The following is a 227,251-nucleotide window of genomic DNA, read 5'->3' on the forward strand; positions in this document are numbered from 1 at the left end:
GCATTCGGCTTATTGTTGTCATTAATTAATACACGTCTTAATACATTATGTTGTCAATAAATTACCTTCATTGGTAAGTTTTGGCCACTGCCTGACATCTACCCAATGTTCCCTTTCACCTGACATTTTTTCATGAGCAGGATCTCCTATTTGATATTCTCTGACAGGATGCTTTCATTGAAAAGCCATTAGAAGGCACTGGCAAGTGTCACACTGTCACACTCCGCAGGCATGCAGTAATGGCGGCAGGCAAGATGGCAGCGCCCATAAAGTTCGCAGCGGATTGGTGTATAGTTTTAGCTTTGGCACTAATTTTAGCTTTGGCAATACAGTATGTTTAGCATCATTTCATTCAGCTACAGCGAGACACTCTTCAGAGAAAGAACTCGTGGCTCGATGTTTCTATTATTAGTCTTAATCTACATTAATTTACATGCACTATATATCAGGCATGTCTCGGCCATTGAATAATACATTGCTCCAAGCTGTTTCGACCCAAGGCCTCCCCTCCTGTGCAATGAGGCCATGCTCCTCTGCCACTGGTGACAGTCAGTGGACGGTCACTAGACATCCCCCTGAGCTGCTCATACCTCAACTCTGACCCGCTGAACGACTATTCAGAAAAGTCCAGATGCGCGGCAGCTGAAAGGCCGTGTAACTGGCTCAGTGAGAATCTGTTTCTTTCCCAGGCCCTTATTGACATGTTTTATTGATATGCTCGGAAGAGCAGAGCTATACGTGGCTAAAATGAAGTTCCATGCACTGGCTGACTGACTGAGCTGACTTCAGATGAATAATGAACTTTTTGTTTTGCAGTGATTCTGTGATTAAGTAACACAGCTTTCACGTGTCATTGCGATTTGTCCATTTTTCTAAGCTAACACTTCGCGTCAATGTCATCAGCATTCTATTCACAGGGGTTTTTGAGTTTAACTGTATTGTTTCTTTTCTTCTGGAGGGAGATTAGTCAAAGTCATTTGTAATGTGCCATTTCAAACCCTAAAGCTCTAACCATGACGGAGGCCTTTTAAAAACAGATACATTATGTAGTATCTGCTGTTCTCATACATTTCCCATGCAGCCAACTTAGAATATCTCTCTCTCTTTTTAGACATAATGTTGAAGAAGCACTATATTCTCTCTCTAGCCATTGGTCTACCACATTCTAAAAGTGAGATTGACCCAACTAGTACAGACAAAATTAAATTTTAAAACATGCTTTATGTCCTTTGGAGTGATGGGTTGAATTGAAGGGTACGCTCATTGATCCATTGTACCAGTGCATGCTTTCCAAGTTACTGCAAAGTGACAGTAATTGTATATGTTATAGGAATTTAAATTACTTTGACTCACACTGTCAGTGAAGGCAAATGTCAGGTGGGATTTTGAAAAGTGGTGGTGTTTAGCACATAAGCACGATTCCTGTGTCTTGTTATAGTTGTTAACACAAAGGAGGCCCCATGATAGTGACTGGATTTTTCCTCTAGCTGGGGCTCCATCTAATTCATTATATTATATCTCAGGGGATTTCAGTGAAACATTAAGAGTAGCAGACATAAGCCTCTCATCACAATCTCAGTTTCTGTGAAATCATCTTCTGATCTCACATTTTTAAAATTAAAATGGTCTCCAAGGGAAAATCCTCGCTAAAGCTTGCCAGATGCTGAGAATACATGCACAGGCTGTATTAAATAATAACGTTTTCGATACATTTTCAATACATGCAGCTAATGAAATAAGGAAAGAAACATAAGATATAATCCTACAATATGTTGTCGGTTCTACATTTACTTCTACTACTTTGTCATTAATTTGTCCTCTCTATCTGTCACAGAATGTGTGTTGAGTCATTAGTCTTTCCGCAGTTTCTCAAGGTAAGTTACATGCAATAAAATACGCTTGTGTAACTTCATTCTATGCCAAAATCGCTCTTAATAATGCTTAGCCATCCAATAATGCTTAGCCATCCTCCCCTGATACCTTTGGTAACCCTGATAACTAAATCCCCTCTGGTATTATGGGTACTGCCACTAATCTTGGTATTCTCTGGACTTGTGGCAATCTAGGAGACTTTAACATGTGGTATTTTTTCATGCTTTTGTGCTCTTCACTGTGGTTTGTAGGATTTTAAAAGTTGTCAATTGAAAGGTGAGGTCATTTGAATTAGTTTGAGACTAGGGCACTGGACAAGACACAAGAATAACCAACCGTCTAATGATGTTTGACAGGCAATCACCATGGGCAAAATAACTAGTGGAAATACAATTATTTTTTCCAACGAACACAGAGGCCAGAAATAGTACATTTAAATTGGATGTTTTTCATAAAACAGTTCTATGTCTGTGAAGGCAAAGACATGAATGAACAAATAATTTTCCAAATTCAGGATTAAGGAATCAAGAATTAACAATAATAAATGCATACTTTGTCTTCATGTCCAAAATCCCAAAAGCAATTTCCTACATGGAGGGACGCTTCAAAACAACAAAGAGGCCATAATACAAAGGTATATCTATGCAGAGGTATTGCAATATTAGATGACAAAAAATGAATGCAGATTTGAATTATGTCTTAAAAATAATACTAATTGGTTGCATTATGTATAGTAAAACTTATTTGTATGTTTTGGGTATCAGAAACACTCCTCTATTTGGGGTGTGAGTGGGTGGTCTGTGATCAGAAGAGTGGCAATTGTTATCAGTTTTGAACAACAGAAATGGAAACTGAGTCTACACAGCAAAGAAGTGGTCAACACAGCTGGTCTGAACTCGGAAGTCATCAGAAAAAGAAGTACCTCCTTTTGTGTTGTCACAAGTAACCAACAGCAAGCTAGGTGATTATCAATGTGTCAGGCATGACATACGCAATCACCTGGGGCCCTTGTGCAGCCACATAACCAACACAAGTCTTGGCCTCGCTGAAGAACTCATGTTCAGTTGAAGGTCAATTTAATTAAAGCATCCATGTTGCTCTCTGTTTGCCATTGGTCTGCCTGCCATGCTGCTTTACAGAACATTTTTGTCATGAGTGAAGAAGAAAGAAAAGAAACCAAATCACAAGGAAAATCTAAGAACATCTTTAAAGGCCAAGAGTGTGGACTATTGTGCTCTTCTTTCTCAGAAACCCGAGGCTACTAGACAGGATAGAGAGGCAATCATCTCTGACCTTTGCCTTTCCTGCCCTCGATCTTTCCAAAAAAAGAGTCCAACAAAGAGAGAAATACAGGTCTTCTGTCCTGTCCTCCTTCAAACTGTTGTTTACAATGTAGAGTGATGCTTATTTTCGTAGACTTCTGCTGGGTGATTCACATGATTTGTGTTGACGTATCACAGTTTCCTACACGAGGCCTCCAGCACCCTGGGTTTCTGACTGAAGAGGATACATACTCTTGTGTCTGACACGTTCATTTTCCACAAATGGATTTACTCAGCACAACTCCATTTATATGAGTTTAGCTTCAAAGTCGTGATAAAGTCATAAAAGTCATAATAGCTCACATAATAGTCAGAACCTGAATGCAAATTTGAGAGGCACATGATTTATGCTTGTCTGCATCATTTGTGTTTTGTTTTTCTTCTGGAAGAAATGTGACTGAGAACCCCATTACAACTGAAAGGAGATAAACAGCATAATATTACACACTTTACTTTGATGATCCACCCAGATACTCAGATTATCAACAAACTACTCTATCTGTTGACACTATTAACTACAGTATGGTGGTTACGTTTAAGGTTAGGGGTTTTATTTGGCCAAGGTGATGTTCAGTAATTGTTCAACAAAACAATAGGGAACTTGACTGTTAACAGATCTGTTAAGTCTATGTTGGTGGACTTTTCAAGTAAAGTGTTACCTGTCTAGCCTGACGAGCCAGACCCACATTAAAATGTAGGGTCTGGGCACTCACCGTTCGCAGTACTCAGTCCGAGGGGCGGGATAATCGGTTGTCTTTCAAATTCCCTCTGCACGCAATAGGACAGCGCTGAGTCCCATGCGTTTTCCCACCAGCGGAGCTAGTTGGCTAGTTCAAACTTTTGCCAACTTAAAACAAGCTTAACTCGTGTCACACTGTTGGCCAACAGCAACATCCATCTTCTTTGTTTTCAAGTAGCAGGGAATTCAAGCCAAACCATTGCAACTCTGCCATCAATCATTATGTTAAGCCCGCCTAACGACTCTATACACGATTTGATTGGCCTGATAGAAGTTTAATTTTTCGAGCTCATAAGCCAACGGAGAGTTGCTAGACTAGCCCTGGAAGCAAATGTAATTTGCTGCCGCTAGGGTGCGTCTAGATTTCTAGGCTATTACCTGTCCCCATTCTCCCTTCTTCCCTGCAGTTTACATTGCTTACATGTGTGAACTCTTATTTCCCAAGTTGTGAACATGCACCGATACAGAATAATCACTATGCCACACACTAATGTCAATCCAGAGGATAGTCAGATCCTGAGGATTCACAGCCACATTCAGGTTGTGTGTAAATAACCTCCAGACAGTCTCTATGAAGAAAGCAAACAGCATTTCTCTTGGAAACATCTGAACATTGTGATGGTCCCCCAGGAGGACTGCACTATTTGTAAGGTCATGATATGTTCTTCAAATTTAGTTGCTATGCTGTCCAAAATGTCTTAGAGATTCCATGGAGGGCTACCTAAAGGTCAGATGGAGGGAAAATCAATCTGGGTTTAATTCAGCATCCAGTGCCCCAGAGGACTGATGCCAAGAGATGCATGATGTTAAACGCTCAGAGAAATCAGTATAAGTCAAGCATAATTTAACTGGAAACATTTTTCCACTTCATATTGTCTCATGTTTTTGACATGGTCAGTTTTTTTAATTTTTTTAATTTGATTTAATTCAAGTATGAGCCTTTCATAGATGTAGTTGCCTTAGTCACAGTTTTGAAAACTGTTCCCTGTTCTCTTTAACAATATCGCCTACATTCACACATGCTGAGAAGGCATTGTGACGGTTGTGGGAACCACAAACAGTACGGATAGAGACACATATTAATCTACAGCAGTATGTTCTTCACACAAACACCAGATAATTGTGTCTACATATGTGACCTTGAAAAACAATATAGGCATCCGGAAATCCTGTGGTTGATTGATGGTGATATGTAGGCAGAGAAAAAGAGACTTTGGCTTACACTTGAGCTACTGTACATGTAAACTGTGCGGTGTATTCTTCAAGATCGCTTTTATGTCCTGACTCTTGTTGTACAGAATAAGAAGTGGCAGAGATGGCAATAATTGCACCATCAGCATTAATATCACTGTCAAGAAATATATACATCACCAGCAGATGGAATCCAGGCCACACTACAAAGAAATCAAAACTACACTATGACATGCTGTCTTTTAATTCTCATTGAATACAGCATGATTTCCTAAATAAACAAACACCAAGAAGGTATTTACATGTGGAATATTTCAATTTATCAGAGACTCAGACAGTTTAACAGTTCATCCTTTACAGGACCTTTACCCTACCTCTCTGTAAAGCCACACGGAGCATTACGAATTCATCGCGTCTTTTTGAGCATTTGTGGTGACTGACCTTGTTACCCTTTTCAATATGTACAGTGTTAAGTACATGGAGAGAATCACAATACACTCTATTTATGCATTACATTCTTTTAAAACACCCTACTACAAAACCTGGCTCTCTAAAACCATAAAAAGCATGCAAACCATAAAAAGCATTTAATTAAAGATTCAGTAACAAGAAAGACCCAGAATGGTAATGTACAGCAAGTGAAATAGAACTGGACGTGTTTTGACTGCTTCACAACAACATCTTCATTAGGCTCTGTGACTCTGTGTGTGTGCCATAGTGTCCTAATTATAATACCCGGTTGCAGAGGTCCACACAGGCCACAGACAGCACCGGTGCATAGTTGTACTAATCAGGGAGCTGCACAGACATTTGGGGGGATATTTAAGTACCCTCACACTCAAATTTTTAATACTCAACAGATTCTTCTTCTTCTTACTGTTATACAATTCCCTACTTTCTTATTTGAAGGAGGATTTATTAGCATACAACAAACTAGTAGAATGAATAGGCCTAGTTATGATATAGCCTACAATCTACTAATGATGCAGTTTCTGTTTTACGACAGGCCACTACAGGCAAAAACATTTTTTCTCATGTAGGCTACTGGTCAATTTTGAGATTTCACTTACCTCGAAAACATTTCATTGAGTAAATAATATAAATCCTGAGGACAGTGCTCATCCAAGCACACTAGATAATAAACAGTCAATAGTCTTTCCATTGTGTCCTTAATGTACCATTAAAATAACAGTGAAATAGTGTGCCTTTATCCTCTGACCAGGTTTTATGTGGTCAGTCATGCAATTATTTTCACCTTCCACAAGATATTGATGTTCAAACCACACTTTATTTTTTCACAGACTGGCCCATGGGTGCTCATGTGACCACACCACTGATTTGCAGTTTAGACAACCAGGCATGGTATTAATAATAACTGCGGTGGTCATAAAATGAGGAGAGCAACCAGCAGAGAAACTGGTCTAATGCTGTGGTGCGCTGGTGAAAGATAGGGCCCAACACAGTTAAATGAGCAGAGACACTGGTCTAATGCTTTGGTGCGCTGGTGAAAGATAGGCCCCAACACAGTTAAATGAGCAGAGACACTGGTCTAATGCTGTGGTGCGCTGGTGAAAGATAGGGCCCAACACTAAATGAGGGAGGAGCTGCGGTGCATGTGGCTGCAGTGTCGGCGTCATATTCGGTTCCAAGTGCCCGCGGGGACCTGGGTTCGAATCCAACCCATGGGATTTTCCCCAAATTCACCCCATCCCTCTCTCCTACTAACTTTTTTGCCAATCTGAATGAAGGCAAAAATTAGAGGACTTCAAAAAATATAATAAAAAAGTTGCTTAATGTTCCACATTAACATCTGATCAATTCCACTTGTCTTGCTCTCAGTGACTGAACTGCCATGACTGTGTCACGCTATTAACCAAAGATATATCAACTGCTCAACTGTGCCTGTGCAATACAGCAATAATGCTGTTTTTGACAGCTGTTTTCACTCCTGTACTTTACCCCCATCCCCCAAATAATAAAGCCGTGGACAAAGAGAACACCTCACCGTCTCTCCGCAGTGCTCTCCTTGCCAAGGAGTCCCGGGCTTCACTCAGCCATGGCACCTTCAGAGCAAGTGCTGATTTGCTGTGCTGGATATGGTATCAAAGAGTGTGCCAAGCCTCAGGCTTCTGTCTGACGGGATCTGACTGCAGGTGACAGCCTGCTTGGTAGCGTGTGGGAAGGCGAGAGGGGTGTGTGTGTATGTGTGTGCGTGTCTCTCTCTCTCTGTCTGTGTGAAGGAGGAGAGGAGAGGAGGGGAGGGGGGCGGGGTGGGAAGGGGAGAGGGCTGACTGGGCAAGCACACACATAGATGAGCACAATGGAGGAAAAGATGATACTCGCCGACCAGATGCTCTCCTCTCTCCCACAACACACTGGGCCTGCACTGGTTTCCTTTGCTGCTTGTTGTCTTTTCTCCCTCCCTCCTTTCTCTTGCTCTTTGATCATGGCAGTTCCACAGCCTAGACACCCTCATCATCTCTGCACTGATGGTCCTCATTAGTCTTGCCATTTTAGCAAGAGAACACAGCAGAGTCTTTGACTCTTTAAGACATTATACAATTCAGTGGGTGCGAACACAAGGCAAACGCTCATTTTTAGAACTTGCCTACAGTAAGGATTTATGCTCTATTGTGTTCTTTTGTTGTTGTTGTTGTGAATGCTTTGAATGCTTTTAAAAAATAAATGATCAAATAACTTAATCAAAATGTGGTGAGATGGCTTTTGGTGTGCCTCATTTCATCCATTTCACATCTGAATGAATTAATGAGTTGTATAGATCCCTGAATTTATTTCATGAATTCAATCTCTAAGCAAAAATGTTGAGAGTTGGAAATTACTTTTTTTAATTTGATAAAAAAATATTGTTGACAGTTCTCTGTGATTTACAACCAACCTAATATGATTTGATGAAGCAATGTGTCACGCGCCACTGTGCAGTAGATCTATATGACCTAGAAGGAAACAAATCGACTGTGAGATCATTGGCTCATCTCCCATAGTATGAACAGGATGACAGGCAAGCTCTATGACAACACAAGCACAGATGCTCAGTGTCAATGCCAAGCCATAAACAGGGGGACCTGCCACAAGAACTTAGCATAATCATTAGATTCAGACATCCACTTTTCACCAAGCACAGCATCCAAAGCCTTTGTATACACAAAAGCTCTGTGAAACAGCTCCTCAAGATTTCCCCCTATCTTAGACTACAGAAAAATAGATGCTAGATGAATGTGTGATAATTAGCACACCACTCTGCCCCGCGCCATATCTTTTGTTTGACTAAAAAGTGGCAAATATCCTTATTTTCACCAGTTTTGTTGGACAATGAATCGTTCTGGGTGACTGATGTAAAACGCATCTATGCGTCTGTAAAGTGGTACGCGTCAGAAGTAACTGAGAAACTGTGGAGGATCTGCAGAGTTTGTCATTAGTGACACAGGGGCCTTGCACTGCCTCTGGGCAGCACGGATGCAGAAGCACACACTAAAAGTAAAGGATAATCACTGTGTGGATTTGTCATGGCTCAGTGGGTAGACTCACGCTGGCAGGCTTTTATACAGTCCCCAGTTCTAGCATGCAATGATGGAGTGTAGTCATGTACTCTGTCAACATAATGACTATTACCTGAATTGCAGTGCAAAAATTATCAATTCAAATAATCTAATAATGTTATCAAAATATAAACCGAAACAAGCTGGTCCAAAACTCATCATGCTTTTTTTGATAATATTTATTTTAAGAATGCATGCTAAAAAGTTTGTCCCTCAGAAGCAAAAGTTTCTAACCCATTTTTGGTAAAACCATTCATACCAATTATAGAACTTGTGCAGTGTCCGTTCAAACATGCTATTCCTGTAGAAAACCTGTAGCTCAATTACTGTACATGCCTGCGGGTAGGCCTGCTTTAAAAATATGATGATAGGGAAAAACATCATTCCAGCTAAGCATTCAATAATGAATACTGAATATATTATTATAATATAATAAATGTGCAGTGAGCAGAATTTAAGCATGGCTGCACGTGATTTTTTTACAGATCAAAATTACATACTGTATGCCTAACAGCTGTTATGAGTCAAAGCTATATGTTTAACCTATTGAATAACTTGATGATAGAGAAGATAAACCATTTTGTGGAATGATGCATCATCATATGAAATTTGAAACAATGTGACTTAAAAACTGTCTCTGGTGGCCTATAAGTGACATCACGCTCTGTCTGCCACTTGTTTGAATAGGCACTGCATACCTGTGTCTGTTGGCGTGTTGTTGCAACAGCTTCAATTCAGAATCAGAATCAGTTTCTATTGGCCAAGTATAGGCCTACTTAAATATACAAGAAATTTGACTTTGGTAGGTGTTAAACTCTCTATAATGTACATTCAACAAAAAAAACATTCAAGACATGTAGAGGTAAAACATTCAATAGACAATAGTAATAAAGAAACATGTACATTATCCCATTAAACTGTACATTATAGACAACAATATAGGCACAATTACACCCATATCTCCTTATATGGGCAAAGATGGCAGTTTTGGTTCTTTTTTGTAGGTGAACTTCAGAGGTCTATATAGATGAATAACAGCATGGGTCAGAGAACAACATCCTACTTACAGAATACCTAGAGAGGCTGAACCTTTCCTGTGCAGCTCAACACATTTCAGATAATTAGCTTAGACTCCCAATTTATCTAGTGGTTTCCTTTTAGATTGTCTACAGGGTTAGTCACAGTTGAAACAATGAATGGCGCGACCAGGCAAAGCACCTGGGTCCTTACTTCAGTGCAACCATGCAGAACACACTTACAGTTAAGCCCAAACTTAATCATACTCCTTACAAATGCTGATTTAATTTTACCAATAGGTTTATAGGAAATGACTGGATTGAAAATGACACAGGCACATGTTAAAATATAGACCATTCGCTAGCTAGAGATATGAATGAAGAACAATTTCTATATTTTTTAATGCCATGCCAAAAATTATTCATACCCTTTCCTGAAATTATCAGTGGCAAAGCCTTTAATTGCTATCATAGCAATCAAAATGCCTCTTGTAATTGTCTCCACAGTGATTTCAGACTGCTCTTTTTTGCACTGATCTCCAGATCTTTGAGGTCTCCTTACCAGCAATCTGGCACTTTAGCTCCCTCTTTAGCTGAATGGAATTCAGGTCTGGACTCTGGCTGGGCCACTCTAATATGTTGATATTGTTTCCTTTTCAGCATGTCTAGTCTAGTTTGAGTGTTTGTTTTGGATCATTGTCTTGTTTGAAGGTCCAGTGCTGCCAATTAGGCCAGGTTTCTCTAAAGACTGGCTGATATTTTCCTAATGAATCTTAATATATGATGGTATTATGATGTTGTTCACCTTAACAAGGATGTCTTGGTTGAAAAACACTCCAAAGTATTACATACACAAAATACTAATACAATTTGTTTTGCAGAGTTCTGATTTTTTAGGAGACCAAAAAGTGCATTGCAGTAGTCTTACCTACGAGAGATAAAGGCATGTTTCTCTCCATCTTGTTGAGTTAAAAAAGGCAGCTCTTTGCCAATGTTTCTTAGGTGGAAATAAGCTGCCTGGGTAACTTTGCTAACATGGGGCTTGAAGCTTAACTATGTGTCTAAGATGACACCTAGGCTTGTTCATCTGCAATAAGTGAGCAAAGGCCATCTGGGTTTGTTGGCTCCATAATGTAATAGATAGATAGATAATAGATAATTGGGTATCGTCTGCATAACTGTAGAAGTTAGTCAACATGAGAAATGACTATTGAAAACTAATCCAAGATTTTGCTATCACCATCAGATATGTATCAAATCTCAAATCTGTCACATTAACTTTTCTTATTTTTTCATGTCAGTATGTTCATATTTGTCGAAAAAGTGAAGGTGTAATGAGTCCACCTTCTTTTTCATTTTTCATGACATTTGGTCCCATGTGTCCAGAACAACAGAGCAAATGCTTACAATGTGCAGAACTATTTGAACATACTGCACTATACATGTTTTTGTCCATTGGGATTGTGTTTTGTTTGGAATAACGTGTTTCTACTGCCAACGCCCAAAACTGTTACTCTTACAATTTGCTCTGTCTGTGTCATAAAATGCTATCCTTATGAAAGCCATGACAGTATTGAGTGCCTCTTGCATGCAAAACATTGCTAATCTCCAAATTCATTGACTAGTCACACCATGACTTCAGTGAGTACAAAGGGATCAGCGGAATACTCAGTGTGGCATTGCTAAACAGTCCTTTTATTATCCCAATATACTTCTGGCAACATCAAAGGTGTCCAATAACGAAAGCTAAATGGCTTCCTAACGTGTAGCAGTCTTTATAAAAAAGGGGCCGGAATGAAAGTTTGTACCGATCAGATAGGTCTCTGGGCTGTAAAATGCATCATCTTAAATATAAGTGAGTAGATTACAGAGTTCTTAGCCCTAGATTCTTGCTTACTGAATCAGCCCCGCTGTTGTATTACAATGTAGACATCAGCAGAAAAACATCAGATGAAAGTGCATGTTCACATTCATTATTTCTTTTAGAGGACACAAACATAACTGTCCACTCTGACAATAGGATATGGAACACCATAAATATGATTCCTGGCTGTACCATTTAAGAGGCTGTATTTGATAAATGTGAATGGTCTTTTCAAGGTTTTTGAGGATTTCATGGTGGTCTACATTGGAAAATGTTTAATTAATGAAAGAGGTAATTCAAACAAACATGACCACAGACAGGGAAGGGTACAGGCAGGGATTAGAGATGAACCGTGATGGAGGAGAAATCCTAAGGGTGAGATACCCTGGAGCACGCTGGGTCCTCCTCATCAATTCCTGTTCAAACGTCCAAGAGCTAAAATGAAGAAACTAATGTGTTCCAGACCTTATTACAAAAAATTTAAAAATAAATTAGAATATGAAAATTTCAAAAGAAGCACTATGATGTTGGAATTGTAGCTTTTAGCCTTAGTATTTTCTCTCCTGATTATGTGACTGTATAGCTCATCATCTCCAACAGGCTGCTGTGAAGCTTTCTCAGTAGACATCTGTGCACAGCAAAGCCAAAAGACAAAGTGCACAAAAAAGGTCTGGAGAGAGCAGTCCACAAACACTGCATGGAGAAGTGGAAAAAAACACATGCTGGACTCAGAGAGCAATCTTTGGCAGACTGGCTTAAAACCAGCTGACCGACTCTGACCAGACTGTGAAACGAGAGGCTATCCTGAAGTAAATGGTCCTAAACTGAGGTTCAAAACTATTTTGCCATCACTGTTTATATAAATATTTTTTCTCCTCAAACGCCTAGGACATATGAGAAATGCATGCGGTCCTATTTCCAAAGGAAACATTGGGCTTGCTCTTGCTGAGATGGTGGATGTATTGGGCAGTTTGACTGAAGTTAATGAGCACAGCTGCTGCTGCTTTTGTTTTTCTTTGAGTTGACGTTTTCCTGTGACAGGCTGCGGACAGACATTTTTTTATTCATTTTGTGCCATCTTCTTAATAAACGGGGATATTCTTCAAAGCGTACTTGACAGATTTCACGAGCAATTTAAGGCAAGCTGGGAGGACTTTTCTGCCCTGTTTGGGAAAATGTGAGCCTTTTGAGAGCAAAGCCTAATTGGAGTCTGACCTGCGACAACACCACAATGAATATATCAAACATTCTGATGTGCCTTCTTCTTTTCCATGTAAGTAGATATCTGCACTATACATCATACATCTATGTGCTTATCTACATACAGAAAGTCAATATCTGTATTATATGTGTCTGTCTTGACAACTTCTGAGTCCTTACTCATATGCAGATAGAGAAGGAATTTTATCTGAGGTTACACAATTTGTCTGGTGTATGCTGATGAGGTTGAAACTTCAAAGGAGTATATTCTTGGTGTTTTCCCTCATCTGTTTTTGCAGTGCAATTATATTATGTATGCACATTAAACCACCAGTTAACTTCAGGAATATGCTAAATGGCTCACAGAATCATAATGGTAGTATAGAGTATATTCTTTACATAGCCTGGCCATGCTAAAGGCAGCATGCACACAGTAAAAGTCAGCGCACCTGCACGTCATGGAAAAGCAAGTGGAGAAATTCCCCAGGGACACGTGTGGGAATGATCTGCTCAGAAAACTTCTCTACAGGCTGCATCATGACATAGATTTTAGATAGGTGAAATAAATTGATGATGAGTATACATCCATATTGAGGTCTCATAATGTATATTTTTTTTTGTGTTTTTTTTTTTTACAATACCAAGATCGCTCACGTCACTAAGATGACACCAAACCCCCAAAGCTCTATGAATAGTTTCAGCATACCAGTACTGTTCATGCTTTTCAGCAGCTGCTATTGTTTACTCCCATAAGGCTCACATACACAAAGTGTTAACTGGTTCTATGATACCCACAGCAAGCCAACAGGAGTCTCTATCCACTCCCTGACTCACAAGAGCCCTTCACACCCCACGTCTTCCCCCAGCCCTCCAGCAGACAGGCTCTGCCCAGCCGCCCCATGTGCAACTCCTCTGTGTCTGGCCCATCCATGCCCTCATCCTCATGACAACTTCAATGGTGCTACAGCTGGTCTCTCTCTCTCTCTCTCACACACACACTATCTCTCTCTCTCACACACACATACACACACACGTACACACTATCTCTATCACTCTCTTTCTCTCTCTCTCTCCATCTCTATAATCTGGGGGTTGCCCTTGCCCAGTGAAATGTTGTATGAGATCGAGGCCTAATCCTCTTTTAGCTAGTTTGCGCTCCGGCTGTTCACTGCTGTAAGTTGCTATCGTCCACAATTACCCGTGGTGGGAAAGGCTAGGTCCATGGGGTGTCCAGTGACCCAGGGGATAATGTCAATGGACTGGACAAAGTTCTGAATCCCAGTAGACCAATTAGCCCACTGAGGGAGACCATATATAGTACAGAGTTTTTTTTCCTGAGGAGAGGACAAATAGTCCACTGCACTCATACACTGACATGCAAGCCAGGCCCCCGCCCATTCAAACCCTCAGTAGAGCAATTGGAGTGCTGCAAAAGACAAGATTTTGAGGATGCGCATAGTGTCATTTAACTGCTTTAAAATTGAGGTGAGCAGTCTGAAATTCGTCTCATTCTTGAGATAAGAGTTTGCTCATTTGAAACCTTGGAGTTTGTGATTGTTTTTTACTATTTCTTTCACCTACAGTAATGCTTTGTAAACTTCTTATACATTTGTTGAACTGCAACTAATTTCCCCAACATTTTTCCATATGAAATGTTCATGGTATGGAGGGTAGACTGAGTACAGTTGAGACACTTTTTGCCCACACAAAATCAAACAAAAAATAGATACTGAAAAGAAGTGATTTTCCACACAATATTCCACATGCCATTTCCTTAGCTTGTAGACTAAAATATTATAAATCAATAATACCCATAAGTAGTTTATATTTTCCACAATTAGCTCATAAACATAAGGTGCATTTTTTGTCTTGACTGTGTCTCAACTGTACCCTATAGAGTACAGTTGAGACACCTACCTGGTACAGTTGAGACACCAATCTTTAATGATGTATAGTTAACTAACCATTAGTTGGAAAGTTGAATAAATAACAACATAGCAATTGCAAAGTGTTTGTAGTTCAAATTCATTTATTTCATTTAAATTAGCGTTGGTTAAAAGGAATACATCATTAACAAAATGTGACACAGGAACAGATAGCGAACAGTAGCCTACAAATGGAATGTTCAAGTAGCCTAACACAATCCAATGTCTCAATTGTCCCCCACTGACCACCTCACACATTTCTCTAGATTTTGCAACGACCTTACATGGCACAATGCCATAAAATATGCCAGTGTTTAGGACACAGAATAATGTTTGTAATGATACCAGTTACGTTTAACAGTAACATAAGTGTAATGAGCTATTCATTGTCTGTAAGGGTCCTGTCGTGTTTTGTTTTCCCCGTTTAGTGTTCATGTCTTCATCTCTTGTTTACTTCCTGTGTCCTGTTCCATGTGTTTCTTTGTTTGTTTTGCCATGTGTTTCTGTTCCCTGTGCCCGTGTCTCCACCCCTCACCTGATCCGTGTTAGTCTGTTAATTATGGTTTCCACCTGTCTTGTTTTACCTTGTTCCTTGTCCACCTGAGCCTTGTTAAATCCCTGTGTATATAAACCCCTAGTTTCGTTATGTTCCTTCTGTGTCATTGTTGTAAGATTCCTGCGCTGCACGCTGTAACTAAAGTCAGTAAAGCTACTCTTGGTGTGTTGTCCTGCTTTTGGGTCAATTCAAGTAGCAGCCCGTAACAGTCCGTGACAGAATGACACAGCCAAACATAGACCCAGCGGGCATTTATCAGTTTTTGAAATTTGATTTCAATTCTAATGTTCCTTGGGAGCAGTTCTGGGTGGACGATGAGGACGTCTGGTCCACCGAAGACGACGACGACGACTGGTCCACTGAGGAGTGGTCAACAGACCATGAAGGTTTCCCTGAGCACCTCTCTGATCCTGATCCTGATACCGCAGAGGCCATTTCTACCTCTGGGTTTTCTGTCCCTGTTTCGGTGCCTTTCCAAGCCTTGTCTCCTCCAGTGGCCAGCCCTTTGTGTCCTTCAGTGCCAGCCCCACAGTACGCTCCTCCAGTGACACTTCCATGCTCTGTCCCGGCTCCTCGCCTCCCTCCAGTCCAGAGTTCAACTCACGCTCTGACTCCAGTCCCGATTCCAGCTCCAGCCCCGATTCCGGCTCCCGCTCCTGCTCCAGCTCTGACTCAGGCTTTTGACCCTGATCCTGATCCAGCTCCGACACAGGCTCGGGCTCTGACCGGTCGTCCATCGGGCCGCCCGCCTGAACCGCCGTCCCTGACCGGCCGCCCGCCTGAACCGCCGTCCCTGACCGGCCGCCCGCCTGAACCGCCGTCCCTGACCGGCCGCCCGCCTGACCCTCTGTCCCTGTCCGGCCGTCCACCCGGCCGTCCGCCTGACCCGCCGTCTCTGAGCAGCCGTCCGCCTGACCCTCCGTCGCCGACCGGCCGTCCACCGGGCCGTCTGCCTGATCCTCCGTCTCTGACCGGCCGTCTGCCTGATCCTCCGTCTCTGACCGGCCGTCTGCCTGATCCTCCGTCTCTGACCGGCCGTCTGCCTGATCCTCCGTCTCTGACCGGCCGTCCGCCTGATCCTCCGTCTCTGACCGGCCGTCCGCCTGACCCTCTGTCCCTGTCCGGCCGTCCACCCGGCCGCCCGCCTGACCCTCCTGCCGTTAGCCCCCTCCGCCCACCCTGTTTGGACCTTTTTTTGTTTGGGCTGTCTGGAATCCGGCCCTTTGAGGTGGGGGGGGGGGGGGGGGGGGGGGTAGTAATGTAAGGGTCCTGTCGTGTTTTGTTTTCCCCGTTTAGTGTTCATGTCTTCATCTCTTGTTTACTTCCTGTGTCCTGTTCCATGTGTTTGTTTGTTTTGCCATGTGTTTCTGTTCCCTGTGCCCGTGTCTCCACCCCTCACCTGATCCGTGTTAGTCTGTTAATTATGGTTTCCACCTGTCTTGTTTTACCTTGTTCCTTGTCCACCTGAGCCTTGTTAAATCCCTCTGTATATAAACCCCTAGTTTCGTTATGTTCCTTCTGTGTCATTGTTGTAAGATTCCTGCGCTGCACTCTGTAACTAAAGTCAGTAAATCTACTCTTGGTGTGTTGTCCTGCTTCTGCATGGTGAAGTGAAATTCTTACTTTGGGAAAAAAACACTTGCCGATATCCTTAAATGGGAGATACTTGTGTCGTTCAAATTTTCCATGATCAAAGAGGGCACAAATATGCATGTGCATTACAAAAATCACAACTTGGGCTTGCTGTGCAAGCAAGATATTTAAGGTGTCTCAACTGTACTCAGTCTACCCGATATGTGCAGTACACCCATCAAAAATGGGGAAATCAAGTGAAAAATGTTAGTCTTAAACCTTTCCCAAACTTTACTATTTTTAAAATCTTTTATAATGCTTCATCCTTACCAATGCAAGGACCCAAACTGTCCACTCATTTCTCTGTGATCTCAGTCATGTTTTCTTTCCTTTGATTTCATGGCATCCACCACTCTCAATTCCTCTAACGCCAGTGACGTATAACTGGCAAATACAGTTATTATGACCGCCGCTAGCGAAGCTAGTGAAGCGGTCATATAGGGATTGTCAAAGGACCTAGGTAATGTTACCGTTAGCGTTGGTTGAGTGATGGAGGCCAATTTGATTGATTGCATTTGTAGAAAACTATAAATGCGGTTATACCAAGCAAATTGATAGCAGCACTGTAATTGTATCTTTCGACTGTCATTTATTGCACGTGCTACAAAATCATTCTGTGCAATGGAAGATTTACCAACGTTACACCGGTCTGATACAGTTTTGCCTATACATGCGTGAGTGAGACGCCTGTTTATTTTGTTTTAAGTGCGTGCAGTGTGAGAGGGGAATCGATGTGTTTTGATTCCAGTTTTGGTAGTTGTAGTCTGTGAAATTAAAAAGCACGTTTGTGTGAAGTATCCTAACAATGACACCTTCATTTCATTATGGCTGCTTTAGCAACACACCTTAAGCTACTGTGTAGTGCAGAGGTCTCTAACACCCGGCCCGCGGGCCAAATCCGGCCCGCGTCCTGCCCAATTCCGGCCCGCGACGTATGACTAAATAATAATGTAATCCGGCCCTTGAGGCTATTAATTGCGACAAACAACGATACTGATTAAAATAGACGATAGATCCAGGTACGGTGACAAATCTCATTTGTAGGCCTACTCTGCGCCACTATGTGCAAGACATCCAGAGCTTGATTCAAACCCAAAATCGCTGCGCAAAGTTTTCAGGAAATACTTGTATTACACGCGAGAAACACAAAGACGTGCATTTGTAATGACGCGGAAGCGATGCAGGCCATAGTGTTGCAGAAATTAAGCAGAAATAGCCAGGCCTACACCAAATGTTGAAAAACGTTCACGTGTGTTGAAGTCTTAGGTAAGCTATGTTATTCACCTATTCTAATTCTAATTCTGAAGGAGAATATCCTTTTGGAGATTATGATCGATCGTCTATGATAGGGCTCTAAAGAACTACAAAGTCACCCGCAATATGATGCGAACTTCTGGGTAGGCTACTGCAGATTACCCGCGATAGGAACTGTTTGACCAGAAAACTTTATTGTAGGCCTATATTGTAGTAATCTATTACTAAACCACAACATCTTAGGTGTTGGTATACATCTTAGGTGTTTTTCTGTTAATTGTGCTTGTTGCTTGTGCTTCTGTTAATTGTAAATGTTATGTGGGTAGTATGAAAAAAGGAAAGTAAACCTGCTTAAATATGTTCATCCAGTATTTACTGAAAGGTACATAATTTGAGGTGCTTGCCATCCAGTGACAAATTAGATGGGTACATTTACCCCCTTCATAAACTTTTGTTTTACTCAAAGATTTTTACATTTACAGTATAACTTTATCTCTGACCACTTTCAAGCCATGGCCTTTTACATTTTGATATAAAAATCCAATGGTGTTGCTTTCTTAACCCTGATGCCTAGTTTACCAGGTTTAAAAAAGTTATGAGAGGAAATATTTTTATTTGGTGTGAAACATACACACATACCTGTTTTTTATGTTTTTCATTTATTTTATAATTTGTATTAATATTTATTTTATCATTATTTTATTTATAAGCTAAGGTTGCTAGCACAGGTGTCTAAAACTAGATAAAAACACTTGCACTTTCTGTTTGCAGTTTTGTGTGGTATTTGAAAAAAAGAACATTGCATTTTCAGAAATAGCCGGCCCTCCAATCAGATGACGTTGGCAGAATTGGCCCCCAGCTCATTTGAGACCCCTGGTGTAGTGGGTCCCATTTAGAAGTGGCTACTTCATTCGCGCTTTCCTTGACTCATGGAGCTGCGTGAATTTTATTACAACTTTTCGCCACGATATGGCAGTTTAAGTCCGCTTGATACTGTAAGGCGTAAGCCATTGGTTTCCAAAGGAGATTTTATTTGTGTCGCCAGCATAGCCTATTGACAATTTATGTTGTAAATAGGCCTACCTTATAAGCCTACCTGTAGCTTAGGGAAGCTAACAGCTTTCTATTAGGATCTAGTTTGTTAGTTACAGTTTTGTCATAACTCCCTGATGCATTTTTGCATTTAGAATAGCCAGAGCGTGGATATCTCAATCGGAAAATTAAACAATATCGGGTGCCTATGGACTAGGCTGGGTGAAGCCTGATCTCCCCGCTAATTATTTTTTGATTTCTTAAAAGATTGAGCTTGGTCTGATGAAAGCCAGACTAGCCATGGACCTCAGTTACACAATGCAAGGGAACATGAATCAGCCTATATTTGCACGAACAATAACGGACAACAGCTCTTCAACTTTGGCCCGTTAAAATGTGTATGAACAGTCTAGCGATGCATTTCATCAAGGCCCATTTGGACATGTCAGTTATTTGCACCACTGGTTAGATGTAAAACAGCATTTCGTTTCAGACTACTGCTACTTAATTTGTGCATTAACAATTACGTTTCAGACTACTATTACTTAATTTGTGCATTGACAATAAAGTATTACATGAACTAAAGATGACTAAAATCTTATGTAGAAGAAGAAACATTCACAAAAAATCCATCCATCCAAAAATGACCTTTGTTTTTGATAGCTGTTGAAAACGGCATGGAACTGACAGAGATGTTTTTGTTTATAAATACATAAAAAATAAATAAATAAATAAATAACATTATGCTGATACCTTTTGCTTTCCCCAAATACAATGTAGCCTACAGGTGTAAGTGACCTTTCATCAATCCAGTTGCAATGGATGAACTGTGATGAACTGCCCTACTTGTGATTGTTTAGAGATTTTAAAGGTTTTATAACAATGCTACATCTTCTTTGGCTATTCTACAATCTATTCACCTTTTCAGCACCAATTGGCTACTTTCTGTGCAGCCGCACACACACACTCAGGCATGCCAAACAAGCATACACAACAGTTTCAAGAGTGGGGGATGGAGTAAAATATGGAGACAAATTGAAGTGTGATTTATTTTCGCGGAACGGATGTACAGGACTGAGCGGCGGTCATATTTTGTACCGCTATGCGGTACATCTAGTTTCTATAGCTTTTTTAAAAAAAACTAGCCCCACCACTTCTACTATTCTATAGTTTTACTGTGTTTGTTGCCTCATCCAATTACTGTATACGGTATACATATACAGTCATTGCTTTTATCATTTTGCCCCTAGTGGCATAATTCCTTTTCAGTCATACTTATAATTTAAGTAAAATTAAGATGTACTAGATATACCAGTATCAAGTTAATATTCCTGTGCAGATTTTGCAGATACATGGTACTGCTTCCTTTGTCCTTGAATTTTGTTGTTTTGCAATGAAAATATCACCTAATAACGGTATGCTTCCTTCCTTCCACACACAGAGAAACTGTCTCGGTGAGCTGTCTCTTGCAGTGTTACTTCAACAGTACTGCGAAGCTCTTTCAGCTCGCTACAATGTAACAGGTAAAAACACAGATTTCCCATAGCTTGACTAATACAGCATAACATGTTTTGGTGATTAACAGAGGTTAAACATTTTATAAGGTCTTTCTTTGTAGACCCATATTGATGGAGAGTTTTATTTAGGCCTTCTCTGCACCTGGAGACGTGAAAATGAAAATGATCAATTGAAAAATTATTCATAGTAAAATGTGGTTGTTTGGATGTGGATGTTGACAAAAATATATGATTTCAACTACTATGTTTACTTATCAAGTAGGGCTGTAACGATAAACCAACCTCACGATTCGATTTGTATCACGATTTTTGACCCACGGTTCAATACGAACCTCGATTTTTTAATTAATTTATTTAGTTTTTATTTTTATTTTTTTTTTGGGGGGGGGGATACCTTACACCAGAGGATTAGAATATAATATATAGTATGATATATATGCAGGGCTTGAAAACGAAATTATTTTTCAAACGTTCCGTTCCGAACGGTTCAGATAGGCCTATGTTTAACGTTTTCGTTCTTGCATGCGTTCCGCCACCAACATATCGGTCCTGAACCGGTTCGGAACGCAAAATATCGTTCGTTCTTAAAGTTCCGGCAGTGTTTGGCGGGCCTATCAAGTCTATTTTTGTGGACTTTACCTTAGAATAGACGTAGGCTACTCATTATTTCCCCTTGATTTAGCCTATACCGTAGCTATGGCCAAAAATAATAAATCACAGGCGGCATCCAAAAACATTCAGATGGGCTATCCATCCCATAGCCTACAGACTTACTGTAGGCCTAACCTATGCCTATAAATAATTTCTTATCAAAAATATTTCTGGGTACGTGCTAAACTCCTTACCTGGTTGTAGCCTTTTGGAGTTTTATCGATATGGAGATCTTCAAAGGCTTGCGCTATAATTCCAACCCTGTTTATAAACGAACCTGTCTGTTGCTGACAAGGCCTAACTCTTCTAGACTACATAGAATAGGCTATAATTGCGCAAACATTTCCAATCCCGACTTTAAAACGACACGGCGTGGACAGGCAAAATAGGCTATTACGCATAGGCTACAAACAATTTCCAAATCAGTTTCAGTAGCCTACGCCAGTGTTTCTCAAACTTTTACAGACCAAGGACCACTTATCCATTAGAAAAAACCTCACGGACCACATAGCTAATAGACACAATAGGCCTACTCACTGAACCCACCTTGCTTATTGTCTTTGCACCTTGCTTATTGTGTCAGAGGATTCATATGATTTAAATTGGCATAGCTTACATAGGCAGTATTGCAGAACTTTGGATTTACATACAAGTTGGTTCAATATTGCAAACAACGCATCTATATTATTTTTTACAACAGCTCGCGGACCAGTTGGGATAGCTTGCGGACCACACTTTCAGAAACACTGGCCTACGCTACGAGCTGGCCTAAGATCCGAAGTGGCAGACGGATAGGTTACACTACAACAGCAAGACAAAATATACCCATTTGGACCAAAGGTCCATTTATTCGTTTTTTTTTTTTTTTGTTTTTTCAAACTGCAGAAATCAAATTATTAAGCTGTTATATAGAGAACGAAAAAAAACCCGTTATTAACCGGTTTTGTGGATTTCAGAATATCGTTTCTGTTCCGGAACAGTTGAAGACCATTTTGTTTTCGTTTCCGTTTCCGCTCCTCGTAAAATTCCGTAAAATTCCGTTCGTTTTCGATTTTCGTTTTCGTTCCTTGAACCGGTTCGGAGCCCTGTATATATGTATTATTTTATATCCTGATATAAAAATATTTTACTGAATGTCTGATATTTAGACAGCACACTGTATGCAGATTAACCTATAGCCTAGGCCTACTATTTTTTATCACAACTCTACCTCTTTAATTCAGCTGTCTGGTTGAAGCCTGGAAATATTGTAAACAAAGTAGCATAGTTGGCTAGCTTATCATAGTCTACCGATTGGACTGTTCAGTTTCCCCATGTGTGTTTAGTTTCAAGGTAATACTTGTTCTCCTTGGGACAGGCCCTTTTTGGAAACGTTTTGGTATTGAGATGATCAGTCAACTTGAATGCAAGAGTTTTACAAATATGTGCAGCATGCTAAAGATGCTAAGCTGATTTAATAGTAATTTAGCTAGTCGTCTTCTATGCATCCTTGCTTTCGAATGTGAATATTTTATTTGGATTGTGTTGGCGGAGCCGTGCGTGTTCATTGAGCAGGAGAGAGAGGGAGAGTGAGAGGGCGAGCGAGAGAGCGAGGGGGTTCACTTCTATACTGTTTGGTAAAGTTGAACACATAGTCTACAATGAAAGCAACGAGAGGTATGGAATTATTATTTATTTATCTTTGGACAACGTAGGCTACCAGTAAGTAAAGCGGGAGTGTGTTGCTTACTGTATACAGCCGCGTAAGCTGCAAGCACTGCTTGAAACACTAGAAAGGGTGTGTCACGGTTCTGCCTTTTCACACCGCGACACAGTATCGTGGAGTGTCGCGATTTCGGTTTCGAATCGCATATCGTTACAGCCCTATTATCAAGCAAGCCAACTGTTCAGTAACCACAATCATAGATATCTTTTGCATATTGCATGGGCGGGGTGGAGCTTAACATCACCAAATGCCAATTGGTTTGCCCGGGTTTGATTCCCCAACCTGCCATTGTGAGTTGTCAATGGAGAAATTGTATTGTATTTTTACTTACGGAATCGGCTGTGGGCGGTACTGTTGCGGTCTATATCCTTTAGATGTTTATTTTTCATTTTTCCCATTTCACTAATATACCTAATCATCAATTAGCACCACACCACATAGCCCCACCTAGCTTACAAGATTGCATGTCATCTGGATGTGACCTGAATGGATCTAAGTAAGAAAAAAACATTCTCTTAAATAAAATAAAATAATCCCTAACAAAATGTCCAGTGTTTATGATATACTTAGTAAGGAATTTACTAGGGATAGACTACCTTCTATTGCAGCTCTAGCTTTTATACATGTCATGAAGGGTTTGTGAGACTTTGGTTGATTGGACAACAGATAGTTGTAGCCATGTAATGGGAAGCCAACTCTAATTCATTTATTCATTAACCCCCTCCTCACTCACTAATTCACTCACTCATTTGTTAATGTATCCATTCATTCATTCAGCCTCAGTTTTGCCCTTTTACCCAAGCTGCCAGTTGTTTTCAGGTTCCCTATTCTTTGTGTAAAAACATCGGCTTCATCACATTACTAAGCAGTAATTAACGAACGGGAGCATCAGCACAACAGGACAGGTCAAGGCCATGGCGTGATGGCTTTATCAACTCATTAAAATGCTTAGGCAGACGTGTTGCCTAATGACACCAGCCTGCCGGTCATCTGTGCAAAAGTAATTGAGCAAAAGGAATCAATACATTTCAATTAACATTTGAAGCATTATAGAAAATGCAAAAAAAAAGCTCCACACCAGAAATGGCTTGACTATGTGGTTTAACCGAAGCACTGATCAAAGCAACACATACTGAACAAAAATATAAACGGAACACCTTCTCAAACCTGTTTTCCCCATCAGAATTAAACAATCTAAGTATTCTTTTTTACATACGAATGGTTCACACATGTTGAGAGAAGAGGTAAGAGTTAAGAGAGATTTGGTATGAGAGAACACTTCCCCTTTGCATTCACTTCACAGGCATCCGCTCTGGGGGATATCCTTGCATTCAGCATGCCTGTTGCACGCTCCCTCAAAACTACATCAGTGGCACTGTGTTATACAGTACGTTCCAGATGCAACTTCTCCCTGTCTGGCCCCTCCATGTCCTCGTCCTCATGACAATGTCTGTCTATGATTGTGGTCATTGAACAGATAGTTGGTTTGCTTGACAAGTAAATATAATTGTTGCAACCATGTATATTTGTCAAATAGCTCACCAACATGATAAAATGGCACATGCTAGAGTGGCATTTTATTGTGACCACTATTTTATTGTGACCACAAGGGACCTCTGTGCAAAACAACATACTTTTAAATCGGCATTTTTTCATGTGACACATGTGTTGCTTGAATGGATTATCATGATGAAGTGCTCACCAACACAGTTTTTAAGACATGTGAATAAAAAAGGGAGAGAAACAAGCCTTGTGTAAGTAAAAAACATCACATTTTACTTCCATTTATGAAAATGGGCTTTACAAGTGAAGGGGAAAATGAAGTTACCTTCACCAATGTGTAGCACCCACCCGGGTGATGCACGGCAGCCATTATACACCAGAATGCTAACCGCACCAGCTTGAGGTAGAAAGTGAGGGAATGAATGAATGAATGAGCCAATTACACTGGGGGGTGATTAGGGTGCCAGATTGAATGAATCAGGTTGGGAACTTAGCCAGGATATCAAGAGCTCTTGCTCTTTGCGATAAGTGCCATGGGATCATTTATGACCACAGTGAGTTAGGACCTCAATTTGACTTGCCGTGTGAAGGATGGCATCTCCTACAACACAGTGTCACTGTCACTGCACTGGAGCATTGGGACTGATGTTTGTCAAGAGGGAGGATTGCCACCTATAGCCAAACACCTCTTCCAAAAGGAACTTTCTCCAGGTCTCACATCCAGTGCTAAACAAGGCCATACCTGCCTAGCTTCCGTAATTCAGCAGATTACTAATTTATCTGTTGGTTTGGCTGCTTTAAATTTCAATGAGAATTTTGTTTTCAAAATTTCAATTTCAGATTTACATCCTGTTAATAAATCCAAATCTGATTACACACACACTTTGCCTGCATACGAAAACATGTTTTAAGAATAAAATGCAGTTGGTATCCAAAAATAATTCCGTGGAAATGCATGGATTCCAGTTGCTTCCAGTAGCAGCAACTGGAATCCATGCATTTCCACAGAATTATCTTTGGAATCTGATCCCTTATCATACCTGTTCATTCGTACTCGTCGCTCGACTTATCGTGACTAAATTAAAGATGGCGGCGGACGGTAAACTTCCTGAAGGTACTGTCTGTATAAATCGTCTTGTAAATAAACTACCAGTGCTTTTTCAAAGTTCTCAATGTCTCATTTTAAATGTCAGGGCCCTCGGGAGACTACCAATGAAGCGTGGAGCTACCTTGAGCCTCGTAAATGGTGTAAAACTGTGATTTATTTGCATGGCTAGGCCGATGCCCAAGGCACCCCCTTTGAAAACCTGTTGGTAGCATTGGCTAACTAGCGCCAGATTTCTGAGTGCAGGGGACAAGCCGAGATGAGCTATGAGACAAAAGTTCACACTCGGTATCATGTTTCAACACACTTTAGGTCAATATCACACTGAACTTCTCCTTTAAAGGCAGCCTGTCCTTGGTGTCCCGTGTACCTTTCAGGGCCCTTTTCATTAATATTTTTGGTAACACTTTACTTGACGGGTGAGTTCAGCTGCTGAACTCACCCGTTAAGTAAAGTGTTACCATATTTTAAAGTGTCATAACTTGTGCATGTTCTTACCTTGAATAAAGATGCCAAAACAAAACAGAGCTAAAGATGATGTGTTGTGACTGTGAGCCTACTGATGTCAGGAGTCAGGACACGTTAGGTGTTTTAGAGGACATGGAGGCCATGGCTATAGAAAGTCAGTCAGGCTGTTCAGTTGTTAGATTTTAAGACCATCCTGAAAGCTTTGATGGGTGTTTGATATCTGCACCTTGGAATAAGATTGAAATGTATGAATTGTATACCATTAAGTTAGCATTGTTTTTGTGTCATGTGAGGTCATGTGTTCAGCCTTTTAGTTCTGGGCCTACACTCTAATTTGCATGTTACTGAAGGAATTGATCGATTTATGTTATGGAATCAAATGGATCAGTCACCCATTTTTAAACATGTGTAGAATGGATTATGGCTATATATTTATCTTATTTATACACCAATGTATTATTATTTCCATCCTGTATATCCTATTCTACATGGACTTTGCTGTAGTGCATACTGTTAATTTATTATTTCAGTGCAACTGAATGGCTTTGTTTATGTTGTCCTAAACCTTAGAGTATGTGGATATAATAGAATAGATAATTTGGTGCTCATCAAAGACAATTAAGGAAGTGGTTAAACAGAATAAAACACTGAATAAACTACAAAGAGAAAATACAGAGTACTGTTTTCCATTCTAATTAATTGGGCATTCTCTGTTCGTCATCTAGTTTGCTTTTAGAGGACAATGAGGACATTGTTAATTATCAACACTGGCTTGCTGCCTTCTAATTTTCATGTAGCACTTGCTCCCAAATTGCCCTGTTTTAAGACACCTGTGTTTGATGACTTTCATTCAAAAGAACAGTCCAATCAGGTAATCTGCCTGACGCTTGTATTGGCATCCACTTCTGCCGAAGTACATGTGCAACCTGAGACGTGCGGTTGCTTTTGCCTTTTACATATGACCCAGTACCTCTGAGAAAAATCCTATCTTGTGAAAGCTTTGCAGACTCTAGTTCACAGCCGTAGGGTCTCAGGACTGCTCTGTGATCAGTCATATATTTGCAAGCTTTTGATCTTCTAAACCGTGCAACTCTGATGTAACATTCTTTTTTTCTGTAATTCAAGACCCTAGCGGCCCAGACTGGATTTTGCAGTTGTGGTCTCTGAATAGTCAGCCTATTGAAGTGAAAGTATAGTCACAGCATTTAAGTGACAGTGGAATGATGACTATGGATTGCGCTAGGCCTATAATTTTGCTTATTCTACAAATGCGCCAAAAGAGGGCAGGTGTAGTGTCATGTCATAAAATGCAACATTCAAAGCAGTTGAAGCAGTTCAAATCTATAATTATAATAAAATATATGTGCTCTTTATCTTACCTGACATTTGAATGTTAACACGTCACATGATGACATTCCAGGTACCTGTACTGTATACTACTGAATTGTTATTGGCATTGTAACTGGCATTGCCATAACTTATAGAGACTTTACTTAAAAGAGTTCTTCATATAGCCCTATGCTGGGATATAATATTGAAGCTTTCTGAAATGTGCTGAATTTGCAATACTAAGCAGTAATATCAGTGAATAGACAGTGATTTGGCAGTTGATAATAAGCACTGATCTCATTGAGACACAATCCAGACACTCTGCTAAGCTTTTTAGAGCTCTTCCATAAACACAACTCAGCTGAATGCATTAACATTTAGCTATATGCTAATAATAGTTTTAGGTAGGCAGTTAAAGCATCCAGAATTATTATAAAACATTCTCATAGCCCAATGTTTACTGACATTTCTGTCTAGTTGCAAGCCAATTCACAGTGCAATGACTACATATTTTTTCAATTGGAATAATTACAGATATCATTCCATAACTATAATCGTAATAGTTTTTTACATGTAAGAATTTTCTTGTTTTTTTCCCCTATTGTTTTCTAATAGTTGTCTGAACTGAAACTAAACTGAACGGTGTGCTTGTGTTCAAGTCGATTTGGTTATAGGCTTAGTGGACTGCTATGGGTAAGTTTCCTATCCTTTGGCCAGCAGTTTCACAAAGGGAAAATAACAACAATTTCGAGACGTCTGATATATTCCCTGGAGGTGGCTGGCTTGCTCTGATGGTTTGAACGTGAAAATGCGAAACTATGCCTATGCTACTACATAGCCCTTTACACAACCGAATCGGCTTTCTTCCCTAAACCATAAAATTGGTTCTTATGTAGCCTATGGATCCAGTGTGTGAAACGAAACATTCCGTCATTCTAGTGCTCCGCTGTCAGCCTTTCAATTGGACGAATGGATAACCCCCGCGCGCGCTGAGAGCGACTGCCATCAGTGCGTGGATTAAACTGATTCAAATGCTTCACTGAGTGAGAAGACCGCAGAGCACTACTTAAGATAGCACTTTGTTCACCTTAATTTTCCGAAACATGGATGCGACGATTTTTCAAATCTTCATTGGGGAGTTTGGTGATCCCAACTGTAGTCTCATGGATGCTTTTCAGGACACCTTTTACGAGAATGCATCTTTCTCATTAATGAATTTTGACGGTACGGTGCCGGGTTAGCCTCTATCACCAGCATATCCACATGAGGACATTACTTCTACTGGTGTTTCATTTCTTTTTGTGTATTATAGGTATTTATTGTAATGCCACAACAGATGAGATCGGAACTTGCTGGCCAAGGAGCAACTCGGGTCGAATTGTGGAGCGACCATGTCCGGAGTACATCAACGGAGTTAAATACAACACCACAAGTAAGTGAATAATTTTTAGTCAAAATACTTCTTGTTATTGTCTATTAAATAATGGCAACAAGATCACATAAGCTATTCAGACAGCGGTATAATATATTATTACATGACATGAGTGACGTTAGGTGTCCACTAAATTCAAGTAGCTCACCTTTTAGAAGACGAGTAGGCTTTTGGAAACAGGGGTAGGCTACAACAGAGTTTCGGACTTGGCATGTATTTCTACATGTCTAACGCTATGCAGTTCATCTACATTCAGCAACGGCATGTTCAGTTATGTCGGTTAACATTTGGTTGTAGGACAGTAACCTACTTAGCCGAGACGACAAAAAAAAACTTCCCTGAATGTGTCTCTATCACTATTTAAATGACATATGACATTCAGTCATAACACATATATTTCAGTTAGCAGTAATTTTTAAACACATGGTCGAGAGTGTATCATACGGAGCCCCTAAGGGGACATGAGCAAAAAAAATCTAAAGTTTAGTTTCATGTGCTCACGTAAGGTAAGGTAAGGTAAGGTAACTTTATTGTACCCAAGGGTAGATTTGGTTGCAGGTCAAAAGAGTGGGTTTCTTACACACACACATAGATGACATTAAACAACATTGACAGAAAACAGTGACATAACAGTGACAACAGTGCTCTAGACCTAGGAATATAGATACAAAATGTACATGAATATTATTAGTATCAAAATCAACGTGAAACTTACATGTGCGCACATGAAAGTTTCATGTGCTTAGTGTTGTGTGTAACGCGTTAGTTACAGTAACGTAACTACTTTTTCGAGTAAAAAGTAGTGTAACACGCTACTACTGAAAATTTGGTAACGTAACGTAGTTCCTTTTTCATATCGGCGCAACGTTACTTTTCCCAGGGACAGATGCTGCTTTCTCAGCTGTGCGCTTGCGCAATAGGCACACGCTCCACACGGCAGCCTACATGACAGAGGCTAGTAGCATGAAGTGCAATCATAGCTCCACACGGTACGTGACAGAAGCTGGTGGCAATGAAGAGCAATCATAGCAAGCGAGACGCAGCCAACACTAACTCCTGAGGGATGGAGGTATTCACATTACTCGAAACTAAGGGGAGGAATGTAAGTGTTAGTTGTAGCCTACAATGTGCCCTGATTTTGTCCACTGCCATTAACTCAACTGCCAGCCTATTGATACGATTTGCACTAGCTTTGCACCAAATTTCGGAGGAGCGCCTGTTTAATGAAAGAGTATAAGGCTATAAAATAACCCCTCATATATTTTGTGTTCAATATGCTTACGATGTATCGAGGCTATGTTATTTGATATTGTTTCATAGGGCTTTAGTGGTGGTGTTGAGGCCTATAAGCCCAATGTTTTCTTGTCAAGTGCTCTGTTTGTGGCATTTTTTATAATAAAGAGCACAAAAGAAATACCTATTATGTCCTCCATAGTAGAACTTTATGTAGGCCTACACATTTAGGAACAGATATTGGGTTCTGCCCAAAGACGAGCAACATAAAAGTAACATAAAAAGTTACTTTCCATAGAGGGTAACTAAGTAAAGTAACGGGTTACTTTTTTGAGAAGTAACGAGTAACGAGCAAACACTACTTTTTAAAAGTAACTTCCCCAACACTGCAAAAGTTTCATGTGTAAAGGTTTTGCGTGCGCCCACAAAACTTTCATGTGCTCACCTGAAACTTTCATGTGCGCACATTCATGTGTGCACATGAAAGTTTCACGTGAAAACATGAAAGTTTCACGTGAGCACATGAAACTAAACTTTAGATTTTGCTCATTTGCTAGACGTTTTTGCTAGAAACTTTACTCCATTTGACATGCTTTGATGAGTCTGTCAATTGTCCATTTATAGAGATCAACAAACTAAATTACTCTTTAGATACAAGGCAGCCTCAGTTCCCTCATTTCAGGGAATATTCACTCACTCAGTCCATCAGTCTGTGGTACCGCCAACAACACGTGGGGTGCACACACTGCAGGAGCTCACTCACCGGCGAACCACAGTTGCTAGCCGTCCAGTGCGGGCGTGCTAGCAACCACGTGGTTGTCGCTGCTCGTCCCCAGCTCCCTCTCAGCAGCCGCTCTCAGGCTGCACTTTTCGCGGCTGTCACCGCGGCACTCCTCCTCTCTAGGCGGGGCCCTAGGTGGCCTTCACTACCGTAGACTGTGGCACCAAGCACCGGAACTCACGGGTCAACTGTCGCTGCACCTCCGTCGCTCCACTCCACAGTCACACACGCTGAGCTCTCAGGCTGTCAGCTACCGGTTTCAGCGTCCCTCCTCGCGCTGCCTCCTCGCAGAGCTGTCCTCCGCTGCTCCCAGCCCGCTCCACTCCGTCATGGTCGCAACGAAGGCTTGACCCCCCTCTTCTGACTCGTCGCTTCAACCCAACACAGCGGACCTTTTTTTTTTTTTTCTCTGGCGTGGCCAACAGGCCAACTAGAATGGGCGCCCACATAGCACGGTGCCTCTTACATGCACCCAAATGTTAAAGTTCAGATTTTCCACTGAAGCTGCCCAACCGTCATGAGTTCGCTGCCCCCAGCGGTTCCGCCAACCGTCCGTCGTCCAGGAACCTCTTCCTCGCCGCTCTCACTCGGCTCTGCTCACGCGTCGCGGTCAGGGCCACCGCCAACTCCAGCCTCAAGCCGCCCGGCGGGGGCAGGGGCTCCTGGTCTTCTCGCGGCAGAGTCAGCGCCCAGGCCAGCGTCATCCGTGACCGCTTCTTCTGGCCCCTTTTCCGGCAAGATCTCCTCCCATGGCAGCAGGCAGGTCCAGACGACAGCTCCTCTCCTCCGGCGGCAGTAACGACAGAAGGCCTCAAAAAGCTTTTTAGTAGCCCTTACAAGGGCTCTCTTCGGATCCTCTTGCGTGGGCCTCCACCCAGTGGTGAGGTCTCCCGCTCCCAGCTTCTCTCGCTGGGCGGAGGCCATGTTTGAAAGTCACTTCTGACACCAATGTAACGATTGATGCGACACACACAGTTGTCCAATCAAAGGTTTAATAGCGGAAGCGGGAAACACACACATACCAAGACACCATTACATAGGAAACACAAGGGAAGTCAATAAAACAAGCACGATACACGAACAGGGTAGTCACATACAATACACCGGGTAAAACACATGGGGTACAACCTAAAGAAAGACTACACAAGCTAACACATACATGACACGATAAATGCAATTACACTCACTAAAACCGACATTACACAAACCAGCATTCACACACATTGCATTCTGGGAGGCTAGCACTCAGTCCGGAAGACAGCGACGTTACAATATATATATGTGAGTATAAGTAAATAGCATTACAGGTAACCTCTTCCAGACAGCCATCACAGTGATCTGATTGTACCGCAGCAAAATGTAGTGCACATGCCAGTTAATTGGTTGACAAGCAGATATATTCCGAACTTTGAAAGTCTACTGAATTTAGTAGAAGTAAAAATCTACACGGTCCGCTCTTCGTCTGATGCACCAGATGTAATGCTGCAGAAGTGCGGTGGATCCACTCTTTTGTGAAATCTACTAAATTTAGCTTGGATTTTCTCCGTTGCAGGAGCCAGGAGAGTTCTGGAGAGATTTTTGTCTCAGTGCATGCTAGTTTTGATACATAAAATCACCTATCATTCCTATTAAATGTATCACTATCTGAATTTAAACTAGAAATTTAATGCCAGAGGAATTACAATAGTGGATGGAAAGCTGCTGGTTTAATGTTGGTGGAGAGATTCCTGGAAAAAAAAAAACATTGAATCACTTAATCTTTGAGTTCATACAAACCCTTGTACCAAAAAACCTTGTGTGTCAGGCATTCTTGAGATCACACTCAAGGTGGGTTTGACCTTGACATTTGACTTCATCATTGAGTCCATACAAATGTTCACACCAAATTTGAAGCATGTGCGTCAAGCCATTCTGAAGTTGTGACACAAGCACGAAAGCTGGCCTTTGGAAAATGTACCGTATTTTCCGGACTATAAGTCGCACCGGAGTATAAGTCGCACCAGTCAAAAAATGTGTCATGAAGAGGAAAAAAACACAAGAGTCGCAGGACCAGCCAAACTATGAAAAAAAGTGTGACTCATAGTCCGGAAAATACGGTAGTTCAGAGAAAGCCTGCAAGTATGCAATGCAAGACTACCTGCAAAACGGGGCTTTCAGTTAGTGTTAATGACTGCTCATTCTGCACCCAGATAACAGTTAGTCATTGAATCCATGTTAAAATCAACATTACTTTGTCAACGTAAAAATCATTGAATCAACGTCGCACTGCAACATTTATTATTATTATTTATCACTTTTGCACCCTTCATTAATATTGAAGCAACGTTGAAATTCTAACTACAGATCAACTGGATTTCAATGGTATTTCCACTAAAATGAATATTGAAACAATGTTGAAATTACAACCAAACTAAAGATCAACGTGATTTCAATGGTATTTCAATTGATATTAAACCTCAGTAAACCACTATTAGCCTAATCAGGCAAAATATTGGGAAATTCATATCCTGCTTTATCTACAGCCAAGATAAATTTGGCTAGGCCTAGGTATGTCTTGTTTAGGCTACACAAGCTTGCATAAATAACCATTTACAACTTGTTATCAGTTAAGCATTTATTCACTCTTCATCTAGAAATTCATGTGTACTGTGTTTTCCTGCCATCCATAGCATCCATAGCAGTTGCAGTCAGCCTGATCCTCCAGTAGCAGAGTAAAGCGGCACCTAACAGAAATAAAAGGGGGGGGGGGGGGGGAGAGACACCTGTTAGATAAATATGTTCAACTGAACAACAAACTAACAGCTAAACCTACAATCAAGTCATTTTACGCCACAACCTACCACTCATACAAACGTAGTTCAAAACGGAGGCTAAGTTTCAGCCAGTGATTGTTTGCTATAGAAGGCCATTTCCCTCGTCAGGCCAGCTTCTATCGCTAGGAAGTGCTTAGCTACCGCCTCAACTGCACACAACCTCAAACCTAGACACATTCCCGAGGTCTAGCTAACGTAATATAACTTACCTACTGAATCCTCGGTTATCGCTTAATTAAGTTATCGGAACTCCCCCTATTACTTGCCGGTCCCGTATTTCCGCCGTCTTGCGTATGTGTCATTTAATATCCATTTCTATACAAACCAAGACGGCGGATTCTAAAGAAACGCAAGTACCCACACCATAGGTGTATCTAAATTAGCTATGTACCAAAAATTACATTTTACCGTGACTCGAAGAGCTGTTAACAGTGTTGTAAGGCTGCGTGTACAAATCCGCTTGGAGCTCCAGTGGAATTTTAATTTCATGACGAGAATTCTCGGTCTAACCGTTCATGTGCCATTGAAATGGCGTAAATGGGAGACCCATTAGGCCAGCACTAACCTCCGAGCGTGGTAAACAAAATCGGATATTTCAGGCAGTAAAAGCCCCTGTAAGAACCAAGCCAGATTTGGTTCAAATCTACACACCTATGGCTACTGAAAAATGTAAGGTTCATTTATCAAATGTTATTTTTAAGTATGAAAAAACATCATTGTTTTAGAATTTTCGAACGAAAGTGGTGGTAATTGGAGGCGTTACCATATGAACTTACTCGGCGTAATACCAAAATTATCAAACTAGCTAGAGTTAAACTTAATGTCCTCTCTAGACGTAGCATCTACGAGTATGTTGCTAAGCTACAAGTTTGAAGCTAATGCCAGCTTGCTTGCTTACTTGATTAGCCGAGTCGTTTTAAACAGACTTCACACACTCCATTCAAATAAAAAACACAAATTAATTGTTACTTACATTGGGTGTGGTAGGAAAACGTCTGTTTCGTTGTGGTTCGTTGGACGAACCAGACAACAAGAACGTAAACTTTCTTCAAGAGGATGGTTGAAAGCAATGATGCCGTGAAGTGGCCATGGAGGTGGCCTGTAGGAATCAATGACGCAAGGAGAACGCTACTGCGCTTGCGCACAAGTTAATTATGGGATGTGTAATTTTAGGGAGCGGCAGATTGTTTGCATTAGAAGCGGATTCACAGGTGACACCTGTGCCAGTGTTCTGATTAGCCCGGGAACTACTCTGGGAGCTTAACGAGCACAGCTGGCTTTAGGCCATTATAACATCACAGCCATTCAAGTCTATGGGGGAATAGCTTTTTAACATTTTTAATCCCCTATTTCTCAAAAAGTATAAACTTTTTTAAAAATAAGAAATAATAACTCTGCCTCACTCCAGATTTTCAGAACGGTTATTTCAACATGTCTGTACGTTAAGTGGTTAGAGTCGCATTCATTCTTGAAAAAGTAAAAAGAAAAGGTTATAATAAGAAGAAGCCAGGAGATTTCAAGATAGTGGATTCCATCCACTATAAATAGCAGAATATGGTGATGGACATGTCTTTGAAGACAAGGAGTAGTCAGTGGGTTACTTGATTTTAGATTTTAGATATGTATAGCCTAGACCATATAGATTGAAACAACTCCCCATTATTTGAATGTTTCACATCCTGGCAGACTGGTGTAGAGTTTGAATCCTTGAAATTCCTCAGAAAGGTCGGGGATGACAAAAGTCATTGTAATAGTTATTGTAGTAATGGCACAAGAGTCAGGGTTTTCTGTGGCTTTCTCGTCATGTATTACTGTATCACATTCAGTCAGACTGGTACAGAATGGCAAGCAGACAGGGACCTTTTACAGAGACACAACACAGTGGATAACGACAGGCAAAGACGAAAGATAATACTTGAGAGGAACTACAGGGAATAACACATATCCTAATCATCATCTGATATTAACATGAGCAAGGGGAACATTTAACACAAATTCTAAAATTAAACTTTCACACTCACACTCGCATTGCATTATGGGCGATTGTTTCAGGCAAAACTATGTGTGACTTAATTGTTATGTTGTTGCTTATGTGTAGTGTGTGAATTGAACTACATGCCTTGAATTTCCTGAGACGGAGGGTGAAATGGCGCTTTAGACATGGTTTTTTACCATGCTGTTGTTACCCAGCAATGTAACAGTTTCCAAACGTGACTGGGACTTTGCCCCACACACTATGTGAAACAGTGTTAAGATACTATAGCAACCACCTAAATGAACAGGAACAGGAACTGCTTTCAAGTTTTTAATAGGATGAAAAAATATATCAATAACTTTTAGCCTGTTAAGAGTAGTATTATCAATGAAAACTTGTCAGCATTTTGAACTAGGCTTGTGCTTGAAGTACATTCTCAATGCCTCTGTCTGGGTCCTGTCATTCCCGATCTCAGTGCATCCTCAGCATCTTGCTGATCAATAACACACAGACACATGATCTTTGGTTAACAAACAGTTTGATATAGTCTGTTGGAAAATGATTTCCAGACAAGATAATTCCAAAATCACACAATCACAGAGGTGTTTGAGTCGAGGTCTTTGGGTTTGCATTAGCAAAGTATAAACTCCTTCACCTAGCTGCTATTTTAGAATAGAGGCACTATTACATACAATATTGTATATTGTGATGATGCATGATGCGAACCACAAACAAATGCAAGAGTAGCACTGTCAGATATCTCGATGTGTTGTAAATTAGATAGATAGATAGATAGATAGATACTTTATTGATCCCCAAGGGGAAATTCAAGGTCTCAGTAGCATACAGACATCACACACAACATGCACTTACAGCAGAAAGAGTAAATATAAGTATATACATATAACAAAACTCCACTGTAGAAGATAAGAAAACTAAAAAACGAAATACTAAATATACTATATAAATTAAATTAAAAAAATCCACAGTGTGCTTAAGGATGATCAAGCATGAGACGCTTGCAGTGACAGGGCCAGGACTGGGCCTGTAATTCTGTGTGCATGGTAAGGTGCTCTAAGAGAGTGAGTGTCATGGTGAAGGTGCAAAAAGTAGTCCAACAGTAGTCCAACAGTGTTTAAGGTCTAGAGACCAGCATACGAGAGTAATGTATAATGTAGACAAGGCCATATAAAGACTATATCAGTGCAATAATAGGTTGCTGTAATAGGGTTACAGCCATTCAGTATTGTAGCAGAGGCCATTGGTCATGTGTGCTAATATAGCATGAAAAACAGTGTAGCAGTAAAACAGTAGTAAAACATTAGGCTGTGGACAGTAGTAAAACAGTAGTAGACAGTCAGTACTTAAACATGGAGAGGGACATAAATTCATATCTTCGCATAGGCTTTTGTACTAAGTAACTAATGGGTCGATAACACGCTCCAGGATATTTAAACATTTCATAGTCAATAGGTGGCATCACTCATAATAGCCATGTCTTGTTTCCAGCAGGCTTGTGTTTAAGGCCATCAGTCATATGGAAGTGTTTTTCTAAATCAGGCTTTGGGAGATTATCCATTTCTGTTTGACTGTGTGTATTATTCCCATAATGATATTCGGGAAGTGGTTGAGGTGGGTGCTAGTGGGAGGGCTGAGGATATTTATAACTGAAGCGTGTGAATAATTCATTCATTGCTATTTGATTCATCATCTTTATATAAGGCATCAGTTTTCTAAATCCACATTATTCAATTTAGATCTTCAGTAAGTGTTCTCTCAGGATATATGTCTTATTCTTCTTCTGATCCCGCCGTTGGTTGGGTGTTGGAGAAATGTTTGTGTGTCAAATAGAACATTTTTACTCTCCAATGGCTGAATGCATGATGAATCAATTCATGTATCTGCATATATGACAATATATCAGTCTCACAAACACATAGTGTAATGATAGTGAAAGAGTTTTTTGGAAGCGAAGAGTTACCTGCCAGGTCTACATTTCCAAAGGTTTGGTGTCATTTTGATTAATGCAGTTTGTTCTAGACCTTAAATAATTCAAACAGCTTCTCAGACCTGCAAGTTGATTCACTTGTTAAAGTACCAAATATATCTCACTTGGTTGTGAGTAGTCTGTGATTGTGAGTCTGTCCAGGCTCAGTATTCATGGTTGTGAAGCACTTGCGGATGCCCTTATCGAGTGGTCATAGCCCCACCTCCGTCCTAGAAGGCATTAATCACTCAGCCGTCCTCAATTACTCAATCCTAATCTTCAGCCTTCAGTGGGAGAGCAGGGTCTCAAAGGACCAGACAGGACAGCACACTTGTAATCTGTTATGCATGGGAAGAGACTGACAGCTAACCTCTATGTACAGCTTTCGACGTTCGTTTTTCTCTTTATAGTCTTTTAGTGTGTGTGTTTTAGTGTGTGTGTTCATTAATACACCATGTAATGATACTGAATTTTGACCTAGACTGTTTTTCTTTTCAAAACGTTGTTTATACTAAGTTATTATGACCGCCGCGCAGCGAAGCGGCGGTCATATAGGTTTAGTCAGATTTTTTTTTTTTTTCTTTTTTTTTTTTTTTTCTTTTTCTTTTTTTTCTTTTTCTTTTTTTTTTTTTTTTTCTTTTTCGCATGCCCAAATTTCCGTCAATGATTCCCGGGACACTGAAAGACCGGGGTACACGAAACTTGGTGGACATGTAACCCCACATGGATAGCATGGAACCATCGTTTTTCGTTTTGATCTGTAGCCCCCCCGCTGAATTGGACCCCCCGAAAGGAGGGTAGGGCAGACACAGTTTTCTGTGAATATCTTGAGAACCGTAGGGCCTAGGATGACCATTTTTTTTTTGTATGTTGATCTCAAGGGGCCATGTCAACCCATTCCATAACCACTCATTTCATGTATAGCGCCACCTAGTTAAACACAAAAAAGTAAAAATGAGGTGGTGTAATTGAAGGTATCTGTGACCTAACATAGTCAAAACTGCACGAAATTGGAAGTGTAGGATCATTATGACACCATCTGTATACACGCCAAGTTTTGTGGAATTCCGTTCATGGGGGGCCACACAATAAATTAATTTATGTTACTATACACCAACTGGCCTGTAGGTGGCCGGAGACAGTTTTCTGTGAATATCTCGAGAACCGTAGGGCCTAGGAGGTCCACCTTTTTTTTGTATGTTGGTCTTAAGGGGGCATGTCAACCCATCCCATTACCACTTATTTCATGTATAGCGCCACCTAGTTAAAAATTAAAAAGCAAAAAATTAGGTGTTTTCATCTCAATATCTCTGGCTGACAAGGTCAAAACTGCACGAAATTAAAAGTGTAGGATCATTATGACACCCTCTGAATGCATGCCAAGTTTTGTGTACTTTCGTTCATGGGGGGCCTTACAATAAAATAATTTATGTGTACATTTAGTGACAAACACCAACAAGGATTCCCGGGACACTGAAAGACCGGGGTACACAAAACTTGGTGGGCATGTACCCCCACATGGATAGCATGGAACCGTCATTTTTCGTTTTCATCTGCAGCCCCCCCGCTGAACTGGACCCCCCGAAAGGAGGGTAGGGCAGACACAGTTCTCTGTGAATCTTTTATGGTATGTTGGTCTCAAGGGCCCACATCAACCTGGCTCATAATCACTCATTTGTGATTTGCCCCCCCCCCCGGTAAAAAATGAAAATCAGTAGGATTAAAAGAAAGCAAAAATAAGTATTCATCATCATCACCATGGCTGCATTTTCAGTATTGGCGAGAAGTAGTCGTTTGTCCACTAGATGGCGCATCGTTGCAGTGAGACGTAATTTTGTTGGAAGTTAAAAGTGGGTTGGAAAAAACAATGGACGCTTCATACAAGGACTGTAATTTACCGCAGCGAACATCTAATAAGGATAGGACGATGTTCACATGAAGTGTAATTCCCATTTCTTCTTGAAGCCGAAATAAATCTGAGGATGTTTATCGGACATGCTTGGTTTTTACTGCAGGTACGTTAATCTTGTAATATCAATAAGGACCTAGGTAATGTTACCGTTAGCGTTGGTTGAGTGATGGAGGCATTTGATTTATTGCATTTGTAGAAAACGATAAATGCGGTTATACCAAGCAAATGTATAGCAGCACTGTTTGTATCTTTCGACTGTCATTTATTGCACGTGCTACAAAATCATTCTGTGCAATGGAAGATTTACCAACGTTACACCGGTCTGATACAGTTTTGCCTATACATGCGTGAGACTGAGACGCCTGTTTATTTTGTTTTAAGTGCTTGCAGGGTGTGAGAGGGGAATCGATGTGCTTTGATTACAGCTTGGTAGTTGTAGTCTGTGAAATTAAAAAGCACGTGTGTGTGAAGTATCCAAACAATGACACCTTCATTTCATTATGGCTGCTTTAGCAAAACACCTTAAGCTACTGTGTAGTGGGTCCCATTTAGAAGTGGCTACTTCATTCGCGCTTTCCTTGACTCATGGAGCTACGTGAATGTTATTACAACTTTTCGCCACGATATGATAGTTTAAGTCCGCTTGATACTGTAAGGCGTAAGCCATTGGTTTCCAAAGGAGATTTTATTTGTGTCGCCAGCATAGCCTATTGACAGTGTATGTTGTCAATAGGCCTACCTTATAATCCTACCTGTAGCTTAGGGAAGCTAACAGCTTTCTATTAGGATCTAGTTTGTTAGTCACCGTTTTGTCATAACTCCCTGATGCATTTTTGCATTTAGAATAGCCAGAGCGTGTATATCTCAATCGGAAAATTAAACAATATCGGGTGCCTATGGACTAGGCTGGGTGAACCCAGCCTGATCTGCCCGCTATTTATTTTTTGATTTCTTAAAAGATTGAGCTTGGTCTGATGAAAGCCAGACTAGCCATGGACCTCAGTTAAACAATGCAAGGGAACATGAATCAGCCTATATTTGCACGAACAATAACGGACAAAAGCTCTTCAACTTTGGCCCGTTAAAATGTGTATGAACAGTCTAGCGACGCATTTCATCAAGGCCCATTTGGACATGTCAGTTATTTGCACCACTGGTTAGATGTAAAACAGCATTTCGTTTCAGACTAGGCTACTGTTACTTAATTTGTGCATTAACAATAATGTTTCAGACTACTGTTACTTAATTTGTGCATTGACAATAAAGTATTACATGAACTAAAGATGACTAAAATCTTATGTAGAAGAAGAAACATTCACAAAAAATCCATCCATCCAAAAATGACCTTTGTTTTTGATAGCTGTTGAAAACGGCATGGAACTGACAGAGATGTTTTTGTTTAAAAATACATAAAAAATAAATAAATAAATAAATAACATTATGCTGATACCTTTTGCTTTTCCCAAATACAATGTAGCCTACAGGTGTAAGTGACCTTTCATCAATCCAGTTGCAATGGATGAACTGTGATGAACTGCCCTACTTGTGATTGTTTAGAGATTTTAAAGGTTTCATAACAATTCTACATCTTCTTTGGCTATTCTACAATCTATTCACCTTTTCAGCACCAGTAGGGTACTTTCTGTGCAGCCGCACACACACACTCAGGCATGCCAAACAAGCATACACAAAAGTTTCAAGAGTGGGGGATGGAGTAAAATATGGAGACAAATTGAAGTGTGATTTATTTTCGCGGAACGGATGTACAGGACTGAGCGGTGGTCATATTTTGTACCGCTATGCGGTACATCTAGTTTATTTGTTGTTTAATTCACCACAGTTCCCAAATTGACTCTGTCTCTTTCTTGTTATCATTGTCTCACTCTCACTCTCTGTGTGTGTGCGTGTGTGTGCACACATTGGATAAATCATTAAGAATGTGTTGTGGGAAAATCACTGTTCCCATTTTTCTGTTGTGACCACCCACTGGCCGCCCATCATTGCTGTTTGTCTGTCAACACATCCAGCAGAAGAAGGATTTAAGGTTGTTGAAAATAATTGTGCTCAGAATGGTCTGTAATTCTGGTTGGACCCAGCAGGGTGGAACATGGTGGGGTTACCCAGGTCAGCGGCTTGTCGTGTGTGTGTGTGTGTGTGTGTGCGTGTGGGTGGGGGGGGGGGGGGGGGGGTTGGGGCGTGTAACCCTCCGTGAACTGTTGCTGTCATCCCCAGTGGACTCGTGGCTGGGCAGAGGCAGCTGAGCTTCACTCCACTATCTGTGTGCCGTCACGCTCAGTGGTCGTGTGCTTCACATCGGTTTGGCGTGAGGTACATTACACATTCCCTGAGGCTTTTGCAGCCACCTAACTATTTCTCTCGTTCCAGTTCCTAAAATGGCAGTGCGGTATAAATTTGGAACGTCTTCATTTATGAGGTGTGAAACTCATGAGGTTTATAAAATTAGCATCCAGCCCCCATCTGCTGCTGAGAAAGTGCTCTGACATCACTTTCACAGACCAAGGAGCTATATTCATTTAAACACCCCTTCTTAAAGCAGATTTTTTTTTAACAAACCATTTTGTAGCCGTTGTGTCTTCATTCAGTTATGTAATCTCTTTGAGAGGTCACTGGGGATGCCCCTCACATTGGGAAATGCCAGATATTAGATAACCTCTGACACTTGTGCAGGTTTTAGACAGATTTAAACAATCTAGCTTATTTAAACTGATTACTGTTTCTTTTAGCAGAGGACATCATCCCCTTTGCATTCAGGTGAGGGATGTCCAACAAGTAATTGACAGAGCTCTTCTCATAGTTATCTTTTTGTAAACGGAAAAATTCTCTTTGGAATGATTACATCATTAAGCTGTTGAGAGTTCTGCCTCAAATACGTAATCTTTAGGGTAAGCCATTGTATACAGCCACTTGCCATCACTCCTCAAAACATCAATATTACAAAGACCTCAAAGAGGTTCCTTAAGAGCTGCATGCATTTTTAAAGACACGGTCCATCCTTTTTTCGACTTCTGTTTATCCTCTCCTATGCTTTATTCAGAGTCTGTTTTACTCTTGTATGGAATTGTATTGGATGTGGCCCAATGTCCTTCATTGTTTGTCCCTAGCTATGTCAGTCAGCAACTCTGTAGCCTCTGGGGAGGCAGGCATGCCCAGTCCTGCTCAGGCCAAAATATTAACACCTCTCTGTGGACCACCCCCACTGTTTGTCGACGCAAATACCACACAGTTATGGTTCAATATCTCCCTAGGTCTTCTTGTGTCCTCTGCTGTAATTCATTGGGCTGATGAAAGCATTGCCAAAAGGGCTTCTATTGGATTGATCGTTGTAAATTGTCAGCACTCCCATCCACCTCTTGGGAGGTTGTCGATTGGATCTGTCACTTGTGTTTCTCGTTATGTAGGCTACAAGGCCAAAAGAAAAGAAAGCCAAACAGAACACTGATTTGTCATTTGTCATGCAAACTTCAGGCAATACTGGCAGCATTTTAGCTATTCATAGTCAAGTAAGGAAGAATGTAGTTGAGAAAAGCTAAATGTATTCAGATGTATTTTTCTAGTTATATTATACCTTTAATTTGTGATATTGTTAATCAGTTTCTGGAATATACATTTATATTTTGAAGTTTTTTTTTGACAGCATGCTTCAGGAAGGTTATAACAAGTCTTATTTGTGATGGGATCTGCTAAAACCCATAACATGGTGAAATTTCACCAATTTAACATTCTGATACTATGCTAGGATGGTATCAAAATTTTAAGTTGGTGAAATTTCACCACAGAGGGTTGAAACGGAGCAGTAATCAAGGATTTTTGACTTCACCATGTGATGTGTTTTCATATTTGACAACACTTTTTTTTGACATGTTGACATTAGTCATGGCTTTTCCACAATCATCACGCTAATTGCCACTAATGAGGTACAGACGATAATGTGTGGTGATGGTTCTCCATTGTCACATTGTCACATGCTCTATTGCATGAATGGAAAGCTACTCCTGCGGCTATAACTATAATGAAACAATTTGCCACAGGCTTAGGACAGTGTGTTTCAACAGCTTGAAAGCTCAGGCCACACTATGCAGGCAACACTATGCAGATGTTCTGCTTCCCCATGTTTCAGGGACCACACATCCACTTACCGACTGGAACCGACTCATTCTGCCCCTTCAGAACATTAATTGAGCCCACTACATCCTTTTGTAACGAAGGACACAGTGAGGAGGTGTTGGTCATTAAAGCATGGTTTCCAGACCACAGCACTTGACATGAGAACCTCCTTTCATCACACTCAGCGGTCCAAGAAATATTATGCAAGTTACATTATGAGGAGTTCATAGGAGAGGCCAAGGAGAGGTCTCTACATCACGACTCAATTAAAAAGTAGAATTTTGTAGATAAAATCTCCCGGAATCTAGAGCGAGACTATGCTTCAAATTAAAGCTGCAGTTGGCAAGATGTTTTTGATCATATTCACTGAAACCGACACTATTGTCCGACAAAACAATATAAATCAGCTAGTTTTAGAAAAAAAGAAAACGCACTTCTACCTCCACCTTATTTGTTTTCAAAAATCCACAGCTCCTGGTTCTTCTGGTCCAATCAGAGCAGGGCTGTGTGAGATATGACTGTCAGTTACAGTCTGGTGCGCATTGACGAGCACAAACTCGATGAGAGGGTGCTCGGTGGTAGTGGGGGAGGGGCATGAGAGTTGTAAACATTAAAAATCCCCTCAATCTGTCAGACTTGCCAACTGCAGCTTTAGGGCTCTATCTTGCACTACAGCGCAATTGACTTTGCGCAAGTCGCTTTGTGGGCGGATCTTGGGCGCTGTTGCTACTTTACCGGCGGGATAATGACTGTTGCGCCCGACGCGAATCTAAAATGGGGTGATCTTTAGTAGCTACATTACTCATGGGTGTGGTTTGGGCGTAACGTGCAATAAACCAATCAGAGCGTCATCTCACATTCCCTTTAACAACAGGCACGCTTGTTCCATAGCGGATTGCTATTATGATGGCAGATTTGCCAGGCGCAGCCAGGAACGGTTCAAATCGCTATAGTCAATTGGGAACAGTTTGCTATTGATTTTTCCTCTTGACAAAATGTAATACAGAAATGTCACTTTCCGATGTTTTGGGATCACTCTCACTGAATCACGAGGTTATGAATGCATGGTGATATTTTTGCAATGTAATCTAACATTACCTCACTATAGACAATGCAGATCTTCTGTCAGATAAGCTCTCCTCTCCCGTGCTGCTGCAACATCACGTCTCATTAAGTCCTCTAATATTTCCTAATTTATGTCATCAACACATCTGTGATTCGTGGAAATGTGTACGCTAGATTTATACCTATTTTTTCACATCGGACACCACACTGATTTCCCTCGTGTAGCAATATTTGTCCTTGTAATTATGTATGGTTTGGAGAAATGGGAACTGCGTCGTATAGATGAGAGAAGCAAAGTGCATTGCGCAACACAGGCGCCCAAGCAAGCGCTCCTGCAGGTGTAAGCTACGGCTGTACCTTACCATCAGGCAACTCAACAACGAGAAACAGTTTCCAAGTTAACCTAAATTTCCAACTCTGCACAGTATCCCATTAATTGCATGACAGTAGGCTATTTACAATATTTTATGTAAACTAGAGTTGGTAAACACGTTATCAACTTAATGCACGCAAAACTTTTGTTTGAGCAGGAGAGAGAATAACAGTGAATGGACGCAGCAACTACAGAAATTGTAGCCAAAGCCACTTGCTGCTTTCTTTTACTATCTATGGCTGCTGGTTAACAGCACATAATAAGCTGATTTAAGCTAATTTACAAACTCAAGACTTCAAGGCCATCATGGATATAAAACAATTTTTTGAAAACAACGAAAGGATGGAGGGAACATAGCAAAGCTTGGAGTTATTTCAGATGGGCGACAATAAGGTAGGCAAAATTGTGGTGCTTGTCAAAACCTTAGCGCAGCTGGAATAATGCTTATAGGCTGATGTTAAAGCGCACACAATGTTTAAAGCCATACACAACGGTAAATTGGAACAAAACTAAAGGTAACTTTAGCCTTTATAGGGCTGTATAAAGTTGTCCAAATTAATAGGTCGTAATTAGGCGTTGTTGTAAAGATATTGCATGTAGATGTACTATATAGGCTACTAAATTCTTAGTTGACCAATGCACGAACAAAACCGGGAAACGGACAAATATTAGCAAGGCTTTGAATGTTTCCATCTGTGCACAGGGTGTCTGTAGATCGGTGTGCATAGCATTCATTCCTGCAGGCCTGTGGCCATGCATGCGCCCTTAACTCATTGAGTGCCAAAAACGTAATATTAAGTTTTTCCTTCCCATGCGTTGAGTGCCAAAAACGTAATATTACGTTTTTAGCTTTTTTTTTTTAATTACGAAACTAGACACTCTAACACACCTTATATGTGATTTTGGGAACTCTGTGATGAATGGAAATGAAATATATGACGATCAAAACTCATGAAAACGCACAATCTGGGCATTTTATCTGGACATTTTATCATAACTCGGTTTCTCCAATCTCCATTTCTAGAAAAAAACAGCGATTTTGATGTAAACTAGCCACTGTTTAGCTTGGGATTTCTCAGGAACAGAGGCGTGTAAAAATACACGGTTTGCACCCACTGAGAGCTTAAAGTCTCACCTTTTAAACGAGCCATTGTATGTGTTCATAGCTATAACACAGAATATGCTGTGGCTGTACAAAAATCATCAACAATGGTCTAGATTGCTGGCACTCTAGGACAAAGCTTCCGAAAACAGCTTGGCGTTCAATGAGTTAAAATAGCATCTGAATTTGCGGCACTGACTTCCTGGAGGTTCCTGGTCTGTGGCGGTATTGTATTCTGAAACTACAAATCAAGAGGGACCGCTTGTGCCGGAACACGCCCCCTTTTTTTGCTGAAATGCCCCCGTGGCGCACATGTACCTGTGTAGGGAAAATTCCAATATGCGCTGACTGCAAAATAGGAAAGACAAAAGCGCGAGTATACAAAGTCAATTGCGCTGGAGTGCAAGATAGAGCCCTTAAAGAGTATAGAAGTACTGTAACTTTTTGATCCAAATCTCATGTGCATCTGAGTGTAGAGGTCCCGACGCAAAAGAGTGCGGCGTGGGACAACTTTTGAAAGCTCTTTGCGGGACCGGGCGGGATAAGAGAGGTGCGGGTGCGGGACAAACCGATGATTCACTGCACTTCCGCAAATTAAATATGTACGTAAAATTAAATATGGAAAGGATTAAAGTAGTGTTCATAACTATAGTTCAGCTGGATGTTCTGTTAGGCAGCATTAAAAAACGAGGTTTAAGCATAACTGACGGATAGCGGGCCTATAGCCTATATTGTCGTTTACGTGGGTTCAATTTGTTCCTGCTGCTCATTGTCAAAACTCAAAAATCGAAAGCATGACAGAGGAAGAGGGCACCAGACTAGGCATACTTCAGTTGTTAGCCTACATTCAGAACCAAGAAACTGCATAAGTGTTTTTCATAGGTCAGGATTATAAGGCTTTAAAACAGATTGTCAACATTATAAAGCTACTGTAAAAGATTCCGTTTGCACTTTTAGGAACACATTTGATCAAATTTAGATAGATAACCAAAATTAAAGATGGGTCGCTCACTTTGCTATCCAAAATGTATCTTGCGTGTATGGCTATGTCTGTTTTTGCCTGCATGCATGAAGGCCGACATGAGCAATTTTTCTTTCTCGGCCCGAGGTGGTACTCCAAAAATGTCTTCAAAGTCTCCTCCCCCCACACACATAGGTACACCCCCCTCCCCTACACATCCCATTTACCCTCCCACACACACACCAACACCCCCCCCCCCCCCACTCCCCACACACACCATTCATCACCGCCTCAACCCCCCCCCACACACACACATACAAACACAGCATTTCATCATCCCCTTCCCAATTATTGGTGTCAACCATTTTACTTTGAAAATACATCATTCCAGATGTAAATACGTAACAAGAATAACCAAATAGATAAAAAAGATTTTGATAAACTTCATTATTTCCCTTTGCTCAAATATTATTTGTAGTGACGTCTGAGGTTTGGAGTAGAGCTGTAACTGGGAGAAGTACCTGTCTATTGCAGGCCTGCAGGTGGTTGGCTGTCCCAATGAGGTCTGGCTTTCTCTTAGGGCCTCGACACACCCGATTGTCGGGCGAGGTCGGTGACTTGAGTCGGTTCGGTGTGTCCTGTGCCGTCGTCAGTCGCCGATTACACAATACACATGTCGAATCGGCCAGTGGCCATCGGCTTCAATGACCAATCTGATTGGTGGAGTGCTAGAACCCTTGATTAGCCTAAACATTATCTCAGATTAGTAAGCCTATGACCATTAGCCCTACTGTACATTCAGCGATGTAAGTTATGAACCCATTTTGATAAACTATCCTAACATATTTTTGCTAGAACTAGTAGACTACCACACAGTTGCTGAACGTATGTTATTTCAGGTTAGTTTGCAACAACATACAAGTTTAACCAAAGTCCTTTCCCATTCACTCTCCATTTACTGCTAATGGTGAACAATGATGAACAACAATAGTGGAGTCAGATTGGTCAAACGATTATTCTAATTTCAAACAACCTTATTAGGGCACCAGATAACACAAAATATGCACAGGCTGTGTGACAATGAGTTCAGACCTTGTATATTTTCCAGTCATAATTTGTCTGCAGCTTAATCTGTTAAAAAAATGTGAAAAAAATCGTATCGTAAATTGTACCATATCATGATTTTTGTGTATTGTTACATCCATATTAAGTTGTGATTGTATTTAATTAATGTCTTGTGCAATTTATGTCTACTGTATGGGCCCTATTATCGTAGTCTAAAGCGCATGGTCACTGGCGAAAAGCTTATTTAAATTAAGTGGGATGTCCAGTCCACATTGGGAGTGTTTCCGTTATTGTATACTGAACAAAAATGCTGATGTGGTACATGAAAATGTAGCTAAAAATATAGAGAATGCAATGCAATCAAGCATTTTGGGCAATGTGGAGAGACAAGCCGGCAGCAGATTAAATGTTGACGAGAGAGAGAAAAAGATGCGGTTTTAAAAGGACGTACAGACCGAAGCTGAGGCAAGCCAGGTGATAAGAGTAGGGCCTGACGGTAATTGTAAAGCAATGTACAAAAAATTCACTGAACAAAAATGCTGATGTGGTACATGAAAATGTGACTAAAAGTATGGAGAATGTAATGCAATCAAGCATTTTGGACGATGTGGAGATACAAGCCGGCAGCAGAGCAAATTCGCAGCAGGCTACCACTAAGAAAGAAAAAAAGATGCCGTTTTAAAAGAACTTGTGAACTGCGCTATAATAAGCCCATAAAACCACGTTGAGTCGCACAGTTTAGAAAACAAACGTTAAGGGTTATTTTAAGGACATGTTTGTACATGCACATAGCCAGCCACTCTAAAGCATTCAAAGGCGATTCAAAACGAGTCAAAAAGTCGAGACAAAACCCATCGTCAAAATTTCTGTGTCCACCACTCTAGTTAACCAGCCACACTATGAATCCTTATAGGCCTACCGACCTATAATCCGGAAAATACGGTAAATTGAAATTGCTCAATAAAAGAGACGAGATAAGAATAAGATAAGAATACATTTTGTGCTGGGATAATAATCCGCTTTCCGCCAGGTTTTGCGTCACGAAAATAGGGCCCTTTATGTCCATCTCTTCCCATTTACTGGAGGTTTTTAAATGCTTTTCAGTTAGTGTGTGGGGCTAGGGTTAGGGTTGCTTCTCTTGCTCTGAGACTCTAAGCCATGAGGTCACTTCCCAATCCCCATCGGTGTAAGTGCGGGACAGGGACAGACTACTGAGACACCCTTAATCTATACAATTGATTACACTGAAGTCACTCAATGTCAATAGTGTAGTAGTTTTCAAAACAACAACAAAAGTATTAATGACAAAGCTAATAATGATTAAAAAGTCCTAGTGGTGCCTTATCTTTTTAAAATGTTGTAAGACATTGTAACTGTGTTAAAAAAAATGTGTTAGATTGTTATTGATGTTTTTCTGTCGTGCTTCAGCAAGGTTTTTATTCCTTGATTAAAGAAATCTTATCTTGTCCAAATCTGTTACATGAACGGTAAATTTACAGGAGACTTAATGTGGAATTCATTTATTTGGATTTCTATGTAGTTAAAAAAAAAAAAAAAAAAAATCAATTCAATTCCATCTCATCTGCATTAAACATGCCAATGGGCTGCGTCTGGCCCCCAGGTCGTATTTTTGACACCCCTGGTTTAAAGTGTTCAGCATATTGACAACAGTCCTGCAGATTTCATCCGAGGAAGTGCATTCCTTTTTCCCTTTAATCCATCCTTGTGTGTAAGAGCAGACAGTGAGAGGGGTATACAGCATGTTCAGTTTCTGTAAGTTGTCACATAGCCTACACTGTAACACAACGGGATACTATGCAGTATATGCCCTAGAGACCACAGAGAGATGACTGCCCCCTAGTCCCAATTAGATGTACCGCAAAGCGGTACAAAATATGATACCCGCTCAGTCCTGTACATTCTTAGCCTAGAAATCTAGACGCGCCCCTAGCGGCAGCAAATTACATTTACTGCCAGGCCTAGTCTAGCAACTCTCCGTTGGCTTGTAAGCTCCAGAAATCGAAACTTAATCCGGCCAATGAAATCGTGTATAGAGTCGTTAGGTGGGCTTAACATAATGATTGATGGCAGAGTTGCAACGGTTTGGCTTGAATTCCCTGCTACTTAAAAAACAAATAAGATGGATGTTGCTGCTGGCGAACAGTGGGACACAAGTTAAGCTTTTATTAAGTTGGCAAACGTTTGAACTAGTCAACTAGCTCTGCTGGTGGGAAACGCATGGGACTCATAGCACTGCTGCTGTCCTATTGCGTGCAGAGGGAATTTGAAAGACAACTGATTATCCCGCCCCTCGGACTGAGCACTGCGAACGGTGAGTGCCCAGACCCTACATTTTAATGTGGGTCTGGCTCGTCAGGCTAGTACATTCTCTCCGCAAAAATAAATTACGCTTGTCAATTTGTCTCCATCTCCTACTCCATCCTCTACTCTTGCAACTTTTGTGTATGTAAATGAGTGTGTGTGTGGGGTTAATGGTGTGCGTGTGCCTGCTTGCCTGCACGTGTGTTTTTATGTGTGTGTGTGTTTGTGTGTGTGGGTGGTGTGCGTGTAGGTGTGTTTGTGCATGCGTGCGTGTACGCGTTTGTGTTTATGTGTGTGTGTGCATGCGTGTGCTTGTGTGCGTGCCTGTGTGTGTGTGAGTCTGTGCGTGCATGCCTGTGTGTGTGCATGTGCGTGTGTATGCCTGTATGTCTACTGTGTGTGTGTGTATGTGTGTGTGTGTGCTTGTGTGTGTGTGTGTGTGTGTGTGTGTGTGTGTGTGAGTCTGTGCATGCATGCCTGTGTGTGTGCATGTGCATTTGCGTGGCATAACAAATAGTATCCTTTTGTAGATAATATGATACAATGTATAGTCATACAAGAACAATCTGAATGCTACACTTTCCCATATATATTGCCTACAAATGTACACATTAAGTATGGCCTTGTTCTTTAATGTCAAAAATGTCAAAATGTAATTAAATTCTTTAGAGGCCCAAATCCATTATCAGAGCAGAATATCAGTGCAATGAAGGGTTTGTTGATTAATTTGAGTCACTTGCAGTTTGTTCTCATGTTGAAAAGGCCATGACAAGGGATAGGATAAATTAATGCTTTGAGCTCTAATTCATTTATGCAAAATGCATGCCAAATGCCACATACTTTTTTACACTGGAAAAATAATCATTATTATAGCATTCCAAGGAGTGGGAGTTCATTTTGTGTGGCATAGCAAACTTGACTGCAGACAGAAAGTAGGCTACATTTCTTCAACCCAGTTAGCACTTTGAATCTCTTACAGCATAAGACCCCAACAATATGCCACTGATGACTCGCCTTACAGTGAGTCAGATCATTGCAATTCAGAGTTGCTCTGGTTAATACATTATACTCTTTTAGTCTATATATATAACATTTTCATTAGATTGGATTATTTTCACAGAGTGAAGAGAATAATAGAGAACTTGACAACTGCCACATATCCCTCAGTACATTTCTCATTGATTGCCTTGTGATGTGGGAGGTGTTTGCCATTATTCTTTTCAGCAGCTCAGTCAAAGGTCTGAAGGTCTACATTGACTTGTCTACTACAGGTCTCAGGGTTTCTGGTGGCGATGCTCACATCGATTCGACAACCACAAAAATTCAGTTTCCTAGATGTATGTTCAGCATGACATTGTGATGGTGTGTCTCAGGAAAAAAGATGTTGGTGAATATACAGATCAAGAAGCTTGATTTTTTTTCATGGTGCGACTCCATGGCACTTAACACAAATGTTTGAGTCAAAGAGAACAGGAAGCTGTTTGATTTAATTTTGTTGGAATCAGGACATCCCTGTCATCAAAGACCCTTGTCTTTGAGTGAAATCTTGTTCAACATGTTTCTAGATTGCATTTGTTCACTGCCTCATGATATTTGAAGGATGACTTATTCAGCTCAATACCAATCTGTTTATTGTAATCATATATAGTCCTACCACTAATTTAAATTACCCACTGTGAGGAAATGTAGGAGCAGAAGTGAAAACTAAATAAATAATGCTTGAATTATTTACAGTTGAAGTGGGAATGAAGCAGGGTTGTCTTTGTTAACGCACCAGTGAATAGATGGCTCAGAATGTTATAACAGCAGGTGCAGCACAGAGGGAACAAGTTGTTTCTGAAATGCATTTCATTATGTTGAGAGAAAGCAAAAAACTTCTCGAAATGGAAAATCTTAATGCTTTGTGATTTCTTAACACTGCATTAATTTGTAGTGGTTTGTATATTTAGTGTTTGTGGTGACTGCAGATAGAAATAATTCCCAGTAAAGGCATAAAATCAAACATTTCAGTGGCACTTAAAAACTTTCAAAGATTAAGTTATAATTTAGATAAAGGGCCCTATCTTGGTGATCAGAAACGGATGATCAGAGTCGCAAAGTTTATAGACATTCACTAATTTAATAGCGTGATTTTGTGATCAAATGCACTGGGTGCAAGAGGGTTGTTCTTATGTTTCTTAATCAATCATGGGTGTGTTTTGAGCATAACATCCTTTAAACCAATAAAAACTAGATGTACCGCAGAGCGGTACAAAATATGACCGCCGCCCAGTCCAGCACATTTGTTCCACAAAAATAAATCACGCTGAAAGGCCTATTATGATTCTAACTGTCTCACTAAATTGCATTATCCACACTCAATTCTCACTGGTATCTGCTAGACAACAAGTACCAAAACATGATTAGTTCATAGATTTCACATGTAAAATTGATTTTATACAACCCCACCCCCATCTTGCCTGTTCATAATTCTGAGAAATTCTTGAATTGTGTGCATGTGTGCGTGCACACGTTTATGTTTATGTGTGTGTGTGTGTGTGTGTGTGCGTGCTTGTGTGTTTGTCTGCGTATGTGTGTTTGTGCATGTGCATGCATGCGTACATATGTCTACTGTGTGAGTATGTGTCATACGTATGATTACTGTGAATGTATGTGTGTGCGTGTGTATCTGTTTATGCACATGTGTGCAAATGGAATGGGTTAACATGACCCCTGGAGGCAAACATGCGGAAAAAATTGGTCATCCTAGGCCCTACGGTTCTCAAGATATTCACAGAAAACTGTGTCTGCCCTACCCTCCTTTTGGGGGGTCCAGTCCAGCGGGGGGGCTACAGATCAAAACGAAAAACGATGGTTCCATGCTATCCATGTGGGGTTACATGCCCACTAAGTTTCGTGTACCCCGGTCTTTCAGTGTCCCAGGAATCCTTGTTGGTGTACGGTCACTAAATGTACACATTTATGTTCTTCCTAGGCTTCTTCTTCTTCTTCTTCTTCTTCATCTTATTACAGTGCATGAAAATGCACTGTACTGTTATTCCAAGGCTTTTTCTTCTTCTTCTTATTCTTCTTCTTCTAACGCAGTTAATGCAGCTTAAACCGTTTAACGTAGAAACTTCATTCAAACTATGTTACGTAGGTCTTACTTAGGACATGTGGGCTTTGTATTTTTCAACTTTGTAACTTTTATACTTTTTAAACTATTAATTAAAAACTAGTCAAAATTTCCCCATAGACTTAACATGGGCTGATGACATCACAATAGAGCCGTTAAGCAATTAGAATCCTATGGCAGGTGTTCGGGCCACCTGGACCAACTGCCAGTCTCAGGCTTTAAGCATACAAACTGGCCCTATTAAGACTACACATCCTGTTCAACTGCTTCCTCTGCCAAAAACTGTTTCAAAATAAAAGTCCTTACTAAAATATTTCACTGTTAAACAATTTAACCCTTTAAACTACTGAACTTTTTAACTGTTCAGCCATTGTAACTGTTACTTGTCATCAACTATGACTCCTACCCACTGTAGCTAGTTAGCTAAGTAGCATGGTTAGCATTTTTAGCATGCTAGCATGTTAGCATGCTAGTTAGCATTTTTAGCAAAACTGCTTAAAATGATTAGCTAAGTCAAATGGTTAGCATGTTAGCATGCTAGTTAGCATTTTTAGCAAAACTGCTGAAAACGATTAGCTAAGTTAGCTAAGTAACGTGGTTAGCATAGTTAGCATGCTAGCATGTTAGCATGCCAGTTAGCATTTTTAGCAAAACTGCTAAAAACGATTAGCTAAGTCAGCTAAGTAACGTGGTTAGCATAGTTAGCATGTTAGCATGCTAGTTAGCATTTTTAGCAAAACTGCTAAAACGATTAGCTAAGTCAGCTAAGTAACGTGGTTAACATAGTTAGCATGTTAGCATGCTAGTTAGCATTTTTAGCAAAACTGCTAAAAATGATTAGCTAAGTTAGCTAAGTAACATGGTTAGCATGCTACCATGCTAGTTAGCATAGTAACTTTGTTAACATTATTATCTTTGTTAACATAGTTAGCATAACTGCTAGCAAACATTAGAGCCATTCCAAGTGTCAGTTATCGTCAACTATCTACCTAAATAATTTAACCATTTAAACTATCCACCTATTTAACTGTTCAGTCATTCCAACTATATTAAACCTCATCTACTTAGCAACCAATATAGTTTGTTTTTACTCTGTATGATTTTTTTACGTTATATTTTTGCATTTTCATGCACTGTATTTCCTTCAGGAAATGCTTTTCTAGTTCTTATTATTTTTCTTCTTCTAACGCAGTTAATGCAGCTTCAACCGTTTAACGTAGAAACTTCATTCAAACTATGTTGCGTAGGTCTTACTTAGGACATGGGGGCTTTGTATTTTTCATCTTTGTAACTTTTATACTTTTTAAACTATTAATTATCAACTTTTATATAATCCCCATAGACTTTAGGCTGATGAACATTAGGCTGATGACATCACAATGGACTAATTAACTTGATTTGCACCTGTATCAACTTCCAGCTGCTCATCTAGGCCCCATCAAAGAATCAGTTCAACTGATTGCACCTGTATCAACTGCTTTCTGCTGAACTAGGCCAACTCTCTCTGTGTCTCTCCATTCTACAAGGATATAAGGCACATTTCATCCAACTTTCTATCCATTCATCCTCTTCAAACCATTCACTCATCCACCCATTAAACTATCCATCAACATCCATTAAACAATCTGCCTATCAACATCCATTCAACTTTCTCTATCAACATCCATTACACTATCTACATTTTTTTAAACTATATACTCTGTCTCAGGCTTTAAGCATACAATATGGCTCTATTAAGACTGCCGTTAAGCAATTAGAATCCTAGGCCAGGTGGCCAGGCTATATTAAACCTCATCTACCTAGTTCAGTCATTCCAACTATTAAACCTCAACTACCTAGCAAATAATTTAACCTTTTAAACTATCCACCTACAGTATTTAACTGTTCAGTCATTCCAACTATATTAAACCTCATCTACCTAGTTCAGTCATTCCAACTATATTAAACCTCGTCTACCTAGCAAATAATTTAACCTTTTAAACTATCCACCTATCTGTTCAGTCATTCCAACTATATTAAACCTCATCTACCTAGTTCAGTCATTTCAAATATATTAAACCTCATCATGTTGGTTGCCAATTAGCACATCATCTGTTTTAACAATATATTTCACACCATATGTTTTGCATTTTCATGCACTGGTAATTCCCCGGAATTGCGTTTTCTAGTTTTATTGTAAGGCCCCCCATGAACGAAAGTTCACAAAACTTGGCATGCATTCGGAATGATCCTACACTTTCAATTTCGTGCAGTTTTGACCATGTCAGCCAGAGATATTGTGATGAAAACACCACATTTTTTGCTTTTTAATTTTTAACTAGGTGGCGCTATACATGAAATAAGTGGTAATAGGATGGGTTGACATGCCCCCTTAAGACCAACATACAAAAAAAAGGTGGACCTCCTAGGCCCTACGGTTCTCGAGATATTCACAGAAAACTGTCTCCGGCCACCTACAGGCCAGTTGGTGTATAGTAACATAAATTAATTTATTGTGTGGCCCCCCATGAACGGAATTCCACGAAACTTGGCGTGCATTCAGAGGGTGTCATAATGATCCTACACTTCCAATTTCGTGCAGTTTTGACTATGTTAGGTCACAGATACCTGCGATTACAACACCTCAATTTTTGTGTTTAACTAGGTGGCGCTATACATGAAATGAGTGGTTATGGAATGGGTTGACATGGCCCCTTGAGATCAACATACAAAAAAAAAATGGTCCTTCTAAACCCTACGGTTCTCGAGATATTCACAGAAAACTGTGTCTGCCCTACCCTCCTTTCGGGGGGTCCAGTCCAGCGGGGGGGCTACAGATCAAAACGAAAAACGATGGTTCCATGCTATCCATGTGGGGTTACATGCCCACCAAGTTTCGTGTATCCCGGTCTTTCAGTGTCCCGGGAATCCTTGACGGAAATTTGGACATGCGAAAAAAAAAAAAAAAAAAATCTGACTAAACCTATATGGCCGCTGCTTCGCTGCACGGTGGTCATAATTACATCTGTCATTCTCTATAACAGCAAGCAGCGCAACTTCAAACAGCGCATCGGTATTTTGATAGTCAGCGGCACATTTGAAGGAATCTGCTTGCACGCAAGACCATACGGAGCAGATATTCCACTAAATCATGCTTTACTAAAAGCTAGCAGAGTAGTGATAGTCAACTAAACAAAAAAACTGTTATACACATTTAATTACTTTCACTATTGACTGACAATGGGTTACCATCAAAAACAGATAGATACTTTATTGATCCCCAAGGGGAAATTCAAGGAAACATAGCCTGAAAAAAGTAACACTTACCCCAATAATGTTCGAATGACTGAATAAAAAACCTAAGGACATTTATCCTGCAGAAGAGTTGCTGCTTTGATCTCGTGACAGTGAGTCTTCACCTGTGCTTCATATGCGCCTTTCGCTATAGACCAGGTTGTTCTTGGTCAGTGGCATAATGCTTTTTATATAGTGTAAGATAGCAATTTTTAGATAATGCGCCAGAACACACCTTAGGTCGTTAATTGCCACACCCCTGAGTGCATTGTTCAATAAAGGAGACGTTCATGCCAAAAAATCTGAGTGTAAGATAGGAATACGCTTTACGTCATGATAACATTACGCTTTTTTGGATCTTGCGCCAGACCACACCTTATGTAGCTAATTGCCACATCCCTAGGTGCAAGATTTAATAACAGTGAAAGGTATGGCGAAATATTCCTCACTTTATTGAGTGTAAGATAATAAATAAGCCTTGCGTCGCGCTTTGCACTACCTTGCGCTTGAGTGACAATAGGGCTTATAATGTTAAGTGGCAGTGAATGTTATGTTGAAATGCAAGTAAAATAGCCTACTGATACAGTGCTAGACATAATCTAGTTAATACTGTAGGTAAGTGTAGTTAAATATTTCATCTTATTCATTGACCATTGTATATTTAGTACACATTAGACTAGTATCTATATTAGTAAATAAGCCAAATGTACTGTATTTATAAACATAGTTTCCACTAACCAAAGTGCTGTACAGAGGACAATGAAGCAGATTATACATACTGTATACATACAATAAAATGTGTTATTTCTTTAATCTTTAATCAGCCAAAGAAGACACTCCTGTTAGTTACTCTTCCTTGGCTTCCTAGTGCAGTCAGAATTGAATTCAAATCCCTCACGCTGGTCAACAAGAGACATACTGGATCTGTACTAGAGATGCACCGATATGGAATTTTAGGGCTGTTAATGATAACCGATATTTATCGGTTTGTGGTGGCTGATACCGATACGAGAACCAATAATATTACTCTTAAAAAACAACTTTGAAAAATTGCACTGACTTCTTTAAACTGTTCATTATAATAAAAATGTGTATTGCACGTTGCTTAGAACAAGCCTCTGCCAATAACCATAACCATGAAAGATCTTCATCAGCAGGCAGGCACACACCCATGACAGTAACCAGAAAACAGCAAGGGGCAATCACAGAGGAACAGTCATGACAGTACAGAGTTACAGAAGGGAGTCTAGAAGGCCAGAAAAATATGCTTCCCGGCCTCTAGGTGAGTCAGCGTCGGACTCGGACTGTAGTCAAACTTTGAAATGTCAGCTCAACCAACCCTGTCCCTGAACGCCCAGTTGCATCAACATTACTGTACACCAGATTCTAGCTATGATATTATGTCTCACAGAGTCTATCAAAGCCTAGATTTAAAAGCAGTAATGAAGTAGTTGTTGACGAAGCAGTTTTTATATCAGGAGGCGACTGGTTTCACAGTTGTGGAGAAGAGACTGCAAAGGCTCTGTCACCTTTTTGCTTGAAATACTGTAGAGCTTTGTTGCTAGATGTGAAAGATGGGGGCTGGGAGTGAATGGTTAAGGTCAATGATACAGGTTAGGTCATATAACATTCAGGGAGTGTTATGACTAGTGCAATGGTAGACTTGGATTGGATATCTTTTTACTCTTTATAGTGCACTTGAGTCAATGCATTTGGTACCATTCATGCATCTCAGCAGGACTGTTAAGTGGCATTCAATGTTGTTATTCTGTGGAAAAAAAACACACAAACAAAACTTTGGCATTTGAGCATGACTCCTCCAGGGTGAGGTAGATGCAGAATACACTGATTGGACCACAAGCACTGTATAGAAAAGATACATTAAAGATCAGTACAAATGCCTATGTTTTAGATTTCCTGTTCAGTCTATAAGTAGTAAACAACACAATAAATAATATCAGTAAATAATCAAATCAGAAAGTAATAATATTGACGCCAGGGTGGACATCCGGAAGGCACACTTAGAGAGACATGATGAAAAATGTAGCGCTTGGGTACTTACATGTCTCTATTAAGGAAGCAATGCAGGAACAGTTTATCCCATTCTCAGCTATAACTCGTTTTGGCTCTCAAGAAGAGATTAAACTGGCTTAAGTGAGCAGACGAGGTGATTTCATAATTAACCATTTGACATTAAAAACTTGTTGAGTTGAATGGAACTCCATAGTGAAGTGTGTTTATATTATGTAATTATGTGTTATCTTACACACCATGGCCAACAGAGGATCCTGGAATATTGCTGGCCTTGTTTCAGAGCGACATCTGCCAAATTAAAACTCAAAATAGCATCTTAATTCTGTGACTGAAACTTCTGGAGTCAAGGTTATCGGGGACAGTGCAATGAGTAAGGGAAGTGTGTGTGCTGATAGTTAGGACAACACTTAACAGTATAATGTCCAGGACTATGTGGACAGGTAAGGGAGGCCTAGTCACTTGTGGGACTTGAATGTAGATATTCTTGATCTCCATGGATGATGTTTTAGAATGATGGGTGACTGCAGTATGAGCACAATTCCCTCTTGTACTTGAGGCCACATGGACATGGGCTCAGCCAAGGCCGAAATATGCATATGAAGGAGGAAGCAACCGCGTTTCTGGTTCTGGTTTGTGGCCAAGCACCGAACTCTCCTTATTCAACAAGGCCAAGGTACTAGAAACGTTTTTCCATCCTGTCATCTTTAATGTCATTGAAGTCTTTGCTGCTTTGACACAACCTGAAACTGAAACTAGGGTAGTTGTTAGGCTTTTCTTTTGACAGCAGTTTACTTGGAAAAACATTTGTGGGGTTTGAATATTTCATTATTGAACGAATACGAACACTTTTTTTATCTTCTCTCTCGTCTGTTGCCAAACAACGCCTGGGACCCTTGAAAATGAATGTCTTAATTGGCTTGATGCTGCAGTCATGGAGACACTGGATGTGAACTGTGAATTTTTTGTCCAATTACAGGACAGATGTCACAGCTCCTCTCCTCTGAGTTCAATAGAGCAGAACAGCGAGATTTTGTCCACACTCATTCTGTCACACTTTTCCGTGACACATCATCACACAGGCGATCTCCCATGATTTTTGTCGGCTTCCACATGGAGGCATTGAATTTTCATGACACACATTACTTGCCCTATGTGCACGTGGGCAAAGTAGGTCATTTGTGAGGTGTGTGCACTCTTCCCTTCTCAGCAGGGTGCCCTCTCTCTTCAAAACACTGATTTCCTGAGTGGTGTTCTCTTAAAACTATAATATCAGTGTCAGCCTAGAACTAATCTAGTGTGCAGCTGGAACAGCATATTGTGTGGACTGATAAATAAAGATAATGTTCACCTCAGTGTTATGTATTACGGATTATGCTTATACCAGCAAATAATTTAATACCAAAAATATTATTCAGAATTACAACAGGAATGAACGGTTTTAAATGCATTAGATACACGTTGGAGATCATTGGAAAAGATGTAAAGCCAGTTACTCTCACCAAAAGTCTCAGTCCAAAATGTTTATGAGTTGTGGTTGCCAGAAAAAGTGTGTTGGGCTCATTTAGGACTGTTTCTCAGGGGCATACAGGGAACACCTGAGCGTGACCACCGTCAGCCTGAGCAAATTACATTCACACTGGCACAGGCTGTTTATTGTGGCAGACACTCATTGAGACACATTTTGTGTGTGTGTGTGTGTGTGTGTGTGTGTGTGTGTTTTGCTTTGTGTGCCTTAGAGAAAAAGCGAGTGAGAGAGTTTATATTTGTGGGGTTCTGTTTGTGTATATACGGTTGGCAAGTGCCTGTGTGTGTAATCAGGATGGAATAGCAGGCAAAAGTGATGAGAAAGGGCCTTGAGTGAAGTCAGCATGCTATGATGTTTACGCCTCACGTCCATCGGCTTAATCCGGGATGTAATTGTTCGTTATCTCACAACAGTTGCTAAACATGCAGAAATTAAAGTGCTTACCATAATCAGATCAGTTGTGCAATTGACCACAACCTCAAAATGGCTTCATGGTTTTGAATAGAGTGTGTGCGCTCTGACATCCCACGTCCTTTCCTGAAACACTATGGGCACAGAAGCCACAAATGCTATTCATTAGATCAGGCACCTCAGAGGCATGAGAAATGTCACTTTTGATTTTGCGCCCCCTGACTTTCTTACACACTGTGCTTAAAACCAAGCTGCTCAAGGGAATGGCTGTACGCAGGCCATTCATGCTGACCTTAGAGCCCCTGCAACATGAGTTTTGCCTCTCTAAGCCTAGAGAGCATACTGCAGGAAACAGTCACACACACGCGCACCACCACCTGCGCACACAAGCGCAGTCTTAGTGGCTGTTGAATAATGACAGTTCACCCACCTACATTTCATCCATCCTTTTTTAAAGCCTCTAAAAATGAACCATGAGTCGTTACATATTACCCAGAGTTTAGGTGGTGTCCCTGATGTTGATGCATACTTTTATCAGCATGTACATTTAGCCCTGTGCTGGGGAAATGAGTTAGTCAGATCCAGTATATATTCCAAAACACAATCAGAAGCAGACAGGAAATAGGTGGCTTAAGGTGACTGTATTACATGGATTTGGTGAACCATGCATCAGCTTCATTTCATCCATTGCTTGTGTAGATGGATAATGAAACCGTTATCGTCTACTGTGTGGACTAGGGTTGGGCGATGTCCCCAGAATTGGCATTTGACTAGAGATGCACCGATTGCAATTTTCTGGGCCGATACCGATTTCCGATTTTTCATAGAGTTTGACCTGCCGATACCGATTTTAGCCGATTCCGATTTCATTTCTTCTAACCATTTTACAGCACACACACAAATAGTTATTTTCTATCTTTTCTTTGATACAACATGTTAATATAGACGTGTAATCAACTTATCAATGATGAAATGGCTGTTAAAAAATGGAACTGGTGAGCAGACAGATTCTTTTTCAAGTCTAACTTCAGATGCAGTAGGCTATCAAATTATGGATTAAGTTAAGTTATGGAACACCCATTTTATGCTTCTCACATCCAATATCCAACTAAAGATTTAAGAACAATTTTCATGATACATTTGAACATACTACCATGTAACATATTCATCAATGCATATGAAAATATGCATTGATGAATTTATGGGAAGGCGAGGGAAAAGTGGTAGCAGCCTAGGCTATCACGCAAACACAGGGGAGAAGTGCTAATAGCGATTAGGTGCTCCACCATATGAAAACAGTGCACGTGCGGTGAAAAAATTAAATCCAAATTCCGGTTAAATGCATCAATTAGGCTATAGAAACTTTCAGAGACGACTGATTCAGTATTCAGAGCATCAGTTTTCTTCATTGTAGGCTACTATGTCAAAAGCAACTTTAACGTTTGTTTGCCTTTCTAATAGGCTATCGTTTGTTCACTTTCACGACATCCACTTCTCAATCTGCTAGACTAGGGTATTTTAAGGCATAGCCGCAGTCTACGTGCAGTAAATAGTTAGAGTATTTTTTTTTTTCAGTGGAGTAGAACTACTAGGGCTACTGTATGTCGCTGCTTGTTGACATCTTTGATTATTTTTAATATCGCAGTCGTTTATCTCCGTTCAGCAGGCTTGTGGTTCAGCTGTGGGCACGCAATTAGCGGCAGTGACGGGCGGTGATGAGCGATGTTTACGTAGCCTAATGAAGTGACAGCTTAGTAAATTCCACGCAGTAGGCCAATGGTAAAGCACAGCGTTTGCTGCATAGAAAAACTCACTAGCCTATTAGCGCTTTCTTTGTAGCCCTACATCCAGCCCTGAGTGTTGGCCTGGTTGCTAGCTTCTTCAAACTCAGCTGGGTGTTGTTACAATTGCGGCGCACGAGTGTATTTGACCGGCATAAAATCGGCATGTCTCAGACTGACCGGCTAGTCGCCGGTCATGGCCGATCACGTGAAAATCGGCCGATTCGGTGCATCTCTACATTTGACAATGTGTGCAGTAAAGAATTGTGATGGACGATACTATCGTCAGGGGTGGGGGTGCGGGGGGTGAAGTATAGTAAACACTTCTTACTATGTCTGTACATTTATCATTTTTTACAAACAATTACACAACATATGTATATGGCCTGATGACATGTCACGGTTGCTCATCTAAAAGCTACGTAAGTCATGTCACGGTTGCTCATCTAAAATAAAAGAGCTACGTAAGACATGTCACGGTTGCTCATCTAAAAGCTACGTAAGACATGTCACGGTTGCTCATCTAAAATAAAAAAGCTACGTAAGACATGTCACGGTTGCTCGTCTAAAAGCTACGTAAGACATGTCACGGTTGCTCGTCTAAAAGCTACGTAAGACATGTCACGGTTGCTCATCTAAAAGCTACGTAAGACATGTCACGGTTGCTCATCTAAAATCTTCAGTTGTCTGTACCAACTTCAAATGCTACACATCTCATAACCTGCATGTCAGGTCATCAGTTACTATGTAATTTCCGGAGCTATGAGGATTGTATTTGTATAAATCACATAGACTAATTAGTCCTTAATTTTTGCACTCTCTGTCTGACAGTCTTTAATGTAGCCCGCAGATGCTTCAGTTCTACGCTTTATGTTAATTTCCAGGGAAATCCCTGCAAAGTCTTTATGTTTAATGTGAATGCAGGGTCTATAGAATTTGTGCATTTCTGGCAGTTTGGTGGCGTGGCATCACAATGGTGGCTTCCCATCGTGAAGTCAACCCTAGTGTGGATCATGGAGAGCCTCCACGTTATAATGCAAGCAGGACCTTAGGACAGTTTTCTGTACATTGGGAAAACTGTCTGAGGTCCATGTGGTGAAACAGCAGGGGGTGATTATAGCTAATGTATACATATGTAGTATCTTTTATATATCTTTTATGTAGTATCTTTATTCTGTGTAATATCATTATTTTGTGAAACTGAATTATGTTTAGTAAGTTGTATGTTGTATGTTTAGTGTGTGGGAAAGGAAGACTGGTTTAAGTGAAAGAGCAGACCTGGCAGAAAATGTCATAGATAAGGTTTGGTGCCAGGAAATGTAAGCAAAACCTAAAGAATGGCAAAACCTAAAGAATGTATGAATAACAGGATGAGAGGGCAAAGGTGGAGTACCATATGTGACTTGGTCAGCTATCTGTTAACATAGGTGGTGGGAAAGCCAGTGTGTCCAGTCTGGGATGACTTGAAGGGGTATAAAGGCTGAACAGCAGCCAGAGTATGGTAGCTAGCTTGCTTGCTTCACTAACCAATGCTCCGGAGTGCATTAAAGCCATCATCTGCAGTGTACATCCACGGTGTGCGGACTTCTTTTGTATTATTTAACTTCAATTTGACACCACAATAACACTGTGAGAACATGAAACCATCCTGGCCTCATGCTATGTGTGCACTGAGAGCTAACAGCTGGCCCAATAAGAGTGTGATCCCAGCTAAGCTTTCTCATTCCTGTATAAACAGAGTCAATTAAAAATTTTTTTTTTTTTTTTCAGACAAATAATTTGTCCTGCTCAGTGACCTAAATAAGTAGGCTAAGAGATAATGCTCACAGCCAGCTGGTCATTATTACAAAGTAAACTCCGACTGGGCAATCAGTACTCAGTAATCAGTAATAGTTGTTGTACGATAATGACCCATAGGTGTACTACATGGTTTATTATTGTAATTACATTAACAGGTTCTCCTAGGACAATCAAACTGAATGTAAGCAGTGTAGTAAACTCTGCTTGTGTGACACTCTGCCAACTCTGCTGGCAGAGTGGAGCCACACACACACACAGACACAGAGGTATACACACACTGGCACAGCAGCAGTGCACATAAATTTACAGACACACACACACATTAATTACCTAGCAGCGAAGGACTACTCACTGCACAACACTCTACACACTCAACAAATGAACGATGCAATCCGATCAAGACCAAGCTCCAACTCACTTCAAGAGTGTCTCGAAAACTATCAAACATTACCTCATTCATTATCAGGGTCAATAAGTGGGAAGAGTCCATATTCATATATTTTTAGGCTTTATGAATTCATATTCTCTGCAATTTGCGTGTCTGTTTATTCTAGCCTAAGGCGCCGCATCATCAGTAATTGACATCTCTTAAAAGTGATGCGTGAGTGAGCAGAACATCTCATTTCTCATATCAGTCTCTCCTTCATTCCTCCATCCTCCTATCGTTCCTTCCTTGTTTCCTTCACAACAATAATTAGAAGGAGGGCTTAGAATCGGAGGAAAGAAGGAAGGGAGGAAGGGAGGATGGACGAAAAGACAAAACTATGTAACCCCAAAACACAGACATATGCAAGTTACCTCAAACACTGGCTCAACTTAAAAAAATTGAGGTAACAATTTGCATGGATCTTTTTAAGTAATTTCAACTCAAGCCGTTTTTGAGTAAATATTGTGAGACTTATATAGTTAGAACAACTGAATTATATTATATGATCAAATTAATATAATTAAGTTGGTTCAACTTAATTAAGCTTTTAGAGAACAAATCAAGTTGATTGTGCTAAACTAATTGAGTTCTTTTCACTATAAAAGTCTCACAATATTTACTCAAAAAACAACTTCAGTTGAAATGACTTAAAAAAAATTAAGGTAACAATTTGCATGGATCTTTTAAAGTTATAGTAACTTACTTCACTTCTGTCTGAATAAAAGCACACAGCAATTTAAATTTTCTGAAAGCATTGTTTATTTTTAAAGCAATGGCAACTGGTCCAGTTGTGCAATGAATGAATGTAGAGATCCGTCTGAATTCGTCATTTATCTGTATAAAAAAAGGCACAGTGTTAGAAAATTTACCTCAAGACAAACAACAAAATGAACAAAATCTACGTGGTTTGCAGGGATTGACACAGAATATTTCTCAAACTTCAAAAATAAATAAATGTTGGCCTAACTATTAGGCCTATGTTCAGGTTAAGCTAAGAATGTCAAATGGCCCACAAACCTTCATAAATAGTGACAATGTTGTTAGGCTTAACTAGGACGACCAAATATGATCCTCAAACACGTGCAGTGTTAGAACTAGCAATGCTAAAATGTTAAGTGCTGAATGCAGCTGCCACTGTGAAGTTTGAAGACACCAGACAGCTAAATTTACCTTTACTAACTCAGAATTATCAAAGGGCAGGCTGCAGGTAACTTTGAAGACGCCAGCTACCAAAGTCATCTTTTCAAATGGTTTAATTACCGTGCAAGCAGCAGCTAGCTTGGAAGACACGATAGCTACTGTCTGTAGATAGCTAGGTAAAATCCATCTTTTCAAATATTTAAATTAGCAAAAGGGCAAGCTGTAGCGTTAATTTCATTTGTAGTGTCACGTGACAAAGATTTTGATGCACTGTGTGCCGTTGTTTGATAGCTGTTGCTTTTAAAACAAACACAAAAATAGTAGGCTAGACTACTTTGCACGTACCTTTGATGTTCGATGCAGGCTACAGGATCCTGTGCCATAATTTCTGTTACTTCTCAGGCGTGGTCTGGAAGGTCCTGAACGTTCAGTCGTGTTATCAGCTTTATAAGTTTGATCACGAGATTTACAAGTTTCAGTAACGTAATACTTTCTTTTGTTAGGTGAAAGCAAGACTGTGTGTTGAAAATCCATATATTAATAAGTTGAGACAGCTTTCTTTCTTTTTTAGTATGACAAACTCCTTAAAATAAGTTGTCAACTCACCTATACATGTACAAGTAGCAAACTTAATTTTTTTATGTCGAAAATGTTCTTCATTTTAAGTTTTATCTACTAACCTTATTAATCATTTTTTAGAGTGAAGAAGCATGTATCATTTTGAAAATGTCCACCACATAAATATGTGGACTTTTGTCCCTTTAGCTAGGGAACATATCGATAGAAGGAGCCTTTGTCTTCATAACTGTTACTTGCTAGGTTTGTCTGTAGTGTAGGCCTAGTAAGCAGCATTAAAGCATTAAAACTTGTAATTTTGATTCTTAAAAAACATGAAAAGCACCCTAGTCAACAAGTGTGGGCACGGTAGAGGGAGTTACCATCACAGTGATAATTTCTTCTGTCTGGGAACAATAGACAGCACTTTGAAGCCTAAGCAGTAAATGAGTGATCCACTAGAATGTTAGGTTGCATTCCGGTCCCTACACTGAATTGCCTACTCCCTACCCACTGCATAAGGTGTAAAATTCACAGGGAATTTCAATAAGATCTCGATCGCTGAAACAGTTTTATTTGGAATGCCCTGCTAGTCTTAGGTTGTCATAGAGATGGTTGGATTCACAAGATCTGTCCATTCAAAACATTCAACATGATCCGAAATTTGCATGAATACTGTACATGTGATGGAAAAGCATGTTTGGTGAGGTCTCTGACCAGGGTTCTGAAGTGTTTCGTGAGATTGTGCAAGATTCAACTGCGCATGCAGGATCCCATCATACACCCCTTTATTATTAAAACGTACAATAACTCTTTTTGTGAATGTACCCGAGTCAAACGTTCGTTTAAAGCATAATTATGTCAGAAGCACCATGGTGTACCTCACCATGTAGAAAAGACTAAAGGCATCAGGCTTGTCTTAAGCATTACTTTCCCAAACATGTCTTTAAAAACAAAATATAACAAACATCTCACAAAATCCAAGCATTAAAAAGCCAAACAAACTATGCCAAGGTAAACTCGGTTTTGCATTCTATGACCCCTTCAATGACAACAATCATAAACATTCATAAAGGTTCCTCAATGTTCATGATAGGTGTCATGTCATGGTTATGATGGTGTTATGTCGGTCTTATGCAGACCCCTTCAAATATAGTGTTACCTAAGTAATGCACAGATCAGAATGGTGACTTCTCAACTGTGTTGGTCTATAACATTACACATTTGTCTATTCACCATATTCACACGGCGGCCATCTTTCTATGACGTCATGCTCAGGGTGGGAATCCTCTGGGGAAGTCCAAACAAATAGCTCAAAAACTGTCAGCTGTCCGGTGTTTGTGATTAGCCCAATTATGGCAAGATGGTCCTCAAACGTAACCTATCTACCAGCCTTGACATGCCAAGAAATCGAAACATGGACAGATGAACAGGTCAGCACCTCTAAATGAATTAAGAAAAAAGGATACAGCAACTGGATTGAACGTTATATCCACGATGTTAAAGGTAAGACGATATTGCTAACTGCTAACTTAATACTACTTTATTAACTGGGTTGCACCGATAAACCTGTATTAAGGCACGGCCTTGTCTATCATTTCTGTTCAGAACAACTCAGGCTTGCATTTAAACCAGCCTGATTTTAGTAGCCATGAGACCGTTTCAAATACTATTGAATTTTGAGCTCTAGGTAACGTAGCTTCTAAGTGTTATCGTTAGCCTTAAACTGCCGACAGATTCGAAATGTTCTTCTTGTATCACAGTAGAATACTCTGTTAGCCGGTCAGGCTGTCTTCCTAACTAAACTAGGCTATAGTTTATGTTTTTTTTTTTTGTGCAACCCACGTCGTAGCTTAATGTATCTCCTTGTTTATCCTTTCATTTTATTGGCTTATTTTCGCGGAGATTTAACAAAGGCGAAGTTATCTACTAATGCAAGTAATGTTCTGCTTTCAGTCAGGGTTGAGGAGGGTGGGACTAATGCCAATATTGTCAGGGTCAGGGCGAAGGCATACCCCAGTATGTTTAAAAATGAGCCAGTTTACAGGGTACAGGCTACTGATGTCAAATTAGCATACTATATATTTTTTCCCTAGATGAACTTAACACTTTGTGTGTGGTCTGAGCAACAGGCTTTGCATAAATACTTAGCCATGAACTAGTTTTAAATATATTTTCTTTTTTTACAGGTTGAATTGATCAGCGGATTCAACAAACCAGCTGTGCCTGTGAAGCACTTCTCGGGCACTGCTCACACCTTGTTGGCCTCCTGTATACTCTTGCTCATTACTCTAAATTAGGATACAAATCAGTCCCCCTAACCAAATGTAAGACCTCCTTACCCCAAGCTTGGCACATCCCTTCTTGAGAATTAGGCCTAGGGCCCAAACCTGTCACTCTTAAAAATTAACAAGGTCAAATCCAACAAGACCTACAGTTGTCACAGTTGAGTAAAAAAAAATTATGGCCATGGCCTACTTGAAATCAAATGCCCAAACCAAGAGAGTCAAACTGCTCATACCTGAAAAGAACAGTGGATAGAACCTTCTCCTTCAAGCATGGCCATGAATATCACTCACAAGTCATTGGACAGATGGCTCTTACAGGAGCAAAATGGTTTAATTTTTTTTTTGTAATGTGCCAGGAGGATTACTATCTGGAGAGAGTGCACTTTGATGCTGTCTTATTAAGTGGCCACAGCCCCATTGTTATGTACATAAACTTTATCATTAAAAACTTATTTCTTCATCTGTAGCTACTGTGTTCACCTTATTGATGTCCATGTTGTAAGCTAATGTAGCATCAACATTTTTAAAGCCAAAGTTTAAATGCATTACAAGTAAAATAACTACATTGTGTTGCTTTAGAATCTATTCAGTTTATTTAATTTCCAGTTAAGAATGTGAAATGTCATGACTGACATAACTCCATGCCTAAAAAACATGCCCTCTGCCGTTGGCTGAAGGGACAAGAACAATGATCTGTGTCTCATAGTCCTATAAAAAATATATAAGTATAGAATAGAAGAAAATAGAAAATCGACGCCTTTTATTTTTACTGTACAATACAGAGATCAGCACAATGTTAATGCACAAGGAAAATAAATTACTGTATGAGTTTTTTGTGTCCAAAGTATTGCTAATACTGTAGAAAGTACTATAGTAACAACACTGTAGAAAAAGACTTCATGTTTGATAATTATTCACCCGAAATCCAGTGTAGAATGTCAAGAACTTTGAATCATTTTTGCTTCAAGCTGAAACAGGATGAGGATGGTATTCTCCTGCGTAAGGCGGGCGATCTCCTTCCGTGCTGCTTCTAGCTGCTCTTCCAGTGACCGAGAGTTCAGCATAGTCATGGTCAGAGTGGGGTGCTGGCTTAACAACTTGGTCTGCACTATAGGAGACAATGACAAATCAAAAACGTTCAGTTCCAACTGCATATGTATCACGTAAGTTGTATAGTATACCATGTAACCTACTACAGTGAATTTGTTTCATTAATGGAGATTACATGTTATACCCTGCTGCTACACATAGCCTATGTCTTATGCAGCAGCTGTGTGATATTTTGCAAGATGGACATAGGAAATATACTTTATAAGTTTCTTACCCAGTGTCAACTCCAGCCAGGTCTAAGCTTACACTGGCATCTTCTGTCTCTCCAGCAGGTTCATTGCTGTGTATGTAATAATAAAACATTAGTTCTTGCACAACTGAATAAATCAACTCTTTGTGACAGACCTAGGCTAAACATGACATTAGGAGACGTGTGAAACAATTTTCACTAACTGACCTCTCTCCCTCTAATTCGCATTGGTCTTTTATGAATCGTTTTTGTCCAAGCGAACAGGACACTTCCTGGCAGGAGGCACGTTTTTCCAGCCTCATCATGGTGCACAAAACACTGCTCAGTGAAATGTTTGGCACAAACTTTTGTGTTGGACGTAACGTTAATCTCCACGAACAACAAACAGCCTGCCCGTTAGCTGCAGTTAGCCTACATACAGTGACCAGGGCTTTCCCTGAAGTCAGCAAAAGACAAGCTTACTGCTTGAGACGTGGCATTTCTATCAAGGCATCATCGTAACGTTACCATACATACAGTAAACAAAACAACATCATGTTTGCGTTTGATCTAACAAGTAGCATGATAACGTTACACAGTGGCTATCTTTATAACTAACATTAGCCTGAGGTTAAGCTAACCGATTGGCTAGCTAGATAATTATGCACTTACCTGGAAAAATGTACCGATGTCTCTTCTAATTTTTGAAATCCACTCTCTCTTCAATCTGGTGTCTGTCAGGAACCGGTGGAACGAACGTGTTTTGTCTTTTTCCCGTCTTTTGTAGTAGGAATTACACCCAGGCACACAGCAGACATATTCGTAACTGATACAAACACAACCGTACAGAACTCGAACTTCCCACCCTGAGCATGACGTCAAAACAAGATGGCCGCCGCGTGAATATGGTGAATAAAGTTAAACTTTTACCTTAAGGCATTTTTGGGGGTGGAAAAAGCCTCTCAGTTTTATGCAGTCTATTATTTTGATGCCAAAACAGGACGTTTTGAAAAGCTTTTTTGAAAAGGCTTTTAAAGTAAGTCCCCTGATGGGTGGGTAGCAAAGTCTTTCTCTTGATGTTGTGGCCCCTCCCTCTCTCCTCCACTGAAAAAGTGCCTGACATGCCATGTGAAATGAGTAGGTTGTGCTGCCATTCTCTATCTTGTATCAACGCAGTAATCAAAGTGTCTTATTTGTGACATCTGTTTAGGTGCAGCCATCATTTGGAGGATAGTTTTGTTTGACCCCCTGGACTATCAGGGTTTGATCCCATGGAAACATCTCTGGTGTGTCTTCATTTTGTCCATGTGCTTGTTTGAATTGCCATCATGATGACCGCTGTACCCTGATTCATGGCTGTCTTGAAAAGACATGCCAAAGACCCTTCAGCAGCATAGGGCCTGCCCTACTTTCTTCAGCATCTTCTAGGTCATAACCTTAATTTGAAATGTCTGGAAAACCAGGATGGCAAATCCCACACAGGTGCATGACTCATTCCAAAAGAGAGGAGTAGAATTTTAAGTCTCAGAATTTAGGAGATGTATGGCAAAGCTTGACTATATTGACAACAGTGTTGTGCCAGTTCACAGCTTTTCTGAACTAGTTCAAGTTCAGTTCATACATGCTCAAAGTGAACAGTTCACGTTCAAAGTTCACAATTTTAATTCTGAACTAGTTCAAAGTTCAGTTCATTTGACTTTTTTCGTGAGATATTCAAATAAATACTTTTTTTCACACTACGAGCTAGAAATCACTATACGTTCTTTGAAGCTGCTCATTGTAGACATTTGCTCATGACACTGCAATTGTGGGTTTCTTACCAGGTGATGAAACTTGCAGCAGTACAGACAAGGTACACCAGTCTCCGTGCCATCACTTCCAATAGCCATTTTTTTTAAAAATTGCAGCGCTTTCTCTCACTCTCGTCATTGGTCTGTCTCTCTCTCTCGCTCCTCCAGCCCTCCGCGCTCTCGTCGTTGCCTGCTACGCGGCGTTGCTATGCCTACCCCGCTCTGCTGCAATTCATCACGGGTAACGTTGTGCGGAAGCCAGTATGCTATTCAACTATTCTCAGCCGGACACTACGTTGCCCGCAATGCATTGCGCACACAATGTCAAAACCATTTCTGTCAGGTGATAGGCTACATCATTTAAGCGGCACCAGCGAGAATACAGGAGGGAGGAACTTTCTCTCGTTGCGTTTCAAAAGAGAAAACAGATGTCACTCAGTTTTCAATGGAAAACAAATTCCAACGTTCATTTACAGTAATTTCTGCCGTTCATGACACATAGCCTAATGTGAACTAATTCACGTTCTAGTTCTTTATTAAAAAAATGTGTTGCGTTCAGTTCAACGTTTAGAAAAAATGAGCGTGTTCAATGAATTACTGATTGACAATTAATTATGTTGTTAAAGCATTCTGTCATTCTGTAGACAATGGCAAGGCAATGTTGTCTTGCTTGAAAAAGACAGAGAAAGAAAGGATGACTTGCACTTTGCCAAACTGAGGTGGTCAAACGGCATTATGTCTCCGTCTAGTTGTGTTTTACTGTAATTTGTCAGTGAGAAAGTGAAGGTGGTGAATTCTTTATTTATACATTATGTAATACCCAACATAGTAGGGCTGTAACGATATGCGATATGCGAGATATGACGCAGAATATATGCGGCCGCTGCCTGTCACAGCTGCTTTGTATTTACAAAGTGTAGCCTATGCATTATGTAGGCTAAAGAAGAGAAATCTATTGTGCATAGGCTAATACTTGAAGTAGGCTAGTCACATAAGTGCGCACTTGAAATTGACCTAGCCTACAGTATTTGTATGTGTGCTTCAAATAAACACTAATAGAATTAGCTATAGAAATCTGCCCCAAATCTGGTTTGCGTTGGAGAGAGAGAGCATGCACAAACTTTATGGTAGGCTACCAGCCAATTCAGTAGGCTAACTCAAGACTTCAAGATCATACAACGTTTTTAAGCAACAAACAAAATACTAACATCAATAACAGTGAAGTTGTTCATTTTTTCATGGTTTATTTTTTCCAAAAGCATCCTCTCCCCATGTGTCGCATTTACGTAAGGAGCTTGGAACAAAGTTGGGTTTACTTCGTTTTCATTTTCTCTAGGCATATATGCTCAGCAAATATCAGCAAGCTCAGCAGGTCATGAAGGCTATCAATGAACAGAAAACCGTGTTGGCTAACAATTTATTAAATACTCCTGTTATTGTCGTCAACGACGTCGCTGTAGGCTACTGCCTTTTCAGCGCCTTCTGCTTATGATGATTCGTCTTCTGAATTTGTTTGTCCTTGCCATGCAGTTGTAGGCTAACGTGTCTCTAACGTTCCCTTCAGGTGTTCTATCAAAATGTTGTATGCCCTCATGGACAGTAGCTCAGTGATGTCTGCATCTTTCCAGGTCGGAGATTTTCTGGACAGCATGCCACTCCATCATAACACTGGCATTGAAGTCAGATCTAACCACATGGACGCACGAAAGAAACGTCACCAACACGCCCTCTCACTAGGTGTGAATTTTAACCGCATGTTCTACTCCTCGTTCAGACACAGCACATTTACATAATGTCCGGAGGAAATACTAGGGGGGGAGTAGTATAAACACTGGGTAAATTCGGACTTCCATATGACCGGTTATGTCGTTCAGATATACGGCCCCACCGTTTAACATCGGCAGAACATCCGGTCTTACACATATGTCTGAAAGCGCTTACTGTATCCACGATACTGTGTCGCGGTGTGAGAAGGCAGAACCATGACACACCCTTTCTAGTGTTTCACGCAGTGCTTGCAGCTTATGCGGCTGTATAAGCAACACACTCCCGCTTTACTTACCGGTAGCCTACATTGTCCAAAGATAAATAAATAATAATTCCATACCTCTCGTTGCTTTCATTGTAGACTATGTGTTCAACTTTACCAAACAGTATAGAAGTGAACCCCCTCTCCTTGCCCCGCTCTCTCGCTCTCCCTCTCACTCTCACTCTCCCTCTCTCTCCTGCTCAATGAACACGCGCGGCTCCGCCAACACAATCCAAATAAAACAAACAAGTATTACCTTGAAACTAAACACACATGGGGAAACTGAACAGTCCAATCGGTAGACTATGATAAGCTAGCCAACTATGCTACTTTGTTTACAATATTTCCAGGCTTCAACCAGACAGCTGAATTAAAGAGGTAGAGTTGTGATAAAAATAGTAGGCCTAGGCTATAGGTTAATCTGCATACAGTGTGCTGTCATAGGCTAAATATCAGACATTCAGTAAAATATTTTTATATCAGGATATAAAATAATACATATATATCATACTATATATTATATTCTAATCCTCTGGTGTAAGGTAGGCTATTAAAATGTTATTTAATAAAATTTCTAACCCCCCCCCCAAAAAAAAAAAAAAATAACTAAAATAAATAAATAAATAAATCGAGGTTCGTATTGAACCGTGGGTCAAAAATCGTGATACAAACCGAATCGTGAGCTTGGTTTATCGTTACAGCCCTACAACATAGCTGATTAATTTACAATATGCCAGGTTTACAGACGTGACACATTCTAAGCTCTTGTTTATCACAGCTGTGTATTACATTAGTCATGACTTTGCAGAAAAGCCCACAACAAGGGGCTAGGTAGTCTTCCTAGTGAGAGCAAAGGGATCTCTCTATTTTGAGTTTCTACAGCAGTGTTGAAGCCAGAGAATGAGTTGTTTTGCTGAGCTTCGGTGGATCACATTTGGAACCATTTATATAACTGTTACTTCATATATTTTATGACCTAGGTCCTACTGTAGTATTGAAAATATAAATACGAAATGAAGTGCCTTTAAAAAGACCTCGGTGACATTTAGCATGAGCTTTCCTGACTGCTTGCTGAACTCCATCAAGGTAATGCATCTTAACTGATGTAGTGCTCTAGGAGGAAAAATGTCTTCATCAGTGAGAGTCTATAGTCACTGGAACTGTAGAGCTGTCATAAGTGTTTATCCTTGGAACAGAAGACATACACATATGGTCAGATGAATCATCATTCCCACAGAGATGGGTTGTTTATTGAAAATGTACTGTACCATCAAAAAGACATACCAAAAGGGCCACTTCCAACAGTAAAGGAAGCTTTTGGTATCATAGGATCATAGGGTTATACACACATCTTTTAAAAGACAAAGAGGACATCAGCACTCAGCACATACAATTTAAATATGTCACATAATTGTTTTATGTATTTTAGGGACACCTTGAAGATGAAATAAAGTGTCACATAATTGTTTTTCAGCCATTGCATGTCAAGTTCAATGGAATCAGTGTGTTTCCCCTAGACATTTTTGATTGTAGGACCCCCCCCCCTCAGATTGAGTGTTACAAATTATGACATAACCATCAACACAAGCATTTACAAAGCATGATTATTGCAGTACTTGAACAGGATTATTCATGTTTTTCTTTCACCTTTTTCCATTTACATTATTAGTAATTAGCCACTGTACAACTGTACACTGTAGGCCACTGTACAAACTATTACTATTTAGAATTATTTATGATACATGATACATTCAAAAATAATTGATGTCCTATTTTTTTTTTATTAACTTTTGCACAGCACTGTATAAACTATATAGACTTCTCTTTCATGTCATTACACTGTATTGGTGCTATGCAAGTCAAATTGAGTGCCTGTCACTTTAAGGCTGTGACGGCCAGTGGGGCTTGCTTGATTCTCACGGTTTTAAGCTAATTTAGTAGCGTTGTTGTGCATGGTGCATAAGAATATGTGGATGAAATGAATTATGTTTTCCATGTCATTTGGTAAAATAAATGCTCAAAAAGCTTTGGTGAGCTCTACAGGAATTACAAACCATCTCCAGATGTAAATGGTTGCGTATCCTATTACTCAAATTCAATAAAACCCACCAATAGGCTAGCTAGACCTTAGTTTCACAGCCTAGGTATTTTAGCAACACAGGGCTTGAAAGCATTGCCTGTATCACAAACAAAAACGAAGCAATGCGTGGAATTTATCTGGGAATAGGCTACTGAAGGTAGGGGCGAGCTACCTCGCTGGCGTGTTTAATTTGGTTCCTTGGTTAACATAATGTAGGCTATGTTTTTTTGCACAAAATTGCATCTGCTAATAAACACAAACAAGCATGATCTCCTGTGGAATCCCTGACTGCGCCTTCAACGTTAGCCGTACTATTATTTGTTGACATCAAACCTGAACGAACGGCAGCTGTTCCTGAAGTTCACTTGCGGGTTTTTTTTTTTTTTTTAATCAGGCAACTTTTTTGCAGTGGCGCTTGAATTCCAGGAGCGGCGCTGCGCCGCTGATGAATACATTGTAGGGGAAACACTGGGAATGTAGAGTGAATGGTGGATGTTTTTTTGTGTGATGCACGTCAAATGAACGTGGAAGATTTTCAGATAATCAGTGATCTTGTGGCAAAATATTGGTGCTGCTTCAACTGTGTTGACCACATGCCTCCAGCCTCTTGCGGCATTGTTTGACACAACAAAGTCTATTTCAATTCAAGGTGCACTGAATATTGAAATTGGTAGGTTAGGCTGCATATATTTTTTAATTGTTAAATTACCCTCTTGGATTTCTACACAAACATTTGAAATGCTATGTTTACTAAAGAATCGACCTGCATAGCACAAGGCTGAGTAATGTCAGGTGTTATTGTTTTTGGCAGTGTTTGCAATATGTAGCTGTTTTATCTAAATCTGGTTGACATTGCATGAATAACTATGCCAATGTCAACTTAACAGAAGAAGTATTAGTTTAATTTCAGTCTCTTAAAGTGTCTTGAGTGATATGGACATATTAACGAAATTCAGAAATTAAGAGGATTCTGGAGAGAAATCTAATTTATTACATTCTGCAAGAACTCTCTTGGAGGCTGATAAAATGGACTGTGAAATGTAGAAAATGGGAAAAGAGGACACTCCAGTTCAAAGCTGATGACAGACAGAGCTATTAAATAGATGCAAATAACTCCAGGAATAAGAGGCTTGGTAAATCCGCCTTCATGAATGTTTTTTCCCACAAAGAAATTGATAAGAAGCGATTGAATTGGTGTACATCGTTGAACCTGCTGAGCGTAGTGCAGAATGAAGTTCCTGGCCCAAGGCCATGCTCTAAGTGAGAGAGTGCTATACGCCAGTGAAGTTGTATCTCTGTAGTTCGACAGCGACCACTGCTTCCTGTGTGCTCTCTCCCTTGCAGCTGTCAGGGGCTATGAGGTGAGGCTCTGCTGCGCTGTCATCCTGACACTTTTCTGCCCATCTCTGCCACTCTGTGATTCTCCCACCGCTGACTTATGGTGGGCACAGGTGGTGGAGTTGAGGTGCTTAGGATTCATTCCAGAGGCTAGCACATTTACATGGGAATGAGTTGGTAGGAACCATGCTGGAACATGCTAAAACATATATATATATATGTTTTAGGTTAAAAGATGAAGTCCTTCCACAGTGCTGTTGATATATTATTACTGTGATGTGTGTATGTATGTAAATGTATGTTTTTACATTCTGAGATAATGAATTAGCTTATTGTGATGCCTGGATACTAAGCTGGTGCTAAACTATGGTAAACCCGGTAATTCTATGGTAAATCCGTCTAAAATGCTATTGTATATTTCATTGTTTTGTGTATTTAGAATGTGTCTTTAGATGATAATTACAGTGCATGAAAATGCACTGTTCTGTTATCCGAAGTCTTCTTCTTCTTCTTCTTCTTCTTCTTCTTATTCTTCCCACCAAATTTCTGCATCTAATTCAGCTTTAACCGTTTAACGTACGTAGAAACTTCGTTCAAACTTTGTAACGTAGGTCTTGAAAAGGACACGTGGGGAATGTATTTTTCACTTTTGTAAACTTTATACTTTTTGAGATATTAATAAAAAACAAGCTTATTTTTCCCCATAGACTTGACATGGGCTGATGACATCACAATGGGCTAATTAACTTGATTTGCACCTGTATCAACTTCCAGCTGCTCACTACTAGGACCCATCAAAGGGCCAGTTAAACTGATTGCACCTGTATCAACTGCTTTCTGCTTAACTAGGCCAACTCTCTCTGTGTCTCTCCATTCTACAAGGATATAAGGCACATTCCATCCAAATTTCTATCCATTCATCCTCTTCAAACCATTCACTCATCCACCCATTAAACTATCCACCAACATCCATTAAACAATCTGCCTATCAACATCCATTCAACTTTCTGTCTATCAACATCCATTACACTATCTAAATTCAACTTTTAAACTATATACTCTCTCAGGCTTTAAGCATACAATCTGGCTCTATTAAGACTACAGATTCTGTTCCTATTTCCTCTGCCCACAACTGTTTCAAAATAAATGTCCTCACTACAATAATTCACTATTAAATAATTTAACTATTTAAACTACTCAACTATTTAACTGTTTAGACATTTCAACTGTCAGTTGTTATCAACTATGACTCCTGCCAACTGTTTCCAAATAAAAGTTTGTTTTGCATTTTATGTTAATATACTTATATTTTCATGCACTGGTAATTTCCTCGAAATTACATTTTCTAGTTATATTAGCTTTTCAGTTCCCAATGGCAATTATGCTGCAGTATAACATCAGGTTTACTGATGGTGGCTCCCACCCAACTTCAATATTATCAAATTTGTAATGCCAATGCTGCATTTTAATGTGTGTGATTTTAATGACTCAGCCCCTGTGGGAAGTCATTACAAGCTTAGCAAGCAATGGCTCAAATAATATGTTACAAAGAAATTGAATTTCCATTATCTATTCATTGGTCAATTTTCCTTTTATCCCAATTTGTATTATCTTGCTTGAAGATGTTCATACAACATGTGCCCTACTTTTCCTTATCAGATGTATTCTCTTCACAAACACGGAGTTGCACATCCTGTTAAATTTGACTCAAAAGTGTGGAATTAGACCACGCTAATGCTATCAGCATGAGCTCATCCTGTATGCACTTTAAGAGTATAATCCCAAGGGCTACAAATACAATCATTTTGTTTTGCAAAGTTGTGCCTTTTCAGCCATGGAAGTCCTTTTCAGAGACATCTGTGTCTGGCTCTTGACAAGTCAAGGTTAAGTCAAATGTTTCTGTTGCTTGTGTGCAGTTGTATTATTTATTTATTTCTCAAAAACTGTCATCACTGCTTCTATCAGGGTCACCCACAAGTTAACTTAGAGGAGTTATGGAATGAACTGGACTTCCAGATCAGGAGGAGCATTGTGTGAGCTGTGTCATGGTTTTCGAGGATCACTTATTTTATGGAGGTTTGGGAGTGCCTCCAACAAGACTGACTCTTGCAGTGAAACATTCTTAGCTGCAACCATGTAAGCAATAATAACCTTGTGTTGTTCAGGCACACATTTGACATGAATAGGTCAAATAGCAAAACAAGCTATAAACACACAAATATAGAGTGCACCAGGATTGATTGGGTCCTAATCTGCAGTGGTTGCCCATCATATACAGATAAGCACAATCATTTCTCAGCCCAATTAAGATATCAAATGTGAAATACAAATATAAACAAACCACCAATAACAAGGGATTCAGTCCCATCACATACGATTCAATACAGTGCTGCCAGTGAACAATGTGGTCACTGCAATTTGGAATAGCAGTACCTGCATGTACAGTAGACTCAACGGTGCTGTTTGTGGTCCAACAAGATCGGTGCGGTTTGTGGTCCAACAAGATGCGACTGGCTCCCCTTGCGGAGGCTGCATTTGTATTACAGTTGGCCAAGGGAACTGGGGAGAAGTGGGAGAGGTATGACCTGGGGCAGTTGGTTGTAGGGGTGTATCGGTACGCAAAATCACGATTCGGTACTTACCTTGGTGTTGAAGTCACAGTCCGGTTAATTTTCAGCACTGTGTAAGTACTGCTAGTCTAACATTCACTGACAATATTGCTAATGTTCAACCCAAGCAAGAATAGTATTCTTAAAAAAGGTGTGCTTTTGTGTCCTGTTGTGTTCATGATCCTTATTTCTTCTTGACTTCGTTGGCCCTGATTATTTGATTCATATGTCACTTGTGTCCTCCTGTTTGTCCCAGTGTTCTTAAACCCTCATGTTCCCTCTGTCTTTGTTTGTGTTTGTGCGTTCATGTTCACATGTGGTATCTCATTTTTTATTTTGTGTTCTTGTATCCATGTTTTGGAAGTACAGATTCTAATTTTGTTTCAAAGTTCAAAGTTCTTATTTACAGCTATGCATGACGATATGAAGTAAATTATGGAGAATAGCACAGCTTACTTCACATTCAGTTCACTCATTGATAAATGTTCTAAAGGAAAACCTCTGTAAGGCACCTGAAACACCTTATCAATGACATAACATAGCCAGGTCAATTTAGAATACTGTCTACGAAGACAGATTATGGTAACAAGCTCAGGCACACTTCAATCATTTGTGCGGGCTGTTCGATATAAGCAATTGCTTTATGTCTATGCTCTGCCCTCAAGGAAAGATTATGGCAATGAAGGTAAAGTAAAGAAAAAGAAGAGTTAAGGGTTGTTGCTGTTTGGTTCAGTAAATTGCCTTAAGGTTAACAATGAAGATGCCATTTTAAAAGCCTGATCTACTAAGGACATGAGTTTCACCATTTTTGTGTTTGTTCTTTACCTTGTATGTCTACGTCAGGCATTTTCCTTTTTATGCCTTTGCATTACAGGCTGGAATATATAGTGTAAACGAATGTGTAACATCTAACAAAGAAATGCAAATTGTGGGATTCACTGGGAGGCTGATTGATGTGAGGCAAAAGTACGGCACTACACACAAGTTTGAAGTAACTCACAAGATTAGAAATCCGCTTTCAGAACACTGTATGCGGCTTTTTTTATGATAGGGATAACAACCCTTAATGTACCACCTCCTCCATTATTTTCATATGTCAGGACACCTCAGCAGCCATTATCCACAGAGAGGAATGACTGCCCTGACACAAAGTGGATCCTGACTGTACATTATCCATGACCTGTCTGACTGAAAAGTAAAGAAAATAGTTGAAGTAATGCAGGCAAATGTCATGATGTAAACCCCATGCACTGGTCGGTACAAGGACTTTGGGCAGACAGAGAAGAAAAAGTGACAATGTATGTTTTCTTTCACAGGAAGTGCTTACAGAGAATGCATGGAGAATGGGACCTGGGCTTTCAGAAGTAATTATTCAAATTGTGAGCCAATTTTGGAAGAGAAGGTGGGTGTGCTTTTAAAAAAATGAACATCTCACACTTGACATGACAAAATGAGATAAAATGAGAAGTCCATGTCTTTGTCCAAGTCAGTCCAAGTCCACGTGTTGAGTACTGTGACCCTGTGCCAGCGAGGCATTTGCTCTCGTCGCCATCTGCCAGGTTCAGAACTTAGACCTCACAGACACACCTCTGTTCCGTTCCTGAACTCAGATTTAATTAGAGGAAATTCTGAGGGGATTGGCTCAGATACATTTTGAATCAGAATAGCCTGCAGTGCATGGTTTTGAGAGGCTGTGCACTGGCGTGATGATATGGCCATATGGCAGCATCCTATAGTTTAGCAATTCAAGCTTTTCAGAGTAAATGACTGGTAAGAAATGCTCCCTGTATCGGTATGTGTTGTGACCTTGCTGTGTTAATTGTGAGAAGGGAGAGGTGGTAGTAATAGGCGGGTTCGGACAAAGGCCTTCTCACGACTGATGTAATCATTCAGTGCCCATGAAAACAAACTATGCCCCAGATGACAAAATTAGACTCAAAGTGATACAACAGCCCAGCATGTCTGAACTACTGTGGACACATGGTGTACCAGCACATAATGGCCCCAATGCTCTGGCTCTGACCACCATCTGGGTAGCATGTCTGACTTATAATAACAAAAAAAAATGCATTTATTTCTATGATAAATTAAAACATGATGTAGTATGAACAAAAATGCAGAAGGCTATTCCCAGTGACATGTAAAAATTACATTACATCTTATGTCCCTGTGATCTGGCTCATGCAGAGATTACTGCAGAACCAGAGGCAAAATTATCTGACTAGCAAATGTGTTTAATATAATTAATTTTGGCCTACTTATCACACAATAGCCTGGGATTAAAGTATATTCATAGCATGTGTTCTATTTATAAATTGCTTTTTTTTCCTGAAATGACCAACCAGCACCATCTGAATTTAATCTCAAAGCCGTATTCATTGTCAGGTCAAATCAGGAACTGCAACCCAAGGGGATGTGCTGTGTAGCACAAAACCACACTGATACAGTTCTAAAAATATGTGTATCAGGAAAAAGATCAGAGTGAACTAAACATTAATTATATCAAATCAACATGGCATTATATTTTAGGAGGTAACACTTTATTTTAGGGGATTTACAGTAGTTTATCCATTACAACATAACTAGTTAGTGTCCAACAAGGTCTGCATAACGCATCATTAAGAATTTATTAAGCCTGTGTAAGCAAATATTTTATTCTCATTGAATATGAAATTTATTCTTTATGGTCAGCTGGCCTTAAATTTAAAAGAATCAAAATACAAAGATTATAATATTGTGATATACTGCCATAAAGGGGAACTCCGGCCCTTTTCAACATAGGGCCCTGTTGCTCAAGGTCACCAAGTCGGAAGGAAAAAAACAAAACCTGTTTTGTTACTACAGCTTGAGTGCTACTGCTACTGCTAGTCGCTAGTGCAGCCAGGCGGTTACAATGCGTGTTTAACTAAACTTTAACTAACTTAACTTAAAGAAGCAGTATAATCCAGTGTATGTATATGTATATATATATATATATATATATATATATATATATATATATATATATATATATATATATATATATATATATATATATATATCAGTGTATATATATCAGTGTGTGTGTGTATATATATATATATATATATTGTCATGACCCAGCTCAAAGGCCATGGCAAAAATGAAGGAAGCAGCGTTTGAAGTAAAAATAACAAGTAATTTATTATAACGGTAACACAAGTAAACAGACTAAAACGTAGAGTGTGGAAGTCAGTAGAGTCAGTAGTGTAACCTGTTGGAAAGCAACATGACAAGCAGGAGACCAGACAAATCTTCCCTTCTCCCTCAGGAGATCAGTAAGAGGGGCCACAACAGTAGAAAAGTTTCTACCAAAACTCCTGTAGTAGCCCACCAGGCCAAGGAAACGCCTCAACTTTTTTTTAGTTGTTGGTGCAGGAAACTGCTTAACAGCTCGAACCTTAGCATTAACTGGGCAAACCTGCCCCTGCCCCACCACACGGCCAAGGTAGGTCACAGTCGCCCTCGCAAACTCACACTTTGCGAGGTTGACTATGAGCCTGTGTTATTGGCACGTGTGACAAGTCTTAATGTAGGCTGAGACATCCCTTTTCATGCAAGGCCAAAAGAAATGTCTCAACAGCCGGTCATAAGTCCTTTGAACACCAGAATGTCCAAATTCATCATGAGCAACTTTTAACACTCAGTGACGTAGCTTAGTTGGTAAAACAAGTTGAAAAACATGAGTCCCCAACAAACAAACCTGCATGCCAAACCCACTTTTTCACCAACAGTGAATCTTGAAGAAAATATCCGCAAGCGGTATCCCTCATTTCACATTCAGGTTGGACCAACTCATACAACCCAGCCAGTGAAGGGTCAGCCTGCTGCGCAGCAACCAACTCACTACAGGACACAGAGATAGAGAAATCAGTCAGAGGTAAAAAAAAAAATTCCAACAACTTGTTCTTACCAGACTGAGGAACCAGCTCAGAGTCAGACTTTGCCCACGCCATAGCCTGTGTTACCACACAAGCCGCAAAAGTCTCAGGAAAGTCTTGGGCACACTCGTCCAGCCCAGACTTCGACTGTGGCACAGAATCCACTACCAGGGGCGGAGTAACATCAGGCCATAGCTGAGCACCTACCAGGCCATTCCCAAGAATCACAGAAACCCCTTCAATTGGGAGTGCTGGACGCACAGCAAGCGCCGCCTCACCCTGAAACAAGTCACACTCAAGCATTGCTTTGTGAAGTGGCACCCGCAAAACATTTAAGCTCATTCCCTGAACTGGCTCTGAACTGCCAAAGTCAGAACTTTCAGACAGAGGCAACACCCCAGCTTTAATAACAGAGTCAAATGCCCCTGTATCTCTCAAGATTTTAACCGGCACCTTCACATCACTGCCAACCATAGACATCAATCCTGTTCTAATGAATGGCAAATAACAATCAAGTCCAGTGACACATGAGTTTGTTAGCTGTGACTTGCCATCAACAACAGCAGGTGTATTAAAACTACCAGGGGCAGCCAAGCCAGCACCCTTAGGACGCGAATGCCCCACAACCTCTGATGGAGAGCAGAAGGGATATCTCAATGGGTGCACAATACAAGGGAACGTCCAAATCAATGTATATAAATAAACGAACACTTCGATCTGTATTTTTGTATCAATCTCTTTTTTTCCAACATTAGGCTACTGCATTTAAACAATGTCTTTCAACGAAGACACGAAAAACCTCAAAGACCCGTTGGAGAGGTATTTGGAATGTTGGTTACTTGGCAACCAAGCGCTGTATTGAAAATGGAACTATTTTTTGATGCGTAAAAACGATGTCGAAATTAACATTTTTAAACAATAACGGGATGTTTTCAGATTATTTAGTTTGTGGTAGAATTGTTGTATAAAAGCAATATAGCACTCGTGATCGTGGGGTTGGTCATGGATATTCCCACGGCTGTTGTTGCCTTGCCTGCCTACGGCCGAACAACACCCGTGGGAATATCCATGACCAACCCCACTCTCACTTGTGCTATATTGCTTAATTAGATCGCAGAGACCGTCAAAATCAGAGACCTCGACAGAAGCACACCAGCGGTTAAAATAAATTGTTAAATCCCGTGCAAATTCTAAATGGCTCTGTTTTGGACCTCTCTTCCATGATCTACAGGTATTGTTCCAACCCATGAATATGCAATATAAGGAAAACTGTTGGTAGCATTGTCTAACTATTTCTGAGTGCAGGGGACAAGCCAAGATGAGCTATGAGACATACGTTCACACTCGGTATCATGTTTCAACACATTTTAGGTCAATATCACACCGGAATTCTCCTTTAACAGGTCTTTGTGCAGCATTTTCATCATGGAAATTTGTATAAAGTTGTAGAATAGGTATTCCTACTTTTGACAAATTGATCAAGACATCCATCTTATACTCCCACAAGACAGAGACATCAGAGCCTGATGGAGGCTTAGGGAGGCCAATAAGTGATTAATGCAGATCCTATGAGGCATTACTAAATACATATATTAGTTATGTGAAGACATTTAGCCTCATTAGCCTCTGTTATCATCCAAAGTTGGAGATGGTGATGTAAATAAATTAATTCACTCTCAGTACTAGTACTATAGGATGGTGATAATAAACAGGTTTTTTTGATCCACAGCCTATGGTTAGGTAGCCATTTTGTTGTTCTCTCAGCCTGAATGATTTTGTTTTTGTACATTGAGGCGGCAGAGAACCACCCGAAGGGAATCAGAGGAATATGTTCTAGTCTGTGTTCATAACTGTATGTCACCCGTTATAATAATATCAATATGTTAAAATCAAACAGATTGTGAATGTATAGAATACTTCTATAAATACAGTGCAGGTTGCATGACACAATCTCTAACCACTTTGCTATTGCCCAACAGAAATCATTTTACCTGGGAAACTCCTTTTGGTAGCATCATCTTTGTTTAAGATGGCCTGTATTATTCTCTAAAGATGGGCTATTTCAATTACAATATATTAAAATATGTATATCTTGTCCTGTTTTTCTACCCTCAGAGAAAATACCCCATGCATTACAAGATTGCTTTAATCATAAACTACCTTGGCCATTGTATATCTGTGGGAGCTTTAGTTGTGGCCTTCATACTGTTCCTCTGCTTAAGGCAAGTTTACATCTGCTTTTTATCTGTTTTATATACTGATTCTGGAGGACAATATTATTTCAAGACAAATGTCCAACTTTTTCATTATCTTATGTAGCCCAGTTAGTAAAATAATAATTTCACTATCTGCTTGTTATATTAATTTGCATGTCTTATATCATATACATGTTTGATGCATGACAGATATTAGAGCTCCTATTTCTGAGCTATTTGCTCATTACACATTATTTAAGCTCCAGAGCATCCATTTGGATTTAGGCTGTTGTCCACCTTGTATAAATAAAGAATATGTCTTAACTCATTTCAGGAATGCAAAGGGGGAAACTGACTCATCATATGTTTATGTGAATGCTCTATGTTCTTTTAATCTCTAACTCCAGGAGTATTAGATGCCTTCGTAACATAATCCACTGGAACTTGATTACCACCTTCATCTTAAGGAATGTCATGTGGTTTTTACTACAGCTGATTGATCACAATATTCATGAAAGCAATGAGGTAAGATTTCTGTCCAAAACTGATAGTTATGGTCCTTGAATATGATTGGAATCACGTTTGAATCATGTTCGATGCTGTTGTAAAACCCAGTGCAACCCTTCATGTTGACCGCATTTCATACTATATTACTGTGCCATCACAAATTGATACAAAAGTTAGAGTTACTGTGACTCAACATTGCTTGGCAACCATTCTGATAGAAGAAATATATTTACTTGGCGGAAGAATGATTATCTATGAATAAATCGTTACATTTTCTCGTTGCTGTGCCTTTATTATATGAAGTCTTGCCAGGTATATGTAATAAGCGTTTAAGAAAAGCAACAAGCCTCTGAAGTCCGAAGGTTACAGTGATCTTAGAACAGCTAAGGGGGGTACAGTGGAATTGATCTTCTCACATCACCTCTATCTTAACACTGTTACCCTTAAGATTATAATAGCACAATCAATAATTGTGCTAGTCAATAATGATTTTCCTTGTTTGTCAAGCCAGTGAAATATATGTCAAAGGTATATCTGGTAACATGTTTTATCACAGTACAGAACAGAAATGTATTGTCTATCTATATAAATCTATCGCTGTTAGTGAATGCTATGTGTGTGCATTTTTTTCTTACAGCCATGGTGCCGCCTTATAACAACAATCTATAACTACTTTGTGGTGACCAATTTCTTCTGGATGTTTGTGGAAGGCTGTTACCTCCACACTGCCATAGTGATGACTTACTCCACAGATAAGCTCAGGAAGTGGGTGTTCCTGTTTATTGGATGGTGTAAGTAGGCATGTTTCACTTTTGTTTGTGATTGCTATGTTTAATTGTCCACACACCCCCCCCCCCCCCCCCCCCCCCACACACACACACACACACACACACACACACACACACACACACATATCCATAAAGCTATAGTGATGCAACCAATTAAAAGAAATGTCATTGCCCGGGGATGTCCATTACAGTGATGAAGCTGTCTACAGCTCATTGTTTCATTTTGGAGCGAGGGGGAGGCAGGGTCAATGCAGGGTCATTGGAAAGCATTGCCCACTGCACACTAAATGGAATAATTACACTCACAATAATTACACAACAGAGTTGTTCCATTACCAACCCCAAGGAATTAGTTGTATCAGTTGTACCTTTAAATTAATTATATGAATTTTTGCATTTTTTCAGTTAAATGCAGCAATAGTGATACTTAATTGCCATTGAGATCAGTGAACCTGGAATTGCAAATGCTTGATAAAACAAACGAGTCATTTGAATTGTGATGCATAGGTCATACTAATTATAATAATAACCTAAAAGCTTTGGTTTCTCGTCCTCCATGGTACTCATATGCAGCAGTTTGTGCAACAGAGAGTGACTGAATGCTCTTCAGAACTGACAGGGTAGCTGTCCTGAAAGATGGCTTTATAAAGTGAAATATTTTGTATGGAAAAATCATGAAATACAGTGTTGTGGGATGAAAGCACAGTGCATAGTATTTTAAATAACAGCATGTTGAAAAAAGATCTCATAATAATTTGTTGAGTTTTAATTATGTAATATATGTAATTTCATTATGACCCTTATTTATTAAGATTTGTCTGAAGTTGCATTCCATACAGAAATCACCAACAGTGAAATGTGAAGTCAGTGTCTGGCATTTCCCTACCATGAGTCAGTATAGCCGTACCATCAGTCATCAGGGAGTATAGCACTCTGAATTGATTATAGAAGTTAGTGAATAAATCCCAAGCTACATTGTAACGTAATGAAGATATATGTTTCTCTCCTCTGTTAGCTTTCTGGCTGTGATTGTGGTTTAGAGACCATATCTGAGAGGAGTATTGGCTCCTGTGTGTGTGGTTTTTATATGTGCACATCGGAGGTTGTAGCTGCAACCAGGAAGCCAGAGATGCCCATGTTCCTCAGTTCCATGCATTATGTCCATTTCCAGCAAATGTGTTCAGTTAAGACTCTTGTGTTGTCAGTCATCATGCCAATGACTGTTACAGATGCCCCCCTCTGCTTCAATATTTCAGTGCTAAAGCGAAAGAACATACAGTATAGGTCAGATTGCATTGAGTCATCTGTGTGCTATTGGACAGGACTGCGTGACTGTCTACTTTTATGTGTGTGTGTGTGTGTGTGTTATAGGGGTAGTTCTAAGATATCTTAGAAAGCAGGAAAAGATAGTTTGATCTGTATCGAACAGCACTTGTTGCCTCGCCTGTTAGATATCTTAAACGGCAACATTTTTTAACAGAGCTTATGTGTCCATAAATATCATTGTGCATTCCATAATATCAGACTTTTGTTGAAATAAAAGTCTGATATCATGGAATACACCATATCCAGACCCATTCACTTTTGGTACTTATGGGTGCTAAGTATCCACAGTGGTTTAATATAAAATTATTACTGTATACTAGGACAATTATTGTTCCATCATTAGGATCATGTGACACACACACACACACACACACACACACACACACACACACACACCGCGCGCGCGCATGCGCACACACACACACACACACACTTAGTTTGCTTATCCTACATGTAATGCAATATTTCCACCACATTACCTGATGCAGAAATGGAACATCTGTGTCAGAGATAATCCTGGATTAAGTGAACTTTCACCATCCACTGTTGTGAATGGGGCATGAAGGTCAGAGACTGCTGGGGTTGAATTACATGTGTGGATAAATCCTCCCAGTTCAGGTGTCTCTCATTCACCTTCTCTTACCTTGTTTTGCTCTGATTTAATTACTTTTTCTGTATTAGCACATGCATAATGGTTTGTAATCAATGGGTTTGTTTTTAAACAGAAGGGCTTTAAAGATTCAACTGAAACACAGTTGTGAGCTCACTTAGACTCGACTCAGTGAGTAACCACAGCAGGGCTTTTTTGGCAGGGCTTACTTTTGCAACATATCCCTAGGCTCTAGGGCATTTTCGTGTACAGAAAATGCCATGTTTAAAGCATTCATACTTGTTTGACGTCCAGAAAGATACACTGGAGATATTTTCCCTCATCTAACTTGCTTTAACAATGGTGCTATTTTCCTTAGCTCCTTACTCGTTATATTTTGCCTGAGATAAGTCACGCAAGGGTAAACAGTGGGCAGCTAGAGCCACTATATTTGTAATACAGACAAAGTCCTTATCTAAGCTAATGTGAGCATATGAACCAGGCAGCTAGCAAAATATGCAGAGGAAATACATGTTTTGAACCCGACAGATTTCGTACAGAACTGCAGTCACATTTGAGCAGCGGGTAAAAAACAACTCATTGCTTAAAGAAAAAAAAGCATACAAATTGGTGGGTCATAAAGTTTGATGGTTAAGGTAAGGTATTGTTTATAGATTTATAATGCATGGCATATTTGTTGGTCACAGGCATGCTTATTTCAGGAAATATCAGGTTCAGCCAGTCATATTTAAACACTGTTTTTTTATGGATATTGAATATCAAACTATTCCTCATGTGAATGTTTTGTGTTGATAGGGTCTGACAGTTGACTTTTGAAAAGGCTTGACTGTAGTGTAAAATGTGAACACGGCTCCAAAATTGGGAATGATTATGGTGTTAAAGGTTTTGTTGATCCTCTTTAATACATTGCCTTTTTTTCTTGACTTGTCAAAATGAAATAATCATTGCCCCAGTCCAAGGTCCGGGACTTCTGGCATCAGAAGCACCAGGCTTAGCTTAGCAAGACTCAATGGGGAAAGGCTAAGCTAATACAGTCAGCCACATAGAAGCAAATGATTAGAGCTTACTCAGCGTGATCAAAAGGGACTTAATCACACACTCAGCACACACAGCCTCTCCTCAGCCCATGGGTTCGGTGGATTTCCTCAGCTTGCCTCTCCACTCGTACACTGCTGCTAGCTGCTTTCAGGCCTCAGGGCTAAGGACGCATTTAAAGCTGCATTGAAATTCAGTCCACCACAAGGAGTGAAATATTTGGTCGTACTTGAAGTTTCTTTCAAAAACACCCCACACATACCCCCTTCACCAAACTGGATGTTTGCTAAATCAAGTTTACTTGTGTGCTTTGGTGAAAACACAGTTGTTTCCTTTCTTCCTTTCAGGTATTCCATGTCCAATTATTGTGGCGTGGGCTATAGGAAAGCTGTACAATGAAAATGAACAGTAAGTGCTTGATTTCAGTGAAGAACATCTAAAAGGGCTCTAAGTTATTCAATGAGAGATAGCAAAGGCACATAAGAGATACAATGCCAACATTTGACAGGCTTTGTTAGTGAGTGAGTCAGGCCTACACAAATGCATGACTTGAATACATGAGATGTAGAGTACTGTTCCCATTTAACAGATTTCCTTTGCCGAAACTATGAATAGGTTATTTTGCTGTTCATCCACTTAAAGTTGAATTTGAGGAATTGTCACACAGACACTCCAAAGACACTGCCAATCACCTGGTAAAGTAATTTACTTGGCTAGTGGAGTTGGGTTGATTGGAGAACACATTGGCATTCTTACCATTTCTAGCTAGGATGAGTCACACATGCTGTATATGAAAGAGGACAAGTCATCTTCTCAATGGTTCATGGTTTGACTTAGAGTTAAGCTGAATGTTGTGAGGCATATCCATCCCTCTGAGACTTCACATTAAAAGCCGTTACATGAAATCTGGAGGGGAGAATCGAATCAGTAGTCCACACCATGTGCTGGCCAGTCCCAGAGGAGTGATGGACCTTTGCCTGGTCCACAGGGCCTTGCTGATAACTAGATTGATGGAAATTGCTGTTGTTGATGGTGAACATTCCGCAGGAAACAATTCTGAGCAAATCTAGTCTGCCAGTAACGATCCAAAGAAACATCTTGTTACTGCAATTAATAGAGTAAGACTAGGAGTTGAATGCTGATGAATACGCCAACAACTAGAAAAACAATTGCCCAGTATCAGTGCAGATACAAATTGGATTTGCTTTTTTGTGAATGCCCTTGTATGATATTATGGGCCTGAATGCAGTTTGATTTACAATGATGATAGCAGGCCCAGGGGAGCAGTTAGAGGGATTCTTTGCCTATTTAAAAGCTTGCTCATCCTCTCCCCCACCCCACCCCCATCTCTCCCACACAGATGTGAGCTCTAATTGAATAAGGGAATAAAGGGAATTTCTTAAAATATATAACAACCGAACCATTTTCTTTTTCTATATATATCCACGTGTGTGTGTCTGTGCGTGTATGTGTGGGTATGTGTTTCTATGTGTGTGTGTGTGAGAGAGAGAGAGAGAGAGAGAGAGAGAGAGAGAGAGAGAGAGAATTTGTACACTTACTCCGAGTGAATACCCTTGAATTAAGTGGCACAGCAAGGGCATTCTCCTGGAAATGAGACCCGTGAATGTAGGTTTCCGCCACTTAGAATGGACTTCCTCCTGACCAGTTGGGAACAGCCTGTGCTTGGCGAGTGTGCTGGGGGGCATTTATCCATTATTAATGCAACTGAATGGACTCTAACTAAAAGTCTTAATAGAAAGTAAAGGGCATATATCAACATGTATCAATCTTGAACAATGCAGTGATGTGGAATATAGTATTGTTTTGCATCTCTCTTCTTAATCATGTGTCCTTTACATATGAACTACGATCCATATATTGCTTAAGTGGTAACACTTCAATACATTATGTATCTGTACATTTACAGTACATGTTGTTTTAAACAGCTTCACCAGGTGACACGTAGAGACAACAGCCTTTAAATAAATGTCTGTGTCTTACGATTATTGTTGTTCATGCCTTGAATTTGACTTTATGCAGATGCTGGTTTGGGAAGGAACCTGGAAAATACATTGACTACATTTATCAAGGGCCTGTGATTCTTGTTCTGCTGGTGAGTGAAGCTCTTTCCCCTTTTTTACATTATGTGACTTTTTGGCAAGTTGTTTGCCTATAAGGTCTCCATATTTCTATTTGTAAACAAAAAAGAAAACCTAATCACGTAACTCAGTCATGCATATTTGCATGCAGTGGAGGCATTAGAATGTGTGTGTGTGTGTGTGTGTGTGTGTGTGTGTGCGTGCGTATGAGAAGAAGTGCTGTATATGCATAATCTGAGCACAGACCAATTTCTGAGTTGGCCGCTGAGGCAGATAACAGTAGCAGAAATATGACAGTGTGAAGAGGAAGCCTGGAGGATTGGTAGACCTCGAAATACTTTCCTTCTCATTTGTCTGTTTATTTTCCCAGTGGCCCTTTTTTGCCTCATCAGCGTAGATGTAGGTCATGCATATCAGCGTACATGTAGGTCACAGAGATGCATTGATTTTTGTGTAGGTTTTATATATTTAGTCGTCTCTATTTGTTATTTATTTGTACTATGACTTTCTTTTTCTTTTTAATTCATCGTCTTGTTACTTTGAATTGACAGACTGCTGCTTAGACTGTCGCAGTGTAACAACATCTTAACATTATTGGATGGTGATATGCGATAATTTACATTTCAAGATTTTGTTTTTATCATGTTTACAGCATATTGTAGATGTTGTTTGGCCTATTAATGGTCTAGTCTGTTCTGTATATATTAATCAGTTAAATATATCCAATATTGTCCTGTAAATGACCTTTGTTTTTACTCTTCCCTTTTCTGTGCAAGATAAATTTCGTATTCCTTTTCAACATTGTAAGAATTCTTATGACAAAACTGAGAGCATCCACCACATCTGAAACTATACAGTACAGGTAAGTTAGATTTAAATGTTTTGAATTATTTAAATGAGAAATAATTGTTATTTTTCATGTATTCAATTACCCTCAGGCATTGTACAGTAGTTGTGTCTCTCTCTCTCTGTGTGTGTGTGTGTGTGTGTGTGTGTGTGTGTTTGTGTGCCTGCTCACATAACTTTAAAACTACTGAACCAATCTACTGATCTGTAGAGGGTCACATATTATCTCAGTCCTTCCAAATGAGCATCCAAATCACTTTTTCAGCATTGTATGAAAGGTACAAGGGCCTGCAGTCACCTACAGTAACTGCTTCCGATAAAGATGGTTTCACCTAGGAGTGTAGAGATATTCCAAATGTTCCAAACTCACACTTCCATGGTGATGTTTTGCAAATGAAAATATTTGTCCTGGGTAATGGATCTTTAGTACTCTTGAGTCATGCATTAATTATCGTTAGTCCTAATGATCTAATCTGTTTATGTAAGACCCGTTTGCTCTTGATGCAGCACATCAGAGATGCTTCTGGTCTAGTATTACCACCATGTATAATGCATCATAAGTGTTTTAATGGACTCCTGTTAGATGTGAAAGTTAATGTCAAAGTACCCTCACTCACATAACATGAGACCACACACATGTGTCTTAGAGACCGTCATATGATTAAAGAGTAAAAAATGTCTATAATCAGATCCTATTTCCATGACTTAATTCTGAACACTCTTGTTTTTTAAGAAAACATTGTATTTTTTGTCATTAGTAGAATTTCAAACTAATTGCAGTGGACTGTCATTGCTTATATTGAAAACATTAAGATGTATTAGCTAATCAAGAAATAAAAACAAAAGCCGCAGGTAGTTATGCAGTCAATAGGCCACCTGCCTCGAATAGCTAGAAATCACTGTTATCTACATCAGGTTGCCAAGGAAAGCTGAAAGACTGGAAGGCTAGAGTTGTGTTGGTTAGTACACTGATAGCAATCACTGTAAAAGAGCATTATAAATCACTGCATCTGGCATTCAACTGAGCTGTATATGCGATGACTATTAATAAGGTAATCCTAAGCATTTTGTAACACACATCATTTCATATGCATTAAAGCTGCAGCTGACAGATTGAGGGGACTTAGCCAAAATTTTGAATGTTTACAACTCTCATGCCCCTCCCCCACTACCACCAAGCACCCTCTCATAGAGTTTGTGCTCATCAGTGAGCACCAGACTGTGATTGACAGTCAGATCTCACCCAGCCCTGCTCTGATTGGACCAGAAGAACCGGGAGCTGTGGATTTTTGCAAAACAAATAACAGGCTCTAGGTGGAGGTAGTAAAAGAAGTTTTTTTCTAAAACTGGCTGATTTATGTTGTTCTGTCGGAGCATAGTGACAGTTTCAGTAAATATGATCAAAACAACCTTGCCATCTGCAGCTTTCACAAGGAATAGTTTGAGAACCTTTAATTATGAGAAGAGGGACAATTACCAGTAAGCCCTCTTTAATTGTGTTAAGAGTCTTCTCCCATCTTCCACTGTTGTGATTCTCGACTCACTGCAATGCTGCACACAGACAGGGCTTGCTGGGCTTAATAAGTGGGTTGTGCTCAGTATTGTCCCCGACTTGTCCTGGATAAAGGAACTCCTGATGGACCCATCTGTTTCTATTTGACTTTGTGCTCCAGTGATAAGCACCAAAGTGACTAGCGTCTCCTTGCCGCTCCCATTGTACCCTCTCTCCCTCATTCAATTTAGATGTGTTCAGCTACTGTGTTACAGTAATGCCCATATTATCAGCATTGTGTATAAAGTGCGCGACAGTTTTTTATGCAAATACGTGGGCGGTCGTGGCCTACTGATTAGGGCTTCGGGCTTGGAACCGGAGGGTTGCTGGAAGTGCCCTTGAGCAAGACACCTAACCCCTCACTGCTCCCCGAGCGCCGCTGTTGCAAGGCAGCTCACTGCTCCGGGTTAGTGTGTGCTTCACCTCACTGTGTGTTCACTGTGTGCTCTGTGTGTTCACTAATTCATGGATGGGATAAATGCAGAAACCAAATTCCCTGTATACAGTACACAAGTATACAGCCTAAAAACCTGATTTACATAAAAAAAGTGAAAAACAAACATTATTAAACAACTATTTATTGATCACACCTGTGTATTAACCATAGTTTAATAAACATTACTTTATTGTGTCACAAAAAAATGACCTTTTACATGATTACCAGCGTCAAGCTATCCGTAGCATGTATGAAACCACTTGGTTGTGGCATGAGTGCCCGCCCACAAAGTGCCCATTTAACCAGTGAATCAGAATCAGATTGTGCTAATCCAAAAGAAATATGAAGAAAATAAGTGCATGTAGCATTACTTACTACCACTCATGCGATACCAATCGCATGTAGCAAACTCACAGTATTATTTATTATTTATTATTTATTTATTTAAAGAGGAATGCCTCTTGAGATGTGGCATCTCATTTTCAAGAGGGTCCTCGATAGGACTGGACAAAGACAAAGGTACAAGGACAAGATACTACAGTACAGTACAATACAACATACACATTCACTCACATACAGCCCCCTTCCCCCACCCCCAACAGCTCCCATTCCCTAAAAATACATACATATACACATATATACAACAAGCATACATCTTCATATCCACATATATACATACAGAGACACATATATGCATGCGCACAGTACATACATACACATATACGAAAATATAGACACGTACGCTCACATATCTATAACAGAGCATATTGACAGATCAAAGACACACAAAAAAGCATTAATGAAAACAATTACAACGGTTATTTGCTTTCAGATATGTGAACAAAGATGTCTTGAAGCGACTCAAAGATGTAATTGATCTTAAGGCCCCAGGCAGGCTATTCCAGTCAAAGGGAGCCTTGTATTTAAATGAACGCCTGCCGCTTTCTTTGGAGATATGTGGTACTGTAAATGATAGATATTCGGTGTGCCTCAAACTATAGTTTGTTTGGTAAGGTATTAAATGTTGTTGCAGGTAGAGTGGATAACTAAGATGTATGCACTGAAAAATAAGCTGGAACCAATGAAACTGTCTCCTGGCGTTGGGTGACAGAATATTCAATGAATCATACAGGATACAGTGATGCGTCCTGTATGAACATTTCAATACAAATCTGCAAATACTATTAAAGACAACAGTCAAAGGCTTAAGACAAGTCTCAGTGGAGTTCTGATATACTACATCAGCATAGTCTATAATTGGAAATAATAATTGCTTCACAATTCTCAACCTGATCTGCTGTGTAAAACAATTATTGAAACGATACAGCATCCTTATATTACAATTCAGCTTTCTTATAGTATGATTGATGTGGGTTTTATAGGAGAGTTGAGAATCAAGCCAAAAGCCCAAGTATTTAAATTCATCAACTCTACCAAGAGCGGTGCCATCTAAAAAGTTAATTGACAAATTTGTTTGTTTAACAGTAGATCTTGTTGGGAAAAGCATACAGTATGATTTCTTTTTATTCAACAGGAGGTCATTACATTGGAACCATTTTTGAATAATATCAAAGTCTGTCTGAAGAGTGTTCTGTATCTTAGAAATATTAGAGTTGGAATTATAGATCACTGTGTCATCAGCATATAAGTGAATAGAACAGTCTGAGCAAGCTTGTGGAAGGTCATTGATAAAGACTGAAAATAGGAGAGGCCCTAACGAGGATCCTTGAGGGACACCCTTTTCCATAATGGCAAAGGAGGATAGACTACCCTGAAAAAGGACACACTGTTGCCGAAAATGTAAATAAGAGCTAAACCAAAGAAGAGCTTGTTTAGAGAGCCCAATAGCATGAAGTTTGTCTAAAAGCATGTAGTGATTAACAAGATCAAAAGCTTTGGTTAAGTCTATAAAAATCGCTCCAGTAGACATATTATCATCGAGGGATGATGATACATCATTGGTGAACTTCAATAAAGCAGTTGTGGTGGAAAATTTAGGTCTGAAACCTGATTGATGTTGAGACAAAATAGAAGACGCATTAATATAATTATATAATTGATTAAATATTAGCTTTTCGAAAACTTTTGCCACGCTACTAATAATGGAAATGGGTCTATAATTGTTAAGGTCAAATGGATCACCTCCTTTATGGATTGGGGTTACCCTGGCACATTTCCATCTTAATGGGACCTCACCAGTGGTTAAAGATTGGTTAAATAAATCAGATAGTGGATATGACAATATATCAGAGGCGACCTTGATGAATTTGGTTTCCTCCTGTTACCACAACCTGCATTTGCTCCTGTGCTGTAGTTTTCCCCCACCAGTGTGCTATGTGCCACTCTCAGTAGCTCAGCCCCAACGATCTTTAGACCAACATTATACTCTGAGGTTGTCCTAAGACAAAGTCAAAGAGGCTTGCTTTTTAAGCCCCTACATTATAGTGTAATACAGTCCAATGCTACTGTATAATGTATAGTATAGGCTTTGGGCAATCTGGTTTGTAATGTGGACTTTTACTCCAACCCTTTTCAAATAAGACAGCCCACCCTTGATTAAATATCATCATTTTGATATGTGCTCACTGTGACCTTCTTGCTGGAAATGTGGGGCTAGGTCAATCTCTGTGAAATAACCAATGTTACGCTGCCATCATGGTTAAATAATCCTCTGCAAAGAGGGTGTTTTCACCCCTGTGTTTGTAGCTTCTTTGGTTTGTTGTTATCACAGATTCAAACATTTGGGGGGAGTCTGGAGATGGAAGGGGAGTTTGGGGAGGGGATTCAAGAGTTTGATCTCTGGTGTTTTGTTGGTGTTTGGTTCAAATATCAACGGACATGACGTCATCCAGAATCGCTGACAAAACCTTTTAATAGGCATGTTTACATGCCTATGAATACAGGAAAACGTGTGTGTGTGTGTGTGACAGGGAGACGGAGAGAGATTATAAGAGCATAACATCAAGATTGTAGCCTATGGATAAATGATCAATACATTAACAGGGTCACTTAGAGACCACTAATCTGGACTATTTCACACATCTCTCACCTGGGAAAGCCCCACATTCTGTCTCTTTCCTCTTTGTCTTGCCCTCTTTTGAGAGCCCTTTTCTCTGTTTTCTCCCTCCAACTCTCTTGCAGTATAAATGCTTGTTTCTTTCTGTCTCCAGTCTTGCCTGTTAACTTGTTAGATTACAAGTCTAAATAATTAGTCCATTAGTGTTATTTGATAGGCCTATTTTATGTCATGATCATGAAAAAGGTAGTCCATCCATAATTGCATTTATGCATAGTGAAATGATCAATACAGTATATCGTAAAAGCACCAATTTTAAAACAACAATGTTTTAAATAACATTTGATAAATAAATCTTACATTTTTCAGTAGTCATAGGTGTTTAGATTTTAACGAAATCTTTTTTTTTTTACCATGCAGGCTTTTACTGCCTGAAATATCCGATTTTGTTTACCACGCTCGGAGGTTAGAGCTGGCCTGGCGGGTCGCCTATTTCCGACCTTTCTCACATGAACGGTTATGTGAACGAGTTCAAAAGAACGCGTTCATTGAACACGCTCATTTTTTCTGAACGTTGAACTGAACGCAACACATTTTTTTAATAAAGAACTTGAACGTGAATTAGTTCACATTATGTGTCATGAACGGCAGACATCACTGTAAATGAACGTTGGAATTTGTTTTCCATTGAAAACTGAGTGACATCTGTTTTCTCTTTTGAAACGCAACGAGAGAAAGTTCCTCCCTCCTGTATAGAGCTGCACAGTCCCGCCCACAGCCGATGCCGGATGTAAAAATTCAATGCAATTTCTCCATTGACAATTGCGGAATAAGCCATAAAAACGTAACTGCACGTGGTAGACATAAAACCAGCTACGGCTGTACTAAGCGATTGTATATGCTCCTATAGACACCAAGAGTTCATGGGGCACTAACCTTGTTTTGAGATAAATGCCTTTTATTCGCGATCTCTTGGATAAGTACTTCATTACCCACAATCCTGAACAAATCCCACAATCCCACAGTGATGCCTCTGATTGTTGGAAAGGCCGTTATGGTCATAGTTTGAAACTTTCTCTGCGAAAAATATTGACAAAGATGGCGGAGTTTTTTACTGCCTATGGCGAAAATCTTAATGTGATTAAAAACTTTCTTGACGAATATTGGTACTTGTATCAACAAGGATTGGGGTTTATACATCACACGAACTTAGTCAGGGCCAATACACTATCAAATAGACCACTGTAAATGTTAGTTTAAACACTCAAACTTTTCAGGTAGCCGACAGGCTAACCTTTAGCATTTACGACATTGTATGTCATTACATAATGCAGCTAACATTAGCCTACATGCTGCAACACAGGTATGAAATATATTATGTTTTAGTGAGTGTCCAAAGGGGTGAAAGCCACTTTAAATCGGGTCACATTATTGACTGTTATGTGTCTGAGAGTCAGTTTGTGGGTTTTTTAAGGGCCAGGAGCGTGCGGTCCATATGGGCAGGTGGGGCAGCGAACTACCTGAAGCATCCTCCACAAAAAATAGTTCCTCAGTAAATCATTGCTCCAAGTCTACTTTTAATAATGTGATTGTCACATTAATTATCTATAGTTCATTCAACTATTTTTGGTCTATTGACATCAACTTTTGGATGATGGTGGCGATTCTCGTTGAGTTTAATCTGTCATGCAATGTTGGGGCAGGGCACCTCGACGATCACATTCCTCAATAAATTATCGCATAACCCTGGCGGCTTCAATAAGGATTGCAATCCGCGCTAAAAGACGCCTGTATGGTCGTAAAGTAGTCTGCCCCATGGTCATATTCTAGAACTAGCCTACTCAAATTATTCCGCCAGTTATAAATTAGGCCTATCATTTCATTTCAAGATGCAGAAATGGCGAGTAGTGTTGCACCTGTTAACCGTGTTGAGTTTCTGTTTAAAAAAACTATTTGAGAGGTTGAAATTAGAAGATATGTTAGCTAACCCTGGTGTCTTCCTTGGTTTAGTAGCTAGCTTCTAGTGGATTTAATAGCATCTTTTGACAGCGCAAAAACGAGAAGGCAACGGTGTTCAAAGGTATGGCATAGGCTGCTGCATTCAGAATGAGCTATCAATATAGCCTAGTTTCTACAGCGAGTGGTCAGACAATTATCCATAACACCCAACTGTCTTGAGTTGCAGTTATAAAACCCAACTACTTAAAAATATTAGATAGTTAGCAGGCCAGACAGAACACAAAAAAAAAATAGTTTTGTTTACCCATAGCAACAACGTTGCTATACTTCGCTGGTTTAACGTGATGAGAACGGTGCAAACTTAACTGATGGGTTACTGATCTACAATTCTGACTGTGACATGATTTAAGCATACCGCAAAGTCCTGTAAAATATGTAATTTTAATGTAGCCCAAAATGATAGGCTATTAAAAAAAGTCAGACTTTCTGCCCTACCAAAATGTATGGTCACCGCACGCTACTGGTAAGGGCCAGCATGAGGGACAAGACCTACAGTGGGCATCGCTTTCAAATGACCACTTCATTCGCGCATTACGCGGCGTGAAGCTGCGTGAAGCTTTAGTACCACTTTCAGCCACTGTGCGTCGCTCTACCACTGTACATCGCTCTGCCTGCGGTCCCTTCTGAAAAAGCAGGATCTACCATTAAACATAATTGTTGCCGAGAGTAATCCCAGCCTACGAATTCAATAACAAAATAAATCATGCATAATTAAACATTACCTCGATTTAGGCTACTTGGGTATGGCTTAAGGCTTGACTACACGGTGGTAACGAAAATCGAAATCGAAATTGGCTGTCTACATTATTGTCAGTGTTGGGGTTAACGCAACTACGCAAATCAAAACAGTGGTGTGATAATTGAGCCAGTAGAGAAATAACTGTTCAGAATTAATCTGTAGCCTTGGGTAGGCTTCTGCAGAAAACAATGTTGTTGCCGATTTAATACTATCTGGCGACGTTTTTAACAGGCTACGCAATAGAGGCTTAGACAACTATGACCCATGTTTTGGTTTCGTAAATTAATTTGCCCTACTTCTTGACTGCAATGTAGTCAATTGACTGCTTGACATGTCATTTTTATTTTTCTGTACAATAAACAAATACATCTACTTTATGCCGCAGAATTACATTCATATTTGGAACTTAGTCCAATGCATCGTTCCACTACGTTAGTGTTTCCCAAAACCATAGTAGCAACGAACGTTCGCAACCACTATCGTAAAGTTGTGTAGTTACAACTACACCTCTCGACCTGTGGTAGAATGCTAGAAGCATAGTTCCAGGGATCTTCATGTCAAAGACGTCACTGACGCCAGTTGTTTGTTTGCAAATTAATAATTATAAATATATTTAGGTTTCTAATTGATATTTACACTTCTAACCACCATACATCCATATTTTAAAATGCCCAAGGCAGAAAATACATAAATTAAAAGTCAATTTGCAGCCATGTGCACGTAAGTAAAAGTCACACACTTGCAGATAATAATAAGGTGGTGCGCACTTTTTGACGAGTCAGCTGAGAATATGTAGCCTTTGATTTTCATGGGGGGGGGGGGGGGGCCTTGTTAGTTTACGCAAACCAAGCCAAGAAGGCTGATTCTGATTTTGATAGTATGATCTGCACAAAAGATTGGTCAAGTATTGAGTATAAATCAATTAAGATAGTACCCTATACAAAAAGTACTTCATACTATCATAAAAATTTGTTAAAACGAATAGCATTTTGCAACTTGACAAAACACTGGATTAAATATCGTAGGCACAGGAGAAAACTTGTACATCCATTGGCCCGTGGGGAGATCACATGCCAGTTGCCTCTCCCTTCAGTATGACTTGTTCGGCTGTGAGCTTGTTTCGCCAAAAAAAAAACTATTGCAGATATCAATGCGTCTTTGTTCATGGGTTTGGCCTCACAGCAGAGGCTTAGACAACTATGACCCACGTTTTGGTTTCATAATTTGCACTACTTATTGACTGCAATGTAGTCAATTGACTGCTTGACAGGTTATTTTTATTTTTCTGTACAATACACAAATACATCTGCTTTATGCCGCAGAATTATGCACTTGGATAGCCTATAGAACGGGCACATTTTGAAGAGAACGCACGCAAGAACCTGTAGGCTATTTGTGGCTGGTTACCAGCAAACAATGTTTAATGCATTAACTCAAGACGTCAAACATTTTCTAAACAATACAAACAGAAAGGATGCAGCAGGCAGCAAATGTAGAAGAGTCATTTCCAGTGGAAGAACAAAATGCTGAATGAAGCCCAAATTTATGAAGGCATATCTGGCAAGTTGTTATTTTTTGAAGACGTAAATGGTTGGGCTATAGGCCTAGTTTGCAAGAAGGAGACATAAAGCGTGAGCATGCCACACTATCCACAGCTGTGGTAGCGGGGGTAGGAGGATTACTGTTAGCGCAGGATTTATATAAAATTCTTCAACAGAAGGCCTGCCTCGAATGCAGGCTTGTGGTTTGCGCAGCCTACAGTAAGTAGGTCTAGTGAGTTAGGAGTCCTCTAGACTTCTTTTCAGCTATCTCAGAGGTGGAAAGTTGCGTTCGTTGGGGGCAGGGCCGGGTTAACAATTCATAGACCCTTGGGAACAAATGTCTGATGGCCCCCCCTGCCCCCCAGCCAACGTGAATCGGGCGGTCAGTTAATAGGCCTATCGTGAAGATTTGTATTGCCATTTAAGGCACGAGCGCATCTGTGAGGCCAAGCCTCACCAAGTAGCCTGTTTGTTTACAACTAACATTACATTTAATTAAACTGCTTATAGGCTATGCCGAAATAGTTTCAACATTTTGAATATCAGTGTCAGGTGAATTAGGAAATGCCTTATGGCTGAAAGCTGCTTGGGATCCCCCCTGTCAAGCAATAAGCATACAAAAAGTTAAAAACAGATGACATGATGCGCATCACTGACATAATGCGCAAATAATATAGCCTAGACATTCCAATATATTCGAATACATGTGTTTATTTTAGAGGGGATATTCGAACGTCATTTTTGAGCAATTTTGACAGCCCTAGTCCACTGTAGGCTACGCCAATCGTCTATTAACACCTTCCACTAACCCCGGTGAGTGGGGGTCGCTATAATGCATGTGAAATAGCACCATTGAGTAGCCTATGCGAAATAGCCTTAAAATCGTTCCGGTGTTGTGTGCCTTCTGGTTTCTCCACCTACTGGTTTCCTTGCGCGTGCATGCGCTGCAGCAGTTGTCAGACATTCACAAACAAGTTGTTTTAGGCGGTTTGAAGTCGCTTTTCATACTCCATGAGCGCTCGGCTACATTACAGCCACTCGGACAAAAGACGATGTAAAAAATATATGTTTTGAAAACTAGCATTAAACTGGATTCGATCCCGCAAAAGCAACACACGCGTGACTATCTCCATCCTGATTCCCTACTCTTTGAGCCAACTAATATGTTACGCAAATCAATTAACTATTGTAGGCTACCATTAATTAATAATGTAGGCAACACCCAGGTAACATGTTGTCCAGGCTATCTGAAACAAGGGGTTGCCTCTCATCTACAACAACTGGTTACGTTGGGCTGCTACAGTCGTAGCGTGGTTGTGGTTGATAAACTAAAAATAAAAGATGTATTTGGTGATGACGTTATTGTAGGCCTAGTAGACTTAAATTCTGAGAAATTAAATGGTACGAGAAACGATCTACATAGCGCACCAGACCGGGATGTCTTCAAGGGTTGAATGAAAGGAGTTTGCAAAAATTAGTGTATTTTTCAAGTCAATAAACATTCTTAATTTTCGAATGTCTTTGTCAGGGAACATCTGACTTTTAAAAACCATAGGCCTGGTAGTCGCTCAGACAAGGAGTTATAAGATAAAGGCAATACCATTTGTGTCACCTAATGCAGTTCAGTGAATTAGCAAGATACCATCAGAAGGCAACAATCATAAAGCACAGTGCGCGCGCGCTCTCTCCCCTGCGCATAAAGCTGTCTGCGTGTTGTAGGCTAGATTTGCGTGAGTTCTTTCTATCTGCTTACTTTTGTGAGTTGCGACCACCTAGGCTATGTTATAGACGTTCTATGAGGTACCAGTGTTTAGCTGTGTCACAAAACAATAAGCTTTGTCAGACTACTTTTAAAATGATATTCAGGGCTATATACATTTTAAACATTCGGGGCTGAAGACCCGACAAAGCCTTGCGTTAATTCTTCAGGTGGGAAGTGTCAGGAATTTTCATACGAGAGATGCTCTCATTGGTGGTTAGTATATGAAGTAGGGAATTGACAGCAACATATCCAATCACATTATGAGAGATGCTGAATTTAACATAAACTGCGATGTTTGATTTTAAATGAATGTAAATTTAGCCGGGACTGTAAGCTGTCACACGTGGGTGCTCGATGTTTTCAGTGGGAGCCCGAGAGACGGAGCATCCACGGTATCGGCGCCTATGACAAGCGTATCTCGCGGTTGCATCCATTACAAACAAACATGCAATGTGAACGTCTGGGATTGGGAAGAGCACTAAATGCTCTACTGAATAAGCACAAAGTCAAACCTTTAAATGAAAAACACTCTTTAATAATCAAAAAAATAAACCGCTAATGAAGTAAACTTGTGACCATCAAAAATTGTTTATCGCCTGTAACTCCGTGATAACAGGACGTAACAGGAAGGCATTTGGCTGAGCAACGGAGGTTAATATGCTCTATATTTTGTCCAAATGATGTCTGTCTATCATCGTTGCACTCGGAGAAAACCAGAATGTTTAATTTGTCCTGCGTTTCTTCTACGGCTGCAAACGGGATTCACTCGCAGTTAACCAAATATTTCTTTATTAGGGCAGGGCAGGCATATTTCTGGCTATTAAATTATTTCTAAACCAGTCTGCTAAAGTTTGTAGTGAAGTCTGTGTAGGGTTTTCCAGGCTCCATTTCTTTTTATGAGACACCCTGCTCACTTGAGCCATCTACCGGTTGTTTGGGTTGTTGCAGCGTCACACTGGGAAAATACAAATTAAAGTCGCGTGATACCGCGTGATCCCACGTGCGGACCGCGAGTGAAGCTGGCCAAGTCGAAGCACTGCCCACTGTACAAAGTTGTGGTGAGTTAAGCAGGGGGGTTGGTAACGTTAATGCTGCTAGCAGTGCTAGTTAACATTAGCTAGGCTACTGTAGCCTTCATACTGTATGATTCATATCAATCATTAACCTAGGAATACTTCTTCGTGCATTTAATGAACATTTTGTGTAATAATTCACGGCAAATTATACTGAATATGGTGGTCCAAGAGCAGACCATGCACCAGTCCATGCATCAGCCCGACTGAGCAGTGATGACATCATAGGATGAGTCAGGTAATGTTATGAAGCACTGCCGTTAACGTTAACCGCTTTCACACACACACGATATAAAATACACGATGATAAATATAAAATTCAATATCAAAACACTATTATTTACACGATTACTCCTGAAATAACTGCTATTAACTGCACATTCACTATATACAAATCACTGTTTGGAGGAAAGGGTTCGCGTGCTGTCGCTGGTTGGAAATGATTTAAATGGCAAAATAAATCGCGCTGATTTTGCCTATATTATTCAGTGAGGCGCGGTGGTTTATGGGATGAGTAGTTCCTTCACTCGGAAATGAAAATATGTACCTACCAGTCTTGTACCTTTGACTTTTTTTGGATTTTCTCTTCGTTTTTTTACTCGAAATGATATGTTGTATGCTTATGAGTTATGCCGTAGCTGGTTAGCCTAAGACATGCTGTAAAACTCTTTAGATACGGATTTTTCGAAACGTCAATGGGACAAATGAATGGGAATCTTACATCCGCCACCTAACCGCATTTTGGCTGTGGGCGGGACTGTGCAGCTCTATTCTCGCTGGTGCCGCTTAAATCATGTAGCCTATCACCAGACAGAAATGGTTTTGACATTGTGTGCGCAATGCATTGCGGGCAACGTAGTGTCCGGCTGAGAATAGTTGAATAGCATACTGGCTTCCGCACAACGTTACCCGTGATGAATTGCAGCAGAGCGGGGTAGGCATAGCAACGCCGCGTAGCAGGCAACGACGAGAGCACGGAGGGCTGGAGGAGCGCGAGAGAGAGAGAGAGACAGACCAATGACGAGAGTGAAAGCGCTGCAATTTTTAAAAAAAATGGCTAGTGGAAGTGATGGCACGGAGACTGGTGTACCTTGTCTGTACTGCTGCAAGTTTCATCACTTTCATAAGAAACCCACAATTGCAGTGTCATGAGCAAATGTCTACAATGAGCAGCTTCAAAGAACGTATAGTGATTTCTAGCTCGTAGTGTGAAAAAAAGTATTTATTTGAATATCTCACGAAAAAAGTCAAATGAACTGAACTTTGAACTAGTTCAGAATTAAAATTGTTCTGTTCACTTTGAGCATGTATGAACTGAACTTGAACTAGTTCAGAAAAGCTGTGAACTGGCACAACACTGACGGTTAGACACTCACTGGGGTCTGGAATCTCTGGAGTTTTGGAGAGGGACTAACCTGACTCCGCCAGATGGATTACTTCGTATTTGCTCCGCATATCCATCTGGGACAGATCTGGAAGATGCCAGCAAGGAATGCTCACTCCTCCTCAACTGTGGCTGTGTGGTTGCCTGTAAGGCCACCGAGCTGGACTTTGCTGTACCACATTGTGCAAGTGTGAGGAAGGCTGTACTAATAATGATGAAGAGTGAAACCAAAAATCTTTGAATAAATACATGATGTTTAAGCAAAGTCCTTTTAGGCAAGTCCCTCCACTCTGCAGCCATATTGCAACGCTTTTTTGGCACTCATCGGGCATCCATTTCGGCAGAAATGCGCGTGCGCAAGGCTTCACGACACCAATCTTGCTCCAGCGGTGAGATCACAACACATGATTGGCACAATGTCTTCACAACACACCACATTATTGGCTCAATGTATTCACAACACAGCACATGATTGGCTTAATGTATTCACATGTCAACATTTTGCCGCGAAAGGGGTGTGATTTGCGTAGACAACTGCCATATTGCCGTTACAAACTAAGCGCATGTAGCCTAGAAATTTAGACGCACCCTAGCGGCAGCAAATTACATTTGCTGCCAGGGCTAGTCTAGCAAATCTCCGTTGGCTATGTTATTTGACTAAAATATAATATTGATCCTTAACATGGTGAAAAGCCTAATATACTGTAACTTTTCACTGTGGCATAGTTCTGAATTTGTGTTCTAGGGACCTGAGTATTATTTCAATGTGACTTTTTCAGAGATATTGACAGTTTATGAGCTAAATATGACTATGATACTAGATTTAAATGTACTTAAAATAAGAAGAACATATCAATTGGATTCCTTGTATCAAACAAAGTAGAGAAAATACATTATACAACAATTTAAGACTAAAGGAAGCTGAGATATAACCTTTTCTCTTTTCGGCGAGGGCCATTTTGGATTTTATGGATAACTGCCACTAGGGGGGCTACCCCAACTTGTATCCATGGAATTTTTAAAACCTTAGGTCTATACCTAACACCAGGGCTCCGAACCGGTTCAAGGAACGAAAACGAAAACCAAAAACGAACGGAATTTTACGAGGAGCGGAAATGGAAACGAAAACAAAATGGTCTTCAACTGTTCCGGAACAGAAACGTTATTCTGAAATCCACAAAACCGGTTAATAACGTTTTTTTTTCGTTCTCTATATATTTTATAAAATTTCACAAAAGCATATCCTAAGTGTTCTACTCGTTTGATTGTAGGAAAACAGCCTAATAATTTGATTTCTGCAGTTTGAAAAAAAAAAACGAATAAATGGACCTTTGGTTCAAATGTGTATATTTTGTCTTGCTGTTGTAATGTAACCTATCCGTCTGCCACTTCGGATCTTAGGCCAGCTCGTAGTGTAGGCTACTGAAACTGATTTGGAAATTGTTTGTAGCCTATGCGTAATAGCCTATTTTGCCTGTCCACGCCTTGTCGTTTTAAAGTCGGGATTTGAATTGTTTGCGCAATTATAGCCTATTCTATGTAGAAGAGTTAAACGGGAAATTTGAGATAGGCCTGGTCAGCAACAGACAGGTTTGTTTATAAACAGGGTTGGAACTATAGCGCAAGCCTTTGAAGATCTCCATATAGATAAAACTTAGGCTTGAAACCAGGTAAGGAGTTTAGCACTTTAGGCTAAATCAAGGGGAAATAATGAGTACGTCTATAGGTAAAGTCCACAAAAATAGACTTGATAGGCCCGCCAAACACTGCCGGAACTTTAAGAACGAACGATATTTTGCGTTCCGAACCGGTTCAGGACCGATATGTTGGTGGCGGAACGCATGCAAGAACGAAAACGTTAAACATAGGCCTACCTGAACCGTTCGGAACGGAACGTTTGAAAAATAATTTGCTCTGTCTTTTTCTACCTATTTTTATTTTGTTGGGTTAATATGCCATTAATCCATTAGGACAGTGAAGAGAGTGACACAAAGCAAGTGGGAGAGAGAGATGGGATGGCATCGGGAAATTCCCCCAGTCGGGCGCACACGTGGGCACGTGGACCCAAATGTGGTATAGGCGCTGTAGCCAGTTAGACCACAGCGCCCCCAACTCTAATTTAATAAGTCGAATCAAATTATACTTTATAGGAAGCACAGACGAAAAGTTAATGTGGGAAAAGGCGTGTGTGTCATGAGGTTAAGGTGAGGTACGCTTACTGACAAGAAAAGGCCTACATATGTGTTGCATTACATTTTGTGCTCCCTTTAATAAAACACGTTAAAACAAATTAAAGTAAAATAGATAAGTAGCAAGGTGTACTTCAGTAAGGTAAACCTTTAGAGTTTTCGCAACATGTTAAGAGTCAACGCTGCTGGGAAACCTGGGCCTGATCAAGTGTCAGTAGTGATTGATTGACAAAATTGCATACAGTAACAGATGTTTCAGAGGAGCAAGATTGTTGTTTTCATTGCAAACAGAAATCAAACGTGCACATAGAATGTGTTTCTTCCTCATTTAATGCATATTTCAGCTGCCAAATAAATGCCAAGCAGTGCCATTGAGCCGTCCTGTAGCACGCAGGGCAGAACTGTGTCTGTTTACAGTTTTGAGGGCACTGTGATTAGTCACCCTGAGATTAGTGTCCTGTGCACTGTGATTGGTCACCCTGAGATTAGTGTCCTGTGCATAGGGCAAGTGTGACATCCTCTAGGAGCGCAGGACTCAAAGCCTGCCCATGATCCGTTGGATATGCTCCATGCCACCACCTTATTAAGAATGCCACTTTGCCTGATGTCTGACCTCACACAGTCCCTCTCCAAATTGAGAAACACATACGTTACTTTTTAATGCACAATATTCATAGTCTGTGCTATTGTGATTCAGATCTTCCAAATCCTTCCTAGTTTAATCCTGAAGCCAAATTGGGATATTAACAGCCATCTCCTGTGCTATAAGAAGTGCATTTGTTATGCTGGTGGAAGTTTTACTCCATGACTGCTATTTTTCTTCACAGCGTTATGTTTACCCCCATTTATCGATTTGCTTCAGTTTGTTTCCAGTCCCTCAATGTTTATTACTAAGATTGCAGACAGACAAATCATTGTGACTCCTCTGATGTATGGATGCCTGTACTGTATGTGTAACTTGAAATGAAACAACTTTAACAAATAATGGTTTCTTTCCCATTCTGTTGCTTTCAGGAAAGCTGTGAAGGCCACATTAGTTCTCCTGCCCCTACTTGGAATTACCTATATGTTGTTTTTTGTGAATCCAGGGGAAGATGACATATCTCAAATAGTGTTTATTTATTTCAATTCATTTTTACAGTCATTTCAGGTAAGATGTGTGTTTTTTTTTTCTTGAATCCACGTATGATCATTATGTAGTGACCACTGTAAACAGTAAAAACCCCAAATGATTTTTGAGACGTGTTTAATGATGCCAGGTTTGCACAGTCAGACCATTTTAAAAGTTGTTTAAGAAGTACAATGCTTGTGCACAGCACTCTTGCTCTTTGCACAGTGGCACGTTAAAAGAGAAGCAGTCATGCTGCATGTCGCAGTTGGGGTCACAGGGTTAATGCTGCCGAGAGAACCCATCATAAACACACGTGGGGAGGTAAGCGCTGTAGAGGCGTGTGATTAGTACTCTTGTGACAGGTAAGAATTAATCAGCGCACCCTGGGGTACATTACAGTTAGCTTCCATCACACGTGTGGGAGGGCAACTCTTCAGCCATTTTACTTTATTTATGTATTTATTTTCAGAGAAAAAGAGGGAAAATATGTGTGTATAAGAGAGCTAGAGAGAGAGAGAGAGAACGAGAGAGAACAATCACCACTCAGGCACCATGCGTAGGATAAAGGTCTGTGCAGAGTACAGGGTAAATTACATCATTGCTTTTAAAAACTCTCCAACATGTTGAATAGCCTACACACCTTTCAAGGACATGTTAGCAAGCACAGATGTGGCAGCATCATAGATGATTCAGTCTGAATAATTGAGAACAGTTTGCCCCATTAAGATATAAATGCACTGCATCAGCATAAGCACTGGTATTTTGTGAGGACAGAATGAGTAAAATGGGTTTGACACAATTCATCTTTGCTGCAAAGCAGTGTTCAAAATTGCTTAGCACTTATGTTGTTGTTTGCTGGTTCCCCAGGCGTTAGTAACAAAGTAGGACCACAGCAGCATGCATGACCCTCATCTTGTTCTTGGTTTTTACATGCCTTGAAATACAAATACGAATGCTATTCTGATTAGTTCTGTTTTATGATGCATCATTATGCAGTTGTGTCTTTCATCATACTCTCCCTAAAGCCCGGTGCTGCGCCATTTGCTCTCGTTCATCACACATGCTCTTGGTGAACTGGAATGTCCTGTGCACGTCTATCATGCCACATTACTGGTGTATGATATTTAAGGGATAATAGCCGCCGTGGTGTCCTGTTATACGGAATTGATGGACGAGGGCGAGAGGCAAGGAACTCCCCAACGTGCAGCTGAGGGGCTCTTTCTTCACTGTTGTTGGCAGTCATGGTTATTTGCATAATTCTCCACTGAAATATGTTATTTGCAAAGCAGATCCTAACCCCATTAAGCTCAATGACCACTATCTTTGCCAGATAAAAAAAATTATGTATCCCCCTTAAAGGCATCTATTTTTTATATGACTGTGCCAATGAGCAAAAGAGACCGATTTTCACTTGGTCTCCTTTGTGAGCGCAGTCTTTGCTGAAGTAGGCATGTTATACAGGCTATCACTCAGCACAGCAACCCCAAAAACCTTATTCAGTTCAAGCTGCATTTTATATAAATATATACAGTGTTTCCCCTAGAAATTTTTCCAGCAGCGGTGCTGTTGATCGTAGGAACCCCCCCCCCAAAAAAAGAAAATGTTGAAAAAATGTCTCCTTAAATGGTGACTTCTGGTGGATTTTTTCAGATTAAGTGTTACAAATTATGACATAACCATCAACACAAGCATTTACAAAGCATGAATATTGCAGTACTTGAACAGGATTATTCATGTTTTTCTTTCACCTTTTTCATTTACATTATTAGTAATTAGCCACTGTACAACTGTACACTGTAGGCCACTGTACAAACTATTACTATTTAGAATTATTTATGATGCATGATACATTCAAAAATAATTGATGTCCTATTTTTTTTTTTAATTAACTTTTGCACAGCACTGTATAAACTATATAGACTTCTCTTTCATGTCATTACACTGTATTGGTGCTATGCAAGTCGAATTGAGTGCCTGTCACTTTAAGGCTGTGACGGCCCATGGGGCTTGCTCGATTCTCACGGTTTTAAGCTAATTTAGTAGCGTTGTTGTGCATGGTGCATAAGAATATGTGGATGAAATGAATTATGTTTTCCATGTCATTTGGTAAAATAAATGCTCAAAAAGCTTTGGTGAGCTCTACAGGAATTACAAACTATCTCTAGATGTAAATGGTTGCGTATCCTATTACTCAGATTCAATTAAACCCACCAATAGGCTAGCTAGACCTTAGTTTCACAGCCTAGGTATTTTAGCAACACAGGGCTTGAAAGCATTGCCTGTATCACAAACAAAAACGAAACACTGCGTGGAATTTATCTGGGAATAGGCTACTGAAGGTAGGGGCGAGCTACCTCACTGGCGTGTTTAATTTGGTTCCTTGGTTAACATAATGTAGGCTACATTTTTTTGCACAAAATTACATCTGCTAATAAACTTAAACATAAACACAAACAAGCATGATCTCCTGTGGAATCCCTGACTGCGCCTTCAACGTTAGCCTACTATTATTTGTTTACGGAGCCCCGGATATGTCATGGGGGGGGGGAATAATAAGTTGTGGCCACGAAATAGCAATTCGTTCCCACAAAGTACTAATTTGTGGCCACGAAATATTAATTCATTCCCACGAAATAGTAATTCGTTCCCACGAAATAGGTAATTTGTGGCAACGAAATAGGTAGGCCTATAGGCTGTGCACTGGACAGCTGGATGAGCAAATCAAGCGCAACTCCTCAAACAGGAACAGTCGCTGTCACACAATATACAGGGATAGTATGGTAGAGTGCTATTTTAGGCTGGGAATGAAATACAAAGACATTTTGAAAAGCCTGGCATTGGAGGGATTCATTATTAGCGAGAGGCATCTCCACAGACTATTAAGAGCCAGGTCCCTGCACCGGCGTAGGTACGACTTGAACGTGTCTCTCCCGTGAACATTTCCATTAAAACATGCATCAGATAGCTGAAGGTGAATCTTCATCCCCCCCCCCCCCCCCCCCTCACTCTCACTTTTTCCCCATCCTCATCTCATCTCACGCCTTCTACCCACACACCCATCACTGTTCCATTTCTTTGTTATTATTTGCATACGCCGCGCGCTGATGAAATCATATATCGGGCACTTCTATCTTTTGTAAAACGTCGTGTCGCAGAGGTGCGCTGACCCGAGGACCTGTGCCGAGATAGATGGACGGTCAGGAGCAACGCCGAGGCTGATGGAGAACCGGGACAAATGAAACACTTTTTAATGAAACGTAATTTACAAAGACATTGTAAAACACTGAAAGTTAATATTTTATCACTAGCAACCTACATCTGTCCTCTGTCAAATACATTTACAGCTCTGAACAAAACCGTTCAAGAGTTATTTAAGGAGAAGTCGAACGTGCGTTATGTTTCATTCGTGCCTCCTGGCTGGGACAAATGAAACAGCATGGGGGACGAATGAAACATACAGCTTAAATTACTGTATGTAAACTTCCCACAACTTCAATATTTGACAACATACCATGAATGGTACTTCAAGTATGTGTTATTTTAGATAGATTGCTGCAGGGCTATGTCTTGGTTCATGTCTGTTAACAACTCATTGCCGTCATGGTGATGCGCGTATTTCACGGTTATGGAAATACATGTAGCATGCACTATGCCATTAATATAGCTAGAATAATGCATGTTTCGAATTATATAATGTTTCTATAGTACAAAATGTTATTTCACTCTGTTTTTATGTGGTTAAAGCCACCACACATCCAAATAAGTGCCCTTCATGACCCACAGGCTGTCAGTCTCCATAGGTTAACATGGCATACCTGATGGCCCCAAATATATTTGCATCTTTCTAAAACTGCTTTTCCATGTCTCACCTGAATAAAATATAGTATAAACACAGATACGTGTGCATTGACTTAGAATAAATGGGGTTTACTGCCTGGTCGGGACAAATAGGTTTCAATCGTCTCCCCATAGACATTTAGCATTATAGGCTGTTTTGCATCCATTACAAACAAACATGCAATGTGAACGTCTGGGATTGGGGAGAGCACTAAATGCTCTACTGAATAAGCATGAAGTCAAACCTTTAAATGAAAAACACTCTTTAATAATAAAAAAAAATAAACCGCTAATGAAGTAAACTTGTGACCATCAGAAATCGTTTATCGCCTGTAACTCCGTGATAACAGGACGTAACAGGATGGCATTTGGCTGAGCAACGGAGGTTAATATGCTCTATGTTTTGTCCAAATGATGTCTGTCTATCACCGTTGCACTCGGAGAAAACCGGAATGTTTAATTCGTCCCCTGTTTCAATCGTCCCGGTTGTACCCTACTGCAAACCAGAGAATTGAGAGCTGGTGGGGAGTGATGAGAAAAGACACGACAGGCTTCTACTGGCGCTCGATTTGCTCACCCAGCTGTCCAGTGCACGTTAGACTATACATATTTCGTGGCCACAAATTACTATTTCGTGGGAACGAATTACTATTTCGTGGGAACAAATGAATATTTCGTGGCCACAAATTAGTACTTTGTGGGAACGAATTGCTATTTTGTGGCCACAACTTATTATTTTGTGGGAACGAATTGCTATTTCGTGGCCACAACTTATTATTTTTTTCCCCCATGACATATCCGGGGCTCCATATTTGTTGACATCAAACCTGAACGAACGGCAGCTGTTCCTGAAGTTCACTTGCGTGTTTTTTTTTTTTTTTAAATTAGCCAACTTTTTTTGCAGTGGCGCTTGAATTCCAAGAGCGTCGCTGCGCCGCTGATGAATACATTGTAGGGGAAACACTGAATATATATATATATATATATATATATATATATATATATATATATATTTTATTTTTTATTATTATTATTTATTTATTATTTTTTGCTCAGTGCAAAAAGAGTTTTGTTTTCCCCCAAAACATTTTATCGAGCTGCGTTTGATGGTTTGCAGAGAGTCCCCTACAGCCAGCTGACGACTCAGTTTCAGGATTTGCCTATTATTTATGGCTCGGCGCTGTCGTGTGTCCGAATGTTTGCCTCCACCTCATTGACATGCCCGAGCAGAGCTGAGAGAAATAAATCTCTCCTTTTTAAGCTGTGCCATGTCAGAAGTTTGCATCCTGGTGTCCCACTTGCATTATGATAGTTAATGCTGTACTGCATTGGGAATGCTCTAGTTCTGTTTGAAATACTGCCCATGCATAATATAACATGTTACAGCTGCACAGATTTTAATGAATGAATCTAAATGTCATATTTCCATATCTAATCATGACTACAGAAGTGTGTTATCTCACGTTGTTTTTCTAAATTGCTTTAGATGACGTGACAGCAATACAGTGATTAGATTAATGTGTATCTCTCCCCACTATGGTTATGAGAGGTCTGCAGTGGCATGGTGTCTGTGTGGAGTGTCTCTGGATGGGCAATAATCCTCTGCTGTTGTTTTTTTTCCCAGGGTTTCTTTGTGTCAGTATTTTACTGCTTCCTTAATGGAGAGGTAGGTAAACAGTGCGAGTAATTTCATGCATGAGTTCACCTGGTGGCAGGTCTGTCAATAAGCAAGGCCAAGAGGACATGTGGAACACATAAAGCCCCTTTACCCACAATGCCTCACCTGCTGTAGCTGGAGTAGGTCAACCCATTATTATCCCAGAAGACATTTAATATGCTGAAACAGAAACACTCACCAGCCCTGTCACTATTCTCTTTATGGGCACATTAGCTGAGATAAGTGGCTTCATATTTTGATTGTTTGTTAATTGTTTGTTTGTTTGTTTGCTTTGATATATTTTGGATCATTTTCATCTACAGCAAGTTGCATGCAAAGAGTGATACATTTGCACACAAAAAAGCATCGTGTCAGCTGAGTTACTGAATTGGAGTTATCCTCAGTTCAGTCATCAGCTGAATTAGAGATCTGAGATTCTATTTTGTATGATGTGCAACATGGCAGGCAAAGCATGCCACGCATAAACTAAAGCTGATTTAACTAGATGTACCGCATAGCGGCACAAAATATGGCCACCACTCCTGTCCTACATAATCTCTGAGAAAATAAATCACGCTTGTCAGTTTGTCTGCATCTCCTACTCCATCCCTTACTCTTGCAACTTTTGTGTATGTAAATGAGTGTGTGTGTGTGTGTGTGTGTGTGTGTGTGTGTGTACGTGCGTGCAAATGTGTGAGTGTGTGCGTGCCTGTGTGTGTGTTTGTGTGTGGATGTTTATGTGAATGTGTGCGTCTGTGCGTGTGGATGTGTGCGTGTCTGTGCGTGTGGATGTGTGTGTGTGTGTGTGTGTGTGTGTGTGTGTGTATTTGTCTCCATCTCCTATAGAGCCGATATGGGATTTTGAAGGCCGATACTGATTTCGATATTTGAGTTTTTCAAAAAACGAACCCAATAACCCATATATCGCCGATAGTCATTTTTAACAAACCCAATGTAAAATGTTCTCCCATAACAAGGTTCTAATCAAGGTGGGGCATTATGTTTTTGAATAGGCCTAACTAGTGTCCTATTAAAAGGCTCTTCATATACAGTAATTTATTTTTTTAAGAAATGAAAGATTAGTAAAGTATGGAATAGAAAGAATAGTAAGAATAAAAGAGGTCTGTGTTCTGTGATAACCACATTGCCACAAACTATATTGTGAGCAGTTTATACTTAATGGCTCTCCCTATATGCAAGCAAAATATTTGACAAGTATGATCAGCCTGTGTAGCCTAAATCATGCTCTTCCTTACTTGAAACACCTTTGTTGAAATGCAAGAAATTGAAGACTGAAACTAGGAAGTAGTCTAGTGGGTGTTTGGGAATGAGTGTTAGCTCAGATGCTCACATTTATTTTGTGTAGACATTTTGTGGTCTTTATGCAACATTTTACAAAGCACTGACAGGGCCACCAAAGACTGTGAGTCAACAGCAGAAAAACCTATTTAGCAAGCAGAAATGTCCAGCCTGGTGTTTAGGATGCATCGTAGCCAGGTACCTACTGTATGCCCAGCTGTATATTCCTAGCTCCTGTCAGTATGGTCAGAAAAGATTGGGATGACAGTCAATAGAGACAATTACAGTGCTGTGGTCAATTTGCTCAGTATAACCACGTTTATGTAGCCTGGAAATCCAGAACCCCCATAGCCTACTCTAGAGTGCGGCGCGGGACAACCTTTGAAAGCTCTTTGCGGGAGCGGGCAGGATGAGAGAGGTGCGTTCGCGGGTGCGGGACAAACCAATGATTTACTGCACTCCCGCAAATTAAATATGTGCGTAAAATTAAATATGGAAATTATTAAAGTAGTGTTCATAACTATAGTTCAGCTGGATGTTCTGTTAGGCAGCATTAAAAAACGGGGTTTAAGCATAACTGACGGATAGCAGGCCTATAGCCTATATTGTCGTTTAGGTGCTGCTCATTGTCAAAACTCGAAATCGAAAGCATGACAGAGGAAGAGGGCACCAGACTAGGCCTACTTCAGTTGTTAGCCTACATTCAGAACCAAGAAACTGATATCTGGAGTCTTTCTCAGGTGTGTGTGCTCCTTTCATGAGACAGAAAGAAAAGCTGAATAGGCTATCCCTTCTGCATGCGGGCTTTAGCAGGCGGGAGCGGGACATCATGTTACAGATGCGGGCGGGAGGGGGACATCATGTTACAGATGCGGGCGGGAGCGGGACTAAAAATGACACATTAATGCGGGAGTGGGACAGAATATTGCGGGAGCGGTATTGAAAAATCAGTCCCACGCAGACCTCTAGCGTACGCCATTGTATATGGGTCAGGATCCGCATTTCTGTTTCTAACTCTGATATTATTAGAGATGCAAGAGCATGGGTCTCCTTAAAAGTGCTTTAGGGGAAAAAACTAAAACAGAGTAGTAAATAAATAAATTACACATGCCATGTAATGCATCAACATGGTAATGTACACATACCATGTTCATGGAAATTTGTTGTTATTTGACCCTAATTGTGGCCATAATGCATTAATAATAAATAGCTGTCATGATCGTTTTTTATCTCTTAAGACTATTAGATTATTACACAGATTGCAGTTTAATACAATTAACGGCTCATTCAAGTATTGTAGTGTATTTGATTTTTTTCAGTCGCTAACAAGCGTTTGTCTAACCAGTTGTCACATTTTCAAAACTCTAAACACAATTAGCACAGCATCTGTCTTTTGTGGCCATACCATTCACACATTTCATGTCGTTTTCACACATATGCAGTCAGTGAACACATTTCCGCAATGCTTACATTTTCTTAACAGACAAGCTATAGGCCTACCTCCCAACAAAACTATGGATTGTTTTTGTAGTATTTACGAATGTTACAACATCCCACAATAGCAAACACAATATTCCAAACCTTAGATACACTATCAAAACCTCTGCTTCTGCTACCAAATAGTTTTATCTCAGGTGCATCGCCTTGGATAATATCAGATGTGATATTGATGAAAACATGTGGCCTAACTCTGAAGATCGCAGAGATTAGATACAGTAATTTTGTGCTTTTTTTAGTTCCACCCCTTTTTATCTGGGCTTCTTGCTGTTGTTTTTTGTTCAGAATGCTCTTGTGTGTTTCATGGATATTTTGTTCACTGTAAGCAATACTGTAAAACTTTTTCTGTTCTATCATACTGTAAACAGTATTTCTACTGTACCTCCTGTAGTAAACAGTAAAGGGGAAAATACTGATTTGCTTTTTACTGGAATGCTTTTGAATGTATATAAGTATAAGTTTATATACTCTTTTGATCCCGTGAGGGAAATGGTCTCTGTATTTATCCCAATCCGTGAATTAGTGAAACACACACAGCACACAGTGAACACACAGTGAGGTGAAGCACACACTAATACCGGCGCAGTGAGCTGCCTGCTTCAACAGCGGTGCTCGGGGAGCAGTGAGGGGTTAGGTGCCTTGCTCAAGGACTGTGAACGTTACATGTGGACATACAGTTCCCAACCAAGAAATTTAGGTTAAAAACTGTGGATAGAGCATGTTTTGCATGCAAATACCTGTAAAACTGAAACATAAAAGTCTATGCCGTTTTCGTAATGTCAACAATAGCCAGTATTTTGAAACCTGGTGTACTTTGATTGACTGCATGTACCTTGTGAAGTGAAAACAAGTGTTATTCTTTGACAGAATAATTTCATTTTGAGTCAGATTTCCAGTGTTTTGGTAAAGTTAGTGTGTGCAGAGAAATACTGTATGTGTTCTGTTTTGAAATGAAGAGTTAGTATATATTTAACAAAATGTGTTTTTGAGAAGAAAATTATCCATTTGGCCAATTGTGTTTTTTAGGTGTGAGTCTGTGTTAAGAGTTTAGAAAAAGTATCTGAAGTATGGGTAAGCACTTGTTAGCGATTGAAAAAAACTGTAATGTAGCCCTATTTGGATCCAGACGGAATCGTTGTTTAAATTGCCCTTAAAGCCCTGGTGCCTGCGGCCATCTCTCTAGAGCCTTCACTGACTGTCCGTGGGAGATGGCTCTGTTCTGCTGTGGATTATTCCGGAAGATGCCGCTTTGTCACGCCGTATTAAAGTTGCATGCTAAAACAGGGGCTTTGAGTCTAGTGAGGGTCAAAGGGCCAGAGACAGGCCTAAGGCCCAGTAACTAAGCAGATCCAGGGATCAAGCCCACTTTATCTCCAGAGCGGAGCAGAGGAGGCTTTATTCCTAGACAGGGATCTATCCATCAACATATTTATGTTAGATGGAAGTGGTCAACAGACATGTGTTTTGTATAATGGAACACCTCTCACCTCTATTTCTTCTCATGCCACAGGTGCGCTCGGCTACCCGAAAAAGGTGGCACCGTTGGCAAGACAACCATGCACTACGGGTGCGGGTGGCGCGTGCCATGTCCATCCCCACATCGCCCACGCGCATCAGCTTCCACAGTATTAAGCAGACCACTGCAGTGTGACGAGTGAGTGAGTGAGTGAGTAAGCGAGCAAGCAAAGGAGCGGCTGAATGTGTCCATGCCAGGAGTCCATACTGCAGATTGGTTGGGAAAAAGCCACTGCACTGTGTGTCTGCCTCTGAGACTTTTGAGATTAAGAATGAACGGAACATTAAGCACTAGGAATACAAATTGACCTTTTTATCCTACAGTTCTCTGTCTCTCTGTACTGTTTCAGACTGTCCAATCCAGTATAATTCCTGCTGTGGCATGCTGCCTGGTGTCATTCTGAGAAATCAGTGCCCATTTGGTGTTTGTGGTCATTCTCAACAAACCCACCATCCATCCCATAAATGTTGGAACTCCAACATCCATCTATTTTTTTACCCGATAATAGCTTCAACAAAAAGCTTTTTGCTCCATTGTCAAATGAATATTACTTGACATCTCCTGATCTTGTAAGATAACACACTGATAATGTAAAATATTGTATACGCTTTTCTTTTCTTTTTTTGTTTTACTTCAGCTAGTTGACTTTGCACACTGGCTGAGAATTGATGCCGAGAGAAAACAACGTGTCTGGCCTTCTCATATGCTCTATCATCAGCAACTAAAATGCCAACACAGTCAGTCTCCACACAGGAAGCCTTCAAAGAGACACAAAGACTTGCCTGCCAATTAGTCTGTGTATGTGCACACACAGGAGGTTTAACAGATGTGGCGGAAGGCCAGGTCCAATGGAACATAGCAAGAAAACTGCCAACGTCACCTCCAGTTGCTTTTAGATCTCACAAACTTTTAACAGCTGTCGTTTATATCACTGTTTCGTCGTCATCGTGTTGAGACTGTGGCAGGGTTATGTAAGCCCAGTGGCCAGTTCATGTAAAGTGTCACCTGAGTTCCGTGCTGCCTGTCTTATTTGATGTTCCTCTTTGTTGTCAAAGCCCCCTGGGCAAGACGGACGTGGATAACTGAGTTGCTCAGTGTGAATCAGGCTGCCCTTCATTTGTATTATTTCCATTATCTGGACAAACGTGTCTTTGATTTTCTGACAGGACGACCCTGAATGCTCTTGTATCACAAAGAGTATTTTTTTAGAAAGTCAAAAGATTGTCTGCGATTTAAGAAAAAGGACGGAGTAGATTAAAGTCTTGTCAGTCTTCAAATCCATCAGTTCTGACTTTAATCAGGGTCAAGGTTAAGCTCTGTGTAAAGAATAGCTTTATTGCAAGTGAACTCTAGTATCACAATAAGGTACAGGATGTCCTCATCAGACCAGAGTACATTTAGTATAGTACACTTGCAGATATCGGAATTCCAGAAAAAGTTATATGTTTTAGTAGTAGTCAGCCCCAATACAAGAAAATTAGGGTTTATCACAGAAGATTGGAAACTAACATGTTTCTAGTTTTAAATGATACACTACTATTGCATTTCCCAAGTAAAGTGGATATATGGATCATCCTGTGTTCCATTCCATTTTCATTCCAGGCAAGATTTTATAGTGAAGGAATATGGACACCAGAATAATGGTGACCCCTCAAATTGTGCATTTAGTATTTAGTTCTTTTATAGGAAATTGATCTTTGAAATCCTAGGTGTCTGACAAGGTTCAATGTTAACTATCTCGGACTTACAGTATACACAGTTTAGATTCATTTAAAGCCAATATTCAATGCTTGAGTTCTTAACAGCCAAACAAGTTTTGTAGACTTTTGCCCTTTTATTTAATTATGTAAACATGGCATTTCATAATCATAATCACTACAGAATTTTTTCAGTTAGTCATAGCTTTAAGTGTCCGTAAAATCCTAGCAAACATTTCTGAAGGCTTCTGCACAGTGAACTTCCTCTGCCTGATTTCCTCAAATGTCCTGGTATTTATTATATTGCAAGTGCAAGTCATTGTGTATGGAAGCCCAAAGTTGTGAGATCAGTTCAAACTTATATAATGGCCCCATTTTGTTGAGATCTTGACATGTTTCTCAAGAACTCTGTTTTCTATATCTGCATTTGGGCGCCTACTGTATATCAGGGACACGTAACCAAGAAGACGGCTTGTTGGCAAAGTGAGCTTGACGTTGCAACAGAATATATTGATGATAAGTTTCCCAATGGGGCCTTGGGAGACTAGGTTTCTAATGTGTCATACAGCTGAATTAAAACAAACCTTGATTAACTTTCTCATCATAAAAGTAAAAGCTATGTGCTTGGTGTTTGACTATAGGTCCATGTGAAGTCATCCAATACCTCAAATAGGTTGACGTTTCAAACAATCCAAATAGGTTGTCATATCCCGAGGTTTCTCATGTGGATTTTCTCTCAAGCAAGACTATACATTTCAGCCACCTAGAGCATTAGTATTAGAGTATTAATTTCTTATGGGTAAACAGTGTTGACCTATAATTTTCTCAGTATTTCAAATTATTTAATTATGTCATTATTTCAGGAAAATAGTGTTTCGAAATGTTGAGATCTCAAGAAAAATATAGTAACTAAATATTTCACCAAAACGGGTTCACGATTCAAATGAAAAGTTGATGGCAGTGTAGGGCCACCATAATCCTTTACTTAGACACAAAGGAATGTCCCCAAGCTCTCCTCACTCAGGTGCATGGAGTATGAAAAAACAAAAGCAGCCTACTGTGGGCTGCTTTGTGGATTAGTGGATCAAATTGTTCCTTCTGCCCATTCTAGCATTCACACATACATTACCAGCAGGACAATACTGTAGGTTGTACATATGTAATAATACCTCTTGTTTTATATTAATTACTAAATACTGTGAAGTGTGAAATATCTTAATTTATCAAACTAAAGAGATGTGGAGTATGGGAGTCCCCAACTTCTTTTTGTTTTTTTTTGTTGACTCAGATCACCATTACTGTACATAATGCACTTTTATGGATAATGAAAAATCAACTATTCCACCTATTTGGTTCGTCTGGATCCTGAGGGTGCCTAGGGATGCTCAACACATCATTAGACAAGTAAACAAAGAAGAAAACATTGACCTACATGATGTAAACTTCAACAGAAGGGAAAAATAACAATATTGAAGACAGTCCAGTGCAATTCACAGTCACTCCACATAAAACAACCAACAAGCACTTGTACTCTCCAAGCCTTGCTCTGATGTTGTGTTGTGTATTCTAAGGCCACCAATGAGTCCCCACCAAGGAGTAATTGGACCAAAGATGTTAGGTATGCAGTACATATACTAGAATATTAGCTATTGTATGTCTACTGTTGTACACATTGAGAGTTCCATTTACTTTAATGATACGACACAATGATACTAAACTAGTATCTGTGACAAAGTGTCTCAGTCATTTTTCTAAGATGAAACAATGTACTGTGTCTGTCTGTCAGTGAGTAGGTGTGTATAATTGCATCTCATCTAGTTTGAATAGAAATGCCATTGTTGCCTTAAACAAATATAAAACATTGTAAATATAATGTTTGTAAATTGTGTATTCATGTGATGGTGTTGAATTTCTACAAGAATATAAGTCAATAAATTAATAAGGTCAGCAATGTTTTGTGTTGTTTTTTGCATTCAGTTCTAATTTTTTGTCAAGCATATTAAGCCACAGGTGAAATCTATGCCATTACATTTGAGATATGATCTGCCATTGAAATCTGGTGAACAAATACGATTTGATGCACTTATGACAGAAAAAAATTGGAACCTCATTCTTTTAGCCTGGAAGCCAGACTTCGCAGAGAGTACTGTAGGGAAAAGAAATCGAGCGGAAGTGCGTAGGCAGGCCGAGGCCAGGCTAGCATTCTTTGGCATGTATACTTACACTCTAAAAAATGCTGGGTTGAAAACAACCCAAATTTCAACCCAGCCGCTGAGTAAAATGGGGTCCAACACAGCATTAGGTTATCTTAACCAAGCAAATTGGGTTACTAAATTTAACCCAACAACTGGGTTGAAAATTAACCAATATGTTGGGTTATGTTGACACAACTGTTTAGTTAAAGTTACATAATGTTTGGGTTATGTAACCAAATCCCATAAAATACTCTGCTTGTACAAACTTTTAATAACTCAAAGTTTGTATTTACTTACTTGAAAGTCACACCTTCTGTTAACAGCTTTAGGCCTGATATCATTTAATACAGTCTATATTAAATGGCCATCAAAAGCCATGCAATAAAATAAAACAGTTCGACATCATTATTTATTTGATAGTTTTCTTTATTTTTAAATAGATAGCCTAGTATAAAATGCATGTGATACTTCCATGAAGGCAGGCATATTTCAAAGTCCGTTTTGGGGGTCAGCCCTGTCAATCAAAGAAAAAAAAGTGAATTTTAAGCCTACAGAACTTTTAAATCAAGACTTTCATGAACCATTACCAGTGAATAATGTTGACAGACATAAAAATCCACCATACAAAACGTGCATTTATGTCAGATGAGCTTGATAACACCAGAGAATGTCTAATAAGGGGAGAACTGCCACTCTCGGAAAACTTCCGATTTCTGAACTGTTAGCAGTTCCTCCTGTGGTTCCACATGAGGGTCTATGGAGCTGTACCCCTCAAAATCCACTTTTCTCGGGTTATAATTTTTTTTCAAGTAATTTGAATATTGTATTCGAAAGGGGAGGCAAAGAAAATACACTTGGTTGAGTATTATATTTTTTAAAGTCACTTAATTGTTCTAAAAAGCCTTTCAAACGTGTCAATGACGTCATTCATTAGCACAATGCTAGCGTGTTATGGGCAACAACGACCCAACCTGTAAGAAATCAAAAGGACATAAGTACTCGTTCATTTAACTTTTGACCTATAACCCATGTTGAAGTTATACAAACTACAATCAAATCTGAGATTTGTCAACGACAATCAGGTGAAAGAGACAAATTTAGCCGTCTAGCTCCATTGACTCCCATTTATTCTGCACTCATGGCGATCGCCCCCAGTGGAACTGCAAGCACAATTCGGTACAATGGGACTTAATACGGAGTGGCCAGGCTCTCCGTAGACGGGCTCTGATAACACTAACATTAGCCTACCATTAGCCTAACACAGGGGTCGGCATCCTTTTTTGCCTGGAGAGCCACTTTTACCAAATGTATTTTTGTTTAATCTCAGAAGAGCCACATAAAGACGGTTACAAGTAAAAGTTTGGATATTTAAGTGTCATCCACTCCACAACACTATTGTCAAGCAGAAGAGCCTGATCAGCTGGAGACTTCGCTCACTGCCTTGCGCAACACAGACTGAGGAAGTCATTCGTCCCCAGGGCCATTGAACTGTTCAATGCATTACTTAAGGGAAGAGGAGAAATAGACTTCTCTGCATAGTCTGTCTGCCTCTTCACCACCTCCATGTCTTGAACTGTCTGTCCACTAGCCACTTTTTACCACTGTCTTCTGCCTCACTGTTTGCGTGCTATGTTAGCACATATGCACAACCCCTCCCTCCATGCCACAGCCGAACTGTGACCACACTTATACCTTCCTTAATATAGTTATACATATATAGATATATAGACTTTATTCTTGCACTGTTGCACTGTTTGACTTACTCATTTGCACCATCTCATTCACACAGAGCTTACCTTACCTTACCTTATGCACAGAGAATAACAGGCTCAGTCCCTGCCTCAGTCATTGCAAGCGCATCTTGTTTGATTAATCACCTACTATGTGGATACTGTTTTTTTTTTTTTTTTTAGAATTGTGTTATTTAGTATAATTTGTATTTTAGTATATTTAGTATTTATTTATATTCTACTGTCCTTATTGCTTAGTTGTGTTTTTTATATTATACAGTATACTTTTAATTACGTTCTGCTGTTAGTGAATGTGTGTGTTGTCTGTATGCTACTGTGACCGTGAATTTCCCCTGGGGATCAATAAAGTATCTATCTATCTATCTATCTATCTATCCAGTTACTTTCATTCAACAGTGAGCGCAGGTTTGTCTTTATATTTTTCATATGTGAGAAATATTTCTCACATGCAAGTGGAATAGGGTTAACACAGCAATACTAACTTGTTGCAGTGCGATATATAACGGGCAGTTCATTTCGCGTTTTCAGAATCAGTCTTCGCTCGCAAGCTGTGGCCGCTGACGTTTCCTTTTTGACATTTTCCTTATCTAGCCTACAGCAAACGCATAGGCTACATCAACAATAACAATTAAAGACAAGTGTTCTCGTTGACTGAAATGGTGATTTTGTTTGATATTGACATATCAACGAACCGCGAATGTACTGTAACAAGCAGGCTACGGTTGTGCAGTCAAGTGAGGTGGGAACTTATATACATTTCTCAGATAGACCTAGGCCACGAACTAAAATAAAATACATTTTAATTAAATAGGTGTCGTGGAAATCATCCACTTTCCAAAACCTCCAATCCAACTAGCACTCTGATGTCAAAGACCCGAAGGAGAACACCAAGACGAGAGAAGCTGAAGACTGTTGATCCTTTATTCACCGTATTGCAGTGATAATACAATCCAAACAGAGTCAGGACTGGACCGTCAGGCAATAGAGTGGTGAGTGGCAGCTGCTACCCCGATGAGATCTGATCTGAATGTGCCTGAGCTCTCTCCTTTATACTCTCGGGGGCCTGAGAGGCGTTCCTATCCCCAGGAACGTCACCAGGCCCCTTTTAGCCAATCAGAGCGTTTTGGGACCTGAGATATTGGTGGAAACTCCTCCTCATATAGACATTAAAAAATGTGTGTTGCTAGGCAGAATGCATGTGTCCAGGTTCTATGTGTAATCTGTTGCCAGGCAGGGTACGTTTTGATTTGGTTCTATGTGTCACTTCAACATCTGGTTTCACTTCCTCTCTCTGGAAGTCCCTGCTTCTCCTTTTCCGCTAGCCCCTTCTATTTATGAAACACCTTTCTCCCCAGGCCCTGTCTGGTTTACTTCCACTCTTAGCCTTTGACCGTCCAGTCTCATGACTTCCAGTAAATGTTTGCATAACAGGCAGACTACATGTTCCAGTACATTGTTTGCATAACAGCTGCACAAACTATTTCCAGTACATGTTTGCATAACAGCTGCACAATGACTGCCAGTAAATGTTTGCATATTAAATGGAAGGTCTCCTTAATAGACCAGTACACACACAAGCATTATTATTAACTGTGTCATTATTAAATGTGTCTAGATAATATCACCACATATTCCCCCCTTCGAGGCTAAATTAGCCTCGCTATGCAGCATAAGCATCATTTAAACAAAGGAGTGTGTCATAACCTCGTATGTTGTCATGACACCTCAGGCTATGTGCACATGAGCGAGTTACAGGGGAATAGTGTCTACTACTACAAACCTCATTGCGCACGTAAAATCTTAAACCTTATAACTAGTAAATGTGTTGGCATCATTGCCTTTACGAGAGTAAATAACATCGGTAAGCAAGCCCTGAACGCCCAGATCAAGTGACAGAAAGACCAATTCCTTGTTACGAACATATGGCTAGGACCCGAGACGGATTTGTCCCCAAAGCGGCTAATGTGCTAGTCACCTTGAGCATAAAAGGAATTTCATGCAACGGCCATTGGTGCCAAATCGGAGTTACATAACAACTTCATGATCCCACTGTCGCTTGCCCATCCCCTACTGGCTTCTTTAGCAGTAAATGGTATATACGGCCCCTTTCCGGCCTCTATGCGTCACACTACACCCCCCTTTGTTACTCGCATCGTCATCCCCTTTCTCCTCCGGAATCCTCCGGGCATTCACACTAGCGTGAGAATGGGTGAGCACACCGGCCGCAGGCGCGCTACACCGAGGGGACGGGCCGCCACGCTCTGCCTTAGGTTGCCCCTGCTGGCCAATGGGGTCGTACCCGTCCTCGAGCGCTGACCGCGCCACACACCTGCCACACCACTAGGCGGGCCAGGTCCGGCGTGCGGTAACTTGGGGTGAGGTGATCACTTCTAGTAGCAAGCTTTGGTTACGTCTATCCAGGTTTGGATGGCCTTGCAGTGGAGGGCTACACCTCCATAAAACTTGAGTTACCGTCTATGCATAGCGAAGCCCTAAGATGTAAAATTGAATCAGGGTCACTTAAGGCGACTCATTCGTATCAGGTCACAGCCCATAATACCCCTTGACTCTAGTATCTTGACTCTGTCACCTGGGCGTGCAGTCACGTGCCTTGTGAATTACCTGTCAGTGTTGTGTATGTGAGTGCGCGTCAGTGTGTGTGTAGAGGTGGGTGACTCGCAGGACCCCACCCCTACTCGTACATATCCGGGAGAGGAAACTCCGGGGGAGGAAACTCCTCGAAGTCGCTCTCCATTATATAACCCTCGTTGAATTCGCTTTCCATTATTCGTCTCACACTAGTTTGTACTAAAAGGATCCTCTCACTTGCATCCTCCTCGTCCCAGGGCATCCTTACATTTTGGACCACTAGTTGTCTAGCGACCACTTTGGAGCAACCCTTACCACAACATTGAGTAATACAGCAAAACATTCCTACCACTAAGGCTGCTCCAAACAATAACTTTCCCAGAAATGCTACAATTTTACCCCCCCATGACCCAAAGGTGTCCGTTAGCCACTGGGTTACAGGGGCGAAAATATCCGGGATTCCAGCAAATGTCGGTGTCAATCCAGAGTTCTCGTGGGCCTCCCTGTTGACGGCCTTGAGCCTGTTCATCGCGTTCGTGAAGTCATCCATGTTCTCGTCTTCACCTGGGATGTACGTACAGCATGAGTCTGTTCCGACGATTGCGCACACTCCACCTTCCTTTGCCAGCATCCAGTCCACTGCTATCCTGGTTTCCATTGCCATTTTTGTGGTGGCGTTCAGTCTTCTATCAAATGCGTTGAACACATCCATTGTGGCATTCATGAACCGTAGGGCGTTGTAGTGGATGTAGTTGATCCATTGAACATTCTTGGCGATGCCTATGGATGCTCCGTAGACGGGGATGGCAGCTTCAAATCCGGCAAGCACCTCGTCCCGTGCTTTGAACTGTCTCGGGACGTTGTGGGGCTGTCCGAACATGTCCATATATACTCCATCGTTGGCGTCCCTCCGACTTCTCCTCAGGTTCCCTTCTACGGGTGTCTGCTGGTTGTGCCCTGGGCCGGTCGAGTTCAATGTTGCGTCGCATTCTGACCAGGGGACTATGTAGGTTTGCTGGGCCAGGGTGACCCTGGCACACTTTCCCCTCCAGTATTTCGGAAGGGTGTTTCGCAGTCCCCATCGTCTTCCACAGGCCCACCATAAGTCTGCCAGCGGAACATCTCGTTCGTCCCTCCAGTTTACACCCAACATCGTGATGTTTGCTTCGACCCCAATCTTCTTCCCGTTTTCGCTCCTCTCTACTAGGCGAAACAGGAAGCTGTCGGATTCGCGGACCCACTTTGCCGTGCAGCGTCCTTCAAATGCTCCTACATCCTTCGTGCCCCCCTTGACCATGTCTTCATTGGGGGTTACTTCAAAGCATTCAAACTCTACGTCTTCTGGTATTTCATAGAGGCGGTGTGTTTTCCTCGCTACCCTGGCTCCTATGCCTGGGTAGTCTTTTGCACATCTCGCCTCATTTTCTTGGCTCTTGTGCGTTTCCTTTCCTTTTCCTCGTTCTGCATATGAGGGGCCTATACCAGTCCCCCACTTACGTAACTTCTCACTTCCTAATTGCTCAAGACATGCAAAGGGAGACAGCTTGTCTTCTTCGTACTGCCTTCCCGACGCTCGATATACCGCATCCTCTTCTCCACTTCCTGGCGCTGGTAGTATGGCCAGCTTGGGTCTCACTGCTGAGCACACATAACACCCTCCTTCTGGCTTCACTGTCTTTGCTGTGTACTTGGCCCATTGCATCCATGAATTGTCCTCCCACTCCTCCAGAGCGCTTGTTGATCTCTTTCTTCTTTCTTTGGCCTGAGTCCCATCAGTCTGGTTCTTTGACAGGTTTTCTTGAAGCGTGCTTGTACTGTTTTCTGGAAGCGTGCTTGTACTGTTTTCTGGAAGCGTGCTTGTACTGTTTTCTGGAAGCGTGCTTGTACTATTTACATTTTTGCTCTCATTCTTGCCTTGGGTCGTTGCATTGTCCAGCACCGGGATATATTCGTTGCTTCCCGATGCTTCTGACTCTGGGGTGGGCGCCTCATCTCCTGATCCCCCTATGTACAGAATATTGTCCGTGTCTAGGGCACCATCGTCGAGTAGCTCCACTCTGTCCCCTCGCAGAGCGTTATTGGGGGCGGCAGTCCGTACCCCCTCCGTCGCTTTCGTCGTCCTCTGGGAATCTCTGGAGGGGCCAATCGATGGCCTCCTCGAAGCCCCCCGTCCAGTGGGCATCGAGGGAGTCGTCCAGGCCGATTCCTCGGAGTACCTGTCTTGTCTCTTGGCTGGTCCCTGGGTGGCCGTCCCCGAAGTGGGGGCCACCCGTGGTGTGCCCTGAGTCCGTCGGCCTCTCCACAGGCTCCGCAGGAAGTTGCGAGCCCTGCCGAGGAGGTGTCCGGGGGGGAGGCGTAAGGACAGCGGGTAGCCTGAGCGCGTCGAGGGCCTCGGCAATCTCTGCGGCGGATGGCTGTGCTCCAGTCTGGTCGTCAGCGGGGGCGTCGGCTGGGTATGGGTAATCCCAGTCGGCGTAGAAGTCCCCAAAGTCGATGGTGTCGTTCCCTTGCTGGTGTGGTGGTGGCGGTGGCGGCGCCCCTTCCTCTGACCTCGGCGTTTCTTCGGCGTCACTCCCCGCGAGGTCGGGTGTGGTCGTGGCCCGAGAGTGGGCTGTGGGGTCAGCTGGTGGGTCACCGCTGGTCGAGGCGGTGGCAGGTCTGGATACTTGGGATTCGGGAGTGGCTCCCACCTCAGGTGGATGTCGCCTTCCCATCCTCGAGCCTGGCTCGGCTCCAGCATCGCCAGCACCTGTAGGCACAGATAGGGGAGGGAGAACAGCAGGCACCCTAGGTACATTCCGCCCAGGGTCATCAGCAGGAGCCGGCAGTATCCTCCGCCTCGTACTCCTACGCGCACCTGGTCCTCCCCTTTGTTCCCCACCACCATCATCCTCCCCGGGGGAGTCTGGTGGGGGTCCTGGCGGGCCCTGGTCCCCGTCATCGTCTTCCACCTCCTCTGGACCTCTCGCTCCTTCTGGTGGCACCGCCCTGTAACAAGAGTTAAGGTGATACCACAAATCTGATCCTTGTACTCTTACCGCCCGGGGGGTGGCCTGGGTCACTCGGTAGGGCCCTTCTGCCCTGGGGTCGAGGCACGATCTCTTGAACACCCTCAGGTACACCCAGTCTCCCACTTGGATCGGTCCGGGCTCAGTCCTCCGCTCCCGAGCTCTTTCTCTTCTTTTCTGCTCGTTGAAAACTGCCCTGTGAACTTGAGAGAGCTGTTTAATGTAACTGCTCACTTCCTGTTCTAGAATTTCCAGCGGAGGCCTCTGATCCCCTCTGAACCGTGGTGTGGGCATTGCCCGCCCCGTCACCATTTCGTGCGGGGTCAGATGCGTGGTTCGATTTTTTTCGCAACGCATTTTCATCAGCGCGATTGGCAGCGCGTCAACCCAATTTAAGTTTGGCAGATTTGGATCGTCATGTGCGCTTTGGACGATCTTCGCTATCTTATTTTTCAGCGTGCCGTTCGCCCTTTCAACCATCCCCTGAGACTGCGGGTGGTAAACACAGCCGAACCGAGTCTTGATGCACAGCGCCTGCGCAATCTTTTTCCACGTGTTGGCCGTAAACGCTCGGCCATTGTCGCTACTGATTATTTCTGGGATCCCAAACCTGGGTATTACTTCCCTGGCTAGGAATCGAATCACCGTTTTCTCGTCCTGCCCTCGGCTTGGACAGGCTTCTACCCATCGTGAGTAGCGGCATATTATCACCAGCACGTGTTTGTACGCGTTTACCGTTCGACCCATGTCGATGTAGTCCATTACCAGGTGTTTGAACGGTCCCTCTGGGAGTGGCACGTGTCCCAGGGGCCGTGGTCCTATGCCTATTGTTATGTTGTTTCTGTAATTGTGCGTGGCACAGGTGTGGCAATTTCTTAGCACGTAATTGATGCGATCTTGAAGGTATGGGGCCCAGAACCCCTTGTCAAGTATCTGCCGCTTGACCTCCCCCCTTGCGCAATGATCCACATCATGCGCATCATGAATGAGGAGATCAAGGAGTCTACTTGGGGCCACCACCCTTCCATCATGACTCCTCCACACCCCATTTCTGCCTTTCGACGCACCCCTTTCCTCCCACAGCAGTGTTTCGGCACGCGGTGCCTCACTCTGTGCGTCTTTGATAGCGCTGAGCGTGAGCATGGGATCCACAATTCTAAGCGTTCGTCCGTCAGGCAAGGTTCGAACCACTGGGGCTTGTATTACTGTGTCGGTTGCCGTAAAAAACCGATCCATTACGCCTGGCGAGTACCTGGCCTCGCAGGGCTTGTCCCAGCACTCGGGGCAACTGGCCCTCTGGCATAGCGCGCAACAGACGGGATCTACCTGGTGCTTGTGGTCGTCATCGCACCATTGGGAGCACCACATACATGTGTTGTAAGGGTAGGGGCATTTCGCAGGGCAGGGCACGCTGTGCCCCGTCCTGTTGAGCAGTATTTTATGTGGTTCGTTTTCCTGTGGAGATTTAGGGGCGGCATTTGACTTTCTAGCCTCCAACGCCGCTTCCTTTGCTGCCTCATCTGCCTGTGCATTCCCTAGAGTAATGTAGTCCTGTCCCTTACAATGTGCCTTGCATTTGCATATTGCCAGCGTCTTTGGACGCATCATCGCTGCTAACAACAACTGGATCTGCTCCAGATGCTGGATGGGGTTCCCATCCGATTTCTTGAACCCTCTCTGTTTCCATTGAGCGCCATGCACATGGCAGACGTTGTGGGCATAGGCGCTGTCCGTGTGTACGGTTGCATCCTGTCCCTCCGCCAGAGAGCATGCTGCTGTCAGCGCCTTTAATTCAGCTAGTTGCGCTGAACATGGTTGTGTGCATGGCTCACTCATAATTGTCGCAAATGTTTCTGGACCTGTCATCTGCACTACGCTGAATCCTGCATGTGTCCTGTTGTCATAGTTATGGCTGGAGCCGTCCACAAAGTAGGTGATTCCCTGTCCTAATGGCTCGCTCTGCAGGTCTTCCCTCAGTTTTGAGAAGGCGATTGAGTCAGCCACGCAGTCATGTGGCTCGCCCTCATATTCAAGCGGGATGAGATCCGCCGGGTTTCCCGCGGTGTCACATGCCTTTATGGTGACATCTGGGCAGAGTGACAGATTGTAGTACCTCAATTGCCTCTGAGGCGTCACGCAGAATTTTCCTTGTTCCACCAACTGTGCTATTGCGTGACTGGTGTGTATCACCACTGGCCATCCCATGGTGATGTTAGAGGCTTTGACGTAAGCCGAATATACGGCTTCAAGACCCTGGAAGCATGGTGGGTAGCCCTGGGCCACCGCATCCAGCTTTGAGCTGTAGTAGGCAATTGCTTGTTTGCCACGTCCATGGCACTGTGTTTGTGCCATGATTGCGGTCATGTACGCGTCTTTCCCTGTTTCCTTCCTGACCGACACGTACAGATAGAAGGGTCTTCCGTAATCCGGCAGTGCAAGTGCAGGTGCTTGCTGTAGTTCTCCTTTGATGCGTTCAAACGCCTCGTTTCCGTCCATTGTCCATGTGAGACGATTCCTCAGGTGGCTGGTCCCAGCCTGCACGATCATGGCTCGTAGTGGGGCTATTTTTTGTTCATAGCACTCCACCCAGTCGCTGCTGAAACCTATGAGTCCAATGAACGACATCATTTGCTTCACCGTGTTTGGCTTTGGTGCCTTGGCAATTGCCTCAATGTGTTCCGGGGCGATGCCCTTGTGCCCATGTGAGATCCGGCGACCTAAGTAGATCACCTGGGGCTGTGCAAATTGTAGCTTTTTCCTTGATGCTTTGTACCCCCCTTCGGCCAGAACGGTCAGCACGTGGGCCGTATCCTTTTCACACGTTTCCTGGTCCGGTGAGCATACCAAGACGTCGTCAACATACTGCAGAATCGTGCTTTGGCACGTGATGTGCTTTAAGTCCTCCTTGAGGGCTTGGTTGAAGATGTGCGGTGAGTGCTTAAATCCTTGTGGGAGCCTCGTATACTGGAACGTCTTGCCCTGATATTTGAATGCGAAAAATTCCCTACTTGCGGGGGCCACCCGTATTGTGAAAAATGCTTGAACCAGATCAATGGCGGAGAACGTTGTTGCACTTGCCGGGATGTTGGTCATTAGTACGTTAGCATGTGGGACGTCCGCCGGATAGTCCTCAATGCGTTCGTTGACGGGTCTGAGGTCCTGGACCATTCTCCATCGCACTCCATCCGCCTTCAGCACGGGAAATATGGGTGTGTTGCACCTTGCACTTGGGACTTCCTCTAAGACTCCTGCTCCCAGGAGGTCTTCAATTGTCCCTCTTATCCCTTCAGCTGCCTCTGCTGAAATGGGGTACTGCGGCTGGAAAGGCAGCGTCGCTCCTGGTTTCAGTCTGAACTCCACAGGGCTTGCTGACTTGACCAGCCCTATGTCACCATCTCCTTGCGACCATACCGCAGGCGGCACTTTTCTCAATATTCTCTCTGCCCGTTCGGCGTCTGTTTCTGTCGCCTCTTGCAGCATCATCATTTTCCAGGGGGTCGGTCCCGGCCTCCCTGTCTTCTTGTCCGCCTCGCCGTCTAGGTAGTACTTCTTATATTCCTCCCACTCTAGGTCGGACTTGTTGATGGGCACATGGTTCTCCTTATCCCAGCATCGATATCCTGCTCCTCCCAGCAGGCCATACATGCAGTATGGGTTGCCATAGGGGCACCCCTTGACGTAGGGTATGTCATGAACCTCCTCCGGGAGATATACTGCTGGTTGTGCTTCCCTTTTCTTTGGGCACCATGACAGATGTCGCATGTACATGCTCCATTCCGCGTCTTCTTTGCTGAACGGTACATGTCTCGTTTTGTCCCAGCAGCGGCGCCCCGCTCCTGGGAATAGGCGGTAGAGGCAGAATTGGTTCCCATACGGACATCCTTCAACATAGGGTATCTCCTCTCTCTCCTGCGGTTCTGTGTCCATGATTTCGATTATCTGTGGGACTCCCCACACGGTGACTTGGTTGTCCAATTTTATCCTGAACATTGGCTCTCCTCCTTTACTGATAGCCGTTTGGAGTCGATCATTTCCTGTGTCCTTCCACTTGACGCACAGGGCCTTGAGCATCACTGGGCCCATCTCTCTTGCTCTGTGACCTCTGGCCACTCTTAGAGTAATGTGTGGCCTTGTTCCAGGCATGTCGAAGATCAAGCCTAGATCCCATCCTTTCGCAAATTTTACCTCAGCGGCCACTCCCTCCTTGGCCACCACTAGTGCGTGTATGTCGAGTGGGATGCGTCCCCACTTACTCACGTCCCTATGCCATCTTTCCTCTCTTTCCTTGCTTGGCGTTTGGTCGAATTTTATCGTACAATGAAAAGGGCATCTTGGCGTCCTCAGCCGAGCATGAAGGCTGTTTATTTGGAAAGCATACTCGTTGTAGATTACTCGCTCTATGCTTGGTTCCAATTGTCCAATCCAGTAGACCTGGTGAGTTTCAGTTTGTATTGGGGCACTTATCCTTAGGGCCATTTGGGTTGCCAGCCCTGTTATTTGTACTCCTGTTGGGGAACACTCAATTTGGAGTCTTAGGTTGCACAGTGCGTCCCGTCCCAATAGGTTGACGGGTGTGTGCTCTGCTATTAAGACTGGTATCCTGATTTCCTTGTCTTCTATTTGGATCGATACTGGAGCCGTCATTGGAATTAGCTGCGTTTTTCCCGAAAAACCCACTGTCTTCATAAACTTTCCTGAAGATCTGGGGAGGTGTTGGGCATCTTTTGGGTGAAGACAAGTATATGTTGCCCCTGTATCCACTAAACATTTGACTTCCATGCCCTCGATTAGAACCTGCAGCATTGGTTCCGCGTCAGCTCCCCTTGACAGGGCGGGGAACTGACCCTCCCCTGGGTTTTCTGGGCCTCGTCAATTCCAGTTTCCCCCGTAAGGGGAGACTGGGCCAGAGGGTGCCTGCATTTGCTGTGGGGCTCTCCCTTGTTGGGGAGCATAATTCCCTCCTTGCACTTGTCCTTGATTTGTCTGTCCTCCTTGGTTGTTCTGGCCTCCGGTCTTCGTCGGGCAATCCCTGGAGATGTGTCCCGTTCCTCCACACATCCAACATTGGATGCTGTTTCCTTGGCTCGGCTGGCCTTGGTATTGTCCTCTTCCATAGCCTCCTCTGCCTTGTCCACCTCTTCCCTGGCGGAATCCTCCTCTGCCTCTTGGCTGGTACCATTGTTGCCTCTGTTGCTGTTGTTGTGGGGGTCCATATGGCGCTTGTTGCCATGCTTGCATCATGGGCTGCATGGGTTGCGGCTGTATCATCACTGGTTGTTGCACCATAGGTTGCTGCATTACTGGTTGCTGTACTATCGGTGGTGGTGGCTGTGTGGTAGGGGCTGTAGCAGGCATTACCGGAGCTTGGGTAACTGCCTTCTTTGCCCCCTTTGCCTCCTGGAGCTGCACATGGGTCAGCTTCCTTATCGCTTCCTTCTCCTGCTGCTCCTCCTTGTCTTTCCCTTGTCTGTACAGAGTTACATGGTGTACCACTGCCAGTCTGAATTCTTCTTTTGGCATGGCTGCCAGGCGCCAGTCGCTTTCCAGCTGCGTCCTGACCTCTCTTGGCAGTGCGTCCATAACCGCTCTTCTGAACTGCATGGTGAGGGGACCTGAGTCTTCTGGTCTTTGTTCCATCCTTATCGTCCATTCCTGCGCTGCCCTTTCTACGAAGGCTGCGGGGTTATCGCTGTCTTTGAGTTTCTCTATCCAGACGGCTGAGGGGCTGTAGTGGTTGGGGTAAGCTGCCCTTAGGGCCTTCCACACGTCGTTCCGGACGCTATCAAAACACAGGGCGTCTCTGCTGGCATTCATCAACCGCCCTAGGTTTTCTCTCTCCAGTACAGCCTCTGTGTCGGCCTTTCCCAATATCAGGCCGAGCAGATATTTTATATCTCCCACGGCCAGGTTTCGGCCTTGAGTCTCTGATTCTAGCCGACTTATCCATCTGCCCGCTCCCTCATGCAGGACAGGGAGCCGTGAAATGAGGCCATTCACATCCGAGTGGGTCCATGGCTGGTAGTGGGCTGTTTGGTTTTTTGTTATTAATGGTGCCATCACAACCGTTTCTTCCTCGTCCAGTTCCTCTGGGATGGCTTCCATTCTTTCTCTTCCTTTTCGTGCCCTCTCTCTTTCTTTCTTTCCCTCCTTTTCCAGTTTTTCCAGCTCCTTCTTGTTTTCCTTTAGGCCTTTCTTGACTCCCCCTTCGATCTCGTCGAGCCCCTTTCGCACTCCTTTTCTGATCTCGTCCAGGCCTTTCTCCACTCCTTTCTTCATCCTGCTGATTCCAAACAGTCCTGTGGCGAGCACACTGGGTGGGATCATCACTGGGAGTATTCCGGCCCGCTCTCTACATTCCTCTGTCTGTCGCTGGTGGGCCTTCACACCCTTTTCTCCTTTGAACGTTCTTTCGCAGCCGAGACACACTGAGGGGCCCGCTCCCTTCGGGCCTTGTGACAGTTCTCTCTGAATTTGCTCTTCGAGGAGCTGTTTCATGACTTCCAGTCCTGTCTCCTCGTCTTCCACTGACTCATAGTCCTCTTCTGAGCCAGCCTGGCTGTCTGCCCCGTCCGTACTTTCCTCCTCTTCTTCCACCATTGTGGTTGGATTGCAGGTCAGTTCGAAGGTTAGTCGGCGGGCCCTCCTTTTCTTCTTCATCTCTTCCTCTCTGAGCCTTCCCTCCTCTCTCTCTCGTGCTCCCATGGCCTCCATTCTTTTCAGGACTTCTGTCATTTCCCTTTTCAGGCTCTCGCCGCAGTTCCTGTAAGCCCTCTTATACTTGGCATGTTTTGGCGTGTTTCCTGGGCCTGTCCCCTTGTCTCCCCACTTCTCTATTTCTGTTAATTCCTCCATAATCCCTTCGGCCAGTTCTACCTCCTGTGATCCGATCTTTCTAGCGGCTTTCAACTCCTTCAAACCCTTTTCCATTCTCTCCATTTTTTCCTCATACCGTTCTTCAATCCTCTGTTCCTCTCTTCTTTTGTTTCGGTATCTCTCTTCCGCTTGCCTAATGGCTTTTTCCACTTTCCTCCAGCATATCTGGGTGTATTCCTCGAGCTTCCGCCATGACTCTCTGCACCCCTCCTTTACCGGTTCCTTGTCCATCTGTGACCTCACCCAGGCCAGGGTCTTCATGGCCTCTCTATCTCGGGCTTCTCTTTCTTCCTCCCCTGTGGCCTCTACCCACTCTCTCATGGCTGTCTTCAGGTGGTCCCACAGCCTCCCATACCATTGTCTCTGTTCCTCTTCTCCCTCCTCAGGGGCTTGTTCCTTCCTTTGGCCTAGAAGGCGTGGGGGCTTGCTTCCTCCAGCTCCTGGATCACCTGCACGCCTCTTCTGGCTCTCCTGACAGAGTTCTTGGGGGCTGGTCACTGGAGATCCGTCTGTTTCCCGGTGGCCTCTTAGGCTTGTGTGGTAGTCACTCACCACCCGCTCCTCCAATTCCCTTTTAGTTTCTTCTTCCTCATCCCACTCTTTTTCTCCACCCGGCTCCGTACTTTCCAGAAGGTGTTCTGGGAGCGTTTCTCTGGTGGGGGATGATGGTGGCGATGTCTGTGCGGACGCCGGTTGGGAGGTTGGTGGTCTCGGCTGGGGGTTGGCCTGTTCCCACCTTATTCTCTTTACTTCTTTCAGCACCTCCGCACAGGTCCCTTCCAGTGTGATCCCCTTCACCACTAGTGGGGCCTGCACTGCCAGGTGCACCGTTGGGGCCTGTGACCCGTATCCCGGTGCTTGTACTGCCCGGGTCCGTGGGTCCCTTTCTTCCAGGCGCCGGATTATTTCCCGCACGTTGTCCTCTTCTCGCGGCACCTCCGGGTACAGTTTGTCCTTTTCCCTGTATGGGGGAGGACGCAGCTCCTCCATGGGCGGAGCTCCCGGCTCTGTTGCTTGGGTCGGGGCGTCCAGCTCTTTCTCTGTGGGCTGCGATTGGGGGCACTTCTCTGTGGTGGGCGTTTCAGGCGGCGTGTCATCCTGGTCCGCCCTTTGCCTTCTCTTTCTCTCCGATATCTTAGCAAAGGCCTCCAGAGTCTTCAATTCCTTTTCTCTTTTTTCCTGCCTCCGTGGGCCTTTGTCATAACCCTTGTGGTTCATGATCTTTTCCCTCATTTGAGCAATTATTGTCGGGTTGAGTGACCCTTCTCTTGGCCATGCTGTGTGGTCTCCTTTGTATCTTAGGAACCACTTGTGGTTGATGTTCTTCACGTCCTTTTCAGCAATGGCGTTCTCCCTTACTACTTCCTCCAGAGGTGTCATTGCTCTGGTTGCCATTCTTTCTTAGAGGTCGTTGTCTTCGGTGGAATGGGGATTTTTGCCGTAGTCTAGTTCGTTTATGTCCTCTCGGTCAGTGCAGAACATGCGATAATCCTTTTCGTATTGTCTTTTCCTCTCCCTCCTGTATCTGTTCTGGTCTTTTTCCTCCCAGTCCAGTCGTAGGTCGCTCACCAAGTATAGTATAGAGTTCTGCACGTCGCCCCACTCCTTGAAGACCGTATTCAGTTTGCCTCTCCTTTCTTCAAATGCTTTTCCTCTATCGTTCACTGCGCTTACGCTCCACCCGTCACTCCCGTGCTCGGAGATTCTTATTGTCCACTTCTCTTTTATCTTCAGGTCACCCGATGTAGCCTCTCCTTTACTTCCGGCTGCTTGGGGCTGTGGTTCCTCCTGTTTCCTCACTGGCAGGCTATTAGGGGTTAGTTTACTCAACAAAGAAAGCGTTGCTTTTAGGTCTATGTCGTCTCGATATTTGCACTTATACGGGAATTTGCACTCAAAGGGGACCTCACCCACGTATCCTACGTATTCTCGGCCTTCTCCGTCTCTGACGCTTGTCTCCCAGTCGTGTTCGTCGTATTCAACGATTTCTATGGCCCAGAGCACGCTCTGCTGTCCCTGTTCCATATACCTTCACCGTAGCCGAATGAAAGTGCCCTGGCACTTACTTTCTAAGTTCATTCGCTATTTGTGGGCGTTACTCTGCTTATTTTCTCTAGTTCCTGCTTCTATCTCAATATTATAACTATCCTTCCTATATTGTATCCGTGGGGGCTTCGAGTCCTTATCTTTTCTTTTCAATAATACTTCTTCGCTCAAGATTACCTTTTAACCTTTTATTTTGCTTTTACAAAGTACATTTATTGACTTTATTTTCTCTTTATTTTATTGGAGCAGGTACAACACTTTCAATTTAAGCAAAGTTGGCGGATTACAAGTTTTTTGTTAAGCCGTTGCTGTGGGGTTTATTTAGTTCAAGCAGTCGTTATAGAGGCCCTGCAGCAGTGCCTCCCCTTCCTATCTATAATCTCTATTTGTCCTTCTCCTTCTTGCAGCTGGGGAATCCCTCTCAAACTTGCGCTTCCTTCCCTCAGGTGGGGCAAAGAGCTGGTCAACCACTGGCCTTGTGTTCACCCCCACAAACTTTCCTACCTGCTCTATTACTGCCTGCAGTGCCAATGGTGCTATGCTGGTGCCTAGTCTTGAGTGGGTTCCTCCGTACTTGTCAAGGTGGTCAACATGAACTGAATATTTATCCCTAGTGCTCCCTTCCTCGTTCCAGAACACTGATACTGATAAAGACTCTCTCATAAAATCGGCCAGCCTTCCTCTATCTCGGCCAACTATCTCTTTCAGTGCCTGCTCTATATCCCGCACTGGCTGGGGCTCAGTCGGGCCGTGAACCTCCTCCTGCTGGGGCACAGTTGGACTGTAGCTTGAGCTAGACCGGGGGTTGGTTGGGCTATAACTTGTAGAGGGCGGTGAGCTATATCGGGGGGTGGCTGGGCTGTTAACTACACGGAATGGGCTGCGAATCAGCTGGTGGGATACGGTGTTGCCTGGATAGGGAGTTGGAGCTCTTACTAGACCCCCTTGACCTGACTCCTGGTGCCCCTCTTCCTCTGACCCTAGGCTGCTGTATCCTGTCTCTGGTGGGGCACTTACTTCCCCTGGCTCACTGTCTGCCTCTTCCTCTCTCACACTACTGTTTGGAGTGAACTCTTCTAGGGAGTCTGTGTCTGGTTCTTCCTCACCTGAATCATCAGAAATTTCAAAGCGGTAGAGGACTTTTCCTAGGGTCTCTGGCCTATGGTCTCTCACAATCCTAATCTTGGGCAATATTGTTACTCTAACAGGGGGCTCGGGGGGGGCATCTGCAAAAACCTCCAACAACTGTAACAATCTCCTTATGTCCAGGCTATGGTTGCTGTGCAACTTTCTTATGAATATTGCAGCTGCAACTTCTATTATGTGAGTTTGACGTCCGTCTGTTAGCGTGGCGATCCTCCTTCCCTCGCCGAACTCCTCTACCTCAAATTTGTATGTGTGCTTGTCTTGCATCTATTGTGGGCCCATGCCCAGGCGGTCAAAAGAAAACACAACGGCGCACACTCAGTTTTTACAGAAACAACAGCAGATTATAATAAAATATATTTTGTTCATCACCCTTTGCTCAGGACAGTTTCACACGTTCAACTTACAGCAAATATTGCAGTTTTTACCTATTAACCCGTTCTTTTTTCTCTAAAACACACATATATTTTAGGGCAGCCCGTGCTCCCTTTACACACAATACTATTTTAGTTTTCTCCTTGAAAACTAGATTTCCTCCTTGGAAATTAAAACACTATTTTAGCTTTCTCCTTGAAAACTAGATTTCCTCCTTGGAAATTATTACATGGCCATTTAACTCCGTTTTCTCCTTGAAAACTATTTTAACCGGTTTACAAAATTACAAAACGTTTTTTAAGACCAACAGTACAACCCAATCTCTGTCTGGTGTCTCCACTATCCTTTTGAGGATTCAGGTTAGCACCCCTTCCCGGCCTACCCACCGACTCCCACAGTACAGCTCTCCCTAATAATAAGCAAAAGTGCTTACCTTTTTGGGCCCGGAGAGCTGCACTGGAGAAGTCTGCTTCACCCGGGACGGAACTGCTTCCCTTGTTGAATCCTTTCAAATCTCGGTAGAACCTCCAGATCTGTCGTGGAAATCATCCACTTTCCAAAACCTCCAATCCAACTAGCACTCTGATGTCAAAGACCCGAAGGAGAACACCAAGACGAGAGAAGCTGAAGACTGTTGATCCTTTATTCACCGTATTGCAGTGATAATACAATCCAAACAGAGTCAGGACTGGACCGTCAGGCAATAGAGTGGTGAGTGGCAGCTGCTACCCCGATGAGATCTGATCTGAATGTGCCTGAGCTCTCTCCTTTATACTCTCGGGGGCCTGAGAGGCGTTCCTATCCCCAGGAACGTCACCAGGCCCCTTTTAGCCAATCAGAGCGTTTTGGGACCTGAGATATTGGTGGAAACTCCTCCTCATATAGACATTAAAAAATGTGTGTTGCTAGGCAGAATGCATGTGTCCAGGTTCTATGTGTAATCTGTTGCCAGGCAGGGTACGTTTTGATTTGGTTCTATGTGTCACTTCAACATCTGGTTTCACTTCCTCTCTCTGGAAGTCCCTGCTTCTCCTTTTCCGCTAGCCCCTTCTATTTATGAAACACCTTTCTCCCCAGGCCCTGTCTGGTTTACTTCCACTCTTAGCCTTTGACCGTCCAGTCTCATGACTTCCAGTAAATGTTTGCATAACAGGCAGACTACATGTTCCAGTACATTGTTTGCATAACAGCTGCACAAACTATTTCCAGTACATGTTTGCATAACAGCTGCACAATGACTGCCAGTAAATGTTTGCATATTAAATGGAAGGTCTCCTTAATAGACCAGTACACACACAAGCATTATTATTAACTGTGTCATTATTAAATGTGTCTAGATAATATCACCACATAGGCTTAGCCTACTCATTATTATTTTCAAAAGCTGAGCCGCATCAGATGGATCAAAGAGCCGCGTGCGGCTCCGGAGCCGCTGGTTGCCGACCCCTGGCCTAACATTAGGCTGACAAACATAAGTTCCGCAGTGCTAACGTTAGCTAGCTAATGTTAACACATTCAGTTAGTGAATCCAAGTTAATGTTACCACCAAGAACCACCCAGTTACATGGCTATAATATGAGGGTACCCTGAATGATTTAATAAGATGTTGTTTGGCATGATTATTATTGTAAGTTACGTGTGCTGAGACTAACGTTACTTCGACTGTGTTAGCTAACATTAGTTGACAAACGGTAGCCACGAAGCATATTTAATTAGCATAAAGTTACCAAGTCTGCTAACGTTACCTACCAGCTGCTGGTATGCTAGTAGTTTGTTGTAAAAGTTTGTTTTGTTTCTGTTCAGCAGTTCCTACCCAGTGAATACAGAACTATGTTTTTATGAGTCTGTCTTTGTGTAGATTTAACATAACAGTAGCTAATAATGATAGATAGATAGATAGATAGATAGATACTTTATTGATCCCCAGGGGAAATTCAAGGTCTCAGCAGCAGCATACATACAACACAAACACATTCTTTAATAGCAGAAAGAGTCATTAAAGTATAATATAAAAACACAACTAAGCAGTAAGGACAGTAGAAGATAAAGAATATGCTAAATATACTAAAATACAAATTATACTAACACTTAATACAATATATAAAAATATACTAAAATACAAATGACAAAAATACAAATTATACTAACACTTAATCTAAATCAATTCTAAAAACAGTATCCACATAGTGGTGATTAATAAATCAGAGGCGCTTGCAATGACTGAGGCAGGGACTGAGCCTGTGATTCTCTGTGCATAGTAAGGTATGGTAAGGTGCTCTGTGTGAATGAGTGTCATGGTGGTAGTGCAATGGTGATAGTGGTCATGGTGATAGTGCAAATGAGTAAGTCAACAGTGCAACAATGCAGAAATAAAGTAAAGTCTATATATCTATATATTTAACTATTTAAGAAAATGCAAGTGTGGCCACAGTTCGGCTGTGGCATGGAGGGGGGCGGGGGTTATGCATGTGTGCTGATGTGCTAATATAGCACGCAAACAGTGAGGCATAAAGACAGTGGTACAAGTGGCTAGTGGACAGACAGTACCAAACATGGAGGGGGTGAAGAGGCAGACAGACTATGCAGAGAAGTCTATCTCTCCTCTTCCCTTAAAGGAGAATTCCGGTGTGATATTGACCTAAAGTGTATTGAAACATGATACCGAGTGTGAACGTATGTCTCATAGCCCATCTCGACTTGTCCCCTGCACTCCAAAATCTGGCGCTAGTTAGCCGATGCTACCAACAACTTTTTCAGTAGTGGTGCTTCGGCATCGGGCTAGCCATGCAAATAAATCACTGTTTTACACCCATTTATGAGGCTCAATGTATCTCCACACTTCATTGGTAGACTTCCTAGGGCCCTGACATTTAAAACGAGACATTGAGAACTTTGAAAAAGCACTGGTAGTTTACTTACAAGACGATTTATACAGACAGTATCTTCACGAAGTTTAACGTTTGCAGCCATCTTGAATTTAGTCACGATAAGTCGAGCAACGAGTAAGAATGAACAGGTATGATAAGGGATCAGATTCCAAAAATAATTCAGTGGAAATGCATGGATTCCAGTTTCTTCCAGTAGCAGCAACTGGAATCCATGCATTTCCACTGAATTATTTTTGGAATCTGATCCCTTATCATAGCTGTTCATTCTTACTCTTTGCTCGACTTATCGTGACTAAATTCAAGATGGCTGCAAACGCTAAACTTCGTGAAGATACTGTCTGTATAAATCGTCTTGTAAGTAAACTACCAGTGCTTTTTCAAAGTTCTCAATGTCTCGTTTTAAATGTCAGGGCCCTCGGAAGTCTACCAGTGAAGTGTGGAGATACGTTGAGCCTCGTAAATGGGTGTAAAACAGTGATTTATTTGCATGGCTAGCCCGATGCCGAAGCACCACTATTGAAAAAGATGTTGGTAGCATCGGCTAACTAGCGCCAGATTTTGGAGTGCAGGGGACAAGCCGAGATGGGCTATGAGACATACGTTCACACTCGGTATCATGTTTCGATACACTTTAGGTCAATATCACACCGGAATTCTCCTTTAAGTGAGGCATTGAACAGTTCAATGGCCCTGGGGACAAATGACTTTCTCAGTCTGTCAGTTGTGCAAGGCAGTGAGCGAAGTCTCCAGCTGATCAGGCTCTTCTGCTTAACAATAGTGCTGTGGAGTGGGTGACACTCATTGTCCAAGATGTTGATCAGTTTGTTCAGGGTCCTTTTGTCAGATAGTGAAGTGATGCACTCCAGTTCAGCTCCAACTACAGAGCCAGCTTTCCTTACCAGCCTGTCAATTCGCCCCACATCCTTCTTCCTTGTGCTTCCTCCCCAGCATACTACTGCATAGAAGAGGACGCTGGCAACAACAGACTGGTAGAACATCCTGAGGAGCTTACTGCACACATTGAAGGACCGCAGCCTCCTCAGGAAGTACAGCCTGCTCTGCCCTTATAGCTGGAATAGAGCATCACAGTCCCGCCCACAGGAGTTTCCGGAAGTAAGAATTCAATGCGATTTCTCCATTGACAATTTGGGTATAAGCCATAAAAACTTAACTGCACATGGTAGACTCAAAACCAGCTACAGCTGTACTAAGCGATTGTATATGGTCATATAGAGGGCGAAAATTCAAGGGGCACTAACCTTGTTTTGAAATAAATGTCTTTTAATCGCGATGTCTTGGATAAGTACTTCATTACCTACAATCCTGAACAATCCCACAGTGATGCCTCTGATTGGTGGAAAGGCCGTTATGATCATAGTTTGAAACTTTATCAGCGAAAATTATTGACAAAGATGGTGGAGTCTTTTACTGCCTATGGCGAAAATCTTTAATGTGAATAAAAACTTTCTAGACGAACATTGGTACTTGTATCAACAAGGATTGTGGTTTATATATCACACGAACTTAGTCAGGGCCAATACACCATCAAGTAAAACACTGAATGCTAGTTTAAACACTTTTCAGGTAGCCGGTAGGCTAATCATTAGCCTTTCAGACATTAGAATGTCATTATAATGCTGCTAACATTAATATAATGTTTTAGTGACCTTGTTGTTTCTATGAACATGAATTGTTGTTTATAGGAAACATCAACTTAGTCGAGGCATAAAAAGCCCTGTATCTCATTAAATACTTCAACTTTTGAACTAGCTAGCTAGCTGATAGCACATGCAAGCTGGATGCTACCACCGGCTAGCAGCTAGACACTGTAGTCGTCCATGCCCCCGTGAATATTTCACTGTTTCAAGGACGAAATCAAGTGTCCAAAGGGGTGAAAGCCACTTTAAATCGGGTCACATTATTGACTGTTGTGTGTCCGAGGGTTAGCTTGTGGGTTTTGTAAGGGCCAGCATGAGAGACAAGACCTACAAAGTTGTGTGGTGAGATCGCGTGCTGTCGCCGGTTGGAAATGATTTCGCGCTGGTTCGTGCATTGCTTATATATTATTCAGTGAGGCACGGTGGTTTATGGGATGAGTAGTTCCTTCGCTCGAAAATGAAAATATGTACACAGTCTTGTACCTTTGACTTTTCTTGGACTTTCTCTTCGTTTTTTCACTCGAAATGATATGTTGTATGCCTATGAGTTACTCCGTAGCTGATTAGCCTAAGACATGCTCTAAAACTCTTTAGATACGGATTTTTCCAAAACGTCAATGGGAGAAATGAATGGGAAATTTACTTCCGGAAACTAAGCTCTCTCGGAGGAGGGGCGGGACTGTGACGCCCTATTAATGACACCTGTTAACCTGCTTGAAGCTGAACGAAATTGGCAGGCAGAATATTCCTTGATATCACGAAGGGTAGGCCTATGTCTCTGGGTGGACTTTTAAAATCCGTCTGGATAAAAATAAATAAATAAATAAAAGCAGATACATACCTTCGAAATCACCTGATTTCCCATTGCATGTTGACAGCTGCTGGACTGGACGGTTGAAAGAATATGCCTGCCTGACGATTTTTTTTCTCGACCTTCAAATAACTATGCAGCTGTGTTGAAGTCACCCTGGTGCTGGGTAGTGTACTCCACGTCAGGTGGGAGACAGGAGGGAGCACAGCCTTAAACTATCAACCCAGCAGTGATATACTATCAACCGGTTACAGAAATGATCCAATAATATGAGTAAAAACAACCAAACAAAATGACCCAACAGCCTCAACCCAGCGTTTGGGTTGAAAAAATAACCCAGCATTTTTTAGAGTGTAATATTTGCACATATTACTAATGTAGAAATTTTGCCGTGAAACAGCTTTGTTAATCCAATTTATTCATGTTGCTGTTCCCGTACATCTACAGTAGATGACCTAAACTTAATACGATCAAAAGAGAATGACGTGGAAGGACTGAGCTCTCTGACACTGCGCTGCTGCATTAGTGCAGATGTTGGTCATTGATGTATGGTGAGCTGGCCCTGGGAGGAGAGACAGGTTATATAATGCATATGTAGATTGGACTTCAGACCATTTTTTGTGTGCTGGAGGAAGTGGAGCAGAAAAAGCTTCAAGTGTTCAGTGCACTTAGTCTCCTCAATGATCTACTTTCCACAACAATTACAAGGATCTTGAGGGCATATCAATTAAAGGTTGTGTATGTGTGTGTGTATGTACTGTATGTGTATGCACATGCGTATGTGTGTGTGTGTGTGTGCACCTACGTATGTGTGTGTGTGTGTGCACATGCGTATGTGCGTGTATGTGTGTGTGTGTGTGTGCACATATATGTGTGTTCGCATGTATGTGTCTGTGAGTGCAGTGCATGCACGGGTCCTCCAGGCTTCCCTCCTAACTTGTCATGGCTGAGTTTAATCCTCTAATATTCTTGTTGTTTTTCTGTGAGCTTGTTAATACCATTTTCCATATCCTTATATTGTGCACTGCATATTTGCTAATGTTGTGTGTGTGTGTGTGTGCGTGTGTGTGTGTGTGTGTGTGATTTGCAGTCAAAAATAAATGTGCAAAATAGTCACAAAGCAGTTGGTTTATTGTTGTAAAGGGTTCTGGTCAAGTTTAGAGATGTGGATGATGGTCTTCTATGATGTGTTCTGACTTTAATAGAGGTTCTATTTTAAAGAGGCCCTATGCAACAATTTTAGCAAAAATGACCTTAATTATGCAGGTTGAGAGATGTTCTGATGGTTCTACAACACTTTTTGGGTCGTTTGGTGGGTGCTTCGTCTCCCCTTAGTGCTTCTTCGCGGAAAAAACGAATATGCAACTTTCTGGTCGCGGTCCGAACACATCCGGATGTAACTTGGCGGCAATACTCGAAAATGTAGTCAGATTGTAGTTTCTAAGAAGACTGCAAAACGGACTCCGACTTGGCTTTGTTGCTGTTGAAATTGTAAGTAGCCTACCCTTGGGTGAACTTCGTTTTTGTAATGTGATTTGATAGTCTCTTGAGCAATGTGTTTGCTCGACCGTTTTATTGTGAGCCCTATGTGTTTAGCTTGGTTTATTGATGGCTATACGCTAGCTAGTGGGGGTTTAGCGTAGCAGTCACTTGCTACTGAAGCTGCAGGGGGAGCTATGTCGTGAAAAATGCGAGCCCAAATCAGGCGAAAACCCAGAAACAGCGAAGGAATAACCAGACCTGCATAGGGCTTCTTTAAGGTGTTAAGGCATTTGAAGGCATTTTGCTCTCTTTCCTAACTAAGGAGAAATGGACAAATGTATGTCCTCACAAGAACCTTTTGTAGGCTCTCCTACTTTTTGGGGGCAGCCGTGGCCTACTGGTTAACGCTTCGGACTTGTGACTGGAGGGTTGCCGGTTTGAACCCCGACCAGTAGGCACGGCTGAAGTGCGCTTGAGCAAGGCACCTAACCCCTCACTGCTCCCCGAGCGCCGCTGTTGTTGCAGGCAGCTCGCTGCGCCGGGATTAGTGTGTGCTTCACCTCACTGTGTGTTCACTGTGTGCTGAGTGTGTTTCACTAATTCACGGATTGGGATAAATGCAGAGACCAAATTTCCCTCACGGGATCAAAAGAGTATATATACTTATACTTATAAGAGGATTTACGAAGAACTGAAACACTGAAAAAAATAAATTGCTGGATTTACTTAATTTTATTGTGTATTGTGTTATCGGTTGCACATTAATGGAATGTCTATGTTAAGTCCAGCATTTCTCCTTCGTTTTACAAAATTAATTCATGCTGTGATAACCCAAATTGATCAAGTAATTCCGATGAAATTGATTGGGCTTAGGCCGAAATATTCATGTATTTCAAGGTGATTGTGATGTACACAGACATGTACTGAGAGTAGGCATTCATACAGTACTTAGTATTGCAACATTAATGTTAAAGAAAGAGAACTTTGATATGAAGTCTTGAAATGAAACATGCTGAATTTGTTGTGCCACAGTTGTTACAGTATGCATGCTCAATAGGCCTACCTAACACACTCATGGTGGGAACAAGCATGGTTCATTTCTTAAAGCATAACAAATGATATCACTCGGTTCGAAATTCTATACTGCTTAACTAAGCATAACCCTCACTGTAAAAAGTTTAACGTAAAATTTACAGCAACTTGCTGGCAGCAAATAACCAGCAAGTTGCTGTATTTCACTCTACAGTACACCTACTGTATATGAAATCACAGTACCTATGCCTGATACTGTAAATGCAGTATACAGTATTGAATTGTCTACCGTATTTTTAATCACAGTACTTATGGATCATACTGTAACTTAGTACAGTAGTAATACCAGTGCTGTAATATTATATACAGTAATTTTGGGAAATTCATATCCTGCTTTATCTACAGCCAGGATAAATTTCACTAGGCCTAGGTATGGTTTAGGCTACACAAACTTGCATAAATAACCATTGACAACTTGTTATCAGTTTGAAAAGCAAGTACATTTATTCACTTTTTTTCCCGTTTAGAAATTCTCGTGTGCTGCATCCTAACGTTAGACCAACGGTTGCAGTCAGCCTGATCCACCACCAGTAGCAGAGTGAAGCAGCACCTAGCAGAAATAGAAGAAAAAAAGATAAACAGTGTTAGATAACAATTTTCAACTGAAACTGAAGGCTACTTACAAGTGAAACTTTAGAATAATCATGTATATATATATACTGTATGTTTTTTGAGTTTACTGTCAAAATGCCAGGCTGAAGATGGTGTTAGCATAACTCAGTTGTACTGATTACGATGAGTTAACGTTACATAAGTTAGCTGGTAGCAGCTAAACCTCCACGTTAACGTTAACCAGCAGCACATCATCTTCAGCCTAACATTGTGACAGTAACATACTAGGCCTAGCACTACTAGCGAATGTTTTATATAAATTATATGAATATAATAAACTGTAACTTACTGAGAACTAAGGTAGGCCTAATATAAACGAGACTGCCAAAACGTTAACGTAACATAACACATTAACGTTAATGCCACCTTCATAGCAACAGCAACTATGATAGCTAGCCTAACGTTACTTAGTTGATCCAACAAGCATGGATGAGTCTGTAAGTTAGACAGTACAACGTACATAGACTGTACACATGCCCGAATTTAATGTAGTACAATTTCACAATGAAACATTAACGTTACATAAATAAATGCTTGCTTACCATTAAGGTGGAGCTGCGAACTTGACAGAGTGCTGAACACCGTTGGTCTGACTCTGACTGAACTGTTGCTCAAAAATGATCTCCCGCCGCCGGACAGTTCAAACTAGGCCTGTCAAACTCGATTCCTTTTAAGGATCCGGGTTATTCTGAGTCACTCACTAAACTGATCCGGGTTGAACGAGTCACTTGAGTCACTTGAGTCAGTATTGCTAAATCGCAAAGAAATTCAGTCCTACGTTCAAGCAAGGGGGCAGGCGAATTCCCGGAAGTAGAAGAATCGACGTAGGCTGGAGGGACCACCTCTCTGCTAACTCCCATAGAAGTCCATTCATTCTAGGATTTTTTTTAAATACCATAACTTCATATAACATATATCCTGTGCCGATATTGTAGCTTCTGTGTAATCTACATAAACACTACAAAGGCAAAACAGACTCCATTACCTCGTCTGTAACGTTGGTTACCCGTAAGAAGAATAGTTAGCTTGTTCGGTTGGAGGGAAGCTAGCTTTGACGTAATCTCTCTTTCGCGCCGTAGGGAGATAACCGTATTGTTTGGATAAGAAGCTCAGTCCACCTTACTGTCTATGACGGTAACTCATAAGCAAAACCCATAGATATATCTATGAGCAAAACCTAGCATACACGACCGTATGTTAAGGTAAAGCATTACACAGAGGCAACCTAATAATAATTAAAAAAAAGTAAACCTATTTTTTTTTTTTTAAAACGGCACTAATCATTTCAGAGGTTTTCGATGGATTGACCGTAGGTCGGAAAAGTGGAAAGAAGATTAGCTTCAAGGCTATAACTTTTTTGTTTTGTTTTAGCATGACTGTTTTTGAGGATGATCATGTATGGTAGCTTCAACATTAACACGACTTGGTGAGAATGATATTAATAATAAGACATAAATAAATGTTTAACTTTGATGACTTTGAAGGCGAAGGAAGTGTGAGAAGAATTTCTGTGTATCTATCATATGAGTTACAAGATTCAGTTCGATGGCTAACGTCACGAAGTTAAGTGTGAGTCTGCGCAGTACTGGGGGGACCAACTGAAAAATCGTTCTATTTGACTCAGTGCCCTCCCATTGAAAACGACGGAGTCTGTTCGTCCATTTCTTTTACTGTCTATGCGTTCAAGCAGTGCCGTGGGGTGCTTCATTTCGTTAAGTGCCTTCTCATGTTGGATGTGGATCCTCCATGATTTGAAACCAGGTTTTTGCAGCACTTGCATTTAGCCTTTAGAGTTTTGCTCTCCTGGTCAAAGTGCATCCACACATTGTTCATCTTTTTGGTGCTCATGTTCAGAAACTTTGATCTTATTGACAGAGAGGGTAGCCTATATTATAATAATTAATTATTTGTTGTTGTTTTGTTAACAATAGAAAAGTTTGCCTAGGTCTAATGCTACTCTGCTACAATGTTTATTACCACTACTACTAATAGTAGGCTACTAGGAATCTATTCTAATAAGTATTATAGGCTGCTAATACTAGGCAACTAATATTACTATTAATCATGGCTATACTGTTAGGTAGCCTAATATAATATAATATAATATAATATAATATAATATAAAATAGCCTAATATAATAGCATCAAAACCTCCACCCACTCACGGGAAAGAAAGCAGTTTGAGCCAGACTGTTTATTTAATGTCTTAACCTAGCCTAAGCAATTGACTTTCAATGTAGACATAGATAGCCTACAGGAACGTAGAAATGCCCTGCAGTGAATAAATTATTATTATTGTTATTATTATTACTACTACTACTACTACTATTCTCATTAGGCCTATTATTATTATCACCTTGACACGAGTAGAAACTAGGCTACTCGCTCGTCTACAGATCCACTCATGTAGCCGGCTGATTCAACTGACTCGCACTCATAACAACATAACGTAACCGGTCCGCCCATGCTGATCCAAATGACCCAGGTAGGCTAGCCTACTCTCCATACAAAGCTTGCAATGTTTCGGACTGTCTTTGCGACCTAATTGCATTTTAAAGTAGGCTATGCGTGCAGAACATATGTTATTTCAGAAGTGAAAGCATGGCTTTTGTTGTGGATTTGTTTTTCACCTTGACGAGGAGTTAGGCTACTCACTGCTACAACGTAGCCGGCTGATTCGGCTGACTCGCACTCATAACAACGTAACCGACCGCCCGGCTGATTCGACTGACCCGGGTAGATACTCAAGCAGCTCCATGAGCGTGCAGTTCGGACTGTCTGCACGACCTAATTGCATTTTAATATGCTACATCTATACACCAAATCTAATTATGTCTAGGCTACATGCAGAACATTGAATGTTATTTCAGAAGTGGAAAAATGGCTTTTGTTGTGGAATTGCTTTTCACCTCGAGGAGGAGCTACTCGCTCTCGCAGATCCACTCATGACAACGTAGCCGGCTGATTCGACTGACTCGTACTCAACGTAGCCTAACCGGCCGGCTGATCCGACTAACCCGGATTGCTACTCAGCCGCTCCAATCTGAGTCTCATGGTCTGTGAGTCTGCAATGTTCCCGGCTCTGCGGGAAGTTAACCAGTTATCTCGGACTGCCTGCTCACTCAGTCGCTTGAGTTAATTTGTGGAGTTGTGGTTGCCTACGAAATTGTTACATTTTTGGCAGCTACGATGGCTAGGGCTAGGAGGCTAGCTAATGTTGCAAGAGGTTTGTGTGTGGCGCTGTTTATCGTTTTAGATTGAATTGTAGTAGGACTCAACTGATCCGAGTTAATGATACTAGAGACTCGCGACTCATGGGTTAATTTAAAGACACGGGTGAAAGATCCGAGTGAATCACGACTTAAACACCTTTAGTTCAAACGTCGTCGCGCGGTGCACGTTTCAATCACCACGTCAAAATTTCCCAGTAAACCATAAATCCATGACTTTTCAATATCTTTTCAAAATGATGATTTGGGTGGAAAATCAACGTAATATCAATGTCACCTTGCTATCTGGGAGCTTAACTTTGTATTTATGTGCAAAAAGAAAACAGAAAACCCCAACTGATTTTCCGCCATGTTTTTTCAAAATTTTCAAAAAGCTGACAAGTGAGGGAGGAGTCAGATTTATTACTGTGTTATGATTCGCAGCAAATTTTTATTACTGTAGTTTGACCATTTTTGACCATAATTCATAGCGAAACTACAGCAACATACTGTATTCACAAATACAGTACACATTTTTCTCAAAAACAGCAGTGATGCTGTGAAAATCACAGAATCTTGTTACAGTGCTCTTTAAGAAAAATCATGTGAAAACTTTTGGAATCACTGTTTGCTGTGTGGTGATGACGCGAATCACACAATGTTGTATTTCTCTGAAAATAGAAAAGGTTCATAAAGGCTTAAAACGCTTCAGATGTAATTGATGTCAAAGTGACGCCAAAATGAATGGGTTTCGGGAATGGTAGCTGGAAGTGGTTAACATCTAGCCTCAGAGCCGCCCATAGTGGCAACGGTCTCCGAAGGTTCGCCTACCCACTTGGAAACAAATGGCTACGACCAAAATGGAGGATCTTCGACAGGAAGTTCCTAGAGGGTGGGAATTTTCAGATGGGGGTGGGTAGTCAGTGCCCTATATGGCTCTGGGTGTAGTAATATTCAAATTTCCCTTATTGTCCTTATTATCTCAATAAGGGAGATTTCTGACTAGCACACAGAAGCGCATAGTTTCTGATAATCAACCTCTCTCAACTAAACCACAAAAACACCTGGAGTGTTTGTAGAAACATCAGAGACCCAAATGGAATTACAAAAGCACAGTAAAAATGAGTGTTGCATAATTTGACCCGTTTAAGTAATTGTAGTTTGTTTTCGTTTTCCATTTTTGTTGATCTGTTTCTAATCCCTGTATCTTTTTAGCTGGTAAAGCGAATAGAAGTCGTTTGGGCCATCATTTCAGATCTGGTTGTGTTGACATGATAAATCCATGCCTTACAGTACTGTAACGTACTTGACACTGTACAGTACTTTTTTTCATGTGCATTCCACACCACAGAACCTCTGGGAGCAATAGACCAAATCACATGACACATTTAGACCAGTGCTGTATTCATAGCAAATTAGCCAGGCGATCATCTGGAAGAAAAACCAATGCATAGAATGTACCTGTGAGGATGATTTAGCTGGTATACTGATCTCTTCCCTCAACAGCTTAACCGGTTTAAGCTTGCCGTGCACCCAACACCGTAGCCTAACTCTGTCGTGCTGTGCGTATGTGAATGCAATCTTTTTTGACAGGGTGTTTCGCCAGCTAGATGTATTACAAGTACAAGTAAATAGAACAATAAGATCCAAGAGACCAATAGTTAAGCTGTCTGTCTCTGACATTTCTGTCTGTCTCTGACATTTCTTGTCGAGATGTTTCCCTTTTTTAAGAGTCATTCAGGTGGAATATACAAGTGCCTCATTAACCATGAGCATCCTTTTCAGGAAGCCAGACGTCCTACCAAATAAATAGCCTACTGTCCATTTAATTTGTTTTAGCATTGGTGTCGTGTCACAAAGAATCTACAGAAGACATCGACATAAAACCTATTGGGTTTTTTTGTATGGTTTTCAGCAAACTAATTATCCAAGCAAATATTAACCCTTGTCATCAGCAATCAGCATCATCATTAAAAGTAGCTGGTATAACCCTGTTGATTCTGAAAACCTGGAGCCATCATTTGTGTTGTTCTCTAATCTTCCATTGAATATCACATTTTAAAAAGAGCTCAGTATATAATGTTAGCTATGACAATATTACACAGCTTTAAGTGATGAATGTATGGGCACATATCATGTGCTGCTGTGACTTGCTTATTCTGTAATAATTGTCAGCTTTAAATACTGTATTTCTGTATTATTTTAAGTACTTTGGGAAAGCAGTAAACTCTTCTTTTAATTCTTATACCAAGCTCTTTTTAGTATAGTTTAAAATTAAGCCAATCGTCATCAGAAGTGCCCATACATCACTAGGGAAATTTTCTCTTCTCCCAAACTCAGACACATCGTGTTAGAGTCAGTAGAGGTGACACAAGCGTGAGGCTTGGCCGACAGCTCAAGAGTAATTTTGCAGTGTCAGATTGCAGTGTCAGACAAGCCATATTGACTATGAAAGTCATGTCCAATAACCACAACAGTATAAAACATGATGTCCGGTATGCTCCAATTTCACATACTGGTCATCCAAGTTCCCGCTGTGACTTGTGTTGGTGACTGACCTGAGGTGCTTCAGTGCATTTTTAACCTTTTTAGGGACGGTGCTTTGGTAGATGCTGCAATTAATGTGATCTATAACTGAAGCACATATTTCGTCCCATCATGAAAAAAAAAATATCCCACTAACTGCTGAATGGTCAAAGTAATTGGACCCAGAATGCGTTCATTAAAAAATGTGTCTAAGAACAAGGTGTTTGTTTGTTTGTTTTTATTTAGATCCCCATTAGCATTTGCAAAGCGTGCAGTGGTCAGGCGCGGATCAATGCATAGGCTAGATATGGCTGCAGCCTAGGGGCCCCACGTGTTCCAGCCTGCCAGGGGGGGCCCCATTGGCCATAAAAAAAAATAATAATTCATTCAAATTTACATAAGAGAATAAAACTTTAACTTCATTGGCCCAGAATGAATATTTAAAGTAGCAAGGCGCTGATTGGGTAAATATGGAGTTCACGTCAAATTAGGTTTAATAAAATGAGTCATTCATAGGCCTAGCCTACAGTTCTGTTAGACTCCTTTAGAAAATGTCAGAAAGAAAATATGAGAGCGGGGCTCAAAAGCGAAAGGCTCTAGTGTAAGATCTAAAGAACAGCGAGACCAACATATCCTGCAAAAAAAGGCTGCTGCCGCGTTTGAGTAGCCTAAACCACATGAGAAAAACATAGAGAACTGTCACGCTAGGAATGCTAATGTAACCCACATGGATAGCCAACTTATCACTACTAAATAGTTTTTAGACGCATGCAGAGACTGATGCGGTTTAGAGGCGGAGAATGTAACCCACATGGATAGCCAACTTGCCCATTGTGATGTACCAATAGTTCAGTTCTCTGGTGACCCCAAGAGGGCGCACGAGACCGGTTCAAACAATCAAACAATAAAGGCCCGTACACACCAGATACGATACGAAATAACAGTGCCGAAATGCGAAAAATTTGTGTGCGACTAGTGACTAGTAGTTGAAGGACTTCGCTTAAACTTAATATACTGTTGCAAATTCACTTGAGTATAAACTATCCGCTTTAACTAATGTCAGTAATGTTATTCAGCTAGTTGTCATTTCAAAGAAATTACACTTCTCCGTTTAAAATGTTACCTTAGCTAAGAGGCTAGCTAGCTAACAACTGGACAGTAACTGGCAGCAGCATGGTCTGATATTAAGTTATTTTATTACAAATCCGAACACTAAAAAATTACAATTTTAGGCTTGAAATGATCCCAAACACTTACAGATTATGACACAATTTTCCAAAAAAACCTCAACAAATCCAGAAAGACATAATGACCAATTTATTGATAAAATTCCACAAGTCTCCATTGACATTAGTGCAGCAAGGGTTTACTCTGGTCTGCATAAAGGGGGATTTCCCCCCCTCCCCCTTGCAATAATCGAACGCGGAAATTGTCGAACGTTTGCGCCTCTCGCTCCGCTTTAACCCTCTCTGAAACAACTGCTAACTGTTTCTTCAAATTAAAGACAGACGTCGGAACGGATAGGAGAATGATACGGAAAGATAGAAGAAGAATATTAATCAAAACAAGAATAATATTGACCAAACAGAAATCAAACACATTTTTTTGACCGAAAAGCTTCAATCCTGGTGAGTCGCTAACCCCAAATAATTATTTATTATGTAGGTTGCCAAGTCACTTAACAAAGACAACGTTATTATCCTGATAACTGTTACAGATAAACCACTTCCTGAACAAAGGCCTCGTTGGACCATCGTAACAGATGAAAATGTATTAATCACTTGAATCCTGGTGAGCTAGTATTTTTTTTTTTAATGTTTATCTTGTAATCGTATTTTTTCTATGTTAAGCTATGTTAAGCTAAGCCACCTACACTGGAGACTAATGACCCTAAATACGCAGATTCCAAAAATAATTCCGTGGAAATGCATGGATTCCAGTTGCTGCTACTGGAAGAAACTGGAACCCATGCATTTCCACTGAATTATTTTTGGAATCTGATTCCTTATCATACCTGTTCATTCTTACTCGTCGCTCGACTTATCGTGACTAAATTCAAGATGGCTGCAAACGCTAAACTTCGTGAAGATACTGTCTGCATAAATCGTCTTGTAAGTAGGCTAAACTACCAGTGCTTTTTCAAAGTTCTCAATGTCTCGTTTTAAATGTCAGGGCCCTCGGAAGTCTACCAATGAAGTGTGGAGATACATTGAGCCTCGTAAATGGTGTAAAACAGTGATTTATTTGCATGGCTAGCCCGATGCCGAAGCACCACCATTGAAAAAGCTGTTGGTAACATCGGCTAACTAGCGCCAGATTTTGGAGTGCAGGGGACAAGCCGAGATGGGCTATGAGACATACGTTCACACTCGGTATCATGTTTCAACACACTTTAGGTCAATATCACACCGGAATTCTCCTTTAAAGAGGCAAGAGAGCAGAAGAAGCAGGCATATTTTCGCGGGCCTTTGGGGTTCATAGACGATGTTCAGATTCTGCCATAAAGAGAAGATACGGTGGCCTATCTCCCTGTCATAAGTTAATGACACGAGTGAATGTTCTAAGGGATTATCTTCACGTTAGTTTCACTCCTACTGTATTACCAAGTAATTCATTTAACCTAGTATAAGGGAAGTATTTGTTTATCAAGTTAATCAGTTTTCTTTTTTTGTTACTGGGATAATAATATGTTCATCGGTTCAAAGTTTTCCTTTATTTCATTAAATACGAGGGGACTTAAAGACATTACTAAGAGAAAAGCTGTTTTTTTATTTTGTAAAGGACTAAAGGCACAATGTTTTTTTTTGCAAGAGACTCTTTCCAGTAAGGAGGATTCTACATTTTGGAGTAACCAATGGGGAGAAAACATTTTGTTTAGCCATGGAACCAACAGATCTGCTGGGGTAGCCATATGCACAAATAACTGTCCAGGAAAAATAATTGACCACAAAGGTGATACAGATGGACATTGGCTTATTGCTGTGTTGAATGTAGAAGGGACTGTGTGGATATTGGGTATATATATGGTTATAATGGTGACTCAAGGAATAAGAGACTGCTAGAAGAAATTTCAGAGATAATTGGAGAATTTAGGGTAAAATACACATCCAATAATGTAATGGTAGGTGGGGATTTCAATTGCGTCCCAGATGAGTGGTTAGACAGATTGCCAACAAAATATACCAACCATATGATTACTGAATTTTGTACTAATAATTCCCTAATTGATGTATGGAGATTTCATAATCCTGAGGTTAGACAATTCTCTTGGCTAAGGCCCAATGGAAGTTGTAAGTCTAGAATTGATTTGTGGTTAGTCACTCAAGAAATTTTAGATTATGTCTCACAAACTGTAATTTCTGCTGCTCCTACCACTGATCATTGTGTGGTTAAAGTTACCTTATCACCTAGAACAAAAATAAGGGGTAGACAGAAATACTGGAAGTTTAATGCAAATTATTTGAAAGATGAGGATTATTGCAACATGGTGAAAAACATTTTAGAGTCTATTAAATCAAATGATGACATTTCTTCCTGTGGGGGTAAATGGGAATTTTTCAAATACAAAGTAAGACAATATTCTATTGAATATGGGAAACGAATGAGTGTAAAGCAAAAAGAAAAAGAAAAACAGTTAATTAAATTAATGAATGCTGTAAGATAACTGATTTGTCAGACACAAATAAGGAAGAATTTCATAAATTACAGACCAAATTGGATGAAATGTATCTTAATAAAGCACAAGGGGCGTTTGTTTGCTCTAGAGCTAAATGGTTAGAGGAAGGGGAAAAGAACAGCTCATACTTTAGTAGGTTAGAGAAAACTAGACAGGAAAGGAATGCAGTAAATACATTAAATATCAATGATAGAATAGTTACTGACTCAAAAGAAATAGCTAATGAAATGTATATGTTTTTCAGGAATTTGTATACGTCTTCTTTTTCTGAAATGAATTGTAACAATTTCTTTACAAAACTGCAGCCACACATTCCCCATATTGACTCTGTTTTCAAAGAAACATGCGAGTCAAATTTAACTATTAAGGAACTTGATGAGGCACTTAAAAGAATGACATTAGGCAAATCACCAGGTCAAGATGGACTGACGACTAACTTCTATACATTTTTCTAGGCTGAGATAAGAGAACTGCTTTTTAACGCCTTAAATGAATGCTTAGAAATAGTTTATTAACTACGATGACACAGGGAATTATCACGTTAATTCCAAAACCAAACAAAGATAAAACACTAATTGATAACTTAAGAGCAATTACATTACTTAATGTAGATTATAACATTTTTACACAAGCATTAGCTATTAGACTCAAGAGTGGAATGAATGAAATTATAAGTGAGACTCAATCTGGTTTCCTCTCAAACAGATTAATTCATAACAATATTCGCCTTATTTTTGATTTGTTGGACTATGAATATTTGATTGAAGATGATGGTGTAATGTTATTTCTATAGATTTCTTCAAAGCCTTTGATAGACTTGAACATCATTTTATTTTAAAATCATTAGAATACTTTGGTTTTGGAGAAAATTTTATTAACATCATCTCCATATTATATATATATAGTAACAAGGTTGTAGCAGCACAGCTGTTACATGTACACTGAAGACTATGAGGCCTTGACTGGATCTAAGCATGCTTTGTATATCAAATCATGACCCGATTTACCCCATCCAGCAGGTCTCAGGTCAGCTCTTTGCCTCTGATGAAAATTTAGGCAAACTGGCAAAGTTTTGTAGCCTGGCCTTGGCCTGTCTACGTACTTCCGGTCGATTTCTTTTCCCTACAGTAGCCTACTCCGTCTGGAATAGGTTGATTCACGCTCGTTTACTTCGGCAGTTGGGCAGCCGACCAACCAGCGAACAGAGGGCGTCCCTGAGAGCGATTACGTACCCAGGCATGGTGTTTCAATTACTACGTCCCCGCCCCTGAAGCACATCGCTTGGAATACATCAACGTAGGGAGAGAAAAGGACTTATACTTATGAAATCTTTGAGCAAATGTAAATAATAGTTTAGCCTATTAACAGGAGTGTCATGAACGAAGTCACAGTGGAGTAGGATGTTATATCGTCAGCTAAACTTTAGTCATAGATTTTGTCACTTGAAATAGGGCTACGAACGTACCCGAGTCAAACTGTAGTTTAGTAGGCTACATGGTCGGGTCAAAATCACTATTTTTCAAACACTAAGGCTCGACATAACTTGAAACTTTGATCGAAGCATCATCAGTGTCTCTACATATGAACTCGAGCATTAAGAACATTGTTCGTGTACACATAGTTTACTAAAAAAAATATTTTGGACAACTCACTCCTTGCAAGATGGCAAGATGTCAGTGAGCAGAAAAAACAAGTGAGTTGTTCAAAACCTCTCTTTTAGTAAACTCTGTGTACACCAACAATGTTCTCAATGCTCGAGTTCATGTGTAGAGACACTGGTGATACTTCGATCAAAGTTTCATGTTGTGTCGAGCCTTCATAGTATTTGAAAAATAGCGATTTTGACGTGATTGTATCAAAAAAGTAGTAGCCCTATAGGAATCCCATTCAAAAGGTAATTTCACCCGAAAACGACAATGCATACAAGCTTAAAAGTGGCGCTTTGGACGTACTTATGCATTTATATTAAAGTTTGACTTGGGTACATTCACAAAACACTATATGATGCATTTTGGCGAGAGTTACGCAGATGAAACGTGTGATTGTTTGCTGATAAGATGCACCCGTGCTTGTTATGGGCGTACTGCAGAGACACTTCTCTGTATGACGAAACGCCGGTTGTTAGTGATTGGTTCAAAGCGGTTCTAAGGAACTCCAATGATTTTAAACTTCAAACTGTTAACTGTGCCCTCCCACCCGGAAATAAACGAACGTCTATGGATCTAGGCCAGACCAAGGGGGCAGGCGAATTCCCGGAAGTAGAAGAATCGACGTAGGCTGGAGGGACCACCTCTCTGCTAACTCCCATAGAAGTCCATTCATTCTAGGATTTTTTTGAAATACCATAACTTCATATAACATATATCCTGTGCCGATATTGTAGCTTCTGTGTAATCCACATAAACACTACAAAGGCAAAACAGACTCCACTACCTCGTCCGTAACGTTGGTTACCCGTAAGAAGAATGGTTAGCTTGTTCGGTTGGAGGGAAGCTAGCTTTGACGTAATCTCTCTTTCGCGCCGTAGGGAGATAACCGTATTGTTTGGATAAGAAGCTCAGTCCACCTTACTGTCTATGACGGTAACTCATAAGCAAAACCTAGCATACACGACCGTATGTTAAGGTAAAGCCAAAGATCCTTGATTACTAGCTCCGCTTTAACCCTCTCTGGTAAAGCATTACACAGAGGCAACCTAATAATAATAAAAAAGTAAACCTAATTTTTTTAAAAACAGCACTAATCATTACAGAGGTTTTTGACGGATTGACCGTAGGTCGGAAAAGTGGAAAGAAGATTAGCTTCAAGGCTATAACTTTTTTGTTTTGTTGACTGTTTTTGAAGATGATCATGTATGGTAGCTTCAACATTAACACGACTTGGTGAGGATGATATTAATAATAATACATAAATAAATGTTTAACTTTGATGACTTTGAAGGCGAAGGAAGTGTGAGAAGAATTTCTGTGTGTCTATCATATGAGTTACAAGATTCAGTTCGATGGCTAACGTCACGAAGTTAAGTGTGAGTCTGCGCAGTACTGGGGGGGACCAACTGAAAAATCGTTCTATTTGACTCAGTGCCCTCCCATTGAAAACGACGGAGTCTGTTCGTCCATTTCTTTTACTGTCTATGGGCCAGACCATAGACAGTAAAAGAAATGGACGAACAGACTCCGTCGTTTTCAATGGGAGGGCACTGAGTCAAATAGAACGATTTTTCAGTTGGTCCCCCAGTACTGCGCAGCCTCACACTTAACTTCGTGACGATAGCCATAGAACTGAATCTTGTAACTCATATGATAGACACACAGAAATTCTTCTCACATTTCCTTCGCCTTCAAAGTTAAACATTTATTTATGTATTATTATTATTAATATCATCCTCACCAAGTCGTGTTAATGTTGAAGCTACCATACATGATCATCTTCAAAAACAGTCATGCTAAAACAAAACAAAAAAGTTATAGCCTTGAAGCTATTTTCTTTCCACTTTTCCGACCTACGGTCAATCCATCGAAAACCTCTAAAATGATGAAATGATTACTGCCGTTTTTTTTAAAAATTTTTTTATTTAAATTAGGTTGCCTCTGTGTAATGTTTCACCTTAACATACGGTCGTGTATGCTAGGTTTTGCTTACGAGTTACCGTCATAGACAGTAAGGTGGACTGAGCTTCTTATCCAAACAATACGGTGATCTCCCTACGGCGCGAAAGAGAGATTACGTCAAATCTAGCTTCCCTCCAACCAAACAAGCTAACCATTCTTCTTACGGGTAACCAACATTACGGACGAGGTAGTGGAGTCTGTTTTGCCTTTGTAGTGTTTATGTTGATTACACAAAAGCTACAATATCAGCACATGATATATGTTATATGAAGTTATGGTATTTCAAAAAAATCCTAGAATGAATGGACTTCTATGGGAGTTAGCAGAGAGGTGGTCCCTCCAGCCTACGTCGATTCTTCTACTTCCGGGAATTCGCCTGCCCCCTTGGGCCAGACTCTCTGCGAAGTCAGAAAAGTTTTGTAAAAGCACTCAGTATTACAATGTAACAACTATATGTAGGTACCCACAAATACATAATGCAAGTACAATGATAGTACCTGATAGTACATGTTGTTACACAGGTTGTACCACTGTACCTAATTAGGTAGGTACACTGTAACAGCGACACATTAAAATAAAGTGTTACCAAATTTCTTAAAAAACGAACAGTGCATTTGGTTTAGTTTACCTGCTCATCTTTTTAATAAAGTAGGAGGGATACAGTTTTTTTCTAAAATGTGACTTTAACCCAGTTAAATGACCATTTAAGCTATCTAATTTTCATAAACAAGTGTTACTATACTGGAAATTGATTTACAAGCATAACTTCACCCCACACACAGCTATTGTATGGAACAACAGGTACATTTTACATAAGGGAAAATCTTTGATTTATAAGGAATGGCTGGAGAAAGGGGTTTGGGCTATTGCCCACTTCATGGATAGAGAGGGATATGTTTTATCTCACTCTGAGTTTAAATCTAAATTCAATTTGGAATGTTCCTTTAAGCTATACTCTGTAGTCATCAAAGCCATTCCTTTAGCAGTAAAAAACATGTTCAAGGGTATGTTACAGTATTCGTCAGTAATTCCTGTTTATTCTCATCTAACATAATTTTATGGATATGAAATGTGACAACAAAGTACTTAGATATGCAATGACGAATGAATGTTTTCCTATTCCTGTTAAAAGAAGCATATTATCATCTGAATTTTCAGTGATTCAGTGAAAAAAAATTAGAAGTAGATATTTATCCTTTCCCCTGTTACCAAAAATGAAAGAAGTGCACTTCAAGACAATTAATGAGATCTATCCTTGTAACAATTTTTTAAAATTAAGATTCAAGTTAAATGATTTTGAAGAAGTATGTACTTTTTGTCAAAAGGAAGTTGAAACACAGGAACACTTGTTTTATATGTGTATGATAGTTAACACATTTTGGATTACATTGTATAACTGGGTTTGTACAAAATATGTTTTACCAGATATTCAATATAACTCTGTTAGATTTGGTATCTTCTGGGAGGAGAAAAACTCCATTATTTTTGCAAAGTTTTATGTACATAAATGCAGGTATTCAAAAACCCTCCCTAACTTTGTGTCCTTCAAAAATGATATTGCTTTATTTTTTGAGTCCTTAAAGAAAGTTAAAAGCAAGAATGCATACAGATTGTGTAACCTTCTTTTGGTCTTGTTATCCCCTTAATGTTTTTGACTGTGTTTATGTCAAAGATGAAATAAAGGATTGAAAAAAAAAAAAGATAGCCTTCAATCTAAGCACTCTGCGGTTACCATGTGAACCCATAGCAACCAAACAAACTGTAAATGGATTCATGGAAATAATATTCTAAACTTTAGCATTTTATGAACTTGGTCGACCTCAGTACTACGGTTATGATATGCCTATGATAGTTTTATTATAGAAATGATTAAGAAGGAGATCCATTGCATTAATTAGTATTCTGTACAATTTTGTACAGACTGGTTTTTTGATTACCCCTTCAACCACTCCTTGACCTACGCCTTGGATACCTCGAATTCCCTGCTGTGATACCCTTTCCCTGGACCATTTGTGTCTACGCCTTGGATACCTCGAATTCCCTGCTGTGATACCCTTCCCTGGACCATCCTCATCGCCATTCTTCCTTGCAATATTCTGAGAAATTGAACCCCCGCCTTCATCCACTTTCCACCCAGTGACTGTGGTAGGATCTGGGCAAATACACCCACGGACTGTGACATTAAGGAATTACATCCACCATTCTTTTTTATTTAATTATTTATTTTGAGTGCACTCTCTTTTATTTTTGGGGTTTATGTTTATTTTGTTATTTTAAGTTCAGAGATCTCAAGGGAATTATTTATTGAAAAGTTACCTAAGTGCCGGCACTTCTTATAAACCGATATTATAGTTATATGTTAAGAATTATTTTTATTTTATAAGGAAATGTGATTTGATACCATAAGTATATAAATCAAATAAGTAGCAATAGTAATAAATTGAATATAGAGTCAAATAAAATCAAATAAAAGACTATAAATAGATTTTAAATAGAATATCAATAATATATACAGTCAAATGAAATAGTTAATATATATATATATATATATAGATATATATATATATCACAATAGTTTTTTATATTTCCACTGATACCTTAGAATAGAATAATATATGATTGCATAGAGTGAATTGAATGATATTTGAATGTTAAAATAAATATATTTTGTATTTAAAGAAGAATCTTTGAGAGTGGTGTGTTGTCTTGGGATGAGTCATTGAACTGTGGTCTAGTAATAACCTAAACCAGTCTCCTCTTGAACCTAGAGTTTAGAACTAGACTGTTCCCGCACAAGTACAGGCCTTCCCTCGTGCGGGTTACACTAACAATGGCCGTAAACCACATAATCGCAATATCGTCTTATTCTAAACAAAGTCAATAGTCGGAACATTTATGTCCATGTAAATGTAGTGTCACGGTTGACGGAGACAACTTTAAAACTCTGAGAACACTAGCCATATGTCGACGACACCGGCAATGTTCATGCACCACATTCAGGAAGTTGTCAGCAAGGATGTCAAGTCCAGTATTTTGCTGCATTTTAAGGATGCTGTCTGATGTGAGTAGGTCAGTTGTTGCTGTAAGGACGTTGTCTTATGTGTGAGTTGGTGGTTCAATTGCTGCTCTGTAAGGACGCTGCTGGTGTGAGTAGGCCTGTTTGGTGTTCAGCTGTTGCTGTACCAACGTTGCAGTGATGATGTATGAGTAGGCCTATCTGGTGGTTCAATTGTAGGCCTATGTTACCTTGGAGTGGGGCCCCACAGAAAATGTAGCCTATGGGCCCATGACCACCTTAATCCACCCCTGGCAGTGGTAGGCTACAGTAAGTGTTGCAGTGGTAGCGTAGCGTAGTAGTTACAGTAAGTATAGCCTGGAAACCAGCTGGAAAACCCCCGCACACAAAATTTGAAGTCGGGACATTTGGTCTGGATTTGTTCTATCGAGAAGCAACTATGCCCCTACCAGAGCAGTTCACATCAATCAAAGTGTATGGGCAGGCTTTGTACGATGGACAGATGTGCAAGGGTGCCTCATCTATCACGTCACCTGGGCGTGCTTCGGTTGATTTTGTTTACACAAAAAAGTTGTTAGAGAAGCCACATTTGGTTCAGGATTTACGGTAGGTTATTTCGTTGCTTGGATTGGTCAATTGAGTGCAGAGGATCTCATCCCAATGGAGCAGGAGCACACTCAAATTCTGAATAGAATTGAGTGTGACTACGTCAGGCTATTAAGTGCCAGGTTTGATGAAGATTTTTCAACATGGTCAGGAGATATTGCGCAAACACCTAAAAAATACAGGAAATTCAGTTCATTTTTAACATTTTGTAAAATCACAAACTGAATCTAAGTCACTGTCATGCACAAATATATTCCAGGGATAGGCCTACATAGCTTTCAGAAAATTATAGCAAGAATTGCCCCCCCCCCTCCATTTCCTCTTGTGTCTGAATGTAATTCTGAATTAGTGCTTGAAACACATATCTGCTAATACACTGCATTGGCTATAACAAAAATACCTCCTATCGGCAACCTTTGCTATTGTGATAATGTTGTCTTTTCTTTTAAGTGTTTAGTAGATGTTCATAAGTCTAGAGATGTGCCTCCGCAAAACATGTTATTTTTAGTGGTAGTAGCAGCAGTAGTAGTATAGCATAGCAACAGTATAGCAAAAGAGCAATGACTAGGCTATTACTGCAGATGGGGTAGTAGTTTTATGATGACACATTCTTTGTGCATCCTCCATTATTTGGTTACTCAAAAGTGTGACCTGAAACATTCTATCTCTTTTATGATTCATAGAATTCAATCCATGCACTTATTCTGGTGAGTGATCATTTTTGACTCCTTGGAGAAAAGAAATTAAAAGCAAAAAAGCACCTTGTCTGCCTGTTCTGACACCAGTCTCCTGAAGTGTACTGCACCAGTCTCCTGAAGTGTTCTGACACCAGAGAATCTCATGGAGGTATGAACACTTCGGTCTGGTTCAGCATGGAACATCTGTCTCTGATGATGAAATCTCTTTCTGCGACGTCTCGTGAAATCTCTTTTCACGATAGTGTGACCTTCCAAACACATTCACTGGACTGACAGTCTACCTCTGCAGTGTGTCAGGCACCGATAACATTCTATTAAATGCTTATAGCAAAGGACAGTCACTGAGCCAGGCAGTTGGTAAGGTAAGTATCTTCCTGGGGGTGACATTTTCATAGTTTTAGACTTTGGATTTTATACATATATGGGGTGTAATTGGCTGATGCTTGGGTGTAGTGTTTCCATGCAGTCACAATGAATTGATGCCAACTACCATGCCTGAGAGCTGTTTATTTGCATGTCTGCCTGCAAATACTCTTCCTTACAGTATATAAAAATACTGGCCACACAAACAGAGTGGAGGTGGGGGTGACTCATTGTTTAGTTAAAATAGCAACAGCACCTGCACAAAAACAAACAAGAAATAGATTACACTAATCGGAAAAAACAGCTTTATCAGACTGCTAAGAAGACAGGTGGACTCTTGGTAATTAAATATATGCAGGTCAGTATGAAGTCAGCCAAATGTCAGTTCTGACATCTTTGGGAATGCTGATGAAGAAGGGAGACGTGGCAGATGAAATATGTCAGTGCTCTCAGATATGGCAGGGAGAGCCGTTAAAAAAAACAGCACATCTTTTCTCAACTGTTTGAGTCAGGATATCATTGAACACATACAGTAATCGTCCTGACGATGCAACAACCAGTGTGTGTCCCAATGAGTGACATTGTGTAAAACTAGATGTACCGCAGAGCGGTACAAAATATGACCGCCGCCCAGTCCAGCACATTTCAAAAATAAATCACGCTGAAAGGCCTATATGATTCTAACTGTCTCACTAAATTGCACTCACTAGTATCTGCTAGACAACAAGTACCAAAACATGATTAGTTCATAGATTTCACATGTAAAATTCATTTTATACAACCCCACCTCCATGTTGCCTGTTCATAATTTTGAGAAATTCTTGAATTGTGTGCATGTACATGTTTATGTTATGTGTGTGTGTGTGTGTGTGTGCGTGCTTGTGTGTGTGCCTGCGTATGTGCCTGTGCATGCATGCGTACATGGGTGGTTGACGTTTTAGGCCGAAAAAAAGTTTTTGAAAATAAAATTCAGATATTAGGCATCACTTAGTCCTGTTGTTGAAATTCATATTTATTCACTAATTATTTGTGGTAGTGACTAAAATTGTCATATGGTGTGACATGACAGTTATTGTTTGTAAAATTATAATGGGGTATTTTGTTTTTAATGTGAGCAATGTATTATAATCTTCTATCATTACTTCATCAAGATCTAGCATTTCCTTGTGCAAATTTATTACATTTTACAGTATATTTCTTCATCAATACACAGAGTAAGGCATATGTCCTCAATCTTTCAATAAACGTCATATTCATTTTGACATACCTTGATATAAAAGAAAGAAAATGCTTGTGACTTTTGCTGACCCTATTTTATATCTGTTCCATTGAGATTTGTATGATTTAGACCCCAAAAGCCTTTTTATTTTCATAATTTCTTGATGTCACACCAAATGATATGGTGTCACGCCATATGATAAATAACACCACAAAACAATCTGTTAATACAAAAATGTGTATTATATGTATTTCACAAGCAACAAAAGGCAGTTTAAGACAGGTATATCATGTAAAAGTTCACTTTCAGAAATCACAACTATGCAAAACAGAATGCCACCAAATATTGTATAGCTCTTGGGTTCCCTGAGTTTTTCTCTTCTCAATGGTGGGCTTCAATCTGAATGTTTGTAGTTCCCCTTTGAGTTTATTCTCTTTATATCTGTTAAAAGACAAATTCAACAATTTATTCAGCTAATTTAAAACGTTTTCCTGCATTATAATCAGACAGGGCTGTAGTACTCGAGTCCGGTCTTGGACTCGAGTCCGGACTCGAGACCGTTTTTCTATGGTCTCGGACTTGTCTCGGACTCGCTAGTATTTGGACTTGGTCTTGTCTCGGTCTCGGCCACTGGTCTTGCCAAATATGGCTTTTGGTCTCGACCGAGTCCAGGTGTCTTTAGGGCCATCAAAATTAACGTGTTAATCGCCGCGATTCATTTTGAAATACATAATGCGTTACAAAATATTAACTCAATAGTGTTTACCTTTGTGGGGGGCTGATGTCACGTAACGGAAGCCGCAAAACCTAAAACCGCAAGCCTGAGAGTTTATTTTACTGTCTGTGGAGTTAGCTAAAGATAAAGAGGAACCAACATTTAGCCAAATAGTAGCTTTACTGCAAACTGCTTTTCACTCTTCTTAGATAACGTTTACAATGTCAAAATGCACCAACTGCAACAGTTACATAAAGATGATACTTTTCGGCTCCTCTCCATTAAGATCCAACTTGAACGTATGCTACTCCATTTAATTAAGAGCGCGTCTGAACGCACACGAGGAGAGAAAACGATTGGCAGGCTCCAGCTGGCTTGTCGTTGTTGATGATAATTGATATCTCCTTTTTAATATAAGAAACTTATAAAAGGAAGGCAACAAAGACGAGGTTAGAGGAGATTACGGATTTATCCGATTTCCACTACTGACCAGTTATAAACATGTATGTAGGCTGCACTCACTGTGATTTGAAAAATGGACAAAAATATGAAGAGTTGTCTTTGCCTTTGTGTAATGGAACTGGTGAGTCTTGAAGTCTTCAATAATTTGTTTACATGAAGCACATATTATGCCGATTGAAACACATTCCATTCAGATAGCTAGGTGACTGGCTCAGGCTCATCATTCACTTTTAATTGCAAACAGAAAATGTCTAGCTAGCATCATGTCATTACATGCTTCTATTTCCAAAGGAATGAAAACTGTTTATACCAACTTAATATCATGCTTATCATTGTTAATATTGTACAATACATGTGGTACAAACAATATTAGAGCTTGTGGACTAGCTATAGGCTATATTTCAATGGAGCTGGTAAAAAAAAGATCATTATGAGAACGTGGCCACAATGGGCTTAAAGTAACAGTGCACCATTTACAAATGAGTTAAACAGCATCATATGTGTAGTATTTCTTAAGAAATTAATACTTTAAAACACAATTACTGTGTCAGTATTATCATTTAAATAATATAAAAGTGTTTTACTTTTACCTTTGTGGTTACTCATTAATTTTGTGATTTATGTTGAAGCTTTAGTCTTTAGGAACTTTTTAATTGCGGTTAATCGAGATTAATTCATTTCAAAATATATATTTTGAATCGTTTGACAGCCCTATAATAATATTGGAGAAGGGGAATAGCTACACTTACAAATCCTGGGTGTGTTCACACTGTTTTTGCTTTTAGATAATAATAATAATAATAACCCAAAATGATTGTCTTGATACTGTCATGCACAAGACTTTTTTTCCTATCCTGGACTCGGTCTTGACTCGGACTCGAACCTTTTTGGACTCGGTCTTGTCTTGGACTCGAACCTCTTTGGACTCGGTCTTGACTTGGTCTCGACTAGTCCTGGTCTTGGACTTGTCTTGGACTCGACAAAGGTGGTCTTGACTACAGCCCTGTAATCAGATTAAATTGTTGCAATTACTTATAGTGCTACAGACAACATTAATATTACTGTTTTCTTTAACACCAGAATTTATTTTCTACTATTGATATTTAGAATGTCAAATATGTATCTTTTGTATCCAAGGCTGTAGAGTGAATGAGTGAGTGTGTGTGGGGGTGATTTCTGTGTTTTATGTGTGTGTGATTCGCAATACATGCAATAGTTGCACATCTTAAATAATAAATGTTAAATCATGTTAAATATGTCAAAATATATATTACACTTAATTGGAAGAATAATCCCATGAATGCTCTGTATGTTCATATAAAACAGCATTTTCTGAACAATATCACCATAGTTTTTGATATATTTTTTTATAATTTACCTATCTTTGACACATTGGACCAAAAAAAGGCCATATCATGTCAACCACCCACATATGTCTACTGTGTGAGTATGTGTCATACGTATGATTACTGTGAATGTATGTGTGTGCGTGTGTATCTGTTTGTGCACATGTGTGCACATGAAATGGGTTAACATGACCCCTGGAGGCAAACATACGGAAAAAATTGGTCATCCTAGGCCCTACATTTCTCAAGATATTCACAGAGAACTGTGTCTGCCCTACCCTCCTTTCAGGGGGTCCAGTCCAGCGGGGGGGGCTACTGATCAAAACGAAAAACGACGGTTCCATGCTATCCATGTGGGGTTACATGCCCACCAAGTTTTGTGTACCCTGGTCTTTCATTGTCCCGGGAATCCTTATTGGTGTACATCACTAAATGTACACATAAATTATTTTATTGTAAGGCCCCCCATGAACGAAAGTACACAAAACTTCGCATGCATTCGGAGGGTCATAATGATCCTACACTTTTAATTTCGTGCAGTTTTGACCATGTCAGCCAGAGATATTGTGAAGAAAACACCTATTTTTTTGCTTTTTCATTTTTAACTAGGTGGCGCTATATATGAAATAAGTGGTAATGGGATGGGTTGACATGCCCCCTTAAGACCAACATACATAAAAAAGGTGGACCTCCTAGGCCCTACGGTTCTCGAGATATTCACAGAAAACTGTCTCCGGCCACCTACAGGCCAGTTGGTGTATAGTAACATAAATTAATTTATTGTGTGGCCCCCCATGAACGGAATTCCACGAAACTTGGCGTGCATACAGAGGGTGTCATAATGATCCTACACTTCCAATTTCGTGCAGTTTTGAATATGTTAGGTCACAGATACCTGCGATTACAACACCTCATTTTTACTTTTTTGTGTTTAACTAGGTAGCGCTATACATGAAATGAGTAGTTGGAATGGGAGTAGGAATGGGTTGACATGGCCCCTTGAGATCAACATACAAAAAAAAATGGTCGTCCTAAACCCTACGGTTCTCGAGATATTCACAGAAAACTGTGTCTGCCCTACCCTCCTTTCGGGGGTCCAGTCCAGCGGGGGGGCTACAGATCAAAACGAAAAACGATGGTTCCATGCTATCCATGTAGGGTTACATGCCCACCAAGTTTCGTGTACCCTGGTCTTTCAGTGTCCCGGGAATCATTGACGGAAATTTGGGCATGCGAAAAAAAAAAAAAACTAAACCTATATGACCGCCGCTTCGCTGCGCGGCGGTCATAATAACAACCTTTGGAATGATCATAATGCTATATGCACTCTCCATCCCAGCACTAGCTGCAGCGTCCTGGTGTTGTTGGTGTCAGGTTCATCCTAGGACACCAGGATATTTGCAGCCCAGTAAAGTAAACACATTTCCAATCTCACCCGATTTGTATTGACACATTTTGGATCCCCGGGGGTCCTGGCACCATTGATCATGTGCTTGTTAGGCGCTGATGTGGGCCTAAACTTTTACAAGCTCTATGCCCACAATATTAAATATCAACAACATTTACTGTAGATGAAAACTAGAGTGCTTGACAGAAATGACCAGGTAGGCTATGCAAATATATCTGCAAACTGCCAAGGGGCCATTGCACTTCACTGCAAACAATTGATGTATTTCTTTTACCTTGCATTAAAATGCACTTTTGACTGACTGCTATTGTAATGTTTGTACTTTGGTCACACTTCCCCTGGGTGGGCTATAGATGTTCAGATTATACACAAACTATGTGTTGACACTGTTTACAATTTATGGTTATGGTTAGGGTTGGGTTTGGTTAATGTGAGTTTCAACGAACCATCGGTAAAGTCTTTGTAGGTGGACTATTGCCAGTATCTTTCTGGCTAAGTTTGGCCAGCCACCATGGATGTTGGTGTAAACACTAATTAAGTGTTCTTTACATTACATTTACATTTATTCATTTAGCAGACAACATCACAAATTATATTGCAAGGGCCAATGACCACGAAGCAAATTGGGGTTAAGTGACTTGGTCAAGGGCACAATGGTGGAAACTTGGCTACTTCCAAGGCATGTGTACTGGACTGGCACCCCCTGATTGCCTTCATGTGTACTGGACTACTCTGACTGGGAAAGGCTGGCAAGCAAGCTGCAGACAGATCAGGAGATTTACTTCCCTGTTAGGCGAGCAACAGAAGCTGGAGAGATGCAAATAAACAGATTAATTTAATGTTACTAGGCCTGCCCTACTCAGATTATTTGTTGACATCAAACTAAGGGACGAACACAAGTTTACTCGACTGCTGATCCCACTGTTCATTCTTGTTAAGTTTCTTCTTTCATTTATCATGCCCTGAAGGGTAATTAAGTGTGCTTGCAAAGCAGCACACTTATTGTTCTTCTTAAGTTTTCTTACTCCTGTAAGCCCGATTTTTGGCCAGCTCCTGCTCCAAGACCTTTTGAGATATCGCCACCGGTCCAACTCTGGAACGTTCGGCCGGAACCGGTGTAGTATGGAAATTGAAAATGATGTCACTGACCCTTGTCATTCTTCCGCCATATTGGATTGAATAGAAAGCGAAACTAAAGTTTCACAGGTCACAAATTTGGTCCGAAACTTGACGTACATGATCCTTGGACCAAGCCTCACAAAAGTTAAGGAAAGGAGTTTTGATTTTCAGAAGCGTTTGCCCGTCACAGCCAAACGAAATCGGCGGCGAAGCTCCGAAACAGGAAGTCGTCCATATCTCAGGAACACTCTCACATATCGATACCAAATTTTGTATATGAACTTGGGACTCCAATTTGAGGGTGCATAAGCTAAAAAAAAAAGAAATATTCCAAAAGTTTCTGCATTTGGCAAACCACCTACCCGTATTTGGTAACTGCCACCTTTCACCTTTGCAGTTGCACTCCTATCACAATGCCCTCCAAGTATGCACAATGTCTCTAGCCAGTCACAATGTTTCTAGGCAGCCTTGCCCTATCATGAAATCCTTGCTCAGCCATGGGATAGTATGGACTTACGAACTGAAATGTCAAGGAGAACATTAGCTATTTTATTGCTGACGTAGTACAGTTATTTTCACATTGACGGTATTCAAATTAAATTTTTCATTATTGTTAAATATCATGATGGGAGAATATTATTAAAAATTGTACAAGTATGCAAATTCATATGTTTACGGGCATTTAGGTTTTACTGTGTTGTTTTGTTGTAAAGACATGCAAGGCATTCTGGGCCATATAATGAACAGTGGTCGGCAGCACTCCATAGTATTAATATGAATAGGTGTTTCTGTAAACCAGGACAATAAACAGCTATCTCTGTTACAAAAACGAGCTGGTAATCGCTCATTGAAGAGGGAACTATGATAAAAAGATTGTTTTCCTAAAAGCATGGAGTTGACGAAAGAATAAGCAGGAAATGTCACGTTAATGTTAAACATCTGAACGCTAGGTGGCAACGTTGTATTACATTTCACTAAATGCGGTGGAATTAGTGTGAGCTTCACAAGGAAGGTGCAAATATTATGTAATTTATCATGGGAAATTATTGGAAATGTTATTTCTTGTTTATTCTAATTGCAAACCACACACATCCATTCGTAATCACACGTAGGCCTACACATTTAATACCTGGAAGACTCTCATTTCGTTTATTTGACGTTGCCTAGCAACGGGAACAGACTTCAGAGCAAAGATTCTAGAACAGAGCTTCAGAAAGACACGTTTTGAGTTCGTGGCCGAGAACCTAAAATAGATTCTATCGGTTTCCATGTGTATGTGCTGGATGGTGTGCGTCCTTTATGAAAGTAAGTGTTTCGGGGCTTGATGTCAAGCCTCGCCTTCCCGCAGGCTGCAGCGAGGTGTACTTAGGTTACAGACATAATGAGTCATGTAGTGGTCCACATAAATGTGCCCCTTCTGTTATTAGAATGCTAAGCCGAGATTTAACATCATTCATTTCTTGTGTGGCTAGAAGCTAGCTAGCTATGTCATAGGGAGGAGATGTTGCTGTAACGTTATGGGATTTATGTTGCTTAGCGTAATGCCATGGTCATTTGATATTAGATGCTTGTACTCGTAACTTCGTCACTCGTAACTTTAGGACTCCTATTTTTTTTTACTAAGAGTAATTCAGGAAGCATTTTAGCCCTAAAAGTACCGCCTGAGTCTGTGACAGCTTAAGCGAGGACTCCTAATAAGACCGATTCACAAACAATGTTTTGTGGTTTCACGTCGCGATGTTTTGAAATGCGTCTGCAGGAGCTAACAATCACGAGGGAACAATTTTGCATTGTAGGCATAACTAAGGGATGCAGTAACACCACCAACAACAACCAAAACTAGCCTAGCCTACTCATTGTTTACATGTAGGCCTACATTAAATGTAACGTTTCATTGTGAATCAAATTAAAAGATTCTCCTCTTTGCAAACGTTGGCATAGGCATTTAAATTAATCTGTCACCATATGCCTATGCCAACGTTTGCAAAGAGGAGAATCTTTTAATTTGATTTGCCGCGTGAATCACGGTAAGCGCGAATGAAGTGGCCACTTCTTAATGGGACTCACTGTATGGAAGTAGGCTAAGTAAAATAGAGATGTTTTAAATAAGATAAGGTTAGGATATGCCCGCTTGACAACGGCAGAGATAACTGGCCTTTGGCCATAGCAAACATCCATTTAGAAAGACTGGCCTTCATAGCAACCAAGGATCTTAGCTGTGATTTATGTAGCTACAGTATGCATGCAAAGTGATGCAAAGTATAGAAAGGTGATTAAATATACAGAGACAGGTCAAGAAATATAGTGCAATGTAGACAGTAGTATACAGTTGATTTACAGAAGGTGGTTTAGAGTAATATGACTTAAATATAAATATGTGCAGTGTATTAGCAGTTATCTCATACAATAAGTAGAATAATGCATGTAGATGTAGCAGTAGGCTAACATTATAATAGTAGAAATAATAATATAGATATATGCAGTGTATTAACAGAATATAATAAAACAGAATAAATATGGATTTTCAATATGACAAATATATAAGATATGTACATACAGCTATGTGCAGTGTGGAAACAGTGTCATTGTAGTGCAGAAACAACATTATAAGAGTAGTATAGAATAAGTCTATGTGCAGGATGAATAGTATGAAGATCAGTAGAATAACTATGTATAAATGTAATTACAGTAGGCCTATGTACATCTGTAAATAAATAGAAAACTATGGGTGAGAGGGATAAATTAATTTTATTTAATCGTAAAAGTAAATTCCATTCAATTAAATTGCAATTAAAAATCTTTCCAGTAGGCTTTCATGTCACGCAAAAAGTACAACCAAAGCTGAGCTTGATCAACTAGAACGTCTAAAGAACCAGAACTTGAGTGTAGTTTTATGCTGGGTCCCAGGCCATGTTGGTCTGAGGGGAAATGAGAAAGCGGACAGTGCTGCTAAGCAAGCCCTCAATGAAGAAGTCACAGAATGTCAAATCCCTGCCCCAGACCTTAAACCTATACTGAACTCTTACATCACAGATAAGTGGCAATCTGAATGGGATTAATGTACCAACAACAAGCAAGGAATGTGAATTTTGGCACATTTTCATGATCCACTGGGTCGTTGGGCCACACAAAATACGGTGTTGCTAAAATTACTCCTATTGTGGCTATTAGAGACATGCGTTCATGAGTGAAATACTTTCACACACACACAAAAAAAACATCACTAATGTTGTGGACATTCCTTTATTCTGAGATACATCAATAGGCTCTCAAAACAATCCCAAACAGACATAAGGTCTTTATAGAGCAAATCCATATAGATTATTTGTCAAATAAACTAGTAAAACAGAATTAGGGGATGGAATATATAACATTCACGCTCATAGCTCATATTTTTTAAATAAACCAGTGAAAAAGTATCCTGACAATCAAGCAGCATTTTAATGCCTTAGTCATATTTCATAATTTCAAATTTTTCTCTTGGTTACCTGATAGCCCAGTTTGAGAGGTGCAAGACGCGTGACATTATTTATTTTTGCAGCCAATCACTGCTGTTGTTTTATTTTATTGATTTGATTTTAGTCATAGAAGCTAAATTCGAAGGCAGGCCACAGGTGAAATCCAACGAACCGCATTCACCCTGCAAGGCAATAGATGAATAGAGCTTTTGAGGTATTGCCACTGCTCCAACACTGAAAGGCACTGTTAGAATGCTTGGATCAAGCCAGGTTCAGCATAGCGTATGTCACTGTTTGCTCACGTTGGTGACTGGACCAGGGCAAGCACACTTTCGCAGTTCTCGCCGGAAATGCAGTCAAGTTCAGTTTCATCTTCTCAGTGTAGGCTATGAGACATTGTAGCTATAACTGTACAGGCATAGTTTGAATTACAGGGGGTACTGGGGGGTACTATACTAAAGAGACAGAAATATCAGTTTTGGGAGGGTCAGATATTTTTTCTGATATTGTGAAAAAATATCATTACAGTTGGCTACAATACAAGTCAACTCCTATATTTTCACTAGAGAAAATTTAATGTAAATCGATTTCAGACACCCCTATTATGGACCTTACCATTTTTAACCACCGTGGCGCTAGAAGCAACAGAGATAGAGAACGACTTCAACTTCTCAAGCAAGTGTCGACGTTAGGTAGATTCCTCCAGTAGCTTAAATTCGGTTTGCTGCTGACGTGCATGGGTAAATATAAGTTGCTAGCAGACGTCTAGCTTGTTGAAAATGTGCTATTTTACAACCTTCATGTATTAACGTGTTTTGTTCTTTCATAGCTCATGTCACGTCTTCATACATTTAATTACCGGCTACTTACCTGCTACTTACCCACTGAGGCTAGTAAAGTGGACCTTGGTTAGATACCAAGGTTAGTTAGCAAGATAATTCTCTATTTAAATCATTTATTATTATTATTTTACATTGTGGTGAGGTAAAATCTATTGTCATTTCCAAGGAGATGAATTCCAGTCCATAGCCTAGGTGTCCATTCTGGTTTAATCTTGAATAAATTATTGTGCCCTTTTGAAATTAGTTTGGCACAGATCCTGTGTTGTTTTTATATTAAGCACAAGAGGGTCTGATGTAGCTACTGTAAGCCTACATAACATCAGTGAAACCTATGGAAACATAAAAAGAGCCAAGTAGCCTAGGCTAAATAGTACAGCTATTATTTCATATTTTTAGTTTAATAAATGTAGTTTCATCTGAACCCTGATACTATCTTAATGAAACTAGGATTTTATTTTATTCACAGAGACACTAGGAAAAGAGAAGTGTATGTGTGCATGTGTATATGTGATTAATTTGTACAGTAGGATACTGTAGTGTTAATGACACCCAGCTTGTTCTGGTTATCGGATTCTTGTAGGTTACCGCTCTGTAGGCTAGTTTTTATATGGCAGTATGTTTTTTCATAGTATGCTCCTTAATCACATTAAAGATTGCTCAGGTTTCACATATCTCTAAGCAATTGTGTTGATTTGACACTGACTACCATAGACTATAACGGAAAATTGGTTTCTGTTTATATGAGAGGGTTAGGGTCTTACCTCCAGGTCTTATGAAATCTAAATAAATAAACCAAATCAATATTTCATGCAATAGGCTTGTAAAGGTATTACTTTTACTAGTAATTAGAATGGTATTTCAGTGCACTTAACTTCTAACTTTTGAGAGCTGATCAAAACAGTTCTCTTTTGGATATATAATAACAATGAGATATTCTGTAGACTACTGATTATCAGTTTGTCGCATGTTTAGACCTTGTATGTGTGTTGCACAACACATGTTGCACTTGGCGATCACAATGGGGATTGATATGGTAGTGGACCATGATGGTCATAGAAGAAGTGAAGGAGCAGTACCCCCCAATTATGGTGGGGTAATTCGCACTCTGGGGCTTTATTAACTTGCGGCGCCCTACGCAACTTCTGTAGTGTGCGTATAGGGCAATCCGGCCCTGTAAAGCACATTGAATGACCCCTGTGTCTGAAATGTGCTATATAAATAAACTTGACTTGACTTGAGCTGTGAAGTACGGAGCCCGGGAGAGCTCACTTTAAGTGATATTTTTTATCACTTAAGAGTATTACCTATAGCCTACCTAACGGGGCTATATCCAGATGCACTGCAATCAATGAGATTCCCCCTACAGTACGTCACTACAAGCGACACACCTCCCGACGTCATTCCCGGGGATACCCCTTGACATCTCGAATATACTATAACGTGCTCATGTTTACATGTGTCGACAATATCGAGTGCACGTTTTACAAATTGTGGCCACGTTTAAGTAGATCGTGCACACAATGTTCTATAACCATGTTCACAAATTGTGCTCTCATTTTAATAAATCATGCCCTCGTTTTAGTAAATCGTGCGCTCGTTTTAGTAAATAGTGCACTCGTTTAGTAAATTGTGCCCTCATTTTACTATGCTTAAAATGAGAGCTCAATTTAGTAAAATGAGCGCACACTATAGTAAAACGAGAGCACAATATAGTAAATTGTGCACACGATTTAGTAAACCGAGCACACAATTTATTAAAACGAGTGTACGATTTAGTAAAACGAGTGCACAATATAGTAAAACGAGAGCACAATTTAGTAAAACGAGCGCACATTCTCTCAACATGCAAAACATTTTGCGATGACACCTCTAGGGCTCCGTAGTGAAGAAGTTGTCTGAGATTGCTGAAAATAGTAAGCGACCCCCAAGTGGTTGTGGTGACCCCCTTTGGCTCAAACTCTAATGCACTAGTGTAGTATGTCCACCCAAACATGGCCATGTATTTGGAGGATATACGATTAGTACACACGTTTTACAAGATTTTACATAATTAGATCAATGTTGCTGCCATATGTTGTGTAGCCTGTGGATACAATGCAGCAGGATGAATAAAATAAGTCGCATAAACACATAAAGGGATTTACCAAAGCGTGAAAGTGGAGAGGTCACTTTTCTCATCTTCAGACTGTCTGCTCTCGATTAGAAACATGAATTTGTGTGTGCTTTACTTCTGCCATCTAGTGTTCATATTGGGAAACGATGACAACGGTGAACCTTAAAAAGTCATCCTAATAATTTGACTCATCAGATATGTTGCTTTTGTGCCCCCACCGTCGACTTCAAAGCAGCTGCATAGGAACTGATCAATATCTAGCAAAAATGCTGCATTTTATTGTTATTCTAATACATCATACAGTCTGAGACACTCTCCCTAATGCAGCAATATTTGATATTTTGTTGCTCACAGAATTGTGTCCTGTTGTGTGGGCTGTGATCATTGTTGTGTGCCAAGTTCATTTCCTCTTCTGGGAGGACGCTCAGACATGCTCGAGTGGTGGCCATAGCCTACTGATGAAATTGGATGGAGGCTCAGGATTACAGCACATTTTCTAAAGGGGGGGTTACGCAAGGGTTATTTGTTGATGAAACACGCCACATGAACTTGAAGATTTGTCTTTGGACAAAGAATTGGTTGGAGATGAGTGTTTCAGTAAAACCTGCATGATGCCACATTGTGATAAAAGCCTTCCAGACGTTTAGCTGTTATGTGTGGCAGAATGAAGTAGGGTCATTATGTTTTTGGTATTATTTCCTGTGTTCACATGTGGAGTTATGTGTCCTCATGAAATATTTATGTTCTTCCAATGTTCTCTACTTGATATGTGGCTCCATCTGCTGGCGAGAAATTAGAAAAACATTTTGCAGTTTAAGCTGCAATTTCATGGTACGGTGTAGGTTTTCAATCAGATGGTATGTCAAGGTGGAATTATGCCAATAATCCAAATTGTATTCAAATAACACAAAAAATAAAGTTTTAAAGTTTTCAGTTTCAAACCATCAAGCTATCAACTGTAATGCCGTGGTGGAAATGCAGAATGGAGAACTGCCCAACAGGCTTCAGTACAAGCTTTACGGATAACAGTCAACAAAACAACAGTAAAAGTATTTAGTTTATTTGTTTATTTTTTGATGTCACATGAAATAATGAACATGTATATTTTATACAGTTACTATTTTGGTTTGAACAGGTGTGTGTAATTACAAAAAACAACTGGAAGTTAACTAATGTAGGGGGAGACCTTGCACACGAGTTAACAGAGGACTGCACGTACGCCAAGGGATCATATAAAAAGGGAAGCATGTTTGTCTTCAGCCAATTCCAAGGTGTCTTGATCATCTACAGACTAAAAAAGAGCAGCATAAGTAATATTTCTTTACACATAGAGTATTAGAAGCATTGCTAATATATGCTATATGCTTATAAGCATATAAGCATATATATTATGGTCATATACAGTATTCAGTCTTTCTCTTGACTTACCCTTTTAGCTAGCCATGATGTGTTTTACAAAAGCTGTTGGACAAACACAAGGCATAATTAATTAGATCAGAGGGAGAAAAAAGTTTAAAGAAGAGTCTGAAGACTGAAAGGGATAGGTCAAAAGACCTGAGCATTCTGTCCATCTAGGAAAGGTTATCACATGACCTATGCCTCAGCCATGAACATTGAATGTGTGTTTACATTTAAGCTAATATAGGCCATATCCATATTACATCAAATATTACATCCATATTATTAATTTAGCAGATGCTTTTATCCAAAGTGACTTACAAAAATGAGAAATACTGTAACATTGAGGATACTAGAGGTAACAACATTCTGTGTGCTGGTCTTTTGTCTTGCACTTACCCTCATAATTGATGCAGCCATTGGCATCCTCCTGTCCTGCCATCAGCTGCTCCACCTCCTCCTCCTTCATCTTCTCACCTATTACACACACACACACACACAGAAAGAGACACACACACACACACACACACACACACACACACACACACACAAAGAGACACACACACACACACAAAGAGATGCACACACACACACAAAGTGTACATTTAACACTAAAGTTAATTAAGTTCACCCGTCAAATGGGCACTGGGTACTTTGTTCAGTTTGTATAAACATTTCATCTCTAAGACACATCCCAAAATAGCTGGAATATGAATGAGTTGCCCACTAACACGGAAAACCTTGCAGGCAGAAGTGACAACCTCTAGTGCAGGTTACAGTAACTCATCCAGACCCACAGCACCGATCTGTCAACCGCAGTGAAAGGATCAGCCAGTTGGCTTTACAAGAAGACTTGGGGTCTTGAATTCTAATGCGACTAATCAGGCTGTGCATTGGAACATGCAAACAAAGATCTCAGTCTTGCTAATTCCCAGTAAGAGTAGATATTACTCCGGGGGCAAAGCTAGAGGGGATTACTCAAAATAAAGCAACCACCCACCCACTCACCCACCCACACACACACACACACACACACACACACACACCTCACCCCCTACTGAGATGGCCAAATCCCCCTGATAATTATGTTCATGAGCGAAATAGCAGCTAGTGAGATAAACTGAGTTCAGATTATTCAGCTGACTATACATTGTATTATAATATTATCTATATAAGGATACTATTTATTATGACTGCCGTGCAGATGCACATGTACACACACAGGCATGCATGCACAGACTCACACGCGTACACACACACACACACACATAAACACCCCCCCCCCACACACACACACACCCCACCCCCTATTGAGATGGCCAAATCCCCCTGATAATTATGTTCATGAGCGAAATGGCACACGCGTAGTGTGGGAATGTGTCGTGATGTTTCGCTGACCAGCTTACCCAGTGTTGCCAGCACGTGTCTGAGCTCAGCTCCCATGACGGTGCCATTGCCCTCTTTGTCGAACACCCTCAGACCCTCAACGAAGTCCTCAAATGTGCCGCGGTCCTTGGCCTTGCAGATGTGCTGATGCATGGGCAGGAACTGGTCGAAGTCCAGCATCTTGACCTGCATTTCTGTCAGTGTCATATAATCACAGATATAAACAGATATATAGCTTACAAGGTAGAATGACACCACCATAGTATGTTATGAGGAAGAATATCATTGTTGCCAACTACAGTATGTGACTCATGTGCAAATGTGTACATTTGGAGCAAAGGTACATGAGGCATTACTTGTTCAATAATACAATTCTTTTTGGCATGTCTTGGTGTCACGGGTATGCTGGCGACTACGCCACTCCGCCTGGCATTTTTTGTCTTATTGTCTTTTGTTTTATGTCAATGTCTTGTATGTGGAGCGCTTTGGGTTGCACTCTGTGCATGTTAAATGGGCTATACTAAATAAAAGGACTTGACTTGACAATTGCAGTACATGCCATCAAACTGTAACAGGGCCAATTTTGCATGGCTCCATGGATCTAATAGGGCCAACTGAATCCAGTCCAAACCAGTGGCTATGTGTGGGGAGCTCACCCTCAGCCTTGGGCTTTCCCAGGACATGCATGACCTCGGCGTTGGTGGGGTTCTGCCCCAGGGCCCGGATCAGATCTCCACACTGGGCAAATGTGATTTTCATCTCATTGGTTGGCGTTCTGTCGAACAACTGGAACGCATCCTTGAAATCTGAAATTGAGAGAGGGGGGGGGGGGGGGGGATTAGAGTCAGGGAGAAGCAGAGAGGGAGAGAGAAATAAATAGGGGATTGCATTGTTCATATTCTGCATTCATCCTAGTCTCCATGTCTCTCCCTAAGGTTCCCCTGCCTGTTGATTACCCAGTGAAATGCCACCTCCAGTGGAGCCTCAGCACAGCGGCAGGGGTGAGAATGAAAAAGAGGAGCGATCAGAGACAGACGGCATTTGGAAGCTACACAGCTCGGCTTCTCGTCCTTCTTTCAAAAGTCTGTTTTCATTATCTTAAATCGCAATCCGAGACAGTGCCATGCCATCAGGGGAAATAAATTCATTACTGATGTCTAGTGTCTTCAATTGCAACTAAGAAGTTTTCTGAAGCCATGTGGTTAGATGGATTTCGACTACATTGTCAAGATGTTTCAGTGAAGGTTTCAGTGAAGGTTATGACAAGTCATACATATTCCCACCCCTATAATAGTCTCATTTTTTAAAAAAAAGAAATAAAACAGACCATCCATGGCTATCCCTTGAAAGTCTGTATTTGTAAAACAGACAATGAAATGTGTCAAATTCCTTTCTGAACCACTTCTTACCTCCTGTTTGAACTGAAAGTATATATGCTTCCCTTTCACAGATAAGTCCCTCACTCTCAGCCCTTCTGAAAAAACCTACTATTCCATCTTTCCCTCCGAAAACTCTCATTAAAAAGGCTTTATCCATCACATACATCACCCACCACATTTATTGACATCCCTAGAACAATGAGAAATATATTTCTCAAAGAACCATCAGAATGCTATTTTCTTATAGCGCTTTCAACTCATCTTTACAAGGGGTGCCAATACATGTGGGGGGCACTATATGTCAAAACAAGTGAAGGAAACATCCAGAGAGACATGTACAGTAGTCATAGCAACACGGGTAAGTTGAAGTGGTGTGTTTTGTGTTTGAGTAGTGCACAGGCAATTTAGTGTGTCTACCCTGCTAAATGAAGCTGTGACCCCTTGTTTTGCCCTTTCCCAAGGGCATCGCAGTGGATAACTGACATCCTTTTTGTGTGTAGGGCTCAGACATGTGAGCTCTCTCATTCCTTACAAATGAAACATGCACTTCAATAAGATTATTTTATCATCTTAAATCAGTCTTATTTTGACATAATAACACAATGGAGTTTGGTAAAAAATGTGGGGTCACTAGACCCCCCAATTCCACTCCACTTCCACTGAGATCATCAGTTGCATTGTTTTTTTTTTTTTATCAGGGCAGCAGTTTTCAGAATACATTATGTGCTTACATAATTGCAAAAGGGTTCTCCAATGTTTTATCAGTTAGCCTTTTAAAATGCTATCAGATTAGTAAACAGAATGTACCTCTGGAACATTGGATGAATGGTTGCTGATAATGGTCAATGTAGATATTGCATTAAAGATCAGCCATTTCATTCAACAACAGTCGAGAACCCCATGTGTAGTGTGTGTATATAGATATATATATATATATGAAAGTAAATATATGACTTACCCTCAATCTGCTCAGCTGTGAATTCAATCTGCAACAAGACAAAACAATAATAACAATATATCAGATGACACACACATACACACACACACACGCACACACGCACACGCACACGCACACACACACCAGTTTCAAACACAGGCTTAAGCAAATCTAAAAATAGCCACTTTCTATCTGACTAACATAATACATGTGGAAATGCTTATACCTTGGTTCCTGACCTGTGTATCTGTGTGTGTGACTGACATAATATGTGTCATATTAATTCATATTAATTCATAATTCATATTAGTGTGCGGGTGGGGGGGGGGGGGGGGGGGGGTGGTGGTCTGGTTATGTGGCAGTTGTGTGACACTTGTGCAGTTGTCCTCACACATCGGAGAGTCCTTAGGGCTCAGGTTACACGCAGCTAATTCACACAGACTGACTTGTGGTGGGCCACGGGCGGTTTCTGGGTGACCTTCAGTCAAGCAGCCCATTCACACTCCCCGTCGAACTCGGTTGGGCAAGAGCCCCCGCAACTAACACCAGCTCTCTTATTTTATCACGCGCTGCTCAGGTCAGGGATGCGCCTGTCACTAAAGATTAAGTGACCCCAACGAAAGCAGTTAAGAAACAACGGCCTGCTTTTTAAAGCTAATCTCTTAAAATGTGGAGGATAAAACATACTGTCAAAAGTACAGGGAGCCCTTCCTAATCATAGCAACGTACTCTGTGATTTTCCTGTTTTGTTTTTTTGTGTTGATTTACACTTCCGTGAGATAGCTAAAATAAAAGTTTTAAGCATAGCGAAACCTTCAGACACAATGGGAAATTGAACCCTTTTTTGAAGAGTCTTAACTGATTTTCTATGTGGTTGCTAACCCCATGATTAACACAGAAAGAAATAGGACTTTCCATAAACTTTCCCCACTCCCCAACAAGGACATCCACAGGTCAATCAAAAATAGATTTTTAAATCAAAATGAAATCAACTGTTACCATGCTACACTGGATTAAAACACATCTTGCCTATTGATGAGAGAGCACAAGTCTATGCACTATAGATATATTTAGATACCCTGTAATGTATAATATGAGGGGGAAAAAGTCTGTTTCAGCAGTTTTTCTTCAGCTAGCAGTTCCGTGAGTGGGTGGTCCTCTAAGGAACTGCATAATGAAAATCACATTGTGTGGCTTTAACCTCAGAGCACTGGAATAGCTATGGCGGCTTCCTAACCCAAGGAAAATTCCAGCCCATGGAAAAGGGGGAAAGACAGGGGAAAAAATACCACCACGAGAATATCTTTTGTTGCGCTGGCCCCCAGAAACATGAACCATGTGGCATACCTTTCTGGCCCTAACCATTAAACAAAACATTAATTTTGAGGAAAAATCATATCAGATAGAATAGCGTTATGAAAACATCAGTGGCTGCTTGAAGTATTCCAATATGGTTCTAATTAGCCTGGCCTTACCGTGGTAAAATGCAGAAATGTAAGAATAACTCTCCCTGTCTGGATGGAATTGCTAAGTCCATGTGAGGGTTTTCAGTTCAGCACTCCTATGGTTAGTAGTGTGCACTGATTGGGCTGCAACACATAGTGTCTCTGATGTTCCTTCAAAACAAATCTAACACCATCCTAATGGGCCATGTCCACCCCTAGACAACAGTAGCAACAATAAAACTGCCAGGCCACACAAGTGACCTTTCCATCAAACAGAAGCTATGCGACTCTAAGATAAAAAGAAATTTGCAGAAAGCAAAGGCTTTCTACTCCACTTCTTATGACATGACAGAACACAAGTCCTCATTCTCAAAAGAAAAGAAACAAATAGATTAATTATTTTCCTCAATAGAAGAGTATGTAATAGCATACTGTATAATATCGCTCTCTCTGATCTCGCTACTCTGTGCAGCTGTAAGGACACGGACTGGAGCGAGGGATGGGCAATACCTGCACTTCTGCGGGGTTAAACTCGGGCTCCTTGGGGGGCTCGGGCTCTGGGGGCTTGGGGGCGGCTGGTTTGGGCTCTTCCTTCTCCTTCTTCTTGGGTGCCATGGCGATGCGTGGAGAGGAACTACAGAGGGTGGGAGAGGCTGGACACTGCCAAGGGCTCGGACTCGCTCTGCGTGAAGGTGTGCTGCAGGCTCGGCCGGCCCTTTATCATCGCCCGCACAGGTGCCGTCCCACCCACCCCCTGCATTACCCTGCCCTGCCAGCAACAATGGGAGGGCTATAAAAGGACATGCCCTTTGTGTCTATTTGAGACCCGAGGCTTCCAGGCACACTCAGGAGGAACACTGTGTCAGGATGGGCGGCTAATATGGCTAGAAATCCAGAGCCAGGGTCACTGGCAAACTCAATCATTCAGCCCCTACCAGGCTGACATGACATGACAATCATACCCATTAAAACCACAAAGCACTCCATCCTGCCTGATCCAGCAGCTCTCCCCGTGAGAGCTCAGAAAGGGTTAAGGGATATGAAGGGCAAATGTCCAGACTTTCAAATGATTCAGAGCTAGTGTTTTCATTACTGTATATCATTACCATATGACATTATATGCATATATTATATAGCTACTGTTATAACTAATGATAGCTACTGAGTGGAAATAAAGTTGATTAACTTTGCTACCTATTCAATGCTAAACCTTGCACATTAATATTCACTGTGCAGATTTCCTGTGGCTCATGTTTATACACACGGTAGCAGAGGAGATAGTCTCCCTGAGGCTCATGCTGCCACCCACTAATTGCTTTCATAAAACACTTTCCTCATCAATACAATACTTGCTGAAGCATAGTGGCCTGCTAATCCATATGATTGTATTTTTGGGGCCATCTGTTGTAGAAACGTTGGCTTGTGTTGGTCATTATTGGATTAATCTCGAATGTATGTTCATAGTTAATGAATCAACTTTCATGAACTCTGAGTCCTCCCCACTGGGACTGCTGATGATGCGTTGTAGATGGATCCAACCAGGGAAAAGATCCTGAGCATAAAAGAACGTTTGGAAAGAGAGACATTTATTCATTTCCATTACGTCTACACTTGATCGATTTATAGCACAGATTGAAGAGGCTATTGATTTAAGAATGGACAGCTGTGTTTTCACGTGGGCAGATAAGGAGTAAGACAGAAGAGTTTATTGACTGAAATAAGAATATTGTTCACATCAAAGAGCAGGCCATGAGGAGGCTACTGGGCCGTAGTTTGGGGTTTTGTCAAGAGTAACAGGTGCAATTCATACATATTCCCCACAGCTGCAGTTTTTTTTTTTTTTTGCAAACTCCCTCAGACTGAATTTCATGGTAAGACCCTTGGAAATGTCTGATAGTAAATGACAGCCCTTTAGCAGCCCTGAGCAAAAAGGAACTTGAAATTGGAATCAGTGTAATTAGTAATGTCAGTACCTTGTAAAGCCCATCTTTTAGATTCATGTAGACATGCGGGAAAAACTCTGGATGCCATGCATCAATACCCAGATCCAAAGAAGGCCTACCCAGCAGTACCAAGATCCAAAAGACCCAGCAAAAATAAAACCCATTATTTGATGAATTATAAGATACAGTATGTAAGGTATGAAAGCTGACACACAGTACGGTAATAATTTATGTATACTATTTTTGTCAGATGTCCAGTGAAATAAATTTTGTCTACATAAGGTTGTGTTATGACAAGTGTTGTTGAGATTAAATGACACATCAAGTTATGCTTTTACTGGCTGTGTTCCTTATATGTGAAATATAATGAGACATAATACTGCTCTCATAAACAAGGCGCTACAGGCGTACTCTCAATAGGGTCAAAGCCAGCGAACACATTCATCAAAATCAGGCCTCTTTGTGCTGCACTCAAGTGGTGCACAGACGCCTTGAAGTGTTTGATGGAGGGAGTGGTGGCGGCCGTGTCACATACTATGACTTGCTTGGATCCATAAGTCACTGGTCAGGTCACTAAAGAAAGTTGTTTGCTAACAGACCCTGACCCAGTGTCCCTAGAAAGTGTCCTGGGCTATGCTCTTTATCCAGGCCTGGTGTCACATTACTATGGTATCACTGTCAGCACCATTTCAGGTTTACAACACCATTTTACAGCAAAATTGAAGTGCAGCCAATTCAATACCAGTACTTTTGACTGACTTTTTTTCTTTTCTACTGATCTGCGGTACTATCATCACCACATGGATGCTTTGGGTCACAGGCCCTCTTCACTGCATTTGCCGTGCAGCATGATGTCCTTGCGCCCCTGTTGCAGAGCCAAGTAAAGAAGTGATATTTGCAGCTGTGGGAAGACACGGCTGGACGAACCTTGTGCATCTGCACATCTGATGGTCTGGAAGTGGAGAGTTGCAGGGAGTAGCCAAGAGAGTTGGACCCATATAAAGGGCGGGGACAGTTGTATCAGTCATGAAAGTGACCGAGACAAACACAGCTGCAGCTGTCTACAGCTGTAGCTGCCGCGAAACGCCCGTCTAAAAGCCTGATGTGAATGTTGTATAACTCAGCGGAATGGGTTACTGCCATCTAGCTTAGCTATCCAGTCCACAGTGACACCTGCACAGTGAAAATGTTGCTATCTACTGTATGTCTGTGTGCCACTATACCCAGTGCGAGCATCCATTGATCAAGTGAGGGTAGAGGTCCCAGCTCCTGTCAGGAGGGGCTGATCCTCATGTACGAGCCCTGGAAAAGGGCCACACTGAAGCCCCCTAAGGAACACCGCCCACCTGTTTCACTAGTGGGCAAGGACACCTTAGTGACCACCAACCAACATGAGAGACAAACAGAGACCAAGGCACCAGCGACAGGTGTCCAAGGTGGATAATCCCTGGGTGCGAACAGGACGGTCACTCTCTGAGTGAGAGTGATCTCTCCCATGGGGATGGCGGAATATCAACCTGGCTTTGGGGTCATTCCCATAAACACCCTGATGCACCTCTGTATCAGGCGAATTGAGCTGGCAGGCATCATCAGTACCTATGCTGAGCTCTAGCGTAAGTGTTCCTCAGCCTCAGAGTAGGACAAAGTGGTTGATATGATGTCACAGATCACCTTACAGTCAATGTAACTGAGACTTTTGTGAAGCCTACAAAATGATATTTGGTGAACTTTGTTAAGATCAGGGTAATTTTGTTTTGTCTCTTAATTGCTAACTCCAGCAGCTGGTGAAAACCTTACAGTCTGTGAATGTAGAATGAGCCAGAGTGTTTCATGCCCCTACATGATAAAGCATGAAAATTAAATGGATGAATGGCTATCAGTGCAGAGCTGGATTGAGCCCAGTGACGATGATCCTGTAGAGTGGTGATAATGCTGGGAATCTAAGGCTATAATTCTCTCAATCTGGAAGAATGTTTCCTACAAATCACAATGAAGGGTGGGGGCCTGGGGGTAGAGCTAATTAAATAAACATAATTATTCAAGTGCATAGACAAATATGAGGCCTCATACAATCAGATCTACCAGGAGTTTTAACCCTGGAGTTTTACTGCTGTCTAAGACGGTTTCCTCAGTCGTTGTAAAAAAAAAAACATCTTCTTTCATTTCTTCCACATGATGAAACACTATCACTCCCTTGAGGGGATCTAACGGCCAGTAAGATACCATTTGAGGTGTTACTCCCCCAGGGTCTGTGGCAAGGACAAAAGACTTGTAATCTTCCCCCAGAATATCACACCCACTGTTAGCCTATCGAGAAACATATGGAAAAAAATCATAAGTGCCAGGCAGCCAGGGTATATATGGCTCAGGCCTTGCATAACAAATGCACTGTACAAAGACTATATCAGGTGATTGCCATTGAATACTCCATCAGAAATATCTGTGTCGTGAGCTCCCGAAAGGGAGGCTCGTAAACCATGCACAACCTGTCCAGTTTGCTATTTTGGAGCTCGCCTGTTGTTCGCTTGCTATGTGCAAGGCGGGGCAGGGGGCTGATTTACAATGCCAATTGTTGTTAGCCCTTTCAAGTGACCTTCAGAGCCAAACACAGCTGAGACACTAGGACTCAGTGGACAATTTACACGGGCTGGATCAAGTGGGTGGCCACCTAATTGAACTCTGAATCCTGCGGGGCTTTGTGTCTAATAACATCTCAATTCCTACTTGTGAAGTTGTCAGATTTGGGCCAAATGAGACATTATCATACAATGTTATTGATAAGAAGGAGTCCTATAACCTAACAAAAGCTGGGAGAGTCAGGTAGTTGTTGCTCAGGACTGAAAGGTTATGCTGTATATGAAACTTTGTTTGGAGATATTACAATATTGACAGAATGTAATAGTTAAGTGAATGACACAAATATTATACCATAAAGGACAACTCTGGTCTAAGAACAATTTAGGGTCTATTTTTGGACTAACAAGTGTAATTCTTTTTTTCTTTTTTAATTCTAATTATCTCTAATTATATGTCGACTTTATTCTTGAAATTTGTATGGTATACCAAGGCTTTGAACCAGTTCATGGAATGAAAACGAAAACTAGAAACTTTTGATGTTTTGCTAGGAACAGAAACAAAACCAGAAACTTTACATTTTACCAGTTAATAAATACCATTATTTTTTCCGTTCTTTGACAAGATGTCTGTGCAATATTCCTTGGTGAGGTTCACCTCCGGTCGTTCACTCATCGGGAGAAATGTAATAGAGAAGCTTGCCGCCAGCAAGTAGCCTTATCAAGATCGTATGCCTGTCTTGCAAGCTCAATCATAAGAGGTAAATGTTGTACCAAGTATCTCACAAATGTTTGGTTTTAAATACGAATTCTTGTAATTCTTGTAACGAATAGATTGTACAAATCTGCTGGGTTAAGTGTCGTGGAAAATTAACCACTTTCTCGAACCTCCAATCTCAATAAGCACTCTGATGTCAAAGGACCCGAAGGAGAACACCAAGACGAGAGATGCTGAAGACTGTTGATTCTTTATTTGCCGTCTTGCAGTGAAGATACAATTCTAACAGCGTCAGGACTGGACCGTCAGGCAAGAGAGTGATGGGTAACAGCTGCTTCCCCGATGAGATCTGATCTGAATATGCCTGCGCTCTACCTTTTATGCTTCTAGGGGTCTGGGAGATGTCTCTTTTTAGCCAATCAGAACCTTTCTCGAACTTGGAATATTGGTGGAAACTCCTCCTCATTTAGACATTAAAAATAAGTATTGGCCAGGTTCTATGTGTAACTAGATGTACCGCAGAGCGGTACAAAATATGACCGCCGCCCAGTCCAGCACATTTTTTCCACAAAAATAAATCACGCTGAAAGGCCTATATGATTCTAACTATCTCACTAAATTACATTATCCACACTCAATTCTCACTGGTATCTGCTAGACAAGTACCAAAACATGATTAGTTCATTGATTTCACATGTAAAATTCATTTTATACAGCCCCACCCCCATCTTGCCTGTTCATAATTCTGAGAAATTCTTGAATTGTGTGCATGTGTGCGTGTACACGTTTATGTGTGTGTGTGCGTGCGTGCTTGTGTGTTTGCCTGCATATGTGTGTTTGTGCATGTGCATGCATGCGTACATATGTCTACTGTGTGAGTATGTGTCATACGTATGATTACTGTGAATGTATGTGTGTGTGTGTGTATCTGTTTATGCACCTGTGAGCCCTACGGTTCTCTAGATATTCACAGAAAACTGTGTCTGCCCTACCCTCCTTTCGGGGGGGTCCAGTACAGCGGAGGGGGCTACAGATCAAAACGAAAAACGATGGTTCCATGCTATCCATGTGGGGTTACATGCCCACCAAGTTTCGTGTACCCCGGTTTTTCAGTGTCCCGGGAATTCTTGTTGGTGTACGGTCACTAAATGTACACATAAATTATTTTATTGTAAGGCTCCCCATGAACGAAAGTTCACAAAATTTGGCATGCATTCGGAGGGTGTCATAATGATCCTACACTTTCAATTTCGTGCAGTTTTGACCATGTCAGCCAGAGATATTGTGATGAAAACACCTAATTTTTTGCTTTTTAATTTTTAACTAGGTGGCGCTATACATGAAATAAGTGGTAATGGGATGGGTTGACATGTCCCCTTAAGACCAACATACAAAAAAAAGGTGGACCTCCTAGGCCCTACGGTTCTCGAGATATTCACAGAAAACTGTGTCTGCCCTACCATCCCTTCGGGGGGGGTCATAATTACTTGTTGCTAGGTAGGGCCTGTATTCGTTTTGGTTCTGTGAAGCACTGTCACATAATTTTACTTCCTCTTTTACCTGCCTTGACATTTCAATCTTATGACTTCCAGACAGTCCCGTCTTATGACTTAGTCTCATAGTTTTTCAGCAAATGTTGCATGACATTGTACAAACAGTATTACATCAATTTTCTGGTAAATCAAATCAGCATACATACACATGTATATGATCAAATAAAATCACCACACATTGCACAAACAGTATTACATCAATTTTCTGGTAAATCAATCAGTATACACACACATGTATTTATGATCAAATAAAATCAGCAGAATGCACTTAGCCAGGTTATATTGTGTAATTACTTGTTGCTAGGAAGGGCCTGTATTCGTTTTGGCTCTGTGTGTCTCTTTCACCTAATTCTACTTCCTTTTTTACCTGCCTTGACATTTCAATCTTATGACTTAGTTTCATGATTTCCAGACAGTCCTGCCTTTTCAATCTTGAGATATTGGTGGAAACTCCTCCTCATTTAGACATTAAAAATATGTATTGGCCAGGTTCTATGTGTAATTACTTGTTGCTAGGTAGGGCCTGTATTCATTTTGGCTCTGTGAAGCACTGTCACCTAATTTTACTTCCTCTTTTTACCTGCCTTGACATTTCAATCTTACGACTTCCAGACAGTCCAGTCTTATGACTTAGTCTCATAATTTTTCAGCAAATGTTGCATGACATTGTACAAACAGTATTACATCAATTTTCTGGTAAATCAAATCAGCATACACACACATGTATATTATCAAATAAAATCACCACTTAAGCTAATGAAAATATAGCTAAATAATGTTGGACAGCTAGCACTGACATTACCTGGCTATTCAGTTGTTTGCCAATAAACAACATGGCAGAAATTTTCGTAGAAGTTATAGTAATAGAAGTTCGGTGTGATATTGACCTAAAGTGTGTTGAAACATGATACCAAGTGTGAACTTTTGTCTCATAGCTCATCTCGGCTTGTCCCCTGCACTCTGAAATCTGGCGCTACAGTAGTTAGCCAATGCTACTAACAGGTTTTCGATGGGGGTGCCTCGGGCATCGGCCTAGCCATGCAAATAAATCACTGTTTTACGCCAGAGGCTCAAAGTAGCTCCACACTTCATTGGTAGACTTCCGAGGGCCCTGACATTTAAAACGAGACATTGAGAACTTTGAAAAAGCACTAGTTTATTTACAAGACGATTTATACAGACAGTACCTTCAGGAAGTTCCGTTCACCGTTCACCACCATCTTGAATTTAGTCTCAATAAGTCGAGCGACGAGTACGAATGAACAGGTATGATAAGGGATCAGATTCCAAAAATAATTCCGTGGAAATGCATGGATTCAACTGGAATCTAGTACAGCGGCTAAGCACCGGAATCGTTCAGTTTTTGCAGAAAGCATGAAACTTGGCACAGTTATACTACTACCCCTAGTGATCAAAAATTGAAATGGACCCCAACACATAGCGCCCCCTAGTGGACGCCATCTTGAATTCAAATATGGCTACCATTCTTAATAGAATTGTTGATACAACTTCAAAATTAAACAAGATAAAAAAGTATTTTAAGTTCTAACACTAGGAAGCTATTGACATGATTTCCAAACAAACAGTCATTTTATCACATGACAACCTTAATAATATACGAGGCATCAAGTATAATCTGGTAAGATTCCAATATGGCCACTATGTGTGAGAAAATAAGCCAATTATTCTATATTTTGGTTAATTGAAGTAACTACCTACATCATCAATACATTCTTATTCTACCTTCTTCTCTTTCTGAGCAAACCTTAACTCTTACTATACACTGCTCAAAAAAATTATACACTTTAAAAAATAAAACACATCAGATCTCAATGGGGAAAAAACATCACACTGGATATCTACATTACATTACATTTGGCTGACGCATTTTTAGCCAAAGCGACTTACAACCTGGTAAACAGTTTAACACTTTTAAAACAATTCTCTCAACAATTCTAGAACAATTTAAAACTATTTAAAAAGGTAGAGTACAATAAGTATATATACTCTTTTGATCCCGTGAGGGAAAAGTGCATGATCCCAATAGGGAAAAGTGCATCAGTGAGTGCTGTTTTTATCTAGTCAAGTCAGGTGGTAAGTGCTAGAATTAGCTAGTTGTAAGTAGTGCTATGAGAGGAGATAATCTCTGAAGAGCTGGGTCTTCAGGAGTTTTTTGAAGATGGAGAGGGATGTCCCTGCTCTAGTAGGAACTGGTAGCGCGTTCTACCAATGAGGAACAACAGATGGAAAAAGTTTGGATTGACCTGAGCGTACCGGTGGCAGAGCTAGACAATGTTTGTCTGAAGAGCGCAACGGTCGGGGGGTAGCATATATGCCTGTAGGTTTAGCTGGGAGGACCAGCAGTTTGTTTTTTGAGAGGTTTAGCTGGAGGTGGTGGGCCTTCATCCATGTAGATATGTCTGAGAGGCAATCCGAGATCCATGCCGAGATCAAGGGGTCATCAGGTTGAAAGAACAGATAAAGCTGTGTGTCATCTGCATAGCAGTGGTATGAAAAGCTGTGCGAATGGATAATCTGTCCCAAAGAAGTGATGTGGATAGCAAAGAGAAGGGGGCCCAGTACTGAGGTAGGAGGCTAAGGTGCGGACAGCTGTCCAAGCCATGATACGTTAAACTAGCATCCTGTGAGGTAGGATTCAAACTGATATGGACTGGGTAATATGTTAGGAACAAAAGGATGCCGCTTCGTTATTTTGGGAATGAAAATTATCAATCCACAGAGGACTGAATTCAAAGACCCCCGAAAATCTAAGTGGAAAAAATTACGCGGCAAGCTCGTCCATTTTGCTTGAATTTCAGCGCAGCAACACATGATGGTACTCAGTAGTTCATATGGCCCCGACATGCTTGATTTCATTGGGGCATGCTCCTAATGAAACGGCAGATGATGTCCTGGGGGATTTGCTCCCAGATGTGGACATGGCCATCACTGAGCTCCCTGAGAGTCGTGGTCCCAGCGTGTGTTCAATCGGATTTAAGTCAGGGGAGTGTGGGGGGACAGTCAATGGTATCAATGCCTTCATCCTCCAGGAACTGCCTGCACACTCTCACTACATGTGTCTAGCCATTGCTGTGCACCAGGAGGAATCCAGGGCCCACTGCACCAATACAGGGTCAGACAATGGGTCTGAAGTTTTCATCCTGATGCTTAAGAGCAGTGAGGGTGCAGTCATCTTGCCCGTAGAGGTGTGTGCGTCGTTCCAAGGATATCCCTCCCCAGACCATCACTGGCCCACCACCAAACCAGTTATGCTGAATGATGTTGCAGGCAGCATTACAGTCTCCAAGACATTTTCAGACGTCACATGTGCTCAGGGTGAACCTGGTCTCATTTGTGAAAAGCACAGGGTGTCAATGGTGAACCTGCCAATTTTGTATTCTATGGCAAATGCCAATTGAGCTGCACGGTGCTGGGCAGTGGGCATAGGTCCTTCCAGAGGCCATTGGGCCCTCAGGCCACCTTCATGAAGTCTGACAGTGTAGTCAGAGACATTCACACCAGCGGCCTGGAGGAGGTCATTTTGTAGGGCTATGGCAGGGCTCAAAGGAGCAGATACTGGTGCTGCTGCTGGGTTAAGGACCCTCTACTATCCTGCCCAGCTCTCCTAGAGCAACTGTCTCCTGGAATCTCCTAAATGCTCTTGAGACTGCGCTGGGAGACACAGCAATCCTTCTGGCAATGTAACATATTGGTGTGCCATACGTTAGAGGAGTTGGACTACCTGTGCAACGTTTGTAGGCTCCAGGTACTGAAAAATCAGTCAAGGAGGATAAAGATGGAAAATGTATAATTTGCCACCACCTCTAAAACCATTCCTGTTTTTACAGACCTATTTCCCTTCTTCCTTTCTTGTCAAAGTTGTTGGAGAAACTGGTCTTCAAGCAAGTCTTGGACTTACTATATCAGAACAACCTGCTAGACCCTATGCAGTCTGTTTTCAAGAGTCATTCTACTGAAACTGCTTTTCTGTCTGTGACCGAAGCTTTGAGAGTAGCTAAGTCTTCATCTAAGTTGCTAAGTCATTAGTATTCATTCTACAAGTACTAGACTTATCTGTAGCCTTCGATACTGTTAACCATGACATTCTCCTTTCTACACTATCTGAACTGGTCTTGACTTGTTTAAATCCTACCTTAAAGAGCACATGACCTCACCACAGGTGTGCCTCAGGGATCAGTATTAGAGCCCCTACTTTTCTCTATTTACACACTTCCTTGGGTGAGACCATTCGCTCTCATGAATTTGATTATTACTGCTATGCAGACGATACTCAACTTTACCTGTCTTGAGCTTTTGGTGTTTCCTCCGCAAAGCACACCCAAGGACTGGGCGCTGAACGCACTAGCCAGTGTCCTAAAAGTGCTGGTTCACTGACTAGCATGAGCCCTAATGGGTCAGGAGGGAGCTAAACTCATAAGTTATTACGTATTTAAATTAGCTTCATTGACAAGCATAATCATTTTATGGGATTCAAAATGTTAGACTACAATAAAACAAAATGGACCTTTTCAAACAATCACTATGAGCCTTAAATTAAACTTTAGCATATGCTAATTGGCCCCACCCACCTCAATTTGATTAGGCTGTAGGATGTGTTGGACTGGTTATGTACTAATTTATCTAACTCTGACTGGGTGTATGTAATAAGTAATTATGACGGTTTAGTCAGATTTTTTTTTAAATTTATTTATTTATTTATTTTCAAATTTCCGTCATGGATTCCCGGGACACTGTAAGACCGGGGTAGACGAAACTTGGTGGGCATGTAACCCCATATGGATAGCATGGAACCACCGTTTTGATCTGTAGCCCCCCCGCTGGACTGCACCCCCCGAAAGGAGGGTAGGGCAGACACAGTTTTCTGTGAATATCTCGAGAACCGTAAGGTTTAGGAGGACCATTTTTTTGTATGTTGATCTCAAGGGGCCATGTCAACCCATTCCATAACCACTCATTTCATGTATAGCGCCACCTAGTTAAACACAAAAAAGTAAAAATGAGGTGTTGTAATCGCAGGTATCTGTGACCTAACATAGTCAAAACTGCACGAAATTTTAAGTGTAGGATCATTATGACACCCTCTGAATGCACGCCAAGTTTCGTCGAATTCCGTTCATGGGGGCCACACAATAAATTGATTTATGTTACTATACACCAACTGGCCTGTAGGTTGCCGGAGACAGTTTTCTGTGAATATCTCGAGAACCGTAGGGCCTAGGAGGTCCACCATTTTTTTGTATGTTGGTCTTAAGGGGGCATGTCAACCCATCCCATTACCACTTATTTCATGTATAGCGCCACCTAGTTAAAAATTAAAAAGCAAAAAAAAAGGTGTTTTCACCACAATATCTCTGGCTGACATGGTCAAAACTGCACGAAATTGAAAATGTATGATCATTATGACACCCTCCAAATGCATGCCAACTCATTCATGGGGGGCCTTACAATAAAATAATTTATGTGTACATTTAGTGACCGTACACCAACAAGGATTCCCGGGACACTGAAAGACCGGGGTACACGAAACTTGGTGGGCATGTAACCCCACATGGATAGCATGGAACCATCGGTTTTCGTTTTGATCTGTAGCCCCCCCGCTGTACTGGACCCCCCGAAAGGAGGGTAGGGCAGAAACACTTTTCTGTGAATATCTTGAGAACCGTAGGGCCTAGGATGACCAATTTTTTCCATATGTTTGCCTCCAGGGGTCATGTTAACCCATTCCATGTGCACACATGTGCATAAACAGATACACACGCACACACATACATTCACAGTAATCATACGTATGACACATACTCACACAGTAGACATATGTACGCATGCATGCACATGCACAAACACACAAGCACGCACACACACACACACCCACACACATAAACATAAACGTGTACACGCACACATGCACACAATTCAAGAATTTCTCAGAATTATGAACAGGCAAGATGGGGGGTGGGGTTGTATAAAATGAATTTTACATGTGAAATCTATGAACTAATCATGTTTTGGTACTTGTTGTCTAGCAGATACCAGTGAGAATTGAGTGTGGATAATGCAATTTAGTGAGACAGTTAGAATCATATAGGCCTTTCAGCGTGATTTATTTTTGTGGAAAAAATGTGCTGGACTGGGCGGCGGTCATATTTTGTACCGTTCTGCGGTACATCTAGTTTATCTAACTCTAGGATAGAAGACAAAATAGCTCATTTCCCAAAAGGCAGCATATGTTTCTTTAAGAGACTTGACAGACACTAGCATCCATGGGTTTTAGCCTCCCTGCTAGCATGCCAACCTCTAGGGGGCAAATTAGAAGGATTGAGCCCAGGCAAGTGCAGGGTTTATTCACACAGTCGAAACTTCACACATAGCCTAAACGCACCCCAGTTTTTGACTCAGTGTCAGAATGTATGGCTACTTCCTTAAAATCCAACATGTCTGCCATTTTAATTATGCATGATTGTCTCATTATGTATTTCATAATGCTGAAAGATGGCTATAGTCATATTATTTGTTAAAAGCAGCATAGCATTATAAATGTAGAAAAAAGGGCATATTTTGGTGGCCATATTTGAAGTCAAGATAGGGGCCACTAGGGGGGCGCTATGTGTTGGGGTCCATTTCAATTTTTGGGTAGTACTATACCTGTACCAAGTTTCGTGCTTTCTGCAAAAACTGAACGATTCAGGTACAAATCTGGCCTTAGCCGCTGTACCGCATTTCCGCTTAGCCGCATTTCCACGATTTATTTTTTTCGTTTTGGCAAGTACCCGTATAATAAGCAGGATAATGAATGGACACCGGCCATTATCGGTAAAATGTCCATTCAGGGTGAAGCAAGACCCCTCCGCTGGTGCGCCAGGGTCCGGTTCGCCCTGTCGGCGAACGCGATAATGATCGGCGTTCCATATATTACCTAACAGACCTCCGAACGTTGGGAAGGCCCATTTATGTGAATAGAACTGCAGCACTCTGAAGAGCCGTATAATAAGGTAAAGAGCTAAATTTGTCCTCTGCACTGGGGTATTGGAAGCGAATTATGTTGGTAATGTATGTAGTTTCAGGATGAGTCAGTAACAAATACATATTTCTTCATAACCGTTGAGTTAAAATAAAGAACTGAAAATGCCCTGTGAATTTACCCTGGAAATTGTGCCCGCAAGATACTCTGGCCACGAGCAATGATCCAAATTTCTTCTATCTCTCGAGCGAGAGGGACCAATCAAATCGGTGTAGGCGGGACAAAGGCGAGCTACACTGATGACTGACACTGATGAATTGTTGTGATTGGTCGTAGCGTTATCCAACTGCGTGCAGTGAGAGTTTCAAATGCATGCTTGGTGCCGCCCCTCGAATTGGGCCATTTTCATTACTCGTGGCCAGACCCTTAATCTGAAAGATTCCAGGGTCTGGTTTACCAGGCTACTGTGAATTAATAACTAGATGAAACGTGTGACAGCTAGCTGTCTTTCCCATTGGAATCAATGATAAGATGCAACTGCAAGCTTGCTTGCTAGGGGCGTGTTGCAGAGTAACTTCTCTGTATGACAAAACGCTGGTTGTTAGTGATTGGTTCAAAGGAACTCAAATGATTTTAAACTTCAAACAAGTGTCCACCCACCAGGAAAAGAACGGTTGGCAATTAGGCCAAACTTTTTGCCAAAGAGAAGCGAAGCGTATGAGTATGAGTATGGTTTACGATGCTAGTGGAGATGGCCCCTATACAAACAGAAGTAATTTCAACTGAAGTATTACATACAATTGCATTACCTGAATTCTTCTTTCAGTCACAGACATCTTGCTAGGAGAAGTTTGTACAAGTCGATTACCAAATGCTAGGCCAACTGTCAATGGACACAAAAGGAGGAGAGTTTGGTAATCAACTTGTATGGACTGTCTTACAAGTTGATTACCAAACAGTCTCCACCATGTGTCTAACAAGATGGTGGAGACTGAAATAATAGGAAGGTAAAGCACTAACTGCCAAACAGTCATTTTTATACCCTTTCTTTACATTTTAAAGATAAAAATACCTCAGTCTATCTGCTCTATAGTAGCCTAACATAGATGTGTAATGATTTTTAGACAAGTTAAAAGAGTGATTTACTTTGATGTAATGAAGCTGCTGCTAAAGGCTATGCTATATGCTATTTGGTTATATATGCATATTCCAGTCTTACTCAAAACTGTAGCGATTAATAGCATTTTGGTCCCCAACAAATGTTTACACTCATTATCATCCAAATGTTGTCCCTAAGACAAAAGACAATTGTTAGACCAGAGTTGTCCTTTAAGATAAAATGTGCTAGTTTGGTTAAGATAACATGCGGCAATAAGATTTCTTATTGATTTGGTTACATATAAGGAAGCACTGCTTTTCTTGGAAAAACATTTTTAGCACACACACACACACACACACACGTCAAAAACACACATTTATTGAAATGACGAACAACAGGCAGTCAATACATTGTGTAACTCGTTCCCTGAATACTTCCCTCTAACTTTACAGTAAACAGAGCAATTACTGAACACAACAAATGTGAGGAAATCATAAAGTCTGGCTCATCTTGTGTCTACTAAGTCCTTCTATTCTTGGTTAATTGCACAGCAGCATCTGTGCATGCAGCAAAATCAAAGCATACAACTTCTCCTCATTTTTTGTACTTTCAAAGCATTGCTGTCGTGTTTGCCTCATTCAAACTTGAGTCAATAAAAACATATTAACAAAATCCAGAAAAATACTTCTGTACTTGGAGACTATTAACCTATATCAGCGCAACTCCAGCTTAATCAGTCTGTCATCACATTCTAGAGACAGCAGCCTAGTCCCTCTTGTGTATGTTAAATAACACAAGTAGCCCAACTGGTGGTGATTTAGTCATGGTACACCAAGTCTGGATAGAAGCGGAGACACCTGTCAGGGCTCCTGATGTCCCCTGTTGTTTTGTAAGAAGGAGATGCACAGTGTACTATTGCAATAACCCATTATACAGCCCAGACTTTGTTGATACTCCGGCGTAATTGCAGCATGATTATGGTGAAATGTGTCAATAAGATTTTTCACTGCTAATTGAAATGCTGTGAAAAGCAGCACTATGAGATGCTTGGCCAGAACAAACCATTTGTCAGGGTCTGTCATTTAAGCTTTCTGTCTGGACCACAAAAGCTTGGTTGGCACTTGGCAGTGTTCGAGTCATGATTTCATCGTAGCTAGCAGGCATCTGTGCTGCTATGCCGTTATCTGGAGCTATTTTTTGTATTTTGGTAGTAAAACCGAAACGTGTCAAGTCTGAGCATGACGTCATTAGGAGCAGCCTCTTTTTGGGTGGCATGGTAGCCAGTCATCCTCAAATTCATTAAAGTTCTGTATCTTTATTTAAAAAATTAATGAATGGAAATCTTTGGATCAACGGTCGTGACGCGAGCTTTCAAATTAATAGTTTGCACTCATAGTGGCGTGTTGGTGCAGCCATGCTGCATTCACGATGCTTTAGGCCTACTACATATTTGTTTAGGCTACTCTTATTACTAATCATGTCAAGGTATTTATCTTTATCTTCAATATTACTCCATTTGTGGAAGGGAAAATAGCTTTATTTGAAATTAAAATATTATGCTGCTGCATTTTCAGACCCACCCCCCCCACCCCCCACAGATATTTGAGTTAACTGCTTTCATGGGAGCCAGTCCACACTCTATGGGAGCTCAGCTCAGCTCAACTCCTCACTGTAAAAAGGGTGACACCATTCCATTCCATTTTGGCAAGTTGCACACTTCAGACGAGCTGTGTAAGTGTGATACACGCACATGAGATCCCAGGGCCACTGGAGAGCTGAAGCGCTATGGCTGTGCTAAGTTTACTGTCGTGTGTCATTTCAGGTGGAAAGAGTGTCACCTACTGGCCCATCCAAACCTCTTCACACTTGGTCAACAAGTGGTGTGTGTATGTGCCTGCAAGTGTTCATTGAAGATCATTGGTGTGTGTGTGCCTGCAAGTGTTCATTGAAGATCATTATTTCAATACAATAGAGAAAATCTGCTTAAGACCCACACTCCAGGCACATGTTAGAAGAAATTGCAGCTATTACTGAAATGTATGTTAATTCGTTCAGAAGATGAGGCAGCTGAAGTCGACCTGTGTCGACTGATTTTTTTCACCTGCCTTTACATTACTTTCATTTTAGTTTGCCTTCAAAACAAGGGATGTAATACGTCTTAGGCATGGTTGCTCACAGAGGAACATTGCATGTCCTCATGAACATTTGATTTCCATGGTGTTTTAAAAGATAATGATTTTATTTACATGATTCACATTCACGTCATTAATCCCCATTCATTTTCCATCTTCTTTCAGTAGGCTTTAGCCGATGTGTTGTCATTTTTACTCTATTCATGGCAGAATGAGGGAGTTTAAATAGGGCAAAACAGTGTCTGACATACAAAATTAAAATATGTCATTATGCTGATCACATGCACTGTCTTTGGTGTATTGGCATTGAGCTATCAAACCAGCTACTTTGAAACCATGATGGCTGTCTTTTCAATATAATACATAAAACACTTTACACCACCATAACACTTTACACCATACAACACTTTACACCACTATAACATTTTACATATAACACTTTACACACTCGATTCAAACACTTTACATTTACACCACTATAACACTTTATACCACGTTACATTTACACCACTATGACACTTTACATTTACACCACTATAACACTTTACATTTACACCACTATAACACTTTACACTCATTAGATATGAGTTGTGGGTTACTTGAACAAATCATGGTCACCTTAGATATACATAGCTTCAATATAAGATGAGAGAAGACCACAACATGCCATGACCATGATATCCTACCATTAGACACATTGAAATAATCCATGTCCATGTACCATTATTGTGAATTGCTTTGTCACTGTAACACTCATGATGAAAGATATCATGTCACTTGATCATGTGAGTGTTGTCATGCAAAGCAAAATCCAGCCCTTCGTTTCTCCTCCTCTCATAGAGATGAACTTTTATGACCTGACTGTGATAGCCTAAATACTGTATCAGAGATGCACTCAAAAAGTCATAACTGAACTTGTCAAGTGGTACAAAGTGGAGACAAGTCCCTGGCATTGTTGTCATTGCATGCCCAGATTGCTTGATAATGCACTGTGTAACACTGTTGATTAGCAAAGATCATGACCCTTTTAGTTGCTTTCTAACTAACTGGGTACTGTGTAAGTGCTAAATGGTGTTACATTGGCGCCAATGGGAATAACTATGCATTTTTCATTATTTTGCTTTAGGTGATACATGGGACAACTTTTTAAAAACTACACTCTTAAAACAAATGTGTTGTCCCTATCTGGACACAAAGATGTGTTAAAACAACGCAAGTTGTGTTGTTTTCAACACATTCATTTTAAGAGTGTATATAAACAATATTGCAGGCTAACCACATAACCGGTTCCATGCGTTCCGATTTGATGCATGAAGTTCTCAAGAAACTGATGATTAAAGTTCTCAAGAAATTTGAGAAGGTTGGTGTGGGAGGAAGTGTATTGTGTGTGTGAGCCATTACCTTACTCATCGTCTTGCACTGCATCACCTTCCTGAATCTCAAAATTCTGATCACACAGGCCTGGGCAAATTACTAAGTCAGCAGCAGTCAGAGGCTACATTCACTGTTTTACTGTGTTGCATTTGAAATATGTATTTTAAATTTATATGTATAATAAATACTTCCCATAATGGCCATGATGTTGAGATTTAACACATCTGTAAACTTAAATTGTCCTTGTAAAAGTTTGCCATACCTCCTGGGTTAAAATCACACTGCATGATCTGACAACTGCTTTTTAGAAGCAAATATTTTTTCAGATCTTCTCTGGATCATTCTTACAAAACATTGCCTTGTGAATTAATAATGGCAGCTTTAATATGAGCATAAAATCATCAACATTAAATCAGCCTGTCATACAGTAAGTAAACATTTATGCCATATATGCCACAAAACACAATCATTTCATCAGAGCACATGAAAAGTGGTCTTTCATCAGAGCACATGAAAAGTGGTCGGCATCTAGCCCCATACGCTGATAAGAAATAGAAGCTTTTGTTGCCAAATGTGTTGCCAATTTGTTCAATGAAGTAGTACAAACAAGTGTGTGACCTTGTAGACAATATAAGGATACGTGTGGCTTTAGAGAACATACAAAATGTAAACAAATTGTGGAATTGACACAAGCAAGAATTTGAGTTACAATGACCATTGAGCAACCAAGGATAGAGCATGTAAGACTATTAACAATAAGGGGCAGGAATAGGGGATGCAGACAAGTTGAGGAAACAGATTTATTTTCTTCAAATAGTACATGCAATATCATGTGGTTATATTATGTATCATTATGTGATACATCTAGATTATTTTCCAACTTTTCTCAAAAACAAAAGAAATGCCAAAAATGGCAAACTCAAAATATAGTGAAAACTCAAAGTATGGTGAACTCTCAAAACCACCAAACACCTTTTATCTATTTTTTTCATAACATGATGGACAGGTGTTTTTAGGACCTCATCACCCTGGTGAACCCGCTGTGCCATGATTGTAGCCTGTTGCGATTTTAACCCTGGCCTGAGTGCCCCCCACCTCATTTTCAGTTCTTCTATCTGCAGACCTCACTCAGACACTTTGTTTAAGATTGAACGAACAAACTAGACATATGTAAAGCCCAGTGAATGATAATCCTGGGTGTGGGATCGCTATATACACATGATCAACTAAAGGAGATTATGTATTTGATATTATACACATCCCTGAGCTTCAGCGTTGGAGTACCCATGTCATTGGAATTATAATAAGATTACTAATGCACCTCATTATTGTATCTTCTCCCACCCCCTCTGGTAGCTACTGCATATATGTCAGTTCTGCAGCACTTTTACAAATGTATGCTCTTCTTACTAGCTTTAGAAATGCCAAAAGCATGGACACACTGCTTGAAGCGACACTGAATCATGACATGGGCTTGACACTGCCTTCCCTCTCCCTTAAGAAATGGACCGCAATCTGTGAGTAGTTAACCTGACCCCATCTCTGTTTGATTGCACAGAGGGGTGTGCTGGGTCCAAAACCACATGTGACCACTCATAGAGCCACACTGTGTCATTTGTGACTCATCAGAAGCATGAAATTTGATTACGCATGAGGCTTACCATGGACACTTCAATTAATTCTGTCTTTTTTCCAAACACAATTTTCTTTGTCTTTGTGCTCTTTTGCTTTAGCTATGACATTTCTTTGACATTACAAAAAACATGCTCATATTGTATCAAAAAACAGCAACCATATCTAATTTTGTGTTTCTATGTGTGAACTTTTTTTTTCCATTTCATTTTGTGTGATGGGCGAATTAATGCTGTTATGCACGCCATAAAATACTTTAATACTGGAATACTGGAAACTGCATTAAAGTAAGGTGGAGGTGTCCACAGAAAGATCCTTTCACTGGCCATTCTAAGTGTCCCTGGAGGGTTGTCTGTGGGGACCAGATAATGGCCTTTAATAGTTATAATCTTTGTCCTTCTCTGTGCATATGCAGCTCTTTGCAATTCAGTGCTTATCAGTCTTCTAGCGTTATCCAACCGGCAAATCTATGTTACCTTAAATACCTGAAAATATTTGGTACTGCACCAAAGAAAACAGCTGTTGAGGCATTTTGTTGTAACCTTTTCCCCTCCCAAGTCCCTGAATGCCAGCAAAATGCCTTAAAAACGTGTTTCAAAGTAAACACTTTTTCCCTTGAAGGACCAAAGGTGCTTTTGCTGTAAGGGTAACTACTGTATGCCAAAAAACACTCTCTGCAAAAGCTTACATTTTCTAAAAGACATACGATATCACAATACAGACAGAAGAGTGAAAAATGATGGTGTGTGTGTGGAGGGGGGGGGGGTAGTTGTAACACATCTAGAAGTTTGAAGAACTTATTGATCATTCTCTGTTGTAGTTTCAAGTGGCTCCGACCTTGCAAACCCTGTTCAACCCATTTTACAGTCGAGTGTTTTGTCAGGTTTTCTCATGCGGCTCGCTCCTCAGATCCCCCTCTTCTGTACCGCAGGCTGATGAGACACAGAGACCCTCGCCCCCACTCACCCCCTGGCGGATCAAATGACCACACCTCCTTCTGCTACACACTGCAGCGAGGTACAGTGATATGTACCATTACAAATATCAGCTCTGCCGCATTTCCCAGGTTCTCAGGAGCCATTTTCTGAGCACAGCACTCCTTATCAGAGCTTTCATTTCAGCAGTTCTGCAGTCATCAGAAAAGCACAACATGTTTTGCAAAGGTTTCACAATTAAATTAAATTTGAGATGCATTTAGTGGACGCTTTTATCCAAAGCGTCATGGGCTCGCAACAGTGGGCTTGGGAATAAAACCCGGACTAAGCGATGACCACCACCACACTCAATTCACACCTCAATTCATCTCACACATACGTTCTTCCACATTAATGTACTGCATCAGTACGTTACTTTATTCTGCTCCTTTCCAGGTCAAAGGAAGAAGAAATGTCTGTTGCATCATAGCTGTGAAGCCAGGGGCATGAACCTGGGCCCCTCTTTAAATTTCCATCCCGGTGATCATTGATCACATGCTGAGAAGGCACCTCACAGCAGTGAGAAGTAGATGTGTACCAGGCAGCTGACATCCGTGACGGCCCCAACCCCAGCCTTCCTCCCCCCAACTCCGCCAACCCTCCAGAAGTAAGCGCATCCACTTGAAGAGGGATTTGTTCTTTCCGGTTGAAGAGCTATGATACACTAACATAATTGTCCCATTTTTATCAAATGCTTGTTTATTTAACTGTGTGACTTTCTGATGTTTGCAAGGAATATTTATAATTATCAAATGATTCCAAGTGTACTCCATATTTCATTTTGGGTTAAAATTAAGTGTATCTGTAAGAATCTCATGCTATTGTAATTGATATGGATGAACATCTTAATAGCGTAAAGAAGGATGGCCAGCCATGGTGGTAGTCTGTCTTCCTTGTATAGCATATTAAACATGTTTATCTCAGGGGTATTTCATGCTCTCAACATCACCCTTAAACAAATGTGTTGTCCCTATCTAGACACAGAGATGTGTTAAAAAACAATGCAAGTTTTGTTGTTTTCAAGGCAAGTTGTGTTATTTTCAACACATATTGTGTAACAAATAAAAAAGGAAACAACACAAACTGTGTTGTCCCTATCTGGACACAGAGATGTGTTAAAAATAATGCAAACCTGAAACCTGAATCAAACTTCTTGGCACAATCAAGAAAAGCAGCATCAAGTGTTTTTACAACAGCATAAGAACCTGTGTCTTCTAACACTGGGCTCAGACAAGACTGGAGAAAAGCACCTGAATCTGATACAAATCTGTGTTGACATAAGTAAATGTGAAGCAAGTCAGCAAACATCAAGCGAAACAAACCAGCTTAATATATTTTACTCCTCTGACAACTCAATATGAATTGGGGATATATATGGATTTTATGATTAGACAGTGCAGTTTTAATTTCCCGGAATGCCTCTAAACAGCAGAGGGCTACCTGAGTCTGCCTCATTCCATTATTGGCAAGTCTAAAGGAACAGCCCCCGTGACTTAAAGAGGCTTAATCTTGATATCATATGGGACTCTCTCTCGTCTGTGTTTGTAGCTCTGGCGTGGCCATGTTTTCTCTCTGCTTAGCGGGAGCTTTGGTGAAGGTATACTGCGATATTGGCAGATGGCAGGCGGATATAGCAAATCATGTGAGTCACTGGCAAGCCCTGACCCTATGAGCAGCTGTGGGCTTGAACAAAGGCACCGGCAGTCTTCTGCCGTGGGCCTCAACCATACAGTGTACCCCTTTAACAAGATCAGTGTATTTCAGAGAGAGAATGACAGACAAGAGGTCTGGACCATGACCAATATATGTAGCAAGCACATCCTGAGTGAGTGAAGTGAGGATGACTGGGTTCTAACAAGGGAGCAGTGGGGTATTACTCACAAGATCAGTGTATTTCAGAGAGAGAATGACAGACAAGAGGTCTGGAGAATGACAGACAAGAGGTCTGGACCATGACCAATATATTGAGCAAGCAAATTCTGAGTAAGTGAAGTGGGGATGAATGGGTTCTAACGAGGGAGTGTAGCGGGGCTCTACAGTCAAAATGTCAAATGAACTGTCTGGGGGCGGGGGTTGTGCGTGTGTGTGTGTGTGTGTGTGCGTATGCTTGTGAGACGTTCCTCCACAGGTGCTGCCGATAATGGAGACAATTGACAAGACCCGTGATTGGTGGCTGGAGGGGATAAAAGCTGACTCGGCCCTCTCATCGGGGCGTTCCCTTTATTTGCAACAGGCGCCCGGATACTTCACGCACCGCAACCCACGAGAGCCGAGACCTCGGGATTACCGCCTCTGACTTCCCAGCTACAACGGCGAATTGACCAAACATCCGTTCGGACACCGTGAGGGCCGCGAAAGGATTATCCAACGCACCCGATTCTTCACGTGAAGGAAAGTAATTGTGCCGTTGTCTTGTGAGTGGGTTTTACCCCGCGATTTATTGTGGCTACTTTGCTGATTCACTTCCTCCTCCTCGCAGTTCCTGGTGGAGTGCCGACTGTTGACATTCAAGAAGGAGCATTGGCGGCGAGAGGCGCAAGCTACCCTGTTTCAGTGCGAGAGACAAGGAGGCCGAGGCGGCGGCGACTTCCTGGTTCTGTGTTGTGGATTACGAACTGTGGGCTGGGTCGTGAGTGGTTGCTGGACTATTCATTCACCCTCTGTACAATCAATTGTGTGTTACTAGGCTGGCTATAGTTAAGATAGAAGGTCAGGCTGCTCGCTACAGTTTCTTTAGAAGTGTGTGCAGGGTGGGGAAATCCATTGTGTAAACACTACTTTAACGTAGTAGCAATTAACTGTGTGTGCGTGTCACCCTTTGGATTAACGTGTTGTGCTAGTTCGATTGAATACTTCTACTATTTACATTTGTGGCTATTCTGCCCTTGTTTTCACAATAGTGTGATCTTTTGTGGGTGCGTGTGATGTGATTTTGTGCACGAGTGTGAATCGCTAGTAATAGGCCTACCTGCGTTAGAGTAACTGTGACTATATGATTTCTCTCCCCTCTAGAGGGCGCCAGATCCTCCACACTGGTTTAAAGCAGTATTGTGTAGCTGCTTGCACTTAACTAGCTGCTATCCCTAGATCTTTCATACTGGTTTGAAGTAGTTGATTGGCTACTGGCCCTAGATCTTCCACACTGGTTTAAAACAGTATTTTGTAGCTGCTGACATTTTAACTAGCTGCCATCCCTAGATTCCCCACACTGGCTTGAAGTAGCTAACTAGCTACTTTCTCTAGATCTTCCACACTGGTTTGAAGCACCAGGACCTAGTTACTTATACATATATGTATTGGGTGTTTTTATATGCCTTTTTTTAATGTTGTAATAAAACTGAGTTTTATATATATCCAGTGTGTCTGTTGTTGTACCTCAAGGGTCAGTAGCATAATTCCTGCTCCCGTTACAATTTTGGCGTAGTTTTGGCAGGACCCTTGACGTACACAACAATGAGTAACCGCGAGCAGCCTCAGGTAGCAGGTGCACAGCCACAAATGGTAGCTGCATTTATGCCATGGTTTATGGGCGGGCCATGGGTCCCTAAGTTTAGTGGAGAAGGGGGTGCATCAAAGTTTTTAGAATGGAGAACGCAGATTGAAGCCTTCATCCGGGCCCAGGGGCTGAATGCAGAGCAACGGGTGGACTTTGTACTTAGCGCTTTGGAGGCAAATGCCAAAAGGGAGGTGGTGCTGTTGGCAGTGGACAAACGTGATACTGACACTAAGATTTTAGAGGCCCTAGGTGAGCTGTATGGAGGCCAACAACCACTAGCTCAGCTGAGGGCCCAGTTTTTCAGCTGCAGACAGGAACTTGGGGAGGGTGTCAAGGATTTCATTCTCCGTTTGCGTGAGCTGCATTACAGTTGGAGAGCTAGGGATCCTCTCAACACCGGAACCGACGATGAGCTGCTGCGGACACAGTTTTCCATGGGCCTAAGAACGGGATCGTTGAAGCAGGAGCTACAGAGGCAGCTCCGAAGGACCTCAACGCTCACCTTTGTGGAGGCTTGTGAGGAGGCAAAAGCTTTAGAGCGGGAGCTGGTCCATACAGAGGAAGCCAGTGCTTTCCCAACCTTTGCTACAACATCTCAGCCATGGCCTACTTCCCCAGCCACCGAGTTTCAACAAATAAAGGAAGCCCTGCGGGCTGAGCTGCGCCAAGAGCTGAAGGAACAGGTAACACTTCTAGGCAAGTCGATCATAGAGGAGATCCAAGGACACTGGAAGCCACCGCCGGAGACTGAGACAGCCCCTCGACCATCTTGGCGTCCACCACCCAATGCCCCCCAACGTCAACGCCTGGGATCAGCCCCTCCTGGACAGTCCTCCTACCAGTGGGATGCCCAAGGCCGAGCTATCTGCCGTGACTGTGGAGATGCTGGACACATCCAAAGATTTTGCCCACGGCGACGCCCAGCCCAGACGGGTTTTCGGTACCCCCGGTCACAACAGGGCGAGTGAACCGGGAGGGGCCGCCAACTGCGCCCCAACAAAGGCCCGCCATGGTTGGTAGATGCCCCGAAATTGAGGTATTTGTCCAAGGCCAACGAATTCCATGCATACTGGACACTGGCTCCCGAGTCACCCTTTTTAGCCAAACACTTTTCCAGCGCCACTTCGGTGATGAGTGCATCCAGGATCCTAGCCGCATATCATGGCTAGCCTTGAAAGCGGCTAACGGCCTTCACATTCCCTATGTAGGCTATGCAGTCCTAGACTTTTGCATTGGGGGACTAGATGTTAAGGGGAAGGGAGTAGTTATTGTCCGTGACGACTGCATTAACACCGAATATGGACTCTTGGGCATGAACGTTGTGACCGATTGTTGGGCCGGGGTCTTTCAAGGTGGGCACCCAGGAGTCGCTGCATTTAAGTCTGTGTTTTCCCCCTCTGCAGAAAAAGTCTGGGATGCAGCGTTCGCCGCCTGCCAGAGGGCCGAAGCATCAGTGACTGGATTAGAGCTCCAAGGTGTGGCTAGACTCCAACGGCAGCCCCCAGTAGTGTTGCCTCCCTCCGCCGAAATGATCGTCTGGGCCCATGTACCGCAAGCTGCTGGCCTGCCCGATTGCCCTGTCCTGATTGAAGACCTGGAGGACCATGGATGTGAATGGCGAGTGGCTAGATCGCTGAGCTGGACCCGGGGAGGGAGAGTCCCCCTGCGTATCTGTAATCCAAACCCATTTCCCATGGAACTACCTCAACGATGCCCCCTGGCCACAGTCACCCAAATCGACCAAAAGGATGTACAGGGACGGACAAGGCTAGTTTTGCGGAATACTGGCCCCCAAATCATCGAGGTCGATGTACAACAGGTGGGACAGACCCTTAGTGATGACCACCCAGCTCTTGCTCTGCATGGTGAAGGGCTAGACGTTGACCAACAGGCCCAATTGAAGGCCCTCTTGGGGAAGTGGTCTCATGTGTTTGCAGCCCATGACGAGGATTTTGGCAGAACAGCAGTGGTCACCCATCAGATTCCCACTGGCACGGCACCCCCGATCCGGGAGCGCTATCGCCCAGTTCCTCCAAACCTCTATCCAGAACTGAAGGGCTTGTTGCAGGGCATGCTCGACAGTGGGGTTGTGAAGGAGAGCTCGAGTCCGTGGGCTGCTCCAGTGGTCCTTGCCAAAAAGAAGGATGGCTTGTGGAGATTTTGCGTTGATTACCGCAAGCTAAATGCAGTAACCCACAAAGACTCCTTTCCTCTACCTCGCATTGAAGAATCCCTCACTAGCCTGTCCAAGTGTGAGTGGTATTCCACCCATGATCTCGCCAGTGGATACTGGCAGGTAGAGGTTGCACCAGAAGATCAAGAGAAGACCGCTTTCACCACCCCCTTTGGTCTATACCACTTTGAACGTATGCCCTTTGGCCTCTGTAACGCCCCAGCCACATTCCAGAGGCTGATGCAACGCTGTCTGGGAGCACAAGTGTATGACCACCTCCTCATCTATCTTGATGATGTCATCGTCTACTCGCCCAACTTCACCACCCACTTGCAACACCTAGCGCAGGTTTTTGGCCGCCTCCAAGAACATGGCCTGAAGCTACAGCCACGGAAGTGCCACCTGTTCCAGAGGAAAGTGGCATACCTGGGACACGTGGTCAGCAGCCGAGGGATAGCGACAGATCCAGACAAGGTAGCAGTTGTCCGTGATTGGGCCACACCTTCGACTGTGAAACAAGTGAGATCTTTTCTGGGCTTTGCCGGATATTATCGACGCTTCATCCCAGCCTTCTCCAAGGTAGCGGCCCCCCTCCATCGACTCCTACAAGGCCAAGCCAACAAACCCTCTGCCCCTATCCAATGGACACCGGGTTGCCAAGTGGCCTTTGACCGTCTGAAGCAGGCCCTCCTTAGCGCCCCCATCTTGGCCTATGCAGACTTCCAGCTTCCGTTCCGATTATACACTGACGCTAGCCTGGACGGTCTCGGAGCGGTCCTAGCCCAGGTCCAAGAGGGAAGAGAGAGAGTCATAGCATACGCCAGCCGCAGCCTTCACCCCACTGAGCGTAATGACCAAAATTATAGCTCTTTTAAGCTGGAACTATTGGCTCTAAAATGGGCTATTACAGACAAATTCAAAGACTATCTATGGGGAGCTAAGGTCACTGTTTTTACCGACAATAACCCCCTGGTCCACCTCGAAACAGCGAGACTGGGTGCAACTGAACAAAGGTGGGTGGCCCAGCTGGCAAACTACTCGTATGACCTACGCTACCGTCCAGGGACAGCCAATCGAAATGCTGATGTACTGTCACGGCTACCGGGAGAGGCAACGGAGCACACTGTGCACACCATGGCCTGCATGGCACCGACAGAACCACCTGCCCTGCAGAAACATTGGGGGGAACAACAGCGGGATGACCCTGATTTGCAACTCCTGCACACCTGGAAGGTGAGCCGTGAACCCCCTGTAGTTAATAACCCCTCTACCTTGTCTCCACAGCTTCGCTGCTTGCTCCGGGAGTGGTGCCGCTTAGAGCTGTGTGATGGAACCCTGGTGAGATGTGTCGCTGAACCAGATACGGGCGCACCGGTGAAGCAGATCATCATCCCAGAAGCACAGGCCCGACCACTTTGGGAAGAGTATCACAAGGCAGCAGCCCATGCGAGTGGTGACAAAATGGTCTCGTTGCTGAGAAGGAGGTTCTACTGGGTGGGCATGAGTACAAATGCCCGGAAATGGGCCGCAGAGTGTACCACTTGTCTAGTTGGGAAGTCGGGAGCCCAACCAAAAGCCCCCCTGTGCCCAATTGTTTCTAGCTACCCCTTTGAGACTGTGGCTTTAGATTATTTGTCCCTTGGGAGGCCTTCAGATGCGTACCAATATATTCTTGTCATCACAGATCTATTCTCCAGATACGCAGTGGCTGTACCAACCAGGGATCAGACGGCTCCTACCACAGTGAAGGCCCTGTGGACTGCACTTATCCTCCCTTTTGGCTGTCCGGAGCGAATCCTCACAGACCAGGGGGCAGCCTTCGAGTCGACTCTGATGCAGCAGCTATGCATGATGTACGGCTGCAGAAAGATACGCACCACCCCGTACCACCCACAAGGCAACGGTGCATGTGAGAGGTTTAATCGCACCCTTTTATCTCTGCTGGGTACCATTGAAACGCAGTCCCAGTCTCAGTGGCCCAGCCGGCTACCTGCACTTCTACAGGCCTATAACAATACCACACACGCCAGCACTGGAATGACTCCACATTATGTTGTCTTTGGCCGCCATGCCAGGTTACCAGTGGATATGTTGTATGACGTTGCACCGCCCCAGTGTAGAGATGGGCTAGATGGGTGGGTCAGAAGCCACCATCAGACTCTTCTGCAAGCCTATGAGACTGTCCGTAACAACGCAGAACGCCGCAACCACTGGAACCAGAGGCACTACAACCGGAACACTCGGACCATGCCACTGTTGCCAGGAGAGAGGGTGTTGATAAAAAACTTCCGTCGCAGGGCTCAAGGTAAACTTGCACCACAGTGGCTCCCAACACCTTTTGTGATCGTCGGACAGCCCCATCATGACCGGCCAGTGTTCACAATACGGCCAGAGGGTAAAGATGGTCCGTGTCGAACCCTCCATCGCAACAACTTGCGACCATGCCCAGGAGACCCTGTGACGATCGTTAACAGCAAAGAAGGTCACCAAAATGGGTGCCACGAGTACGGGCCAGCCCATCCTCCAGAACCCTTTAGGCCTGCTGCTCCTGTGGTAATCCAACCAGCTGCACCAGCTCAGCTGGACCCTGTACAGACCCCAATGCCAGTGCCAGCCGACATACCACTCAACCCTACAGCGACGTCACCTCTTCCTCTTGCCTCCGCTGCGCCCTCTCATGAAGCCCCTGGCCCAGAGTTGCGAACAGTAGGGACTGGTCAGGATATAATAGCTCCACCACAGACAATAATAGAGCTCTGCCCAGCCCCAGCCCCAGGACATTACCAAAACCCGGAGACACGTGTCCCTAGTCGGTATCCAGCCCGCCACAACCGAGGGAACCCTCCTGCTCGTTACCGACCTTAAAGGTTGCAACAGACCGTGTAACCACTACACCAAACCTGGACTGGACGCTTAGTGCTCGGGACGAGCACTATCAAAGGGGGGTGGAAATGTAGCGGGGCTCTACAGTCAAAATGTCAAATGAACTGTCTGGGGGCGGGGGTTGTGCGTGTGTGTGTGTGTGTGTGCGTATGCTTGTGAGACGTTCCTCCACAGGTGCTGCCGATAATGGAGACAATTGACAAGACCCGTGATTGGTGGCTGGAGGGGATAAAAGCTGACTCGGCCCTCTCATCGGGGCGTTCCCTTTATCTGCAACAGGCGCCCGGATACTTCACGCACCGCAACCCACGAGAGCCGAGACCTCGGGATTACCGCCTCTGACTTCCCAGCTACAACGGCGAATTGACCAAACATCCGTTCGGACACCGTGAGGGCCGCGAAAGGATTATCCAACGCACCCGATTCTTCACGTGAAGGAAAGTAATTGTGCCGTTGTCTTGTGAGTGGGTTTTACCCCGCGATTTATTGTGGCTACTTTGCTGATTCACTTCCTCCTCCTCGCAGTTCCTGGTGGAGTGCCGACTGTTGACATTCAAGAAGGAGCATTGGCGGCGAGAGGCGCAAGCTACCCTGTTTCAGTGCGAGAGACAAGGAGGCCGAGGCGGCGGCGACTTCCTGGTTCTGTGTTGTGGATTACGAACTGTGGGCTGGGTCGTGAGTGGTTGCTGGACTATTCATTCACCCTCTGTACAATCAATTGTGTGTTACTAGGCTGGCTATAGTTAAGATAGAAGGTCAGGCTGCTCGCTACAGTTTCTTTAGAAGTGTGTGCAGGGTGGGGAAATCCATTGTGTAAACACTACTTTAACGTAGTAGCAATTAACTGTGTGTGCGTGTCACCCTTTGGATTAACGTGTTGTGCTAGTTCGATTGAATACTTCTACTATTTACATTTGTGGCTATTCTGCCCTTGTTTTCACAATAGTGTGATCTTTTGTGGGTGCGTGTGATGTGATTTTGTGCACGAGTGTGAATCGCTAGTAATAGGCCTACCTGCGTTAGAGTAACTGTGACTATATGATTTCTCTCCCCTCTAGAGGGCGCCAGATCCTCCACACTGGTTTAAAGCAGTATTGTGTAGCTGCTTGCACTTAACTAGCTGCTATCCCTAGATCTTTCATACTGGTTTGAAGTAGTTGATTGGCTACTGGCCCTAGATCTTCCACACTGGTTTAAAACAGTATTTTGTAGCTGCTGACATTTTAACTAGCTGCCATCCCTAGATTCCCCACACTGGCTTGAAGTAGCTAACTAGCTACTTTCTCTAGATCTTCCACACTGGTTTGAAGCACCAGGACCTAGTTACTTATACATATATGTATTGGGTGTTTTTATATGCCTTTTTTTAATGTTGTAATAAAACTGAGTTTTATATATATCCAGTGTGTCTGTTGTTGTACCTCAAGGGTCAGTAGCATAATTCCTGCTCCCGTTACAGGAGCAGTGGGGTATTACTCATGGTTCATTTTATATTTCCACAAAGCTTTAAATAACTGTAGCCTACTAGCTCACAAGTCAGTAATGTCAGATCCGAGTTCACCAGGAGTACATGTCGCTTCAAAGCATGTTATATACTGTACGTCTGCTGGGAATCTCCCGTAGGAGCAGGGACGTGCACAGGAATTTTGAGGGGCAGTTGCTCTGACCTGAAACCCCTACCCCCCCCCCCCCCAAAAAAAAAAAAAAAACTCACGGACTATGCAGGACTGAGAATAACAGTGTCTTTTTTAAAATATCACTCAATCACCTTAACTTATCATTATTTTAATGCCCACTAGTGGTATTTATGTTCTGCTCAGGCAAAATCTTTCAAATGGTCTCTAAAATAGCCTATGTTTTTTTAGATTACAATTATTTAGCATGCAGCTCTTTAAACCTGTACTTTCTAGCATGGTCCTCTCATCTCATATTTGATGATCATCACTTAGGCCTTCCTGTCCTCTGTGCCTCCTCCTGGTCCACATTTTCCTCACATAGTCTGGAGGCTTGTGACTGCTCCTCATCTTAAATGTAATGTAATTATGAAACATTGCCATTAGTAGGCTAAAATATGAGTCTGATTAATTAATCAATTCGTCTACACAGTGTCGTCATCTTTATCACAGTGCAAAGTCTCTGTTTCACCTGCTGGTTGGCTTTTTCGCAGCCAACCCTGCAGTGATTGCTGCCTCCCTGAATTGTCTCTCCCTCTCTTGAATCTGACTCTTTTCAGTGGGCATCTTGGCTTCAAACAATACCCAAAATACTAGGGATATGATTTAGGCATTTAACCATTTTGAATAAAATAATTAATGTGATGCATTACTTCCATCATTCATTCTTCTTGCTAAAACGAAATGTGAGAAACTAACTATCAGCAGACATAGACGTAGCTTACATTAGTTTGCCTAATGCCTACCAAAAAAAATAGTAGCCTATAGGCTATGTGATAATGGGCTGCTTCTCTGCAAGCTATTTGTCTGATTATTTAGGGTAAACGTGGCAAACTCAGCCTGGATTTCTGAAGATTTTAATTAATTTCATAAAACTTGATGACGATGATCGTTCGTTTGTTATACATCACAAACTCACCTTTTCCGACAACGTTGAGTTGTCTCATACGACAACCGCGACAATCTCCTTCTAGGGCCGCTTATGCAGGCTCAGGTCAGGTGCAGGTCGCGTGCAGCGCTGCAGCCACAAACAGAGTTTGCCCTTCCCCTACTGACTTTCACTTTCGGTGCCCGAATGGAAGTGAATGAGGCTTTGCGATTTTTTTTATCTAGGCCTACAGTGGGCATCGCTTTCAAATGGCCACTTCAGTCGCGCATTACGAGGCGTGAAGCTGCGTGAAGCTTTAGTACCACTTTCAGCCACTGTGCGTCACTCTGCCACTGTACATCGCTCTGCCTGCCGCCCCTTCTGAAAAAGCTCGATTTACCTCGATTTAGGCTACTTGGGTATGGCTTAAGGCTTGACTACTGGTAAAATCGAAATCGAAATTTCCTGTCTACATCATTGTCAGTGTTGGGGTAACGCAACTACGCAAATCAAAACAGTGGTGTGATAATTGAGCCAGTAGAGAAATAACTGTTCAGAATTAATCTGTAGCCTTGGGTAGGCTTCTGCGACGTTTTTAACAGGCTACGCTATAGAGGCTTAGACAACTATGACCCACGTTTTGGTTTCGTAAATTAATTTGCCCTACTTCTTGACTGCAATGTAGTCAATTGACTGCTTGACGTGTCATTTTTATTTTTCTGTACAATAAACAAATACATCAGAATTACATTCATATTTGGAACTTACATAGGCCTAGTCCAATGCATCGTTACACTACGTTAGTGTTTCCCAAAACCATAGTAGCAACGAACGTTCGCAACCACTATCGTAAAGTTGTGTAGTTGTGTAGAATGTAGAACAAGTCATGTGACCATGTGATCAAGATACAGTGACTATAAGAAGAGGTGTGTCTTATTGGTCTCATATAGGATAACTATTCTGCATTGGTTTGGAGTGACTAGGTCATATGGTTTGGGAGGTATTGAAAAAAAGGAGTCTGTTTCTTATATGAAATAATGTATTTTCTTTAAAAAATTCATATAAAATACAGCGTGCACACAGTCGCTATAAAAAAGGTGTGTCTGATGAGTCCCATATAGGATAACTATTCTGCATTGGTTTGGAGTCACTAGGTCACCCGGAACCTGTGTGGGCCTGATCAGCGCGTATGTGCTCGGCCGCTTAGGCGCTAATGTTACTGTGTGCTTCTTGTTAGCTTTGTTGTTGTGTGCTAGGCTACTTGCAAAGGTAAGTTTAGCTGTTTGTGTCTGCTAGGTGCAGTCCTGCATGAGGTGCGGGCTGCTGTGTGTCTTTTTTCCAGTTGTCCACTGGTGTACGTTGGCGCGTGCGTTCGCGCACTGGTGGCCGCCTTCTTTGTATATCTGTTGTGTACCCCGTCGCTGCTGTCCGCGGCTAGCTGGGCCAGTGTGAGCCTGCTAAGCGTGTCTGCACGCTGCTTCAGGCCACCCGTGTACTGTATTACACCACTGCTGTATCTCTTTACGGGCTGCTGCTTGCAGACCCGGTGCGTTGATCGGCCAAGGTAAGTGCCTTAGTGTGTTGTATTGTATTGTATTGCATTGTGTTTTTCTGTGGTAGGCTATGGCGGCACACTACTGCAGAGTCTGTAGGGCCGCGATGGCCCCCGATGAAGGGCATAGAGAGTGTCCCGCTTGCCTTGGGGCCGCCCACCTCCTGGAGGATGTCGACAGCCCCTGCAGCGCAGCCTGTGACCTTCCTAGGGAGGAACGGCTCCGTCGGGCTGACCAGGCATGTGGCCATGTGCGTGAGGGCAGACGGGACAGGCGGCGCTCACCCGACCGACCGTCCCACTCTCATCGGCATGGCCATAAGCATACGCACAAGCGTAAACGGGACCAGCAACATGAGTCCCCTTCCAGGCATGGCCAGGTGGAGGTCCCTGGACCTGCTAAGCGCCCCGCTCCAGCTGCCGTGACCGAGAGTGATGGCACGGAGTCGCTTCAGATTCTCTCAGCTCTCCAGGCTCTGGCTAGGAGGATGGACTGGCTGGAGGGTCTCCAGGGCACGTCATCCTCTTCTCTGCCCCCTGGCCAGGAAGGTCTCTCCTCATCCAGGCCTGAGAGCCATGGTGCGGATGTTGATCTGGGTGATGTGGATGTGCTGTCGCTCCATGCCCCTCGTTCTACGATCGATGACGTAAGCGGGGACGGCCTCCTGGATGAGCTACATTCAGACATGGTGCAGCCAACTGATGAATCCACGGTGCCAGGGGAGGTCCCCGTCGGCTCCTTGATGTCACGGGTGTTGAGTGCCTCCAAGATCCTGGGAATTCAGGCCTCTATGCCAGACATGGCTTCCCTTGGGAATGCGTCTGGGAAGGCATCTCGTACAGCAGCCCACCACCCTGTATACCCGTGGCAGAGGATTACACAAAGGTGCTGCGGACGGCATGGGGTAAGTCACTACAGCGCCCCCAATTCAATCCAGGTTGCCGTCAGCTGGCAAAGGCTGCCTATCCGGCCGACTCAGGGCTGGGGGATATGCCACCGGTCGAGCAGTCCATCGCCGCCTGGACTTCCCTGGGGCCTGCCAATGCATCTCCCAATCCACGCTGCCCACGTAAGGAGTGTGCCAAGACGGACCGTCTCATCAGTCACTGCTTTGACGCATCAGCACGGGCAGCCCGTATGGGCAACGCCCTGGCTATCACTCTGGCGGCTCTGCGAAAAACGATGAGCCCGGAGGACCATGATGCAAGGGCCCTGGTGGATGCCGCACTGTCCCACAGCTGACGCGTGATGTGGGGAGTGCTATGGCCTCTGCGGTGCTGTGCCGTAGACAGGTGTGGCTTGCCCAAACCTCTCTCCCTGATGCCATCAGGACAGACCTGTTAGGTCTCCCCGTGGTGCCTGGGCATGTATTCCATCCAGACTCCCAAGGGGTGCTGGACAGAGTGGAACAGGCTGGCGCTTCTAGAGAAACTGGTCAGCATGTGTGCCACAGGCGGGCTCCGGTTCCCCACAGGGCAGCATCAGGTAAGTATGGGCGGTGGCAGCCCGCTCGAACACCACAGGTAAGTATCAACTATGCTGCCCCGCGGGACCGGCGCTTTCGTGCACCAGACCAGAGCTCAGCCCCAACTCCCTGGCCCAGAGGACAGCGAAGACCTCGACGGGGCGCAGGCAGAGGTGCAGGCCGCGGTGGCGGTCCTGCCTAGGGATCCGGGGCTGCCCGTCGATTGCCCTTCCCAGCTGTCCAGGACCTCCTGGGAAGGGATTGTGCCAGACTCTTGGGTTGTGGCTACGGTGACTCACGGTTACCGCCTACAGTTTCGACGGCGGCCCCCTACGTTTTCAGGGGTCAAGATGACGTCTGTGAAAGACCCCCTTTTAAATTCCATGCTTGTCAAGGGGGTCCAGGGGCCGATAGCGATATAGGCTATGGGAAATATTGGGAAAAGTTCTTAAAGAAGATGACAGTAGTACAAGTTATGGTCTATGTAGGCCTACTTCTTGCGAAGCCATTTAAAAGTATGACAGCCAAAACGGGCAGCCTGCAGGAATAAATGTTATATGGCACAGACTACACAGCCATATCCACCGGCATGTATAGGTTCGCGCATGCATAAAAGTTACCAGTGGTGTGAAAAGACATTTTGGGGGGCAGGTGCTCAGGAGGGGGGAGGGGGGCACTTTTTAGCGCACGTGGAACACTTAATTATTTAAAAAAATTACACGCACATGTTGAATGAAATTTGACTTGTGCTGCAATTAGTAAATCAATATACAATTAAGACAATAAAGAGACCAAAATGTGTTAATTTATGTTGCCTAACAAAACCTATACAACAGAAAACATTCGTCTTAACACATAGATTTGCAATTGCAAACTCTACCGAAATGATTTGTAGCCTAGGCCTATGTGGTCGTCCTCACGTTATCTGTCATTGACTTGGGCTACAGCGTAAAAGTTTATCAGATGACCAGTCGGCTAAAAATGCTTAGTTGTTTGATGCTGTATGAGACATTTTACTGCACAACAAAATGATTACACATTGGGCTTAGAGGGCAAACTGTACGATTTTACTTGATCTGTAAGACAATAAAGAGACTAAACAGTACGAGAAGAAGTTATAGTGGGCTGTTGTCTGTTGTTGGCTGTTGACTGTTGTCATTACATGAATGCAGATGCAGATGGGCATTTTTCACAGGTAATGGGGAACTTCCCGTTTCTTCTGTCACAAATGAATGTGTTAATACATGTTGCCTAACAAAACATATACAACAGAAAACGTTCTTAACACATACATTTGCAAAATCTACCGAAATTATTTGTATGTGGTCGTCACGTTATCTGTCATTGATTTGGGCTACAGCGTAAAACTTTATCTAGCTTCATCTAACTAGTTTATCAGATGACCAGTCGGCAAAAATGCTTGTTTGGTGCTGAATGAGACATTTTACTGCACAACAAAATTATTACATTTTGGGCTTAGAGGGCAAACTGTAAGATTTTGCTTGATCTGTATGTTATCTGTATGTTTCACCATCTTCACTGGAGATTTTAACCATGCTGATCTTAAAACTGTACTTCCAAAGCTACACCAGCATGTTGATTTTCCAACAAGGGGAGATAACATCCTGGACCTGGTCTACACTACACACAAAGGAGCATACAAAGCCACCCCCCTCCCCCACATTGGACTTTCAGACCATATAACTGTTATGCTAATGCCCGCATACAGACAAAGGGTAAAAGCGAACAAACCGGTTCGTAAGCAGGTAAAAGTATGGCCTGAGGGAGCCTCCGATGCTCTTCAAGACTGCTTTGACACAACAGACTGGGAAATGTTTAAGCAGGCAGCCACTTACAACAACCGGACAGACATAGAGGAGTATACAGACACTGTAACCTCTTACATCACCAAGTGCATCGATGATGTGACCCACACAAAAGACATCATCACTCGGGCTAACTGGAAGCCATGGCTGACAGGGGATGTCCTCAGGCTGCTGAGGGCCAGAGACAAAGCCTACAGAGCTGGGGATGAAGCTGGCATGAGAACAGCGAGAGCCAACCTGTCCCGTGGCATCAAGGAAGCAAAAAAGGAATACACTCACAAGATAACCACCCACTTCAAAGACAGCAGGAACGCACAAAGCCTATGGCAGGGCATTCAGGCCCTCACGGACTACAAGCCCGCGCCACAGAGCTGTGAGAGCAACATCCCTCTGCTCAACAACCTGAACCGCTTCTTTGCTCGCTTTGAAGCATAAAACAGCACCTGCCCACAGAAGACCCATCCCCCTCCACATGAGCAGCCCCTGTGCCTCTCTGCCGACAGCGTGAAGAGGACACTTGCTGCTATCAACACCCGTAAGGCAACAGGTCCAGACAACATTCCAGGTCGTGCGCTGAAGGACTGCGCAGGGGAGCTTAAGGATGTCTTCACAGACATCTTTAACACTTCCCTGAAGCAAGCCATCGTCCCATCATGTTTCAAAGCTGCCACCATCATACCTGTGCCGAAGAAAACTGCTCCATCCTGCTTCAATGACTACCGCCCTGTGGCACTGACACCCATCATCATGAAGTGCTTTGAGCGGCTTGTCATGTCACATATCAAATCCATTCTCCCCCCCACCCTGGACCCCTTCCAGTTTGCATACCGAGCCAAGCGGTCTACAGAGGATGCAATCTGCTCTGCCCTCCACCCAGCCCTCACCCACCTGGAAAAAAGAGACTCATATGTGAGATTGCTGTTTATAGACTTCAGTTCTGCATTCAACACCATAATACCACAACAACTCATCTGCAAACTTGACAAACTGGGACTCAGTACCTACCTCTGCAACTGGCTACTGGACTTCCTCTGTCAGAGGCCTCAAGTAGTACGTGTTGGCAACAATACCTCAAGCAGCATCACACTGAGCACAGGGGCCCCCCAAGGCTGCGTGCTCAGTCCGCTGCTCTTCACCCTGCTGACGCATGACTGCACTGCAACCTACAGCAACAATCACATAGTGAAATTTGCTGACGACACAACTCTGGTGGGTCTCATCACCAAGGGCGACGAGACTCAATACAGGTTGGAGGTCGACCATCTGACCACGTGGTGCAGGGACAACAACCTCCTGCTGAACGTCAGCAAGACCAAAGAGATTGTTGTTGACTTCCGGAGAGGTCACACCCAACACCTGCCACTGACCATCGACAGTGCTGTGGTGGAGAGAGCGAGCAGCACCAAATTCCTGGGGGTGCACATCAGCGAAGACCTCTCCTGGACCACCAACACTGCATCACTGGCGAAGAGAGCTCAGCGCCGCCTGTACTTCCTGCAGAAACTCAGGCGAGCAAGTGCTCCACCAGCCATCATGACCACATTCTACCGAGGCACCATTGAGAGCATCCTCTCCAGCTGTATCGCTGTGTGGGGCAGAAGCTGCACTGAATACAACAGGAAAGCCCTGCAGCGCATAGTGAACACAGCTGGAAGGATTATTGGTGCTTCACTCCCCTCCCTGAAGGACATTTACACCACCCACCTCACCCGCAAGGCGACCAAAATTGTATGTCTGGAACATGTGAAGAAATTGACAATAAAGCTGACTTTGACTTTGACTTTTGACTTTGACTTACCTGGCTGATGGGGCACGGGAGAAGCAGCCTGTCAGCGACCATGCCTGCTAGCTGAAGACGCTTACTGAACTGCTATGGCATGGTGCTGCGCATCTGGCATGCCCTGCGCGCGACCGCGCTAGTTCACGTGACAAAGGAAGAGAGATAGGCTGGTCGGGTGTGCGCAAGGAGGTGGCTCATTTCGGGGCATTGTTTCAGTCGTTTTTAATGGCTCAGGTTTTCAAAAGATCATTTCAAAACCGACCTCAGTAAAATCTTCATAATATTAATAATTAAAAAAAAAAATCAAAAGGGCATTTTCGTTGATAAAGGGCAAACTTCCTAGTGCTTTAGCACCACCTAGCGTCTATGTATGCACGTCTATGAAAGTTACCTTAGTTCGTTGTGTTTGTGACTTTAAACAGTGGATGTGCTTTAGTAAATGTGCTTTGTGCTTCATTCAACATTATAAACCAGTTCTTACGCTAACGTTTTGACCAGCAATGTATCTCTCTTGCCTATACCTTGCCTCACCATTTCTGTTTTTGAAAGAAAGATGTATGTCCATGGCCTTCAAATCTTATCCTAGTGTTCTAATCCTTGGTGGTTGTGTGCGTGCTTGCGCTCTTATTCTCATTCTCTCTCCTGCGCAAACATTATGTCCTGCATGCCTACTGCGTGTAGTTCTACTGCATAAGGTTTCGCAAATAAATTAGTTTGTTTTACAGAAATGGCCTACTGTCACACTGCATGCAGGCTATAACCAAAAGCACACATTTTGTAGCGGGTCGGATCGCGGGTCGGGTATAATTTTGTCCTAATTAATATTCGCGGTCAGAGTTCGGGTTGATTAAAATATCGGGCGACCGCAGACCGCTTGTGACCAAACCCGCGCAACACTGATAGCGCACCAGACCGCAATGTCTTTAAGGGTTGAATGAAGGGAGTTTGCAAAAATTAGTGTATTTTTCAAGTCAATAAACATTCTTAATTTTCGAATGTCTTTGTCAGGGAACATCTGACTTTTAAAAAACATAGGCCTGGTAGTAGCTCAGACAAGGAGTTATAAGATAAAGGCAATACCATTTGTGTCACCTAATGCAGTTTAGTGAATTAGCAAGATACCATCAGAAGCCAACAATCATAAAGCACCTGTGCACGCGCGCGCTCTCTCCCCTGCGCATGAAGCTGTCTGCGTGTTGTAGGCTAGATTTGCGTGAGTTCTTTCTATCTGCTTTACTTTTGTGAGTTGCGACCACCTAGGCTATGTTATAGACGTTCTATGAGGTACCAGTGTTTAGCTGTGTCACAAAACAATAAGCTTTGTTAGACTACTTTTAAAATGATATTCAGGGCTATATACATTTTAAACATTAGGGGCTGAAGACCCGACAAAGCCTTGCGTCAATTCTTC

The 227,251-nt window shown here is 41.6% G+C and overlaps 2 protein-coding genes and 3 long non-coding RNA genes across 7 annotated transcripts; 2 read left to right on the forward strand and 3 right to left on the reverse strand.

Annotated features, from left to right (window-relative positions):
• The first annotated feature begins 12,716 nt into the window (after positions 1–12,716).
• On the forward strand, positions 12,717–181,011 carry LOC121711134 (corticotropin-releasing factor receptor 2). Of its 3 annotated transcripts, none has more exons than XM_042094494.1 (13): positions 12,717–12,834; positions 20,602–20,683; positions 28,751–28,870; positions 81,375–81,460; positions 86,073–86,179; positions 86,560–86,677; positions 87,297–87,450; positions 90,766–90,826; positions 92,459–92,531; positions 93,294–93,379; positions 110,089–110,224; positions 115,647–115,688; positions 180,956–181,011. In XM_042094494.1, exons 1-13 carry the CDS (start codon positions 12,793–12,795, stop codon positions 180,980–180,982), a joined length of 1,134 nt encoding a protein of 377 aa, XP_041950428.1. In that variant the 5' UTR covers positions 12,717–12,792; the 3' UTR covers positions 180,983–181,011. The 3 variants fall into 3 exon arrangements, with proteins under 3 accessions (XP_041950428.1, XP_041950411.1, XP_041950419.1); XM_042094477.1 differs by lacking the exon at positions 180,956–181,011 and adding an exon at positions 119,986–123,608; XM_042094485.1 differs by lacking the exons at positions 12,717–12,834; positions 20,602–20,683; positions 180,956–181,011 and adding exons at positions 28,450–28,662; positions 119,986–123,608.
• LOC121711160 lies at positions 64,236–79,377 on the forward strand. Its single transcript, XR_006032267.1, has 3 exons — positions 64,236–64,315; positions 69,917–69,920; positions 79,366–79,377. It is a non-coding gene; the product is annotated as an uncharacterized LOC121711160 (long non-coding RNA).
• On the reverse strand, positions 65,692–66,537 carry LOC121711163. The gene is made up of 2 exons (XR_006032268.1): positions 66,436–66,537; positions 65,692–65,784 (listed from the first exon to the last, which is right to left on the reverse strand). It is a non-coding gene; the product is annotated as an uncharacterized LOC121711163 (long non-coding RNA).
• LOC121711157 lies at positions 69,752–71,053 on the reverse strand. Its single transcript, XR_006032266.1, has 3 exons — positions 70,885–71,053; positions 70,258–70,323; positions 69,752–70,041 (listed from the first exon to the last, which is right to left on the reverse strand). It is a non-coding gene; the product is annotated as an uncharacterized LOC121711157 (long non-coding RNA).
• A 634-nt stretch (positions 181,012–181,645) lies between the features above and the next one.
• On the reverse strand, positions 181,646–187,852 carry myl13 (myosin, light chain 13). The gene is made up of 7 exons (XM_042094501.1): positions 187,657–187,852; positions 185,723–185,750; positions 184,042–184,191; positions 183,406–183,579; positions 182,399–182,476; positions 182,030–182,062; positions 181,646–181,892 (listed from the first exon to the last, which is right to left on the reverse strand). Exons 1-6 carry the CDS (start codon positions 187,759–187,761, stop codon positions 182,034–182,036), a joined length of 564 nt encoding a protein of 187 aa, XP_041950435.1. The 5' UTR covers positions 187,762–187,852; the 3' UTR covers positions 181,646–181,892; positions 182,030–182,033.
• Positions 187,853–227,251: the final 39,399 nt, after the last annotated feature.

This window comes from Alosa sapidissima, chromosome 1 (assembly GCF_018492685.1).
Source record: "Alosa sapidissima isolate fAloSap1 chromosome 1, fAloSap1.pri, whole genome shotgun sequence".
Lineage (NCBI taxonomy): Eukaryota > Metazoa > Chordata > Actinopteri > Clupeiformes > Clupeidae > Alosa > Alosa sapidissima.

Coding starts and splice junctions, on each gene's coding strand:
- LOC121711134 (XM_042094477.1), top strand. CDS start 12,793: ATGAATATATCAAACATTCTGATGTGCCTTCTTCTTTTCCAT. Junction 92,532..93,293: donor CTGTGATTCTTGTTCTGCTG/GTGAGTGAAGCT, acceptor TTTCTGTGCAAG/ATAAATTTCGTATTCCTTTT. Junction 115,689..119,985: donor ACTGCTTCCTTAATGGAGAG/GTAGGTAAACAG, acceptor CTCATGCCACAG/GTGCGCTCGGCTACCCGAAA.
- myl13 (XM_042094501.1), bottom strand. CDS start 187,761: ATGGCACCCAAGAAGAAGGAGAAGGAAGAGCCCAAACCAGCCGCCCCC. Junction 185,751..187,656: donor TTAACCCCGCAGAAGTGCAG/GTATTGCCCATC, acceptor GTCTTGTTGCAG/ATTGAATTCACAGCTGAGCA. Junction 182,063..182,398: donor TGGCTGCATCAATTATGAGG/GTAAGTGCAAGA, acceptor TTTGTCCAACAG/CTTTTGTAAAACACATCATG.